The sequence below is a fragment of the Rhinolophus sinicus genome, linkage group LG04 (assembly GCF_036562045.2).
Source record: "Rhinolophus sinicus isolate RSC01 linkage group LG04, ASM3656204v1, whole genome shotgun sequence".
Taxonomy (NCBI): Eukaryota; Metazoa; Chordata; class Mammalia; order Chiroptera; family Rhinolophidae; genus Rhinolophus; species Rhinolophus sinicus.
The window spans coordinates 86,238,745-86,527,102 of record NC_133754.1 but is presented as its reverse complement, the minus strand read 5'-3'; the positions used below and the strand labels follow the sequence as shown (position 1 = coordinate 86,527,102).

Genomic DNA, 288,358 nt, shown 5'->3' with positions numbered 1-288,358 from the left:
CGACTGTCAGTTGACGATCTTGAACAACACAGGTCATCTGAACTGTGAAGGTCAATTAAAAAAACAACACCAAAAAGCATATAAGTGGACCTGCAAAGTTCAAACCCAAGTTGTTCAAGGGTCTACTATAGTTGGAATTTCCAGTAGCTTGAGAAACTGTGTTTTGCTGTCGGCATAAAAGTACAAGTCTTTAATTACAAAGATTCATGATTCAAAGCTCATGTTTTAGCTTAACATCATGCCCAGAATTATTTAGTTTTTAATTTAATGGATCCTAATCAAACTCAAAATAGTAAAGAGTAAATTAGTGTCTTGAAAATAGTTTCTATTTTATCATACAAATCCCGATCATATGGGACTCTCTTCTTTCTCTGAGAAATATCAGAATGCATTTCATTTTATATGGCTCAGAAAATTGATATATGGAGTGTCACAAACTTATAAAATCCCTAATAACATAAAAGGAGTTGGCAATATGAGGCTGAACTTTAATCTTGAAAAATGGCTTACAATCCTTTTAAAAATTTTATTAGAAGATATATTTATTTCTTAAGTTTATCTATGTAAATAAAGCGCAGAAAGATCACTGTCTTTGGATTTGGAAGGTTCTAGCTCTAGCATGGGCTCTAGCATGAGGTAGCTGTGAAACATTGGGTTGGATACTTTGTTTCTCTGAGCGTTTTTCCCCCGCATTTATTTATAAGAATAATAATATTTGCCTGACCTTAAGGAGCAGTTGAAAGAAACAAATGAGGTACCATATAAGGAAGATGCTTTGGGAACTGCCAAGTGCGATGCAATGTGGTGGCTGTGATAGCTTTGCGTATCATATACATCTGCACTTCAGGCCTAAGTGCAAACAAACCTCCACCACCCCATCTAGGAAGTGAGAATGGAGCAATATATGAAAGAAGGGCCCAGTTCTTCAAAAAAAGTTCTTTTATCTGATGTCTAGTTTAGATTGGTTCAGGCACACCCTATTTTTATACTGTGACGGACAGCATCATCATGGCTACATCATGTTCACTTCCTCTGTTTCCACTCTTGTTTCCATGGAGTGATATTAGGAATTCTCAAATGCTTCCTCATGATTCTGACACTCTTTAAAATGCTAGTGCACTTTCTTGATATTTTCATTGTGATGGTTGCAAATACAATGTAATTTATGCTAATTTTTGAAGCATGTAAAGTATTTCTTCACTTCTGATTTTATTTTTTATTTGTGATTATTTTCAATAAGCATATCAATTATTCCAGTCAAATTGTCATCATTCAGAAGATTCATTCAGATTAACTATCCTACTAACCTCATTATGGAAACATTGATGTAGCACATAAGGCACAGATAACTACTGGATACTGAGAATGCTAAGTCAATAGAATCTTCAGGCAATTCACATTCAAGTCAGGAAAATGGAGACCCATACAACAAACTCTAATAAAAACTAACAGTAGTGATATAAACAGAGTAGAGTGCTCTAGCTTGGACTGCACACCAATGTACTTTTTCTTTTTTTTTAATTGATGGCCAAAGGTAGGGTGAAAAGACCTGCCATTTAAACATATCAAGTAATTCTTATTTATCTAGAGCAGAGTTCACAAATCAGTGGCTGTAGGCTACATTTGGCTTGCATATGTGTTTGTTTTGGCTCACAGGATATTTAAAAAGTTTGAGCCAACATGAAAACATTAGGAGATTTCATACTGAAGTCTAAATTTTCCATTTTCTCTTGAAAATTTTTAATATTTTGCCAACATTAGTCCTGCTTTTGTACTTCGTGACAGTGACCTAGAGATGAGTAGAACCTGCTTGTCTTAAATAAGTCAAGTACTCTCAAGTTCACCACTACCCTGTTTCCCTGAAAATAAGACCTAGCTGGACAATCAACTCTAATGCGTCTTTTGGAGCAAAAATTAATATAAGACCTGGTAGGGCTGGCCCGGTGGCTCAGGCGGTTGGAGCTCCATGCTCCTAACTCCGAAGGCTGCCGGTTCGATTCCCACATGGGCCAGTGGGCTCTCAACCACAAGGTTGCCAGTTCAACTCCTTGAGTCCCGCAAGGGATGGTGGGCTCCACTCCCTGCAACTAAGATTAAACATGGCACCTTGACCTGAGCTGCCACTGATCTCCCGGATGGCTCGGTTGGAGCGCATCCTCTCAACCACAAGGTTGCTGTTCGACTCCCGCAAGGAATGGTGGGCTGTGCCCCCTGCAACTAGCAATGGCAACTGGACCTGGAGCTGAGCTGCGCCCTCCACAACTAAGACTGAAAGGACAACAACTTGGAAAAAATCCTGGAAAACTACACACTGTTTCCCAATAAAGTCCTGTTCCCCTTCCCCAATAAAATCTATTAAAAAAAAAAAAAAAAATATATATATATATATATATATATATATATATATATATATATATGTATGTATATATATATGACCTGGTATTATATTATATTATATATAAATTATATTATATTATATTATATTATATTATATTATATTATATTATATTATATATTATGTTATGTTATATTATATTATAGACCCAGTCTTATATTATAGTAAAATAAGACCAGGTCTTATATTAATTTTTGCTCCAAAAGACGCATTAAGCTGATTGTCCAGCTAGGTCTTATTTTTAGGGAAACACAGTGCTGTGCTACTTCACACATCCCTCTGCTTGACTTTTCTGAAACATCCGGTCTGGCTCCCACCACAGGGCCTTTGAATCTCTAGTCTGGAACCTTCTTCCCCCATATACCTATTGGATCAGTCCCTCAATTCATTCAGACCTCTGGTTAAAGGCCTGAATTATAGAGATTTTCCCTGATCTCCCTCCCTAAAATGACACACTCATCTCATCACAATCCCCTATCCTAGTTTACTGTTCTTTGAGGCACTTACGGCCACATGACATTTTATGTATTTTTAAGTGTTTACTTATTTATTAAATGTGCCACTTCGATGGAACATATGCTTCCTGAGAGCAGGGCCTTTGTCTGTTTTGTTTACCATGGTTTTCCTACCACCTACTACAGTGCCTAGCACAGAACAACAGTCAATAAATATGTACTGAATGAATGTTGTTCTTATAGTTTTGCTCAGTTTCTGAGCACTCTAAGGGTGGGGTTCAGAATAAATAAGCCTCTGGTATGCTCTGACTCCTAAACCCAAAACCGAACTGTAAAATAATTTGGATCATTCAAACTTTATCTGAAACATTGTATACATAACATGTATATATTGTACATTACACCTAAAATATATATGAAAATTTAAAAATCTGTATTGCATATGACAATGGCATGAGAAGCGGTTCTTAGGGTCTGATTACCCAAGTAGTGAATAAAGCACCCTATTTGACCCTAAGTACTATAAATTCAAGAGGCTGTGGCATGCGCTTGATTTGGGACATACAATTCAACTTGGATCAAGCTGAAATTCTGAGCATCTTGTGGTTACTCCATAACACCTGACAGTATAACTCTCCTACCAGTTTATTATGCCGTTTTATTTCAGGACATATTGAAACCGCAAAGTTATGGAAGTGTGGGGGTGGGGAAGGAGAGGTAGAAAATAACATATCTCCTGACTTTTTGTTTCTAAATTCTCATACTTCCTGCACAGATCTGCATTGGAAGTAAAAATTTGTCAGGAGTATTGGGGAAAAGAACTGAAGAAACGTTTGACAGGATAGATGAGAAGGAAATGGGGGAGGGAATATTTTCAGTCCAGATAAGTTTTATTACCATGTAAAAATAAGCTCCCAGAATCCCCTTGTGCTCAGCAAATGACACAAACATGGAAAGATTTGTGTAATTCAATGAGTCTCATACTGTCAGGAGAAAACATTGAAGGGAGAGAGTGTCACTAGAAAACCCTGACAGTGAACTTGGCTTTTCACCAACCTGACCTACGCGGCGTGTGTGTGTGTGTGTGTGTGTGTGTGTGTGTGTGTGTGTGTGTGTAACCTCCAAACAATTAAGAGGTATTTCATTTTGTTCCTTGGCAGATCTGTCTCATTCCCATTTATTAACACCTACTCATCTTTCTTCTTTTCTTACAACTCAAAGAAAAAGCATAAACTCACTGTCTATGATTTCTTCCCCATCTATGACCTAATGGCTCCCCAAACTGTGCTTTTTTCTCTGTTTTATAATTAACTGTAAAGCATTCTCATTGATTCACAAAATGTTTATTGAGTGCCTACTAATTCTAGGCACTGAAGATACACAGTGGAACAACAGATAAAGTTTTTGAACACTTTCTATGATCTGAGTAAACTCCATGGAGAATATTTACAGATATTGGTTGAAAAATCCATCACAGAAATATGTTGAGAAAAAGTAAACAAATGATGTTCCTTTCCTGCAAAAGAGAGACACTTAATCCTGGTGTTCTGTGGAAAATTTTACTGTAAGATGTGTAGGGAGGTATGTATGCCAACGGTTCTCTATCAAAATAACTACAAATTCTAACACCCGAGAAGAATGTCTCAGAAGAGGCCAGAACCAGATGTTTCATGACATATGAATAAACAGCACACAGAAACATGCTTATGTATTCTATTAGCCTTTCTTATTCAGGCTGCGATGTCTAACCCAGAGATAGAGAAAAGGTTATACCAACAATGTATAGAACATTCTCAGCTTCTCTTGATGCCTAAATAGAAATATAAACACTATTTTGGACAGCAGCTGAGTAGGTGGCCCCCTGGATATGTAGGGTGTATTTTTTTTTTTTAGGATTGTTTTAATCATCATATTATTGAGATGACATCATGTATTGTTTTTAGCTGAATTCTATGGCAGAATGTGGGTAGGAAGAAGCCACATTACTGTAGGAATGTTAATGTTGTTCAATATTTCCCATATTCTTTGAACCTAAGATTGGAGCAGCAGTTCCAGTAGCAAGGATACTTGTTTTTCTGGAAGAGATTTCTTTGTTACACCATTGGCTCCGTAAGTGGGCTCTGTTGGTGTATTTCATGAGAGCTGTGAATGTTGAAGTTATAGAATGTGCTGCTACCCATTTGGTGGGTCAGAAAAGTTCCTGGGAGTGCAAAGGTTTTGTAGCCCTTGCTTCCTGCTCAATTAAGGCTCTGGATAACTGGGAAGGTTGGGGAAAAGAGAGTTCTTATTAACTCCATTAATAAAACTCTCAGGCAAGATGGAGAGGTAGGTAAACACTGTGTTCACCACCTCCCATGACCACATTAAAATTACAACTAAATTATAGAAAAGTCAAACTCCAGAATCATCTGAAGACTAGCTGAACAGAAGTCCTATAACTAAGAATATTCTTTTTATAGAAACTGGCAGGAGGGGCAGAGATACAAAACAGGCTGGCCCTTTACCTGTATGTGGTGGCTGAGAATCAGGAGAGATATTTCAGTGCAGAGGTCTACTCTGAGAAATGAGGGGTCCTAACCCCACACTGGGTTCTGTAGTCCAGGGTTCCAATGCCAGGAAAAGGATTCACAACATCTGGCTGTTAAAATCAGCAAGGATTCCACCCATCCAGGTGAGACAGAAGGCTACTGGAAACCCAGATGTCCTCTTAAAAGGCCTGCACAGAGACTTACTTGCTCACAGGCACTCACCCTGGGCAGAGGGTTGACAACTTGAGTGGTGCCAGAAACCCCTCTTGTAGAGGGGTGATAACTTGAGAGATGCCAGAAACATACAGGGAAAGACTGAGTTGTGTGGCTATAGGACAAGGGCTAGAGGGGCAGCCTACATTATCCCTGTGTTAAACGCTACTACTGTGTAGCCTAGTGGTGGATGCTATCTTTCTTGTGTTGAGCCCTCCCTCTACATGGCCAAATCTGAAACTATATAGGCCTGATGAACTCAGCTCACCCCACCCTAGAGACTCCCCGGGACCCTGCCTTGCCCAACTCCCAGCCCATGCACCACAGGAGGCTCTCTTAGCAGCAAACAGCCACCTGAGGAATTTCACTCCAAAGCAGCAGAATATACATTCTTTTCAAATGTACATGGAACATTTTCCAAGATAGACCACATGTTAGGCCACAAAACAAGTCTCAGATAATTTGAGAAGATTGAAATCATATCAAATATTTTCTCTGACCACAATGGTATGAAACTAGAAATCAATTACAAGAAAAAACTGCAAACATACAAATGCATGGAGGCTAAATAAAATGCTATTAAATAATGAATAGGTCTACAGTGAGACCAAGGAAGAAATCAAAAGATACCTTGAGACAAGGAAAAATGAAAACACAAAGACCTGAAATCTATGGGACACCACAGTTCTAAGAGGGAAATTCATAGCAATACAGGCCTGCCTCAAGAAACAAGAAATATCTCAAGTAAACAATCTAATCTTACACTTACAGGAAGTAGATAAAGAACAGCAAACAAAGCCTAAAGTGAGTGGAAAGAAAAAATAAAGATTAGAGCAGAAATAAGTGAAATAGAGTATGATAAAACAATGTAAAAGATTAGTGAAACCAAGAGCTGGTTCTTTGAAAAGATAAACAAAATTGATAAACATTTAACCAGGCTCATCAGGAAAAAAAACTGATAGGACCCATATAAATAAATCATAAATGAAAGAGAAGTAACAGCCAACACCACAGAAATACAAAGGATTATACAAAAAAATACCATGAGCAATTATACACCAACAAATGAGATGATGGGGAAGAAATGGATAAATTCTTAGAAACACACAATCTTCCAAGACTGAATCAAAAAGAAACAGAACATCTGAACCAACCAATTACTACTAATGAAATTGAATCAGTAATCAAAAAACTCCCAGCAAACAAAAGTTCTGGACTGGATGGCTTTACAGGTGAGTTTTACCAAACATCCAAAGAAGAATTAACACCTAGTCTTCTCAAACTATTCCAAAAAAAATCAAAGAGAATGCAAGGCTCCCAAGCTTGTTCTACAAGGCCATTACTACCCTGATTCCAAAACCAAAGAATTTACAAAAAAAGGAAAACTATAGGCTGCTATTCCTAATGAAAATAGATGCAAAAATCCTCAAAAAATATTAGCAAACCAAATTCAGCAATACATTATAAAGCTCATACACCATAATCAAGTGAAATTTATTCCTTGGATGCAAGTTTGGTTCACTTCCACAAATCAATTAACATGACACAACACATAAACACAATGAAAGATAAAAATTATATAATCATATCAGTAGACGCAAAAAGATGATCATTTAACAAAACCAGCATTGATTTATGATAAAAACTGCCAGCCAAGTGAGAATAGAGGGAATATATCTCAATATAATAAAGGCCATATATGACAAAATCACAGCTAACGTCACACTCAATGGGAAAAGCTAAAAGATCAGGAACAAGACAAGGATGTCCACTTTCACCACTTTTATTTAACATAGTATTGGGAAGTCCTAGCCACAGCAATCAGACAGAAAATTATATAAAAGGCATCCAAATTGGAAAGGAAGAAGTAAAGCTGTCATTATTTGCAGATGACATGATACTATATATAGAGAACCCCAAAGTTTACACCAAAGAAACCATTAGAAGTGATAAATGAATTCAGTAAAGTAGCAGGATACAAAATTAATATTCAAAAATTGGTTGCATTTTTATATACCTTAGCAAACCATCAGAAAGAGAAATTAAGAAAACAATAGCATTTACGATTGCATTAAAAAATCAAATAACTGGGAATAAATTTAACCAAGGAGGTAAATTGCCTGTACACAGAAAATTATAAGACATGAAGAAAAAGACTGAAGAAGGTACAAATGAATGGAAACATATACCGTACTCATGGATAGGAAGAATTAACATTGTTGAAATGTCCACACTACCCAAAGCAGTCTATAGATTCAATCCACTCCCTATTGAAATACTAATGGCATTTTTCACAGAATGAGAACAAATAATCCTAAAATTTATATGGAACCATAAAAGAACCTGAATAGCCACAGCAATTCTGAGAAAGAAGAAAAAAGCTGGAGGTATTACGATATCTGATGTCAAGTTATACTGCAAGGCCATGTAATCAAAACAGCATGGTGCTGGCATTAAAACAGACACAGAGATCAATGGAACAGAAAAGAGAGCCCAGAAATAAACCCACACTTACGTGGTCATTTAATCTATGACAAAGGTGGCAAGAATATACAATGGGGTATATTCTATTCAATAAGTGGTATTGGGAAAACTGGACAGATACATGCAAAAAAAAAAAAAATGAAACTGGGCCACCTTCTTAATCTTTACATAAGAATAAACTCAATATGGATTAAAGACTTAAATGTAAGACCCCAAACCATAGAACTTTTCGAAGAAACTATCTGACATTGCTACTAGTAATATTTTGGGGATATATTTCTTCAGGCAAGAGAAACAACAACAACAAAATAAACAAATAATCAAACTAAAATTTTTTTCTGCAGCAAAGGAAACCATCAACAAAACAAAAAGATGACCTACTGAATGGGCGAATATATTCACCTGATAAGGGGTTAATATCCAAAATTTATAAAGAACTCATACACCTCAACACCAGAAAACCAAATAATCTAATAAAAAATGGGCAGACGACCTGAATAGACATTTCTCCAAAGAGAACATGCAGGTGGGCAATAGACATGAAAAGATGCTCAACATCACTAATTATTAGACAAATGCAAATCAAGACCAAAATGAGATATCACCTCACAACTGTAAGAATGGCTATCATTGATAAATCAAAAAACAAAAAGTGTTGGTGAGGATGTGGAGAAAAGGGAACCCTCATGCGCTATTGGTGGGAATGCAAATTGATGCAGCCACTATGGAAACCAGTCTGGAGGTTTCTCAAAAAATTAAAAATAGAACTACTTTATGACCCAGCAATTCCGCTTCTGGGTATTTTTCTGAAGAAATTCAAAACACTAATTTGAAAAGATATATGCACCCCTTTTCACTGCAGTGTTATTTACAATAGCTAAGATATAGAAGCAACATAAGTGTCTATCAATAGACGATTGGGTAAAGAAGATGTAGTACATATATACAATAGAATATTACTGAGTTGTAAAAGAAAAGTGAAATCTTATCATTTGCAACAACATGGATGGACCTAGAGGGTATTATGCTAAGTGAAATAAGCCACAGAGTGAAATAAGACAGAGAGAGACAAATACCATATGATCTCACTTATATGTTGTATCTAAAGAACAAAATAAAACAACAAAACAGAAACAGAGTCATAGATACAGAGAACAAACTGATCGTTACCAAATGGGATGGGGCTTGGGGCCTGGATGAAAAAGGTGAAAGGATTAAGAAGTACAAATTTGTAGTTATAAAATAGTCACAGGGATGTAAAGTACAGCATAGGGAATATAGTCAATAATATTGTACTAACTGTGTATAGTGCCGTATGGGTACTAGATTTATTGGGGGGATCACATCATAAATTACATAAATGTCTAACCACTAAGCTATACACTGAAATTTATATAAAAAATTTTGAATGCCAACTATAATTGAAATTTTTTAAAAATTAATTAAAAAAACGAAATAATTTAAAAAAGGAAAAGTAAAAAAAAAAAAAAAAAAAATCCTCTTACTTGTTTCCATACTTGGAGTTGAAAATATTTCCAAGAAGTCTGGTCCCCTTATTAGTAAATAATGTTAGAAACTAGAATGGAGTCTTTTCTCAAGGTTGAGAATATTGTACCATTTGACTTTGTAAATTCCCCTCACTTCTATGTACAGATCCTAACTGTGGTCTGAATGTATAGCATAGGACATTCCATTGCTGTTGGATTTTGGACCAAATCTCTAATAAATTCTTGTGTATTGCCTTTTTGAGACATAATAATTAAGACTTGGGTAGCTGTATGCCTGTACTGCAGCCCCTCAGCCACAAGCATTTTAAGAAGATTCTCAGGGATGTTATTTGAAAAAGTTACATAATTAGTAAGAGACAAAGGAATTATTCAAACCCAAAGCCTTGAAAATTAACAACTGAAAACAATTTCATGTTATTAATGAGTAAACTGAGACTCATAGAAGTGAGGTGAGTCATCCAAGGCCACAGAATAGATTAAAACCAGAGACAGGCCAGGCCTCTATTTCCCAGGCTAGTCTTTCCACCACACCATACCTCTGGCTATATATACAGCCTACTACGGTCTCAAGAGCAGCCTTGGGACAAAGGAAATCCTCCACCACCTCAGCTATAGTATGAATAGAACCCGGTCACTCCTTGGGGAAGCCTTTTCTGCTCAGAGCTATCATTTATTTGACCGCTTACTATGGCCAGACTCTGTACCAGGTTCTTTACTTCTGTGATCTTCACAATAACCTTACAAACTAGTGTTATCATTATGTTCACTTTACAGATGGGTAAACTGAGTACCAGTTTGCACAGGTAGAAAGAGGCTGAGCTTGGAGTCAAGCCTTGGTCAGTGGGGCTTGAACCGATCTTCTGTCCACAACACACAGTGAGTGTCCTTCACTATTGCTCCTGGTAGGGGAGGATGGAATGGTGCCCTGTGCAAACACCTCCTCCCCCACAGCCTCAGAGATCACTGCCATGTTTGGCCAGGTGCCTGGCACCTGTGAGCTTGGAGCCAACTGCAGTGAGACTTTGCCAGCATCAGAGGCTGGGCTGGGTGGGCATGTCACTCCCGACTGTGTGAATGAATGTTTGATTTGCCTTAGCTCACCATTGGGTGGAGTCCACTTTGGGCAGAACACTTAGTGGCTGAATAAACACTCAGAGCATCTTGGAAAGGCTGCATGGGCTGGTGGTTTGACACTGATTTTGGCTGTTTGGAGAGGTGCCACTGAAAGCCAGCTTCGACCACTGGTGCGCTATTGAGAGAGCTTGCCTTCGTAGCGTCTCGCTGTCCTAGTTTCATTGGAGGTCAACTGAGGACAAACAAATCCTGCTATTTCTGCTGAGTTTCTCTTCTCCAGGCTGAGGACACAGGCAGGAGACACCTCTGAAATGCTGGACAAAATAAACTAAATGCAGCCAAAATGGAAGAGGCTTACTTTAGAACCTCACACCTGGGAGGGTAATAAAGACACACGATGCTGGGCACAGATGTAGGAAACTCTCTTTTCTACTCTTGGAGGCCTTTGGAACTGGTCCATTAGCAGAGCTGTTTCCTATTATCACCTCAAGAACTGGGATAGCGGCTTTGGGGAGCTTATACTGTGGGTCCCTTCCCTGGCTCTGATGTGGATCTCAGACGGCCATGATTGATATGACCGTGAACCTGAGAAAGGTGCAGAAGAGAGAGAGGAAGTTAGTATGTGATTGTGAATGCTGCTGCATTGATGCTGGAGACACGAGGACAAGAAGAGTGTTCCCAATGGGTCCAAACAGCCATTGCATGGAGGAAACTGTGTGAATTACTCAAACTTAAAGTTACAGTGTGAGCATCATAGTATTTGTTCATTAGTCTGTATAAAGATCTAACCTGTGCACATATGAAAACTCACAGGAGATCCCAAAACTAACCTAGAAAAATGTCTCTGATATGGTAAGTATTCTTTGAGTACATAAAATCAGTTTTCTTTGTCTGATTGATGAGGCATTTGCAGATTCAAGATGGTTGGTGAAATAATAAAATGCCATGTGTCTTCAAAGAAGTAATGAGCAAGACACAAAGAGGGTGAGACAATCTTGATGGACATATGGAAATCCATTTCTGCTAAAAATACCCCAAAGGAGAGCCATTGCTAGAGCATGAGACCTGCATCGCTGACTTTTAAAATAGTCTCTTTTTCTAGCCCCTGTTGATCTCTACCCAAATAAAATAACGTGCTTGAGTAAATTATTTCTCACACTGTCTCACAGAGAACACTGCAATTACTGTGGAGCTGAAAAATTACTGACAGACATGAGGGACGTGTTACTCTGAGTAGCCTGGAAAGGTGTCTAAACAGTTCAGTGACTTTGTGTGATTAATGAGCAGTGGGAGTCAACGGGGAGGCAGGACCTCTGAGTTCAATTTCTTTTCCTTAATGCTAATGAGCAAGGAATGGGGCCTAGATTTAGGAAGTTAAATCTAGTTAGGGTCTGGATAATTTATAATCATGATAATGTAGCCCTAAATAAGAGTTGTACCCCCTTCTTAAGCTATCTGCCAACTTAGACCTTTTTTTTAAATTGTGTGAATATTTGATGGGGATAAGGGAAAATAGCATTAAAATAAATGCTGAAAATATTTAAAATAAATATAAAACCCAGATATTTAAAGGGATAACAACTACCTCCTTCTCATCTTTCTGGGGTTCAGCTTAAATAACCATTCTCTCTGCCAGGAAGCCTTCCTTAACCTGTTTAAAATGTTAGTCCCTGCTATTATAATTTCATAGCTCCCTGGACTTTTCTTTGCAATATTAATCACAATGCTAATTCTATAGTCACTCGTGTAATTATTTGTTTAATATCTCTCTTGAGACTGAATACAGAGACCATGTCTGTTGTCTTCACCTATGTATTTCCTGCTCCTATCACTATGTCTAATACATAGTAGGAATTTAATAATACATATAGTATGAAGGAATGAATGTTCCTTCACAATTGTTACTAGATTTTGTTGTCGTAACCTCATTCTTGACACACTAAGATTGTTTGAAGTGTTCAAACAATATGTTGGCCTGATCAATTCAATGTCTTTTCAAGGCTAGAAATTTCTCTAGATGAGCTGCTGAAACTAAGGATATATATTTTTTTTTTCCAAAATGAATTCTGGTTTCCAGACAATAATGCCTATTTACAGCTGTTTTATAGCATGCATGTCAGTTATTTGGGTTAACATTTTTGGAGGGGAATTACCAGCTCAAAATGAGATTCCTCTTCTCTCACTTGTCAACAAGTGTCTGTATTTCCTCTTAATCAAGATTTATGAAAATACTATGGGAGAGGATTATAAGAGTGAGGGAAAACAAGGAATGATGTTATTCGAGTCTGTCTTATGGGCCATCACTGAAGAGTCTTTCCTGTTCATGTTTAGGCCATTTCCCTGGCCCTGATTTCTTATAAGCAAGGACGTTGGTTCTAATGTGGGTTCCAGATCTATACAGTAAGACGTTTCCTTGGAATCTCTCAGACTACATTTTTCTGTTGATTTGAGGGGAACATTTCCAGAATAAATGTCAAAGAGTCATAAGTCAACAAAGAAGAAAATCGTAAAATTGATAAAAAAGAAAAATATGATCTCCCTCCCTGCTGTCTTTCAGGATACTGAAAACAAGGTTTTGAAGGCAAGTTGTTAAAAGCAGGTGAGGGTGCAAACCTTGACCTCCCCTATCTGGTCTGAGCCTAAGTCTGTGTTTTCTCAAAAAGCATTTCTGACTCCACGGAACCAATAGGGGCGAGAGGAAAATGCTTCGGGCTGCACAAAGTGCCTGTTGGAAGCATCTGCCTTGCGTAGCCTCACACTGTGCCACAGTGGAGGGCAACATTCATCCCATGTAGACTCTAGTGAAGTGTTTTTCCACACTTGCGATGACAGCAGAATGTTACTGTGAAAACAAGTGGATATTTTTCACTTTTGTTTATATCTGATCGACTTTGAAATACCAGTTTTTCAGACAGGAGGCTGTTCATTCTGCAGCGGTGGAAGTGGGCAGATACTCGTCGATCCCTTCCACAAGCAAAGGGATGCTTCGTTGTTAGTGTGATGAAGTGAGGAAGGATGCAGTGGACTGATACAGGCACTAATCCCGGGTCCTAATTCTGGCTTTGACACTAGTTCGTCTTAGGTTTCCTCTTCCCTGAGTTTTTGTGTACAATTTTTTTTAAGCTTTAATTTACTTACCTGGGAAAACGGGTGAATTGAACAGATCATCTAATTTGATCTGTAGAAGCCTTGCGTTACATGAGTTCGTGACAGTTAGGTGAGTAGGTGATCAGGTTCTTACAAAATGTGGCTAAAAATACGAGATCACCCATCCCAAGGTCTGGGAATTTTAGCTGTGTCATCAGAGCCTTCATACATTTTGTCTCACTCTTTCTCTTACTGTACTTTGACAAGAAATACAAAGAGGAAAAATTTATTTGGAGCAATTTGCTTATATTTGCCTTTACAGTCTGTATGACTATGTCCTAAATAGTACTACTTTATACTACTTAGACAATTGAAACACTTTTAAGAAATTTTGATAATTCTAGACACTTCACCATTTGAACACATTTCCCAATATCCAACCTGTTGTTTTTTTCTTAGCCTGTCTTTTCTGTTAGACTTGTAAAAATTTACTCCTTTGCACACAACAGTTTCCGTATCAAATCTACTACTGCTATTATGAAAACAACAAATAGTTTTAGAATGTTTTACAGTTCATTTCATCCTTAGGATACCTCTCAGTTGGGGTGTCCAGAAAACTATGTTTTCTTTTTAAAGTTTGAATACAATAGGCAATCATAAATATCATATTGATGACGTGGAGGAGGGGCAGATCTCTAGCAACCAGTTCCTCTCACTTTGAAAATATTTACTTTGTTATTTGCAACAATTTGCGTTCACTTGTAAACCAAAACTCAAATTTGGTTGAGCCTTAAGACTGTGTTTCTAAAGACTCAGACTTGATTTTACTTGGTAAACTTACAATTTAAATGAAGAGAATGAAAGCTGTTAAGCTTGCAGAGGTGGTGTGTACCGATCCTTCTATACGGCAAGCAGAGAGGGCTGCTTCGCAGAGAGCAGAGAGAGGGCCATTCTTGCTCCCAAACCAGCAAGCACTTGTGTCTTTCTCTTCCAATGGCTTTCAAGCCTATCAGTCCCCGATGACCAGTAGCCCTACCAATAAATGTCCTCTCTTGTAGTTTCCACTTGAAATAGTGACTCTCTCAGGTCAGTCTGAAGCTGACTAGGGTGAGGGAATGACATTTCTTGTGTGAGTAAGATGACTTTTACTATTCTGCCCACAGACTCTTCTTATCCTCCCTATTGGTGCCAGTGTGTAGACGGCAGGGGTGCAGTCAACATTGAAAGAGCTCACCTTGCAGGAATGCAAAGATTCGGTCTAAAGAATGCAGGAGAAGACATGGTTGGAAGATGTGCTGTTCTCTGTTTATTCTACAAAATTCTGAACAGTACATATTACGTGACCAGAACACAAATTATTGTCACATGTGCTTACACACTCTGGAGAGGACTTGTATTTGTGGTCATAATCCATGAACCAGGTGCAGTCACAACCTTGGAGAGACTCACTGGAACCAAGGAGACTCATTGGAAGCCAGTATGGTTATGACATAATCAGCATCAAATACATGCAGGAACACGATCTATAATATTTCAATAAACACAGTCTCTGAAGAGCCATGGTCATGTGAGTAATAACAATGTGGCTACTTTTTGTCTCATGGTGAAAGACATGAAATTAGTCATCAAGGGTATAATTGACAATACAGAACCTGAAGAGATAGTTCCGGGACTTGAAAAGGTGGTGCCTGGATACCATATGTGTTGACTGGACGATGAAGTACATAAACGCTTCTCTTTCCACGACTCCAAATCTTTATTGATAAATCACTGTAGCTCACATGGACCTATGATTCTTTATTTTTTTTAAAAAATTGAAGTTAGATTCCTATAACATGAAATTAAGCAATTTAAAGTGCACAATTCAGTGGTAGCCGTCAGAGAGGAGAAGCTGGGCTTCTGCTACTTTCACAGTGTGTGTAACCATCATGCCTATCTAATTCCAAAATATTTTTATCTCCCCAAAAGCAAACCCTGTATCCGCTAAGCAGTCTCTCCCTGTTTCTCTCTTTCCCCACCTTCTGGAAACCATTAATCTGCTTTCTAACTCTTGATTTCCCTATTCTTCAGTATTTCATATAAATGGAATCATACCCTGTATAGTCTTTTGTGTCTGGCTCCTTTCATTTGGCATGTTTTTGAGGTTTATCTATGTCGTAGTTTGTATCAGCACTTTACTGATTTTATAGCTAAATAATATTTGATTGTATAGCTAGAGCACATTTTGTTAATTCATTAATCATTTGATGGATATTTGGTTGTTTCCACTTTTTGGCTATTGTGAATAGAGCTGCTATGAACATTGGTACAAGTTTTATTTGAATACTTGTTTTCAAACAAGTATTCTTTTGAGTATATACCTAGGAGTGGAATTGCTGGTTCATATGGTATCTCTCAGTTGAGTCATTTGAAGAAAGTTTTCCAAAGTATCTGCACCATTTTATATTGACACCAGCAGTGTAAAAGCATTCTGGTTTCCTGACATCTTCACCAACACTTGTTATTTTCCATAGCCATCTTAATGGGTGTGAAATGTTTTTATCAAATTATTTATTTAGACATGGGTGCAGTAAATAACATTTGCCCAAGGTTCCATATACCTTAGGAACAGTTCAAAACACCTTGGAGAACCAGTTAAGGAACAGACTTCACCTCCCTTATGCCTTGAAATTCTTAGCTTGAGAGTAATTCCTGTTAGATAACATAGATAGAGGTATTACACAGATGTAATCATATTTCAAAAGCATGTTTTTGACACTTGGTTGCTTGTTGGAAATGCAGACTATCAGGCCCCCACCCCAGACATCTTGAATCAGAATTTGCATTTGAACAAGATCCCCAGGTGATTCTAATGCACATTTAAGGTTGAGATGTATTCAGAGCTTTGTCCATTACTGAGGAGGGAGAGATTAAGTCCACGCCAGAAAACCATTCACAGGTGCAATGGATAGAGTTCAAGTTCAGTGAGTTACAGGTATAATGTCTTATTAGAAAGAATTCAGAGATGGTGATTCTCAAAACAGTGATTTGAAAATGGGCGGGAGCAAGACTTTGCTGTGAGGGCAGAAGGACACAGGAGGGGCCGACATTGCTAGAACAGGACAGAGGGGAGAAGCGAGGCTTATGGTGAGAAGAATTCATTCGTGGATGGCCTGGAAGGCTTAAACTAGAGTTTTAATATGCAGAAGGCAACTAGGGGCTCTCGTAGGACATTAGAAGAGGGATAGGTGATTTTCATTGCTGCTGCAGGAATGAATGCTGAAAACAGGGAAGTTGTTACAGCATAAGTTATGACCTGGGTAGGGCTTTGCCAATACTGTTGAAGAGGCAGTAGATAGGAATAAATAAGGTTCTCTGGAGGTTTAGGTATGCAGTTATGACTCATAAGTAGTTCTCTACCTAACTTAGAGTTTCTGTTAATTCAAAACATGATTGAGGAAATGTTGTTCTGAGTGCATAGTTGCTTTAGGACACTTGCTACATCTATAGAAAATATCTGTATACTGATGGTTAATTATTCTGCAGTCTTTAAATTCAATAATTCATGTCCACACCTTCCTTTGTTCAGATTTTTGTTTAGTCAACAAATATTGATTAAGCATGCACTTAAGATGTTACACAAGAGATTCAAGAACCAGAAGTGTTTGGACTAGTTCAGTGGTTCTCAACAGGGATAGTACTCTCTATAGTGGGTATTAAAAATTGGGGCGGTATTTTTAGTTATTTTGACAACTGGGGTGAACTAGTAGCTCGTGGTGGAGCCCAGAGAAGTTATATGACCTGCTATTCCCAGGACAGTCCTACACAATGAAGAATGATCTCATACCCACACAGCTTCCTAATGGCTTGGACATTCGTGTGGGTGGAAACCCTGTTTATAATTATCCAAGCTCAGAATGTAACTAAAATATATATAATTATCTAAACTTAGAACTTAACTCAACTGTATGTACACACATGCACACACAGACACACACGTAAATACTTCTTCATAGTTTTAACAAATATAAGACTTTCTAAGAATGGTCTTACTGTGCATATTGAGGGAAGATAGTGCTTTGTTTTATTCAGCACTTTACCAAGAATTGTTTACTATTTGGAAAGTGGCATCTCCAACGGCAATTCTGAACCTGGTGGTTGACTTTTCATCAGTCTAATTTTGTAACTGCTATATCTGCAATAATTTTACACATAGGTATGTTGAAGGAAAATTTTTGAAAGTGCTTGTAATTATGACTCTCATTCAGCTTTAAAATAAGTCTGTGTTATTCTTAGTTTTATTTGTCAACTTTACTGGGCTAAGGGATGGCCAGATAGCTGGTAAAACATTATTTCTGGGTGTATCTGTGAGGGTGTTTCTGGAAGAGATTGGTGTTGGAATTGGTGAACTGAGTAAAGAACATTGCCTTCACCAATGTGGGTGAGCATCATTCAGTTCCCTGAGGGCCTCAATGGAACAAAAAGTTAGATGACGGACAGATTCTCTATGTGCTTGAGCTGAAACATCCTGCTTCTCCTGCCCTTGGACACTGGCACTCCCAGTTCTGAGGCTTTTGGACACAAACTAGGCCTTACACTATTCTTCCGATTCTCAGGCCTTTGGACTTGAACTGAATTATACCACTAGATTTCTTGGTTTCGCAGCTTGCAGGCAATAGGTTGTGGTACTTCTCATCCTCCATAACTGTATGAGCCAATTCTGATAACAAATCTCCTCTCATATACCTGTATATATCCTCTGGTTCTGTTTCTCTGGAGAGCCTGTCTAATACAGCCTGTGTCAAAGATTCTTATTTAACTCATCGGTTAATAGAATGCTGAGCTAAAGTTACAAATAGATATAAACTGATCAATATCTATAGGGAAACAATCAATTGTATTCTACTTGACACATTTTGCCTTTCTATAGACAAGAATCATTTGCGGTCCTGCCATTTTTTTTTTTTTTTTATAATGTACAGTTTTTAGTTCAAAGGCAATGAATAAAGGTAGAGATAACTCAGAAAAGTATGCCAGACAGAGCACTAGTAATCTACACTTTTTTTTTGTTTTGCTCATTTCAAGGCCTTAATTTTTTTTCTGATACAGTGATCTGACTTTATGTCTTCTAGAGAAGTCATGTTTGAACATTCACATAGTAAACTGCCTTTTTAATTTAGATGCCCCGTTTCTCCGAAAATAAAGCAGGGTCTTATACTGTATTTCCCTGAAAATAAGACCGGGTTTTATATTAATTTTTGCTCCAAAAGATGCATTAGGACGTGTTTTCAGGGGATGTCTTATTTTTTCATGTACAACAATCTACATTTATTCAAATACATTCACGTCGTCTTCTGCTGGAACATTGCCATAACGTATTAAATGTGTCCGTCTGGGCTGATGATCTTAATTGGGGCTTATTTTGGGGGTAGGTCTTATTTCCAGGGAAACACGGTATTATTTTCCTGTTAGTTTTCACTTTATATTATAATTAGAGAAATATATTAATAATTTTAAAATTATGAATGGAGGTAAATTTATTTCCTATAGGGTTCATTTTAGAATGTTAAATGAGATGTTAGGAAATATTTGACCACTGGGCTGAATAATCTAAGGCCCATTCTAACCTTGAAATCCTGAGCTTCTCCTTAGTCTAGAGTGGAGATTAAGAACTTGGGCTCTTAGAAGCAAAGGCCATTGGTTTGAATCTAGGCTGTTCCACTTCCTTGTGTTAGGACCTCAGGGAGTTTTCTTATAACTTTTCCATGCCTCATTTCCTCATCTGCAAAATGGAATAATATCACACACCACATACCGTGGTTTTGAGGATTATGTGAGTTGATCAACCTGTAGCTCTTAGAAGCATGCCTGGAACACAGTGAGGACTCAAGAGAATGGCTCATTTGCTTCTCCACCTTTTGGACAAGCTCTGTCTGGGTGGTGAATATGATGGTACCTACCAGCAACCACAGGCTCCCTGCCTATGAGCTCAGCAAGCCCACACATCTGATGCAACCAGCCAGGAAGGGCTCTAATTGCCTCCACATGGTCCAGCCTCATCTACCAACACCAGGCAGTACTTTAATTGGCCAGGCCTAGCTCCATGGCGACCCACGTGGCTGGGGGTTGGGAGGCTCAGTAGCTCCTGACCCACACGGAGTAGGTTCCCCACAGAAAATGTGGGTTCTGTTTAGAAGAGGGACAAGGGATGCTGATTTGTCCTTTCCTTCTTGCATGATCCTGAGGGGTTAAAGAGCACCCAGTTCTCCATGGAAAGTGGAGAACTTTTGACTGCTACCCTGCCCCTGCCACTCCTGACCTGCTACCAGTCTATTTTCAGTGAGAAGCTGGAGCGATGCTCCTAAAACAGAGGTCAGATTGTGACTCCTCTGCTGAAAATACTCCATAGGTTTCCCATCTGCTATGTTCTGAATGTATTCCCCCCAAATTCGTATGTTGAAATCCTAATCCCCAAGGTATTAGGAGGTGGGGTCTTTGGGAGATGATTAAGTCATGGGGTGGAGCCGTTATAAATGGGATTAGTACCCTTATAAAAGAGGCTCTAGAGAGCTCCCTTACCCTTTCTGCTACGTGAGGTTACAATGAGAAGACTGCAACCCGGATGGGGGCCCTCCCTTGACCATACAGCATCCTGGTCTTGGACTTCCAGCTGGCAGAACTGTGAGAAATAAATTTCTGATGTTTATATGCTACCCAATCTCTGGCATTTTGTTATAGTAACCCAAATGGATGACGATACCACTGAGCTCAAAATCCAAAGGAAATTGACCATGGTTCGTTATCAGACCCTATGTGCATGCTCCCAGCCCCATCCCATTCTGACCCTATCTCCTCCCATCATTCTTCTCATTCCTTTCCCTCCTGCCTTACTAGCTTCTTGGCTGTATCTTGAAAAGCCAAGCACTGCTATTTCAGGAACGTTGCACCTATTGCCCTTCTGACTGGAACTCTTTCTGATGTGTTCCCATATCTCGTTTGCCTCACTTTTCAGGTCTCTTGTTGAAAACCATCTTAGCAAAAGGTCTTTCCTGATCACCTGATATAAAACAGCAACACTGCACCCTCCATCATGCTGACTCCTTAGCATTCTTTATTCTCCGTCGTGGAACTATTCATCACGTGACACTTTATATACTTATTTGTTATTTGTCTCCTCCAACCAGAATGTAAACTCCATGAGAGCAGTGACTTTGCTTTTTCACTGTTGTATCCTCAGTACCTAGAAGTTCTGGAATGTACTAGATGCATGTTATAGCTTAAATGTTGCCCCCCCCAACCCCCCAATAGATGTTGAAGTCCTAACCCCCTAGGGCCTGTTAATGTGGCCTAATCTGGAGGTATGGACTTTTCAAATTATCACGTTCAGATGAGATCATTAGGCTGGGCTCTAATCCAACACGGCTGTGTCTGTGTAAAAAGAGGAAGATGATGTGAAACGACACTGGTAGAAGACAGCTATCTGCAAGCCAAGGAAGGCCCGAGGCTGTCGGAAGCCAGGAGAGAGGCCTGGAACACATCCTTTCCTAACACCTTCAGAGAGGACACGGCCTTGCTGACATCTTGATTTCAGACTTCTGGCCTCTAGAACTGTGAGAGAATACATTTCTGTTGTTCTTAGCCACCCAGGCTGTGGGACTTTGTCACAGCAGTCCTAGCAAACTAATGGAGTGCACAATAAATGTCTGTTCAGCAGTGAATGAATGAAGGAATGAATGGCAGCATCAGAAGGGCCTGGTAGCCCAGCATGATTATTCGTGGAAGTTCTGCCAGAAGTATCCTCCTCTACCGCTTTTTACTTCCTAAAAGTGAGTGGCTAACCCTATAGGAAGCAGAAATTTTTCTTTCAGGTTAGTGGACAAATTCTTCTTAGAGGGGAAACTTTTATTTTTGTTTAGATCAGTCAATTGTGAAAAAACAACAAGAGTGTGGTCACGAAGGTACTGGGGTAAAAATCAATGAAATAACAGTAACTAACACTTACAGAAAGTTTACTATGTGCCACATATTATTCTAGTACTTTACACATATTCACTCATTTGCTCCTCACAGCTGACTTCTGCAACAAGTACTATTCTTATCCCCAATCTCCAGATGAGAAGCGGAGGCACGGAGAGAGTAAGTGACTTGCCCAAGGTTAGACAGCGATTAAGCAATAGAGCTGAAATTTCAACCTAAGCACTCTGGCCCTGCAGCTTAAAACACTCTTTTTCTTTTTTTTTTAAATTGGGGAATATTGGGGAACAGTGTGTTTGTCCAGGACCCATCAGCTCCATGCCAAACCATTGTTTTCACTTTAGTTGTGGAGGGCGCAGCTCACTGGCCCATGTGGGAATTGAACCAGCGACACTGGTGTTATGAACACTGTGCTCCAACCATTGAGCTATCCGGCCGCCCAAAACACTCACAACATACATACTAAGATTAGAGTCTTTTAAAATCTCCTTGGTTAGACCAAGAGGGAGGAGATCATGAGCTTGAGAATTGGTAAAGAAAATGAGAGCAGGTGGAAGGAGAGGGACTCAATCTGGGAAGGGGTGATGATCGTTGTGGCAGTGAGAATGGCCACAGGAATTTTAGGCACAGGATGTCCAATTTTAAGTTATTTTCTATGCTGCTTTGCATTGCAATTGCTCACCTGACTTCATAAACCCAGACCTTCAATAAAAGCCTGCTGCTTTGGGGATAAATGGAACAGGGGAGGATACCCAGTGTTGAGTCATGTAATGCAGAAAAGGGCCAGCCCATTCCAGAGGCAAAAAACAGGCAAGAACGAGGGAATTCAGGAGAAGGAATTAGCCTCAGAAGTTGCACAAAGAAACCAAGCTCCCCGACCCCGACCCCGTGCAACTCCAGAGATACCACGATCTGTGCAGGGTTTCTCTTAAGTCATTTGCTTATTAAAGAACAGGGTGTATCTAACCTATGGGAACATGTAGGGACCCTAGGAAGATCCAAGCATATGTACCTACTTAGAAGGGACAGACCAAAACTTCTCTTCTGACAGAGGGCACACATTTGCCTGATAAACTGAGTTTTGGGAGGAAATACAGAAGACAAGCAGAGGACAGGGACTTGGAAAAGAAGTAGTAAGGAACGCAGGTGAAGGAGGGTGGGCATGCCAGCTGAGACTTTTTTATGTTCCTGAGAACACATCTGGTGTTAGGTTGTAGCTTTTCTGTTGTTAATATTTTGTGATTAAAAAACCCAATTAGTATTTATATTAGGTGCTTTCTAAATGTAGGACAATAAGCTAGGTTCTTTATGAGTAAACATCAACAGAGCCTGATGCGGTTTTGTTTCCACACGGTGTGACCAGTTCTTAGTTGTAGGACTTGGTGCTACTTTTAGCCACAGCACTTCCTTTCCACCAGCAGCCCTCTCCAGCTTGTATCAGCTGCGTCAGCAGATATCCCTAAGGCTGTATTGCCCCCCTGGGAGTCTGAGTAGGGATTTTCTTCTTTAAATCCCCCTTTTATATAAGTGCTGGCAACAAGATTATAACAAGGAACATATTTCAAAATCATTTGCTCCCACTCTATCTATTTCTGCAATCTTTATATTTCAGTAAATAAAACCCAGGGCCCAAGTCCTGTTTTCCCCAGGACTATTTCTGCTCTCACACAATAGTGTGTTTATGAAATACTAAATCAGGGGTTGTTGGGGCATCCTCAGAGCACAGAGCAGCATGAGTTGAAACAAACATTTACTTTACAGGGCCTTTTATCTCTGTCCTTCCACAGATAAACCAAATGAAAAGTCCAGAATGCTGCATTTTTCTTCATGCAGACCTCAGGTTTTCTGACATCTGGAAAAAGTGGTTTGCTATTTGGACCTTCCAGTAAAATTCTCTCTCAATTGGATTCACATAAGACTATACTGCTCACTTATAGTTTGGACGAGAGCGACACCTCTCCTTTTCCTTGGCAATACTGGAAGCTATTTGGATAAAAATGAAAGCCCTTGAAAAAACATTAGGGAAATTGCCATATTCCTGCTATGAAGGTGTGAGAGACCCTTGCTCAGTCTCCTTACCAGAGCTGAAAAAGCCTCTTAGCTCTGCTGGATCATGTCAGCCTGAACTGGGGTCTGAACTCTGGATTTTAAGAGTTGGCGTCTTATAGGTCAGTCCCAGCGTACTGAGTAGTGGAGACACAGGAAAGGCAGGTCTGCAGAGCAGGATAAGGTGGGATAAACAAACAAACAAACAAAAACAAACAAACAAAAAACAAAACAACAAAAAAACAGCCTTTTTTTGGCTTTTAAAGGCCTGGGAGATGCAGAACAATTTTCAACCCCAGTCATTTTCCCAAGCCGTTGATCAGCGCCTTCGTTCCCTTAGCTTAGAAAGAGTTTTCCACACAAGAGGATTTTGTGGATCAGAGGGGGGCATGGCAAGGGAATGGAGAGAAGAATAGGAGGAAACATGATAGAAAAATCATCAAGATGACAAATGAACACAATTTGTGAAGGCAACCCATCCCTCACCTGCTCTACACTCCCTGAGATAGGTTTTCCAACTCCTTGTACAAAGCCGGTTTCAAATGAGACAAATTAGCAGGCTGCCATCACTTTCTCTGAGAAACTGTCAACAGATTAATAGATCTTCCCAATATAGTAATTCCCTTCAAATTGAGCCTATATTTTCCATCACATCATTGAATTTATGTTTCCCTTGGAGTAGCCTAAGCCTTTGTTTATGCCCTTTGAATGCTTGTTTCATATCCACCGTGATCGTATTTCCTTTTAACAATGTGACTGCTTGGCCAGGTTAAATAGATTTAAACTTTTGGAATAAACCCTTCCAACCCATAATTATTTTCGTGCTGCTCTTCACATTTCCTCCTTGTATCATTGTCTTTTTGTGCTTTGGGTCTCTCTACCCTGTACAGGGACAATGTCAGCGGGGCTGCTCTTGAACCCTGGTACCCAGAGCAGGGTTTGGTATTCAGGGAATCCGCAGCCCCTTTCCGGCTTTCACTCTTGCTTGATGAAAGTTTGTCAGCTTTTAAGCCTAAACTTTCACTGGTGACAAAAGTCATTTTTGCCTCTTCCCTCCATCCTTGGCTACTGAGTTCTTTTTCATGATCTGTTAACCTCTACACCCAAATCTGGAGTTATCGCATTTGCCTGGTACACTGTCCACACCCTGGCTTACAACCCTTTCGGATGTGGGGACAAGAATAGAGGCACAGAGAATAGAGAGAGGACAGGTCTTGTGTGATTCTCCCAAAAAGGGTGTGAAGAAATACAAGTTGCCTTGTATGATATGGACAGAATGTATTGAAGGTAGAGTGAGAGGTTGAATTTCTTGGAACAAAAGTGTTAACTGAATACAGTTTGCATCATAACACACAGTCTCAGGGGGCCGCGCATGAGATCAGCCCTCTGTATCATGTTTGGTCAGCGCCTCATTTGCTCTCATCAACAGACTTCTCTTGGGCTACGCTGTTCTTGATTTCTTTCTTTTCACCAAACCTCAGGCATTTTGTACGATTTTCCTCCCATATGTGCTTAAATATTTGTAAATTCATCTGTGCCTTCTGGTTTTATAGAAAGGTCTTGAGAAAACCTGAAAACCATTAGGACTTCGAAAGGCTGCTTGATTAAGGTGCCACCCCTCCCCCTTCATTTAAAAAGAAAAGCTCTTCAAAGTCCTAGAGCTATGAAGAACATATTTTTAGTCTCCTTGTGGTTACTTTAATGTCTGACCTTTCTTTGACATCCAGTTTGGGAAAGACAGGGGATATCTCTAGAGATAAAAAATTTGATCCACCATTTTCAGCCCATGCCAAGTCCCAAATAGCTGACCCTGATTCATCTTGTAAGAGTGCAGTGCTTGCCTTCTTTCACTCACATCCCTTGAGCAAAGCATCACTCAGACCTTTTGGTGCCCCCTTCCCATTCTCTCCCATCTTCCCCCGGTGTGTGGAAGCAAAAGTTGCCCCACATGTCAAGGAACTCAGCAGTCCTGTTAGGTATCACCTTTTCCTGCTCTTTGTTGGTGGTTTGCCCTCTATCTACTCCTCAGTGCCGATGACCTGGGCATGAGGCTGGCCTGGGCCCTGCTCTTGAGAGGGCTCCGCTGGGCTCCCCTCTGCCTATTCCTGCCCCCAGGGTACAGGTTCCACATGACCTTTCAGAGCTTTCACCCCCTCTTCGAGACTGCCCCTAGAGACTTGTGCCCCGGAACCCTAGATGGCTGCTCAAACAGCCCAAGCGCCCTTCCAGGGCCTGCAGACAGCCTGATGTCTGGCACTGAGGAGTGGTTGATGGGGGGGGGGGGAGCTGGAAGGGGGAAAGTGAGGGCACAGCTTGGATGTTGGCTTTCTGTGATGCTAGACAGAACCAGGGGAGGGAAGGGCAAAGCTTCATAGGCTGGGAGCTGGGGGACAGGGTCCCACTTTCCCTAAGCTGATCCTGTGTTCTGGAGCGGAACTCTGAGGAGTCTGTGACTTCTGCACATGTCGTAGGCCTTCTGGGTGTGTTTTTCAAGATAGAATTGTAGACACATTTAACAGTCTATTAGCTTGCTGTATAACTTTTAGATATCTAGACCTATACTAGGCGGGCCTCCGTTTGTATTCTTTGTCCTAGGCCTGCTAGAAAGCAAGTTAAGAGCAGGCCTGCTGGGAACTGCAGCTTAGAACAGCCTGATTTTGTTGCTCAGTGTGAAAACTCTCAGAGAGGGGTACTTTCTGCTGAATGAAAGGGGAGGTTGGAGGCTGAATACCACAGCACAGCCTTCCAGAGGTCCCTAAAGCTTTTCCATCCAAGTGTTTGCCCTTTCGAGGGAATGTGGCTTTTTCCCCAGAGGAAAGAAGCTGTGACAGTTCCAGAATCTGCCAGCCTTGGGAGCAGCATTAGCACATACCCTGCTAGTGGCACATTAGTGACCTTACAAAGCTGGCTGGGCAGGGGGCCTGCTCTATTTTATTACAATCATCACTCAAACAGAACCCAACCCGTCACCTTACACCAGCACAGGTCTGCAGGGAACAAGTCTTCCTTTCTCTATTTTGGCACAAACATTAGTGCCGTTTAATTCTCAAAACACTGTTTATCTGAAGTTGAAGTCACTTGCATCATTTGAGGAAAGGGTTAAATATCACTGTGTTCTTTTCCCTAAGTGAATAAAAAAGAAACATCTTCAAAACGGTGATTTCTTTTTCTTAAAGCCCCAAATAATATTATTAAACATTTTCATGCTGATGAAATAAACTTTTCAAAGTAATATGGAAAAAGTGATTTCATTTAAACACCTTTAGCCAAAAAAACATATGCTGCTGGTTAAGCAGTGCCGGAATGGAGGATTTCGCAGGGCTTGCCTGCACATCTTGAGGGCTGTGGTTCGGCCACTGGCCCCACCATTGACTCGGGACTCGGCTGGGAAGGAACTCAGTAGGCAGGCAGGCCCATGTGTCCTAGTGGGTCCCCAGGAGCAGGCAGGTTTGCACAGCTGGGCAGGGAAATGAGTGAGTGTAGGCCCGTGAACGCCTCTGCAGAAGCAGCTCTGCAGGCTCTCAAGGCTTCAGGTGTCCAGAGCACTGACCGATTTACGACTAACACATGCATTTCTGTATTCAGGCTACTCACAGCTTCAGGACCATAAATACTTGCCACAGAAGAGGACCTTTCTCTCTTTCTGTAGTTGCTTCATTTTACGGTGTCAGGAAATCTCATCATAGAAAGAGGTGCTTGCCCACAGCCTTAGCAGTAGCTACACCCCTTTGTAAATACACATGAGAAAGCAGAACTACAAACTCCTTCCAGCAACCCTGGTCAGGCCCATGTGAGAAACACTTCTGCATTCATTTCATGAATATTTATTGTGAGCCTACTATGTGCCTATCAGTCAGGGCAAGAGGCATGACACAGCAAGGATCAGAAGGGACAAATGGAATGCTGGCTTCTTGCCCTGGTTTTATAGCATATTGACGCAACAAATAACTGTCTTGGTGAAAGTTACTTATCATCTCGTGCTTCTGTCTTCACCAACACTGTCATGCGACGTAAGAATGCTCAGTGCCTGCCACACACCCAGGTTGTAAACAATGACCACAGGCTCAACAGGGTCTGACATGATTTATTTTAACAAAAACATAGAGCTCTTACTGAGCACTATTCTAACCCCTTGAGGAGTAGTCATTTAATCTTCATAACCCCGCGGGGCAGGTACTGTTATTCGCCCCATCTTACACATGGAGAAGCTCAGAAGTGGTAGAGATGGGATTGAAACCCAGGCAGGGTGACCAGTCATCCTGATTTGGCCAGTACTGATGGGTTTCCCAGGAGGTGGAACTTCCAGTGCTACAACTGGGACAGTCCCAGGACAAATGGAGATTATTGTTGGTCACCCTAGAAGTCCAGCTTCAAAGTCCGTGTCAGTTGTTAGAACTCATTACTTCTTCCTTAATTCTGGAGTCATTGGCTAAAGGTCAACTTAATTCAAAGACTCCCATCTGTTTCCTGTTCCTGGTGGGTGGGAACGTAAGACTGATAGATATGTGGTCTGTTGGGATTCTGGGAAGGGAGAGACACTGTATGTTTTGGAGCCAGCACTGAATTCGTCAGTATTTCCCACATTAATGGGTCCAGACCCCTACTGTGTACTTGATCCTGAGAAAAGTGTGTGCTCTGACCTACGTTGCTTCTCTTGATCCTGGAACAAATGGAATAATGACTAGAAATTCAAGTTCAATTGGAATTTGTTAGTTTTGCTGAATTTCAAACTGTAGTGAAATGAATTTCAAATATATAGTACTTGAGACCAGAAGATGAGTCTTTCCAGAGCTAGAGGTAGGTTTTGCTGCCACAACAAATTACTATAGACTGGGTGGCTTTAACAACAAACCTTTATTTCTCATAGTTCTGGAGGCTGAGAAGTATAAGATCAAGGTGCCAGCAGACACGGTGACTGGTGAGACCCTCTTCAAAGAGAGAAAGCAAGCTCTCTGATGTCTCTTACAAAAGTATTATTCTTATCATGAAGAGTCCATCCTCCTGACCTCATCTAAACTTAATATCCCCCCAAAGACCCCATCTCACTGGGAATTAGAATTTCAAAATATAATTTTTGAGGGAACATAAACAGTCAGTCCATAGCACCTTTATGCCCTTTTCTCCCCAGCCAGTGCTATGAGCAATCTGAAGGAGAGGGCAGTGTCTTTTCTGACCAGACTGCTTGTCCATTGTGGGCAGACATGTCCACACTGGACCCCTTGGGCTTCAGTAATTTGTGATGGGGGGTTCCCCTCCTCCACCCTCACCCAGGGCACAGACTCCTTGTTCTGCAGGCTTCCTGATGCAGTATCATGAAGAATGCCTGGAGGAGTCAGAGCAGAGCAGAATCTCAAATGTCCCAAGAATTGTGTTCAAAAAAAGAATCATCTGGTCATAACTTCCACACATGTTCTCAATAGATAACCACTTCTCATTTTCCAGTGTTCTTTTGTGCCATAGAACTCAGGCTCACGCAGCTTCACCACTTTCTCTTGTGTGGTTCTATCTGGACTTGGTTTTCTCATCTCCAAAATGGGGATATTAATGCCTACTTTGAGTGACCAGCTGTAATCTGGGCAATGCACCTAGTATAGTGCCTCACCCATGGTTGGTACTTAATACATCATGTCATGAGGAACATCCTTTCAAGGATTAAGCCTGAACATCCATCGGCAATCCATACACACCTTTTGTTTAGTAATTAGAATAAAAGGGTTTTCTTTTTATCTACTCTGACTAGGTAATACATTTACATAGGACAAATATGCAAGCATATACAGTGAAAAGTCTCCCTCCCACTATAGTTCCTAGAAGCTTCCTGGTTCCTCTCTCCAGAAATAAATGTAGTCTTTTCAGGGCCATCTTTGGGTTACATAAGCAAAGACATACATTCTTTTACTCTTTTTCGGCCCTTTTGTATACAAATTGCTATTTCTTTTTTTAACTTAGTATATCTTGGAGAGTGTTAGTGCAGAAACTGTGTTTTAATTTACTTACAGCTCTGTGGTATTCCGTCATGGATGAACATGGCTACAACCTCCTATCTATAATTCCTAACTTTAAAAAAGCTCTGAAACCAATAGTTTTCTTAAGTTTATGGAAAACTCATTTGGTGGTAAAAGATGGACTGACATGAGTTGTGTTTCTACCACTTACTATGAATATTCATAGTTCTTCCACAGAAATATTAATAGATTTGAATGCTGAATATTGCCTCAGAACCCTCTGGGGTATTACATAATATATGTACTGTATTAGCTTTCTAATTTTCAAGAAACACTGATATGCAAACCTTATCAACCCCTAGGGTTTCAGATAAAGAATTGTGGAGTTGTACCATAATTTGTTTAACTAGTCCCCTGTTGACCACCATTTGAATTTTTTAAATACTTTTTTGCTATTACAGTGCTGCAGTAAATAGCTTTGTACATATGTCATTTCACTTGTGTAAAGTACTGTACACAGGATAAATACCTAGAATTGTGATTATTGGGTCAAAGGGTAAATTAATTTGCAATTTTAATAGATTTGGTTAAATTGTCCTCCACAAAGGTTATATATTTTTGACCCCCATTAGCCTATTTCCCCATCTTCCCTCAATGTGGAATTATTCTTTTTTATTTTTTGAATGATAGTAAGCGTCTTTTTACATTAAATGTACAGACACATATATAGTTCCTTTTGTGTGAACTGTCCATCTATTTTGCTCATTTTTTAAATGGGATTTTGGGAGTTTTTCTGACTGATTTGTTGGAACTCTTTACATATAAAGGAAATGAACCCTTCCTGATATTATATGCAATTGTTTAGATTGTTTCTTTGTCTTTTGATTTTACTTGTAGTGGTTTTTGCTGTTGGGTTTATTTGCATATATATTCATTTACTTATTATCTCTCTCTGCAAACAACTTCCCTTTAGGCTATGTGTTTTTATTCTGTATTTTGGCTAATCTATTCCAAATTTTTTAATAAGAAGATTAAAGAGAAAAGGATGTAGAGTGAACAGTCTCCATATAGGTCAGATCTTAAGAGAATCAGGAAATTGATAGGAAACACTGAGTATTTTCAATTCAACACTTAAACCAAAGGTTTTGTTTTACATTTTTGTATTTATTATAACAATAGCAACTTTCATCAATGCATAACAAAATAGAATATATTTTATTTTTTCAAACAAATATTTGTTTGTCTCAGTCACACTATGCGAACATCCCATAACCATGTCTGTCATCTAGCCCCTGCTTTCCTTTCTCAAAGCACATTTTGCTTGTGTGTGTGCATGTATGTGTGTTTTGTTTTCAGAAACCAACTGTCCTCAGTTGCTTTTTGCGAAAGTCCTTTAAGAGCAAGCTTGATTGGTTATCCATGTAAATTGTGTGTGTGTATATATATATACATATATATGTGTATATATATATATATATCTACATATATATGTATATATATATGTATGTATGTATATATATATATATATATATATATATATATATATATATATAAAATCAGGTATTGAAGACTATCAGATTTCCAAAGAGATAGGTATTTGAAGTAAATACTTCAAAAAAAGTGAGAGACTCCTATTGAATTCACTGAATTAAATTACTCAAATCAAAACATAAAAATGTAAGTGTGGTTAACCATCTGACATTTTAGCAATATTGTTACACATTCTGTAGTAAGAACATAAAACTGAAATTTAAGAGGAAATAGATCCTGAAATTAGCCTACACTGGTGCCTAGGGCTCTATTTGTTGTCTACTCATCATATTGTTCCACTCACGAACACTTTGGGCTGCTGTAGCCGTCTTCTCTTTCACTTTAAGCCTGTTGTTAATTTTCAAGTAAGGGGGCCCGAGGAGCTGGGCCTGAGACGGGGCCCAGCAGCGGTTCTCCGTTTATTCACAGTGCAGGTGTGGGGAGGGTGGCGAGCAGGCAAGGCCCCTGAGGCTCCCCCCAATCAATCACCCCACCTGGGCCACTGGGCATCCCCTTGGGGCTGACGCACACAAAGTACAGCCTTTCTCTGTGACATCCCAAACAGGCAGAGGGGCCAGAGTTCATGTAGAGCAGGGCTTTTTATTACTTGTCTGTTTAAAAAATTTAGTCCAGAAGTTAAATTGGGGATAGGGTCCCAAGTGTAAAAATCTAAATAGGCCTTTTCCTCTCTACTCTCCCCTCTCCCTACAGCTGTTCTGACAGCACCTTCGATTTCCTGCCTTGAGCCTCCCCACTCCACTTGAGGAGGTCACTGTTGTTTTTTCCCTCCTGTGAAACTCCTGCTTAGCTTCCAGCCTTTGGAAGAGCTTAATATTTTCAACAGTGAAAACCTGTCTGTGTAAGCTTCAAAAATAAAACTTTCTTTAGAAAGAAAAAAACGGTGAGACTAGAGCCTATTCAGAAGCTGACAGCCTCTACCTACATAGATGTTAGAGGAGAAATAGGTGAGGAACTATGCAATATACTTTGGGGAACCAATTAATCTCTGAAAAAGTATTAATTATACTCTTCCATAGAGCAAAACGCTATATGAAGAATGGAGCAGGGAGAGAAAAACGTAGAGATGCAGTTCCTACACTTCAGCTTACAAACTAGTTGAAAAGATAAAATGATGGCACAGGAAAAACAGCAAACAATGAAATCAGGTAGCTCATGGTTTAAATCTTAGCACTGCCAGTTAATCGCTGTGTGACATTGGCAAATTGCTTAACTTCTCTGAGCTTCTATTTCCTCAACAGTAAAATGGGGAAAATGATAGCATCTATCTCCCAGAGTTGCCCTGAAGATTCAACAGGATAAGGTATTTAAAGTGCATATCACTGGACTTGGCTTTTAGCAAGCTTCAGTGAATGGGAATGTTCCTTGGTACAAACCAAGTATATGCCAAAAGAGTAGAGTAGACAGTAAGACTTCCAGGTGTTGAAAAAAGGACAAGGCCCCAAGGATGAGGCTATTAGAAAGAAATCTTCCTGTGCAAAGAAAGACTTAGCCTGGGCCTTGAAATAAGTGAAGAAGTTATATATGTGGAGAGATGTGGAATGAGTATTTCAGCTTGGGTGGGGGAGGGGAGGAGGCAAGTGGGTAGGGTTAGGGCTCCCTGTGGGCTTTCCATTCTATGTGACCACGAAGAGCTCCACTATAGTTATTTTATATATTCAGGGGCTGACGTCTTACAAATAAGACTTTGAAGTAACAAATTGAAAACCAGGGACTCAATGAAAGGCAATTGTTGGTGAGATAAAAGCAGTGTCTGAAAAAATAATTTATATTCTCTAATATTTGTTTGAGGAGTCATTAGGTAAACACTTACTGAGCACCTGCTGTGTGCTGGGTAAGGGGAAGACAGAAAGATAACTGATATACCAATGGTTGGTGCCCCCAGTTTCTGCTCAGAAGGTAAGGAGAGCAGGATAGGCAGACAGTCCACATGACTTAAGTCATAGCACCATGAGCAAAGGGCATTGGGACTGTCCATTGTGCTGGCGTACAATGAACAGGCTTCATTGTTAGAAGTGACAGGTGAGCTATGTGGCTGAGCCATGCATGCCTCTTCTTTATGTTCCAGGATAGCGAGGGGGCCTTCGTCCCTCCAAAGATATACTTGGGGATGGTCCCCTCTGTAGAAGGACAAAGCAGGCAATATGCAGGAAGAAGACGGGAAATGCTGAACCCAGGTACTGGGACCTTCAGAGTGAGCAGGGGAGCCATAGCTATGCCCTTGGCAGACCCTTGCTGGGAACCTACACCTGCAAAGGTGAAAGTGCATTTGGACCCTGACTGAGCCTGGGTTAGAGAGACTGGGCAAGGCCTTTCAGGAAGACTTGAGTAAGTGGCTGTTTTCTAGAATTCCTCTAACAGCTTTTTCTGCTTCTGCCTTCCCCTTTATGCTTTCACAACCATTTCTTAAGTAAGTACTTAATTGTGTGGCCATAGAAATATTTGATTGCAGGATCAGAGGGTCTACTAATCAGGCGAGGGGACTCAACAATGTAAATGGAATTAGGCCCACTTAGTTCCTTTTATGGACCCCTAACTTTTCATTTTCATATAGCTCCAGAAGGGCACGTCTAGTCTATCTTTGGAGCCCAGAGTGCCTTGTGGAGAATGGATGCATAATAAACATTTGTGCCATGGAATGAAGTGAAGCCAAATGAGGCATAGCTTCATAATTAAATTTACAGATGAAACCTGATAGAGATAGGATCTGGGAACACCAGTGACAATTGAGAAACTGCCCCAAAGGGATGGAGGGGAAAGGGACTAGCTGTATGGGCAGGAAATAACAACTTGAGGTTTGACCTTAAACAATGGAAGGGTAATTCACCTAGGGTGACATAATTGAAAACACAGATATTCAGCCTCGAAAAGGCACATTGAAATCTAAAAATGTTGATAAGAGCTTGGGGAGACTAAGTAGTAAATTAGATTGCAGATTACATCAGGACAAGGTTGCAAAAACTGAACTCCAGTGAGGGGTCTGCCAGGCTTGTAGCTCTGCTTGGCTCCACTGCGGGCTAGTGCAGGCAATGGAAAGGCCAGATATCATAAGATAACAACAAGAGGGTCCTGAGATCAATGCCACCCTTCACAAACACAGTGGAAGGCAGACAAAAGCTAATATCTGGGAGGGTGTTGGTTGGAGAGGAGGGTATGAGTGTGATAGAGATTACGTCTCTCTTAACTTTAATTAAGTGGAGAACAACACTTTGTCCCATTTGATAGATGCATTGGGATGAGGTGGGTTAGGGTGGCTTCAGAGAGGAGGTTGGGGAGCTTATATAGTTGAAGAGGAAATTGGTCAGGAAAGGCTCTCCTTTTGTTTAGCACAGAATGTGACACCTGGTTGTGCCTGATCAGAGTTACGGAATGAATTCGAGTTAATTGCAACCAACCCTGCCTCCTCTGGGGTAAATAATACTGAGGTTTCTCCACTGGGGGTATGGGCCCGCTAGAGATCCTGGGGTTCCCCAGGTGGTCCTAAGCTGGCATATTGTATATTTTTTAATGGTTTCATAGTCTCTGTCTTTTGCTTTTGGCATGAGTTAACTTTTGAGAGTTTTATATCATTTCATTACGTCTCATAAAAATAGCTTCATTCTTTTTTTTTTTTTTCCCCCCTTTTTCTAGTAAGCAGGACTGTGGAGATTAAATAAGGTTTCTGGGCCCATTTAAATCACCCACAGGTCAAAACAGTCTCAGAACCAACACTAGAAATTGCCAATGAACCAGTGTAGAGGCTAATTTAGTATTTAATCCTCTCAGTTATGCAGGCACAAAAAGATTGTTTGATTTCTCTCCCCTCCTTTTGCTATTCCTGTTGGTTGTTCAGTCCAGTGGATTCTACCTCTTAAATACCCCTGCAGCGCCTTCTCTCCGCCTCACCCCCACATCACTGGCCTGCTGCTTCCGAGCAAGTGCACCTTCATCCCTGCTCTTCCCATCTCCAATTCCCACCATTCTGAATCTGGCCCACTCCCCTTCTCAAAAATCTTTAATGACTTTTTGTTGCCTTTTATAGGTATTCTCAAATCCTGGTATGCTGTTCAGGGCCCCCATTGCTTGCCCCACGTACCTTCACAGCTTCCTCGTCACCTACCTTCAGTACCTGAGTTGACGTCTCCCTCCCTGAGTCCTAGACTTTCCCCATGGATGTCTTTTCTCCATCCCTCCTTCTCCCAAGCAGGTCATCTCCTTCCTGCCCCTTCCCTCCTTCTCCCACCTCCTCAGGGCTAAAAACCTATGAATCTTTCAAGGAACAGCTTAAAAGCGCAAGCGTTACCTAGTTCCTTCAGCTCGAGATTCTCCCTCTGTCTTCTGAACTCCCATGACACTGGCACCTCATGTGACCATCTCATTGGGGACAGATGGGTCAGAGTCACCGTGTTGGTATGTTAAGAGCAAATGCTTTAGAGTTCAAAACCTGGCTCTGTCACTTACTAGCTGTGTCACTTCTCTGAACCTCAGTTTCCCTGTTTCTGAAATGCATGTGACATGCTTCGTGAGGAACGTGAGGATCACTTATAATGCTTTTGAACTGCATGGTGCAGGATGAGGGATCGATACGTGATAGCTATTATTATTACATAGTCAATAACCAACTAAACATAAACTATTTATGCATAATATACATATACATATATATATATATATATATATATGCTCACGTCTTATCTGAAGCCTTATTCTGGGAGTTCCTTTGAGGCAGAGCTCTTGGCTGTCTCATCAATGTACCTTCTGCAGCAGGTCACCTCCCATCAACTATATTCTCAAAAGGTGTTTCTTGACATCGGTGACCAAATACACACAAAAACAATCAATGGCATCATGTGGAATGCCCTCTTGAGGCAATCATCTTGTCATTTAACTCAGCCTGACCTTTGTAGTTAAAGTGGCTGCAAATTTCAGGCACTTACAGGTGTGCCGGTAGAAGCAAGGCACGCTGATGGGCAGGTTGTAACCTTAGGGGTTTGCCTGGTTGAGTTATGCAGTGAACCAATTCACTTCCAGGCCTTACTTCCTCCCTTTATTTGACTAATCCGAATCCACCCAGCAGCCAACTTGTGTAACAGAGTCCTAGACATGCAGGCAGGTTTCCTTCTTTGGGTCCCCCGAGAGCTTTACTACCACAGCCATTATTAACTTGACTGGAAACAATTTAGCATCTGGCTCCCAAGACATAGAAATGTGTAGAATAGGGAAAGGGGTGAAAGTACATCCAATCCTGTCGTTCAAACAATATTCTGGCTCTGAAAGGAAAGAACCTAAACACTTTTTTTTTTGTTTGTTTCCGCGAAAATGTGAATGTAGTCATTTTTCTTGAAAGAGTCCAAAGTTTCTAGTCTTTTGATAACAGAGACTGGGTCTAAAGGTGAGAGGTCGTTACAGAGCACAAGGTCTGTCTGGAAGACTTTTGAGAAAGGCTTTCTTTCTGCAGTGCTTTAATCCCCACCTCCTTCCCTTCTCATGTGCTCTCATGCCCTCTGGTACCACCCTCAGGACTTACTTTTCTCACCCAGGCCATGAATGCCCTGAGGTGACTGCTTTGGGTCCATCCTCGAGGTCTGGGACCTATATGACCCGGTCCACTTCTCCTCTCTCCTCTTTCACCCTATCTGCTACCAAACTAGTCCCAGATACCCACCAGTTACCTGATTCATGAAACCTATGTGCTTTTAAATGAGGTCTGCTGCTGAGACAGTTTTTTAATTCCAAAGAGTGCTTCCAATGGTGGAAAGATTTGGACCCCATCTGATGTATCTATGTTCAGTGCTAGCCCTGGGGACTAGAAAATGATATCCGTCATTTTCTTTCAAGTAAACTTTCCCTAACCGGCCAGGAAAAAGTTAACACAAAAGCTAAACTGAGCAATCATACCTGAAAATTCATATGGGGCATTTTCATAAAAGTGACCCTACATTTAAATACTGTCCTGGATAAATGATCTGCTTTCAGGGAAAATTATTTCCTACTGGTTTGTAGGCACAAAACCTTGGGGGAAAAAAGAATTAATGCCCAAACTTATTTCCTTCATTCATGAAACAAAGATAGTCAAAACCATCAGAAGAAGGACATACTGAAGTAGGGGAAACTAAACAACCAAAAAACATTGACAATATGGAAGTGAATCCTTCAAGAGAAAAACTCCTGTTTCAAAGAAATCCCAAACTATGCTCCTCTCTACCTACTGTTCTTAGATGAAAAGTGAAATTGGTATTCCAGAAAGATGCAATATATGGCATCTGAAATGGCAGGAGTTAGTTTCCTTGGTATAAATAGCTCACTTATTTGGGTTTACTCATTCTTTACTCAGTGAGAGCAAAATTCCACTAGTTTTGGTTTCTTATGTCACCTGGGTCCATATCTACACTAGGCCACAAACCCTTGTTCTTGGAATCTTTAGGCAAGACCTTGCTGCTTACGGTTAAAGTACTTATGGCAGAATCCAGGGAGGGGAGATGTCCCGCCAAGTTCATATTCTAATTTTATAGAGTCATGTTGAGGACCTTGCAGATCAGTATTGTTTACCTTCTATTTTACTGATGAAGGCTGACATCTGAGGGGGTAATGATGTTTTCAAGGTCTTATTTGTATACCCTCTGAATATATTCATAAAATTGCTGCAATATGTTTAACTATTGGTCTAGGGAAATCAAAAACATTGTGTTAATGAATGTCCCTAAATCTATGCATAGTAATATGTTAAGTGAAAAACAAAAAGCTGGATATAAAAGTCTATTCCAACTAAATTAAATGTATGACATAATATATATATATATATATATATATATATATATATATATATATATATATATAGAGAGAGAGAGAGAGAGAGAGAGAGAGAGAGAAATAATGACTGAATGGAAATATACCAAGAGATTAACAGTGGTATTCTCTGGGACTCTGGGAGGTAGGATTATGGGAAATTATTTTTCTTTATTCTCTTCTCTGTTTTCCAACTTTTCTACAGTAAATGTGTGATACATTTTTAATCAGAAAAAATAACACTAACAACTTGGAAAATGTATTTTATAAAGGAATAAAATTATACATGAATATTATCAACCTAAAATGGTGAGAGCAACCAAAGGAGGCTATTAAATCAGTAAAAGTCAAGATCTCCCAGAGGAATAGACACACACTGTTTTAAGATATGCGTCTAAAGGTGTCCAAGCCTATTAGGAGAGGGTTTCAACTAGGAGGATGAACCACTTGCATAAACATCAAAGACAGAGACTTCAAGCCCCAAACTATGAAAGTCCAGGAGACCAGAGCCCCCGAGGATGAGGATGATATTGTAAGATGCCTCCATGTGAAAATAAAGGTGCTAAGAGCTGCATGTCTTCCTTCTGCCTCCTCGAGTGCAGGGATGGCCCCAATAATACAACAATAGGTGCTCACATCTGATGGAGTGTGCATAATAAGATGCAACTGGATAAAATCCTTATTCTGTGCTAGTTGTAATTTGCATTAGCTCTCCATCTTCCATCTCTAAGCAATTCTACTTGCTTTCTTGCCCAAAGTCACACAGTTGGGAGATAATAGAGTTGGGACTGGAAAGATACCTCCCAACTGTCAGTGCCCTTCCTTTCCATTCCTGCATGCCCCCTCTGCTTTAAGTCATTCAATTTACTATGTGCAGGTTTTGTGAGGAAAAATTATGCCTGTAGGATGTTACATTTTCTTACATGTTGATTATAAAAATTTGTAATATTACAAAAAAATATTTTTCAATATGTCTATGTCATATGTATATCTCAAATTTAGATTTTAATTATATGCAGTTGTGTATCTATTTTTTATAAAATATAATGAGTGTTTCTCTCTTTCGACAAATATTCTTCTAAGGCATGAATTTTATTGCTGTGCAGTATTTTATTGCATAACTACAACATAATGTATTTAATCATTTATTTAGTCCAATCCCATTGGGTTATCTCCCTTTTTTCACTATTATAAATGAAACCACAATAACTATCTCTGTATGTATTTGTTTTCTCTGGTTCAAAATAATAATTTGGGGTTACCTCAAACCATGGATTTCACTAGGCATATAGATATGAACAGATTTTCCAGTGTATTTGCCAAATTCTATTTTCTTTTATATATGAGGTCTGACAATTAAGTTCGTGGAGTTTGTGGCAACGATGTTGCTAACATTTTTCATACTAAAGGGATTATTCATTATGAATTTGTACCAACTGGACAACAGTTAACCAAGTTCATTATTTGGAAGTGCTGAAAATGCTGCGTGAAAAAATTAGACGACCTGAATTTTAGCCAACAATTCCTGGCTCTTGCATCACAACAATGCACCAGTTCACACGACACTGTTGAGAGATTTTTTAGTCAGTAAACAAATAGCTATATTGGAACACCCTCCCTACTCACCTGATCTGGCCCCCAATGACTTGTTTCTTTACCTGAAGATAAAGAAAATATCGAAAGGGAGACATTTTGATGACATTCAGGACATCAAGGGTAATACGACGACAACTCTGATGGCCATTCCAGACAAAGAGTTCCAAAATTGCTTTGAAGGGTGGACGAGGCACTGGCATCGGTGTATGGCTTCCCAGGGGGAGTACTTCAAAAGTGACCGTGATGATATTCAGCAATAAGGTATGTAGCACTTTTTCTAGGATGAGTTCGCGAACTTAATTGTCAGACCTCATTTTCCTAAACGACCACTGCTGCCAGGATTCTCCACCATTATTTTCTCTGGATATCTCAGTAAGTTAAGATCAGAGGCCAACTGTGGTGGTGTTGGGGGTGCTGCAGCAAATGGAAGAGGAAGGATGGATGTGAGAGCTAACATTAGTATTTCAAATGGCAGCAGCAGCTACATCAAGTTCTCCCTATAAATGAGATTCTTATTTTACCCTATCAGAGTGGAGCCACCCATAACTAATGCAAGGCATTATGATTACTAGTGGTGGGATATGTAAAATGCCTACTTATTTCTCTTACCATCTTATCATTCTCTACCATTTTGCAACTGGTTCTAAATGGTGTCTCCAGATTGCTAGCGTTTTGCGTTTCGTGGATGAAATGGAAATGAAAATGATATCAACAGTGATGGAATGGAATGAACTTTACATCCAGCTGAAAAATCACCCTGAGCTACTGAAATATAACAGCATACATCATAGTCAAGTTGTCAAAGGGGAATATTTCACAGCTATGACCTCATAGCCATAAAACATAAGCCGTGTAATGCGTAAGGAAACCCAAGACAACTTTTCCAGATTTTTTTACTAATAAGATTACCATATGGAAAATAACTTTAACTAGTTATACTAATCTAATTAAAAGAATACTTGGGAATTGTATAGACTTTTCCAGTTTCAGAGGCTTAAATTTCATATTTATTACTTAAGGCAGCACGTTATATTCGCTGTTATCTTCACATCACATGCTCAGCCCAGAGCATCCAGGTAAGGGACCAAGGTTTTTATACCTTTGATGCTGAGGTTTCAGCCTGCCTCATCCCGCATTACTTACTGGACCACAGCAGCAGGTGGGTTCTGGTGAGTTAACTCTCAGCTGACAGCAGAGCTTTGCCAGCAGCTGTCAAAGTCCGTCTGGGGCAGGCTTTAACGAAAGTTATCCTTTTGACCTTTCCCCACACAGAACTCACATCCAACTCAAATAATTCATCAAGGACTTTTGATGGCAGCTCTGTGAATTTCTGAGGTTACTTTAGAAATCCCATTGTTCCCTTTATTTAAGTGTCTTTGTTTTTCTCTAGAGTAAATTTGACAACATTTTTTTCTTTTTTGCCCCTTGGTTATCTTATTTATTATTAAGAAGGCTTATGGCAAAATCAACAGTGCTGGAATCATTTGATAACTTATGTAAACATTCCTTCTGCTCATTTTCGGCATTCCCATTACTCCTGGAGGGCTACCCTCCTTCTTCCTATTTGGAAAAGTACAAGCTGATTTAGGAGACCACTAGGGAGGAGGGACGAGAATGAACATTATCTAGAAATTGTTGTGGAAGAAATGTCGAAGCTTCAGTTCAATTTCCAGTGTTTAATGAGCAGGTTGTTTGTACCTAAGGTGTTGCTGGTGATATTTGCGGGGCACGTACTGTTCTTTAGGGTAGAGCATGCCCATTCTAAGTCTTGTGAAAAGTCTGGCACCCACGCTAGAATTTCTACCAATGTCCGAGGGTTACACATCTTACGATCACACAGACTCCCACTTCCAGTCTGCACGGCATCTTGTTCTCTGTTCTGTCTTAGGGCTGTTGCTTAGTCTCTGCCATTGTCACTGGCTCCAACATAGACTGTTTCTTTTTCCATGATTTTCTCCAAAAACAAAAGCTCACAAGAGGACTTATTTATATAAAACTTTTCTGAAGGTTTGGGGCACTGGAGGTGCTGTCTATGGCAACAATGACTGGCATTCCTGGTGTTAAAACTTCCCTGGCTTTTTTATCTCTCGTCTCAAGTTTTCTCTTTATCTCTCTCTGTCTCTCTCTCTACCACTGCCCACCAACACTTCCCATTTTCTTATTCAGGGCCATTGGCTTCCCTCCAATTCTTCTCCAAACAGTGCTGGGCCAGATGGATCTCTCGGGCCATCAAGGATTTCACTGAAGCTTTGACATTTCTTGTACGTTAATTTCTATGTAATGTCCTTCCTTGTCCCCATGCTCTCTCTGGAGGAAGGTGTGAGTGTTGATTACCAGGCAGAGCCTCTCTTCTCAATCAGGAGGCACATTTCAGGAGAGTCAACACTGAAAACCTATTAAGAATTCACTGCATGAATTTTGCTTCGCTTTTTAGAATTGTTGTCTGAGTCTCCCACAATTGTTCTTCTGTTAGTCCAGTCCCTCATAGGTAATAATTCCTTAAATACTGAGCCAAAATCCCTTTCCAGACTAGTATACATGAGTATCCTCAGTACATACATTGGAGCTGGAGCTGCGCACACTGGTGCAGAGTAAATCACTGCTCTGTTCCCGAGCAGGGATCTCATCAGTTCAGCAACAAAATGATTGATGGAGTCAGACAGGAAAACGTGCATTTTTGCTGTCCAGCAAAATAATATATATTTAAAAAATCACTTTTCAGTGGACATAGGGGAGGTGAACAATTCAATCTGGTTAACATATGAAAGCAGCAAACTTATACATGTAATCATGAAGTTACTGCTTTTGAAAATGATCTATTGATCGGCTGTTACCACCACATTGAAAAGGAATGAAGACAAGCTCTGTGAGCTGTAGCTAGAGTTTGGAAAGAGTGGAAAGGAAGAGGAAACACAGGTGACTGGAGACATCTCCCCAGCAGTGCTGTTTAACGTCCCTGTAATTGCTGCTAATATCCACTAAATACTTCCTATGGGTTCCATATGCAATGTCTTATTTAATCTCAAATTATTCCATAAGGGAGGCTCTATATTTGCCTACCATGGAGAGGTTAAAGTAACTGGTGCTTGAGGTCACCCAGCCTGTAAGGGTAGAGTCTGACGTCAGAGCTTATACCCCTGACCTTCACATCATATTGTTTCCCTGGAAAGTCCAGGAGGGAAATTTCTTGCCCCACATAAATGTGTGTAGGCATCCCAATGGCTGTAACCATTAAGATACTTTTTGCGGACCCCGGGGCATCATCTTGACTTACAGAGGACATATGCAGAAGTGCTGTGAAAAGGGTGATCATTCGATAACTATTATTGCTGTTAGTACTCCTACCACTATGCGTGCCATTTTAGTGCTAAGACAAGCTACTTTATACCTTGATACTCTCTGTATTCCTAGTAGGTAGTCAAGGAAGGTATTACTCAATCCCATTTAGAGATGATGAAATTGAATATACCAGAGGCTTTTGCATTATAACAATAAAGGAATTTTGGAGTAAGATTACCATATGGATTACCATACAGACCTTTATTCATATACTGGGTTCACCATTAACTGTCTGTGGGCAAGTCACATATCCTCCTTTGGGCTCATTTTTTTTTTTCATATGTGAAGGAGGAATATTAATACCTCCTTATCAGTCTATTGTGAGTAATAGAGAAAATGAATGTAAAGCACCTGTTCCAGTGTCAGGCACACAGTGGGCTTTTTCTTTGTGCCCAAAGGGTGCAGTGTTTTCTCCCTCTTGGGTCTGAGGGAAGACAGGGTCCCTAATTTCCTGTCAGTTCATTGAACATAACTCCAAAACTTAGTCATTGTAACTATGTAGAATGGCATGCTAGAGGGAGAGGGTGGCACCTCTGAGCAATCACTAAGCATCAGTTTCTAAGAAAACCCACATCAAGTGGGAAGCCAGAAGTCAACATGTACCCTGGATCCTGGGATGCCAGGAAGAGCAGCACCCTGCCTTCATAGAGCACATTGTCTTTCGCAAAGTGCTTTCAAACTAGTGTCTCACCTCATGGTCAGAAGAAGCTTATGCAACATGCCAGACATATGACAGTATGCCTACCTGACAAAAACAAAGCAGGAACAAGCACAAATGCGATGATATTTACAAATGCTGGGTTCTTTGGTAAATACTTCTAAGCAATGCAGTAGGTTAAAAGCCAGCACCACTGTCAGAAAATATCTCAGAGTGAGAAACTAGACTTCTAGGTTAAGATGCTGAGTTCAGCAGATAAGTCACCAAACCTTCACTTTGTGCTTCATGGATGATTTAAATAAATACAAACATAAACATGCGGGGAGTACATATTGACTATTCCTGTGAATTCAGCATTTAGTACATGTTTTTGAATTTCTGAAGTTGATTCAAAAATATTTATTGAGCATCCCCTTTGTGCAAGAAACTGCCAGGTGCTTGGGGCATCAGCCCTTCAATAAGCTCCCCTTCTCCTGGGGTCCAGGCTGTGCTGCTGTTAACATCAATGGGGGAGTGACCACAGCTGCCTCATTCAAGAGCTGACCCATGAACTGAATCTTGAGGAAATGGAGAGGGGTCGGGGAGGGGTGTGTGCAAAGCCCTGGCTCTGCCCCTTCCAGTCCCACCTATGCCTGACCAGTGTGCAAATACATACACCTGAGACTTGCCACCATCCATCCCCATGCAACCCAAGCCAGAGAAGGAAACGTTCGATCTCTGTCCTTGTGCACCAAAGCCGAGGGCACTCTTCATTTCTCCGCCTGCAATGCTCTACCTTACCTCTAGCCAGTTTTTGAATGTCTTTGACCTCTCGCTCCACCTTAAAAGCCAAGTGAAAGGTGAGCCCTAAAGTGAATTCTTCCTGAACTGATCCTCCAATGAAGCTTTTGTTGCTTCCTCTTCCTATGCAGTGGTGGTGTGTCTAGACCTCAATGATAGCACCCAGCACCCCAACATGTGCCTCCTCCTTGAGGACAGAATTTTATTCAAACCTATTTCCCCAGAACCTGAGATAGCACCAGGCACAGAGCAAGTACCCAACAGCTGCTCATGGAAAGAAAATGGATGCAGATAATGGAGGTTTCCTGCCTGCTCCAAACAGACCCCAGCAGCCTTGGGATATTGACTGGGAGAGGATTTTCATTGGCTTCAGAGCCTGTTACCACATTTGGGCCTTGAACAAATTTGAAAACTAGGGTAACTTATTAAAGTGTTTCCCATGGTCCTTTTTATTCCCCCTCTTTGGCTTTATGGAAGAAAGTAAGGTTCAGAATCATGTTTTGGCTTGCCCAAAGTCACTTCGCCCAAGGCTTTGTGCTACGTGTTTGGGATACTCTTTAATTTTTAGGGGGTTGGAGCTGAGGCAGATTTGGGACCTGGGTCTCCCAACGGGCAAGGGGTTCCCTCCCTGATTTGGCATTCCTTCTAATAGCTAGCTGCAAATGTAAAATACACACCAGATTATGAAGATTTAGTGTATAAAATTAGTGTAAAATGGCTCATTAATATTTTGATATTATTTATATGTCAAAATGATGATATTTTGAACCCATTGGATAAAATGTTATTAAAATTCAGCTTGAAGTAGTTCTGCTTTTTTAATGTGAATATTAGAAAATTTAAAATGGCATATGTGATTCACATTACATTTGATTGGAACAATGCTGCTTTATAATAATCAACATAAGTAGTCTTACTCTTTTTTATAGAAGCAACAAAAGCATTCTTCAAAATGTGATTGTACCTAATTTTAGAGGAAGAGAAAGGGTATAAGTTAGAAGATAACCATTAATGATTAATAATAAATAATAGCAACAATAGCCAATGTTTGCGAGGGATTCTTGGTGCCATGTATTTTACCAAACACTCTGCGTGTATGCACATGCTTCGAATTCATGACAACCTATGGAGTGAGTATATAGTTATCCTCACTATACAGTCAAGAAAACTGAGGCAGAGGCAGAAATGATAAGTTTTGGTTTATGGTGCAGCAGCTGGGATTCAAACCCATGCCATTTGGTGCCAGAGTCCAAGTCATTAACTGATGTGCTCTGACTAGGACTCACCCTGGAGAATCATATGCATCACCAGGCTCTGAAAACATGGCCAGTGATAGAGACACTTCAAAGGAGCATTTGTCTTGTGTGACATCATTCCGGCTAGCCCATGAAGACTCTTGGGCTCCAAGTTGAGAAAAATCAATTTTCACGGTGAATATAGCATTGATGCCAGGGCCAACCAGGATGGCCTCCCACAGGTCAGAACATGTGGCCATTTCCTCACATGTCTCAGGGAACCACACGGTCACCACCCATCTTTCAGGAAGAGGAGAGAAGAAAAAAATGGAGAAGAGGGAGGAATATTCTTCTAACCAGCTTGTTAGAAAAACTTAGGTAACACATGTGAAGGCCCTGAGCACAGTGCTTGGAAGAAATCAAGTGCTTAATAAATAGCTGTTCTTTTTCTTTCTGTTTTCCTCACTCAAAGTTTAAGGCCCTCTATTAACTTTATTAAACATTACATGACTCCAATGCATTCATTCTTAAAGGTGAAGAGACCATTCAGGCATATACTAAGAATTCAGTCTAATCCCCCCCACCCCCCAAGTCAAGTAATGAGACTTTCACTCTAACGTTCTAAGAATTTCCATGTCAATTCTTGTTGCTGTGAGAAGTGCTATCATCTTCACAGTTTACCACATTAAAAAATATTTTTCTGTTTTTTCCCTTCTGATTCTCATCCTTTATTATTTTTCTGGAGTAATTTGAAGCAAATCCCACACATGTATACATTTCACTTATAAATAGTTTATTGTGTATCGCATGTATAACAGATAAGGGCTTTAAAAATAAGCACAGTACCATTATCTGACCTAGGAAATTAATAAAAATTTACTAATATCCATTTTCTAGTTTCCCCAATTGTCTCAAAAATGTCTTCTTAGAGTTGATTTGCTTGGATTACATTTTTACTTTTAAATTCCATTTCTCTAGTTCTCTTCTTTCCTACCCTATTCTACAAAATATTTAAAGGATCTTTCAAAGAGATATGGGAGAGTGAAACAAATTAATTTCAAAGTAAGTGATAAAACATGGCAAAAGGTAAATACAATAGAAAAGACAGATGGAGCCAAGAATGGAGGAGGACACAAATCGCCAGCTATGAAGTTGCATGTGCCTTTTCCCCAGAAGACATACCTTTCCTCCTGTGCTTTCTATCAGGTGTTACAAAGAGCACACATGTGCACTTGTGGAACTCAGAGTTGATAGCACAATAAAATTGCTCCAGAGATGCACAACCTAACAGATATTTTCGTGTAGATCCCAACAGGGAGCTTTGGGGAATCTGGAAAACAATGTTCTCCATGTTCTCTTGAAATACAAGACTAATAAATTTCATAAGGAATTAAAAAAAAAATCACATCCTAAGTGTTCTCATGCTACTTCTCTTAATCAATTCCCTTACAGCATGAACATTTCTTGAGGTTCAATCATAACCATGCCCAGAACCATGTAATAGCTGCCTGGCTGATATTTCCTAGAGCAGCGCCCCACCTCTCCCAGCCTAGCCCTCCTGAAAAGCCCTGGCAGGCTTCAAGTCTATTGCTGTCTTGCTCAAGGCTCTCTAGTAGTTCTCTTTGATGCACTACAAATTCAAGTTTCTCTACTGCTCTGATGCCTCTCAATTCTGCCGGTGTCTCAGACGCTGAGTGGGAGAGAATTTGAAGAAGAGAGGTTTGCTCAAGAATTTCAAAAGCTTCAGAGAGGCAGAGGAACATGAGAGCTTAGAGAGCCCCATGGATTTAGTGAGTAGAAGATCATGGAGTCATCATCAGGAGTGCATTTTCTGAAAAATGGCTGGGGATGAAATTAGACTTAAATTTAGGACCATACTGTTTAACACTTAAATGCCTTTTGCTTGTTTTATGTGGGCTTTAACTTTGTGATTCCAATGCCTGGGTTCTAGTTGTGGACATGCCACTTACTACTTTGGACAAGTTACCTAACCTAGCTGTGTCTCGGTTTCCTCATCTGTAAAATGAGGATAATGTGATAGTACCTCCCTAAGAGGTACTGCTGGGGAGACTGAGTGAGCCACACAGGAAGCAATATGTAAGAAGTAGCTGTCATCCCTCCAGGTTGAGAGCCATATCTCTTAGCACCTTGCACAGCAATTCTTAATGTTTATTGCAGCTTGCATCCCTTTGATTTTCCAAAAAATTTCTCCCATCTCTTATCAATAAACCTCTGAAAAGAACACTTTTAAAGAATAAAGCAAGAGAAACAATTGCTAAGTTTAGTTCTTTCAATTTAAAAATGATAGTAAATAGTTACCAGGAATTGGGGGAGAGGGAAGGAGGAGTTACTGCTTACCGAGTACAGAGTTTCACAGCTGGGTGATGGAAAAGTTCTGGAGATGGACAATGGTAATGGCTGAACAACAATGTGAATGTACTTAATGCCACGGAAATGTACACCCAAAAAAGTTAAAATGATGACTGTTATGTATATTTTACGTATTTTATAATATACATCTCATAAAACAGAATATAAAATTGTAGGAAATATACAGGCTAAGAGAATTGCACTTTAATAGAAATTCTAAAAAAATGCACGAACAATTACACACTTGAAAACTTTAGAAGGTTTACTGGATTATTGACTCTACTAAGGCACCATTTGTTCAGTGATAATCAACAATAAGGAGCCTTTTTAAGTTCATGAAGCAGTCACATGTTCTGTTTTGAGATACCATAAAAAGTGAGATAAAAACCCCAGCTCACACCAGCAGATGGGCCCTCTGGTACTGTTGTCCGATGTGGAAACGGCACTGGTTGGAACACACTGGAGATTCTCAAACTTTATTGTCTGAAACTCCATTTGCAGTCAGCTATGACCCACGTTTCCATGAGATCATCTGTCATCAGATCACATTATTTATGAAATTCAATTTTAGAAGAAATGGATCCAGTATCATTCCTTGGCCACATCAAGGCCCTCATTAGGATGGCAGAGTCAAGGCATCTGGCCCCACTCTTCCTTTGAAACATGCTGAAAATGACTAAAATAGTTTTTGAAAATTACGAAAGAAAATATATATGAAACTTGAACACAGCCCAACTCCTGATCAATGCATTCAGGTTGAGCTTGGTTTAGAGAGGAAGCTGACAGCAAAGGCATGACTCTCAGAGCTCAGGTAGCACAGAGCCGGCCTGAAGTGAGCGAGCTTTCTAAGGACAGAATTCATTGGCCTTGGTGAACAGCGAGGTCTGGGTAAGAAGGCAAACTTGGGGGCATCCCTGAGCCTTGTGAGTGGACACAGAACTTAATGAGGGAAGGAAGAGACATGCCATCTTTGCCAAAGGCAGCACGGAAGAGTGGGCAACGGCCTTGTGGCTGAAGGGAGGTAAATGCTGAATGCCTCCCTATTGACCATCACAGCTGAGCAAGCCTACTTCCTGTTGAGCGGGGGACATCTAAGCCAATGGTTGATCCATCTCACTTCTCTGTTCTCTCTGCTATATCATCTTTTAGAAAATAGCTCACTTATAAAGGACAGTCCAAATAAATCAGTGAGTAATCTCATAGCAAGATGAGTGATTATGGAAAAGGAGTTTGTGCAGAACATAATGCAAATACACTGCAAGAAAAATAAATGAGAAGAACAGGAAAACACACTGACTAATGTTCCAGAAAATTGCATCATAATGTAGATAAAAACTGTAGAAAAACGTCTTTCCATTAAAAACATTTTTTAAATGGCTTCCTTTTTAAAGAAGGGCTATACAGATGATGTATCACAGAATTGTGCGCTTGAAACCTATGTAACTTTACTAATCATTGTCACCCCAATAAATTTTAATTAAAAGAGAGAGAGAGAGAGAGAGAGAGAGAGAGAGAGAGAGAGAGAGAGAGAGAGAACCGGCAAGGATTTAGAAAAAAGTAAAAGAAATAATGAATAGTTACACAAGTGAAAATTAGCATCAGAAGTAGAAAAAGAGACACTGTGCAATTATAGGGCAGAGATAAAGAGAATAGAGGTGGAGAAAATAAAGGAAAATTAATAGAAAAGAACCAAGTATTATAAATGATTACCCCAAAAAATGATAAATATGGAAGGCAGGAAAGGAATTTCAACTTTCTCATGAATGGTGTCTCTAATAAAAGAAACAGAACAAGTATTCAGGTAGAATAAATATTTCCTCAAATAAGAGAGACATAAATCCATAGTTTGAAATGGGCCCAGTTATTCTGGGGAAGAAGAGAAATTAGCAAAATCAACACAGAGACATAGTTTAATAAAGTTACTGGACTTCAAATATCAAGAATCTAGGCTTTAAAAAAAATCAAACAGTAGTGAAAGGAAGAGACTTTTTCTTAGCAATATTAATGTCTATAAGATGGTGAAAAACTGTTGCCAAGTCCTCACAAAATGTGAAACCCCCCCAAAAATTTTTTTTATCTAGTCAAATTGTTGTTTGATATTTCCAAGCATGCAAGAACTCCAGGAAAATAGAAGCTCTGCATCCCTTTTTTTTCTTTCTTTTTTTCCCCAGATTTAAGTGTTTGTTTTTTATTTAAAGTAGATCTCATCAGAGGTATATTATTCTGTTCTGTAGTTCAATCCCTTGCATGAAGGTTATTTTGTGGGAGTGTTGAGCAAAAATATTTGACTGAAACTACAGAAAACAGTAGTCACGCCACATAAATTTAGGATGGGCGATTTCTTAATTGAAAGTTACCCATATTTGAGGCCCCCTCACGGTATTTGACAGCCAAGCACACTGCTACCTGGCCATTTCTGCTTTTTTGCTCTAACTCTTTGAGAATAAGGTAGTGTCTCAATTGTTAAAAATTGTGAAAGAACTGAAGTTGTCTTTCATTGTAAGTGGGTATGAATCTTTGTTTTTTAAATACTCTCCTCAGAAAGTCTGAGGTGTCTGACTACTTTCTTAAAAAAAAAAATTCCTTGAAGATGCCAATCAAGAGGTGAAGGCTGTAGCCATAGTGGTGAGGAAGGTGAGCATTAAATTTATCAAATAAATGAACAAGTGAGTGAACGAATAAGACTAAGCACCTACAGGAATCCTGATTACAGAAGACAATGTAATGTGGAAACAATAATGATAGTAAAATAAGCCAAAAATGGGAGGTTGAGAGAAGGAAAGGAGCACTCTAAGCATGAGAACCTCACTTTTTGTAGCACGATTTCCAAACTTACCATTTAAAATGATAAACCTAGTAATAGAGGCGGCAGTACATTTTTTAAAAGTATAAAGGTAATAACCAGAAGCATTAATGATAATCTAATAAGCCAGAATTGACCTGTGTAAGATAAGCAAGATGGAAAAAGTATAAACATAGTTATTTTCTCATCTTTTATCATGGTGAGTCATCATATGCTATACAAGAATTTTTAAATGTGATAATTAGTACATAAAATTATAAAGGTAACCACGACAAGATCCTAGGACAGACTATAAACCTTCAAAAAAATCAGAATGAAAACACACACACATTAAAGAAACCAAAAACCATATAGGAAAATAAGTGTGTGTGTACCTTTAATTTGTGTATTATAACATTACAAAAAAAAAAAATCAAGAAAGGATAATCACACTGTGACCAAACATTTTTCTCATATCAGGAAATGTAAATTAGTTCAAAGAACAAGAATCAAAGCTTGGATCAAAAAGCACAATCCCAATATATGCTATAGTTAGACATAGACAACTAAAGGCATACCAGGCAAATGCAGCAACTAGAAACAATCAACGAATACAGTAAAGTTGCTGGATACAAAATCAACGTACAAAAGTCCATTGCATTCCTATATACTAACAATGAAATCTCAGAAAAAGAAATATAAAAAAAATTCCTTTTGCAATTGCAGCAAAAAGAATAAAATACCTAGGAATAAACTTAACCAAGGATGTGAAAGACCTATATGCTGAGAACTATAAGATATTTTGGAAAGAAATTGAAGAAGACACAAAGAAATGGAAAGATATTCCATGCTCATGGATTGGAAGAATCAACATAGTTAAAATAGCCATATTACCCAAAGCAATATACAGATTTAATGCAATCCCCATCAAAATCCCAATAACATTTTTTAAAGAAATAGAACAAAAAATCATCAGATTTGTTTGGAACCACAAAAGACCCCTAATAGCCAAAGCAATCTTAAGAGAAAAGAACAATGCTGGAGCTGTCACTGTCCCTGACTTTAGCTTGTACTACAGGGCTAAACAATCAAAACAGCATGGTATTGGCAGAAAAACAGACACATAGACCAATGGAATAGAATTGAGAACCCAGAAGTAAAACCACATAAATATGGACAGATACTTTTTGACAAAGAAGCTAAAAACATACAACGGAGGAAAGACAGCCTCTTCAATAAATGTTGCTGGGAGAATTGGATAGTCACGTGCAAAAGAATGAAACTGGACTGCTATCTGTCACCATGTACCAAAATTAATTCAAAATGGATCAAAGACTTAAGCATAAGACCTGACACAATAAACTGCATAGAAGAAAACATAGGTACCAAACTTATGGACCTTGGGTTCAAAGAGCATTTTATGAATTTGACTCCAAAGGCACTGGAAGTAAAAGCTAAAATAAACGAATGGGACTATATGAAAGTTAAAAGCTTCTGCACAGCAAAAGAAACCACTGACAAAATAAAGAGGCAGCCGACTGAGTGGGACAAGATTTTTGCAAACAGTGCCTCCGATAAGGGGCTAATATCCAAAATATACAAGGAACTCATGCAACTCAACAACAAAAAACCAAACAACCCGATTGAAAAATGGGCAGAGGACCTGAAGAGACATTTCTCCAAAGAGGACATACAAATGGCAAATAGACATGAAAAAATGCTCAACTTCACTAATCATCAGAGAAATGCAAATAAAAACAACAATGAGATATCACCTCACCCCAGTCAGAATGGCTATCATCAACAAGACAAATAGTAACAAGTGTTGGAGAGGCTGTGGAGAAAAAGGAACCCTCATGCACTGTTGGTGGGAATGCAGACTGGTGCAGCCGTTATGGAAGGCAGTGTGGAGGTTCCTCAAAAAATGACGAATGGAGTTACCATATGACCCAGCAATCCCTCTCCTGGGTATCTACCCCAAAAATCTGAAAACATGTATCCATAAAAACATGTGTGCTCCAATGTTCATTGCAGCTTTATTTACAGTGGCCAAGACATGGAAACAACCAAAATGTCCTTCGATAGATGAATGGATAAAGAAGTTGTGGTATATATACATAATGGAATACTATTCGGTGGTAAGAAAAAATGAAATAGGATCATTTGTGACAACATGGATGGATCTTGAGATTATAATGCTAAGCGAAATAAGTCAGACAGAAAAAGCAGAGAACCATATGATTTCACTGATATGTGGTATATAAACCAAAAACAATAAAAGAACAAGACAAACAAATGAGAAACAGAAACTCATAGACACAGACAATAGTTTAGTGGTTACCAGAGGGTAAGGGGGGTGGGGGTGGGAGATGAGGGTAAGGGGGATCAAATATATGGTGATGGAAGGAGAACTGACTCTGGGTGGTGAACACACAATGGGATTTATAGATGATGTAATGCAGAATTGTACACCTGAAATCTATGTAATTTTACTAACATTTGTCACCCCAATAAATCTAAAAAAATAAAATAAAAAAATAATGAGTTTTCTAAAAAAAAAAAAAAAAAAGCACAATCCCAATATATGCTATAGTTAGACATAGACAACTAAAGGCATACCAGGCAAATGCAGCAAAAAGAAGCAGAGTTCCTGATATTAATATTCGTTCAGTGTGAACTAAGGACAAAAATATTAAAGATAAAGAAGAACATGTCATAATAAAATGGGATATAATTCATAATGAAGCTCTAATTTTCATGAATCTTTATATATCAAAGTATTACAATTCATAATGCAAAAGCTACTGGAAATACAAAGATAATTAAGTAGGAATTTGCTGGTAGGAGAGTCTTTCATTCACTTGTCTCAACCCATGATTGTAAGAAAAAAAATTAAGGTTAAACCGGGTCTAAAGAATATACTTAATAAAGAATATAATTAATAAATAAAGAATATAATTAACACACACACATTTTTCTAATGATATCACCTAAATGGAAAATACTTCTTTTAAATATGCAACATTTTAAAAAACTGCAACAAAGGAATCCTCAGTAAATCCTTAAGCTGAAAAGGTGCCAAACAGGACACATTCTCTGCTTAATAATAAAAAGCTCTGTAAACTAATGGTGAAAGTATACAGGAAAAACCTCTACAATCCATAAATTAAAAAACCAAACAGAAAGAGAAGAATCTTCCATTGATAAAGCATGGATGAAAAGCATCACTCATCTTTTGCCAGTGAGTTGTTGTATTACTTGCTGGCCTCACTACTTCATTTAGTAAGCTTTTTTCCCCCACAAAAAAAAAGGGAAGAGTGAAATTAATTTCTTCAACATACTCTTTCTAATCTGGAAATTTCCTAATAAATATGTACATCTGCTCTAAGGTGTTCATTCTAACTCCTTATATAAATGTGTTAAACGTATTCAGAATTTAATTGCACTTGCCACGTATTATGAGAATAGACTATTTAAAATTATTTATTTGAATTTCTGCCTTGGTTTCAAATAAACAGGCTTATTTTATTATGTATGAAAACACTACAAGTAGCCAATTAGAGCAATCTGACTTAAGAAGCAGACAGGGTGAGGCTGTCATCACCCAGGGGCAGTGCCACTGTGCAACTTCAGAATCTGAGGGCAGAACTCATGGGTGCACCTGCCCACATTCTTGTCTATACCTGGCCTGCCTTGGCTGTGTGCTGATGAAATCCCTGCTCTCCACCCCCATGTCCTGCAGCTCGAAGGGCATTCTTTTTACCTCTAGGATGCATTCTGTTTGCCCAGTCCTGAGATCTGGAAGCCTTAAGAGCTTAGAAATAGGAGCTTAGAAATGGCATAGCCCACTCCCCATTTCCTGCTGGATATCCAGCATCTGGCCCACACTACACCCTTCTGGATGACAAGCTCTCATGAGTCTGTGCCTTCCTGACTCGCTCATGGCCTTGCCTACTCACTTCCTCCTGGAAAAGGCTCTTGTACACTGTCGGCAGAGCTAAAGGCTGGCTGTAACCCACAGACATTGTTCAGGTTATCTACTCCAGGGAACTTCATTTAATATTTAATAATTATCCTCTTCTGCAGCCTGGTTTGTGCATACACTACTCAGTTTTGATATTAATTACCTTTCCTCTTTGTTTATATGTAAACAATTGGTAAGAAAAACAATATTTGACTGAGAAAGAGACAAGTAGCACATGGCCTTTGAAAACTTACCTTATTTCTGTATAGCATGTGTGCTCTCCTTCCTTTGTCAAAACCTGGAGTAGAGAAGGTGTTGGAGCACATCCTTTGATACAATTTACTGTGTTCACCACAATATTCAAACCAGCCTTCAACACTATGGGGGAAGTTCTTTGTACCCAAAGCATCCTGATGCAATATTATGTGTGATAATGATAAGAGGGCCTACTTTCTTTCCAACGGCAACGGATCTTGAATTTTTCCCAGCATATCAAGGGCACCATCAGTGCAAATTGATTCACATATGTCAAGCATTAACTTATGCTTTCAAAAAGCAGGCACTGACAGGACTGAACTCATCAATTCCTTTGTAGTTGTTTGCAATGGTTCACAGAACAAGATTTCTTTGATCTGTTTCTCTTTTATGTATATCACAAATAGGGGGCCTACTATGGCCATCAACCTCCAATGACTCATGGAATACCCAGTTGGAGAGGACTAATGTGGCTATCTTCTATGACTTGCTTTTCAATGAATTCTAGAAGGGATCATGTGATTTCCTCAGGGACTTACTGGGGGTTATTTTATGCATCTGCTTCCAATACTATTTTTCTGGGAATCCCTTACAATGAGCAAGATTTCACTAATTTTTCAGATATTATAAGAGATTTCTTTCCCTTGTTGCACAAATATACAATAGGACAGGAAACTTACAATAAACAAAGTCTTCTCAGGTGTCAAACCCAAACATTTCAGTCTCAGATCCAGCTGCATAACCTTGTTTTGTTGAAAGTTTGGACAGCTTTGATGGTTTGAATCTGAAAAATGTAAATTGCACAAACACATTGCATTGTACGGTGAACCTCTATAAAATATATCCCTGAGCCCATTTGTGTTTCTTTAACAGGACTCACTCCTAAATATATGGCTATTTCCCTGAGATGATGTATTTTGCTGAGTGCATAAACAAACCCTGAAACTACCCATATTACCTGTGCAACTGTTGTGATAGCAGTTAACCTTTAACAAGCAGTTTCTGTGTTCCAGGACCTATTCTAAGTGCTGTTCAAGCATTATTGCATATAATCCTCACAACAACCCAGCAGTGGGTAGGATTATTATTATCATCATTTAGTAGAAGCAGAAATTGATGCTTAAGTGTGGTTAGAAGAATCGGCTCCTCAAATCCCATTTCCCACTAACAAGAACCAGGTGTTCTTGGACAAGTTGCTAATTCCAGGTCTGGAGCAAGAAATGTACCTGACAGGCCCAGAATGCCTTGTCTTACCAGATAGCAATGGAGCTAGCAAAGGCTAGTACAGTAAGGTAAGGGTGGCGAACTCATCCTAATTTTCCCAGCACTTTGCCCATTTAAAAACTGAAAGTCCTGTGTCACAGGAACCCCTAATCTCAAGCAAAATGGGATTATGTCAAATAATAATAATAAGATCATGTCAAAAGGAAACAGGAGTCTACTTCAATAGGCTTCCATGGAACAAACAAGGATGATTTGAGCATAAACAAAGGTAATAATTACAGTGTATCAAAATGCATCAAATACATGTAAATCCATGAGTTCATAATGATCCTGAAAACATAAGGAAAGCACAACTAATTGGTCTCCTTTGGAGAGAGCCAACTCATTAGTTTGAAAATCAAGCATTTATCGGGACTTTCTTAAATAAACAGTCCTCTTGAGTATCCAGAGTGAGATGAGAAGAAGTCTCTTTCTATAGAAGTATTACAGCTGATACATAAAGAAGGAAGATAAAAATTAAAATATTATCATTTTACAACTCATTAATTTAGGCATTGAACATAAACAGCTGCTAATTTCACCAAAAGAGAGACAATCAAATATTATATACACCTGTTGGAAGAACTAACACCACCTATGAAGAATTCTCCTAGACCTAATTACAGGAAATCCTGAGGACACAGGACCATATTAAATCATACCCAGGAATGCAATCAGCAAAATACAGACTGTGGGAAATTCTGCAGGACAAATGACCAGTTTTCTTCAGCTAATAATTGCATTTAAAAAAAGATGAAAGCAGGATACAAAGAGACTTAAGAGAGACTAAGAGATATATTAACCAATCACAATGGGGAGACATTATTTGGAAAATGATTCAAGTCAATGAACCATAAAAAATTAGATATTTTGAGATAAATATAAGTATAGAAACTGATTGTATAGTTGATGGGTTAACTTCCACACTACCTCATGTTCTCATATATATTTGCAGTAAATCTTTATCTCTTTGGTACTCTGACATACATCTTTTTTGAGTCTACAAAGAAACTGCTGACTACTACAATGCCTACTACCTTTGCAGTTCAGGCTGCTATAACAAGACCACCACAGACTGGGTGGCTTAAACAATAGAAATTTACCACTCACATTTCTGGAGACTGGGATCCAGAGATCAGGGTGCCAGCATGGCTGGTCAGATTCTGGGGAGAGTGCTCTTCCTGCTTTGCACACTGCCTCTTTAAGCTCTCTTTGTCTCTTTTATAAGAGCACTAATCCCATCACCAGGGCTCCGCCCTCATGACCTAATTCCCTCTCAGAAGCCCACCTCCTAATATCATCCCATTGGGGGTTAGGGTTTCAACATATAGTTATCGGAGGGCACAAACATGCAGTCTATAACACCTACCTTGTAGGATTTGGGAGACTTAATGAAATAAAATTCATAAGCCTCCTACCACCATGTCTGGGGCATACTAAGTAGCAGCCTAATACATTTGAAATTTTTTATTCATTGAATATTATTGATTGACTCATTCATCTATCTCTACTGTGGATTTTTGGTTGAACCAGTGACACTAGAGTATTTTCACTATATTCAGGAATTGTCAAGAGGCTTAAGAATCATTATTTAGTAATTAAACATTTATTACGGAGTCACTGTTTATTTGCTATAGTACTAGGAAACTCAGTGGCAAAAGGTTTTGTATTGATACTTCTTAAAGTTATGAACTTTCTTAGGATAAAGAAGATAAAGAAAGCCTCTTCTTCTCTCAAGATCACGTAATCCTCTGAAAGAAGAATTATTATTGCTTCTTGAATTGGGGGAGAGGGGGGCAGTGTGAAGAAGGTACGTGATTTGTTAAAAATTATCACAGAGCTGGTGACCATCTGGATCTCTTGACCTATAATGCTCACTCTAGAAGGTGGGACAGTTTCTGGTAACAAGCTGTATTAGTGATCTATTGCTGCATAGCAAATCACCCCTACACTTAGCAGTTTAAAACAACAATTATTAATGCATAGTCTCAGAGTCAGGACTCTGTTAGCAGTTTAGCTGAGTACTTCTGGCTCAGTCTTCTCAAGAGGTTGCAGTCAAGATGTTGGTCAGGGCTGAAGGCTCAACTGAAGCCAAATGATCTGCCTTCAAGCCTATTCAGTTCCTCATGAGCTATTGGACTTAGGGTCTCAGTTCCACTCTAGATCTTGGCCAGGGGCCTCCCTCATTTCTTTAATGCACATGCCTCTCCATAGGGCAGAGCCCAACACAGAAAATGCCTTTCCCCAAAATGAGTGATCCGAAAGACAGCAAGAGACAGTGACCTAAGACAGACCTGTGGTCATTTATAACCACTCTTGGAATTGCCAACCCATCACTTCTGTCATTCTTTTTGTTAGAAGCAAGTCACAAAATCCAGCCCTACTCAAAGGAAAATACACAAGGGCATGAATACCAGGAAGTAGGGGTCATTGGGGATCATCTTGGAGAATGCCTACCACACAAGGAAACATCTGACACTATCCCAGATGAAGAAATGGTTGGGTCTGAAATGTCCATTCCATGGCCAAGTTGATTGGGAGATTTTTCTGGCTACATGGAGAGGTCTAGTGTGAGGACGTCAGGTTTCAAAGAGAGAACTTACAAGGGATCTAAAAGTAGGTCTAATACCACATTGGTATATTCAATTTAACACAGGTAATGAGAGTGGAAGGCTGGAAAAGGGGGGCTCCATTCCCATGTTCATGGATTCCCAGGCCTGCTTAAACTCACTGACCATTCAGCAAATGTAATTAAGTTTTTATGGATTTTGTTGAGAAAACAGTCCATCCCAAGCGACATCCTTAGAGACTATCCACGTTTCTACATTTACAGGCTTCTCACAGGAGGCAGCTATCACAGAAAGTATTAGAAGAACCTGCATCTTATCATGGTCAACCGCCTCTATGGTCACTGAGAGTTTCTTAGTAAATATATGATAATGATTTTGTCTTTTAAACCTGTGGTCTTTTTGAAATATTTCTACAGTACTACCTACATTTATTTTAAGATTATTAACAGAAGACACTTATATAGGAACAATTCTTTTGCTTCCTGAGGTCTTTGAATCCATGACCAAGACCAACAATGCACAGAAAAGAAATACATATAACTGATACTATGTGGGGTCAATAAGCATCAGGTCTCTACTTCCAGTAAGGGCCATGGAAAGGAGTGGATGAAGTTGTTCAGTTGGGAAGGAACAACAGAGGCCATAGGGGAATAGGCATTCCCACTTATTGCAGTTAGGAGGGTAGATTTTACAATCTCTGTGGAGGTCAATTTGGTAATATACATCAAAATTACATGATGCTTATACCCTTTGATCCAGAAATTCCACTGGAAGAAATTTATCTTAAGAATACACTTGCACACGTGGGAAATGATCTATGTACAATATTATTCATTGCAACATTGTTTGCAGTAGCAAAATACTGGGAATAATTTAAATGCTCATTAATGGAAGAGTGGTACAAAAATAATGGCTATCCTCATAATGTAAAATTATGTAGCTGCAAAAAATATGAGACTGTCCACACAAAATCATGCACATGGATAGTTGTAACAGCTTTATTTATAAGTGTCAAAACTTTGATGCAACCAAATGATGTCTTCAGTAGGTGAATGGATAAACTGTGGTACATCCATACGACAGAATATTATTCAGCACTAAAAAGAAATGAGCAATCAGAGGAACCTTAAATGCATATTGCTATGTGAAAGAAGTCAATCTGAGAAGGCTACATACTATATGATTCCAACTGTATGACATTATGGGAAAGACAAAACTATAGAAACAATAAAAAGACCAGTCGTTGCCAGGGGTTGGGGTAAGGGATGGATGAAAAGGCAGAGTACAGAGGATTTTCAGGGCCATGAAACTACTATTTATGATGTTATAATGGTAGATGCATGTCATTATACATTTGTCCAAACCTACAGAACATACAACACCAAGAGCGAACCCTAATTTAAATTATGGACTTTGGATAATAATGATGTGTCAATGTATGTTTGTGGATTATAAAAAATGTACCACTCTGGTGTAGGATGTGGATAGTGGGGGAGGCCGCATATAGATGGGCGCAGGGGTATATGGGAAATCGTAGTTTCAGCTGAATTTGCTGTAAATCTAAAACTGTTCTTAAAAAATTAAGTTTATTTTAAAAAGTATGAGGAAATTCTTTGTGTAGTAACATGAAACATCTTCAGGAAATTGTTAGACAAAAGCAGGGTGTTTCCTGTGAGACCATTCAGTGGAAAGAGAGCTTTGGGAAGCGGTGTGCCCACCTTCCTAATGTAGCTCAGTGGTATGAGGAGGTATTTATGTAATTTGCCACTGGGACTTATTTGTCTTTCCTAATATGCTAAAATGTTTGGGGGGAAAGTCTGTACTCAGAATATACCTTGTCTTATTGTTGTTGTTGTTGTTTTATTTTATCATGGTAAGAACACTTAACATGGGATCTACCCTCTTAACACATTTTTAGGTGTACAATACATTATTGTTGACTGTAAGTATAATGTCTTAGAGCAGCTCATTAGAGCTTATTCCTCTTGCTTAAATGAAACATTTTGCCCTTTGATTAGTAACTCGTCTCCGTGGCCTTCTTCTAGTAACCACCATTCCATTCTTTGATTCCATGAATTTGACTATTATAAATACCTCATATAAGTGGAATCATGCCATATTTATCATTCTGTGACTGGCTTATTTCATGTAGCATAACGTCCTCAAGGTTTATCCATATTGTTACATATTGCAGGATTCCGTTCTTTTTAAGGCTGTATAATAGTCCATTGCATGTATATACCACATTTTCTTTGCCCTTTCATCTGTTGATGAACATTTCTGCTGTTTCCACTTCTTGGCTTTCATGAATACTACTGCAGTGAACATAGACGTGCTACCCTTTCAGGTCAAGCTTTCAGTACTTTTGAATAAATACCCATAAGTGGAATTGTTGGATCACATGGTAGTTCCAGTTTTAAATTTTTGAGGACTCTTCATACTGTTTTCCACAGCAGCCACACCATTTTACATTACCACCAACAATGTGCAAAGGTTTTAATTTCTCCATAACCTCACCAATGCTTGTTGTAAAATACACCTTATCTTATTTTGGAAGTGTTGTTTGGCTCCTGAGAATATCAGCAGCATCCTCTGATAAGAAGCGCAGATGCACAAATTCCAAAGGGCATCTGTGGGCTGCTTAGCATCAGGTTGCAGATTCATAGCACATCCAATTAGCCAGTTGTCTGGACTCAAAAGCAAACAGTTCATTAATCATAGCATAGCCCCCTCTTACCCTGTCTCCCTACTGCCTGCCTGTAAGGAAAGCTACATATTTATTTATTGAACAAAACAAAACCCCTGGTTCCAACTAGCGGGAGAAAAGGTCAAATTGCCAAGCCATGATGTAAGCAAAGGGCTAATGGTAAATAACTTTGAGGTCACATCTATGGTATAGAACTACTTGGAAGAACAGTAGAGTCTTAAGCAGTTAGAATGCCTTTTAATGACATTGAAATGGAAAGAATGTGAGCATGTTGGCAATGTTAACTGTATGTGGACTGCTTTTGGCCATCACCTCAGAGGGTCTAAACAGGCCTGAAATTGGTGGGAATGCAGAGTTGGTGCCCTTCAAAAGAAAAGAAAGAAAAGAGGGGGAGGTAGAAGAATGGATCTGTTGTTTCTGGAAGATACCGGCAAAATTTGTCAAACTCTGATTCTTTGGTTTAGGAGAAAAATTATAAGAAACAGGAGTGACCTAACCCAGAAGGCAAAGAGCATATTCCCACTGGCTCTGATGCCCCTAAAATTTCTTTCCAGATGCCTGGCTTCATGGAAGGGGAAAGAAGTGCCAAAGAGGAAAATGGGAGGGAAAAGAAGGTAGTGAACCAACAATAGAAAACAGTGGGAGGAAAGTCCTTTATATTTCCTCTGAAGAAATCATGGTATTTTCAGTTCTAACAAAAATTTCATCAGGAAAAAAAAATGTTCTGAAATAATGTATACAACTTTTAATAGTATGTAATTCCATATCAGCTTCTACTCTTACCATAGTAGTGATGAAGATTCATTCCATATTGACTAAGTGGTCCTGCATCAGGTGCTGAGGTATAAAGATGAAATCAAGGCACCCAGAGGACTTGGTGACAGATCTCTGTAAAATATGGTTTCTCTGAGCATGGCCCAGCTGGCCAGAGGTGGGTCTGCCAGGGCTCCATCTGTTTAAGGCCAGGCCCAGACATATGGGATACAGTGACTGCATATGTTGGGACCAAGCAAGGGCCAGGGCTGCCAGGGATCTGGCCTTGAACCAGTCTGGTATTTGAGCTTTTTCCCTGGAAGAAAAATGAGAAAATACTGGTCATGTTCATGTTGAGTATTTTTCAATAAGCAAGTTTTATTTTTTTTTCATGTTATGAAATGCTTGTTCCCAAGAATTCTCTTTCACTCATGAGGTGTGTGGTATGTGCTACGGTATTAACTTGAGGCCCTCAGACCAATAGGCCAGCATCTTGATTTTCAGGGGCCCTAGGCACTTAGACTTTTGTAGGCTTCTTTCTCCCCTCAAAAATATTAAAAATTATATTTTAAAATATTTTAAATTATATTTTATAACTGCATTAATATAGATATAAATATATTTATATTATATACAAAACTTTTTCTTCAACCTAAAGGTTGATTTTTTTCCCCTCTTGATTAAAAAAAAATTTTAAATATTTTTGTAGGCCCCTGAAATATTATAGCCCTGGCACTGGGCCTGCTATGCCTCATGGATAATTCAGTCTCAGATACCAGCCTAAGCCTTGAAGTCACTTTAATGCCTCCAGTGGAGATGGCAGTAGATGGCATAGTTCTGAATTCACTAAAGATTCATTTACCAACCAACTGACATGTAGAGATACCAAATTCTTTCTTGTTTCTTTTTATTTACACACATTCAGCTCAGTGTTACTTCTTATTTCTTGTAGCCATTCAGGGCATTTCAACTGTCTTTTTAACTCCACGGGTTTCTCCATATCCGGCAATGGCAATCAAAGAGATGAAAAGCAAGAAGGGTAAGATGAGCAGTACAACAGAATAATTCAAGCAACTGAGCAATTCTGAAATACAAGGAGGGAGGAATGCTTACACTTCTCTCATGAATTACCTGAGAATCAGATGAAAACGATCAGTGATTATTCAGTTCATAGAATCAAAGAATCAACAGAGAATAAAATTGACAAAGGCTAAAACTGCACCATATGAGTTTTGTTATTGCCAAATATGGATAGGAAAAGTAGAATGTTGGCAAATTTTAGATCTGTGAAATTTGACACAGGAAAATTGGGTTTTATAAAAATAAAAGATATAGAATAAAATTCACATTGGCAAAACTCAATGAAATATGATACATTAAAAGTAATCAATGAACAAAATCTTGAAAGGCTGAAAAGGCAAAATGGAAAATAATTCTGATTCAAGTAACTTTTCTAACACAAATGCAAACTGCAAAAATATAACTACATTGTATACAAAATTTATCATATATTAAAGTATGGATAATAGTTTTCACTTTGGAAAATTAATCAATGTGAGTAAAATTCTAATTAAAATGTTGATGGGCATGAACATGTACTTAGTACATCCATATAATTAAAATGATGGAATTAACCAAAATCCAGAGTTAAAATGGTATAAAAAGATACAGGGATTCTAAAGTCTTAGTGTAATTTTAAGTTATTAAAACAATGTATTTAAAAAGTCTGTATTCCTGCAATAAAGTTTTTTAATTTCAATTTAGTTATACATGTACATATACTATTACTATAACTGCATAGGAATGTTCTAGAAGAATAGTCCCATACAGATACCAGTAGTTACCTCTGGAGAGGGATGTGGGACCACTTGAGACAAAGTTACAAGGGCCAATTTTTTACTTTTATTCTGTATGAGGTTGCATTCACCCCACCAGCCATACTGAACCAAAAAGAGGCAGATTCTGTCTTTTTAAAAATAGCGTGTTGTTTTGCTGGTCACGCTTGTCCACCACAGCAGTAGCACTTCTGGTATCTTCATCGCTTCCCTTCAACACTTTACATGCTTCCTCTCACCCATTTTCTGAAGTTGCAGCAAGTTCCCCTTGAACACTTTCCTTTCTCTCCTGCTCACGGGAGCATCCATCTTGACTTATGGTCAGAAAATACATATATCTCTGTGGAGTAGGGAGGGCAAGTATTATTATCCCAATTTACAGATGGCAAGTGGAGGAAGAGTTTAAAATACTTCCCCCAAGGTCCATTTATGGCCCACATTCCCAGCTCAGAGTTCTCTCTATTGTAAGGTTACTCTTTTGAGCCTTTAACCTAGTAGGTGTAATATAATAAATGTGTTACTTAAAAGGAAACAGATCCCAGTCCACTTCTTAGATCAAACACCTGCAATGGGTCCCCGTCCCCTAATTAAAATAGCCCAACTATAGGTATGCTGGAAGAACAGGGACTTAGAACCGGAAGAATTTGGGGAAAAATTACTTATATTGCAAAAATAATTATTTTCTAAAGAATTCCTTTACATCTGTAACTTTCTGTTGGAGCTATGTGATTATTTTTGCAGTTCACTAATTATAAAAGTGTACAACTTAGAGATGAGGAGAGAGTAACAAGACCAAATGAAAGCTCCTTTCTCATTTCTGAAGACGATAAGTAGGTTGTAAAAAAACAGCCTCTTAGTAAAATAAAACTCTAATTCTCTAAAACTTAAGACTGCAAAGAAGTCCTGCAGTTTTGCAGTCTGAGGAAGAAGGAGACCCAGCACCCCACTCTGCCTCCTGCTGTGCTCTTTCTAGATTTTCCTTGCCACATGCATGTAACCTCTTTAAGTGCATTGGTCTGGCCTTAGCATGTGTGTGTGTGTGATGGGGCGCAGGTGAGTCTGTGTCTAAATTCACATTTTAGCAGTGAAGCCGCCAGCTGCTTCTGTCTAGGAAAAGTCAAAAAGTTACATTGAGTTACATCTCTTGTTCTTTATAGAGTTCCTGGGTGAGACCCTCTTTGTGAAGCAAATATAAAGTGAAGAGAGACACTCTTTGCCCTAAGAAAAAGGTTATAAAACCTTTACCATCACTTCTCCCATTAGTAGGCAAAGCTCTGGGAAGGAGTGAAGCAGTTTGCAGAAAGAGTTCTGAAGTCTTAGGATTTGATAAAAGATTCTAGAACCAAAGCCATTCTCTAAGATTGAAATTTGGAAACCTGTTTTGGTAGAGCAGATTTGTCACATCGGAGATTTTAGTACATGCAGGAGAGAAAGAGAGTCTCATGGGTTTAGAATAATAAACTCCCTGCCAACAGGAATGTTTTATATCCCAGTTAATATGACCTGAAACAATTTCATTAGTTTCCTTTATGTAGCACACCTGTAATAGGCTTTAAGTCTCTCAGGATTTGATTAGTTCCTAAGGAAAAACCAATGGAGAAATAAACACAGTATATAAGATAGGGTCCATCCAAATTCCCATAATTACCTTCTGATCCATTCACACCAGGTGCTCTCAGGGTTGGACCCTTCATCATCCTTTAAAAGTCCTATTGACTTGAGACACCTATATCCTAATACGCATTGCTACAATTTTGCAGCACCTCACCTGTGATTCCACTTCCTGGTTCTTGGAGTGTTTGTGAGTAGAGAGCATCCAGTTAACTCCTACTATTCAGGAGCTACCTCAAAAACATCTGGAAGCTTCTAAAATCAGGGCAAATAAATCCTAGTTCCCCTTTGTCCTCTCCCTAGTGCTCTCTTTCTGAGTTCAGTGTTTCATCGGAGAAACTCTTCTCCAGGTGTTTTTTTGTTTTGTTTTGTTTTGTTTTTTGTTCAGAATCTTCAGCATAGAATAGTTCAGTATCTAACAATAGTAAAGTACAATAATCATAACATTCATATAGCAGTACTTTCACCCCAACAGAAATTATGTTTGCCCTGAAAAGATTCCTAGAATGTAGTAATTTCAATCTATTCTCTTTACAAGAACAAATGTTACAGAGATACCCTGTTTCCCCCAAAATAAGACCTAGCTGGACAATCAGCTCTAATGTGTCTTTTGGAGCAAAAATTAATATAAGACCTGGTCTTACATTATATTACATATTATATTATATATTATGTTATATTATATTACATTACATTAAAGACCCAGTCTTATATTATAGTAAAATAAGACTGGTCTTATATTAATTTTAGCTCCAAAAGACACATTAGAGCTAATTGTCTGGTTAGGTCTTATTTTCTGGGAAACACTGTATAGAAATAAGAGAACATGAGATGAGGAATCCATACTCTTTTACATCATCAGGACAAGGCAGAAGAGAAAACAGAAGGAAATGAACAGAAAATTATAGGCCATTTAGTGTCTAAAGGAAAATTCCATGAGCCATCTGGCTTATTGATTGCTGTATCTCTAGCTCTTCTCTCACGCTAGAAACTCAAATAACTTTGAGTTATGAGTGAATGGCAAACTTTGTTTAAGTAAATTACCTAAATATGTACCTAATTGTGGAGACAGCAAGGCATGTAAATGGCCTTGGCCTTGGAGCTCTCTCTGGGTTGCCTGGCAACAGGTAGCAGAGATTGAGAGCTCTACCTTTTCTCGAAGGAGTGGCTACAACTTCGCATAGGGGCAGGAATATCTCTTGCCCCATTGGGTGAGGAGGGGAGGGGAAGTTTCCAAACTCAACTTCCCACAGATTTAGGATCCTTGAGGCCTCCAGGTGCTGGGCCTCTGACATTTTCCATCGATCACCTCAACAGCTAGAGCCTAAATTTAGACAAGTTGGTAGCAGAGCCCAAAATATTTATTCCACCGTAGCAAAGCTGCTTTTTCATTGAGGGCCATGATCCAGAGAGAGACTCCACTCCCGTAAAAATGGAAAACAACAGGAAGTTGGATCTCCCTTTGGATCTGTTCCTGAGTGTGTCTGTCTCTGCTCTGGCCAAAGCACGCCTCTCTGGGGACACCGAGACAAGAGAGGACATACCACCTGCAGAGCCATCTTTGAGTTTCATCCTGCTCACAGCTGGTCACCCAACCCCAAGGCACATCATAGTCATTTTTAGAACGAGAAGCGATTCTCATTTCACAAATTTGAGAAATGAAGTCCAAATAAATTGAATGCCTGGTCATAAGTCATGTAGTGAGTAATGACAGGGTTAGGAGCACAGCTCAGGCCTCCCGGGGGCAGAGACCTGCCTTGTCAAATCAGTTATGTGGCCACAGAGGTTGATGAAGGATGACTGGTGCATATTTGGTGCCCATGGGGCAGAAGGGCCTGGACATATGCTTTAGAACTACAGTATCCCTTCCATGAATCATGGGAAGAACAATGTTCTCCCAAGATTTCTGCAAATTTCTTATGGACATATAGTCAAAAAAATCTTTGGCACCTATTTCTGCTGAATATTTGAACTTAGAGAACTCAGTGTACAAATTTCCAATGGTCTCATAAGTTGGTTTGCTTGAATCAGGGTTGAAATATTGTGATATTTCATAATATTTTGATTTGTAAATGCTTCTTAAATATTTTTTAACATATCAGCTCCACGTCCATCTCTTGTTATGTGTCCCTTTCAATTTATCTCTCAAATAAACCAGGTCCTGTAAGGTTGCCAACGTTTTGGATTTTGCTGATTGTGTCCTTGTAGCATCGATGAACATATTTCTCTATTAATTCCTTAGAAGATTTTAAATAGTGATATTAAAACTATGTCATTACTTTTTCATTTATTAACCAGAGTAGTTTTTATAAAGAAAAACCTCTCTTCATCAACTATTTCATTACTCAGAGCTATATTTCTTATTGGACAGGCAGAATAGATACTTGATTCTCTTCCTTATCATTTATCAGAAATAATAAATCTTTGAAAGTAACTAATATTTTTTTGAAAAAAATATATGAAATCATAAATTTAAATATGTTTTTTAACTGATTGTAGGCTTTATTCTTTTGTGTGCATATATTTTTACATCTTTGGCCAGTGGGAGCCTATTTGAGTTAACTTTTGAGTCATTTGGCTTATCTTATATATTTCAGACCTGGAATCATCATTTCTCAAGAGAATCTTGGTTTCTTTTACTGAAAAATGGTGTCTGGAGACCATAATTTGAGAACTAGGGGCTTCATTGTTACTAGGTTGTTCGATGTTTCTTGGGCTTTTTATTTCCAACATGAAATGTATCAATTGTGCATACTGATACTTTCAAATCAAATTTAGTTCTGGAGCATCTGCGTGTCTCTGATTTTACATCTGGATCTCTTTTTTCCATGCTAAGAATACAGGTTCTGCATGAGAGTGGGACTGACAAAATTAGAATATCACATGACAATTTGCTCTATCCTATCATATACCCACAACAGCTTTAGAACAACAATACCGAAACTAGTACCAGTGCCGTAATTACTGAAAACAATTTAAGACTGTTTTTGCAGTCCTTTCTGGCTGTAGGGTATATCCTAAATGCTGAATTTTAAAGTCACTTAGAATAGTTCTTTTCTTTGCGGTCTACCCACCAACTGGATACACATTTAGATTTAGGCTCATTGGTTTCACTTCATTTTCTATTTTAGGGATTACTTTACAAATTTATTATTTTGCTTTATATAATTACCAGTGATTTAAGGGTAAAGTCTTTACATCTAGAAATAGTAAGTTACTCCCTTGCTATCCAAATGACTGAGTATACCCAGAAGAATTGCATATTAGAAAGTTCTTCCCATTCTGAGAACACATGGTAATCATTGATGAGTGCAAAGCTCCAGTTGATTATTTCTCTTTGTGGACACAGTTGCCCTGATTGGTCGCAAATTGTTTTACATGAGAGAGGTTTGTTTTCTATCACCAGACATGCCAGATGCCAGATTCCTTTAAGGAAGAGGAATGGGGGGTTGATATTGTACAGTCAAAAGACAAACCACTAATGGGGAAGAATGTGGATGAGTGTGTGGTTAGAGCCCAGTGTCTGTGTTAGATAGCATTCAGGACTCATGCTTTAATCTAAAAAAGGAAGGGAGGTAAATATTGTATCAGCTCCATAATCATATCTGTATTATATACAGATAAAAATTACTTTTTAAATAACTTCCTATCACATATTTGGCACTTCAGGAAGCTGCATCATGTTTTCATGTGTGGTTTTCAATCCTTTATCACACAGTGTTGGAGATCCTTTGATTAGGAGACAGATGAAGTGGGCTATCACGATGGCTTCATCACAAAGTGGGCTAAAATATTTCTGAAATATATTGAAAATACAGTGGCAGTAATCTTGAATTTGCACATATTGCTTTTGCTTAAAAAACTTTCTAATTAATTATATTTTTATAAAGATAAGAGGGCCTTTATAATAGATATAATTAAAGTTAACATTTACAGAGTACATGCTAAGTGCCAGGCATTGCTCTACATGCTTTACGTGTATTAACTTATTTAACTGCCACAGCAAACCTATGAGCTAGTTACTATTGTTTTTCTTTTTTTTTCTTTTTAATTTTATTAATTTTCAATGATGAAGAAATCAAAATATGAAAAGAATCGATAGATAACATGCCTGACTGAGCAAGTCAGCCAGGATAGGGTAAGTGATGCTTTGGTAACCAACAACCTCCAAAGTTTGGTGGATCAACCCCATAAAGTTTATCTTTTGCTCATGCTCCATGCTCCACAGGAGTCAGCAGGGCAGCTCTACCCATTGTAGGGCCAGTCACAGTGTAGGCTCATTGCAGCTGCTGAGTACTCTAGGCTGGAATCTCCATCTCAGTTGTGCTTCCACAGTTGCTAGGGCAGGAAGAGTGGGACAACACGGAAAATTGCACGTTTCTAAAAGCCCCTGCCCAGAAGGGATACACAACTCTTCTGCTCACATTATATTGGCCAAAGCAGGTCAGATGGCCTAACTACAAATAAAAGGGAGAAGTGCAGTTCTACCATTGTCTCAGGTAGCCCAAAATACGGAATAGCACTAATGACGACCACAGCCAGTAAGGGGAGAATTAGGGATAGCCATCCAGGTAGAGTCTTACACCATGTGATCTTATCACTGCTCATATTTTTGAAATAGTGCTCCTTTTCCCTCATCGTTTAAAAGTTTAAATTGTTTGCAAGCTTTATAATGCACATAATACGTTCATATAGCAGTACATGTGTGTCATTTATTAACAAATAAGTATACCTATACTGGGGCTGCATGTCTATCAGAAATACTTCTAAGAGGGATGTACAAGTTGTGAGGTTTGGAAAATTGCTGCTCCGGGCAGGCAATGGAAAGTCGTCAAGGTTTTTAACTAAAAGAAAATTATGATTAAATTTGTGTTCTTAAAAATATAATTTTGTAAAGGTGGATTGCCCACATCACAAATTTACACTGTAGAACTCTATTGATACAATTGTGCCATATCTGGGTATCCTTTCCTTTAAATATTTAATCTTTGCATTTAAAAAATGAAGTTTCACTATAAAAAGAACAGTTTCAGGATGATTGATTCTAGGCCAATTACCTAACTTTCGAATGAGAAACATGAAGCTCAAAGTAGTTCACTAAATTGTGCAAGGTCACGTGGTTTGTCAGTTACAGAATCCAGCCTTAACCCAGACTTCTGCCCTCACTATCCTACCACCTCCTATTTCTGCAAGATAACAGAAACTAATATCAAAATTGAAAAGTTGTTTTTGAATGATTACTTGGAATTCTTTGTCAAAAATGTGGAAAGATATTTCAAAAGGTCCAAAGGCCCAGGGTGTGTGTGTGTGTGTGTGTGTGTGTGTGTGCGCGCGCACATGTCTTGACTGGGTAACGTCGGTAGGAGTATCTGGAGGGGGAACCGTGGAGTGGCACGAGAGGTGGTAGCACCATCTTGCATTCTATAAAACAAACACCTGGGATCTAAGACTCCCCTTTCTCCAAGGAGCTCAATTTCCTTTGTAAGCTGAGCTTTCCCAGGTAAGAAGGGGGAGACTCTGAGCTGATGATTGTAGACAGAGCTATTCAAATCCTTGAATTCTACTCTGAAAAGTAAGGTTAGGATGTTTTCTCATGAAAAGATAACACTGGTGGGTAGAAAGTTACAGATGTTAGGGCCACTACAATTATGGAAACATGGATCCCAGGAAGTGGTTCTGGGCAGCTGTCTCGACCCTGCAGACCAAGAAGGAAGTGAGGAGAAGCAGAGGCGAGGAGCATTGGCTGGAGTGTGTGTAGTTTGAGCTTCATGTAGATCCCAAAAGGAGGTGACAGAGATGTCAGTGGAGATGAGTTCCAAAAACCCAAGAACAGCTACCTACAGTTTCCCACCACAGATCTTACTGGGTTTAATGTATTTAGTTATTTGTCTCTGAACTAATGCTTATATCTTCTAGGAGGGCAGAGACCATACCTGTTTTTTTCCCTGTTGTATCTCAATGCTTAATATACATTAAGTGAGCAATGTAACACACACACACACACACACACACACACACACACACACCCCAAGTGAAATATAACTTAGTGGAAGTTTGCCTTCTTTGTATTTCCCCTCAAACATCTTCATGAAGAGGGTTGTACGGAGCTGTATGGTGAGACTTGAGCCAGGCTTGTGAATTGACAGTTTTACCCCTTAGGACAAAACCCTCTTATCTGTTTGAGCTGCCAAGACACAGCTGTTTTCCAGTCTAGGTTTTGACCTTTGTTCAGCTCTGCAAGCGTGGCCTGGAGTGACAACCAGGACACTGCTGAGTCCAAGTGTAATGGAGGGAATGGAGAGAAGGGAGGCAGGAGAGGAGCTGTGTCTTTCCCTAGTGTGAGTTTCCTCCATGCACCTCATTTGCTTTCCTTTTCTCTGCTTTCAGTTGCCCTCTCTTCGGGACAATCTGTTTCTGTTTCTTTGATCTCTGATCTCTCCCTATGTCCATCTTTAATCTCTTTTTACTCCTGGACCTCTTTCCTTTCCAAAGAGAACTTAAGAACCAATCACACCTTTCAAGTCCTGGTCAGTTCTCTAGACCACTCTCTGAAATGCTCCTTTCATATCTCTCAACTACTAAGATCTACAACATCCTGACACCACTCCTCATTTTCCCATTTTCCTGAAAAACAAAACAAAGCAAAAAATTGTCTCGTCTCCTTCCCGTACTTCTCCCAACTCCCCTGCCTCCATACTCTGCCTTCCTTCCTGCCGCCAGTGGAGGGGCGGATCCTGCTCCCATCTCAAAACAACCTCCCTGTGCACTGGACCCATCACCCCTGTGCTGGGCAAGGCCTTCACTTGGCAATTATCCTGTTTTCCTTTGCATCATAATTTCTCCCTTTGTACTGAATTATTCCTATTGATATCTAATCCTGTTGTAACATCTTCCATCTTAAAAACAGAAAACAAAACTCTCTTAGACATTACATACCCCAACTGACAGCTGCCCCATTTCTATGCTCTTCTTAGCAGCCACAGTCTTCAAGAGTTGTTCCTACTCACTGTCTTCATCTCACATTCTGCCATCCCCATTAGTGCCTTTAAGTGTGTTATGCGTTGAATTGTGTGTGTCTGTGTGTGTGTGTGAACCAAAAAAATGCATACACATTTTAAGAAAGGAAAATACTGTATTAAAATTGTAATACTCAATATATACACCAATAACAGAAGATACAAGTCATGTGTATACATTTTTGGTATATGTATATATATCTGGAAATGTGGTTGTTGCAGATGTAAATAGTTAAGATTAGGTTATACTAGAGCAGAGTGGGTCTTTAATCCAATATGACCAGTGTCCTTATAAGAAGAGGAGAGAGAGACATACATGAAAGGAGAATACATGTGACAATGGAGGCAGAGATTGGAGTGATATGTCTACAAGCCAGAAGACCAAGGATGGCTAATCACTACCAGAAACTAGAAAGAAGCAAGGAAGAATTCTTTCCTAGATTCTTGAGAGGGTCCATGACTCTGCTGATACCTTAATTTTGGACTTCCAGCGTCCAGAACTATGAGAGAATGAATTTTATTGTCTTAAGTCATCGTAGTTTGTGGTACTTTGTTATGGCTGTCCTAGGGAACTAATACACTGTGCATGTCAAGGTTACCAAATCAAACCATGGCTTCTAATTCCTTATCTTACTGGACCGCCTACCAACCATTGACACTCTTTGTTCTCTAGTCTCCTGGTTTCTTACTCCCTCAGTCGCCCTTCTTTCTCAGTCTGCATTGCTGGATCTTTCTCCATTTCTCAGCCTCCAGAAGTTGGTGAGTCCCAAGAATCAGTCCTCACACTTCTCTTCCCTCCTCTCATTCTATCTTCCAGTTTTGTGGATTTACATATTATCTAATGCCAATGACTTCACAATTTATATCTTTACCGTGCTTCCCTGAATATAAGACTGGGTCTTATATTAATTTTTGCTCCAAAAGATGTTCAGGGGATGTCATCTGAAAAATCATGCTAGGGCTTATTTTCCGGTTAAGTCTTATTTTTGGGGAAACACAGTAGGCAAGGCCTCTCTACTGAGCTCAGGGCTCACATATTTCTGCCTACTTAGTGTCTCTTCTTGAATGTCTGAGAGACACATGCAAACTGAACCTGTCCAAACCTGAACACTTGATTCCTTGCCCCTCAAACCCGCTCCTCCATTAAGTAGTAAATTTTACCCTATTGCTCTAGCCAAAAACTTACAATACATTCTTGTTCCTCTTTTATTTTTTCACATCCCAAATCCAATACACCAGCATGTGCTTTCCTTTCTACTTGTAAAATATATCCTGTGAGTCATAATAGTGTTCCACAGTTAGACAATTACTTTATTCAGCAAATATTTATTGAACACCTACTATGTGCCAGACACTGTTCTGGGCACTGGAGTAAATAACACAGCCAAAGAGTACTGTCCTCGTGGAATGTACACTCTAGTGGAGAGCATCAGATTGTACACCAAATAAATAAGTAAATAAACATCAATGGTGATGTAAGGGGAAAAATAAACCAAGATAAAGGGAAGGGGATGATTAGAGACAGGAGACAGAAAAAAAGGACATACCCTGAATCTGAATATTTCTTACCTCCTTCATTATCACGACTTTAAGCCATCATAGATTAAAGCATAAGCCTTCTCACCAGGCTGCCAGTTTTCATTTTTATTCCTCTATAATTTGTCCTTCATATTATAACAAGAACAATCTTTTAAAAATATAACTGAAATCAAGTTACTATCTTGCCAAAGCCCTCCAGTGGCTTCCCACAGCGTTCAGAATAGTCTAAATTCCTTCCAATAGTCTATAGGCCCTTCATCATCTCCTATGGCCAAGTACCTTGATCAGCCTACATTAGCCACCTCAGCCTTCTCGTTGTTCCTCACACGCCGTCCGGTTCTGCCCAGGCCTTTGTGCTTGCTGTTCCATCTGCCTTTAACACTGTTCCCCAAACCTTCACTTGACTTTTTTTCTCTTTTTCACTCATGCCTCTACTCTAAATCAGCTCTTCAGAGAATTCTTCCTGGCCACTTTATTTAAAATAAAACCTATCCACTACTATTCCTATAGCCTGACTTTGTGCCCTCATTAAATCTACTCCTACTTGTCATTACATTGGTTGCTTATTATCAGTATCACAAACTAGAATGGGCACACCTTGAAGGCAGGAATTTTGTGTTGTTCATCACAGAATACCACCTGACCAATAGTCAGTGTTGAATAATAGCTGTGAAAGAATTGAAAGAATCTTGACCTCAGTTGTATAATTTTTATGTATCTTTTTTTTTCCCCTCAGAAAACCTGAAGAGAGATTTGACATCCCTGACAAAGATAAGGCAGTGTTTCTCCTTATCATCTATATTTGTCTTAATTGTCAGACCTGGTTTTCTGAGGTTTTTCCAAGTCACCATTATCTGTAGAGAATCATGAGTAGCCTAGACAATTTTTCTTTTCGGTTACCATGGGGATTACATTTAATATTCTAAACTTATAACACTCCAATTTGCATTAATACTAACTTAACTTCATGTTAAAAACTATTTATAGAAAACCCTACTTGTCATTACATTATGTTGTCATTACATTACAAAATTCCTGCCTTCAAGGTGTGCCCATTCTAGTTTGTGATACTGATAATAAGCAAACATGTTTTTAACATGTTCAATAATTGTTTTTAACATAGTAGTAGTTTAATAGTTTTTAACATGCAAAAACTATGCTCCTTAACGGCTTTGTCCCCACTCTTTTTAGTTGTTGATGTCACAAAATTACGTATTCATACATTGTGTGCCCCAAAACATAATCTAATGATTCTTTCAAATGCATTAGTCTTAAATGTCGAGAACAGCATGTAGGGTTACCAACAGAAGTTACAATAATACTAGCTTTTAGACTAATACATTTTTTAAATATGTTAGAAAATACATGTTAAATCAGGTAGAAAACAAAAAGAGTTTGATACAATGTTACCATAATACTAGTTTTTATATTGACTGTGTATTTACCTTTATTGAGATCTTTATTTCTTCATATGGTTTTGAGTTAGTCTAGCATATGTTTCACCATGCAGGACTCTCTTGAGCATTTTTTGCAAGGCAGGTCTAGTGGTAAAAAACTCCCTCAGCTTTTCTTTGTCTGGGAATATCTTAATTTCTTCCTCACATGAAGGACAGTTTTGCTGGACATAGGATACTTCCTTTAAAGCTTTCTTCTTTTTTTCTTAAGTTTATTGGGGTGACAACTGTTAGTAAAATCACATAGATTTCAGGTGTACAATTCTGTATTACATCATCTATAAATCCCATTGTGTGTTCACCACCCAGAGTCAGTTCTCCTTCCATCACCACATATTTGATCCCCTTTACCCTCATCTTCCACCCCCCTCCCCCCTTACCCTCTGGTAACCACTAAACTATTGTCTGTATCTATGAGTTTTTGTTTCTCATTTGTTTGTCTTGTTCTTTTGTTGTTTTTGGTTTATATACCACACATCAGTGAAATCATATGGTTCTCTGCTTTTTCTGTCTGACTTATTTCGCTCAGCATTATACTCTCAAGATCCATCCATGTTGTCACAAATGGTCCTATTTCATCTTTTCTTACCACTGAATAGTATTCCATTGTGTATGTATACCACAACTTCTTTATCCATTCATCTATCGAAGGACATTTTGGTTGTTTCCATGTCTTGGCCACCGTAAATAAAGCTGCAATGAACATTGGAGCACACGTGTCTTTATGTATAAATGTTCTCAGATTTTTTGAGTAGATACCCAGGAGAGGGATTGCTGGGTCATATGGTAATTCTATTTGTAATTTTTTGAAGAACCTCCACACTGCCTTCCATAGCGGCTGCACCAGTCTGCATTCCCACCAACAGTGTATGAGGGTTCCTTTTTCTCCACAGCCTCTCCAACACTTGTCACTATTTGTATTGTTGATGGTAGCCATTCTGACTGGGGTGAGGAGATATCTGATTGTGGTTTTTATTTGCATATCTCTGATGATTAGTGATGTTGAGCATTTTTTCATATGTGTATTTGCCATTTGTATGTCCTCTTTGGAGAAATGTCTCTTCAGGTCATCTGCCCATTTTTCAATTGGGTTGTTTGTTTTTCAGTTGTTCAGTTGCATGAGTTCTTTGTATACTTTGGATATTAGCCCTTTATCGGAGGTACTGTTTGCAAAAATCTTCTCCCATTCAGTTGGTTGCCTCTTTATTTTGTCGATGGTTTCTTTTGTTGTGCAGAAGCTTTTAAGTTTCATATAGTCCCATTCATTTATTTTAGCTTTTACTTCCATTGCCTTTGGAGTCAAATTCATAAAATGCTCTTTGAACCCAAGGTCCATAAGTTTGGTACCTATGTTTTCTTCTATGCTGTTTATTGTGTCAGGTCTTATGCTTAAGTCTTTGATCCATTTTCAATTAATTTTGGTACATGGTGACAGATAGCAGTCCAGTTTCATTCTTTTGCATGTGGCTATCCAATTCTGCCAGCACCATTTATAGAAGAGGCTGTCTTTTCTCCATTGTATGTTTTTTGCTTCTTTGTCAAAAATTTCTGTCCATATTTATGTGGTTTTATTTCTGGGTTCTCAATTCTATTCCATTGGTCTATATGTCTGTTTTTCCACCAATACCATGCTGTTTTGGATTACTGTAGCCCTGTAGTACAAGCTAAAGTCAGGGAGTGTGATACCTCCAGCATTGTTCTTTTTTCCTAAGATTGCTTTGGCTATTTGGAGTCTTTTGTGGTTCCAAACAAATCTGATGCATTTTATTCTACTTCTTTAAAAAATGCCATTGGGATTTTGATGGGGATTGCATTAAATCTGTATATTGCTTTGGGTAATATGGCCATTTTAACTATGTTGATTCTTGCAATCAATGAGCACGGAATGTTTTTCCATTTCTTTGTGTCTCCTTCAATTTCTTTTAAAAACGTCTTGTAGTTTTCAGCATATAGGTCCTTCACATCCTTGGTTAAGTTTATTCCTAGGTATTTTATTCTTTTTGTTGCAATTGCAAAAGGAATTGTTTTTGTATTTCTTTTTCTGAGATTTCATTGTTAGTGTATAGGAATGCAATGGACTTTTGTACCTTGATTTTGTAGCCAGCAACTTTACTGTATTCGTTGTTTGTTTCTAATAGCTTTTTGGTGGAGTCTTAAGGGTTTTCTATATATAGCATCATGTTATCTGCAAAGAGTGCCAATTTAACTTCTTCATTCCCAATTTGGATGCCTTTTATTTCTTTCTCTTGCCTGATTGCTCTGGCAAGGACTTCCAACACTATGTTGAAAAACAGAGGTGATAGGGGACAGCCCTGTGGTGTTCCTGAACATAGAGCAAAGGGCTTCAGTTTTTCACCACTAATTATGAGATTAGCTGAGGGTTTGTCATATATGGCCTTTATTATGTTATTGTCCTTCTATACCTATTTTATTAAGTGTTTTAATCATAAATCGGTGTTATATCTTGTCAAATGCTTTTTCTGCATCAATTGATATAATTATATGATTTTTGTCCTTTATTTTGTTTATGTGATCTATCACATTGATGGATTTGTGGATGTTGAACCATCCTTGTGCCCCGGGGATGAACCCCACTTGGTCGTGATGAATAATCTTTTTAATGCATTCTTGCATTTGATTTTGCACTTGCTAGAATTTTATTTAAGATTTTTGCATCTGTATTCATCAGAGATATTGGTCTGTAGTTTTCTTTTTCTGTGTTGTCCTTACCAGGTTTTGGTATCAGGGTAATGTTGGCCTCATAAAATGAGTTGGGGAGTACTGTCTCTTCTTCAATTTTTTGGAAGAGTTTGAGCAGAATTGGTATTAGATCCTCTTTGAAGGTTTTGTAGAATTCAGTAGTGAAGCCATCTGGTCCCGGACTTTTGCTTTTGGGAAGGTTTCGGATGACTGATTCAATTTCGTTACTGGTGATCAGTCTGTTCAGATTTTCTAGTTCTTCATGATTCAGCCTAGGAAGGCTATATGTTTCTAAGAACTTGTCCATTTTTTCTAGGTTATTGAATTTGGTGGCATATAATCCTTCATAGTATTTTTGGATGATCCTTTGTGTTTCTGTGGCATATGTGATAACTTCCCCTTTTTCATTTTGGATTTTGTTAATTAGTGTCTTCTCTCTTTTTATCTTAGTGAGTCTAGCCAAGGGTTTGTCAATTTTGTTAATGTTTTCAAAGAACCAGCTCTTTGTCACATTAATTTTTTTTATTGTCTTTTTGTTCTCTATTTCATTTAGTTATGCTCTGATTTTTGTTATTTCCTTTCCTCTGCTGACCTGGGGTTTCATTTGTTCTTCTTTCTCTAGTTCTTTAAGGTGTAACGTGAGGCTATTTATTTGAGATTTTTCTTATTTCTTGAGATAGGCCTGTATTGATATAAATCTCCCTCTTAAAACTGCTTCCGCTGCATCCCAAAAATTTTGGTAGGATGTATTTTCATTGTCATTTGTTTCTATGTATCTTTTCATCTCTCCTCTAATTTCTTCTTTGACCCAGTCATTCTTTAAAACTATGTTGTTTAATCTCCATGTATTTGTGTTTTTTCCTGCTTTCTTCTTGCAGTTGATATCCAATTTCAAAGCCTTGTGATCAGAGAATACACTTGGTATGATTTCAATCTTCTTAAATTTGCTGAGGTTGATTTTATGTCCCAATATATGGTCTATCCTTGAGAATGTTCCATGTACACTAGAAAAGAATGTATAGTCTGATGTTTTAGGATGAAGTGCTCTATATATGTCAATTATGTCCATTTCATCTAATGTGTCATTTAGGGCTGCTATTTCATTATTTATTTTCTGTTTGGATGATCTATCCATAGCTGTCAATGATGTATTTAAGTCCCCTAGTATAATTGTGTTTTGGTCAATTTCTCCCTTTAGTTCTGTTAGTAGTTGCTTGGTATATTTTGGTGCTCCCTGATTGGGGGCATAAATATTGATGACTGTTATGTCTTCTTGTTGTATAGTCCCCTTTACCATTATGAAATGTCCATCTTTGTCTCTTATTACCTTTTTCACCCTGAAGTCTGTTTCATCTGATATCAGTATGGTGACACCTGATTTTCTCTGGGTACCATTTGCTTGGAGTGTCAATTTCCACCCTTTCACTTTGAGTCTATGCTTGTCCTTGTAGCTGAGATGTGTCTCTTGGAGACAGCATATGTTTGGGTTTAGTTTTTTGATCCAGTCTGCTACTCTGTGCCTTTTTATTGGTGAGTTCATTTCATTTACATTTAGGGTGATTATTGATATGTGAGGATTTCCTATCATTCTATCTTTAGTTTTCTGGTAAGGCTGTGTCTCCATTGTTTCTTTGCCTTTTTGTTGTTGTCTATTATTTCTGTGTGGTGGTATTTTATGATGTTTCCCTCTGTTTCTTCTTTTATTATAGTATATATTTCAGTTCTGGATTTGTTTTGAGTGGTTACCCTTAAGTTTATGTAAAAGAAAGTTTGATATTTAAAGTATTCCATTTTCTTCAGCGCGCTTACTTTCTCCATCCCCATATTCCAGTTCAGGCGTTTAATCTCCCCCTTTTTATGTTTTGGTTGCCACAAATTGTCCCCGTTGATGGTGGTCGAATAGCCTCCCTTAGTATTTCTTGTAGTGCAGGTCGTGTATTAGAAAATTCCCTCAGCTTCTGTATGTCTGGAAAGGTCTTTATTCCTCCTTCATATCTAAAGGATATCTTTGCTGGATATACTATTCTTGGCTCATAATTTCTCTCTTTCAATAGTTTCAATATTTGATTCCACTCCCTCCTGGCTTGTAGAGTTTCTCCTGAAAAATCTGATTATATTCAAATGGGCTTTCCTTTGTAGGTTACCGTCTTGTTTTGCCTGTCTGCGTTGAGTAGTCTTTCTTTGTCGTTGATTTTAGACAGCTTCAATACAATGTGCCTTGGAGAAGGCCTGTTGGGATTGATGTAATTAGGTGTTCTATTTGCTTTTTGGATTCAAGAATTGAATTCTGTTCTCAAGTTTGGGAAGTTCTCATCGACAATTTGTTTGAATATATTCTCTGTTCCCTTCCCTCTTTCTTCTTCTTCTGTTATGCCCATTAGTTTTATATTACTCTTTCTGATGGAGTCAGAAAGTTGTTGTAGAGTTCTTTCATTTCTTTTAAGTCTCAAGTCTCTTTCTTCTTCCATCTGTGTCATTTCCAGGTTTCCATCTTCGATGTCACTGATTCTTTCCTCCATCTGGTCAACTCTACTACCTAAGCTGGCTATTTCATTCTTAATTTCTTCTATTGAGTTCTTAATCTCCAGAAATTCTATTTGGTTCTTTTTTTAAAATTTCAATCTCTTTCGTAAAATGCTCATGTTGTTCTTTGATTGTGTTTCTGAGTTCATTAAACTGCCTTTCTGTGTTTTCTTGCATCTCGTTGAGTTTTTCAGAACTGCAATCTTGAATTCTCTGTCATTTAAGTCACATATTTCCATATCTGTAAGTTCCTTTTCTGGAGACTTTTCACTTTCTTTCTGAGTTGTCTTGTTGCCTTGGTTATTCATGGCAATTACTGATTTATTATTTCTCTTCCTAGACATCTATAGGAATGGCTTCTGCAACAGGTTGATAGGAAGAGGTCTTTCTTTTGTTTTCCAGTACTTGTTGGTAGAATGTTTTATTTTCTCTCTGACTGCAGCCTTTTTTTCTCTCTCATACGATAGTGCTATGTTTTCTCTGCATTATTCCAGCTTCTCACACAATGGGGGGATTCTCTGGGAGACGGGCTTCTCCTCTGTTAATAGTTCACCTGGGTCACAGGGCGCAGTGTCTGTGTGGGTATGCGGAGAGCTTTTGAATTTCCAAAGTTCTTCCTGCACCAGATTCAGAACCCGTATGTTTCAGCAGTTCTGTTTACTCCCACAGGGATCCACCCAGATAGTTGGGGACAGGGGTGGGATGAGTTGTGAGAGGTGGCCCAGAGCAATGGCGGCAACCACCACCACAGCCGGTCCTGCTTCCACAGCTCCCTCCCTTTTGCTGGAACTAGTTGGGCTGAGAATCTGTGTCTGCGGTCCACAGTTCTCAGAACAGCAGATGTTCTGGTCTTTTGATCTGACACTGCTACTGTTCCACTTCTAGCACCGGGCAGGTGGAGGTGGACGAGTTCTGGGAGGGTAGGGAGGGGGCGGCTTGTCTCAGTGCCTAAGGCTTCTGTTCTCTATGGCAGTGAGGGCTTAGACCACCGTTTTCAGACTTCTTCCCTCAGTGTTTTCTCTGAGGTCTCTGCCATGAGCGTTGAGTTCAGACGTGTTATGTGCTGTCCCCTCAGCCCTGTGGGCTATAAACGGAGCCCTAGCAGTCCGAGTTCTTCCCTCCCCCAGCTGCGGTAGTTCCGGGATGCATCGAGCTCGGAGCACTGAGCTAGGTCTGCGTCCTGTGCCCACGCAGCTCCCTGTCCGCACTTCTCCCTTCCCTCCTGCCCCGATCGCGCGATTCACCCACCTTTAGGTGAATTCAGTAGTGGGACTCTTCCTCTTGCCTGTCTGCTATGCAGGGAGTCCTTTGTGCAGTTATAGTTGTTCCATTTGTTGTAAATTCCAGGGGAGATTTACAGAGGCTCACCTCACGCTGCCATTTTTCTCAATTCTCTCTTTACAGCTTTTTTTCTTTGAGCACTTTCAATGTATCAGCCTACAGCCTTCTGGATTCCAAAGTTTGTCATGAGAAATCTGCTGATTGCCTTATTGAGGATTACTTTTATGTGATGAGTTGCTTCACTCTTGCTGCTTTCAAGATTCTGTCTTTGTCTTTTAAAAGTTTGCTTATAATGTGTCTCAATGTGGATCTCTGAATTCATCTTACTTGGCATTTGTTAAGATTCTTAGATGTTTATATTCATGTATTTCATCAAATTTGGAAGTTTTCAGCCATTGATTTTACAAATATTCTCTCTGCCCCTTTCTCTATTCTTCTGGGACTCCCACAATTCATATGTTGGTCTACATGATAGTGTCCCATATGTCCCTTAGGCTCTGTTCACTTTTCTTCATTCTTTTTTCTTTCTGTTCATCAGACTCAACAGTTTCCATTTTCCTACCTTAATACTCTCCATTTTTTCCTTCTGCCTGCTTAAATGTTCCTTCGAATCCCTCTAGTAAAATTTTTATTTTACTTATTGTACTTTTCAGCTCCAGAATTTCTTTTTGGTTTCTTTTAAGTTTTATATCTCTTTATTGATATTTCCATTTGGTTCACACATTGTTTTCTTTACTTTCTCCACATCTTCCTTTCATCCTTTCAACATTTTTAAGATGATTATTTTAATGTCCTTGTCTAGTGCAACTGCCATCAGATCTTTTTCAAGCACAGTTGCTGTTGATTTATTATTTATTTTCCTTTGAATGGGTCATACTTTCCTGTTTCTTGGTATGTCTTATGATTTTTTTTGTTGAAAACTTGACATTTGAATCTAATTATATGTTACTCTGGAAATTAGATTGTCTCCTTTCCACATGGTTTTTTTGTTGTTGTTTTTGTCTATTGTTTTTTAATTGTTGAAGGCTCTCTCTGTGCCAAGAATCAGCCTGATGCATAAATGTAAGGTTTTCTTAGGCCTTTTCTGTGCCTGTGCCTTTCCCTGGATATGTGTGGGTACTTTAGAATTCTCCCCATATATGCAGTTATTTTTTAATATCTTAGTCTTTAATGTCTTGCTCCCAAAAGGGGAAAAAAGAAAAATAAAATAGGGGAGAAAAGGTTCTAGTTTAAATCTCCTGGAAGTCACTTTAGCCCTATAGGGAGGGGCTTCCAACATTGGAGAAAGGTGCAGCAACAATGGCTGCTCACCTTTTTTTGTCTGTACCTCTGTGCTCAGAAACAGCAATCAGCACAGGTCCCTGATTCTTGGAAGATGGAGTTCTTTTTGCCCTCGGTGGCTCTTGCAAGATTCTCTAGAAACATGTACACAGTTGCATGCTGTGAGACTGGGGGCAGGGATGGGGAGCTGCTACTGTAGTATGAGCTGTAATTGACCAAAATTAACCATGATGTACTGTCCACACCTTCCCCTAGAAGTTCCAAACCTTCAATAGACTCCAGAGTTCCAAAACAGTTACGTCAGACAGGTTCTGCCAGTGTAATTATTGTCTAGATGGGGAGCTAGATTCCTGGTGCTGCCTACTGTGCCATCTTCCCTAAATCCTCTTCCATTGGCGCGTTTTTGAACAGCACACCTCTATGTCTACGGATCACTCTGGACACCACATTGGGAACTGATCCAGGGAGGCGAGGGCGGGTACAGGGAAACCTAATAAGAGGCTACATCAGTAGTCTAAGTGAGAGAGAATTGTGCTTGACTACCACAGGGTTGTCATGGTGATAAGTATTGGAATCTGGATATATTTTTAAAGCTAGAGCTGCTAGAATTTACTGCTGAATGAGAAACAAATAAACATTTATGGGGGGAAAAAGTGAATATAGAAAATGTCTATTTTGGAATGAACATGGTCACTGAATTTTCCCAAGATGCCAAAAGTAACATTAGCTTTTGACCTTTATCCCTTACTTTCCACGTCTTCCTTATTATGAGAATTCTTACAACCGTTTTGGTCCATGACCCTCGGTATTGCAGACTCAGGCCTTTCTCTCTGAGCTGCATTATCATAACTTGGTCTTACCATGTTTTCTCACAGATGAAGCTTCTTACTACTTTTTTCAATGGGCCTGGAAACTTCTATTTTGACTCCAAAGATGAAAGCCATTTGCTACTTCTCAACTGAGGACTTCTCAGGAATGATGGCTGATTTTTTGCAGTAATGTCTTTATTTGGACATATACCAACCACCTAGAAGACAGTCTATCAGTAGCTCCCCTGCACTGCTCTACTAGCATCAGAACTTCAAAAATTTTAGCAAGTGTTCTAAACTGTATTATTCTGAAATTAGTATGTCTTTCTAAAAAGGATTTGGCCTACACTCTTAAAGACTGTAATATGTGACAGTAAAATGCATCACTCATCTACTTTTCCAGTTTTCAGTACTCTTCTATCTGGGGGAGTTTACTCTTGAAGACCAGAAAATATCTTTGAGATCCTTTGAATCAATGAAAAGCATTGGTGGGGGAATCCCTTTCATGTGACAGACATTTTAGGAGCTGTAGTTGTAATTAATCTTGTCTTCAGACTCCTAAGAGTAAAGCTCAGTCTACAATGTGAATCATGGAATCCTTTCGTTGGTAAGCCCCATTTCAGGGGTGTTAAATGTCTCCCTTGGCACTTTGTTCTATTTAGCTAACTTTTCAGCCTGTTTTAACACGTGGAACCTCCTGAAACATGAGCCAGAGAGCCCACGAATCTAGCTCCATTTTATTCTGGTCTGTCACTTTGGTGTTAGCATTTTCCTCTGGTTTCCAGTTTGAGTTATGAAACCATTTCAGTTCAGTTTTAATAACCTCCCTGGCATGGCAAGCTCTACAAGAGCTGCCAAACTTAATACGTTGACTCCCTGTGAAGAGGGCAGCAGGTCTGGCTGGGGGACGGGAGGTGGATTTTCTATAAATGCATCCGTTTTCCATTACAGCCTGTTCTGATTTGGTAGCAGACTGCCAGGTGCAGCTGGTTTCCTCTTCTACACACAATCACTTTTGACTTTGGTTTCTGAGTTTCCTTGTCTCCTGACTCACCCGTGATCCTCTGACTAAATAAACCACCTCATGATCGATCTCTCTGCCTGAGGAGAAGGTCCCAGGGCTCAGCAGCTATGAGAGGGCTTAGCTTCACCCTGCAGGACAAAACTCTGGTCAGTGACTTCAGCGTGTGTTTGTGGAGGCTTCCGTGACCACCATAGGGAAACAGCCACTCTAGTGCAGAGAGACAGCCATCTTTGTGGAATGAAAGCAGGATTCTGTTCTGCAGATGGATTTCCACTTGAGCTGCAGGCATGCTGCTGAAGGTGTCAAAGTTCTCTGAATGTATGTACACCAGTGAGAACTTTACCCCCAGCCACTCGTGTGCCACAAAACAAAGGCCAGGACAGAAGTCCAACCCAGGTCCCTAGTGTTCATTTTCATCCTTCCCTTACAATCTGTGTTTATTGAAGACGTGAACACATTCATCTCATTGGATAGAGGATATGAACATTTTCTATTTTTGTTCAATAGGCCATAGATTTCATGGGCTGGTTTACAATATAGAGATGCCCTGTTTTAAGCCAATGAAATGCGTAAGATTCGAAATTTATAAACAAATAGAAAAGTGAAGGCAGTATACAATTACTTGCTTTACAAACAAGAATGGCAATAAGAAACTTTAAATAGCTTTACTCTATTAGGGCAATAATATACCATAATTTGTTTATTTAAATAAGGTGAACTATTCCTATAACAAGAGTAGTTAGTAGAAAAATAGGTCAGGGACAGAGCCAAAAGTCTGCCCAAAACAGGTGTATAAATCCCCATTTGGGAATGTAGCCACCTATAATTTCCTTTGGAACTTCAGCTTAATCTTATTAAATTTCCACTAACATTCTCTAGGGGAATTAAATGGTGGGGGATGGGGTGTAAAATTTCCTTAGGTTTTAGCTGCTTCTCATCACACATATGTTTGTGGCCTCTGGAAGTCCAGGCCTCAGAGCAGAAACCTCACAGACTGCAGACTCACTGTGTGGAGAGAGGGCAGCCATCTGGATACCTCATCACCTGGCAGGTCTCAATCTTTTTATTTATTTTTTGGCCACCATGTATGGTGATTGATGCCCTCTGGGTGACTTATTCCCATGGGCATAGAGTGCATCGTTACCATAGTTAAAATAAACCACAAGTGAGGTGCACTTCTGCAGGTGCTGGCTGAAACCCCACTACTTTCTCTCCTGCTCACGAAAGTGCCTTAGAATGCAAATGCACGAAAAAGAGATGTTATTATAGGGATCACTTGGAATGCCCTCTTATTGTTTGTAAGTATATTATCTAAAAACTCGGCACTCTCTAACTCTTCTAAGTAACAGTTTGCTTGTTAGAAACCTTTCCCCTGAGATCTGCTGGTGCAACCTGCCATTGTGGGGCTAGGGATGGAGGCCATGGTGGGGCTGGTTCCCTAACCTCTGACCGTCCCCTGACCAATTAGGCAGAGGCAGCCTTCCCTCCGGACATGTCAGGTCCTGGCAGACTTCCTACAGGATGCGGCTACAGAAGGGAGTCTGGGAGGAAGGCTTGCAGGACCTGTAACACTCTCCTCATGCTTTTGAGCCAGATCCTTTGGCTTCAGGCTGCCCCCGTGCAGGTAGATGTCCATCACGTGACCCTACCATCTGTTTTCTTTTCCTATTGGTGACGGTTTTCAAACATACAGCTTTCCATATTCCGGAAACATCACAGAAACTTCTAATTAGCAACCGCTGGTCATGCGAAGTTGCAGCTTGTTCTACGTGTCTCAAAATAACTAGGCTTTTGCAAGTTTTTAAAACCCAAAGTTTGATTTAGAAACATATCCTTAATTTATGGGTACCAAGTTAAATGAGCAGAAATTATTTTCTAATATTGAAAATTATTTTTAAATTTACCAAAAATATTCAATGAACTATTTTTTCCTTATGGGAAAAATAAAATATTATAGCAACAAAAATGGGTCTTAAAAAATGAAATGTCTGCTGTTATTCCAACTTTTCTTCCCTTCCCCTCCTCCTGGAGCCACCTTGAAAGGGGGGTTTCTTGAAAGGGGGGAACTATACTGGGACTTTGGTGGGGTGTGGGGATGGCTGCTTTAATTCATCAAGGCTATGTGTTTGTTAGAACAAAGCAAAAAGGAGAATTACCTCCTTATTCCGGGAGTATCCTCAAGCAAGAAGAATAGATGGGGAGGACAAGGGTTTCCAAATCTGGCTTTGCAGAGTCCTCTATTGGGCGTAGGGTGCAAAATGGAGGGGGAGAACGGAGGTATTGTGGACTGAGTGTTTGTGACCCCCAAAATTCATATATTGAAGTTTTAATCCTCAATGTGGTGGTATTTGGAGGTGGGGCCTTTGGGAAGTGTTTAGGATTAGATGAGGTCATGAGGTTGGGGCCCCATGATGGGATTAGTGCCCTTATAAGAAGGGGAAAAGATCAGAGCCCTCTGACTCCACCAGACACAGCAAAAAGGTAGTCTTGTGCAAATCAGGAAGAAGGCTCTCAGCAGACAATAATTCTGCTGGGACCCTCATCTCAGACTTACCAGCTTCCAGAATGGCGAGGAAGAAACCACCCAGTCTATGGTGATTAGCAGACTGAGCTAACCGAGACAGGAGGGGAAAAGGCTCAGTCCGGCAAAGTCAGGTTCTGTCCTCCAACTAGAGAAGCTCCATTTTCAGGAAAAGAGGAATTCTCTCCTTTTATTCAAACAATGTGTGTGTATGTGCATAGACACTGTCCAGGCTTACGACTTGATATTAATGCTCTATTGTCATTTGATGCCAAGTACAATTTAAAATTTGAAGGAAAATGATTATATTCTAAGAAATTGCCAACATTTTCTGTCTCTTAGTATTACTGTTACTGCAGACAAGGGAGCAGAGGAAAAAACACTAAATTTAAAAAATTACAAGTAATGAAAAATCTCTCTCTCTCTCTCGCTCTCTCAATCCCTCTGTCTCTAATATGGACAACTGCACTTGCTATTGTGAAATTAAATGATATATACCTCCAGGAACTCTTCCAGAAAGAGCTACTCAGTAAAGGGAAATTCATCGTTAGTGCATTCAGAAATTACAGCTCCGGTGCATTTTTCTTAGATGACCAGATGCAAAGGATCATCCATAGTCATGAAATTCAAGAACAGAGAAGTCAATGAATGTATTTAGAAATGTGTATTCCTCTCTTGCCAAAAAAATCTCCCTCTACACGAATGGCAGCTGTGCCCTTGATTTGAGTAACTATTTCTCCTAATCAAACAAAGCTCAAGCTAACAGACCAATTTATCTTATACATGGGTCATCCTGTAATAGAATGGAAAGAGGTGTTTTGGAAAGCTTGATTGTTGGCGAAGCCCGTTAGTGTCTTTCGAGTAGATAAATAGTATAACCTGTGATCATAAATACAGATTACAATGGCTTGCAGTATTATCATTTTGAAGAAAGGGAATTAGACTCTTCTCTATGCTCCACACTGTTTGAAGGAAAGCCTATTATGGTCTGAGTTCCTCAGAATTCATATAGTCTATTAACTGAGGATCTCTGACTTTTATAATACCTTAAAAAATGTACCTTGTAATACAAAATCAGTGCCCAATAGCCTATTATTTCTGTCATTTTTGAGAGACATAACACTAAGAGGCTCAGAGATAAGGTGGTGGTAGATGCTTGGGCTTCAGAATTTGACTCACCCTGATGCAAATCCAAACTCTTCACAGTCATCTGGGTAAGTCATAAAGCTGCTCTGAGTCTTGTTTTCCTCATTTGTAAAATGAGAACAAAACTACCCATCTCACAAGGTCAAATGAAATATGGAAATCATCCAGCATAAAAATGCCTTGTCCACAGCAGGCATTCACATATATTGGATTTCTTGTTTCCTCCTTTTCTTACAGGCAATTCAAGAGAGGACGTGTTAACTTATCAGGGGTTAAGGAAAGGAATCCTGAGGGATTCAGATAGGTTTCCCTTTTGATATTTTTCTACATGGTCCAGAATGCAAGGCCAGTATCTGGAGAAGTGCTCGGGCATCTTCAGGTAGAATATTGATGACAGGGGCTGCATCGGAGCTATTTGGAACAAATGGGAGCTATTCAGTAACAGTAATCTGTGCTTCTCACCTTCAGGTCCTGCTCAAGTGTGTATGGTGCCTGGGTGTTAACCCACTTGGCAACGGCACTGCCCATCAGCAGTGATGAGATCTTTTGTTGAAGAAGCTTTTAGAAGGCCTTTGAGTTCCATTTCTTTCGGAGACGAAGTAGGGAAAAATTAGTTTTCTTGGAAATTCTTCCACTAGCAAGTATTTTGAAAATTGATGGAAGCATTGGAATTGGCTTAGAATTATCAAGAAGCTCCACTCTGTTTTAAATATTAGGCTTTCTGATAAGATTTCATTGAAAAAGATTTCCATGGCCCCAAAGAATCTGTAAACCACTGGCCTGGTGCAAGAGAGCTGTAGTCTGAGAAAGAGGAACCTGGTATTAGAAGGAGTTCTGTCACTCGTTTTCTGTGGGATGCTCCAGTGCTGTGTGTCACTTTCTTCAGAGTTTGAACAGGGAAAAGAGAATGTATTTGGGGCCTGATAGATTTTTAAGCCTAAAGCAGTATATACATTATCTGAATACCCCCAAGTCCAGAGTGTCCTCAAGAGAAGGTTTGCTGTTTAAATTATCTCAATATCATAATTGCTTTGATGGCCCATCTCAAAACACAGCTGAAATTAATTAGTTCAGTGTAGAAGAAACAACATCTTTTTGTTCACTTATTTATTTATTTTTTTTAACATTAGGCATTTTAAAATTTCCTTGTTCTTTCAGTTAAAGAAAGGACACTTTTTGTATAAATTTGTTTTCCCATCAATTCCAAAAACATATTTTCATGGACCAAATCCCAAGAATAACTAGAAAATAATTTCTCCTATTTCCAACTAATCAGTGTTTCCTGTGAGTTCATCCATCCAATTCAATTGAGGGTGAAACTGCCTCTGTTCATTTGGAGTCTGAGGGACACTGGGTCTATTTGCACCTGCTTTTCTAAAAAACACAATATGCAAACAGACAAGACAGGCATTGAGAACCTGTACTGTGCAAACATGTATCTAAATATTCTCACCACAAGAAATATTTGTCAGGGCAGTGCTTTGTAATTAATCAGCATGCTTGTGAGAATTCATAAGAGCATTGTGTAATAAACATAAATATTTGATTACTTAATAAACATAAATATATGAAATGTAAGTAACAGACATTGGTTTAAAAGCTGATATTAATTGCCAGTGGAAACTTAATCATGAGCTATTACCTTACAATAACATCTGGCAGTCCTGATTAAAATTCCAATAATCCGAAGAATTGTAACCTATTACACCTAATTTAGAAAAAAGTAAATAGTAATAGTAACCACTTCAATTGTAAGCTTTTGTCTTGCTCACAACGCACAGCCCTTACCAAATGCTATCATACCATGAGATACCGTTTCTATTTTTGAAAAATGGTAGATGAATACAGTTTACAACAGGTTTCTATGGAAGCCAGTTTTGAAGCTGAAACAAGTGTGGGAAGTTACAATTTGTGACATTTATATTTTTATTGAAATTAGGATGTGTTTCAGGAAAACCTTTTAAACAGTTGGGCTGAAGAATTTAGTCATGGGGGACCCTAAAGTGGGTTCCAGTCTTTGTTGGGAAGAGGAGATAGGAGGAAGGAAAATCACTTCCCTCTGTCTTTCACTCGTCCACTTCCTGCCTCAGCCCATAAAGGGGCTCTCACACACTCTGCCTACTTGAGGGCCTCCTTAATGTTCTCCATTGCCAAACGAGTCACTAATCTGATTGGTCAGAGTTTGAAATTTATCAAAGCACAGTTGAAGGGGCAAGATCTGCCAACGGGTCTTTCTCCTGCTGTGCCCCCTGTTCCCACGTGGGTCGTTAGCTTCCAAGTCTGCCCAGAAAAGGCAGACACACTTCTCTCCCTCTTTCTAGGGACACCTCACCCAACGGAATCTAAAATTTAGATTCAAAGTGAGAAGGCTCACATTTGCTTTGGTCACATTTTTCTATCCAGTTTACCTGAAGGCTTGCCTTTTCTAGTTTTTAGCTTCTTACCTAGATTGAGAAGTTGATATTTTATGTTTCATTTGTCTAGTTATTCTTTTGCTCTGTCAGAACTTGAGGGGGAAAGAGAGGTAATAGTTAGGAAGTATTTGGGGAAGAAGGGACATAGAGACTTAAAGGATGTTTTCTTTAGTTCTCAGAAGAAAGAAAATATATGGAAAACAAGGCCAAAGCATGCCAATGAGGGACATCCTGGAAGGGTATTTTTAATTCCCATGTCCCATCACTCCTGCCCTAGTCACACACTGCTATCTGTGTGAAGCTTTCTGGAGGTGACAATTGACACTATCAGAGGTGTCTCTAGTGCCTGAATCATTACATGCTCAGAGACAAAAGCGACCAGGGAATCAATGACTGGGAACAACAAATTGAATGCAATGTTTTGTTTTCCAAAAGAACATTTCCCCCCTTATTTTCTGTGTAAATGGACGTTCGTATTTGGAAATAGGCAAAAGCATGAAAAGGAAAACAAGTATCTGCACTCTGCCAACCGGGAATAGTGACTTGTCTTTCTGTTTCCGAGCTCCCTTCAGCCACCTCCAAGCTGTTGGCTGCCCCACCTGGTTCTGCTTAGACTCAGCTGCTGGTTGGAGTACAGGTGTTAAAGACCTCATTAGCACAGTTTTGCTACTCACTTGGAGAATTAAATACTCTCCAGTGACTCTTAAGTTCTCCCAGCACAATCTCTTTCTCCAGCTGGCGAGTTCAGAGTTTTAGAAATTTGTGTGTTGCTGTTGCCTTCCTCGTGAGCTGTTCTGATTTGTCTTTCAAAAAGGACATGTACAACCAGCCTGTGTTAGGCCCAGCTGTTCCTGATTTCCTTGCTTCTGGTAACTTCCGCATAGCATATTACATGTTTCATTTTATTTGTGGGGCAAGGAGGTACTATCATTCTTATTTCTTTCCCACAACTGAACGTAGAAACAAAACTAACAAGAAACAATGGGTTAAACCCATTCCTTCACAACTCCATCCCTAATTGTCCAAGGAAATTAGGTCTCCACATGATAGAGAATTGTTCAAGTTCTTATATCGTATTGCTGGCTGAAATATTAGCGGAAACTACCTTTCTAATTGTTAAATAGTGAGACAGAAAAGCCAGAATCCTAGGCCTGGTATTGGGCCCAATGTCCAACACGCATGTGTCCACAGGTGTGGTGACCATGTTTTCTCTCATAAAATCAGGATGTGGTCTCAATAACACAGTTCAGGTAGGAAAAAATGAAGTGATTTTTTTCCCCCACAAATGTACAGTTGATTCTTGAATAACGTGGAGGTTAGGGGCAACAAGCCCCTGCACAGTTGAAAATGTATGTATAACTTTTGACTCCCCCAAAACTTAACTACTAATATCCTACTGTTGACCAGAAGCCTACGGATAACATAAAAAGCCAATTAACATATTTTGAATGTTATAGGTGATATGTACTGTATTCTTACAGTAAACATAAAAGAGAACATAAGACATTATTAAGACAATTATAAGGGAAAATACATTGATAGTACTGTACATATTTATTGAAAAATATCTGCATATAAGGGAACCCCCGCATGTTAGTCAATGTGCTATTCAAGGGTTAACTGTATTTTCTCCCAACATATTAAGCAATCCTCATTAAGTTATATATTTTCTTTCTGACCATTCCTTTTTTGTTTTATTGCCCCCTCCTCTTTGTCCTCCTAAGTATCAACAACTTCAGGGCTCTAGTCTTGATTTTTTGTCTTTCTCTTTTTCAGGGATGTCCTGGTTCAGCTTGGCTTCAGCTACCCCTGCTCTGCTAAGGATTCCTAGTCCTTTCCTGAACTTTCCTGAAAACCAGTTTAGCAAAGCTATTAAGAGCATTCATTTTCAAGTCCCAGATCTACACCTCATTGCTGTGTGCCTTTGGGGAAGCTTTTTAGTTTCTGGTCCTCCATTTCCTCATCCATAGAGTTGTGAGCAATGCATGCGCTACTACTGAAGGCATCTACATATTAGTGACGCTGTGCTAGTTGTAAATTATCTCAGGAGTGTTTGTTTGTTTGTTTGTTTGAAAATGTTTTTATTTTGTTTTGATTGAAACCAATTTAGGTTTCATTTATCTTTTGAAAAAGTAATATATGCATATGTGAAATTTTTTAGTGTATAATATAACAGGGTGTGCATGAAAAGTAAGTCTCAGCCCCTCTTCCATAAGCAACTTTTTCTAGCTGTCAAGAATATTCTCTTGTATGGATATGCAACACTTTATTTATTCATTATTTAATTTGTGGATTTCATGTTAATTCCAATTTCATTATTAAAATCAATGGTGGACATATTTGAATTTGAGGATAGATTCCTAGAATTGATATTGATGGGTCAAAGGATATATGCATATTTTGTACTTAGCTCAATGTAAAGTGAGCTATAAAATACATACAATAAAATTAACACTTTTAAGTGTATAGCTCTATAGGTTTTGATAAATACGTAATTGTATAACACCACCAAAATCAAGATATAGAATGCTTCTATTACCTCAAAAACTTCCCTTGTGTTTAGTAATGTGTTGGAGCTAGCCAATTGTTAAACTCTAAGGAATTTTCCAAGCCAGATGTTAAAAATGACCATTATTTAAAATTAAAATACATAAACTTACAATTCAATATATTATACTTTTAAAGGTGAAAAATACTAAAACCTCATTACTTTTTTAATTAAATTTATTGGGGTGATATTGATTAATAAAATTATATAGGTTTCAAGTGTACAATTCTGTAATACATCCATCTGTATATTGAACTGTGGGTTTACCACCCGAAGTTGAATATCCTTCCTTCACCATATATTTGACCCCTTTTACCCTCTTCTACCTTCCTCTATCCCCCCTTACCCTCTGGTAACCACTACACTGTTGTCTGTGTCTGTGAGTTTTTGCTTGTTTGTCTTGTTCATTTGTTGCTTTCAGTTTTATATTCCACATATGAGTGAAGTCATATGGTTCTCAACGTTTTTTGTTTGACTTATTTCACTTAGCATGATAATCTCAAGATCCATCCATATTGATGCAAATGGCAACATTTCATCTTTTCTCATGGCTGAGTAATATTTCATTGTGTATGTACCACATCTTCTTTATCCAATCATCTATTGAAGAACACTTTAGTTGTTTCCATGTCTTGGCCACCATGAATAATGCTGCAATGAACATAGGGGTATGTATATCTTTACAGATAAATTTTTTCATATTTTGGGGGTAGATACCCAGAAGAGGGATTGCTGGGTCATATGGTAATTCTATTCTTAATATTTGAGGAAACTTCATACTGTTTTCCATAGTGGTTGTACCAATTTACATTCCCACCAGCAGTGTACGAGGGTTCCTTTCTCTCCACCACCTTTCCAACACTTGTTATTACTTGTGTTGTTGATAATAACCATTCTAACAGGTGTGAGGTGGTACCACATTGTGGTTTTGATTTGCATTTCCCTAATATCTAGAGAAATTGAGCATCTTTTCATATATCTCTTGGCCATTTGTGTGTCTTCTTGGGAGAAGTGTCTGTTCAGGTCCTCAGCCCATTTTTAGATTGGATTGTTTGGCTTTTTGTTGTTGAGTTGTATGAGTTCTTTATATATTTTGGACATTAGCCCCTATCAGAGGTGTTGTTTGCAAACATCTTCTCCTATTTGGTTGGTTGCTTCTTTGTTTTGTTGATGGTTTCTTTTTCTGTCCTTCCTAATTATTTTACATTGTACTCTTATCTATAGTTATGACACCACTTGTATCTACTGTGTCTGTATGGTGGGCATACCATGTAATACTGCACTGGTTTACAGTTCTTCCCAATTCTATGTTCAGTGTCTTCACATTGGTAGTGTAAAATTGGACATGGTGGAAATATTTACACTAGGGTAATTGGTAAATGCTGCAAATCAGAGAGTTTTTACTTATAGAGCTTGTTGTTAAACATTTACCAGCATACTATTTTTCATACTCCTTTATAATCAACCCTTTCCCCCTGCCCCAGCCCCTGGCAATGACTGATACGTTTTCTGCTCTTATAGTATTGCCTTTTCCTGAATTACATAAATCATACAGAATGTAGCCTTTTATACTTGGCTTCTTGCACTTAACATAATGCATTAGAAATTATTCCATGTTGTTGTGAATATCAGTAGTTGTTCCTTTGTATTGTTAAAGAATATTCTATTGAAAGGATGGATATCCTGCAGTTTATTTATCCGTTCACCTAGTGATTGATGTTTGATTTGCTTCAGTTTTTGGCAATTATGGATAAAGCCATTACAAATATTAACATACAGGTTTTTATGTGAATATAAGTTTTTATTGGTTTTGGGTGAATACCAAGGAGTTAGATTGTTGGGTCATATGATAAGTATATATTTAACTTTATAAAAAACATCAAACTGGTTTTCAGTGGCTGTATCATTTTGCATTCTGACAAGTGATGTATAAGAGTTCTGGTTGCTCTGCATCCTTGCTAATACTTGATTTGGTTAGTTTTAAAATTTTAGACATTTGAATAGCTGTGTAGTGACATCCCTTTGTTGCAGCAGGAGCATTGGTCTGACATACCTATTTTAAGCTTCTTAGAAGTAGAATCCTTTACCTTAAGTTTTGAAGAATATTTTCACAAAATACATAATTTATAAGTTGGATGTGATTTTCTTGGAGTACTTTGAAGATACTACTCCATTGGCTTTGCTTTAATTTTTCTGTTGAGAGTCAACAATCAATCTTAGAAATATTCCTCTAAGTGTAGTATGTCTTTTCTTTCTGTTTCTGTTTAAGATACTATTTTAGTCTTTGGTTTTTTCAGAAGTTTTTCTATTATGTGCTTTTGTGTGATTTTGTGTATTTATATTGTTTAGGGTTTGTTAAACTTTTTGTATCAATGGTTTGATGTCTATCATCATTCTTTTAAAAAATTTCGCAGCAATTGTCTCTTCAAATTTTACTTTTTCCCAGACTTTTTCTTCTCTACCACTGGGAATCCAATTACCTGAATTTTAGACCTGTTAATCTTTTGTATTAGGTTCTTTTCTATATTGTATCTATTTCTGTCTTTCTATACCTCCATTTAGATTTTTTCTTCTATTTTTCCCTAACTGTGTATTGACTCAGCTATTAAACCTATCCATTGATTTTTTAAATTAGTGATTGTTATTTCATTCTACTTTTTCCATTTACTTATTTATTATAAATTCCATTCTTTCTGAAATTCTTCCACTTGTTATTTAATCCCTCAAATATATTAATCATAGTTATTAAAAGTCTATGTGTGATAATTCTGGGCATGAACTTTATAATAACTTTCATTTTTTTGTTTATATTGTCTGATTTTTTTTCTTGGTCAAGATTTGTACTTCTATTCTTGTTAGTTTTGATTGAGTGTTGAACATTGTATTTGGAACATTGTAGATATAATTTGTCTCTGGATATTTTGTAATCTTATTTTTCACCAAAGAGAATTTACTTTTACTTCTGAAAGGCAGCTAAACTAGAATAAGCTCACCTTAATCCAATCAGGAAATGAGATAATCAAATCTAGGCTTCAACTGATTTAATCGGTATAAAATTGAAAGATCTTCAGATCTGTAATAAAAATCCAAATTTGAGGAAGGTCAATTTTTTGTTGTTGTTGTTAGCCTGAATGCTTATTTTTGTTATTTTCCTTTTTTTTTTAAATTAAAGTTTATTGGGGTGACAATTGTTAGTAAAGTTACATAGATTTCAGGTGTACAATTCTGTATTACATCATCTATAAATCCCATTGTGTGTTCACCACCCAGAGTCAGTTCTCCTTCCATCACCATATATTTGATCCCCCTTACCCTCATCTACCACCACCCTCTCCCCTTACCCTCTGGTAACCACTAAACTATTGTCTGTGTCTATGAGTTTTTGTTTCTCATTTGTTTGTCTTGTTCTTTTGTTGTTTTTGGTTTATATACCACATATCAGTGAAATCATACGATGCTCTGCTTTTTCTGTCTGACTTATTTCGCTTAGCATTATATTCTCAAGATCCATCCATGTTATCACAAATGGTCCTATTTCATCTTTTCTTACCGCCAAATAGTATTCCATTGTGTATATATACCACAACTTCTTTATCCATTCATCTGTCGAAGGACATTTTGGTTGTTTCCATGTCTTGGCCACCGTAAACAAAGCTGCAATGAACATTGGAGCACACGTGTCTTTATGTATAAATGTTTTCAGATTTTTGGTGTAGATACCCAGGAGAGGGATTGATGAGTCATATGGTAATTCTATTCGTAATTTTTTTGAGGAACCTCCACACTGCCTTCCATAGTGGCTGCACCAGTCTGCATTTCCACCAACAGTGTATGAAGGTTTCTTTTTCTCCACAGCCTCTCCAACACTTGTTACTATTTGTCTTGTTGATGATAGCCATTCTGACTGGGGTGAGGTGATATCTCATTGTGGTTTTTATTTGCATTTCTCTGATGATTAGTGATGTTGAGCATTTTTCCATATGTCTATTTGCCATTTGTATGTCCTCTTTGGAGAAATGTCTCTGAGGAAGGTCAAACTTTAAAACAGCAGCCAGTAGAGAGTGGTTGGGAAAGGAGCAGGTGAGTGAACAGGCAAGTTGGCACTGTGAGGACATGTAATCAACCACTGTCAATCAATGTAAGTTTCTTGGTTTCTCATGGAAAACATCTCTCTCTCTCTCTCTCTCTCTCTATCTATCTATATGGTATGTATATACTTTTAAAAAATCTAAGCTTCCGTTCTTATGAGGCCTAGTTTATTTGTGAAATATACTTACTCTTAGTGTGTAGTTTCTGGGGTCCAAAATAAGTCCAGGAATATATATATCTATATCTCTATATATCTATATCTATATATATCTATATCTATATCATCATCTATATCATCAGGTCCAATGTACTTTGGTGGGCTCTGCACTCTAATTTTCACCTCCTTGTATCCCTAGTCCTTCGAAACTACTGAAAACTCTTCCATTTCTCAATCTCTCAGGCACTGTTTGTGAAATTGGCAGTCAATCCTCTTGAGGGAAAAAGTTGCCCCAAATGTCATTTCATGACTCTTGGCTTTCCCCCTCTTCTGGATTTTGAGTCTCCAAATTCTCATTCTCTTGGTAGTTCTCAGATGCTCAAACAGATTTTTTAAAAATGCATTTTGTGTCTTTTTAATTTAATTTTCTCAGTAGGAGGGTGGGCCCCAAACATTCTTGATCATTGCTATTGGATGTAGTACTCCAACAGTAGTTCTAAAAAACTTCCCAAGTGATTCTAATGGGCAGCTGAAGCAATAAACAACAGACATAGAGCATAAAGGGCATGCAAGACTCTTCATGAATTGATTCCTTCAAACCAAACCATGTAGTCTAATGTTTTACCACAGCCCTTTCTTGACCTGCTGGCCCCCAAGCCCATGTGCCTTCCAGAGCTATGGAACTTCTTACTGTATCTGACGTGCCAGGCCACAGTGCTTTCTATTTTCCACCCTTTGTACTTACCACACTTCTCTGCCTGGCCTACTCCTGCTCATCCTTTATACCTCTTTTTAAGTGTTACCTCTTCATTTACCTCACTGAACTATTATGTGTCTTTTCTATCAGTTTGTGAGGATGTTAGCTGCTTTAAAGGTGAGACTCCGTCCTCTGGGATGTTCTGTCTAAGTCCTACTTATGTTCCTTCAAACTGCTTCCCATTCTTCCTCTTCTGACCTCCTGACACAACCCTACAGACACTCATTAAGGCTGTGAGCTCCTTGAAGGAAGGAACTGAGACAAGTGCTTAAATAATGGTTATTGAGTTGAATTAAATGAAACATTTTTATGATTTAAAAAAATAATAAAATGTCATAAAAGTAAGACTGTCTCTGAAAGTCTTATTTAATGACAGTCTTGGTAAAACTCAATCCATATCTACCTAAACTAGTACAGAGAAAAATATTTGAAATGGTGCTCAATTCTTACTCTGTTGATTAATTATTTATTCTGTGCTCACCTCCCTGGAGATATAATATTAGCTAACTTTACTTAGTGCTTGATGTGTGCCAGGCATTATGCTGTCTTTCCCATGTGTTTTCCCATTTAATCTTCACAATAATCCTATGTAATAGATGCTGTTATTATTATGGCTAAAAGATGTTAAGTCATTTTACCGAGATCATATATCTAGGGAGTTGCTAAGCCAGGACATTAATCAAGGAATATCTGACCCTAAAACCCATGTTTGTATAACGCCATACTAAACACTGGTAGGAAAAGCATGGTCAGCTATACCTGGGCTCAGACTTCAGTTTCATCAATAATTAACAGTGTATCATAGGACAAACTGCTTAACCTTTTAGATCCTCTGTTTCTTCATCTACAATAAATGAATGCAATACCGCCCTGAAAAGTTCTGAGGAAAAGGTCTGGCATGATGTCAGGTGTGTTATAGGTGCTTGAAAAATAGGATCACACACATAATTTTGTTAATGTCTTTCTCTTATTGTTGCCTTTTCCACACCATTTGTTATTTGCTATATCTAATTAGTTATGCATTCTTTTTCTATACTCTAGGCAGTGCTAACATGGTTTTAACTAACTGCATATGAATTACCAGTAGTGACATATTTATTATCAATTGCACAATTGCTTTATTTAGTTCTAGTAAAACATTACTTCAAGTGCAAAATATGTCTAGTTAAGAACAAATTATCCATGCTAATAAACAAATTTGACACAAGCCATTATTTACTGAGCTTAAACCTGGTATTTGTTGAAAAGCCCCAAGTCATTTCATTTTTGCTGAAGACTCATATTTAAGTAATTATATAATGTACTCATTTATTACTGTCAAGATATACTTCTGTCTTTTTAACAAAGGAAATAGTCTAGCATTTAGTTCATGTTCTACAGAATTATTTTTTATTGGGGGGGGAAAAGCCAGAGAGATTTCTAAGAAACCAGAATGAAAGGAAAAAGTAATGGATTAGCACTGTTCAATATACTATTCATAAAGTGGTCATATTTCAGTACTCTTGCTTTTAGTCTGGCTACCTAGCTTTATCTTATCACTTGGATTTTTAGAAAAGACCACACTGATATTTGTTCCCTTAGTTATTTTAAATATTGAGGTCTTTTTAACACCCACTTTCTTCACATCTAATTGGTTCAACTGCACAGGTCATCCATCTGTGCCATGGAAGTGGGTGAAGACACCTGCAGGGAATTTGTAAGACTTATTATTTTATAATAGTAGCCAGAGAGAGGGCTATAGCAAGAGCCTGGTTTTCTAAAATTTTCTGATAAGAATCACCTTGGGCATGTGTTAAACACGTAGCTCTCCAGGTCTTGCTCCTAGAGATTCTGATTCAACGGGCCTGAACATCTACAGATGATAACAAGAAGCCCAGGTAACGTTTCAGACTTATCCTCCGGTACATTTGGAAAACACTGTTATAACGATTATATGAGCTTTAAAAATATTACCTTTTTGTTTGAGAAAATGGAAGCAATTTATTCTCTTTTGTTCAAATATATACATGAGATTCTGTAGGCTCCACCTTCAAATACGTGCATCTCCAAAATTCAGCTTCTCTACAAAGCATGTTACACTAAGTTTGTCTAGGCTATTAGAGAAAATAGATGGATTTATACAAATGGCTCAGGAGACAGGAAGGGAAGCAGTAGCTCACCTTGATATGATACTTGATATAGTCCTCCCAGAAAATGACCCTCACAAGCCATTTTCTGGGAGGATTCAGCCCTGGAATGGCTGCATTAGGTCTGTGCAAAACCCCACTTACGGCGCCCAAAAGAGTTGCTGTTTCTAAAGCAAAGTAGCGTTCTGTTTTTTCTATGGATGTTATGATAACTCTTGCTACCCTGGCTCCAACTGGTTGAACCAGGGATCTGGGGGGAAACCAAGAGCAACCATACATGTACTAGACACACAAGAAGCCAGTTGACTTTGCAAAGGCTAGACAAGAGATTCTGCTCAATAATAACACTTCCTATTGGGTGGAGGTATTGCAATCTAACGAAACTCCCTTTTGGAAAGTAATAAATGCTTTTAGGTACAAAGAGAAGGCAAGTTTAGACTGCATATCCAATGACCCTGGCCAATTATCATTGTGTCTTATAACACCGAGATCCTGAGTGACTATAACTACTGAGATGTGTCATTTATTACACTACGATTCCATGAAATCTTAAAAAGAGGCTTTCCCCCCAGAGTAATCTGTCCCGTCCCTTTCATGCAAGCCTAAATAGCCAAGTAATATGAGCATGCATTCTCTGAAACTGGGCACTGATCCCATGTCAATCAACACCACTGAAAGAGCTATCGGTCCTGGGAAGATCAGCACATAGCAGAAATTAGCTACTTGCGTTTAGTCCAGGAACCTGACTATATTGAGGAAGGTAATATTCATTTTATATTATGACCAATACAGCATAGCATCATCTAACCAGAATGAATGCCACTATCAAACACCAACTTTATTCAAGGTTCATAGTTGAGACGACAGAATCTACTCTATTGTAAGCAGGAAGGGATTTATTTAGAGGTGCTAAAAGTTCACATAATCATTGTGAGGGCTAAAGAAATAGACTCTGGTTTAACTTTTCAGGATACATCTCAAAATGATGCTGCAGAACTAGAAAGTCAAGGGAGCTGCTACCTCTGACATGATCAAAAGCTGAAGGGTCTGGAAACTGCTGCTGTGACTCCTGGATCCAGAAATGTACCACCCTCAGCATGAGCCACATAAGCAAAATAGATGCTTTGTGATCTACCTCTCTCCCACATGTAGAAAATATTGCAGTATGACACTCCAAAATTCCTTTTAGGTCCGAAGCATGGTCCTGAAGCATGGTTCCCCAGATGCAGCTCACCACTGGCAATTTCCCCTGGCCATAGGAAGAGGCCTAGCCCAATGTATGTTCCACACATTGACTGGTTGCTGCAGGAGTGAAAGATCCAGCCTCTTTGTCTCAATTAGGGACAACTCTCAAGAGCCATCCTAGCTACAAAGCATCTCACAGAATCAGCTGATGCTTCTGTAGCTGTTGTTCAGTTCTTAGTTCAGCTTCTTTTTCTTCCTATCAGAAGCAAATGGGTGCAGTTACTGTAATGTGCAACAAGGTCAGATTTACAGCCAGGGCCTGATTCACAGAGAGCTTTGGAGATGATTAATAGAGTGTAGTCTTCCTAGAGGGAAGAGAGTTGGGCAGCAACACGGGTATTGTTCAATCTATACAATCAAAAGAAATCAAGGATGGACAGTTAGGAGAGTGAAGGTGGCAGCCCCAAGAAGTAGACATGACCCCTTGCTCAGTTCCTAGACTTGAGCCCATTCTCAGATCTGGAATCCATTGACTGACTGAACAAGAAGCTAGGTCAACAGGAAGAAGGATCCCACAGTACCATGGAAAGTGTATAAGGTAATGATCCCCCTGCCCTCCTCAGAGGGACCTACAGTTACTTACTTGGGTAACTATAGATTAGGAAAAGGAAAATACTCAGACATTTTGAAGACTAGTGGACGTGGACTCCAAGTTGACTTTGACAGCTGGGAACCTGAAGAGATATGACCCCTCTGTTAGCTGTGGAAGTGAGGTAATAAATGGAGTTCTGGCCCAGGTCTGACTCACAGTGGGTCACTGGTCATTTCAATAGTCCCTGCATGGATATTTTGAACGGATATACTTAATAGATGGCAAATCTTCCACACTGGTATCTTGGTCTGTGAGGTTAGAGCTATCATAGCAGGGAATAGTAAATGGAAGCCTCTAAAACCACCTCCCTCTTCCTGCCAAGATCATATATATAATAAATTTTATGAATCATATCCTGGGGACAGTGACAGAGATAAATGCCAGCACAAATACTTTGGAGGCTTTGGTAAGTTAATGAGCTCCAGAGGATAAGAGATACCCTATGAAATTCAGAGGCTCCTGCATCAGGACAGTGTTTAGGGCCTGGGGCATGCCAGGACATCTATTCCAAAGTAAAGGACGAGTATTGCATCTCACACTTCCCACCACTAAGAAAAAAGATCAAATATATGGTGATGGAAGGATAATTGACTCTGGGTGGTGAACACACAATGTGATATATAGATGATATAGTACAAAATGATACACTTGAAACCTATGTAATTTTACTAACAATTGTCACCCCAATAAGTTTTAATTAAAAAAATATTAAAAAAAAGAAGAAGAAGAAAGCACAGTGTCTGATAGACCTCTTTGGTTTGGTGTGCAGCAAATTCCACACTTGGGAATATTTCTCCAATCCACTTATCAGGGAACAAGGAAGCCAAGGTAGGTAGGGGTGGGATGGGGAGGGGAGAGCAGTAAGTGTGTACAGTAGGACCCAGCTTCTGTACAAGCAGTCTCATCACTTAAGCAATACTAGGGTACTAGGACAGAGATATCTGTAGTGGAAATAGATGCCCTGTGGAGTTAAACAGATGCCCAGTGGGGAAGTCATAACATAGACACCTAGCCAGGCAATTGGTACCTGCAGCAGAAAAACACATTCCATTTGAAAAACAGGCCCTAGTGTGACACTGGTCTCCTACTCCAAGATATCAAGTGGCCATCTGGTCAGAGTTGGCCATCTGTTCAGAGTTAACCATCTGTCAGATTCATCAAGTCATGTGGTTTGTGGTCTGCAACCATCTATTGTAACATGGAAGTGGTGCATCTGGGATTGGCACAAATTAGCTGCACAAGCAGGTGACCCCAACCCCTGTGTCATCCACAACTCAGTCACTGATGTGTCTCTCTTCCAGCACACACATGTGGCCACATGATGAGTCTTTATTGCCAGCTGATAGAAGAGAAAAATGTTAAACTTCATTCTAGGACACAATACACTTGACACCAACCAACATTATATGAGTGCTGTAACCCCAACAGGTAGAATGCATATATAGGAACTAAGGGGTAGAAGTAGGAGTGACCATAATTACCACCCTCCCAGTGACCCACTGGGGTGAGGGGGACCCTGCGCCTTTAGGCTCTATGGCTCATCAGGCCCAAAGACCAGCATTCAAGGCAAAGAGTCACCATACAAGTAGGAATAATTGTCCTTGATCACCAAAGGAGGTCGGGAACTACTGCAAAAAAGATGCAGAAAACTGATTGTGTCATTCTGATGATTGACTGGGGTTGGCATCTTTAAGCTTGATCCTGTGCAATTTTGATGCTAAATGGACAAGTGTGGCTTTTCAGCCACAGCCTGAGAAGACCATGCTGACCAAGGATTCAGCATGAGTGAGGACTTGGTCACCCCACCAGTGAGCCACCTACAGCAGCAGAGGTAACAACTAAGAGTGAAGGGAATCTAGAATGGGCTGTAAAGATGAGAGACAGTGATTATCAGTTGTAACCTTAAGACCAGCTGTAGCATTGAGGACTGTAGTTCATTTGACCAATCTCTTTTATAAATTTTCACGGGAAATGAAGACAACCAGAATCCCTGAGAAGCTGTTTGTAGATGGGGTAAATATAGTATCAGCAAGTGGGTCTGAGCAGCATTATGGGTGCTCAGTAGAGGCTCTGGGCTCTGTGGCAGGCCAACCACACTTCTCCTTAAGACCCACACTTTTCCTCAGAATCTGTTTCCGGAGAACCCAATCTAGGATACTATGTAATTTAATTTCAAATCCAAGTTTCATGTGGTGCATCTGATTACTGCTATCTACATTACATGTGAAATGCTAACCATAAGGGGTCTGGAAATATACTAATTAGCATCGCAAACTCTGAATTACTGGAAAGCATGCCTGAATGAGATTAGACTGTGTCCCAAGGAAGTTGATCCACAGTACCCATCAAGCCAGGGCATAAAGATATGTATAAGAAGCCCATCTGGTATGCTGATCTGTCTTCTAAATTAGGAAATGGTGGCTCATAATTATTATTGAGCCACCATTGTAATGGAGCAGGGAGAATGCCTGCTTCTACTTCAATGTCTTTGTTCTCCTCATTGTTAGCACAGAATAGTTTCTCCTTTGAAGTTGGCCAATCACAGCCAACAGGCCAAGCAAGTTGTCTAAATATGTGCCTAGGATGATTGTCTATCACAAGCACTTGAGGGCTTTGGCAGGACACTGATATTCATCAATGATTTCCTTTGTGCCAGGCATGGTATGTGGTGATTTTCTAACAAATTCTCATAGCAACTCCATTACTACTTAGGAAACTGGAAACAGAGACTTGGGAATTAAATCATTGTTTTGTTTGTGTTTGTATCATGGTGGCAGTTTGTGGGATTTGAACTTGCCTCTGACTCCTAAGCCTATTCTCTTTCCACAATACTGTGATATCTATGACAAACAGAGAGTGCACATAGTTTCCTTTTCAACTACAGGCAGGTTGAGCTGCTTACTCTGGGCTGATGAAACAAAGGGTCCTGGTTTTGTATTTCCTTACAAGATGCTTCTGTGGTGTGTGGTCTCACTGCTGTGGACTGCATCCCAGGCAACGTCCATCCCATGTGCCCCTGGACATGAGGGGAATCAGCCCAGAGAGACCTGGAGGCTGGACACACCATCCCCATGAAGCCAGCTTGGAGGTCAGGGCCTGCTGAAAGCTGAACAGAAGGAGTGTTTTTTTGTGTCTTAAAAGCAGTGCATGGCCATTTCAGTGTTCCATGGAGAGATGAGCCCAAAGCCAACACATACATCTGCAGCATCTTCGGCAAGTTCATCGTATCAAAGGACCAGAGCTCCAAACCTCTGTTGGCAAATAAGAAGGCAGTTTGAACCTTGTCAATTATTTACCTGAATATATGGAAAGAACTTCTCCTATCTCTGCTTCACTGGTCTGAGAATTGCATGTATAGGACAGAGACCAACATTTGCTGAGTACCTACTGTGCCCTGGGCATTAAGAAAAGCAACTCTAAAATTCTCTTCAGTCACATAGGGAGTTGGGCATTGTTATCCAGCATTTATAGGCAAGGACATTGGGATTTGGGGAAATTTAGTAAATCACCCAACATCCCCACACTGAAGAATACTAGGCTGAAATTCAAGTCCAGTCTGTCTGGCCTAAAGTCCATACTTTGTGTAACACACTCTTCAGGTGGAAAAGCAAGATAAGGTGAATATGGCAGAGCTAGTTTCCATCCATGGCCTTAGTGCTTTCCCAGAATTCCTTTGCTGAAATGCATTTGCTTGTCTATCTTAGGAATCAAGATTGTGGTTTTGCAGCATCTCTCTGGAAGGGATGTGTTTACAAATGGTGCAGAGCTTTCTCAGCCAAGAGCTCTTAAATATTACGTGAATATATTCTCCTGAGGAATTCACCAAGCAAGCATGCTGGGTCATCTTGCCTTGGACTACACGGACACCTGCACACACAAAACTCACTCTCTGCCCTCCGTGTTCTCACACACAGATGCACACTTTCTCCCATTCTCTCACACGTGCTCGCTCTCACTGCACACCTGTTACCGCCGCTCAACAAAGGCAGTTTTGTGCTGTGAAAGCACCAACTCAGAAGGAAAACATAAACCATATGGAGGGAATGGCCGAGGGAAGTTCTTAAGCAAATAAATAACACAACTTGTCTCATGAATTTTCCCTTGGGGTGAAGATGAAGTAAAGGGAACCAGTGCCCACCTGCCGCGGTCTTCTTGCCAATTGCAGTTTGCTTCCAAATTTAATGGAGAAAAGTAGCCCTTTCCTAGGACTGTCGAGTCCATGACAGAGGGAAGCAGAGCCTGGAAATGTCAGTTGCTAGAGGAACGGAATATGATGCAGCAGATTCCAACTATTGAGGGAAATCACAATGTTCCTTTGCTGAATTAACTTCAAGAGCCAGATAATTAAGAGAAGATGTAAATTTGGTACCGAGTCATATAATCTTCCATTTGCACTCCTAGTTAAACTGTACGTATCTGTAAGCGTACAAGTTTACAGATCATTAAATTATTTTTTAAAAATCATCCCACTGAGTAGAAAACACTATGACGGATCCTGCAGGAAGCTTTCTAGTTGTTCTTCATAAAAATGTCCTGAAAAATCTGAGTGTTTGATGTGAGACACTTCAAAACTGAAAAGTTACAGGGTTTTACTTTCATTTTCGTTTGGTCTACCTTTCTCATAGAGAAGAGAGAAAATCTTAGCAAAACAAGGAAAAGCAGATAAAGTGGCCCATGGAGAAGTGAGAACCATGGAGTGGCTGGAAATGAGTTTTTAGTGATCATTTTCACAGAAAGGATGCCGGGGAAGGCTCTTGGGATTAACAGCTAGCAAGGGAAGAACAGCTCTGACCATGTCCAGTGTATGTGCCACTACATTACCCTGCCCAGAGGGAGAATGTTAGAGGATAAAAGGGAAGTCTGGAAATTTCCCCACAAGAGCAATCTATCCACAAGACAACACTGAAAATAATTATTACATTGACACCATCTTCAAAATGATCCCTGTTTCCTGGGACCCATGTAGTTGTCGCTATTTGGAATAAATTTGAAGAAATATTAATTTACTCCCTTCAGTGCCCCAGAGTGGATTGGATGGTGCAGGGTTTTGCATTGCATGGCTCCTAACACGATTCCAAGGAGTGTCTTGGGCACCAACAGGGCTGGGAGCCAACATTTAGTATTTCTGTCTCAAATTTCTCTTGCAGGGTCCATGAACATCTCATTTTCTAATTCCATTTCTCATAAAACAGGCCAACATCTGCCTTTTGTTATTTCTAACCCTCATTGTTTTTGAAACACTCACAGTACATTTTGAATAAAACTGCCTTTACAACAACTGCCTGGCAGGGCCTGGGCATAGTCATCCCCTTGGCAGAAGGCTCACACCCTCCCACTCCCCTTGTCACCCATATACCCATGGGTTTATAAGCACCCAAGGGGCAGGATGCTTCGTGAGGCTACCTGTGGGGTTTGCCCAAAATGTGGGACTTCAAGATCTCTGGGAATTATGAAAAAGAAATAGTCAACCAAGCAATTTGTAGTGAGGGGATTTTACATGATTAGATGGAGACAAAGGCGAGAGCCTCTTCCAGACCTTTCTTTTTCACACACGGCCAAATTTGTTATTCTTTCTCTATGCCTTCCATTTTTCATAAGGGACTGTAAGAAGAAACAAAAGAAAAGCTATTAAGATATATTTTGGGGTAGGGCATAAATGGAAAAGTAAAACTAAAGTCTTTCAAATGTGATCTGGAACAAATTCTCCCACATCTCACTGCTGCAAGGAGGCCAGACGGCAATGCTTCAAAGGAGAGAAGGGAGGATTTGTTCTGGTCAGGTCACATGGAAATGGAAGAGGGAATTAGGAGATAGGGAGGAGGGTTCAAGTCATAATTCTTCACCAAGAGTTGACGAATCTTTCTAAGACATAACACAGTGGCCCCACTTTGAAGGAGTTCGTTTAGTTCACTTTTTTAATCAGTTTTTTATTCACTCAAATCAACTCACATGCCTTTGAAACAAGGGAGTCACCCTTGCTCTCTGGAGTCACAGGGAAACTAGAGCTTTGGGGTACAGCTGACATAAGCAAAGTTGCTGCCACACACACACACACACACACACACACACAGTGGCATAAAATTCCTTCTTAAAAGTCTTATTGCTACTTCACAAATCCAACCTAACTCAGGGCGCACTAGGATCAAGAGTAGTGCCTACGATAGAGAAGGAGAAATCAAATCTGGAGTCCAAATATTAGAATAAAATTCTACCTCTGTTGGTTTCTAGCTCGATGGCCTTCTTTGAGTGGCCTGAGCTCTTGGAGTCTCAGTTTCCTCAACCAAACATTAGAGAGAATTTGTGGGATTTATTTGGGAATCAAATAATGTTAGATGAAAGCACGGTGACGAGGCTTGAGAACTATCAAAGATAGAAAAGATGATTCAAATGAGAGAGGTCATCAACAATGCTCAGCCAGTTGCTGACCATTCCTCTGGGGTCAGTTCTCTCCCAGGAAAAAACAGGGAGTCCTTGCACTGATTTTAAAATTTTTATGAAACATGACCTCATTGTGAAATCTTGAACAAACAGAAGCTTTTCCACTCTTTTAATTGAAAACATTGTTTAAAATGTTCACTTGGCCCATTTTCTTGCCTTATTAAGTAGCCCATAAAGGACAGGACAGAGTCTTGATTTCAGCACTTTCTGAAGCCCCAGCATCGCCAACTGGCACTAGAGACGTAAACGTGGAGAGGAGATTTCACTGGGAAGGAAGCAGAGAAGACACAGGGGCCCAGGGAGGTCGGGCACATCCCCCAGTTCACTAGTCTGTCCATCATGGAGCCTACACCAGCTAGGACTGTGCTGAGCGCTGACCTTCTACGCTCCCCACCTGCTTCTCTCGCAGTCCTCTCACACTCAGTTGTTGATGATAACTCATTCTGCCGTATGTCATATGCTCAGATCCAAGCCTCTGGAGTCCTTGACTCCCCTTTCACACCCTCCACATTCACTCCATCACTAAATCCTACGGGCTTTGCTCTAATGTTATCTGAGAATCCCATTTCACTGCTGCCACTCTGATCCAAGCCGCCATCATTTCTCAGAAATTATTTCAGAAGCCTTCTTCTTTTTGCCCCCATCTCAACATGACAGGTAGAGGAAGCCTTTTAAAGTGTAAGTCAGATCATGTCTCTCCTCTGTTCAAACTCTCCAGTGGCTCCCAACTTTACCTAGAATAAGAGCCACAATCCTGATGACTTTGTGTCTGATCTACAAGGTCACACATATAATGGCTTCTCATTTACGCTCTGTCTCATCTCAGTACTCTTCTTTTACTGTTTTCTGGCTTCGTCATTGTTCCTTAAACATACTAGATACTCTCTTGCCTCAGGACCTTTGCACTTGTTCTCTTTCTTGGAATTCTCTTCCCCTGGACACCTACAAGGCTGGCGCCCTCATCTCCTTTTGGTCTGTATTCAGATGTCACTTTCTTAGTGAAATCTTCCCTGGCCACCCTGTCTAAAATGATAACTTCTCCACCACCACCAATCTATAAACTTTCTATCACGTTTTTTTTTTTTTTTTTGCTTTTTCTATTAGTTTTTATGATTAATATATCACACACTTGACTGGTTTTATTTTCCTCCTCTACTAAAATATAAGCTCTGTGAGGGAAGGGAGGTTACATTGTGTCTACAGCACAAAGTAAGTACTCAATAAATAATTGTTGACTAGATGAATGAAGTGACCTCTAAAAACCCTTGACCACAGTAGTTTAAACAGAGAATAGAAATCTTACATGATTCGAAGTTCCAATTAGGCATATCCGGGCTCTATAGCAATGCCATCAGAGACCAAGTTTCATCCCATTTTTCCATTTAACCATGCTGAACCCAAAGGTCTTTATCTGCAAGCTTTTTGCCTCATAGTTGCAATATGGTTGCTGTGCCACCAGACAACACATTATCTTTCCAAAGCAGAAAGAAAATGTAGTGGAAGAGTAGAATATAGCCGTATTCAAAAAGCAAAAACTTTCCCCCAAACCCTAACCTTATATAGCATTAACCAGAACTTTATTAAATGTCCATGCCTAGCTGCAACATCAAACAAAAATGGGTTTTATCACTGAAGAAGAAAGGGGAATGAATTCAAGGCAGGCAGCTCACAGCATCTGCCATAGAGCGTAAGCCTCTGTTATCCTTCAATACCACCTCATGCTTCTCTGCTTGAACAAGATGGGAAGGGGCTTAAGAGACCTCAAGGCACACAGAAAGATGTGGAGAAAGCTTTGAATCAGACTGTTGCTAGAGAGAAAAAACTTCAGTCCTAACCTGGGAGAGGAGCTATGGAGTGGAACACTTAAAATTCCTCAGCAGCCATGTCTCCAGCTTGGGGATGAAGCTGATCAGAGAGGGTAACAGAAATGTGCAGAAAGAGAAAGATGCATGCAATCAAGTAGCTAGAAGCCTGCAAGTCTTTGCTTCTAGGTGTGATGGGGGCCTCACTACAAGGTTTTGTAACAGTGATGATGGGGGTACTTTTATTCCATGCCTTGACCTAAGCAAGAGATGCATGAATTTCAACGTGGCTTACTATCCCATCTAAACCAGCAGTTCTCAGCAAGGATGAGTCAGCTGGGGAGGTTGGCAACCTACACCGTTTGTGTGTGCCTCTCCACGTGCCCCCACGACAAGTACACAGAGAGGGAACATGGAGCCTCCAGTGCAAACTCTCTCCCTTTCCCCCTCTGCAGTGAATGTTTTTAAATATCCGTTCAGGTGATTCTGATACTCAGCCCTCCTTGAACAGCAGCTCTGTTCTAAACCCAAGGCAGGAAACTGGGTGCAGAGGAGCAAGGTAATCTGTGTGAATAGCCAAATGGGGTCACTGCCCCTGAAGTGGTGCAGATTCCCCATGTACTGAGCTATGCAGAAAGCAGGTGCTTCTCTGTCTGAACTTCCTCATATCTTCACATTCAAATATGGCCGACACTGTGAGGTGGCAGGTGGGGAGGAAAGCCAGGAGAGGGAGGTCTGCCTTGTTCAGTTTTTCAGAAAGCCAGCTAGTGTTGAACTGAGTAACAGTGTCTGATCGCCTCAGCACTCTAGAAAGAAAGGCCGCAGCCCTTCTGCAGAGAGATTTAGGCTGTGTGTCTGCTATAATTATGACAAGATGCACAAAGAATCTCAGGGACCTTCCACAGTGTCTGACAATGCTGAGGAGAGAGGATGGAACCCCAGCTTCTCCACCACCTCAGAGGACACTGCCTGGGCTGCCCTGGGAGACCTCCCTGTCTTTGCAACCATGAACTGGTTACGGCCAAGAGAACCCTGTGTGAGTGTTGATTTGGAGGGAGGCAGAAGGTTGGGCAACTATATGCTGTGATTAAAAAACACTATAACATCTAAAAACTTTGAGAAGTCTCCCCAAACCTTTCATAAAAGGATGGTAGAATGATCTGGAAGTTTGACTTGAGAGAAAAGGTTTGAGGCATCTGACAGGGATTTCAAATATTTGAGTAAGAAATTAGGCATGTTCTTCAAAGTATCAGCAGGAAGAGCAAGGGAGCAAGGCAAAAATTACATGAGTTTTCCTGGTTTTCTTTTAGTCAGCAAAAGCTGTACCACAGTGGGAGAGACTTCTACTGAAGGAAGTGAGCTGCCTGTCTCTGGATGTATTCACGCGAAGATGGAGTCGTGATCTGCAGGCATGTTGTTGAGTGGACTTCTCATTGGTGGAGGCATAGACTAGATAGCCTCTTCCAGCTTTAAGAGCCCTTAAACCTGTGATGCCCCCTTCGCCCGTGTGACTCAGTGACTCAATGTCCACAACTAAGAATGACAGGTCTCCTCTCTCTCTCTCTCTCTCTCTCTCTCTCTCTCTCTCTCTCTCTCTCTCTCTCTCTCTCTCTCTCATATTACTTTTGAGAAAGCAAATGCTAACCATTCTCACTGGACTTTTAATGCTTCAAAAGTTTTCTCTTCTGACAGTGGCATGACTCAGGGGAGCTTGGCTGGGCTTCAGCTCCCTCCTAACTCAGTCACCTCCTACAGATTAGTGAGCAGTCCCAGTAGAGCCTGTGTGATTACTCTGCAGGCCAACTTCAAGACAAATTCTCTAGCTCTTAAACAATATATTCCCAAGGTCTCTGATGTGATACTGACTGAGCAGGTCAGGGAAAGGGTTATAAAAATGTTTCCAGGTGATTCTGACGTTTCGTCAGATTTAGGAACACTTTCCTAAGCTTTGTCTCAACCAAATCTCCAAGAATCACTGAGAAGGATTATTTTGACCTTAATCTATCCAGTTTGTAGATTTTTATGGGATGCTCTGACTCTGATCCATGTGTCGCTTATCCCTCCAAAAGCTGCCTCTGTCTTCTACCTCAGTGAGCTGCAGACCCACTGGTCACTGGCATCTCACCATTGTCGTGATCTTTGATGGCCAGCACTCTTCCATCCCAACCACACTCTTCCCTCAACTTCCCCAACCAGGCTGTATCTTTTTAGATTACTTGTGTCAATAGGTGTTATGACCTCCATAAGGATGAATAAAGTTTTTGAACTATTTATACATAACGTTCACCTGGGATTTTGAACCTGATGTACATGTTTCACTTTGTGGTCCTGGTTTGTTTGTATATCCTCCCCCCAGGCCCTACCATCCTCTAGTTTCTCAAGGGCCAGGACTATATCTTTATCTTGAGATTTCCTGCATCTAGTACAAAACCAGGCACAAAGTATATGCTCAATACTTGGGGAATGAAGAAGGGAGGGCAGGTGGGAAAGAAGGGTATGCTTGTCCCAAGGGTTATGTTCAGTTTCAATAAAGATTGCTTGAGTTTGTGGAAAAATGCAAATGACAGACACAGATGGAAGTGGACTGTGTGTGTGTGTGTGTGTGTGTGAAATGCACAGGGAAAGGGGACTGAATGTTGCTAATCTTTTATGCCTTATCAAAGTCATAAAGCTTTGTGCTGATAGCACAACTCACCACTCTTGCCTGCCCTCAGCCTCTCCCAGCATAAGTTTTCGTATTTTTATACTGCTCCTCATAAAGATAGCCAGCTATCCTGACTGCAGAGTTTTCTAAAGTCATTCACTGACACTTTTTTTTTTTAGCAAATACCATGAGTACCTTGAGACAAATACATTATGGAGACAACTGTCATCACAACCACATGTGGTATTATTTACTCACGTCAGTTTGAATGATTAATGTGGAAAAGTGGCGGGGCAACTAATAAGATTGAGGGCCATGTAGGACAATTTCTATGTGATTTTAAACAATGCCCACACTGTCCATGGCAAGTCGCAAACACATGAATAGCTGGCACTGCTGCCTCTTCTCTCTGCTGACTCCTTTTCTCAGCTGGGTCCTCCCCTTACACTCCCCATACCCAGGGGCTCCAAATTTTTCATCTGCAGCCAAGGAAGAGAAAGCGGGGACCCTTTCAATTTCAGCAGCCTGGGGGCTGTCAGTGGTGGCAGCCATCTGGCTGACGTCATTGGTGACTCCTCAGACAGCCAGAGGACAGATGAGACTCATGGGGCCTTGCGAGAGAGTCCAGGATTCTTGGCAGTCTTTGCCCCCTTGAGCAAGTGGTTACGTAGACAATGTTAAAAAACAAATGATGCCTCATTCTTCAGAGAAACGTCAATGAAATGGAAGAATGTGGAAGAGAACAAGGTGATAGACATAAGTCAGGTCTGTTAGGTCTATAAATATCTAGAATCCCGCTTACCAAGTTTGATGTTCATCTCCAGGGAATAACAAATTTCTGTGTTCTTTTCTTTGTGGAAAGCCTGAGACTACATGATAAAACAGTTTATCAGCATCCATCTTTACTACTAGTCCTATGAGCATTACTCCATATCTCCATTTTACTGAGAGTTTGCTAGCAAGGCACTAAATGCCTTGAATGTATTGCTTTGTTTAAATCTCAAAGTGGACAAGGAAAATAAGGCTCAGGGAGTTGAAATAAACTGTTCAAGGTCATGCAGTGGTAAGCGACCAGTTGGAACTGAAATCCAGGACTGTATGACTCCATAACCTGAGTTCGTCACACATCCGCCTTGTGCGTCATCTGCTTTCATTGCATTCCTTTGGTTTTGTGGTATGTGGGGGAAGATGGGGTTTAGTGTTATGAGAGGAAAGTAGAGGAAGTGGCAGAGTCCAGCCCTCCTCAGAATGCCTACAACAGGGTCACGTGCAGGCCCCGGGTGGGATGCAGGGGTGGTGGCCCTGGGTAGGCGTATAGGCAAGCTGGCTACCAAACAAAGGAGGTAATGGAAAGAAACAGTGGCCTTCTCCTTCTGGATTACAAATCATGGCACCAATCTCAGCAACTTTGGTTCAGGAGTACTATTTTCCATGATGTCACCTCAGCTTTAAGGCAAACGTTGTCTAGCACATGAGACACGAGGTAGATTCAGCAGAAACTGAAAACTGGGACTGCCTCTTACAAACATCACTAGTGGCTCTGACCCTTGTTGAGAAGTTTTCTAACACTTTAAAAGGAAAGCCTGAGGCACACAGTTCATACATTTGCCTGTGGCTCTGCTCCTCTTGGGGTCCTTGGTCCTGCTACGTGTTCGGATGGCTAGCTATCAAAGCTTCTCATCAGTCCTACAGGAAAATCCTTGTCAATTAAGCTTGGTGGCATGATGCAAGGCTATCCGAGAGTGTTGACACCACCGGCCCTTGTGTGTGTGGGTTCTGATATTGATGTCAGACAAGACCTGAAATCAGATTCAGTAGCTTACTTATTTTCCTGTGAAATGAAAAAAAGCTATATTTTTCATGCCAACAGACAGTAAGAAGCAAGCAAACAAAAAAAGTATCATTCTGAGAAATTTTTAAAAATGTTATAGCCAGACATAAAAACAGACACATAGATCAATGGAACAGAATAGAGAGCCCAGAAATACATCCATGCTTATATGGTCATTTAATCCACAACAATGGAGGCAAGAATTTACACTGGGGTAAAGACAGTCTATTCAATAAATGGTGCTGGGAAGTCTGGACAGACATACACACAAAAATGAAGCGGGACCACCTCCTTACACCATATACAAGAATAAATTCAAAATGAATTAAAGACTTAAATGTGACATCTGAAAACAAACTCCTAGAAGAAAATATAGGAAGCAAATTTGCAGACATTACCCTTAGCAATATTTTTACTGATATATCCCCTCAGGCAAGAGAAGTAAGAGAAAAAATAAGCATATGGGATTACATCAAACTAAGAAGTTTATTCACAGCAAAGGAAACCATTAACAAAACAAAAAGGCATCCTACTGAATGGGAGAAGATATTTGTCAGTGATACATCTGATAAGGGGTTAATATTGAAAATTTATAAAAAACTCATTCAACTAAACACCAAAAAAACAAACAATCCAGTTAAAAAATGGGCAGAGGACATGAAGAGACACTTTTCTAAAGAGGACAACAGGCCAACAGGCATATGAAAAAATGTTCAACCTCACTAATCATTAGAGAAATGCAAATAAAAACCACAATGAGATACCACCTCACTCAGGTCAGAATGGCTATCACCAATAAATCAACAAACAAGAAATGCTGGCAAGGATGTGGAGAAAAGGGAACCGTTGTGCACTGTTGCTGGGATTGCAGATTGTCTCCACTATGGAAATCAGGTACCTCAAGAAACTGGAAATGGAACTACCTTATGACCCAGCAATGCCACTCTTAGGTATCTATCCAGAGAAATCCAAAACTCTAATTTCAAAAAAAATATGCACCCCTATGTTTATTGCAGCACTATTCACAGTAGCCAAGACGTGGAAATAACCAAAATGCCCATCAGTAGATGACTGGATTAGGAAACTGTGGTACATTTATACAATGGAGTATTACGCAGCCATAAAGAAGAATGAAATTTTACTATTTGCAACAATATGGATGGACCTGGAGAACATTATGCTAAGTGAAATAAGTCAGACGGAGAAAGACAAATACCATATGATCTCACTCATATGTGGAATCTAAAGACTAGAATAAATGAACAAACTAATCAGAAACAGTCTCAGAGATACAGAGAAAAACTGAGGGTTGCTAGATGGAAAGGGGGTGGGGATGGAGAGAGAAGGTGAGGAGATTAGAAAGCAAAAAATTTGTAACCACAAGATTGCCAAGGGGATATGAAAATTTGGGAAATATAATCAATAATGTTGTAAAGATTTTGTAGGGTGTCAGATGGGCACTTGTCTTGTTAGGGAGACCACTTTAGGGATGGTGTAAATGCCTGACCACTGCGCTGTACACCTGAGGCTGAAGCTAAATAAAAATGAATGTCAGCTATAATTTAGTGCATATATATATATATGGTCACAGGATGTGGAGTACAGCATGGGAATAGAGTCAATGGAACTGTAACAGCTACATACCATGTCAGAGGGGTAGTAGATTGGGGAGAGAGGTTATCACTCTGTGAGGGTTGTAAATGTCTAACTAGTGCATTGTTTTGTACACCTGAAACTAATAAAAAAAAATGTTCTGGCCAGAGATACAAAAGAAAACCAAAATCGAATGACAATATTAAATCTGAACATTTGATCTCTTTATTACTTGGGACACTAATTCCTATTATTAATTTATTTTATTATGGAGTTTTTCTTTTTTTTAATTCCTGTTTCCTTCCTGTTTTGACCCAGCTTTTGACCCAGCATTAGTCATGTTTGACCTAGAACAACCTCACACCATCATTGCATCAATGTTTTCCCATCTCCATCCTGATTTGGGGGTGGGGATAAATATACCTTACAAAAAGGAAAATTACTTTGTAACTATTCTTTTTCCCTGAAATGTCTGGCTAGAGCTACCTGACTTGACTGACATTTTTTTTTTTTTTTTTTTATGTCATCTGACTGGAAGACAGGCCCCAAGATAGGGTCTAGGTGGTAAGTTATAGAAGCATAAACTTCCACTGGAACCTCCAAAGTAACAGTCATAACATCAGCTGAGCCAGCTTTCCAGACTCTTCACTCGAGGTCAAATTTTTGACAAAATTTTAATTAAAAATGTGACCACATCTATCTATTAACGTCTATCATGCACTTTGATTGCCAGTAGAGTTCCTTTCAAACTAACTATATCACAGCATCTTGTACCCATGGTTTGAATGCAGTGTTTCTCGAAAGATGTTTCTGGGATAGAATCACCCAGAGTGTTGATCAAAATGCAGATTCCCGGTCCCCACACTGAACCAACTCAATTAGACCGTTTGGGGGAGGGGGTGCGCAGGGATGTGCATTTTTAAAGTAAGCCCTGTAGGTGATTCCTACTGAAATTGAAACCACTGGGTTATTGCTTGTTTTTAAAAACCATTTCATTTTATTAATTATGTTAAGCTTACACACAGTTTATGTACAATAATTCAAAATCCACCGTATAATCCTTGGTCAAATACAGATTACAAGCACTGAAGCATTCTTGTTCTTTATATTTAATGTTCTGACAGTTGTGCTTTCTACAGTTTTCAAGACTGAGCCTAATTATTTAGTAAACATAAGTGTACAGTGACATTCTGGTTACTTGAGCAACATTTTATAGTTCAACATGGTCAACATTAGAGATTACAGAACATACAGAATTCCTGAGAATTGGCATTCATCTATTCATTCACTCATTCATTCATTCATTCATTCATTCATTCAACCTTTATTCAATATGTCTAATATTCAGACTTGGACTGAGAAGACAAGTGTGGATTCTATAGAAGACTCATTTCCTTTATCTTTGGAATGGAAATGGGTCTAGGGTACTGGTTCTCTAGGTTCTCACACCTACATGTATACCCGCATCATGGGGAACTTGATAAGAATGCATAGTTTCTTTCTACACACACACACTCGCGCGCGCGTGCGCACACACACACACACACACACACACACACACACACACACACACATACTATGCCTTAACAGGTCTGGGATGAGTATTGAGCACCTAAATATTTGAAATGGTGATTGTGATACCCAGCCTGCACTGAAGAACATCTTTATCAGAGAAATTCTGTGAACCAGAACACCAAATAGACAGATTTTTATTGAGAAAGACTTATCAATAATTGTGGCAAAAACTTATGGCTGTGGCTTCATCCTGAGCAAAACCTTTTATAGATTTCATGAAGATTATATTAGTCTTAGACAAAACCAAGTGAAGATGGTGTGTGAGTCATTTCAGGAGGGGTCACCATGAACCACAGCCCCTCAAAGCATTGGTTAAAGCATGTTTGAAAGATAATTAAGATATCTATGTAGCTGGGTGCCAGAGATACTGATTATCATGTTTTGGTTGGTATAAAAGTACTACCATCCTCATGATTTAACTGAATATCCATCATGCCTCTGGTACAACAAGTATTATCAAAATGCAAATAATCATAACAGATATAGTCGTAGTAAATTGTAATCCAACTTCTAAATAGGATTATTGGTTCAATGACGTATAAAGGTTTCAAGTTTTTTCCTTCTGGAAACTTTGGAAAACATAAGGGAAAAAAATCATGGTATTACCATCCAGAAATGACCAGAATTAGTATTTGCATAGTTAACCATTTTTCTCATTGATGTTATACAATTGATGTTATGATCACTCTTTGTTTCATTAAAAATTATGCTTGGAAATTACTTTCAAATATTTGAGGGAAGAGGGAGAGAGAGAGAGAGAGAGAGAGAGAGAGAGACTAGTTGAAGAATATGCTGATGTTGATTATATACAATTCTTTCAACTTAGTAGGTTTAAAATTTTTCAAACTAAAAAGTTGGGAGAAATTGCCATTGTAAGAAGTATGGAGGCAAAATGATAATTATGCTAAACATCAGGTGCTTCAGGTAAGGAACTAAAGATATTTTTAAAATACTTAGTTAGCTACCAAATCAAAAAGTTATAATCTATTAGAATTTAGTGGGGAAAAATAACTGCAGCAATTATGATTCTACATTTGTATCAGTGTAATAGCCCTGGAGAATCTTCTGATTTCTGTCTACCATCCTACTGACATTTACAATGGATTAAAAGCGAGTCGTGGCTTCAAATGCATATCATTAAATAATGGTGCTTAGGACTGAGGTCAAAATAGGAAAGGCCAAAGTACTTTTAAATAAATGGGTCAACTGGCTGCAAACTTGGGAGTCATTGGTGTGCATGGGTGAACACATTCTACAGAAACATTTTTTTTCCTCAATGGCCACACTTTAAGTTCTTTCTGGAAGAAGATAAAATGTAGTTAGATAGCACGTATTTTAATTTATCATCCCACTATTGTTGTGCAAGTTGATCAGGTTCAATTTCTAGCTCGATAATGAAAACCATGTTGATTTTTTGTCCTGATTTCAGTATTCTTTATGACAGATATCTACAAATGAATACTCTGTGTGATAACATCTCTGAAAGTTGGCTTAGTTCTGCTTTGCTCACTCTCAATGCTAAAGACAGTGTCAGTCTATGTCACTGAGAAAACATTCATGGGTGTTTAGGCCGGGTTCTGACCCCAAACCATGGGATTTTAGTTATGGTAGGGGTAAGCTGCTATAACAAAGAGACCCCACAATACTATGGTTTAAATCAGGTGGAAATTTATTTCTCTCTAATTTTACTGCTCACATATGAATGGTTCAAGGCTTGGTGGAGAGGCTCTGACATTCTCAACACATGGATTCCACTTCTGGGCTCAAACTGACTATCCCATTCTCATTGTTTTACAGACAAAGAGAAGGAGGAAATAATCTGATAGAATGTAAGGTACACCAATTGCTTCAAAAGTAAAATCCCAAAGTGGCCATGTCATTCCAGATCACATCCCATTGGTTGGAACCTAGTCACTGGTTTCACCTAAGTGTAAGAAAAGATAGAAAATGAAGTAGTTATCGGGACTGCCAACTGTTCAGCTCAAACTGGGAGAAGAGATTTGGGGGCACAGTTAGCAATCTGCCATAGCTTGCAACCAACGTCTTGGAAAACAGAAGGGGAGCAATCCAGAGAACATTGCGTAATTGCTCCTTTCTGCTACGATCCCTGTTTCGTTCAACTTTCAGCCTTTGAAATATAAGCATTAGAAACATTAGAGTCTTATAGGGAAACTTTGCTAATCTGACAAGGAATCAAGGTTCATTAAACTCCTAAATGTGGAATTTTATAGAGTATGGCCAGACTGGAACTGGCTAAGTGCAGATGTTATTGACTATAGGTTCCTTCAGACCTCATAGCATGTTTTTCCTCTCTCTCTCTCTCTCTCTCTCTCTCTCTCTCTCTCTCTCTTTCTCTCCCTCCCTCTCTGTCTCACTCCCCCCCAACCCCAATCTCATTCTCTACATTACCTTTCCGGTTTTTGGAACTCTCCATTTTGCTATTAATATGTAAACAAGGAAAAAATTCAGGGTGTCCGTGGAAAAAAACAAATTTTAAAGAGAATTTCTAATGAGATGCCTGATGAACAATGGTCTATTCGCACAGCTGAAAGCTCTACTCACAAATCTCTTTCTCTTTCAGATTTGTGAGAAACAAGGGGTTATATTCTCTGCATGGGATTTTGCTTCTGGGCTAGGGTTGACTGCAAGTTTATTGGAATCAGCCCTACGTTTTGTTTTGTTTTTACCATAAGGGACTTCTGCAAAGAGCCCCAGTGCTCATCATGTGCCATGAGGAAAATGGAGAATTTTCAGAACAGCTCTTTCCCTTCATTCAAAATTAGGTTCAAGCTGAGAACCACTGGTGATTTTTCAAGTGTTGTTTTGGATTAAATAAGCAGACATATTTGAATTCATTATCATCGTAAGGTGACTCTTAGCACTGAGACTGCGTTAGTGCCTGATCGAAGGAGCGCTGAGCCAGGAATCACAAAACCTGTCCTAACCTTGGCCTTGCCGCAAACTCTTTGTAGGACTATGGGCAAATTGTCAGGCTTTCTGTGCCTTGGTCCCATAATTACATAAATTCAGATAAGGTTCTAGAAGAAAAATGATTTTATGGATACTCTGGTCTGACTTCTGTATAACTCAGGAAGACTGAGGTGCAGTCAGCCCTTACTGATCTTCCTCCCTTTCATGAACCATGTGGAATAGACCACTCCCTTTCTGGAGACTGCTGGACCCCACATCCTAGCATCCTATACTATAAATCCTACAATATTGGGTGGCTTGTATTTTATTTATGAGTCTGTTTTCCATGGGCTTCTTATAAACACAGCCCATTTCTTATCTATCTATCAGTGCCTTATCTATCTGCATGCATAGTACTATGGTTGACCCATAGTAGGTGATTATATTGGGTAAATGAAAGAAGTAAAGTGCACCCAAAGTCAGATGATGGGTCAGGGGTTCCTTGGTGGCTGGTTAGGGCTGGGTAAAGTCTCATTACTCCCAGACCAGTCTTTTTCATATTTGACTCCTCCCTACCCTCAAGGGTAAGGGTCAAATATGATATCAAATGTCAGTGCTTGAGCACTAGAGATTCTGGTGCAGGAGATGTGTGATTTCCTCTGCTCAGGCTTGTTCTGCTATTTCAGTCTCTTGGTGCTTAGTAACAATTTATTCTCATAACATACTTCTTTCTTCCTTTTTCCTCAAGAACTTCTGCTTGGGGTGGTCAGTTTGAGGTGCCTCAAGGCAAGCCAGGGAGGAAAATATTGCACTAGGGCCCAGAGTACTTTGTAGGAGCTTTTTTATTTCTCTATTTACTTAAATTTTTATTTTGAAATAATTTTGCAAAGTTAGTACAGAGAATTACTGTGTGCTCTTCATTCAACTTCCCCTAAATTTAATATCTTATATAATCATGGGACAATTATGAAAAGAAAGTAACAGTAGTTCAATACTATTAACCAAATTACAGACTTTATTTGGATTTTACCAGTTTTTCCACTAATACCCTTATTTTGTTCCAGGATCCAATTCAGGATCTCACCTTGCAGCTAGTTGTCATGTCTTCTAGGCTCCTTGGGGGGAACTAAGCATATTGACACGAATAATACTGATCACTTACTTTGTACAATGTACTTCAATTTGGATTTGTCTGATGTCTTCTAATGATTAGATTGAGGTTATGCATTTTGCAAGAATATTCCACAAGTGATACACCCTTCTCAGTGCATTATGACTGGGAATATATGATGTTGCTATGTCTTACTACTTGTGATTTTAACTTTGATGATTTGGTTCGGTTGATGTCTGCCATGTTACTCATAGGAGCTTTTGATGTCAAAATCTGAAGCCCACAATATCCACTAAGATGAGGGCTAACTTTCTTTCTTTCTTTCTTTCTTTCTTTCTTTCTTTCTTTCTTTCTTTCTTTCTTTCTTTCTTTCTTTTAATTAAAGTTAATTGAGGTGACAATTGTTAGTAAAGTTACATAGGTTTCAGGTGTACATTTCTATAATGCATCATCTATATATCACATTGTGTGTTCATCACCCAGAGTCAGTTCTCCTTCCATCACCCTATATTTGATCCCCTTTACCCTCATCTCCCACCATCTGCTTTCCAAGATGAGGCTTGCAGGAGGAGCTGCCCTAAGGAGCAGAAGGCCTCACACCCTCGGAATTAGGTGTAAGAGACCAAGAGGCCTATGTCTGGGGCTGAAAATGCTCAGCCTGCTTAAGAAGGGGGTCCATGCTCTAGTATTCAATATAACCACTCAGGCAGGAAAGGCAGGGGCCAGAGACTTGGGGGGGTGGATCCTGAAAGGGGCTGCTTTGAATATGTGGAGGGGAATACGAACCAAAGCCATAGCAACAGGCCTAGGAGGAAGGAAGGCTGCTGTGGGGTCACAGGGGAAAAGGCTTTCTGACATTGTCTGGCCACATGGGGTGGTTGAAAATAAAAATAGGTGGAATTTGAAGACTGCTTGTATGCATCTGGAGCCAGATCCATGCAGAGAATCCATATGTGCTGTGTTGGAGGGCTACAAACAAATGACGCAGGGCATTTTAGTCTGTGAGTATGGGAAACAGGGTCAGAGACCCAAGGAGGAAGACTGATAAACCACAACCATGCTCTCAGCATTCTAGAGAAGAGTTTTTCAGCCTAGTGTCCCACCCAGTATGTTTGATAGAACAGAGAATGATGCAACACAAAGCACAAGAGTCTGATATAACACTCAGGGCATAGTACGAGGGACTCAAAATACTGTTTCATAAATACTGTTTCACAAAGGTTGAAAACTAGGTCTTAAAGGATTCTTGGACTCACCCTATTTCCGCATGATTGTTGATAGTCCATAGTCCAGAGAAGGCTATTTGAGGATCTTGTATTCTTCTCAGGTACTTTATTCGCTTTAGTTTTGTTGTTGTTGTTGTTTTGTTTTGTTTCAGTTTGTATTATGGATAATGTCAACTATCTATGTAAAAATAAACATAATAATCTAATGAACCCCAATGTACCCATCAACCACATCCAATAATTATCAATTCATGGCCAATCTTCTATCCATACCCTTACCTATTTTCTTACTTTATATTATTTGGAAACAAAATAGAGATACATAATTTCATCTAAATATTGCATGTTGTATTTCTAAAACATAAGGACTCCTTGTAAAAAACATAACTATTCCATTATGATGCCCTCAAAAATTAGAATTCTGTAATGTTATCAAATATCCAGTAAATGTTCCGATTTCCAACCCCTTTCATTTAACTGTATCTTCCTCATGGTTGCCCTTAGATGTACTCTATCCCCCATCCTGCGAGAAAACCAAGGCAGACTTATCATGCAAGGAAAGAAGCTCTGATGCCCTGGCCCTTTTGTTTCTACTCTATAGTAATGTAACAAACATGTGGTGTGCCAGGAACAGAGAGAGCAACCCCCAAATTGGAGGCAAGCACACTGGCAACATAAAGAGAAAGTAACTGACAAATCTCTAATTCTGGAAGATGCCCAGAGAGGCTGGGCCTGGAGCCAGGAGCTTAACAAGTTTCCATTGTTATTGGCAGCCTACAAATTTAGAAGCAGACAGGGGACCTTCTTATCATGGGGAATTTTGTTAGCTGAGGCTGTATGCATTTAAAAAGCACAATCAACCTGTAGTGAGCTAAGGGATTAAACATGATTTTTCTCAACTTGAATGACCCTTCTCCCTAAATTAAGCTGCCTATTTAGCGCCCTTAATAAATACATAGATAATTTAAACCATGTGGCAGCAAATTGAAAACATGGGCTTTTTGAACTATGTATTTTCTTTCTCATGTTGGAACATTTCCCTTGAGAAAAATCTCAGGTCTCATGATTATGGAAAAGAAAGATCTGTATATCTTGCTGATTAAGTGTTTCATGATACACACATACACATTGATCAGTTTTTTCTTCTTTCTTGGCTAAAGTGAAGCATATGCTTCTGAGAAAAGTGTTCCATCGACACTTCTCTGGCGGCTGCCTGCTCTATTTGTCAACAAAACAAAATGTGAAAGGATTCTATTTCTATAAAAGTAATTCCATTTCAAAGCAGCTTGTTATTATATACCATGGGGTATCACATTGAATCAAGATGCTATTTTCTGCCTGATTGTGAAAAGTAATGATCTGTATTCACAAGTCAGTAAAATATTCAAATATATACCTTTGTTGCTTGATTGAGGGAAATAATACTCCCTGTTAAAATACCTGGAGTTTGGACTCAACAATTTGACATGCTAGTTTTCAGATATCTGTATTCATCTACTGATATTCATCTACACAAACACACATACACACACACATACATTTATTTTAATATTAGGAATCTTGATTGGAATTTAAAAAGTTCATAATGTAACAAAGATTTTTAAAAACAATTTCTGTATGATTTTTCCCTTTCCTTAATGAGTCACATCAAAGAGTGTCTCAACTTTTAGAAGCTTTGTTACAATTTGCTTTGCCCACTTTCATCTGTGTCCAAAAAAGGTCCATAAGCAGTTTTCTGTGCTCACAGGCCCTGAGACTCATCTGGTCTCCTCCTCTCTGTGGTCAGATTGCTTCTGAGACAGTTTTAACCACAAATTCTCTAGAGACAAAGTCTGCAGCTTCGCTTCTAATTCCCAGCTGGTGACCCTCACCATTATCAAGCAAACATGCTTAGACAAAATTAGATAATAGGACAAATCTTAAAATTCCAATTTTGATCTTCATTGACTTTCTCTTAATACAAATGTGGCAGCGAGGCTATCCTATCAGGAGACCATTCTTGGCTTCTGCAAAGACACCAAAATTATTATATTTTAAGAGATTCAGCCCCCAAAAGGGAGAGAAATATTTACAAATGCAAATTTTGTCTGATTAAAACTTTTTCTATTTTCTTGGAAGATGGATATCAAAAAACAAATCTTCAAGGCCAGACATTATCAGAACAAGAAAGCCTAATTGTCTGGTAAAGCATGTGAAGATACAAGAACGTTGGCCTTTTGAGCCCATTAGGCAGTAACATGACTTGGAGCTACTCCCCACCCCCCACCTTTGAATTAATTCTCTGAGCATCCACTGCCTGTTTGTCTGATGTTGACATCAATGGTATCATTTGAAGGAGCCAGTCTTTCAGACAGAAACATGAAAGCTTCTTAGGAAGCCTTTATACTGCGTTAGTTTGTAAATCTAAATATTGCATGCAGCTCTTGGTTCAACAATGCTCCTCTTTTTCTAATAATTTACTGAAACTAATTGGATACAGGACGCAGCTAGCTGGTGGGCAAGTTAAGATGTTTCAGTTAGCTTCTAAGGCAATACATGGCAGAAGACAGCAAAACTCCCTGGCTGTTTTCTTAACGATGTGATTAGTATGTCCCTGCAAGGAATTATTTAACTGGAAAGGGGCTAAGAGAGTGACCTTCACAAGTTGCTTAGAGTTTATACTTACAAATAATCTGAAAAGTATTCACTTTAGAGATCATTTGAACAGCTAAAAACTAAAATGCAGGAGGGTTATATATAGCTACTATACATTCACATGTCTTTACTTCCTCACCAGAATCACAGAAAAGATAGATTTATTAGAAGCAAAATGACTGTGATGACTTTTACATTGGATCTCGTGTTATTTGCATAAACACAAGTACAGATGGGTTTTCTCTTTTTTCTCATATTGAACTCCTGGTGATAATAAAACATATATAATGCAATGCTATAACAAGTGGCATATGATAGTTTGGGCATAACCACATCCTAGCAGAGGATGGTACAATAAGCTCAACGAGTGGGATATATCTTGATTAGCTATCTAAAGTTATGCTGTCCAATATGGTAGCCACTAACCACCTGGGCCTATTTAAATTAAAATTAAAATTGAAACTCAGTTCTTTAGTTGCACTAGCCACATTTAAAGTGCTTAATAGCTACCATATTAGACATTTCCATCACTGCGGAAAGTTCTTTTAGAAACTTCTGCTCCAAAGAATCCTAAATTCACTGGGTAATTATCCCCAGACATCTACACTTGATCTCTGTATTTTCTCACCCAGGAAATAAGGAGGTGGGATGACATAATCTCTAGGAGCCCCCACTTCTGAAATTTCATCCCCAGCCCTTTCCCGATTACCTGAGGGCCACATATGTGTGACAACTCTCAGAAAGGCCATCTGGTGAGAAAGACAGAAGTGTTGTGGAAAAGCATCTTGAAATCTCCAGAATTCGAATTTAGTCCCAGCACTGTCAGGGCAAGCTACCTAACTCGGGAAAAGTCACTCAACTACCCTGAGTCTCTTTACTCATTCATCAAGTGAATGCACTGAGCTGAATGATCTCCAAGGCCTGCTTTGCTCTCAACTTCTTAAATGTCACTGACTTTAAAAAATATCCCTTGCTAATGGGGTTGAATCAACCAGCTTTTGGTACTGTGTAGTCTATGCTGTTTTCTTTGAAAACATTCTGAATTCTCACAACACCCATTCAAGGAAGGGGAAACTTATAACCATTTTCCTTTCTATGAAAGGTTTGAGGCAATGGAGTCCTCCCTGCACCCAGCATTTGGAAGCTATGTGAAAAATTGCCAGTCAAGCAGCTGTTTTCAATATAAAGATTCTTGGCATCTGTGTGCAAGGTATCAGAATGATCAAAGTTTTCACTTTTCTTCCAAAGATCTGGGTGTCTTGTAGACTTACCATGTGAAAAATACTTAGTTTGATATTTGAGTATTATCTTTAGCGAGTTCACTATAGCCTTTACCTTTTAATATTATAAGCAATATAGAAAAAAAAATTATGATTTGATTTGAAGATTTGGGTATAAATGAATCCACCAGGTGGTCTTTCTTCAATTGACATTAAATAATTAATTGTGAAATAGTCCTATTTGGGAATTTATCTAGAACATTAGAAGACCAGGGCTAAAATTAAGGAGAAGTCTCTATATATTTATTAAATGACATTTAATTACCAGTTCTACATGGCAGGCACTATTCTAAAAGGTGGGCTGTCAGCAATAAACAAGAGAAACAAAATCTCTCTTCTAAAGAAGCTTCCATTGTAGAGGGAAGTCTCTGGTAGTTTCCAAAGCATATTCCATGGATCTAGAGTTTTCAAGATGTTAATAGAGATCACATAGGCCAACAAAGATTGTGTTCAAGTAAGGTCAGGAGACTGTGTACCAAACAAAATTAATTGTTTTTATTTATTTGTTTATTGTTGTGGAACATCCAGGGTTTTTTCTTTGCCATGTTCACTGTGAATTTCCAAAGTTGGAACATAGTAGGCAGTATAAAATAAAATCTTTTGATCACTGAACACTTTTTCCCTCACAGAATACTTCAAGAAAATGATTAAAGCTCTGTTGAAAAGGAACAGCTTGGTAGAAAACATTTATAGTTGGATGGAGAGCTAAATCATCAAGACTGAAACCCAGATAAGGCCTACTGTGACTTTTAATTCACTAGTCTCCCCGGGGTGGGGTTTAGGACTGGACACCATTTCAGATATATGAAACAGCTGGGCAGGCCACTGGAAGCATCCTCAATAATGAAGACGACTGAGAAGGAGCATAGGGGATCATGGAGAATTTGCTTACTTAAATCAAAAGTATAGTAATACCATGTCGACAGTACAGGTGCCCAAAGCTCTTGGGCTGTAGACTCAGAAGGCTGAGTTGGAATCCGAACTCTACTTCTCATTTGCTGACCCTCCTCTAATGAGTTGCTTACTTCTCTGAGACAGTTGCCCTGCCTGTAAAAAAAGAGGAGATAGTAGCCCCTTCACAGGCTTAGTATGAGCCCTGAATGAGATCTTGTGAGTGAGCGTGCTTTTTAACCTTGGCTTTGATACAGAGCAGGGCACACTGGCATGAGTCACATGGTCATGCCTCACATCCAAATGGGTATTTTGGCAATGTGGAGAGCTGGGATCCACACTGTCTTAATTACATCAAAGTGACAGAACATGGCCCTTCCCCTATTTATAAAGGATTCTTGCTCCAGCCAAAACACTCAGCATTAAAGACTCAACAATAGATATAAATCACATTCAAATTTATATAATTCGAGTACAAAAAGTCTGCTTACATTTCCAGTATGCTGTCAACATGGTGTTGCTTATATGTTTTTGTTTTTTTTAAAAAAAGGGAACATGCTTATTTTTGCATTAATTATGCTAGCAAGCTGATTTTCTCAAATAGACAAGTGTTATATAGAAAAGACTAGAGCAATACTTTTCACCAAAATTGTCATTGGATTTTCTTGGAAAACCTGGACTTTTCTTGGATTATTCTGTGGAAATTAGCATCTTCCAACTGCCATTGCAATTCTTGGTCAGCAGCCTATTCTCCTAGCAGAGAGGTTGAAAAGGAACTATTGAGTAAAATTCTCTTATCAGGCCTAAGTAATCAGGGCTGACATGCAGGGTCCTCTAGTAAAGAAATAGTTCTCTCCCATCAACATCTTTGAGAAATAAAAGAATAAAAGCATTCGCTCTCCAAAAAAAGCATTAGTGACAGTTAGAAGGCTGAAGGGGAGGGATTTGCTGACTTGACAACCCATGATTACTTTTTACAGCTTATGAAACTGTCTTTTTAAGAGACATGCTCTATGGCCTTAAGTTTATTGCACTCACGGTTTTAGAAATGTCATCTTTTGGAAAGATGAGAACCCTCAATAAGAAAAGATGAGATTAATAACATAGCTTTGCTCAGTGCTAAGCCACTTAGCTTTTGTTGCTAAAGAGAGAAGAGAGTGGAGAACACATCTTTAGAGGCCCACGGGTTGAGAGGCTGTGCCAATCCTCAGCTCAGATAAACCCCCAACCTCACTTTGTTCCATAATAACATAGTCTGGTCTGTTTTATAAACTGATAGTTAACGGCTTGGATTGAATCATGGCTTTTTACTCCTTAATAGATGGTGACCTGGAGCACATCACTTATTAACCTCAGTGAGTCTTGATTTTCCTCTTGTGTAGAAAGAAAGGAATAACTGGCTTCTCTTTGAGTATTGAAATAATCAGCAGCTAAAGAGACCTTATTGGGATCTAAGTCATATAATGTCACTCTTCTATCCCAAATTCTCCAATGGCTGCCCTTGTCACTCACTCTAAGTAAAAGCTAAAATCTTGAGAGTGGCCTACAAGACAGATTCCGCAGATCTGCTGCCCCATCCTCCTCCATGACCTCTACCTCTATTAAGTTTTCCTCTAACCTTGCTGGCCTCTTCGTTATTGCTTAAACAAGCCAGGATTATGCCTGCCGCAAGGCCTTGGCACATGCTGTTCCTTCTGTCTGGATTGCCCTTGTCCAGCTGTTGGCCTGGCTTGGATCCTTAACTCTTAGAGTCTTTACTTAACTATCACCTTCTCACCTATTGATCCTATTCAAAATTACAAACAATCTTCCTTCCCTGCCCCAACCCCTTTCCTTTTTAACTACTTTATTATTTCCCCCATGGCACTTATCACCATTTAACATACATATTTTACTCATTTATTATATTTGTTATCTGCCTTCATCCTCCTAAAACTTATGATGTTGATAGGGACTTTTTTCTGGTCACTGCTGTGTCCCAAGCCTTGGGAACAGTGGCTAGCACATACTGGATACTCAAATATGTGTTAGATGAATGGATATTAAATTATAACACAATTAAATCACCTAGCATTGTCTTTGTTTTGTTTTTGTTTTGTTTTTAAAAAGAAGGAAGAGGGAGAGGGAGAGACACTGACTTGAATGTATAGCATGTTCAAAATTTTATTCTACTGATTTGTAGCAAATGTCAAAAAAAATCAGCCTACTCATCACTTGCTAGTCTCAAAAGGAACATATGTTAAAAATAAATTTCACAAAAGGAATTTTTTTTACAGAAAAATACCATCTAATAGATGTTGAAGGGATGATAGGATTCAAGAACCACCATTTTATAGTCTCTAGTGAAATAGTTGATTCTGGCATGGATCATCAATGGATATTAAAACTATGAGACGAGAGATGAATAGAGAAGTGGATAGCTGAGTGAGACTAAACTGTCAACCCACAGATTTCTTGCTAGTCATATAACTAGGACTATTTTTAAAAACCCAATTATCCTACTGCCTTCATTTATCATGTCAAAGTCCTCAAGAGACAAGAGGAATGGAAGGAGGAGGTGGTGCTCTTGCATGAACACCCTCCAGAGCCCCAAACCCCAGTCCCCAAAGCTTCTTCAGGACAGAGCCCATCACACAGGTCATGCAGCCCAGATTATTCTCCTGCTGGTGTATAGGAGCCTGCAGTCTTACGTACCAACAGAGCTATAAGTGAGTTATATTAGCTAATGGAAACAGCATTATACAGAGCTTTATTTCCCCCCTGACTCTCTTTTTACTTCCAGTTTTCCTTTAACTTCTAGATTATTCAACTCAAATTTTATTTGTCTTTTTTTAAAAAGCAACTAATTTCATTGATTTCTTCTAGTCCCCACTCTTCCTTGTCACTTTCATAATATGGCAGATCAATAGTCTGGGTTCCAGAAGCCACCAATAAGGAGAGAGCTTCACCAGCACTATTTGTCCATCCATCCTCTCTATAAACTGTCAGGGGGAGAGCCTGGAGCATCAATTAATATCACTGTCAGTTGTAAAACCATTCAGGGCCTAGGTGTCTGCAAAGAGGAAGAAGACAGAATGCAGTTGTAAAATGACTTAGAGGAAACTGGGACTTCATTGCCTGTAATGGAATCATCCAGCCCTAGGCATCTCAATGATTAAACACTCTTCAAGGAGCACTCTCTAAGCCAGTCTTTCTTTTTTCTCTGTTCCTTAGTTCTGTTTATTCCTTTTGAAAGGAAAAGCAAAAACCCATTTCCTTCCTAAGTGGAGAGTTTATTATGGGTAATAGGATGTCAGCAAGTCTTGAGAGTAGCTGGGCCCTAGACTGCATGGGGACTTGCTTGTAAGCAATACCATTTTAAAAATCATTATGAAACTTCATGGAAAAGCAATATAACATCCAAGAGCACAGCAGAGATGCAGCCCTGGGCCCCAGGACAGGGGGGCCTCACTAACTACATTCCTTTTTCAGGCCAGCCTTGGGAATCACCCTCTTGGGATGGCAGCCTGACTTTTGATTGGGAAGTTTACATAGAAATTAAAATAAAGAAGAACAACACAGTTGCTTTATGAATTTGAATGTGTTGGTGTTAGACAAAATGGACCAAGTGTGGTTTTGGTATTTCTGATTATGTCACAGCCAGAGGGCAATTTTGTGGTGGTCCCGATGGTTGCTCTCTGACTCATTTTCTTCTTTTGCTCTTTGAGAATGGGGCTTCCACTGTTTATCTCCATGGACTCCATACTTTAAAAGTTGATTTTTAAGCATGCACCATATCTTAATTAATAGTCCAGAAGGCCTTAAGGTTTTCATTGAGCTTTACCAAATAGCCCTGTCTAATATTGCTTGTGGCTGGATGGATTGGGAAGTCCGGTTGGCAAAGTCCCGGAGGCTGCCTGAGCATAGTTAGAGGTGAGGTGGAAGACTCTACCAGATGTTTCCTCTAAGGTTCTAGTATCAGAATCAAGGCCCAGAATTAGGAGGCGAGGTATCCAATCTTAGTACAGCAGTCTAAGGATTGGCCCAGAATGGGCAGCCACGAGGCCAAAGCATCAGATGTAGTCAGAGTAGAAAGTCAAGCTGAGACCTGGAGAAATTCCCTGGACCATGGTTTGTCTTCCAGAGGCTTTTAATGTGGGGCCTGTTGCCTCAGGCCTGAATGAATGAATGAATAATGAAAAGAGCTAAGGAAAAGGGATATCTCTAGGCACCCAGTATCAACTTTGGAGGCCTGCCCAGCACAGGGGGATATGCAAATGAACAATGGCCAACCCATACAGGCCCATAGAGCTCGGACCCACTAGCTCTGCAGCAGTTGGTACAGAATGGTCAGGACCTGGTCAATGACTGTCAGCTTTCCTATTATTTATCTTTCTTTTAATCAGGACCAATCAGACAAAGTTAAATATAGTACCCCAACCAATCACATAAGATGCACGGCTTCTATTTAGTGTGCCTCCCGATTAGATTCCCCAACAACATCCAATCAGAGCACAGAAGCCTTCTCTTTTTTCACTCTGAGGCTTTCCCATTCCTCTGCCTGTCTATGAGTCCCTGCCAAATGCAAGTGATGAGGGCCAACAACCCTGCTATAACAACCTGAACAAATAGCCTGTGTGTTCCCCTTTGGGTAGTCTATTTCCACAGACCTGTAATAGACATATGAAGCCTCATTATTTAAACAAACGTCCCAGAACCTACACATCTAAATAGTACAGCCCTCTTCAAGTATTCTCTTTGGAGAATTAAGATATATTTCAAGGAAACCATCATTACTCAAAAAGGTTTTGGCACTCCATTTTTTAGCGTTGAATTTGGAGCCAAGATAGGGTCATAGGGTTATGTAGTGGGATCACTTTCTCTCCATCTCATCATGCTTTCACAGTTTCATTCTCCTCTCTCTCTCTCTCTCTCTCTCTCTCTCTCTCTCACACACACACACACACACACACACACACACACACACACCAGTACATCTCATTTCTGGCCTAGAATATGCCCTCTGCCAGCATTAATATTAATCTTATTCCCCAGCCCTGTCTCCAAAATGATTTTTAATTATTTCCCTAATCAGCCCACACCTCCACAAGAGTTTGTTATTTACCCAAAATGATATTCCAAAAAGTGACTCAATGTTTTGCCATCTATTTGAGAGATTTGTCAGACTCTTTCTGTCTTTGCATTTTGCAATTCAGGAGGACAAGGGAAAACGTTTCATGCATTTTGCTTTGTACCAAATACTCCATAATTCCATTCTCCCCCTTTTCCTTCCTCAGATGAGAAGCATCACCAGTGAAGACCAGAGTGGGGAGGGTAGACCCTATCTCGCTGGCAAAACAGTTGGTGTGTTCTCATTCCCACAACACATACATGGAATAGGCTTTTTCATGTTTGCTCTCATCTTGCCCTGGAAACAGTACATCAGCATCTGCAGCAGAGACCAGTTTTGGAGAATTGTAAAATATGTGAGGAAATGTAGATTGCAAGCAATCATTTTGGCTTTCATGCTCATTGTGAATTCTTATGATAAAATGGTACTTGTCCTTACAGATCACTGTTTTTGTTCACAAGGTTCAAATGTCAGAATTCTGCCAAGTGGCTCTTTCAGTCTGAGTGAGCTTAAAATGATTCTAGCTCTCATAAAGAAACTGGACAAAGCAGCCCTGGGTCAGCAGTGTTCATTTCCTTGAAGTCTGGAATGTACTGACACAAACGTTAGGGACGTGCGGGAGTGTTTACGATGTACTCAGGCTGTAGAGCTGAGAGCCCACTGAAGGACAATTGCTGGAAACAGTCTATAAACAATTCATAATAAGCATATTCAAAATGGGCACTTTGCTTTGAAATGATAAAATCATTGAGTTGTTTGGAATGCCCATATTAATCCATTGAAATTCTTCAGACATTCTCCTTGTGTTGAATGCTGTTTGGTTGGAGATAACTAGGACATTTGAGCAGTTTCATACTCATTTTTCACCCTATACCAGCTCTTGGGGATGGATCCATGGGGAGGAAGTCTCCCCAATCCTTCCTTCTCTTCTCATTCTTGTAGCTCAAGAGATTTCCTGTCCTTGTCGGTCCTTCTAAAACATTAATTACTACTCAGAGACATGTACATTGACGCTCCCTTCCTGTCTGCACAAATGATCTTGGGGGGCTGACAGGAAAACCAAGGGGACTTTGAGTCTGGTGGTTGTCTCTGCACATTAACTCCTCACCGGGACACCAAAGTAATTAGGAAAGGCTGATCCTTCACCACTGTCCCCTGACTCAGGAATGGCAGCCATTTTTCAGGAACCCAGGCAGTTCTGGGGAAGAGGTGATCCCCTCAGTCTTTGGCCCTTTGGCCCTTCCCTGCCCCTAACCTGGGATTAGACACCTCTCCTCTCTTCTCCTATAGCACTATGTGCTAATCTCCATCATAACACATCACTTTAACTGTTTGAGGATGTGTTGGTTACCCATAGGGACTGTACATTCCTGAGGTCAAGGACTATATCTTAGTGTTCTTGTATTAGCTGCTGAACCAAATAAGCAATAGTGAGAGGTGACCAAAACAAAATTTGGTCCTGAGCATGTCAGGGAATCAGGGAATAAAATATATAAGAATGTGTGTATATATATATATGAATATATATAAATATATTCATATATATGTAAATATATATGAATATATATACACATATATATGCATATGTATGTATACACACACACACACAGAGGGTGCCAAAAAAATGTATACATATTGTAAGAAAGGAAAAAACTATTAAAATTGTAATACTCAATATATGCCAATAACAAAAGATGAATACAAGTCACGGTTGACTTCTGCAATTATAAGAGGTGCTCAAAGTGGTTACCATCAGCATAATTTTAATAGTTTTTTCCTTTCTTAAAATGTGTATACATTTTTTGGCACCCTCTGTGTGCGTGTGTGTGTGTGTGTGTGTGTGTACATATGAAGGGTATCAGTCCTCCAGGAATTATTGGTAGAGGTACGTAATAAGCCTGTATAAAATAAATCACAGTAAAATTATACATAAGACTACATAATCATTTTCAACTGACTTCTTATGAGACCCAAAGCACTTAAGCACTTAATAGGTGTAAAATCACTTTGAAAACTTAACACTTTTAAGCCATAGATAATATGATATTGATACAGCAATGACTTTTAAAAACCTCATCCTATTTCTTCCAGAGATAGGAGATGTCAGGCACCAGAAAGCATGGGAACTTTAGTAGTAGAACTTTCTATTGCTTCAGAAAGTCTAATATTTTGAAAAAAATATAATGACTAACTATATCAAGGCCGTTTTGTCTGTTTGTGGGTTTGATCTTGTCCAATTCAACTTTTAACTCACTTGATTTCTCTGTATGTCGTTTGGATTAAACCTCTAAGTTTCCTTGCAGCTTTGACATACTATGATTTGTTTATTTTTATTTTGTTTACTTCTCTTGAAAGATAGGTATGGAAGTAGCAGATAGACAGATAGATAGATAGATAGATAGATAGATAGATAGATAGATAGATAGATAGATAGATAGAGATACATAACTAATATCATGGCAGGTCACTCACAGAGACTTCAGCAAGCATTTCCTAGAAATGAAGGCATTCTAAAACATAATGACATTTTTTTTATCTCAGCTAAGAAACATTAACTTGCATCATATAATACACAGACCCTACTTAAATTTCCCAAGTTTTCCAAAATTGATTTTCTTTTTTTGTTCTCTGATCCAGCATCCAATCAATATTCACACCTTCTATTTGGTTGTTTTTTATTATTTTGATCTCTTTTACTATGGTGCAGTTCTCAGTTTTCCTGCCTTTGCTTTTGTTTTTTTCATGACCTTCATCTTTCTGAAGAGTTGAGGGAAATTATCTTCCAGAATGTCCCACTCTCTTGTTTGCTATTCTTGTTTCTTCATTATTAGATTCAGGTTAAACTATTTAGTAAGAATACCATATAGTAATATTACATGAGTTAACAAGTGACATTGTCTTTACATGAAATAATCTTCATTTATTTTTTTAAGTATTTTAATCATAAACGTAGCATAATACTATAGAAGAAGAATTGTAAAATAGAAAAGAGTGGACTCACACTGTTTTAACTCACACAATAAAATCTTGATGTATTTCCAACCTTTTCCCTATTATTATCATCTTTAGAACAGTTTTAATTATACCACAGATCTAACTTTATATTCTGGTTGTTTTTGACATCACATCACATCAAAAGCATTTTCACTAGAAATAATGGCCACGATACTAACATTATTAACTATCAGGATGGAGTATTTATCCAGTTGTAGACAGCATCAAACGCTGCCTATATACTATTTATTTTAAAGTTTGTAACAACTCTTTGAAGTAGGTTCTTTTATTATCCCCATTTCAGAGTTGAGAAAAGTGAGACTCCATCCCACAGTTGGTGAGAAGGAGAGAAGAGATTTGAACCCAAATCTATGTGACTCCATTGCACCATCTGTCTTCTATCATTTTTATTGAATATGGTTTGATTTATTCCTTTTGAGTAAACACACTAGTAGACCTTATCAACTTAGGCCTGCCCTGCTTTTCAGAATGTTTCACAAGCCTTGACTTTCTTAACCAGCCCCTTTAAATTATGAGAATAGCCCCAGACTGGCCTCAGAGACCAGTGTTTTCTATTTTTTCCCTAAGAACTTATTCTAAACCAAATTTGCTTTTCCCAAAGTCTATTTTTATTCATCAAAGAGGTAATGTAATTTATAGATAAATGACAAAGTAATCCAGGAAATTGGGTAGGGATGAGTGAACAAAATAAGGCAAATGAGACAACTGCCAGGGCCCAATCTCAAGTACTTCAAGCCACCTAAAGCTTTCTTAAAAATGGGAAGGCCATGGCAAAGACCTGTGCTGAGCCTGGGAGGACCCTCTTACAGGGGCCTTGCCTTTGACAGCAGCGTGGCTGCAGGGCATGTGTCTTCTCCTTGGCTCCACTAGAAGACTCAAATTTAAGCAATGCAGAATCATCCTATTATTAAAGGACTGATCTATACATAGCCCACTCACTAAAAATGTGCCCTATGTCAAAGCCTTGAGAAACACAAATTCTAATACTTCTAAATGCACTTTAATGTGTGTTAAATGCCCACATTTATCTCATAGCCCGTGGTGCCAGCCTGGGAAGAGGCAGCAGTAGCAGCAACCTTTGCCAGCCCACCCTTTGGGAGGGCTCCGAGCACAGCAGGAAGAAGCTGAATGCATTTCAACTGCAGCCAAGTTAGTGGTTTAAACTTCATAAACATGTCTTAAATGTTACGATTCTTATCTTTATGCCATGGCATTCCTACCTCAAAGAATAGCTATTAAAATAAAAACACACATTTCAGCAAATAGTTCTAAGAACTTTGATCAAAAAAAATGTTGATTAATCATTTTGGGTTGCTTGTCTTTCTTTTGAACTTTCCCTCTAGATCCATCCCCATAACACAGTCAGGATGCTCAATCACGTACCAAAAGGGTTAAGACAATATAACCTCCTGGGATTAAAAATAAAAATGAAGTGAAATAGAGCTCTCCATAGTTTTACAGTTTTAGTTAATTCTAAGATTAGAAGTGGTGATCAGGACTTAGCTGGCTTTCTCTTATGATAACTTCTTTCTTTTTTTTTTTTTTTTTGGAATGGTCTAACATTTTTCTTTTTTAATTAAAGGTTATTGGGGTCACAATTGTTAGTAAAGTGACATAGATTTCAGGTGTACAATTCTGTAATACATTATCAATATCTCATATTGTGTGTTCACCACCCAGAATCAGTTCTCTTTCCATCACCATATATTAGACCCTGTTTACCCTCTTCTACAGACCCTCTCCCCCTTATCCTCTGGAAACCCCTAAACTATTGTCTGCGTCTGTGAGTTTATGTTTCTTCATCTGTTCGTCTTGTTCTTTTGTTGTTTTCAGTTTTATATACCACATATCAGTGAAATCATATGGTTCTCTGCTTTTTCCGCCTGATTTATTTTCCTTAGCATTATAATCTCAAGATCCATTCATGTTGTGGCAAATGGTATTATTTCATCTTTTCTTACTGCCGAGTAGTATTCCATGGTGTATATATACCACATCTTCTTTATCCATTCATCTATCAAAGGACATTTTGGTTGTTTCCATGTCTTGGCCACCGTAAATAAAGCTGCAATGAACATTGGAGCACACGTGTCTTTATGGATAAATGTTTTCAGATTTTTTGGGTAGATACCCAGGAGAGGAATTGCTGGGTCATATGGTAATTCTATTCTTAATTTTTGAGGAACCTCCACACTGCCTTCCATAGCGGCTGCACTAATCTGCATTCCTACCAACAGTGTATGAGGGTTCCTTTTTCTCCACAGCCTCTCCAACACTTGTTACTATTCATCTTGTTGATGATAGCCATTCTGACTGGGATGAGGTGATATCTCACTGTGGTTTTTATTTGCGTTTCTCTGATGATTAGTGATGCTGAGCATTTTTTCATGTGTCTATTGGCCATTTATATGTCCACTTGGAGAAATGTCTCTTCAGGTCCTCTGCCCATTTTTCAATTGGGTTGTTTGTTTTTTTCTTGTTGAAGTGTATGAGTTCCTTGTATATTTTGGATATTAGCCCCTTATTGAAGGCACTGTTTGCAAAAATCTTCTCCCATTCAGTTGGTTGCCTCTTAATTTTGTCGAAGGTTTCTTTTACTGTGCAGAAACTATTAAGTTTGATATAGTCCCACTCATTTATTTTAGATTTTACTTTCCTTGTTTTGGAGTCAAATTCATAAAATGCTCTTTGAACCGAAGGTCCATAAGTTTAGTACCTATGTTTTCTTCTATGCAGTCTATTGTTTCAGGTCTTATGCTTAGGTCTTTGATCCATTTTGAATTAATTTTGGTACATGGTGACAGATAGCAGTCCAGTTTCATTCTTTTGCACGTCACTTTCCAATTCTCCCAGCACCATTTATTGAAGAGGCTGCCTTTTCTCCATTGTATGTTTTTTGTTTTTTTTTTGCTTCTTTGTCAAAAATTATCTGTCCATATTTATGTGGGTTTATTTCTGGGTTCTCAATTCTATTCCATTGGTCTACGTGTCTGTTTTTCTGCCAATACCATGCTGTTTTCATTGTTGTAGCCCTGCAGTACAAGCTAAAGTCAGGAAGTGTGATACCTCCATTATTGTTCTTTTTTCTTAAGACTGCTTTGGCTATTCGGGGTCTTTTGTGGTTCCAAACAAATCTGATGATTTTTTGTTCTATTTCTTTAAAAAATGCCATTGGGATTTTTGATGGGGATTGCATTAAATCTGTATATTGCTTTGGGTAATATGGCCATTTTAACTATGTTGATTCTTCCAATCCATGAGCACAGAATGTCTTTCCATTTTCTTTGTGTCTTCTTCAATTTCTTTTAAAAATGTCTTATAGTTTTCAGCATGTAGGTCTTTCACATCCTTGGTTAAGTTTATTCCTAGGTATTTTATTCTTTTTGTTGCAATTGCAAAAGGAATTGCTTTTTTATTACTTTTTCTGATATTTCATTGTTAGTATATAGAAATGCAATGGACTTTTGTACGTTGATTTTTTAGCCCGCAGCTTTACTATATTCATTTATTGTTTTTAATAGCTTTTTGGTGGAGTCTTAGGGTTTTCTATATGTAGCATCATGTCATCTGCAAAGAGGGACAATTTAACTTCTCCATTCCAAATTTGGATGCCTTTTATTTCTTTCTCTTGCCTGATTGTTCTGGCGAGGACTTCCAACACTATGTTGAAAAGCAGAGGTGATAGGGGACAGCCCTGTCGTGTTCCTGAACGTAGGGCAAAGGGCTTCAGTTTTTCACCATTAATTATGATATTAGCTGAGGGTTTATCATATATGGCTTTATTATGTTAAGGCATTTTCCTTCTATAACTATTTTATTAAGTGTTTTAATCATAAATGATGTTGTATCTTGTCAAACACTTTTTCTGCCTCAATTGATATAATCATATGATTTTTGTCCTTTATTTTGTTTATGTGATGCATCACATTGATCGATTTGCATATGTTGAACCATCCTTGTGCCCCTGGGATGAACCCCACTTGGTTGTGCTGAATAATCTTTTTAATGCATTGTTGCATTTGATTTTGCATTTGCTAGAATTTTGTTTAGGATTTTTGCATCAGTATTCATCAGAGATATTGGTCTGTAATTTTCTTTTTGTGTGTTGTCCTTACCAGGTTTTGGTGTCAGGGTAATGTTGGCCTCATAAAATGAGTTAGAGAGTATTATCTCCTCTTCAATTTTTTGGAAGAGTTTGGGTAGTACAGGTATTAGATCTTCTTTGAAGGTTTGATAGAATTCACTAGTGAAGCCATCTGGTCCTGGACTTGTGCTTTTGGAAAGGTTTCACATGACTAATTCAATTTTCTTACTGGTAATTGGTCTATTTAGATTTTCCAATTCTTCGTGATTCAGCCTAGGAAGGCTATATGTTTCTAAGAACTTGTTCTTTTTTTTTCTAGGTTATTGAATTTGGTGGCATATAATCCTTCATAGTATTCTTGAATGATCCTTTGTATTTCTGTGGCATCCATGATAACTTCCCCTCTTTCATTTCTGATTTTGTTTATTAGTGTCTTTTCTCTTTTTATGTTAGTGAGCCTAGCCAAGGGTTTGTCAATTTTATTAATCTTTTCAAAGAATCAGCTCTTTTTCACATTAATTTTTTCTATTGTCTTTTTGTTCTCTGTTTTATTTAGTTCTGCTTTGATTTTTATTATTTCCTTTTTTCTGCTGACCTTGGGTTTCATTTGTTCTTCTTTTTCTAGTTCTTTAAGGTGTAACATGAGGTTATTCATCTGGGATTTTTCCTGTTTTTTTTCAGATAGGCCTGTAATGATACAAATTTCCCTCTTAAAACTGCTTTCGCTGCATCCCAAAAATTTTGATAGGATGTATTTTCATTCTCATTTGTTTCTATGTATCTTTTGATTTCTCCTCTATTTCTTCTTTGACCCGGTCGTTCTTTAAAAGTATGTTGTTTAATCTCCACATATTTATGGTTTTTCCTGCTTTCTTTTTGCAGCTGCTATCCAATTTCAAAGCCTTGTTATCAGAGAATATGCTTGGTATGATTTCAATCTTCTTAAATTTGCTGAGGCTAGTTTTATGTCTCAATATATGGTCTATCCTTGAGAATGTTCCATGTACAGTAGAAAAGAATGTATAGTCTGATGTTCTAGGATGAAATGCTCTATATATGTCAATTATGTCCATTTCATCTAATGTGTCATTTAGGGCTGCTATTTCGTTATTTATTTTCTGTTTGGATGATCTATCCGTAGCTGTCAATGATGTATTTAGGTCCCCTAGTATAGTTGTGTTTTGGTCAATTTCTCCCTTTAGTTCTGTTAGTAGTTGCTTGGTATATTTTGGTACTCCCTGATTGGGGGCATAAATATTGATGACTGTTATATCTTCTTGCGTATAGTCCCCTTATCATTGTGAAATGTCTATCTTTGTCTCTTGTTCCTTTTTTATACTGAAGTCTGTTTCATCTGATATCAGTATGGCTACACCTGATTTTCTCTGCATACCATTTGCTTGGAGTGTCAATTTCCACCCTTTCACTTTGAGTCTATGCTTGTCCTTGTAGCTGAGATGTGTCTCTTGGAGACAGCATATGGTTGGGTTTAGTTTTTTAATCCAATCTTCTACTCTGTGCCTTTTTATTGGTGAGTTCAGTCCATGTACATTTAGGGTGATTATTGATTTGTAAGGATTTCCTATCGTTCTATTTTTGGTTTTATGGTAAGACTATGTCTCCATTGTTTCTTTTCCTTTTGTTGTTGTCTACTATTTCTGTGTGGTGGTATTCTATGATTTTTCCCTCTGTTTCTTCTTTTATTACATTATATATTTCAGTTCTGGATTTTTTTTTTGAGTGGTTACCATTAAACTTATGTAAAATTGGGCTTGGACTGGAGGAGCAGCCACCATTGATTCCGTCTTGAGTGCTCCTCCCACACAGCCAGCAGGCACAGGTGGACACCATTGTTCTGGTATTCAGCCCTTCCCCTCCCCACACCTGCAAGTGAAGGCACAGGTGGACAACAAAACAGAATCTGCATTAACTTGGTGAACACTGAACACCTTACCCTGAGGAATCCCTGATATTCCTCCCTACCCAGCTCAAGCACAAATCGAGCCTCTTTCAGTGGCTGCTCTGCATAGTTAGTTGGCTTCAGCTCATGCTTCAGACTTTCCTAGAAGTTCTCAAAGTTCTGTAGGCCCCAGGCAAATGGCAGCTGGCCTCATCATGCCTGGTGCCTCTTGCTAAGCAACCCCAGGCCTAGCACAGCCTGCCTTGGTTTGTAGCGTGGCCACTCCCAGGCAACCCCTGGACCTGCACTGGAGCCCCTCCCAAGAGGCTCCAGAAACAAAACACCCAGTAGTGGTCTTCATACCACAGTAGAGTACCACCTGATTAGTTCCATAAATGGCACACCCAAAGGGTGATCATGGCAGGCACCAGAGCTCTTCTGAGCTAAATCTTGCCACATGTGACCAGCCCCCACACAGTAGCTCATCCCTGTGGTCCCAGCCAGTCCTCACAAACATAAATCCTGAGGGTCAACCCCACCCATTGACATGCCAACAGCAATCAAGGCTGAAACACAATAGGAGGGCACACACAACCTACACAAAGGACACTCCTAAAGCACGCAGCTCACGTTACCAGGGAGACTGCATCACTCAGCCCTAAAGGACACCTATTACATAAGATCCCCCGACAAGACTGGGAGACATAGCAGCCCTACCTAACACATAGAAACAAACACAAAGGAACAAACTCCAAAATGGGGAGACAAAAAAAAAAAAAACATGTCCCAAAATGAAAGAACAGAAGAAAACTCCAGAAAAACAATGAACTGAAACTAGGCAAGCAATCTACCAGATACAGAGTTATAAACACTGGTCATAAGAATGCTTAGTGACTTAGAGGAAAAATAAATGAACTGAGTGAGAACTTCAACAACAAGATAGTAAGCATAAAAATGAGCATAGAAACCATAAAAAACAACCAGACAGAAATGAAGAATACAACAACTGAAATTTTAAAAATATGCAAAAATGAGTCAACTGCACATTAGATGACAGAGATGATGGAATAACTAATGTGAAAGACAAGGTAGTGGAAAACACCCATTCAAAACAAAAAGAAAAAATAGTTTTTTAAAAAATGAGGATAATTGAAGGGACCTCTAGAAAAATATCAAGCATACCAATATTCGCATCATAAGGGTACCAGAAGAAGAGATAAAGCAAGAGATTGAAAACCTATTGAAGAAATCATGATGAAAACTTCCTAAGCCTCATGAAGGAATTAGAAATAAAAGTCCGGGAAACACAGAGCATTTCAAACAAGATGAACCCAAAGAGGCCCACACCAAGACCCATCATGCCAAGGTTAAAGACAAAGAGAGAATCTTAAAAGCAGCAAGAAAAAGGCATTTATTTACCTACAAGGGAACTCCAATAAGACTATAAGTTGATTTCTAAACAGAAACTTTGTAGACCAGAAGGGATTGGCACAAAATATTCAAAGTGATGAAAAGCAAAGATCTACAACAAAGACTACTCTACCCAGCAAAGCTATCATTTAAAATTGAAGGAGAGAGAGAGCCTGTCAAGAAGGCAGAGTAGTAAACACTGCTTACCTTCTGTCATGACTACATCAAAATTACAACTAAACTACAGAACAACCATCATTGAGTATCACCTGAAGTCTAGCTGAACCAAAGCCCTACAACTAAGGACATACAGAAGAAGCCACCTCAAGACTGGTGGGGGGTCAGATATAAAGAATGAGCTGGTCCCACACTTGCACGTGATCATTAAAAATCAGGAGGGATGTCTCCGCTGTGGTGGTCCCTGCCCACTGGAGGAGCGAGGGGTCCCAGCCCTGCACCAGGCTTCCCAGCCCTAAGTTTCAGGACTGAGAGAAGTCCCCATAACTTCTGGTTGTGAAAACCAGTGGAGATTGGGGCTGAGTGAGACGGAGGGCAGCTGCAGTCTCAGGTACTCCTCTTAAAGGGCCTGCACACAGATTAACTCACTGATGGACTCACTCACTATGAGCTGCACCATTGGGACAGCAGCTAGAAAGTTGTCAGGGAAATACAAGGAAGAACTGAAGTGTCTGGCGTTAGGACAAGGGTTGAAGGGGCAGCTTTCTCCCAGACGGAGGAGCTGGCAGAAGCCATTGTTTCTTTGTTGAGCCCTCTCCCCTCCCAGCATGTAGATGCAGGTAGCCACCATAGCTGACTCTCCAGCAACGTGGCTAACATTGTTCGTTCACCCCACCCTGGTAATTCTGAGACCATGCCCGGCCCAACTTGTGGGTCCACCCTAGATGCTTCCAGTGGTTTCTCCATACAAATAGCTTGTGTTAGCTCATGCTGCAGACTTTCCTAAAATCTCTCAAAAATTAACAAAACCCAAACAGCAACCTCTGTCTTTAGCATGTCTCATACCTATGGTTGAGCAGCTGTATGGCCAGCACTAGTGACAGCTGGTGTTAGTTCATGACTGGGCAGCTCAAGACACCTCTAAGCACAGTGCAAATGGCAGCCATGTGTGGATTGCTTTGTGGCTCATGCAGGTGGTCCTGGGCAGGGCACAGGCTGTGGCTGAACTTGGACCACAGCAGATCCCATTTCAGGAGGCCCTGGGGCTGGCATGCCCAATGGCCAGCTTCACACCAAGCCAGAGCATCACCTGACTACTTCAAGAATGACACATTCAAATGGCAGACTGGGCAGACACCAGAAACCTGCTAAAGGATTCCCGCTCCGTAGAATCAGTCCCTGCACCACAACTCCTCCACTGTAGTCAGGGCCAGTCCTCACAACCAATCAACCCCAGGATCAATCCCTCCCACTGATGTGCAAACAGCAACCAAGGCTCAACTACAATAGGAGGGCACACAAACCACAAGAGTGGCACACCTAGAGTACCTTGCTCAGGTGACCAGGAAAACTGTGCCACTGAGGCCCACAGCACACCTATCACTCTACTAAGACCAGGAGACATAGCAGCCCTACTTAATACTTAGTAACAAACAAAGGGAGGCAGCCAAAATGGGAAGACAAAGACACATGTCCCAAATAAAAGAACAGAACAAAGCCCCAGAAAAAGAACTAAACAAAATGGAGACAAGCAAACTACCAGATGCAGGGTTCAAAATACTTGTTATAAGGATGCTCAATAATCTCAGGGACAACTTCAGCAAAGAGATAGGGAACATAAAAATGAAGATAGAAAGCATAAAGAAGAACCAGTCAGAAATAAAGAATATAACTGAAACGAAGCATACATTAGAGGAAATCAACAATAGATTAGAGGAAGCAAAAAACTGAATCAGCGATATAGAAGCTAAGGTCGCAGAAGACACCCAAACAGAACAGCAAAAAGAAAACAGAATCCAAAAAAAAAATGGGATAGTTTAAGGGGCCTCTGGGACAACAACAAGTGTAACAACATTTGCATCACAGGGGTACCAGAAGGAGAAGAGAGAAAGCAAGAAATTGAAAACTTATTTGAAGGAATAATAATGGATAACTTCCCTAACCTAGTAAAGGAAATGGATATTCAAGCCCAGGAAGTGGAGAGTACCAAACAAGATGAAGCGTAGAGGCCTACATCCAGGCACATCATAATTAACAGTTACAGACAACGAAAGAATCTTAAAAACAGCAACAGAAAAGCAGCTAGTTACCTGAAAGGGGCTCCCATGAGACTACTAGCTGATTTCTCAATAGAAATTTTGCAGGTCAGAAGGGAAATATTCAATGTTAAAGGCACTTCTTTAGGAGAAGAAAGAGAAAAAACATAAATATAAATAATAACACGGCAATGACTAGGTACTTATCTATAATCACTTTAAGTGTAAATGGATTAAATGCTTCAATCAAAAGACAGAGAGTAGCTGAATGGATAAGAAAACAAGACAGCAATGCTGTCTGTAAGAGACCTACTTCAGATGGAAAAACACGCACAGACTGAAAGTAAAAGGATGGAAAAAGATGTTTCACGTGACTGTAAATAAACAAAAAGCAAAAAAGCTGGGGAAGCAATACTTATATCAGACAAAATAGAATTTAAAAAAAGGATATAGGCCGGCCCGGTGGGCTCAGGTGGTTAGAGCTCCATGCTCCCAACTCTGAAGGCTGCCGGTTCGATTGCCACATGGGCCAGTGGGCTCTCAACCACAAGGTTGCCAATTAAATTCCTCGAGTCCCACAAGGGATGGTGGGCTCCGCCCCCTGCAACTAAGATTGAACATGGCACCTTGAGCTGAGCTGCATCCCTGATGGCTCAGTTGGTTGGAGCGTGTCCTCTCAACCACAAGGTTGCCAGTTTGATTCCCACAAGAGATGGTGGTCTGTGCCCCGTGCAACTAGCAACGGCAACTGGACCTGGAACTGAGCTGCACCCTCCACAACTAAGATTGAAAGGACAACAACTTGACTTGGAAAAAAAGAAAAAGTCCTGGAAGTACACACGCTTCCCCAATAAAGTTCTGTTCCCTTTCCCCAATAAAATCTTTAAAAAAAAAAGTATATAATAAGATACAAAAGGGACATTACATAATGATAAAAGAATCAATCCAACAAGAGGATATAACCTTTGTAAACATTTATACACCAACATAGGAGCATCTAAATACATAAAGCAAATATGGATTGATATAAAGGGGGAGATCGACAGTAATACAGTGATAGTCGGGGACTTAATGCCCCATTGACATCAATGGATAGATCAGTCAGAAAGAAAATCAATAAGGAAACCTCAGTCCTAAATGAGACATTAGACCAGGTGGATTTAATTGACATTTTTACAGCATTTCACCCCAAAACAGCAGAATATACATTATTTTCAAGCACATATGGAACATTTTCAGTAACAAACCACATTGTGCCACCAAAAAAATCTCAATAAATTAAAAAAGATTGAAATCATATCATGTATCTTCCCTGACAACAATGGTATGAAACTAGAAATCAACTGCAAGAAGAAAACTAAAAAGCACACAAACACATGGAAGCAAAATAACATGCTATTAAAGGAAGAAATGCTATCAAGGAAGAAATGAAAAGATACCTTGAAACAAATGAAAATGAAAATACAAAAACCCCAAATTATGGGGCACAGGCAAAGCAGTTCTAAGGCCATTCATACCAATACAGGTTTATCGCAAGAAACAAGAAAATTCTCAAGTAAACAACCTAAGCTTACACTTAAAGGAACTAGAAAAAGTACAACAAACAAAGTTAAAGTGAATAGAAGGAAGAAAACAATAAAGATTAGAGTGGAACTAAATGAAATAGAATTTTTTAAAAATAGAGAAGATCAATGAAACCAAGAGTTCGTTCTTTGAAAAAATATATACCTCAACTTCTTTATCCATTCATCTATCAAAGGACACTTTGGTTGTTTCCATGTCTTGGCCACTGTAAATAAAGCTGCAATGAACATTGGAGCACACTTGTCTTTATGGATAAATGTTTTCAGATTTTTTGGGTAGATACCCAGGAGAGGGATTGCTGGGTCATATGGTAATTCTATTCGTAATTTTTTGAGGAACCTCCACACTGCCTTCCATAGCGGCTGCACCAAGGGAGAAAACTTGTTTATTTGATGCCAGCATTGCCCTGATTCCGAAACCAGACAAAGAGATTACAAAAAAATGAAATTATAGGCCAATGAACATAGATGCAAAAATCCACAACAAAATATTAGCAAACTGAATTTGGAAATACATTAAAAAGATCATACATCATGATCAAGTGAAACTTATTCCTGGGATTCAAGGTTGGTTCAATATCCACAAATCAATTAAGGTGATGCAGCACATAAACAAAATGAAGGCTAAAAATCATATGATCATATCAATAACTGCAGAAAAAGCATTCGACAAAATGCAGCATTCATTTATGGTAAAAACTGTCAGCAAAGTGAGAATAGAGGGAACATATCTCAATATAATAAAGACCATATATGACAAACCCACCAATGACTTCATTCTCAATAGGGAAATGCTAAAAGAGAGAGAGAGCCCTAAAGTTTCCACCATAAACTATTAGAACTGATAAATGAATTCAGTAAAGTAGCAGGATACAAATTAATCGGCAGAAATCTGTCTTATTTTTATACACCAATAATGAACTGTCAGAAAGAGAAATTAAGAAAGCAATGCCATTTACAATTGCATCAAAAAATAAAGTAAAATGCCTAGGAAAAATTTAACCAAGGAGGCAGAAGATCTGTACTCGGAAAATATAAGACATTGAATAAAGAAATTGAAGAATATACAAATAAATGGAAGAAAATACTGTGCTCATGGATCGGAAGAATTAACACTGTTAAAATATCTATACTACTCAAAGCAATCAATAGATTCAATGCAATCTCTATCAAAATACCAATGGCATTTTTCACAGAACTAGAACAAATAATTCTAAATTTATATGTAACCACAAAAGATCCCAAATAGCTACAACAATCTTGAGAAAGAAGAACAGAATCAGAGGTATCATGCTACCTGATATCAAACTATACTACAAGACTATGGTAATCAAAATAGCATGGCACTGCCATATAAACAGACATATAGATCAATGGAACAGAATAAAGAGCTCAGAAATAAACCCATGCTAATATAATCGTTTACTCTACAACAAAGGAGTCTAGAACATACAGTGGGGTAAAGACAGTCTATTCAATAAATGATGCTGGGAAAACTGGACAGATATATGTTAAAAAATAAAACTGGACCACCCTCTTACACCATATACAAGAAAAAACTAGAATGGATTAAAGACTTAAATATAAGACCCAAAACCATAAAAATCCTACAAGAAAACATAGGCAAGAAACTCTCTGACATTGCTCATAGTAATATTTTTTCTGGTATGTCTCCTTGGGCAAGGGAAACAAAAGAAAAATAGAAACAAATGGGACTACATCAAACAAAAATAGTTTTTGCACAGCAAAGGAAACCGTCAACAAAATGAAAATTCAACCTACTGAATGGGAGAAGCTATTTGACAATGATACGTCTGATGCGTCATTATCCAAAATTTATAAAGAACTCATACAATTAACACCAAAAAAATCCAATTAAAAAATGGGCAGAGGACCTGAATAGACATTTGCAAAAGTACATACAGATGTCCAATAGTCATATGAAAAGATGCTCAATGGTACTAATCATCAGGGAAATGAAAATTGAAAAAACAATCAGATATCACCTCACACATGTCAGAATGGCTATCATCAATAAATCAAGAAACAACAAATGTTGGTGAGGGTATGGAAAAAAGGGAATGCTTTTGCACTGTTGGTGGAATTACAAATTGATGCAGCCAGTATGGAAAACAGTATGGAGTTTCCTCAAAAAATGAAAAATGGAACTACCATATTATCCAGCAATTCCACTTCTGGATGTTTATTTGAAGCAATCCAAAACACTAATTCAAAAATATATATGCACCCCTATGTTCATTGCAGCATTTTATACAATAGCCAAGATATGGAAGCAACCTAAGTGCCCATCAACAGATGAATGGCTAAAGAAGAAGTGGTGCATATATGCCACTTCTAATAATGATATATTACTCAGTAATAAAAAAGAATAAAATTTTATCATTCGCAACAACATGTGTGGACCTGAAGAGTATTAGGCTAAAGTGAAATAAGTCAGAGAAAGACAAATACCATATAATTTCACTTATGTGTGGAATCTAAAGGACAAAATAAATGAACAATCAAAATACAAAGAGATTCATAGATACAGACAACAAACTGATGGTTGCCAGATAGGAGGTGGGTTATGGGGTTGAGTAAAACAAAAGTGAAAGGATTAAGAAGTACAAATTAGTAGTTACAAAATAGTCACAGGGATGTAAAGTACAGCACAGGGAATACAGTCAATACGATTATAATAACTATATATGGTGTTAAGTGGATACTAGACTTATCAGGGACCATTTCATAAATTACATAAATGTCTAACCAGTATGCTGTACACCAAAAATTAATTGTATTGCCAGTCAACTGTAGCTGAAAAATTTTAAAAGAGCTAATCACGTGCTCGAGCCCAGTTTCAAAGGGCAAAGCAGGTTACCCTAACCACAGTAGAAGGGCACTTGAGTGTTACATGACAAAAACATAGTTAGAAGGAGGAGTAAAGATTTAGTCCCATAGTTTCAATATACCAAAGCAGGTGATTCTATGCCCTTTAGGGTTAAAGTCAGTAAGAATTATCTGCCAATAGCTAGTATTCAATGCGGATTCAATCATGAGGCTAAATTGTACAGAAAAATCAGTCGAATGGTGGTTGGTCTCAAAATCTAATGTAGAAGAAAGAAGTAATTTGATATCAAAAGATGGCCCAAAAGACTCAATATAGTTAAGATGTTAATCCTTCCCCAATTGATCTGTAAGATTCATGTAGCCCCAGTTAAAATCCCAGCAAACTGTTTTCATAAAAATCACAGAGATAATTCTAAAATTTATATGGGAAAGCAAAGGAAATTGTAGTGAAAATAATTTTGAAAAAGAACAAAGTTGTTTTCAAGACTTACTATAAAGCTACAGCAATCACGAGTACATGTATCAATGATAGAATAACATACAAACCAATGGCATAAAACAATCCAAAGTAGATGCAAATACATGACAACTTTATTCATAATCTCCAAAAAATGAATGATCCACAGAAATTCAATAGAGAAAGGATTATTTTTAAACAGATTGTGCTGAATCTGGGACATTCATATGTAAAATCATGGGCCTTGAGCCATATATTGCATCATATCCAAAAATAATTTAAAATGAAATACGGTTTCCCACATGGAAAACCTAATAATATAAAACGTCTAGCATAATATATAGGAAATATATTTTTGCAACCATGAATAAGGCAAACATTTTTTAGCTGGGACATAAACGTGATGAATTATGAAAGAAAAAAATGATAAACAGGACTTCATCAAAATTAAAAATTCTGCTCTTTGAAAGGCACTGTTAAGTAAAGGGAAATGAGTAGGCAACCCCCAGACTGGGGGGAAATATTTTCAAAACACATTATAAAAGTCTGGTGTCCAAAATATATAAAGAAATCTGACAAATAACAATAAGAATAAACAACCCAGTAAAAATGATAAAATATTTGGACGCTTTACCAAAGAAGATAGATGGATGGCAAATGAACAAATGAAAAGATAGTCAGCATTGTTAGTCATTCGGGAAATGCAAATTAAAACTACAATAAAATACTAATACATATCTATTTGATAACTAAACTTTAAAAACTGTCATGATCAAGAACTGATGAGAATATAGAGCAATTGGAACCCTCATACACTGGTTGTAATAATGCAAAATAGTACAGCCACTTAGGAAAACAATTTGACAGTTCCTTATAAAGTTAAATGTCACTTATATGACTGAGCATTTGGGTATTTACCCAAGAAAAATGGAAACATGTCCACACATAAAGTTGTATGTGAATGTTTATAGCAGCTTTATTCATCATCTCCAAAAACTAGAACCAACTCAAATAACCACCACCTGGTGAATGGATAAACAAACACTGGTACATTCATTGATACAATGGAATATGACTCAGAAATAAAAAGGAACAAACGAATGATAAAGTTAACAACGTGGATGAACTCAAATGCATTATGCTAAGTGAGAAAAGTCCGACTTAAAAAGCTACCTGCTCTATCCCTCCACTTAAAAAACATGCTGGAAACTGAAAAAATATGGGGATGGGGAATGGTTGTTAGGAGCTGAGGGTAGGATGAGAGGCCTCACAATAAATGTACATAAGAGAAATTTGGGGGTGATGGAAATGTTTTATATCTTGAATTGGGTGATGCTTGCACAACAGTATGTGGTTTGTTGTGTATGTTTTGTTGTTGTTGTTGTTGTTGTTTGCAGAATTCATAGAACTGTATACCAAAAGAAGATTAAATTTTACAACATGTAAATTATACCTCAAAAAAACCTGACTTTAAAAAGCAGAGCCATTACATCATACGTCAGTAGGTGTGTCAGAAGAGACATCTTGTCCCACAAGCTTTAAAAATTTTTGCACTCCTTGACCCAGTTTCCAGTTCTAGAAACTTATTCTTAGGAAAGAATCTTAAATGATTTTCCTAAAAGGGACTTATTGGCCACAAAGTTCAAAATTCTTAAAAAATAAAAATAACCCATTAAATGCCCACCAATGCTGCTGGCAGTAGAAAGACTGAGGGTAGAAACATTAAATAAGCTTTGGTGCATCCATGTGATAGAACAGAATATATAATGATATGGAAATGTGATTGCCAGATAGTAAGCAAAAAAATCAGATAAAAAGAATATTTATAGTATGATGCCTGTGGGGAAAGAGCCAGGAATGCAGTTTCCAGGCTCTCAGCCTCAAGTGGAAAGGTGCTGGCTTAGGTAGTAAATGGCCATCAACTGTGTTTGGATGGCTATCAGCTGTGGCTAGTTGTCCATCAGCTGTAACCGGTGAGCCATTGGCCACAATATAACTGCTGTGGCTACGCTAGCAGAAAAATGAGGGCTAGCAAGAAGATGGTGGCTGAATTAGCAAGCGCGGATTGCAGTTAGCACGGCAGATTGCAGTTAGCAAGTGGGGCTGGTTGGTTGGCAGAGAAGTGGACGGGAGGTGGCAGATCATGTGGCTCCTGCTTCCTGCTTCCAGCCCAGCCGCCAGCGAGAATATAGTGGTATGACTCCCCTATCTATGGCTCTGTGGGTGTTCCTTTTTGGCCTCACCATGTCCTGCGTTCTTATGTGGGGAGCAGGAGCAGGAACCCTGCATGACACCCTGCAAGACAATCCCTCTTTTGAACTGTGAGAGAGATACAAAGATACAAAGATTGGAAGGATCAATATGCCAAAATACTAATGATAATTATCTCTTGATAGTGAGATTGTGCATAATTTTTTCCTATATTGTCTAAATCTTCTATGATGAATATGTATTTATTTGATACTAAGAAACAAAATAAACTCTCGTTACTTTTTAAAGTCATCCATCGATTCTTAAGCCAGATGTCAGTTCCATTATACTTGGTCCTCATGGATGTCTTAACTTCTGTGTCAGCCTTCATGAAGTCCAGTCACAAAGCTGACCTCTGAAGGCCAGCTGAGCTGCTAAGAGGAAGGAGGCTTTTGACTCCTTTAAGAATCGTTGAGCCCTGCCATATATCTGCTTCTGTCCATGAAGAATGTGAAGTCTTACAGAAAAAAACCAGGTGCAAAGAGATGAATTCATGAACCAAAAAGAGTTCTCTTGTGGTAGGCAGCTAATAAACTATCTTTTTAAAATCTGATACTGAGTTGTTATGTTTGGGAGCATTAAACAAGGATGAAGGAGACTTAAGCAAGTCGTGTGTGACCATAGACAACATTCTCACCTCTCTGAGTTTTATCTGAAAGATGGAAGAGTTGAACCAGGAAGTCTCTCAAAGTCCACCATCTTTTCATTTTCTGGGACGTTTAGGGAAAAGTGGCTGAACCCAGACCAGGATGAATTTTACTATTCCTTATAAGAGGAGACATTTTCATTTGCATGAGTTGATGGGCATCAAAGTCTCTGTGTTGACTGAAGCAGGAGGGAGACTATTTTTGGTTTCTCTCTCTCTCTCTCTCTCTCTCTCTCTCTCTCTCTCTCTCTCTCTCTCTTTTTTCTTTTTCTGTGATGGGAAGAAAAAAAACACTGAAGAATGGAAAGAGCAATTATCTATTTCCCACTGGGAGCCCATATATATTCACTTAATGATTCTGTTGAGAGAAAGATTAAGGCCACAAAATAATTGATAAGACCATCACGAAAACATTAATGTTCAGGCCAGGCTGCTATCTCCAAAGGGCCCAAAGCCATTGGTCCTCAATGAGCCAGAGGAGTGCTGGGGTAGAGTCTCTCAGCCCAACACTGCATTTTGTCACATGGATTCCACAGTAGCGCTATGTGTGCACCAAAGACAGAGGATTTCAAAGTCTCTCCTGAGGCAAATTCAGTCATTTTGTGACCTTAACCTTTCTTTGCATCCAAGTCTGCACAAGCCATGGACTTGAGCAAGGGGCTGCTAGAAAGAAAGAGGGAGCTCTTGGCAGAAGGTGTGTGGTATAGTTGAGGTTGGGCTTGTGAAAACATGTAAGGCACTCACTCTTTGATGACCTATAGAAACAGGGAAAATTTTGCAATATCCATAAGTTGTAAGTGCTGATGATACTTCTGGTGCAGCTCTCAACATCAATAAGTGTCACTAACAAGTGCTCGCTTACTGAGCTTCCAGTAGTGTATCTAACCTCCTCCTCTGGTTTCCATTAGAAAGGATATTTGTTTGAAGCAGTTTTTCTGAGTTGGTTGGCCATAGGTTGAGCATTCCACACTCTTACCTGTTGTCGGATTCTCTGGGTGCATAGAAAAATTGATTACTAAGGGGATGATTATAAGATGCTTGACGCCAGATTGGATGGGTTGCTTGTATTCACAGTCTATATCTCAGAATATAGCCACAGGAAGCCAATGGAAATTTACAGGGCTGCCTTTTGGGAACTTTTGATCAAATAAGTCACATACTAAAGAAAGGAGAGTAATTAACCTTTAGAAATTATTAAAACAAACTCTTCTCATTGAATAAAAGCCATCCAGTATGATCGCTAATCATCATATAAGAACAACCTGGAAGAAACCATGAGCCCTCCCAGCTTTCCACTAGACACCCACCTTTTCAGGGTGTCTAGTCTATCTGACTCTCATACCCACCTTAAACACCAAGAATTTATCCTTCATTGAAACTTTATGACAGATAATTGGTGATAGTACTAGGTGTGGGGTAAAGGGTGGTAACCTTGCTTCCTAAACATTCAGTCCCATTGGAAGGTGAAACAGATGTGATTCTACCCATCATGAATGGTTCCTCACTCTAAAGGAAGGTCAAGTTTTGTTTTCTGAGGATACCTTAGAGGTTTGGGAAATCACAGAACCAAAGACTGTCCAGGGAAGAAAGAAAATGAGAAAGTGATTGGTCAAACCACCTTCTTTCATAAATTAATAAATAAGTCCTCAAGAGCTGGCTTTTCTCCAGCCTGTAAAACCACTCAGTAGAAAGTGGTGCCACTAATTAAGTCCCCTGATGCCTAGTTGTATACTCTATATATCACCCATAGCTACCTCCAGACCAAACCAAGTCTTTTGCATAAGAATTTGCCTAAGAAGCACACAGATAACACACACACACACATACACACACACATAAAACACACACAGAGAAAAATACAATACATCCCAGTATTAAACAATCCAAATCAATCCTTCTTCCATTGGTGTTGTTGGTAGAAGTAAATAGTACAAAAGAAGGATGTCTTAATAGCACCGGATTGACTATTGGGATGCTAATCAATCTAAAGCTCTCTGTGCTCAGTTTCCTCATTTGTACAATAGGGATAATAATGATACCTATATCATGAGATTGTTATGAGTAATTAATTGGTTATTAAATGTAAAATACTTAGAATAAATCCTGGCACATAGTAAGCAATCAATAGGCTCTTTACCTTAAATGGATTGCCTTCTATTCTGTGTAAGATTAGTGCTGTAATTTTTCAAAATTTGCTGTCTCAAAAATCCATTAAGCCATGTTATCTCAGGGATTTTCCTTTAATCAATGAAATTCAGCTTCCTGCTGTCCTTTCCAAGGGTGTCAAGGACCCACTTCAGGTTGTCGCAGGAAAATCAGATCAGATCATTCCTACAGCTGTGCTGGCTGAGTGACTGATGGCTTGGAGCCTTCAGAGAAGCCAGTCCTTACCATTTCCTTGGGTGTGTATCTGGCCCCGTGGCTTCAATCACGTTGTTATCCTGGCCTCAGTGATAAGCGTTTATGTTTGTGACCTCCAAGTGAGCTAAAAACTACAGCAACCAGAGCTCAGGTTGAAAAAGAGAGAAAATTTTTATCTGTTTATGGTTTCTTTCTTTCAATGCCTTAGGACTGGTGTGTGGTAAATTCTGGAAGGTGCTGGAAGCTGGACTAGTGAGGGCTCAGGGCGTATGAATAAAGCGCTGACAGCATCTGCTACAGTTCATCCTGGCTCCTTAAATCCACTCATATCCCATTTAAGTTCAAACTGTCTGATCACTGAATCTTAAGGGGATGGTTGCTGACAATTATAAAAAGGAAGAGAATTACAACAGAAGGGTTAGTGGCCTAAACTATAGTCCCTACACAGAAGTGGGGACTTCACTGATATTAATAACCCCAGACTTTTATGTCTGAGGGGTCTGACACCCCCAAGTTAATTCTCTTCAAGGACCCAAACAGATGAGCTGAATCTCATTCCAGACAACCATCACATGGTTTCTGCAATTGCCCATTCAATTATTACCAAGTATGGAAACACCTAGAGACATCCCAGTAAAGCCCCCTAACATCCAAGCATGCTCCCTCACACCTCCATAATATAGCAACAAGCCTATCTGTTCAGGATAATAAGGTTACTTCTTTCTTTGCCTGCTGCTCTACCAGCATGAGGAATCCAAAATGACCAGATGGCAGCCATCATTTTAGGGCTAATGTAATGCCCCCCCAAAGTACTGTATCTCCTGACAGAAGATCTCTTCATCCTCAACTGGACCAGACCTCTAGTCCAGCAGATCCTAACATTATGAGATAGAAAGCAAAATCCCTCAAGTAGGTCACTGGAAATGATACTATCGGCAGCCACTGCTACTTCTGCCCCTTGGTTCCCAAGCCCATGAATTCTTCCTGTTGAAGGCATTGTACCTTCGATAGCTATTGATTCAGACTCTGTGCTACATTTTGAACAACAGTACTCAAATCCTGCAGTGTCATCCTCAGGTTGGCACCTTAGTTGCAACTTTAAAAAGCCATTCCAATTTCTCTCAGACTAGAACGCTGGGGGTGATGTGGTGTATATATATAATACGACCAATTGATACCATAGCCTTGTGCTAATGGTTACACCTCCTTCCCTGGAAAGTGAGTCCATTAGTCCACGAGTGTTGTGTGGGATCCTCAAAAAATAAATCAGATACTCTGTGAGTGCTCAAATATCTTTCAAATGCTAGTGATGTTATATTATATAAGCCAGTCCACCTATATCCTACCTATGTCCATCATTAATGCTACAGTGCACCAATGTTATCACTTTCCAAATGTATCATTAATGCCACAGTATGCCGAAGGTTATCACCACACCCGTAACCACCAGTGATGGGATTTGTTTATTGCCATTTGATGTGGTTCCAGAATCCATCTTAAGGACCTGTTTCCTCAGATCACTATTCATACCAATTGTCTTAGCTTGCATTCCCCCAGAAGAAGATGCCAAGCTGACTTTTTGAGTACAAGTCATTTATTGTGGAGTTGACCCCAGGAAATATTGGCAAGGAAGCGAAGGACTCAGACAGGGACAACAAGGCTGTCAATAAAGGGTACATTGTCAAACAAGTTACGACACCTTGAATAACTGGAGCTAAACCCACTGAAGGACCTCCGATACACCACACGGGGACACTCCTGAGAGTTATTCTTTCTGAACGGTGAGTGAGCTGGGGTGCTGATCCATCAACTCCCATCTGCCAAAGGTAAAGAGGTGGTTTTGACTCCCCAGCACTTCCAGCTTGCATGGGTGTATAGGGAGAGAAAAAAATTGGGTGTCAGAGAAAACCCTCTGGCAAGAATCATAAGTGCAGGCAATTGGAAGTTGATCGGAATGCAGACATATGGGAGAGGCTGTGGAGCCATGGGAGCCATCTGCTACAATGAGTAGCAATTAATACTTCACATTTATGGAATGATTAATATAAACCAGGAACTACTTTATGCATTTATGTACCTTATCTCATGTGTTTTCCACACACTCCTATAAGTTAGAAGCTACCTATTCCCATCCTCATTTTCTACAATGAGACTCAGAGATGTTAAATAACTTTCCCAAAGTTATTCAGCTACTTATTAGAGATGGTGGGATTCAAAATCAGGCACTCTTCCCCTTTCCAGAACATGGGGCATTATGATGCAATTGACAGTAAAACACCAGCAGAACCTGAGGACATAAATTTGCATTAATAGAAAAAAAGTGCACATGACGGAAGCAACTAAAAGCAAAAACCTATATAGCATGCTCTTGACTATAGGTACTGGTTTCCCACAAGCCTGGATCCTCCTGAGGATTCACAGCTGTAAATAAGAACAACTACCAGGAATTAGGCCTTCAGTGGGCACGAGAAGCTATCCTTCACATCCTCTCAGGCTTTTTTTAAAACCTCCTCCCTCCACACCTCACCTTTACCCTAACTGATCAAAAGTCTCCAGCCACATGTTTACCCCAGCACATTACTGAGGATTGATTATGAGATTGGATGGATCCAATGTCAATATCTCATAGGTAGCATCACTCAGCGGGTTTGTGTTTCAGACATTCCTGAAATTCATTTTGCAAAGGGGAAAAGAGGGAACTGAGGACAAATCTCCTGAAGCAAAGAAGCCTTAGGAGGACACAATAGGAAGTGCAAATACAAATGTCTCAAAGGCCAGTCAAGTATCATAAAATGAAGAAAGCAGGCCCAGTGCAAGACAATAGGGTGGAGTGAGGACTGTGGTGAAGCCCATTCCCTGCCTAAAAGAGCACCTGCTACTCAACTCAGCCAATTATTACCATTTGGGAATGTGGTAGGCCCATTGCTTCCAGAGCGTACAAAGTTTCAAGAGAATTGAAAAACATCCATTTTTTTAATAGGTGATTTTCCAATTTTTAAATGTCAGTAGCTCATTTTTAATTATTTAAAATTACTATAGGGCTAATTTGTGACCCTTGCCTTAATGTTTGTAAGACTAATTGCCACAGGAAGTGGGATTCTGCCTGGGTGTGACTATGAGTGATAGAAGTGGGACCAATAAGTGGAAATTACAGAGAAACAGAAATCCTTGATCCAAAAACCAGAAATCCTTTTCTAACAATATTAATCAAAGATAGAATAATCTGCTCTAAAGGGGTGAGTTGCTCATTCCAAGTGTCAATTGGATGACTTCTCTGCCAGAAGAGTGTAAAGGAGATCCAGGCAAAGGATGGAGGAGATGTTATCAATCCTGAGCTTCTTTGAATCAAAACCACTGTTTCTTCATTAAGTTTGCAATTTAAGCTGGATAAAACATTCAGAGTGAGACTTTGGTTTTTACTGTGTCACACATACAGCACATGTATGTCTCTTCTCATCTATTAACGTAGAATGTTATCGGGATGTCTTTTCCAGAGAAAATGTTTCTAAGGATGTTTATTACTACTCTATACATCCTATCTCATGGGCTTGCCTTGCCCTGAGTTGGCCTATGTTTTCTCAAACCCACCCAGCAAGGCTCAGCTTGGCTTAGCTTTCTCTGATGGTATTATTTTGTGTGTGTGTGTGTGGAAATAAATGCACACAGACTCTGATGATTTACACATAATTCAGAAGTTACCATGAGGAGAAAACACTTTTCTATACATGTATGAAAACTGCTATAAATCTGGGATCTGGAAATGAATAGTTTCTCTTCCTCTGAATACATATATTTGCCACTATTGATATTTTCTGTACTCTTAGACACATTGATTGTATCAATACAATACTGAAACACATGAATATTTAAGCAAAAACAATGTGGCTAGTTAAATCAAATACACCAATTAATTCAGTGACAAAAATAAGCCAAACACTTAGCTTTGGCCTCACATGAAGGCATTCAAGACACCAACGTCTGTTTTATTTTTGACAGCAGCGTCTGGTCCTCATATATTCATCTAACACTTTCAGCAGATCTGGACTTCAGTATGAAACTTGCCCACATCTTCAGATCTACAAAGGACAGATTTTAACCATTATTCGGAAAATGAAGAAGAATTTTAAAAAAGAAATACTGCTTTACATTAAACTGCTTATTTTAGCCATGAAGATAAACCCTAGCCTTTCGCAGATGCTGAAATATTCCAGTTTGGAACATCTTTATTGGTTGGTTCTTGGCCTGGAGCCCCATCACGCTAAACAGTTGATTTGAATGTTCTGTCTTTCAAATTGCTTGCAAAGCCTAATCTGGGAGTGGAACTAATGTTACTATTAAGGACCTTTTATGTGCAGGGCTTGTGCAAGACATTTAACATGTAGTATCTCATTTAATTCTTACAACAACCCAGTGGGTTGAGCATTATTACTTACATGAGAAAGTAGGATGAGGGGGTATAAGAATCAGACTGGTGCCTGGGGCTCAGGTCAGCTAACTCCATGGTTCAGACATTTTCTTCGGCCTCACAGAAAAACATTGCGGGCGGGGGGTAGAGGAAGAGAAGAGAAACCCGTTATAAATTTAGATAATCCAAAGTTAAACTTCAGGAAATTATTTATGAAACTATCACCTTGAATCGTAATTCCAGCTGCACATTAAATTAAACAGTAGGGAGACCTGAGTATAGACATCTGTTGGTTAGCCTCAGGGTAAACCTGTGGGATAGAAAGTCACTAAATCCTTGTATCACAGACTGCCGTAGCTACTGACTTTGATTTTAGCTGGTAGATTGATCATTAGCAAAGGACTTCTGGGCCATGTGCCCCCACCAGCTTTGGGTAAACTTTGGGATATTTTTTCTGACTTATACAACCTGTGTATGCCTTCCCTGGTAACCCCCATAAGTGCTCACAGTATGCCCATCCTAAGGTCAATATCCTAATTCTGTACTTATTTTCTCCTTGATATTTAAGTATTATATTGAATCAGCATTTCCCCCAAGAGAAGTTTTAGTACTTTCAAGTAAAAAGTTCTTAGTGAGAACTGCATTCAGTTCACCTTTCTCTGTTCCTTTCTTTTCTCTGGTTTAGTGTGTTGAAAAATCCTTTCACATCAGCATTTATGCAGCATATAATTTTTTTTAACTCTCATCCAACAGGCACATTTGGATTTATTATTTCACTTGAACAGTTGGTGTTTACTGGCAGCAACAAGAACAAAATTTATAGCAGCAAATGGAAGCTGAACTTGCATGCTGGCTTCGCACTGAGGAACTTTGTGTTGGCCATTTCCTAATTGTGAAAACAATATGTCCAAGATTTTGCAGTCATCAGCATTCTAATGTAATGATTTCCATCTGGTCAAAGGAAGAAATTCAGAACCTCTATCTCCTTGAATTTAACACCACTCCAATGCAAAGGTAACTGGCTTAGGAGAATGTTGGAAGACAGGAGAAATTCAGGCTAAATACATTCTGAAAAGTGTCTGTAACATCCACTTATCCAGAGCATAATTTTCCTGAAGAGCGACAGGGGTAAGGAGAGAGTCTTCTTAATGGAAGCAGCTCCAACTGCAGCAAGACGACAGGATTACTTTGAGGTGAGAGAGGATAAAAAAGGCAGGAAAATTTGCAGGGCATTCCAATTGGAGGTGACAAGGAGTCAGAGATCCATAGAGACAAAGCAATTGGAGAATAATACCGAGGCAATCGAGGTCAACAAAGAGGTAATAAGAAGTGGTTTAACAACCTCTCTTGTCCTTTCTGGCGTGAAGAATTTGGCACTCGCTGTTGGAATACGAAACTCATGATGGCCCTCACACTCTTCCAGTGACCTTCTTTTCTCATTCGTGTGGGGTCAAAGTCAAAAGAAATATAGCATATTTCAAATGCTTGGTTTGCATTTTTCCATATTCAATGACTCAACAAATATTTGTTAGGTACTACATTGTATGTCAGGAGTGTCATTAGGTACTGGGGATATGGGTCATAAGCATTTCTTAGCCACCTATTATAGGTAATTAAATGAGAAATATAAAATATGCATGGAATGCTCCCGATGTTGAGATGTTTCCGCCCAAACAACCCACAAAGAAGACTTTTTCTCTCTATTAGTATTTTTCTTTATATTTGTCTATTTGTTCCGGGAATGACTATGGAAAGGAAGCAGAATTCTAGAAATTACCCCATAGTTGCCCTTCACTTTATGGAATAGGTGAGCTCATGTCAGGAAGATGATTCTATCCATGATCTCACAATTCCTAAACAGCAACAGCGTTGCAGACACATCAGACTCCAGAGTGGAAGCCATGACCCTGCCTATGGTAGGCATCCAGTGAATAGGTATCGATCGGCCAAACGGAGGAAGCCGGGCTAGATTAGTAGAGGCTGTGCAATCATGGCTCCAAAATGATCTTTAAGGGCAGCAACATGGGATGGAAACTGTGAGGAAGGTGCCTCCCTACTCAGGTATACACCAGTCTGCACCTGTGAAGGTTACCAGACTCTCCACTGCATGTGGCCATTGTTAGTGGGCAGCAGGGCTCTGCCATTCCTGCCATCAGCCACATACAGACCATGAGTTCTGTCACAGAGCTGCCACTCCATTCTGTGCTTCTGTCACCCCCATTCTCTTTTAGAAATGCAAGTTTTAAAATCCTAAAGCCCAGAGAGAAAAGGGTCGACTATTCTACACACTCCAGCTACAAAGTCCTGGTTCATTCCATTCTTGCAGGGACTCTTGTAGAAAGCTACAAGTACCATGCTGACTTGTGAGCCATTTCTCATCCAGAACCACCAAACACTAACTCCCTCTCCTCATGCTGCTGTCTCAACCGTGAAGCCCACAGACCTAACGTCTAGGGCTGTTTCATCCACGTGAACTCATGTCTTGCAACTTTAATTTTTTCTGACTTGTCTCTCTTCTCACCCTGGTGGTGAATTCTATTTTTGGGATCTCAACTCCCTTTTCTTTCACCCTTCTTTATCAGGTAATCCCAATCTATTGCACATGCTTTAAGAATGTTAAACCTGAAAGTGAGGGCAACTCTGCTGATATGTATATGTCACAGGATATTAAAATGAGACTTTCCTGTTGTCTCCATGTTCTATATATACCATAACAGGTTTTAAATTTTTGAAGCAATCTTAGATTGCTTACTATGCTATTAATAGCCCACTGTTTAATAGTTCATGCTTAATGGACTATTTCTGGAAAGATATATCAGAAACTGGTAACAATACTTGCCTTTAGGTAGAGATTTGAGCCACATGATGGGGAGGAGACAGACTCGTTCTCTATTCCTTGTGTATATTTTGAATTAATACCATATGTCTGCATTATGCATTGAAGCAAATAAAATTTAATAATAATTTGAGAAATTGATGAAAAAGATATGTTTATTCTTAATTAACTGAATATAACCCGATCTAAAAAGGACTTTTCAGGAACTTCAATGCTTCTGGATTAAATGAGGTGATGTAGTTGATGTAATGGGCAGGGAACTTGGCACAAAGTAGTTGCTCAGAAAGGGATAGTGCGCTTTCCCTTGAGGCCATCATCCTGACTATCAGCTCCCCGTGAATTATCTGTATACAAGGATATAGCTAATGGGATGCTGGATATTGAAAGTTTATTGGATTTTACTGGGATGTTGGACACAGATGGCAAGTGGGAATGCCAGAAAGTTGATGAATCATCTGGTAAACTAGGAAAAGGTAAGTGGAACCAGAAACAGGCCAGAGAGGGCAAGGAAACAAACAGGTCTGGAGAAAGACAACTGCACTCATTATGTCATATAACCTGCTTTGCAGTTGCTGATGTTTCCAGAATATTACGTGCATTTTACAAATTGGAGTTATTCTGATCTTCCTGGAATTAAATGCTCATTAAATAGAAAATAGCATGAAATCTCATTAGCTAGATTATGAAACTTTTTTGTTCAAATTTATGATTTCTCTGCATTTTATGGTGGGGAGCAGCGGGTCTATAAATCAGAATGCTTTATGGGAAGCTGTAACACCTAGCCCTAATGCCAAGACTGAGAATCTGATAGCATTGCTATTAAAAATGAAGACCCCTGAAAAACTACAATTCCTGCTAGCAGGAATGCCCAAAGCAGCCTGTAATGTGTCTCTTTTTGTTTTAATGTAGTTGTATCAATTCTGCTACTCTGTTAAAAAGCAAGTGCCCAGAATGACACTTAGAAAGCAGGAAACAATGAAAACAAAACAAAACTGGGAAGAACTCCCCCTGCAGAAATCACCACAAGGGTTAAGGCGTCACTGGCATTATTGAGATAGCTATGGGACAATTTTGAATCTTGCTGCTCAAAGTGTGGTTCCAAAACAGCATCATCAGCGTGAGGTGGGAGCTTTTTCCCAAGGCAGAACCTCAGGCGCTCCCCAAGACCTACAGAATCAAAATCTCTGGTTTCGCACCATCCTCAGGTCATTTCTATGAACATTAAAATTTGAGAAACACTGATTTCAATGTATCAATGTGCTTTCAGTAAAAAGATACTCCTTTCTGAGAGTGTCTTTTTCAGAAAGAAAAAGATAAATACTCCTTTCTGAGAGTATTTTTTTCAGAAATGGTCAATTTTAGATTGTTCTTTGAGAATAAATAATTACTAAGTAAATTCAACCAAAAATATAACATGGAGGCGCATTTCCCAAGGAAAGGCTTTGGAACAGTGGGATCGTTTGGGGGCCATGGGAACTGAAAGAAGGAAACACATGGGGAAGGAATAAGCTCAAAGATGGAGGCTGTACGAGTTGGTAACTGATTGAATGTAGAGTCCAGTGAAGACTGAAGTTGCCCCATTCTGGTGACCAGGAGAATGAGGAGGCTATTAGTGGAAGAAGGGAATCTACTAATTAGTGAGGTGCCAATGGAATGAGGCCCCCATTTACAATCTAGGATATTTAAAACCTCAGACATTTTCTTTGTGGGATTTTCTGTTCTGTGAATCAGTGATTCTGTTTGACACCAAGGGTTTCTTTTACTGTGTTTCCCCCATGGGCCCTTGATTTAAAAGACTTCATTTTTTATTCTTCATTTGTTAAGTAAGAATATGTTTCCCATTTTTATTCATAAAAGTTCCATTGACCAGTGTGAGAGATGATGTGTGTTACCACTAGGGTTGCTATAAGTCCAGATAAAAGCAAAGAAACTTGATAATTTAATGGGTCTATGAAGTTTCCCACATATGATTCTGATTAGAAAATAACGCAAGGACTTACCCTAAGTGTGAACATGAAGAAGAATCCACTGCTAACCTGAGTAAAAGTTCCAAGGGTTGTAGAGGAAGAAGAACTGAGCGCAACAAGGGCAGCAAAATTAAGAAGTTTTACTATTTCTGCCATGAGCACATCCCATTTAAGAAATCAGTAAAAGAAAACAAGAGTGAACATATACACCTGGGAATGCCCAGACCAGACCACTTGGAAACAAACTGCAGAAACAGTAGATATCAGCATCCAGCTGGTGACTCTTTGATTCTTGGTAATAATAAATATTTTTTTTTTAAATTTTATTTTATTAAATTTATTGGGGTAACAATTGTTAGTAAAATTACATAGATTTCAGGTGTACAATTCTGTATTACATCATCTATAAATCCCATTGTGTGTTCATCACCCAGAGTCAGTTCTCTTTCCATCACCATATATTTGATCAATAAATACATTTTAAAAATCTGAAATATCACTTCCAATGTGGAAGATGCTGTCATTTTATTTGCAGGAGACCAAGTTACAATCCATTACAATGAATCATTTCTCTTGGAAAGTCCCTATATAATCACTAGACTATTAGGATACCAGCCAGCTTTACGTCACATTTTTGGTAATTTAAATGATTTGTTACAACAACTAACATTTCTGATAGTGGAAATTTACTTACATGGAACCAAAGTCTTAACCTCTTGAGTCATTTTCAGTTGGCAGAGGTGAAAAATCTTCTCCAACATTTAACTACGGAGATTTTTAGGCAGGTTTTCAATTACCAAAAATTAAAAACTCTTTCTTAATGAGATAACTTTTATAGGTATGTAAACTAGATAAAAGAGAGTTCTGTGTTGGCAAATTAGGAGAATAATATAGCAACTGTTATGTATGGATGATTATTTGAGTTCAAGCTTAAACAGACAGAGAAAAGTCTTTTTACATCTCTTGTGTGTGCCGATCTAAGCGCAGTCATCTCAGATTTGAGTCATGCTTATGGGTTTCCATGTGTTACAACGATTGGGTGAATATGCTACTGTGGTTCAATGTTAATAGAAATTAATAAGCGGTTTAGTTAGCAAGTTAGAACTGTTTCATATTAGACACACGACTTTACAGCAGACAGTTTTACAAGGAGAATGGAATGAATTGAATATAGTCACTTGAATTAAAATATCTTTTAAATTCTCTGTGTTCCCCCAGACCTGATGACAAACCTAGAGAAGCATGCTAGAACAAGCAGACCAGAAAATTAAATTCTTCTTGTTCTCACTTTGTGCAGTAGGCACGATTCACAGTGTTAGCCTCAAGTATCTTTCTGTGTGTTTTCTGTTTTCTTTTCTTCCTTTCCTTTTTTATAAGTCAGCCAAACTTGGTAAGGTCATTAAAAATGGGACTTTTGCAAACCTAATGACTAAATCAGGGAAAAATTGGGCTGGAAAGATTCTTTGAGTGAGTCAGGTCTAGTGCTTTGTTTGTCTCCTGCTGCCTGAGGTCTCAGGACTTGTGGGAATCAAATGTGATGATGTGTGTGAGAACACAACTAAAATGCAGCAGGCAAGCTCGTGTAAAGATACACATTGTTATTTTTATGAGTATGGCACTAGACCATCCTAGAGAATTAGAAAGTTTAGTTGTTTGTTTTTTTTCAATCTCATAATAAATTATTTACTCATTTAGCTTAACAAATTCTAAAATAAATTATATTTTCATATCCACCCTAAATTCATCCTCTAAACATAACAGACTATTCCTTCATTCACATCTTAAGAGAGAATGGTAAGAGTTGGTCATAGCCTTCTCCATGCAGTGAAATTTAATTTGACACAGGAATTTTTTAAGATGAATAATAGTAACTCCCTAAAAAAGAAAACAACTAGAAAAAATAGGCAAACAATTGCATCAGCCAGGATGGGAAAGCCCTTTCTAAGTAACATAATGCCAAAGGCAGGAATCCTGAAAGCAAAGCATCATAGATTTGCTGTGTATAAATTTTACAGACCTCAGTTTTACTTGCACTCATTTGCAATATAATGTTAAGGCTACATAGGATTCCACTGTATCAATGAATGTATCAAATTTTCTTAAATAATCCTCTATTGGGTATTAGTATGTTTCTAATTATCAGTACAATAAATAAAGTTTCTATAAACATTTTATATAAATATTATGGTATACATCTGTTTTTATAGATTAAATTCCTGGAAGTGGGAATATTAGATCAAAGAATTTACTTATTTCTGATAATTCTTATTTAATTCATATTAAATAAGTGAAACCTGGCAGAAAAATTTTTTTTATTTATAATTGGATTTTAACATTACTTCCCAATATACATTAATATCTCCAATTTAAAAACACCACCAACAACAAACACTCTTGACCTCTCTGTATCTGTTAGCTACCATCATATAACACACCATCCCTTCAATAGCTTTAGACAACAATCAAAGATTGGACAGATAGGTAGGTTGATAGATAGATAGATAGATAGATATAGATAGATAGATAGATAGATAGATAGATAGATAGATAGATAGACAGACAGACAGACAGACAGACAGACAGATAGATGATAGATAGACAGATAGATGATAGATAGATAGATGATAGATGATAGATAGATAGATAGATAGATAGATAGATAGATAGATAGAAATAGAGATAGTCAACTTAGACTGCCTTAATAAAATGCTATAGACTCAGTGGCTCAAACAGAAATTTAGTTTTTCACAGATCTGGAGTCTGGAAGTCCAGTATTAGGGTGCCATCAAGGTCGGGTTCTGGTTAAGATCATCTTCCTAGCTTGTAGATAACTATCTGCTTGCTATGTCCTCACATGGAAGACAGAGAAAGAGAGTAAGCTCTCTTGTGTCTCTTCTTATAAGAGCAATTAATGCCATCTTGGGGGCCCCAACCTCATGACCTCATCTAAACCTAATAACCTCCCAAAGGTCCCATCTCCGAGTACCATCACATTGGGCATTAGGACTTCAACATATGAATTTTGTGAGGGCACAATTAAGTCTATACATGTATATGAAATTCTCCAAAGTCATGTAACAAAATGTTGCATGGTTATTTTCTGGGTGGCAGAATTATAGGAAATTTTAGAATTTTTTTCTTTATGTTTCTCTGTGTCTTCCAATTTTTATTCACTAAGCATATATTAGACTTGTGTTTACAAAATATATGATTTTCAAAAAAAGAATTGTTTTAAATTACGAAGTACAGATGGCCAATTGATAGGTATAATTACAAAAGTTGGGGTAGCACATAGCCTATCAATAATTGAAGAAATACTTTGACTCTTACATTTTTTTAAACAAACTAATATAAAATTAATAAAATTCTACTGTATGTGATGATGGTCACTATCATTCTCCATCTACTCTTTTTAAAAATAATTATCAAAACTTTAATCTCTTTTCCACCAGTGTCCTATTTATGAATTTATGTCATAAAATTATTTTTGCTCTTTTCTGTGCATGCCATACTTTTTTTTCCTGGGACTCCAAGGTGAAGTTAGAATGGGATCATTTCAATAATCTCAGTTATTATCAAGAAATATTACAGGTCCTCTTCCTGTTCTCCCACTGGTGAAATCTGGTAAAAAAAAAAAAAGGAACAGCAACAAAAGTTTAAAGGATGACTCTAATAGGGCAAACGCACATTGAAGGGAAACTTGGTATAGTGTAAGGGAAGACAGAATTGATTGCCTTGGAAATAATATTGGAGGTTATATCAGTCAGGATATGTTAAGTTTTGCTGCACTAACAAATAGCCTCCAAATCCTAAGTAGCTTACTCCTCACTAACTTCACTAACTTGTGCTATATGACATCATTATATGAGTCAGGTTATGCTCATCATAATCACTTAGGAACCTAAACTGCAGGAGCAACCATCATCTAAAATATTGCTGGTTGCCATGCCAAAAGGAAATAGAGAGAAACTCTTGAGGGTTCCAGAAATTAAATGTTCTGGTATAGAAGTGACAAACATCATTTCTACTTATAAACTATTGACTAGAACTATTTATATGACCACACTTCCCACCTCAACAACAAGAAGGCAGAAGGTCATCCCACCACAGGCCTTAAAAGAAGACCTGGAAATATTTTCCAAACAGCACTAATATGTAAGCTCAAGTCTGTTTAACACAATTCCCAACTCTGCTATTTGCAGTGTTCTTGAGTATCTGCCTTGTGCCAGCAGTGGACTACCTTGCCTCGAATGCCCACAAGAATGGAGTATATATGAAGGGAAACCCACTGAACCTGGAAGGAAGGAATCTGGGTCCTAGCCTTGGCTAGCCAGCCCCATGGCCTTGGGCAAGTCACACATCACCTCACTAGGCTGTGATTTCCCCATTTACAAAATGAGAACATCCCTCAAATTTCTTCCTGCTCTGACCTGCTTTGATTCCTAGGGATGTGCACTCGTGTGGTACTTTACCAGATTCTGGGTAGGGTAAGAGGCTGTGTACTACTTTCGAGCCAAGGTTTGGTTTTTCTGTCCTTTAGCTAAGATAGGCATTGGAGGCAGGGAGCTGCTGCATGGAGACTGGACCTCATCCCCCTCCCAAGCACAGCACCTCCTCCACCTGCAAGGCTTTTAGGTACAAAGGAATTAGCCATTCATGAGATTCAGAGTGAAAAGAGAGCCCTTAGCATATTTAATGTTTTTTGTAAATTTAAAAACAACAAAGAGAAGGAAGGGAATCTGGCAGTGGTGGCTGAAAGAATGAGAAGTGAAAGGAGAAGAAGGGTCTCATTCTTAGTCTACTCAGAGCCACTGGTTCAGCTGCTAGAACAGAGCTTGGACATACTCCCTAACTGCGTGGATCTCAGGGAATGACGATGGCCCCAGGTAAGCCCATAACTAAGCCTGGAGATTCGTGTCTTGAGGCACACTAAAATTCTTGCCTAATACATGGACATCCAAATTAATCATTTTCTTATCAGTAAGGGGAGAAGATGTGGGAGGTGAAATTATCTATATCCTTGATTTTATAGGCGATTCAAACACTGAACTACGTTTTGCACTGCAAAATTTTCAGCATCATATATATCCTATACTTCTTCTATGGATATCCAACAATGCAGACACAATTCTCAGTTGTCTATGGAGTGGAGACCCTCCTCCTCTGATCTCTGGAGTCAAGGGCTGTTGTTCTCTGTGGGCAGGGGATTGTAACTACTTCCGTGCTGAAGACAGTAACCTTTGAGTTCTGTGTTTTAGGTTGGTTTTTTGTTCTGTTGTTGTTATTGTTGTTGTTGTTTCCCACAATATGTTAATATGTATTAAACGTTATCTAAAGGAGAAATGGAAGTTTTGTGTGCATGTTTGTGTATGTGTGAGCACCAAGGTTCGTGAATGTATGAAGATGGAGAGATTAAGACAATTTTGTGATATTCACAAACATGAGGTCTAGGTATTTTTTTCTTCTTTGTTAAATAAGTATATGCGTATGTGTATGTATATGTGTAAGAGTGTTGAAGAATGAACACAATCTTCAACTAAATATTATACTAAGTCAAATTGAAGGTAATACAGGATGAGGCCTGATTTTACATCTGCATGGAGTCAAAGCATTTCTTTTTTTCTACTGAGTTGTTCATCTGGGAGATGAAGTAATTACACCCAGTTGTTCTTGGGTTCCATGCCGGTGAAGAGCTGCTTAGCTGTTCTTTCCAGACTCCCCAGGCCTGGGCGCCTGGTATCCCCTGGGCTCCTGTGTCTGTTGGTCTCAATTGCCTGAGCTAGTCCTCTTTCACTTACCCGAAGAGATTAGAAGTTATATCCCCTCGCTTTTCTCCAGTTCCACCCTCAAAACACGCAGAGCTATGTTCTACCATGGGATCCAGTTAGTGACCTCTCAGTGTCAAAGCCAGGCAAGCTGGCCATGCCACTGGCTCGATGACGTCCCCGTGTTCCACTTTGTTCTGGGACCAGGGAACTTCTCACTGTTTTCAGGCTTCTGGGCTCTGTCTCGCTGCAATGTGCTCCCCAACAAGCGCCTTAAACTTTAATGTGCATGTTAAGCACCTGGGAATCTTGATAAAATGAAGATTCTCCCTCTATAGGTCTGTTGTGGGGTCTGAGTTCCTGTATTTCTACAAGCTTCCAGGTGAGACGGATGCAGTCTGGCTTAGAACCACATCTTCAGAGTAAGCCTTGGAAGTACACCTGAGGCTACAGCTGTTGGTACTTGGCAGGGTTGTCCCATCAGCCTCTAAGCCATTGGCACACCTCTCAGAACATGAAAAGAAGCTTTTCGTCGAGTTGGAAAGGAATCACATTAGGCTGGGCTTTGGGAGAAAAAAATAACAAAATGTAGCTTTTCCCACTAGAGATAAGAAACTAGTTATTTAAAAGAGACATGAGAATTATAATAGACTAAAACTGAGATTTCCTAATTATAGTCTAGGAAATATTGGTCCGTCCTGTGAGATGTTAACAGTTGTGTGCAAAAGAGGGCTGTGCTCAAATGAGTTCTAGAATCTCAACACCGAGTGAAACAAAGTTTAATAATTTTCCTTATCTCAGAATTATTCAGAGGCTTTTATGAGTTAATGTGCATCTCCAAAAAGGACATAAAACATGCAACAGTCCCCAAAAGGATTTTCCAAAGAAATATGCTCCCTGCGTTTTATTCCAGGGAGGCTAATAGGACTGAAGTTCCGTCCAAAGCTGTTTTGGAAGGGTCATACAGGAACACACCCAGAGTCAACTTCATCGACCCCCTCACTGCTTCCTTCTCCTGCCTCAGAGAGCAGAGTTGGCCACCCCAAAGTATGCTTTTGGAATACTGACTATTTTAAGCTGGTTATTTTTAAGAAGCAAAAAACGAAGGAAAAACTTTTGATCTTCCCCTTGACTAAGAATTTCAACAGAGGACCTGCTCCAGGAGGGGAGATATCATCATAAATTGCTGTAATTTAATATGGACTAGTGTGTGATAGACACAGAGGAAGCTAGCAGGGCGCATTTGATCAAAGTCCTCTCTCTGCCCCATTGTTAAAGAGGGTCCAGCAAACCAAGCATTTACTTTTCCATCTCTATGTGAATTGCCATCCTCCCCTATGAAGTCACAAACTACATTCCCCCTGTCCCCTGATTCTTAGCTCCAAATGGCATATAAGCCTCAACTGCCCAGTCTGTCCTCAGGTGTCATTCTTATGTACAAATGTACATATGTAATAAATTTGGTCATTTTCTCCTGTTAATCTGTCTCATATTAATTTGATTATTAGATCAACCAGAAGAGCTTATAAGGAATTCAAAAAATGTTTTCCCCTTCCTTGCAATGGAAAAGTGTTTGTTTTCTCAGATTCATTTGCTGATAACTTAGTCATTTTAGGATGCTCATGGGTCCATAAACATCTGCCTATGGTTATTTAATTTTTTAACAAATGTCACACATTTCTCTCAAGTGCTAAGGTCTGAATATAAGAGTCATGACATCTGATCATCTCCACTTTATATCAAGAAATAAAGGTTTCCTTCCACACTGTTTCCCCTCCTTATTATATGTAGAAGTGTTGAGTGTGAAAGAAGAAGAAAAGTAAGCTGAAGAATATTTAAACTGATGAGAAAAACAAAACAAAACGTATTTCTCTCACTTCATATCAACTATAATTAGACAAGCCTAGAAGGCTTGATTTAGTTAAACATGTTTGAGTATGCTTCTGAATTTCTCTTTGAGATTCAAGAGTTTGTCTGGGCAGACAGCAGGAAAATATACGACAAGAAAACCTGGAGAGAAATGCCTCCTCCGTATTTTGCCGAGAGGTCTGCATCCTGGTAAGCAAAAGTCAAGATATTGTCTGGAGAGTCTCTTCATTTTTTAGAGTGAGGCATGCTACTGAAATTTCTGTGATTTTGTTGCAAGCAGGCAGGGAAAGGTGTTTCACCTGGTCACAGCCACAAGCCAATATGCAGAAGGGCATCCAATTCACTCAGCGGCTGCATCCTCAACCAAAATGCTGTTGGTAATCTCTGGGGAGAACTAGGTAAAAGAGATGGAGCAAATTAAGTGGTACGTGTGTGCGTCCTCCTGATGTGGTAGGTAGCTGGGATTGGAGAAGGGGGAATTTATGAATTGTATAAAGCAATAAATATTGTACGGAAAAATAGTAAAAGTAGAAAATCATCCCTCCATTGTGATAGCGTATTTCCCCCATGGGACTGTGTTGGACATATCAGAGCTGGCAGGGTAGGGCCTATATTTTTGAGGTTGCTATGACAACTACAAAAAGTGAGCTTTCCTCTAAAAACCTCACTGGCCCAAGAACAAACCCACGCAAGTCCACAATTCAATGGCTTATATGTGCTTTCTTATTCTAAAATATTGTAATGATAATTGCTCAGAATTATAAATAGAAGGGAGGCAATTTGAGCTTGTCTTTTCTTCCTATTTAGCACTTTCCTCACATAATGCCCTTTCCCTATTTACACACTTGAACACAAGGCACTCCCAATCACAAAGCCAATGTACATTTTTCAAAATGCAAAATTAGGAAAACAATTTTTTGCCAACTTAAACATATAAATATTTAAGCATCTCAATGAAATAGTTAAAAATCCACTTATAATATTTAATTTGTTAGTTTACATACATTTAGATCAATTGCATAAAACTGAAAATAAAATAAAACACACCCATATTGATTTAGAAATACTGCTTTATTCTACTCTAAATTTTCAAAAAGCCTCTGATTCAAATGTGTCATGTGCATCTTGCCTGTCAGTGATTTTGTCATCACTGGAAATCCTTTCTGATTTTTTAACAATTTTCGAAAATACATGATCTTCTCTGCCACGCAAGTTTTGACAACATCCATATAAGTTTTGATAGCATCCAGATGTGATGCTATCATAGGAAATTTTATCCCAGATCACAAATACCAATTTTCACAGTATTAGGACAGGTTTTCTTTTTGTAATTCATTATGCATGGTTTCGTGATCTCTGTGATGTGAGGACTTACTCTAATGCCTTTTTAAAAAGCTTGTTTACAATGACATACAAGAATTGAAAGGATGAGGTAGAACCACCCCCCAAAAAGGTGATTACACTCTGTTAAATTTCTTTCACTCCTTTTTATTAATGTAAACTTAATTATATTAGATGAGCTTACAAAATAGTTTTAGTAACTACAATAACAATCGTTAACACTTCCTGAGCCCTATCATCTGCCAGGCACTGTTTAAATACACGTTATGCATAGAAACTTATGTAAAGGTCTCAGAGGGTAGCAGATGAGCAGATACAGCTGTGGACCAGGCAAAAGCATCACTCACTCTATGGTGTGCTGAGGGTACTGAATGGTTTCCACTTGTGTGTGCGTTACTTGCTGCTGAATCACCTCGTTACCAAACACACAGGCAGACACGGAACATGGCCATTCTCTCCTTTCCCCAGAGGGAAGTACAAAGACAATATCTTAACAGCATGTCATTGTTTTTGGTTAGTGGTTCTCAACCCTGTCTGCACATTAGAATTATCTGACAAGTTTTTAAAAAACACTGACGATGCCCAGGCCTCACCCCAGAACAAATAAAGCAGAATCTCTGGTGTAGATTCAGAGTATCCAAAGTTTCTAAAGCCCTACAGGTGATTCTAATTTATTGCCAGACTGAGAACCAAAGTTTTAGATTATTAGACATAAACTAAATCCTTCTCTCTCTACCTAGATAAACCAAACGTCCTGATAGCTCTACCTCGGCAATTAGTAGGTACTCACTATACTCTTTCAGTATTCTGCAGATTTTCAAAGTTCTGCTTTATCTGAATGCCTGGTTGGCACATTGTTTTTCCTTTCTATGCTTCCATCCTTTCTTTGACCCATCCTTTAAAAACAACCACCTCACCTGTACACTTAGAATGTAACCAAGTTCTCCTGGACTAATAGCACCACCCAGAGACTAGTTCAGGGAATTTATCTCCCCACCAGCTCCCTCCCACTCACTAGAAGGGGTACCCCTAATTCTTTAACTCTGTCCCCTGCCTGCCTACCTTCACACACACACTTCTTATCTTTTATCTCCCAGTCTTCAGTTGATAACATTAGAGACACTCTCTTTCTGATGTAATACCTTTCCTTCCACATTATTCTTCTAATAAAGCTCATGTTACAAAATAATAATAATAATTACTTCATTTTAGGCCATATTACACATCATATGTTGTAGTTGGCACTTTATATACATTCATTTATGCCTCACAACAAACCTAGGAAAGACTCATCTTGCACAAAAACACACCAATACTTGAAGAGAAAAAGCAACCTGCCCAAGATCACCATGCAAACAGCAAACCCAAGGAAGCAGGATTAACTATACTATCAGATGAAGTAGACTTTAAGACAAAGAGAGTTACCAAAGTAAAGAGGGACATTTCATAATGATAAAATATCCAAGTCATCAGTAAGAGATTTTTCATCATAAATGTATATGTGTTTAATATCAGAGCTTCAAAATACATGGAAAATATTATATATTGACAGAATTAAAAGGAAAAATAGACAACCCCACAACATAATTGGAAAGTTTAACACCCCTTTCTCAGACATTGATAGACCAATTAGACAAAATAGTTCAGCAAAGACATAAAAGATATGAGTAACATTATCAACTACCTTGACCTAATTAATATTTATAGAGCACATCATTTAAAACAGACTAGATTCGGTATTCCTTTCAAGAGTACACATTCACCAAGAGGTACCATCAGCTTGGCCATAAAACAAGTCTCAATAAGTTAAACAGTGTTAAAATTAGGCAGAGTATGTTCTGTGATTACTGTGGAATTACATTTAAAAGCAATAACAATAAAATATCTTTTTTAAAAACTCCAAATAACTGGAAATTAAATAAGACACTTCTAAGTAATATATGAATTAGAAAAGAAGTTAAAAGAAAAATTATAAAATAACTCAAACTGAATGAAAATAAAGATATATTGAAATTCGTGATACATCTAAAGTAGTTATTAGAGGAAATTTTATAGTTTTAAATGTTTATACTACCAAAGAAGAGTGTTCTAAAATTAGTGACCTAAGATTCTACTTCCAGAAGACAGAGAAGGAGAGCAGAATAAACCCAAAGTAAGTGGAAGAGAGGAAATAACAAAGATAAAAACAGAAATCAGTATAGTAAAAAGCAGACAGTAGAGAAATTTAACAAGCCAAAAAAATGGAAAAAACCAACAAAATTGATAAACACCTAGTTAGACTGAGGAGAAGAGAGAAAAAAGAGAAATAGATAATAGAAATTATTAATATCAAGAATGAGGGAGGGATTATCACTACAGATCCTATAGATATTAAATGGATAACAATTTATTAATTGAATAATGCCAAAATTTTCACAACTTAGATGAGGTGGGAAAATGCCTTGAATATTACAACTTACCAAATCTGAAAAAAGATGAAATTGAATTCTGAATAGCCCAATATCCAGTTTAAAATTTGAAGTTGTAATTAAAAATATTCCCACAAAGAAAACTTCAGGGCCAGATAGTTTCACTGGAAAATTCTATTGAACATTTAAGGAGTAGAGGTGTGGGGAACTCTAATCTTATACAAAAACCTCAGAAAATAGAAGCGAAGTCATTTCCCAACTCATTTTATTAGATCAATGAAACCTTAATATAAAAACCTGTCGAAGACATTAAAAAAACAACTGCTAGACCATTATTCATTCACATAAAGCAAAAATATTTTAAAAATTGTTAGCAAATTAAAATCCTCAAAATTAAAAAAAATATATTTTTAATGAATACATTGCGACCACATGAGGTTTATCCTAGGAATTCAAAGTTGCTTTAACCTTCAAATTTTAATCAATGTAATTCACTATATTAACAGAATAAAAAAGAAAACACATATGATTAATTCAATAGATGCACAAAAACATTTTACAATATTCAACCCTCATTCATGGTAAAAATTCTCATCAAACTAGGAGTAGATGAAGATTTCCTCAATCTGATAAAGATTATCTCAAAACAACAACAACAAGAAAAAACAAAAAACAAAAAAAACCCTATAATTTAATACCATACTTAACAGAGAAACAGTGTTCCCCCACCCCCTCCTATCATTAGACTAAGGAAAGAATACCCACTCTCACAACCTCTATTTGACATTGTATTAGAGGTGCTAATCAGTGAAATAAGACTAGAAAAAGAAAACTAAGCCATGAAAGTTGGAAAAGCAGCAGTAAAACTGGGTCCATTGGCAGATGACATGGTTTTTACAGAAAGTCCTAAGGAATCTAAAAATGACTACTAGAATTAATAAATCAACAAGTTTTCAGGCTGAAAGGAATAATGTACCAAAATCAATTGTATTTTTAAAAACTAGCACCAAATCTCTGGAAAATAAAATAAAAACAATTCCATTTGCATTAACATCAAAAAATATTTGGGAATAAATTTGGCAAAACAGCTATAAGAAAATATACTAAAACTATAAATATTTCTAAGAGAAATTAAAGAATAATAAATAAATTTAAAAATATACCATGTCGAAGCACTGGGAAACTCAATGTTAAATTGTTAATTATCCCCAAATTAATTCATAGATTCAATAAAATCTCAGTCATAATTGTTATAATATTGTAGAAAATAACAAACTTATTCTAAAATTTATGTGGAAACAAGGTACCTGGAGTGTCCAAAACAATCTTTTAAAAGAACAAAATTAGAAGACTTATTTACACTACTTGACTTCAAGATTACCAAAAGTTGTTATGGGACTGGCACAAAAATTGACAAATAGATAATGAAACAAACTTGAGAGTTTATATGGCCATTTATTTTTCAATAAATATGCCAAAGCAATCAGTGGAGAAATGGAAGTCTTTCACAAATGGTGCTGAAAAACTGGTTATCTATAAGAATGGAGGAGAGCAAAAGAACTTATATCTCTACTTCATATTATGCACAAAAATTAATTTGAGGTAATCACAGACTGAATAAAGCAAAAACACAAAACTTTTTGAAACACATAGGAGAATATCTTAATGACTTGAGGCTCGACAAAGATTTCTCAGATAGACAAAGTAATAGATAGCCATTAAAGAAAAATTGATCAATTAGACTTCATCAAAACTAAAAGTTATGTCCCATTGAAGACACCATTTAAAAATGAATAGGCCAGCCACAGACAGGCAGAAAATATTTTCAATTGAGTGATATCAGCTGCATGGTGGAGTGAGAAGACATCCAATTCTCTCCCTTTGAAGTTACAACAAGTTGGACAACTGTAATTCAACAAAGGATTTCCTGCTCAACACATAAACACACCTGAAGGATCCACACATTGAGACATTTGAAGGTGAGCATATTGGAGTGATCAGAGGAAATAGGACAGGGGAAAGGACAGAGATGGGAGCTGCAGAAACAATCCAGTGCTTACCACAGTCCCAGCAGATATGATAACAGTAAAGTATTGGGGTGCAACCCCCACTGGGCAAACCAGAGGGGCAGAGGCAGTAATCAGGCCTGAGTGGCTGGCACATACCTCTCCCATCCACAGAAGCAGAGCCTGATAGAGGCAACTGAGACACCCCAGACAAAGTGGATAAGTGGCAGCTTCTGGCTGTAGGAAGGCAGCGTGGTAACACATAGGCAAGAGACCCATAGCCCGCCACATCCCACCAGGGGCTGAGGCCCTGAGATCCAGGCGATTGAGTCATAAAGAGGAGGTCCATCTCCTCAGATAATATAGGGTGTTTTCTGCGGCCTAGGTGACACCATCTTACAGAGATCCTGGAATTCCTAGTAGTGCATGTAAAAGAAAACAAAAAATTGCACTTCAGCACCACCTACTGGAAAACCTCCTAAACAGTTGAGAGTCAAACACTTAAAAAAAAAAAAAAATACATATATATATATATATATATATATATATATATATATATATATATATGCTCTCACAAATGTCCAGGCAGAGGAAATAATCCATCTAGTACAATGAATAACCAAGGTAACAAGGGAGTTCAGAAAGAAAATTTAAAATGTTCAGAAAATAAACTTAAAAGTGTGCAAGACTGTGTTTTAAATGACAGGGAATTCAAGGTTGCAGTTCTGAAAAAAACTCAGTGAGATACAAGAAAACTCAGAGAAGCAGATCAACATGCTCAAAAATAAAATCAATGAACAAGAACAGTACTTTATCAAAGAGACTGAGTCTACAAAAAAGAACCAAATAGAAATCCTGGAGCTGAAGAACTCAATAAATAAGAAGAAAAATGAACTAGTGAGCTTAGGAAACAGAGCAGACCAGATGGAGGAAAGAATCCATGAAATTGAAGATAGAAACCTAGAAATGATTCAGGTGAAAGAAGACAGAATTGAGAGAGAGAGAGAGAGAGAGAGAGAGAGAGAGAGAGAGAGAGAGAGAGAGAAAAGGAAATAAAGAAAGAACTCTCAAGAACCATCAGACTCCCTTAGAAACACCAATCTAAGAATAATGGGTGTATCACAAGGAGAAGAGAGGGAGAAAGGAACAGTTTATTCAAATAATCAACGAGAACTTCCCAAACTTGTTGAAAGAACCGGAAACTCAAATCCAAGAAGCTAAAAGAACACCAAATTATCTCAATCCAAAAAGGCCTTTTCCAAGGAACATTATACTGAAGCTGTCAAAAATTAGTAACAGGGACAACCGGATGGCTCAGTTGGTTAGAGAGCGAGCTTTTAACAACAGGGTTGCCAGTTCGATTTCCACATGGGTCAGTGAGCTGCGCCCTCCACAACTAGATTGAAGACAATGAGCTGCCGCTGAGCTTCTGGTGGGGCACCCGGGTGGCTCAGTTGATTAGAGCATGAGCTCTTAACATCAAGGTTGCTGGTTCAATTCCCACATGGCATGGTGGGTTGTGCCCCCTGCAACTGAGACTGAAAACAGCTAGATTGAAGGACAACAATTTGACTTGGAGCGGATGGGTCCTGGAAAACACACTGGTTCCCCAATATTCCCCAATTTAAAAAAAATTTTTTTAATTAGTAACAAAGATATAATTCTCAAGGCAGCCAGGGAAAAGAAGAGGTAACCTATAAAGGAAACCCCATTAGAGTATCATTGGCTTTTTCAGTAGAAACTCTACAAGCTAAGAGGGAATGGAATCAAATATTCAAAACATTGAAAAAGAGAAATCACCAGCCAAGAATTATATATCCAGCAAAGGTATCCTTTAGATATGAAGGAGAAATAAATCCTTTTCCAAACAGAAGCTGAGGGAATTTACCACCACGAGACCTGCAGTACACGAAACTGAGAGGTGCTTTTCTTCCTGAAACAAAAAAAAGAAAGTATGCAAAACTGTGAGTGCGATGACTAACAAATAGACAGAAGCAAGGAATTGCAGTTCTTGCTCAGAATAGGTTGTTAAACACTTAAATATAACAAAGATTAAAGGAGGTAAAAGCATTTTTAAAAAGACAATAGATACTATAATTTTAAAATAAATGCACAGCGTAAAAAGGAATAATTTGTGGCAACAAAAACATGAAAGGGGAAGGGAAAAAGGACTGAACTTGCACAAGTGAATGGAAATAAGATGCAATCAAAAGAAAAAGGATTATTGTATGTATGAAACTTTTTCTTGCACAAACATAAAGGTAACTGCACAGCAAAAATCTAGAACTGAGACATACAACATTTAAAAAAAGGAAATGGAGGGGAAAAAAACCAGAGTGTCAAAAAAGGTGTATCTGACAAAGTATTAATATACAAGAAATATATATCTCTCCTACAAAACACTAATAAAAGAGACAAACAACCCAATACAAATGGGGGGAAAATTTGCACATTCACTACATAAAAGAAGATACATGAAGGATTATTAAGCACATGAAAAAGTGCTCAACATCATTAGTCATTAGGGAAATTCAAATTAAAAACACTATACCCCTACAAACTCATTAGAATGACTAACATTTAAAAAAAACTGAAATAGCAAATGTCGGCAAGAATATGGAACAGCTGGCAGTCTCATATATTGTTGATGAGAGGGTGAAATAGTAGAAAAAGGCACAAGCATTTTGTAAAAAAGGTCTTGCAGTTTTTGATAAACCAAAACATATACCTACACAACAAGCAATAATTCTATTAGGTTGGTGCAAAAGTAATTGCGGTTTTGCAATTATTTTTAACCTTTTAAACTGCAATTACTTTTGCACCAACCTAATACTTGTAACACACTTCCCCAAGCAAAATGGAAATACAAACCCACAAAACACCATGTACATGAAAGTTAATTGCAACTTTATTCATAACAGCCATAATCCAGGAAACAACTTAGGTGTTCATCAGTAGGAGAATGAATAAACAAACTGGTATATTCATACAAAGGGATAATACTGAGCAACTAAGAAAGAAAAACTATGGATAAATGCAACAATGTGATTGAATCTGATACACATTATGTTGAGAGAAAGAAATCTTGTGCAAGAGTACATCTTGTATGATTCCCTTTGTGTAAAGTTCTGGAATAGGCAAAAGTAACTTGTTGGGAACAAAATCAGAACACGGGTTTCCTCTGGAGAGATGGGCAGGAGGATTGCCTGGGAACGGGTGGGAGAGTACTTGGGATAATGGTCATTTTATGTATCTTAGTGGTGGTTTGGGTTACACAGGTATATGCATTTGTCAAAACTCATCAAATGATGCCCTTAGGATCTATGCATTTCATGCCATGCAAATTTTATCTCAAAAGAAAAGAAAGAGCCTTAAATAAATACAAAACTATAAATAAGTACCGTGTTTCCCTGAAAACAAGACCTAGCTGGACAATTAGCTCTAATGCGTCTTTTGGAGCAAAAATCAATATAAGACAGGGTCTTGCATTATATCACATCATATCATATCATATCATATCATATCATATCATATCATATCATATCATATCATATCATATCATATCATATCATATCATATCATATTATAAAGACCCAGTCTTATATTATAGTAAAATAAGACCGGGTCTTATATTAATTTTTGCTCCAAAAGACGCATTAGAGTTGATTGTCCGGCTAGGTCTTATTTTCGGGAAAACACAGTGGTAACTATAGTTAATGATATGCATACTGAAATATTTAGGGAACATTGTACTCATGAATACATCTTGCTTTGTAATGTATCCAAAAATTGATTGCTAGATAAAACAAAGGATTGATAGATGGATAGATATAGATGAAGCAATATAACATGTTAATTTTAGAATCTAGATGGTGACTTTTCACTGTAAAATCATTTCAAATTTTCCATATGTCTGACATTTTTTATAATAAAATGTTGGGGAGAAAACCTCAATGGTAACCACTACAATTGTTTAGAACCTAGGCCCACAAAAGATTCTTTTAGGGAGGAGTATTTTATCACTAACATTGTTTAGAATTGCCAGCACATGGTGATAATAAAAAGCAGATTGACTTTCAGTCAGGTTTATTATTGTTTTTAAATTCTCAACAGCAATGCACACCCTTCTTGCCTGCACCCAGGGTGGGCCTCCTACTACACTGCCCTGGGTACATGGTTAGTGTCATAGAGTTGGAAAAGCATAGTGACAGGAATCAAAGCCAGATCTGCCTGATTCCAAAGCTCCATCCATGCCAATAAACTCTTCCCACATTATCCTGCTAGCTATGCTGCAAATTATACAAAGATGGAAAATACATAATTCTTGCCTACAAGGAGACCATAATATGGTGGAGAAAAAGCCATACTTATGTGTTTCTAATACAAGTGAGTATTTTCAAATAACATGAGTATTTTCAAATAGCAAATAGATTTTCAAATAACATGCTAGGTGAAAATGAAAATGCTTCTTAGAAGAAGTGGTGTCTGAGGTGTACTTTGCTCCCTACTTAAAGCCATTTGGTGGCTTCCTGTAATTTATAAGCTTGAATACAAAACCTTAACATGGCCTACAAGATCCTATCTGATCTGTCCCCTTTTTTACTTTTCTATCCTCATCTTGGGCATTTCCCAGTAGAGACCCACAAAAGATAACACACACACACACACACACACACACACACACACACTACTTGGACCACACTAGCTTGCTTTCTTTCTTCTTTCTTTCTATTCTTATTAAAATCTTTTAATGGAATGTTTTGAAACCAGTCATAATTCACTGCAAAGATAAATCAGAAAAAGAAAACAAACTTTTGAATGGCATGTTTTAATGACCTGGATAAAACTGATTATCAGCTAAGTAATAATTAGCACATGCAACAAATTGAGAAATTAAATCCTCTGCTATATACTCTTAAGTTTTTTGTCAGACATGAGAAAGTTTTAAATGTTTATGTCAATCACATTCATCTCTCCATATATTCAATTTTATTTAAGACAAGAAAACCATTCTTTCTCTCCAGCTTTTCATGTTTATCAGTGCACAGTAAAATGAAGCAATCTCAGTAGGAGTGGTTTATTACAATGTTATTTTAGAGAGGTTTATTCCTCAAAATGTACTAAAAAAATGTCCAAATCATGAGCATGATCAAACTCAATGGCTTTGTCTACATCCAACTTTGTTTCTCCATGTCCTTCCTGTGATTCATCAAGATAGGCCAAGGGCCTCATTTGTGTCACTTGCAAAATTTCTCATGATGTATCATCTTCTTGAAAATTTAGACTTTTAATAGCTTGTTTCATCTTTTCCCCCAACACTTGTGTTCTCTTCCTAGCAGCTTTTATTTTCATATTCCTTTTTATTTTCAATGTAGAAAATGTCCTTAATTTGTTCCTCACTAACATTAGGTGTGTTTGTCAGAAGATTCAGGAAAACTCAACCTTCTTCTTCAACTACCGTTCATTATAAAAAGGCCACCATTTTGTTCCACTTAAGCAGCTTCCATCAGAAGTTCAATTGCCTTTTTGTACCCAATTATATTTACTACTTGAGCTATCAGATCTTTCTTTGGTTCCTGCAACCTGAAAGAAATTTCATCATCCACTTTCTCCTGAGAATCATCCTCTGTGATCTCATAATGGCCTTTATAGTTCATTTCTAGTCTGTCTTCGACAGGTCATTTCCCTTTGAGATGACTTTGCCCATTTTCCTCTTCCTTTGAGCCAATTTTCTTGCCACCACACATATATGCATCTAATGCTTTGCCTAATTCTTTTGTGAGTTCCTGAGATTCCCTCTTAAGTTTCTTAGCAAGCAAGTAATGGTAGGTCTCGGATTGTCTGCTTTTGTCATAGAGCCTTCCATTTCCAAGATACCAAGTTCAGTTGCCACTGCATATTGATTCTGCTTCTGCAGCACAGTATCCTATATGTTGTTAACCTTCTTCCCTCCAGCAAGAGGCAAATTCTGGTTGCTCTGGTCAAACTGAAAAGGCTCTGGGTTGGGGGTGGGGTAAAATATTTCTGTCACTTGCGTTTCCAAAGCAAGTTGTCATCATCCAAATGGGAAAAACTCTTTTCACTTGAATCCAATCCTTTGGCAGTCTGGTAAATGTGATGCACACGCTGCTGTAGTACCCTGTTAGGGCCTCCCTGCTCTGTCCCCACCTAGTGCTTTCGGCACCCGCGGTGGCCTGTTGCTAGGTGCGACCCTCAGGTTGGAATCCCAGTCTGAAAGCTGCCAATCTTCCCTGTCCCCAGCCTCCTGCGCCATCTTCCCACGATGCGTTGTTGAGAGTCAGGATAGTACTTCCAGAAGGGCAGCGGGAAGGTCCTGGATGGCTGCTGCATCTCAGGCGCCCAGCTAGGGGGCTGCTCTGACCCCAGCGTCCTGTGGGGGCCTCGCTGGGACGCTTGGGCAAGACTGATCCCTGTGCATCATCACAGCAAACTACCCTCCTGAACTTCTCCTGGAAAAAGAATACCCTACTTCCCCGCCAGTTTGACTTTCTTCCAAACTTGGATTTCATGCAAACCGAAATTTGTGCACGGAGAGCGGCCATCGGCGATTCCTCCTTTGGCCTCACCCCCTCACCTGGTGCCCTGGCAGGCAGGACCAGTGGCTTCCATACTTGCTCGTGAGCAATCCACTTTACATGTAGTTTCTTGAGGAGTCAGTACCTGAGGTCACTGCCCTACTCAGACCTTCCAAACCTCCACACAGGAAACAAGTCCTCAGCATGGCAAATAGGGTGGCACACCCACATCTATGCCAGTCTCCAGCTCTCCCCACACTGGCCTGCTTTCTGTTCTCTTTGTCATGATCCTTCCTGCCTTGTGGCTTTATCTGGGCAGTACCTTCCTCCTGGAATGCTCTTCACTTATTTGCTCCCTGTCTCCCACCTCTCACGTCACATAGTCCAATCCTATTCATTCTTCAGGGCTCAGGTAAAAAGGCTGCTTTCTCAATAAATACCATGTGACCTCCCCTTCTCCTTTGAGACACAAGACACAGTTGTAATTACGCTATTGGTGTGATCTAAAACCATAATTGACTTGTTTCAATAAACATTTGTTGAGTGAATAGAATTGAATGATTCAGTAGATAAATCCATGGTAATGAATAAAGAGCAGGACTTGAACATCCAGTTATAGGATAAAGATGCAGGGAAATTCCGACCTGAGAGAGGCAAAATCTTGAGCCAAATTCCAGAGGGAGGAGGTATGAGATCAGAAACAAAGACATGGGTGTTGGGTACTTTCTGAGATTGAATTTTTTTTAATGGAATTTTAAAACTCCACCCTCAAGAGGCTCTTGTGCTTGTCCTGCTGGGACCAGATATGAATTACATTTTGTAAGAAACAGGTAGTTAAAAGGAATTTGGGAGAGTCTGAAAAAATTCTCACCATTTCTGTCTCTAATTAAAGTTTCTGGGCATTATTCCTTTTCTACTGTATCTCAAAACTCCAAAGAGACCAAAACCAAGATGTGGTCAGATCCCTGGGAATTCCCACTTTTTCATTAGTAGTCCAATCCTGCCTAGTCTCTTTTAGCCAAATGCTTAGCTAGGTACAGAGTGACACAAGACGCTCATTTCAGGGCATATGAAGCCTCCTGAAGAAATGATTCTAGATGCTCAGCATTTCTTATTAAGCCAGTAATGGTTAATTGTACAGTGTATAGAGAGATGAATTCTTCCTTTTTATGGAGACCACAATGATTTGCGCTCCATTTCTCAAGTCCTGACTGGAACATGGAGGTGCACTCAGCAATTTAAATATTCCTAAAAGAGCTTGAAAATGTTTGAAAAGTTTTATTCCACAAAGGTCCTCACGCATTTTTCCCCCCACACTATTTAGGCTTCCATTTATTGATCCCTTGGTACATTCCATTCTAAGGATGCACAAATAGGAAAAAGATGGAAACTAAAACAGTGTGTACAACAATCCCCAAACCATAATAATGTAACAGTGAGCCCTTTTCTCAACATCTGGAGTCCTGTGGGCAACTTTCCTAATAAAAGAAATCAAGAAGTCATTTTAAATCCATGTCCACACAAAGATTTACAAACCATAAACTTATTTCTCTCAATCTTTTCTGAGGTTTCTCTGTGACTAAATCTGTATTTCAATTTTCTGGTGTATATAAAATTAGGATTTTAGACAAATGGAGTTTTGCCTACTCCCATGACAGACAGAACAGACACTGCTAATCACTCACAGAATTCTTTGCAACACAGCTCCTATACTAGGCAGTCACTACCAATCAATTGGAGATTGCACAGGTGTTGAAATCTATTTGCTGTCTTGGAACTAGGAGATGCCTTAGGCTTCTTATAGCTAATCTCTGAAAGCTGTGAGTCTAAAGCATGCTTATAGGAAGCAATAGTCCCAAGTACATAGCACATCAATTTAGAAACTTTCTACTTAAGAACTTTCATGGATACAAATAAACCAGAGCAAAAAATGCAACAATTCTATTAAGAACCCTATAGTATTACATTGATCTTTTAAGTAAATGGACACCCCCAACCTTTTCTGGACCCTACTGGCTTGTAAATAGGGAACCTTCTATACACGATATTTTGCCTTTCCATTTTCCTCCCCATATCTTCAATTCTTCCTGAAGTCATAGAAACATTTAGAATAGCCATATCCACTTTGGGTCCCTCACCTCTGCATTCTGGGCAGCAGTGTACCTAGCACCATCTGCTCTCTCACCAAAATCTCTCTAAGGGAAGATCTAATGAAGTCAGCCAAATGGAAGTATAGATGACGGCTAAGGTCCAAATGATCTTACCTCTTAATATATTTGCACTTTATTAGGGACAATATTCCAAGCCAAAGGAATGCGTTTCCAGTTGTAGATTTATTTTTTGTTTCCCAATTATAAGGGTTAGAAAGTTATTTGGGAGAAGTAGCAAAGGGAAAGGTCTTATCGGTCCCCCTAAATTATTCACTGAAAGGAGACCTAATTCTCTTCCTCAGTTGCCAGCTTTACTTCCATCCACATTTGTTTTCAAAAATACCTGGAGCATCTTCTCCGAAGATATGTCTTATGAACCACTGAAATTAGAAATCCATGGGTGTTTGGTAAATATGCAGATGATTCAGCTCTACCTCTAAACTAAAAATCAGAATCTTTAAGGGTGGGTCCCAGAAATGTGCAGGGCATCAAATTCCCCTTCCCCACAGGGGAATTTTTATGCACAAATAAATCTGAAGACAACTATTTCAAAGCAAAGGCTCAGAAAATCTGACTACATCAACATTTACACTTTTCCTGTTTTACTGCTATTTCTCAGCAAGATTATAAACTGCCTGAAAGCAAAGACTACATCCCATACTTTTAAGAACTCCCCAGAGTGTCTCTTAACTCATATTTTAAATTATTTTACATTTTGAGCAGTGCTTTCTCAATTAATATCACAAAAGAAATAGCATTATCTCATTAGAGACTATGAAATGGGCATTAATCAGATATTTAAATTATGTATGAATTAAGCAAGCATCCCAAAACACAGTAACTCATTGTTCCTTGTCCACTTTATGAACTTTTCTTCTAATGTTTGCATGGGAGAGCCAAATGCACAGTACATGCAAATAGTCAAACATAGCTTGCTCTTTGGTGCATTACTGTGATTTTATTATAGATTGGAGCCAAAATTATTCTCTCCAAAATTGGAAATCATGATCTCACATATAGATGTTTATTTTCCACACAATTTCATGAGTACATCTACTCAGTTAAGTGAATTTAAGCAATATTTACTTTGCCCTACGATGTGTAAAGAAATGCACTTAATATTCTTAAATTTTATTTATTTTTTCAGAATCTCCATTTTCTCCATTGGTAAAATGGGTAAAATAATGCTTGTTCCTTTGTAGGATTGGCAGGGAAATTAAGGTACAAGGGATTTTTAAGGTTTTAGAGCATGAATAGTAGTATACAGATATATTTGTGTTTTTAGATTATCTGGAAAAAAAGAAATGCAATCAATGAACTGATAAAAGAGCAAGATTAAAAATGCTTTGCCTTTTGTGTGTGTGTAAAATAATTTGGTGGAACGTTTATTGTTCTCCTATGTGTGAATGATCCTCTTTGAAATTGAAGACTTTGGCCCTTGCTTTCTTTTTTTTTTCCTTTTTTAAAGTTTAAAAAACCCTAAAATGACTTAAATAATCACCCTAGGTCCTTTAAAGATCAGCCAACACCTCCACTTGCCCAAGAAGTACGTATTTCTTGGAGAGGGGAGCACCATTTTAAAGCTAACACAGGAAGCCACACTCAGGACTCAAAGTCTAGGCTTTGTATTTGGTATGGTTTACAGCCCTGTTTTCCTTATGTGGGTTATGTAGGCCTGAAGAGTAACCCCCAATTCCAAGGTACCAGGGTAAAGCAGCTGCACACACTGATGAGGAGATCAATTGAGTCATTGGTCTGTATAAACTAGGGGCCAGGACAGTTTCTACAAAGGGTCAGATAGGAAATGTATTGGGCTTTGCAAGTCATACAATCTTTGTTGCAACTAGTCAACTCTACCATTGTGTGAAAGCAGCTGCAGTCAGGAGGAAAGAGAATGAATCAACATGTATCCCAATCAAATGTTATTTACAAAAAAAAAAACAAGCAACACACAGGCTAAAGTTTGCCAACCATCAGTATAGACTATGAATCTCTTTTCATGGGGTGAGACAGAACTTCAGCACCGGTGAGACCTGTGTTTGGAGGTTCATGGTAGTCCAGGATGCACTCCTCCATATTAGAATCATTCTGTAAAAGGTGGCAAAAACGTTTTACTTAAAGGGCTACAGAGTAACCGGTTCAGTCGTTTTTCACACAGCTCAGTTGTTTTTTAAGGTGTCAAATTATTTCTTCCCTTTAAATATTATTATGGCTGAACCATTAATGGAATTCAGAGGGGGGATAGAGAGAGAGAAGAGAAGAGAAAGAAGAGAAGAGAAGAGAAGAGAAGAGAAGAGAAGAGAAGAGAAGGAGAAAAAGACAAAAGAAAACTCGATTATTCAAGAATGTAAACAGATTCTAGTGGATAGGTCCTGTGAGGTCAGAGCAAGTTTGCTGACAGGGCAGCCAAGACAGAAAGGAAGTGCTAAAGAGTGGCCCAGTGAGTGTCTTTTAAAAAATGGTCAATGCCATGTGAAAGACTGAGTATGTGAGGATAATGGTTAAGAGCACAGCCTCTGGAAACAAACTGACCTAAGTGTGAAATCCTGGTTCTGTTATTTACTACCTCGCTGATCTTGAGCATACTGTTTAACCTCCAAACCTCAGTTTTCTCATCTATAAAATGGAAATAAGGATACCTTCACTTGTAGGATGTCTAAAAGGAATTAGAGATATGTTGAACCTTTAATACAACATAAGTGGCCAGTAAATGGAAACCACTATAATAATGAAGTTTTGAGCAGGAAATTCATATTGAAAACAACTATTTGTCTTGTTGATGATAGCCATTCTAACAGGTGTGAGGTGATAGCTCATTGTGGTTTTGATTTGCATTTCCTTAGTAGCTAGTGAAGTTTAGCATTTTTTTTCCATATATTTGTTGCTGTTTGTATGTCTTCTTGGGAGAAGTTTCTGGTCATGTCCTCTGTCCATTTTCAAAGGGGAGAAGGGATGGTAGAAGACGGTAAAGGGGGTCAAATATATGGTGATGAACTCTGGGTGGTGAGCACACAATGTGATATATAGATGATGTATTACAGAAACATACACTTGAAACCTATGTAATTTCACTAACCAGTGTCACCCCAATAAATTTAATTTTAAAAAAGAAAGCAACTAAAAATTAAAGTACAATTAAAATCCTAGGTGAGTGTAGAACAAAGCAGTAAACTCAAGCATTGTAATTTCCCTTGTGGAATTCTGTTTTCTAGGCCCATTCCCTTTTTATTTAGCAATTGTTCCTCAACACTTATTATATTCCTGGCACTGTGCTAGTTTCTGGCGTTACAAAAATGAACAAAGACTCCTCACTTCTGACAATAAAAAGTTGAAAGGGCTTTAGTGGCTGTCTTCATCATTAAGCCATTGTTTTTAAGCCACAAACCCACCCTTCTATACTCTGCTTAGTGATACTGGGTGTGACACCCTGAAAACCTCTGTCAGTTGCTCCTTACTAGGTCGGGGAGTGCTGTGCTAGAGGGAGCTGGAGGACTGGAGGAAGGAGAGGGCTTTGTGTTACATCAGTGTTGCCATCACAAGGTTCCCTCACCCTGGCAGCAGTGATTCACCAGCAGTATTTCCACACTCTTAGACTCAGCTTCATCACTACTTCTCCAAGATACCAGCAGGGGGCTGAGCCAACCTCACAAACCCCTCCTCTGCCTATGAGCTAAATTTTAATAACCACAACCTCTTCCTTTTATTTCCCTAGGCTTATGAATGGTAGCTACTTCCTACAGTTACTGTATCTGTGTTGTTTCCTCTTTTGCCTTTTCAGTTCTCCAACACCTGCTTAATTGTTCTTTATATTAAATTCACTCTGTTACAATCATTGGTGTGATTTCTATCTCCTGACTGGACCCTGATTATGGATGGTGATTCAAGTCTAGCTCACAAAGGTCTATTAACAATTTTATAAATTGTGTATCACATCTAGGGAATAAGCTCAGTAAACACACTTCCATGGGTGAATAGCCTTAGATACGGAAGGAAACTTTTAAAAATACAACATTGTAATAATGATATGATGATGATGATGATGATAATAACAGCTTAAAAACAAATACAGAGTAAAAAGGCAATCCATAGAATGGGAGAAAATATCTGCAAATCATAGGTGATAAGGGATTACAATCCAGAGTACTGGAATTAGCTCCTACAACTCAACAATAAATAAACCAATTCCAAAATCGGCAAAGGATTTGAATAGACATTTCCCCAAAGAAGATATACAAATGGCCAATAAATACATAAAAAGATGCTCAACATCACTAATCATTAGGAAAATGTAAATCAAAATCACAATCAGGTACCACTTCACATTTGTTAGGCTGGCTATTATCCAAAAGTAGAAAATAACAAGTGTTGACAAGGGTGTGGAGAAGTTGGAACATTTGTGCAGTGTTAGTGGGAATGCAAAATGCTGCAGCTGCTGTGGAAAACAGTATAGAGGTTCTTCAGGAAGGTAAAAATAGAATTACCATATGATCCAGAAATTCCACTTCTAGGTATATACTTGAAAGAATTGAAAGCAGAGACTCAAACATATATCATAGAAGCATTATTAACTATAGCCAAATGGTGGAAACAACCCGAGTGTCCATTGATGGATGAATGGATACACAAAATGTGGTAAATACATACAACGGAATATCATTCATACTCAAAAAGGAAGGAAATTCTGACCTATACTATAACATAGATGAATCTTAAGGACATATGCTAAGTGAAATGAGCCAGTTACTAAAGGACAAATACTGTATGATTTGTCTTATACGAAGTATCTAGAGTAGTCAAATTCATAGGGACAGAAAGTAGTTGTGGTTGTCAGAGACTGGGTGTTTATCAACATCTGGTTGGTGCTCTCTGAAGAGCAGTGGATTTCCTGGTTCTCTCAGTGTAATTCATAGGAAGTGGAATATACACAGGGTGCCAAAAACACGTATACACATTTTAAGACAGGGAAAAAAAACTGTATTAAAATTGTAATACTCACTACATACCGATAACAAAAGATGAATACAAGTCATGTGTATATATTTTTTTGGCACCCCCAGTATGTAATTGAGGAGAATTAGAAAAAGAGAAAGGAAACCAAAACTTGAATTGTAGTTACAGCAAGGCAAATTTGGTAGAGAAAAGAAAGCTGAAGCAATTTACCAAATATTTTGAAAACCACGATGAAACAAACTCTAGTATATATGCAGGATCTGTAATGTTTAATGACAATCTTCCATACCCAAGTCACAGAGGACTATGATCCATCAAGTTATTACTGATCTGTGGGTTTCAGTTTCCTTATTTATACAACGTAGATAATAACAGTAAATACCTCTTACTGTTCATAAGAGAATCAAGTTCTGGAATAGTACCTGGCACACACTGCTATACGGGTATCCGTTAAAACCAACAAATAAATATTTGTTTATTTAATAGCAATTAACTTTATTTTACAACCTAATTCCATATTCCTTAACTCATTTGATTCTTAAATAATCTTACAATAAAAGAAAATTAGCTCCCCAAAAGCTAAAAATAAGAGTTACACAGTTCAGTTGAAGCAGTGTGGCTTTGTGTTAGCCTCTCTGAGTTTGACTTTATTTTCCATCCAAACCAGCTATAATATCACCTTATTCCCACATCAGGGGTGTCAGTGGATAAATTTAGTTTCCTGATACACTAAGCAAGCTTTCAAAATTCAGTAATTTCATTTAAGTAGCTAGCTAAATCAATAAAATAGAGACAAAATTATTAACCTTTTGGTATGTCATTTCCTCTCTAGACCATAGTCACTCTTCAGTATTACACACATAGCTATACATACCTGTTTAATTAGTGTTATTTTACTTTTTCTGGAAAACTTCTATTTGGGCCTACCAAATTTTCTACTGGATTTATCCCTTTACAGTCAACCTCTCTGCTCCCACCCTGATTTCCAGGGCTTTCTAAGTGAAGATTGGCTGGAAGAAGAAAAAAGGCTGCCTTTTTAGGTAGTCTGCCTATAGATAGAAAAAGAATGAATTTTGACCTCAAAAAGATCTATATTCAAACTCAAGGTTTGCCATTCAGCTGCGGGACTTTGGAAGAATTACCTAGCCTCTCCTGTTATGAAATTTTATATATATATATATATATATATATATATATATATATATATATATATATATACATACATACACACTAGTGGAATATAAACTTAGAATTGCCTCCAGACATGAATTTCCATGTAACATAGCCAAAAGAAAATGATAATAAAAACCAGAATGCATTATAGGTAGCATTTTGCTTATTTCAACGTGGATGACAATCATTATTGCTAAGAAAAGTAATCGTAGGTAATTAAACCATTGCTTTCTGAGATTAATTCTCAAACTACTATAGCTATGCTCTCTCTTTGCAGGTTGGAGGGGGTTGATTTTGCCTACACATCTCGTATAAAAATGTGAGGCATTCCATTTATACTCTCAAACCAATAAACACTTAAAAATAACTACATAAAGCTGTATGTTTGTACCTAGGCGTATAACATGAATGTATCAGCATTGAGAGTGGGTTTTTGAAGCACAGAATTTGGAGGATAAGAGGGACACTATAGAGAAGCTGTCTCTCACCCACCTCATTTTATAGATGAAGAAAACCCAAAATGTCGTAAGTCTAGGTCAAACATTTAGTTTGAGCCAGATGGTCACAAAACTTAGGTTGTCATTGCTTCCCCCTCATCACCCATCTGTCATCCCCCCACCCCGCCCCCACTGTCCTTCTAAGTTGCTGGAACAGATCAGCCTGTGAGCCTGTGCTGTAATGAGCCTGGGAGTGATGATTTTCCGTTCACACTCCCAGGCCTATTGCAGCTGGAAAGATGGCAGTTGTAAACTTTGACTTATGCGGTTGAATGAGACATTGTTTGATGGAAGTGTGTGGGCGGGGAGGCTAACAAACCCCAATTGCCAACTCTCCAAGCAAAGATGCTCTCTTCATCCCCCAATGTAGTTTTGGACATAATGAGCATGGCTTCCAATTTTCCTTGCAAATCAGCACATTGGTGACCATGGCAACTGGCATGCTCAAAAGAGGCCTTGTCAAGGGGCTTTGCAAGGCGTACAGACATTTGTATTAGATGGGCACAGTCACGCTGGCCAGTGCTGAACAAACACCCAACTAGACCATGCTCCTCACAATGAAGCACACAAACATTTGTGTTTCATTAAACAGAAATTAATAAGACTCCAATAGGAAGAAGCAAATGGGGCTGTTTTTTTGTGTGTGTATACAGCTGTGTTATGAAGTAATAGAGTGCTCATATGAATGATGATTGCACATGTGTGATCAATTTATTTCTTTTACTTCTTACATGGTCTCCTTTAACGTTTTCTTTTTCTTTTTCCTTTTTTTTTTAGATTTTTCAGAAATCAATCACAGGTTTCACAGCTGGTTGGGACAGGGGTCTTGACTGCTGTCTTCATACAACAGGGTCCCAATAGCACTTCTATATTTTAAAGCCACCTTCGGTCATTAGTAAATTATACTTTCAGAAACCATAAATGTCCTCTTCCTTGATGGCAAAGGACATGAGTCCATTGGTTTGACTCTATTAGAGGAAAATAAATTTTGAAAATTCCATGTCTAGAAATAATGAGACTTTACATTAAAAAAAAAAAAAAGTATCAATATGGCTTTTAGTGCAGCTGAAGACAGAAAGCTTCAGAAGAGATGCATGTCCTCTCACGATAGTCCTTCTTTGGGTCTCCACCCCCATTGCACAGAAGGAAGCTGGTACAAGAGGCTTGTAAGTGTTTTTAAAGAGAAAAACAGGGGGAAGAGAAAGAAGAAGAGGAGAAGAAAGAGAGAGAGAAGAAAGAAGAATGGAAAACAGAAGAAACACTGAGATACTCCTCAATGTGCTGACTGTATATGCTTCATGGAGCTGTGCTTGCACAGCTTGCACAGCACCGAGACATAAACAAGCTGTGCTTTAGTCATAAGAACCTTGAATTCAATTAATCTTTACTGGCCACAACTCTTCTTGACTTCATCTCCTATAATCTGTCATTCTAGGTTTATTGATAGACATCCCAAATGATCACAGCTCCCTTTCATTTCAACTATATGGCACTTTGAAATGTCCCCACTTCTCAAACCTCTCTAGAACTTTACCTTCTAGATTCAAGAGCTCACGCCTTTAGGGCCAGGTCTGTTTCTTCTGGCCTGTGATTTTCCATTCTTGTTACTGCAAGCAACTTCTGTTTCCCTCTAAATTTCTGTCTTTCAGGCTGAACTTGATCATAGGCTGGGTGGGTGGGAGGTAGAACATGGAAATACTTCTCTTCCTAGATGTGATTATAAAATAGGAGTTTTTATGCCTTTTGCAAGCATATATCTCCAGCTCTGCAAATAAGCAATGCAATGTCAGCAAAAGCACAGAACTTCCCTGTGCACCTTCCAGGACTGACCAGCTGTTGCGGAGGGGCACCCAGAAAAAACGGAAGTACGCTGGCCCAGACGGTGATTCACACCTACAAATACTCACTCTACCATGTCTTGAAAATGACTCTAGACCTTGGCGCCCAAATACAATAAGTTGCTGAAATAATTGAATTATAACTGAATTGGTCCCTGAATGTTTTCCCTCATTACCAAAATGTATTTTTAACCACAATGTGGGGTGAGTAACAAATTCAAGGGGATACATAGACAAGTTTTTCAATTGTGTGATTTGTAAGCTTACTGGTAACAGTGCTAAAGAAAAGTTCAAGACTGTGATACACATTGATCAAAGTGAGAAAATAATTTAGTTAAATATTATGTCTTTTGTCTTTATTTTACTCTTGTACTAATTAACTATGACTGCATAACAAATTGCCCAACACAGCAGTTTAAAAACAACAAACAGTTATTATGTCACAGTTTCTATGACTCAGGACTCTGGGTGCCACTGGCTGAGAGCCTCTGGCTCAAAGGCTTTCATGAGGCTACAGCCAACTGTCCGTGGGGCTGTGGTCTCATCTGCAGACCAAAGGTGATGGTCCATTTCCAAGTCCACTCACCTGGTTATTTCAGGCCTCAATTCTTCATGGTCAGTTGGACTAAGGGCCTCTGTTTCCTACTGGCTATTAGCTGAAGGCCTTCCTCAGTTCACTGCTTCACAAACCTCTTTGCAAGACTGATTAACCATGGTAGCTAGATTCCTCCAGAGTGAGTGATGAGAGAGAGAGAGAGAGAGAGAGAGAGAGAGAGAGAGAGAATACTAAAGACAGAAGCCACAGTCTTTTTATAATGTAATCTCAGAAGTAACACTCCATTACTTCTCTTCTATTCTTTGGAAGTGAGTCACTAAGTCCAGCCTACACTCAAGAGGAGAAGATTACACAGGTGGCAGGGATAATTGGAAACCAACTTAAAGGCTGCCTACCACAGCCCTTATTTCTGAATATTATACTGTGTAGTCCATGATGGAAAATGTCTTGTACTAGGGCACTGAGACTCATGCAATAATAGCTACCACAAGCAAATTTGGGTTCCTTTGGAAATTTATTGTATCAGAGAAACTTGCAAATATGTGCTTTTAAATGAGGGTCAGTTTATTCCCCATCCCTTTCTTTCTCCTTCCTCGCTCCCCCCATATACATACCTTCCATTTAAAACCTAATCTTTTAACTGGGTTTAGCATTATTAGGAAGTAAACAAACAATCAAAAGACCCGACTAACTTTATCCTAACTAGCTGTATGGCTTTGGTAAAATCATTTAACTGTTGAGTCTCAGTCCCTTCATCTGCTGCAGGAATGGTTTGAACCCAATGAGCTCACAAATCTCTCAAAGCTTTAGAAGTATATGAAATTATGGTTCCATGTGTGCAGACTTGGGATAGAATAAAATGTGTGACAGAAATAAGGACTTCAGAGGCCTACAGTGGAGGTTAAGTGGATGAGGTTTGAGGATTTTATAAAGCACTTTTTACACTGTAAAGTGCCATATGCGTGTAAGGATTTATGAGTATTTAGTCTTTACCGTGAAGGGGTCAAAGTAGGACAGGCAGGAATGAAAAGTCTTACCACTGAGCCAGTCAGTTGAGCTCAGGTGTCAATCCCTTAGATCCATTCCCTCACAATGGAGAAACATCAGCATCAGTAAGGGAGTCAGAGGGTTACTGTGTTTCCCTGAAAATAAGACCTAACCAGAAAATAAGCCCTAGCATAATTTTTCAGGATGGCATCCCCTGAACAAAAGCCCTGATGTGTCTTTTGGAGCAAAAATTAATATAAGACACGGTCTTATTTTCGGGGAAACACAGTAAAAGTGCCTTGCCTCTGTCCTCCACACTGAAGACTCTTCCTTTAGTGCAAAATATCAAATTCACAGTGTGCTGGGAGCGTGGTAATTCTCTGACTTATCTATCTTGCCTCTGATCTCCATTCACGTTTCTCAGGCTGCCCTCTCCACAGCAAAAGCTTCTCTCCTCTTACCTCTCCTGCAGATTCTCTCTTCCTTCTACCATTTCTTTACTCTGCCTTCTGTTCATTGAAGCCCTTCACCCGGAGATCTTATTATCCATTGGGCAGTGACTTCAGTATGGCTCATTGGTCAGTGTCAGCCCCACCTGATCGCATAGCAAATTGCTAAATATGAAAGCTTCTAAATATCCTTGAGTATAGATTTTACGCACACAAAAGACCTTTCAAGGTTTGGGCTGGCTTATAAAAAACAATACCAGACTTGGTAAAGTCATATTTGTAAAAACGTAATTCATCCTTAAGCTTTTGAGTGATTCATATAAATCGTATTATCTTACTTATGTCTGGCAATTTTTAGAAATCACAGTTAAGGATCCCTTGAATAATATTTGATCTCATTTTATAAGCCAAATTAATTAAACGCCTTTGAATATTTTGAATTTACTTATGAATGTATGTATTTTTAAGTACTACTTGACTGGTCTAATAATGAAATTTCCCATGCATTTAAGTATGTTCTATAAATCTAATCAAGCAAAATGTTAAATGTGATTAATCGTTAAGTTCAACAAAATGTTCCAATATTGCTTACAAATTTAGTAAATATGTTAGTCAATATAGGTTTGGCTATGGTGTGGTAACAAATGAAATGTGAAACTGTGATAGCTTGACACTATGGAAAAAAGTCAATCAGAACACCATTAGCAGTAGGCTTTATTCAAAAATTCCAGGCATAAGAAGTTTCCAAACAGGATTTTTAATTTGGAAAAGGAGGGCAGAATATTTTATAGGCTTTAGCAAGAGAGGATCTCCTGAAGTTCAGCCGGTTTCAGGAATGGTTGAATCAAGGAGAGTTTTCAGAAGAAAAAGGAATTGTTTCCTGGATTAGCAGCCATGGTTTGAGCAATCCAGATTTTATCAAGAGGGGTGGAGAGGAACAGTTAAGGCTAAGGTGATGTGCAAGAAGGGGATGGAGAGACACAACTATTGGAGACAAACATATGTGAGAATCATAGTGGAAAATTCTGTCTTTCACAGTATCTCACAACACAACACAGGTTTACTTCTCCTTCAGGTGGGTCCTGTGTAATTCAGAAAGCCATCCTTCAGCTAGTACCTACACCAGCCAGGTACATGCTTCCAAGGTCACCTTCACAAGGAAAGGAAGTCCAAGGGAAATAAGCCTACTTGACTGCTTCTACCTGGAAGTAAATACCAAATAGGCAGAGGTTTCTTAATGTGAAAATATGAATGATGCAATTTTGACTCTCTAAAATATTTCTGTGCTTAATTGTGTGTCTTCCCAGAATTATGCAATACCAGGGATTTGGGGGGTTACTTTCTGAGACTATCATAATTGGAGATTTTAGCCAGGAATCTGACTATATGAACTCAGACCTATAACTAGAGCATTTTAATTTAAAAACAGGCTTGCCACCCTCAGAATCTACACGGCCCATATCCGTGTAGGGGTCACAGAATAGGGCAGAACACAGTCAGGACCTATCCTGGCTGCTACATCACTTATTAGGACTTTGCATTTCTTTGACTTAAGAATACAAATGTCTTTTTCATTTCATTAAAATACCTTTGAACTTGAAAACCTGCATTTTTTTCACAAACATTTGTGAGTATTAAAATATTAAATGGAAGAGATAGAAGGTGTATGCATCTTGAAGGTGGAGGATTAAAGAGGGAAGATGGTACCAAGGTGGTTTAAAAATGGCACCTCCCTCTCCCCCCAAAAAAACAAACAACAACAAAAACACATTCTCACACTGTACAGTGCAAAATCCCCTGTCCCTTAATCTGCTAAAAAAAAAAGCAAACAAAAAAGGGAAATGAGGGTAAAGGGGATCCAATATATGGTGATGGAAGGAGAACTGACTCTGGGTTGTGAACACACAATGGGATTTATAGATGATGTATTACAGAATTGTATACCTGAAATCTATGTAACTTTACTAACAATTGTCACCCCAATAAATTAAAAAAAAAAAAAAAGCATCAGTTGTCTTCCCATCATTACAAGAAGTCCCCCTACCCTCGGAAAGATCCACATCCAGGAAGGGATATTGAGGGTAGCAACAGAATCAGAGATGGAAAGACAAAGTCCCTCCGACAGTGTTTCTCACACTGGTGGGGGAAGAGAGGCCTGCAAACCAACAGGTCTACATGTAATGAGAGCATGAGGATGGAAACCCTACATCTGCCTGGGCCAGTAGGAAAAGAGACAAAGCTAGAGACTAAAGAGGTATTTTCCTGGCAATGAATTGGGCTAGAGCGGGAGAGAATGAGACGGTTGTAGGCAGAAAGACAGTGACGTGTAAAGATACAGAGGAGTGTGAGAACAAGCTACAATTCAGCACTGCTGGGACAGGGTCCTGAAAGGATGCGTGGGGACAAGTGGTAAAGGAGACCATATCTGGTGATAAAGAGTCTGGATTTAGACCTAATGGTAATTGGGTGGCACTAAAAGATGTTAAACCGAGAAATAACATGATTAAATTTTCATTTAAGGAATATTAGTATAGCATGAACTACTGGATAGAAGGAGTTGGCTGAATTCAGGGAGACAAATCAGAAGGCAATTGTGATTATTCATGTGGGAGGCAGCGAGGGCCTGCATCAGAAATTATGCACATGCAGATGGAAGAAGAAAATGAATAGTGCTTTTAGGAGATAAACATTGAAAGAAAAGCGATTCTTTGGGTAAAGCAAGAATTTTCAGAGTCAGGAGTTAGGGAATAATACGAGTGCTCTAAACAGCAAAATGGAAATAAAGCTATCAGAAAATGCAGCAATTCCCAACAAACCGAATTCATCCTCTGTAATGAAACATTCAGCTTCCCTCCTGCCCCATTCCTTTTGACCTGCTTTTCACCAATTATAGCTCCCTGATGTGCCCTACAGGCTCCCTAGTGACCTGGCCCATGGCCCAACTTCCTTCCAGAATCAGCTCAGACACTGACTTGCTCTCTGACAGAGAGCCAAGTCTATCAGCACTCCAGATCCCAGGTTCCACATCTATAAACTGCAAACAAAAGAAATACTACTTCCCAGGGTTGCCGTGAGAACTCAATGAGATGATGTCTGTGAAAGCAAATGTCTGTAAAGCACCAGACAAATGTGAGGTGGTGTTGTTATTGATGACAGCAAAATAAGAAAGGATATTTGGGAGGAATGTAGGAGAAGAGGGAGAACAGTGGATAGAGCAATTTTTGGAGCTGGTCACTAGGGGTAGTGCTATGGCAAAACCACTAAGTACAGGCCACGCTCAAGTCCAGCAGTGAGATTAAAGCACTGCAGACAGATTAGAATGTGCTGGAAAGCGCCCGAGCTTTGGACTTAGCCAGGTTTGGGTTTGATTCCTAGCTTCACCACTGTCTAGCTCTGTGGTCTTTAGCAAGTTACCTAATCTCTCTGAGCCCCATAGCTTTATCTGCTGTATAAAGATGATATCTCCTCCCTTACAATGTTTCTGAGTTACCACTTAGAAACTGGGTAGTATATAGAAGGGTTCAACAATGTTGGTTTCCTTCTTCCACTCCTACTTTCTTCCCTCCTGAAAAGTAATACAGTTCCAGCAGAAGCTCAGCTTTTACCAGAGCTGCTTTCAGAAAGGAAAATATTCTGGCCTGAATTTTCATCCACTCCCTCCTACTGCCAGTAGTGGTTAACTATCAACCAGTGAAATCTCCAGATGGCCCAAGGGCCTATGTTATTCAGAAACATGTGAACTGCTGATGAAAGCACAGTGAGTCAAAACAATGATGGACTCAACTAAGTCAAGCGACTTTAAGTGTTACTTAAAATACATATATGCAAACCCATAATCTCAGTGACTTCTGACACAGTTGTTATCCTCAAGCATTTGTTCATTGTTCAATAGAGTATCTGGCAAATTTAGCTTATGAAGGGGACTTTGGTCAAATCTCTTGAGTCCTCAGGACATTAGAAGTCTGTCAAATGTGGCTGGAAATATAATATTCTTTATAAAGTCAGTGCACTCACTAATTAAGCATACTGAAAGATTAGATATAGTACTAACTGGATCAGGCTGCATCTTAGAATATACTTGTGTTTTGTGCTGTAGAGGAGCTTTTCCACTCGAAACTAAGAATCACTTAAGATGGGGGATTAGTAGGAAATGGGAAATAGCTTTTATTCCTTTTATTTAAATAGCACTGCATCTCACATTAATGTTTGTTTCTACATAGAGAACTTGGGATGCAGAAAGAGAAACCTGAAGAGTACAGAGAGGGGAAAGAAAAAAAAAAAAGAGAGAGATATGAAAGACAAAAGAAAGGCCTGGAGGAATTCATTTTCTTCAAACTCCAGTTCCCAACTTTGCCCTCTGCTGGCAATAATTGCGCACTGGTGGAGAGGAGAACAGACAAAAGAGGAGAAGAAGAAAAGGGAAGAAAGAGATAGAGAATGGGAGAAATCTGGAAGGAATAAAAAAGACATTAGGAAGAATACATGTCTACTGATGCTAGACTCAAAAGTTAAGCTTAGTAAGTTTAACAAACAAATTGAACCTGTAGTGTGTGCCTGGCATTGTGCTAGGAGCTAGGAACATAGAGCCAAAGGGGATATGGTCACTGTTGTTGAGGCACTCAGAAGAAAGACATCAAGGTGCAGGAGAAATCAAGGTTAAGAAAATTTGGCATGGCTTTGATTAGGCTCAAAAGGGGTCAAGTGTCTTTTCTCTAAGTACTTTTGGTAACGAATTCCCTTTCATCGAATGTGGTTTCTATTGATGTTAGCTTTTAGACTTTTTCAATAGATTTCTTAGATTTACTGTTTACTGGGGGGACTGGGGGTTTTGTGACTTTGTATCTCAGCAAGTTTCGTTCCTCTATCCAAACAGATGTCGTTTGGCTGCAGCATCACAGCATAATGCATGACTATTGGATTTGGCATAAAGTTGGCCAATTAACCTATGCTAATGGGTAATGTAAAAGGAACAAGACTCCATTACCATTGGATGCTGTTCTGAGAAGGACAGTGTGAGCCGAATTGCTCATCGCTGGTCCTGTTCATCATCATATTCCTTACAGCCACCTGGCTGCACTCCCTCACCCCCCTGCCCTTCTCCCTGTCCCCTCAGTTGACCTGGGGCCCTGCAGGTTGGTGCCAGGCTCTTAATGGGCTTCAAACATGAAACTCTCAAATCAGCCTGATACAGCATCTCCAAGAGTGTCTGCCTCGGGTCTGGAATAATGAGAATAAGGGCTCTCTTTCCTCCGCCTCCACCCACATTACTTACCAAACTTTGGGAATCACTCTATTTCCCTCTTCAGCTCCCTTCTCCTTTTTTTCTCTTGTTTTTCCCCTTGCTCAGCACCTTCTCTTTATGCTGGTGGCAGTCTAAGGGGTTCCCACACTCTGTAAGTCTTGGGGAGTGGCTCTCTAACTGTTCATAAGAAATCCCTGGAAATCTAGTTAAAAACTGAGGCAGGCAGGCCCCACCACTTGTGATTCTAATTAATGAGTTTGGAGTATGGCCTGAAAATCAACGTGTTTAACATCCCTCCCCAGGTGATTCTGACCCAGGTGGTGGATAGACAAATGCTGGAAACACCCCGAGAACCACTGGCATGCTCAGTTCAGGAGTGTGGGGACAGAGCCAGGAGTGCAGTTTCCAGGTTCTCGGCCTCACATGGAAAGGTGCTGGCTCAGGTAGTAAATGGCCATCAACTGTGATTGGATGGCCGTCAGCTGTAACCAGTAAGCCATTGGCCACTAATATAACTGCCATGGCTACGCTAGCAGAAAGTGGGTGCTAGCAAGAAGATGGTGGCTGAGCTAGCAAAAGCGGATTGCAGTTAGCAAGTGGGGTAGGTTGGCAGGCAGAGAAGCAGATGGCAGGTTGCAGATCATGTGGATCCTGTTTCCTGTGTCTCCAACCCAGCTGCCAGCAAGACTATAGTGGTGACTCCCCTATGTATGGCTCTGTGGGTGTTCCTTTTTGACCTCACCATATCCTGCATTCTTATGTGGGGAGCGGGAGCTGAGACCCTGCATGACACCCTGCATGACAAGGAGCCAGCTGGATGGAGACTTGACACCAGTGTCCTGGTTTTCCTCTGGCCTGTCTGACCCCTCTGCCTTGGCTCCTCTTCCTGTTCCCACCATCTTGTTGGTGATCCCCAGGGTTCTATTCTCAGCCCATTTCTCTTATTCTGCACACTTTTCCTGATTGCTCTCCTCCAGTCCTATGACCAGAAGCACCTACACTTCATGAAAATCAGGAATGTTCATTTCTAATTCAGATCTCTCATCAAAGCTCCAAACAGATGTTTCCACCTGGATGCCCCACAAGTACCTCAGCTTAACATGCTTAAAACTTAATTCATGAATTTTGATTCTGGGTAAAAAAATGGCTAAGCACACTCCATCCACCCTGAATGCGGCTCTAAAATCTGGACAAGATATTTGAGGACTCTGAAAAGTAGCAGGTAGACTGGGAAAGAAGACCAGAATTCAAAGTTCCACTGAACTGGTGGTGAAGTTCCCATTTTTCCTCCTGGGTCCCCCAGCCTGGACACAAGACAGCCTGAGACCTAAACGTGGGCAGCACCAAGAGACACCCTGGCTTGAAAAGTGGGAAACAGAGCTCCTGAAAGAAAATTTCCCATTGTTTTTCTTCTCACTGTTTCCTGGCACCCAGCCCCAAACAACTCCTCCAGAGTGGTGCCTGTGAGAAATGTGACAGCAGGTCCCACAGGGGCAAACACTTTCTACCATTCTATCACTTGTTTATATTTTCCTAATGGTGTGTTTTGAAGGACAATGTTAATTTTTGACAGTCCTATATTTCTTTTATATTTACTCATATATATATCACTTTTAGTGTTCCTTATGTCTTCCCATAGCTGTGATTTTCTATCTGGTATTAACTTTCTTCAGAACATCTTTGAGAATTTCTTATAGTGTAGGTCTGCTGGCAACAAGTACTTTCAGCTTTTGTTTATCTAAAAATATTTTAATTTCACTTATATTTTAAAACTGTATTTTTGCTTTGTATAGAATTTTGAATTGGTAGTGTTTCTCCTTCATTAATCTAAAGACATCGTTCCATGTCTTCTAGGCCGATTTTTTTTCTTGTGAGACATAGTCATCATTTGTGTAATTATTTTGCCTTATATTCTGTGTCTTCCTTCTTTGGATTCTTTTAAGATTTGCCCTTACTCTTTGGTTTTCATCAGTTTGACTATGGTGTGTTTCGGCTTTTCATTGCATTTGTCCTGCTTGGGGCTTCCTGAGCTTCGTTGATGTCTGGGTTGCTGTTTTGAACCAAATTTAGAATAGTTTCAACCAGTAGAAAGCTGCCATTTTTTTCCCTGCCCCATTATCTCTCTCCTCTTCTTGCACATGTGTTAGACTTCTTGAGACAGTCCCACAGCTCAATGATTCTCTGTTCATTTAAAAAAAATCTCTTTCACTCTGTCTTTCAGCTTAGATGAATTCTATTGACCTGTATTCGTGGTCACTACTCCTTTTTTCTGTTGTGTTTAATGTACTGTCAATCCTAGGAAATGGATTTTTTTTTTTTCCAGATATTGTGTTTTTCAGTTCATGGATTTAAATTTTTTTTGTTTTTTGTTTTTTCAGTTTATATATTACTCCTGACAATTGCCCATCTCTTCACCCATTATATTAATGCTTTCCTGTAAATTCATTATGATACTTATCATAATTATGTTAAAATCTTTGTCTGTTAATTTCAACATATTGTTGGTCTATGAGTCTCTTTCTATGACTGGCTTTTATCTTGACTATGTGTCACATTTTCCCATACCTTGACACAGACTAGTAAATTTTTATTTTATAGCAAATGTTGCCGATGACACTTTGTAGAAACTCTGGATACATTTTCCTCTGAAAACTGATGAGTTTTGTTTAAGAAGGCAATTAAGTTACTAGCAGATGACCTTGATTTATGAAGGCTTGGTCTTAGGATTTGTTAGGGTGGCTCTGTTTCAGTTTTACCACTAGCCTAGAGTGAATCCCCTAGTCCAAAGTCCGAAGGCATAGCTTCTGGGTTTTAATTTAAAAAGCTTAAGGTATTTTTTCAAATCTGTTTAACTTGGCAGGACTTAAATTACAGAGTGCAGTAGTCCCCCCTTATTTATGTGGGATACATTCCAAGACCCCCAGTGGATACCTGAAACAGTGGTGAAACAGTGGATAGTACTGAACCCTGTGTGTGTGTGTGTGTGTGTGTGTACACATATGTGTGTGTATACACATATATATGTGTTTGTGTTTGTGTGTGTATAATGTTTTCATATATATATATATATATATATATATATATATCTTTTCACTTAAAAGAAGCACTTTACAGCTCCTCTTTGGCTTATCTGAATTGCCAGCATCACTGCTCTTGCGCTTTGGAGACATTATTCAGTGAAATAAGGGTTACTTGCACACAAGCACTGTGATACTGCAACAGTCAATCTGATAACTGAGATGGCTAAGTGACTAACGAGTGGGGAGCATATACAGCATTAGAGATGCTGGACAAAGAGATGATTCACGTCCAAGGCCGGACGGAGCAGGACTTTGTGCTACTCAGAACAACATGCAATTTAAACCTTATGAATTGTTTACTTCTGGAATTTTCCATTTAACATTTTTGTATGGTGGTTGACCAGGAGTAATTGAAACCACAGAAAGTGAAACCATGGATAAGGGGAAAGTACTGTATGTCTGTAACAGGCAACTATTAAAATCTCTGCTCAGCTTTTTCAGCTTTTCACTGTTGTTTCTCCCTGGGAATCTTGGAGTTTCACCCAGCGCACATGTAGTCTAGAGATCAGTCAATGACTTGAATGGAGTTTCTACACAGATTTCAGAGCTGCACTCTCTGCAGTTTCCCATTTCTCCATGCCTCTCCACCTCAATTTTAGGCCTCTCTGGCAGTCCCAAACTTGATCTTCTGATTCAGGCCAATAAGTAATGCCACTTTCTGCTTCAGCTCTGTCTGCCACACTCTGATGGACCTGGAAGTACCCTTAGGGGAAAAACCATATAAATGTGGATTTCACTCAGTAAGGATCAAATCCTCACCAGTTTCTGCCAGCTTTTGTTCATTTCCCAGTTGTTTGTTCATTTTCCTACAGAGTTTATAGTTATTATCGGCAGGAGGGTGTCCAAACATTCCACTCTTCCATTGCTCTGTTTTTTATAATTTTCATGTCTTTTTCTTCTGCGTTATGGTCTGGATAATTTCTTCACATATAGCTTTCCATGCATTAAATTTCTCTCTGGCTTTGTTTCAGTGACCATTTAATCTGTCAATTGAGTTTTTAATTTCAATAACTGTGTTTTTTATTTATGAAAAATTTATCTTTGTCACATCAGCTTTTTGTTTCCCAAGGGCCTTGTTCGTTTTTTAAATTCCTTTTTAAGTTCCTCATGATTTTGACCATACTTATTTTATAACTTGTATCTGGGAGCTGTATAATCTTTATATCCTGGAGGATCAAATCAAGTTACTTATTTGGTTAATTGACTTCTATTCATAGTGGATTGTTTTATTATGTGTTTGAGTTTTTGACTCAAGATTTTGCATTTGTTTTCCACTGAGTTCTATCTGTGGAAATGACCTGTGATCCTGGTAAAGGGTATAGCCCTGCAAAGTGGATTTTTCATTGAATTGCCTGATACCCCAATGCTATAACTGGTCTGGGTACACTTTTTAACTAATTTCTTAGTTTCAGGATTCCTGTACCTTAGCGAACTTTTTTCCAACAAGAGTCTAAATTGAAATAGACAATTTTCTTTGACATATCTTTACACTGATACATAGATTTATTTATAGTTCTCCCTTTTAATGAGGAATTATCTATTTAAGAATACTGACTCCATAGGAGGTTTTGAGCCTATGGTGGATCCAAGATCTCAATTCCTATTCATAAATAAATGATCATTAAAACCCAAGCCTCTTCACATCCATTTAAAAAAATCAAAACAGAACAGAAAACGATAAGTGTTGACATGGATGTGGAGCAATTGGAAGACTTGTGTACTGCTGGTGGGAATGTAAAATTGTGCAGCCATTGTAGAAAACGGTATGGCACTTCCTCAAAAAATTAAAAATAGAATAACCATTCAATCAAGCAATTCCAATTCTGGGTATATACCCAAAAGAATTGAAAGTAAGGAGTTGCAGTTTTGCTCATACTCCTCATTCATTCATAGCAGCTATATTCACAATAGCCAAAAGGTGGGAACATTCCAAATATCCATTGATCGATGAATGGGTGGATAAACAAAATGTAATATATATGAAATATTATTCAGCCTTAAAAAGGAAATGAAATCCTGATACACGCTAAAACATGGATTAACCTTGAAGACATGCTAAGTGAAATAAGCCAATCATGAAAGGACAAATATTGTATGATCCCAATTACATGAATGATCCAGAGTATCCAAACTCATAGAGATAGAAAGTACTTGTACAATGGTGATTGTCAGGGGCTGTGGAGAGGGAGGAATCGGGAGTTGTTTAATATGTATAGAGTTTCAGTTTGGATTGACGAAAAAGTTCTACATATGGATAATTATGATAGTTGCACAACAATATGAATGTACTTACTACTGAATTATACACTTAAAAATGGTTAAGATGGTAAATTTTATGATATATATATATATATATATATATATATATATATATATATATATTTTTTTTTTTTTTTTTTTTTTTTTTAAACACCAAGTCTCTTAGATTTTAAGACTGGAATCTACCCCTAAATCCAGGGAAGGCATATTGTCAGCTCATATGCTCACAACTCTAGGATTTATTTTACTCTTTAAAGAGCTTAACTATACATTTAAACACTATTTTTAACATTTTATCTACAGTTGCTATATGTTTTGTTAAAGAAGGTTTTCTGTTATTTCTATGTTTGTTCATAAGTAGCCTGCTCAAGATTTTAAACAGAGGTTTCAAATTGGTAGTTTATAGGTTTTATTTGTTTGTTTTTTAAACTTAACATTTTCCATAAAAATACAGATTTCCAGCTTCTCTAGAAAATTTTGAATCTTGACCAGTATTGGGCCACATTCTCATCTGACAATGGTAAGCTGTAGCTAAGTAGTGTTTTCCCCTTTGAGATGGGATAAATGCTCTGGAGCTTGCCACAGTCACCACAGCACCTGACAGATATACAACTGAACTGTTTTGCTTTCCTGGCTACTGAAAGTATTAAAGATTGCAACCTTGGGGCCAACAGGATTCTATCAGATTGTTATTGTGTCAATCAAGCAAATAATTTCTTGAGCCCTCCCCTCACCCAGTCTGCAGGTGCAGGCCAGCCCTGAATCTGAGTCTTCATCAAACTCACCCCACCCTGGTGATTCCTTGAGAAACTGTCCCACCCAACTTATGCAGAGGTCAGAACCACTTTCAGCGGCTGGTAACCATAGCAGCCAGCCTCAGACAATACTGTGGAGTTCCCTAAAATCTCTGAAAGCTCCACAAACCCCAAACAAGAAGCGGCTGGCCTTGGCATGCTCTGTATCTCTTGCTAACTGACCTCCAGCCAGGTACTAGTGGCAACCAGCTTTGGTTTTCAGCATAGCCTCTCCCAGGAGCCTCCAAGCCCAATGAAGTCACCTACTAACTACAGATCACTTTGTATTTCCTACCAGGTGGACCCGGGTCAGGCACAAGTGGCAGCTGATATAAGCCTCCACTGGAGTCACTCCCAAGAGGCCCCAGAACAAACACACCTCATGGCCACCTACAGACTAAACCAGAGCACCACCTACTTAGCTCCAGAAATGACAAACCCAAAGGGCAGATATGACAGGCACCATAGCCCCACTATAGTGAATCCCACTCCATGGGGTCAGCCCCTACACAATAGCTTGTCTGCTCTGGTCATAGCCAGATCTCAAAGCCAATTAGCTTGAAGGTCAATCCCAACCACTGATGTTCCAACAGCAATCAAGGCTCAACTACAACAGGAAAGCACACACAACCCACACAAGAGACACCCCTGGAGCACCTGGCTCTAGTGACCAGAGAGGCTGAGCCATTGAGCCTCACAGGACACCTACTACATAAGGCCACTCTGTTAAGACTGAGAGATGTAGCAGATATACCTAATATGTAGAAACAAACACAGGGAGGCAGCCAAAATGAGAAGACAAAGAAACATATCCCATATGAAAGAACAGGACAAAAATCCAGAAAAAGAATAAAAAGAAATGGAGGAAGGATCTACCAGATACAGAGTTTAAAACATTGGCTATAAGGATGAGCAGTGAACTTGGGAAAAGCATAGATAAACTCAGTGAGAACTTACACAAAGAGATAGAACCAACTGGAAAACAACCAGTCAGAAATGAAGAATACAATAACTGAAATGAATATATTAGATAGAATCAACAGCAAATTAGATGAAGCAGAGGATCAAATCAGTGACTTAAAAGAAAAAGCAGCATAAAACACCCAATCAGAATTGGAAAAAGAAAAAAGAATTTTAAAAAGTGAGAATAGTTTGATGGATCACTAGGACAACATCAAGTGTACCAGCATTTGCATCACAGGGGTACCAGAAGGAGAGGAGAGAGAGCAAGGGATTGGAAACCTATTTGAAGAACTGGTAACAGAAAACTTCCCTAACCTGGTGAAGGAAATAGACATATAAATCCAGGAGTTGCAGAGAGTCCCAAACAAGATGAATTCAAAGAGGCCCACACCAAGACACATCATAATTAAAATGCCAAAGTTTAAAGACAATGAAAGAATCTTAAAAGCGGCAAAAGAAGAGCAATTAGTTACCTACAAAGGAGTTCCCATAAGAATGTCAGCTGATCTCAAAAGAAACTTTGCAGGCCAGAAAGGATTGGCATGAAATATTCAAAGTGATGAAAAGCTAGGACCTACAACCAACCCACGTGGGTTGAAAGTCAGCATGTTCCTCAGTTTCTCAGAGGGCCCAATAGGATTGAGTGCCATTTGCCCACAGCAGTAAACCACTCACTAACAAACATTTCATTGTTTTCTCTCCCTTCCCTGTCTCACTCTCCCCACTTCTTCCCTTATGTCCCCTTGTTCACCTCCCAAATAACTCGCTGAACTCAAAAATGACACTGAACAAAATCTAAATTTCTTCACCTATAATTCAAAGCATCCCATAACTTGATTCTAACCTACCTTTCCAGGCTATGTCATCAATTCCTTACACATATTTCACTCTCTGACCTAACCAGTCCCCAAGACATCTCACTCCTAGTTGTAATAGTTCTGTACTTTCATTCATTAGTAATGGAGTGATATCACTGTGATTCCCTTAGACCAACAGAGCTTCTCTTCTTAGTGTGGGGAAGGATCCACTCCTCCCTACTGGAGGCCTCCCAAAGGAGGGCAAATACATCATGGTCCTGTAAGCAAAATAAAATGGAGGGTATCACCGATGGATTGACAGCCAATAGTGTCTGCCAGAAACCAGTAGAAGAAAGGCAAAGAGAAAGAAAATAAGTGGTCCCCAAATTCAACACAAGATGCTGGAGATATACCCATGGACTGAGGTGAGTAATCTCACATTTACACCAGAAACAGACACCTTGTAAGTACACACAAACCCAGGCCCATTCCCAGCAGCTGCCTCCCTCATACTGCCATAGGCCCCTCCCAATGCTGGCCCAAACCACGCCCAAGTGTGAACACGTGTGGAGGCTTTGCAGGCCCCCCACTGTGACTGTTCCTGCCAGAATAAGGACCACAAAGATACCACTCCCTGTTTTTCAGAAGTTGCCACCCCCTGCTATAAAGTCTCCTTACAAACCCATAAGCTCTAGCTTCAGTTCAAAGACCCACACTCGTGTTTTGCCCAGCACATGGGTTTCTGTTCAACTTGGATGGAGAGAATTTCCAAACGTGCTCTGGAGCTGCTGTGGGCTCTGAGATGTTAATCAAACACCCACTTAAAGTGCTTTGGAAGCATCTCTGTTTTTTGGCTTATTGATGTGCTCATGTTGAGTGAAAATATATTTCTGGTCCAATCATGAGTTCATTTCAAGACATATTAAAGAAGGATTTTTCCTAGCTGCTTACTTTGGAATATTGGTCCCTAGAGACCAGATGCTTTTCACAGCTCCTTAGAGGCCCATAAGGCATGATGGAAAAATGCAGCTGGGCATCTCACATGGAAATCAAACATACTGGAATTCCATTTGCATATCAGCCTTAATTTAGGCTGGTTATTGATTCTCCTGGAGTGCTCACTTCACACCTTCACTGTCTCTCTTAGCTTGTTCTCTCAAAGGAAGAGGAGGAATGGGAATTTTCAAGCACATTTTCTTCAATGAAGACATATGCACCTGCTAAGTAAAGGACATTTCCTTCCATGGAGCATGTCACACTCAAGAGAAGTGTTCAGTGACATTTTCCTATAGGCACAAATGGCAGCTAAGTCCTGAGACACTCACAGATAGATTAGCTCACTATCACATTTGAGATCCTGGACCCCACCCCTCCTCTGCCACTTCTCCCTAGTGGTGACATCAGATAAGCCAGTTAAATTGTCTGGGCCTCCTTTCTCTGGTCTGCAATAGGGGATCAACTGAGCTATTCAACCTCCTTTCCTGGATCTTTGCCGCATAATCCCTTCCCTGGATTGATGCACACAGTTAAGGGTTCTATAAAAGTAAGTGATTTATATTCCTACCTGTCCTGCAGCTCTGAGTGATCTGTCTCTCCCTATAAACCGGCAGTCTTCAGATGTGCAAATTAGCACTTCCCAAGTGGAGGACACTTTAGGACTCCTTGTTCTTTTCCAGATCTAACACAATTGTGCTCGTACTTTTGTTATAAGAGGAGGAAGAACAACCCCTCAGCTTACATCATGTACTATGGAAGTGCCATGGTGCTCATGTCACTAGCACACCATTTGGTCCATGACAGCCAGAATTTGCCAAGGGGTAATCTAGCAGTTTCCTCCTCACTGACTCAAGCTGAAGAGTAACTCACTCTCAGATGTGGTATCAAATCATTTAGAGAAAACCCAAATTCAACGGGCACCTTGGGTTGGAACAATTGAGACACAGAGATAAATGCACCAGTAATCAGTAATGAAGCCAGACACTCTCTAGCATTTTAGCTATTTAACATCTTGAGGAATTTAAGCTTAAGTCAGAAGATGTGAGAGTTAATAATAATACAGCTAGTATAGTGTTATCATTTCCTTAAAATTTATTAATCTTGGTGGGGGATGTTTTCTCCTAGAGTTTTGCTGTATTAGACACCAAATATGACAACAGCTGTTGGAGTCAACATAAACCACTGGAAATTGAAAATTGGAATCTGGACGTTGGCGTACTGATTAGTTATTACAGCTCAATCTAAAGCTATAGAAAGAGAACTCAATCTAAAGCTCTCTGTGCTACAGGTGAAATCTCCTGACTTTGGGAGTTTAAGTTGTCATCCATGCAACGGAGATAAACATCTCAAAGTGTAGTGGGAAGAACCTGTTTTTTTAAAGTACGGAACATTTATCACCAACAATTGCTGAACGTTCTCAGGAACAGCTGTTATTACAGGGGTGGCCACAGCTATTCCAGTCCCTTTATCGTATGCTTTTATCTCCTAAAGGCACAGGCACCATTAAAACAATAGAACATACTGACAGCTGAAATGCAAGGAAACCACCGATTATAATTGCTGGGAAAGATTCTACATAAAGGACCAACATTAAGATGAGAATTAGGTGTGAAAATGAAAGGAAGGTACCAGGTGATTTTGAAGCAGAACATCGATGATGGAGATTTGGCAGAAGGGAAACTTCACATGACATCATTTTGCATGCCCAGCTTTACAAATATGAATTTCATGGGCTCAAGCTTCTGGAATAAACCTGGCTCTTGGAATTTACACAGCACTTAACCCCATCATAAAGAAGCTTGATTTTTTTTTTTTTTTTTTACCTCTTCTGGCTTCTCCCTTTTCTGGTAGCAAGTACACTTGGTTTGCCATATGCATAATAACCATAAAACTCCAACAGAAAGGACAGGGAAAATTATACAAATGCCTAGAAGTCTTCTTGACTTTTTTTTTTTTTTTTTTTCTGTTCCTTTTTAAGAGTCTGAACACATGGACAAGAGCTTATTTCTAAGCTTGTACTGTACAACATGAATGCTATTTACCATGAAGTAGAATAATCCAGAACCTGCAACTCAGTAAACATTTGTTAAATGAAATAAATACCCCTTGGATTCAGAAGGAGAAATTCAGAATAGTCAAGAATGGAGAAAAGTGTTCGATGCCTGGTAAGTGAATAGGAGACTTTTCTGGAATTAGACTGCTTGAGTTTGCATCTCAGCTCTATCACTTGTATCTCTTTGGCCTTGGGCAAGTCTCATAATGTCTCTGTGTCTCAGTTTATTCATCTATAAAATGGGGATAATAATTTTCAAAACGTAATTTTCAAAAAATGTAAAATCATTTATTTTTAACTCATTAATAATGAAATAACTATTGAAATATTATGATTGGTTCAAAGAGTATCTGAAAAGCTAGGATATTTATAGTTTGATAAAGAAATGTTAGGATAAGACTGTTGGGTTAGATATAACCTAGGTAATTTCCAACATACCGTAAATCATTTGGGTTATGTGTTTCACCCATGAGAAATTATTTGTAAATCTGTTGAATCAAAGTCTTCAAATTAACAGGTGACTTCCCTAAGTCTGGGAACTTTGATCAAGATTTTAAGCAATGAGACAAACCAAGAACATTTCTCGGAAAATTCTTGGACAGTCTTTACCCTCTTACACTGAAAGAACGTGTTGTCCACCAGTTTGCCTTATTCTAAGTTTTGGATAATTTTTCTGGCAACACCCTACTTTGTTAGGTTATCATGAGGATTGAATGATTTAATATATGTGAAGTCCTTAAAACAGTGCCTGGCATTTTCTTAGTAAAAGTTATTCTGACTATGAATCTGCTCAGCTAAGTCAAGTCCACTTAATAATGTCCTGGAAGAAATTTAGAGCAAAAATCAGAAATGTTAGTATCAATAGTGTTGCCTTTACTTCTCCACTCAGGAGAGACTTCTCACTGGTAAATCTGAGGAGAAATGAATAACATTACCTGTTGTAATCACCAACATTAAAATTAGCACTTGAGGTTGGGAGGAAAATGGAGCATCAGCAGGTCTGGAGGGCAGGCAGGAGGAGGCAAACAGATCTCTCAAAGTGCCAAGCCCCTCACCCACCACATCCGATCGGCCATCAAATCCCTTGAGAAGTCTTAACCCACATGCTCCTCACCATCCGCTGTGATGGAGATTTGGCAGAAGGGAACCTTCATATAACATCATTTTGCATGTCCAGCTTTACAAATATGAATACACCCAGGATGGTGAAGAATGTTTTTCATTAGGCTCCCTGACTCCCGTTGATTTTCCAATCTCCCCTTCATCCTCCACATGCCACCAGAACCTACTGCCCGTAACATGGATCCAATCATGTCATTCCCCCGTCCTCCAACATTCAGCAATGACTTATTCCCCACCATATGTTCTCAATGGACCATTTCCACCCCCGACTCCTTCAACTTGCTCTGTGGCCTCACCCCCCATTCACGTTGGACTGCCTGCCACCCCTTACCCGGCTCAAGGACTTCACTCTGTTTATATCCACTGTCCCTTTGTGGTGCCCTCATAAAGTGTGCACACCCTTCACAAACTTACTAAAAAGCAACCTCTGCTGTGAAAATTTCCCTAAGCCCGGAAGACAAGCATTCCCATACTCTCTATTCCCACAGCTCTGTTCACACCACTGTTCACACCACTAGCAGGAGTACCCCATCATGTCGTGTTACCTGCCCTTAGAGGAACTGATAGAGGGCTCTGCCTCTAAACTATGTTTCACTTCACCTTGTATTTCCCACCTCTGACCCAGTGCACTGATGGTCACCAGAGGTAAATATTCACTTATTGAGTGGTCTAGCCTTGCTCCAACACTTTTCCTGGGACAGAGCCTGGCTGGATACTGAGCAAACTTGTTTCCTCATCTCTCGGGGCCCATGAGTAGATCACATTCCTCAGCTTCCCCTTGGAATGTGGGTGGAAACGTGTGCACTGATGCCAGGCTGGCCTGTGACATCCTCCCACATATACCCCACTCACAGTCCCCGTGTGTGTGTGTGTGGGGGGGTGAGTGTGTGTGTGTGTGTGTGTGTGTGTGTGAGAGAGAGAGAGAGAGAGAGAGAGAGAGAGAGAGAGAGAGAGAGAACATTGAAAAATAAGACCAAACCAGTGAAAGTAAAAGGATGATTGAGGTAAGAAAAGCAATTCCTACCATTTTATAGGAAGAATCTCATTGTCAAGTACACTCTTTGAATATTATTGATGGCTCCACCATCAATTTGCTTTCCACCTGTTCAGATCCAATACATCACTTGAACACAGAACTACCACACTCTTCTCTGTTTCCTGGAGTGAAAAGTAAAGCAGGGGGCCAAGAAGTGAAAATCTTATAAAGGAAGAAATGTGTCCTGAGAGGAAAATAAAGTCAAGAGTCCTAGCCTGGGATTTTCAGATGTGGAAATGATACATGGGAAAGTACCTTATATCAGAAGGATGATAAGAAATGTTGGATTCATACTTCTAATAATAGTAAAGACTTACCCCATAGTGCAAGAGATGTGATAAAGGGTGGAAAGGCTCTCTGTTGGCAGGGTCCTCACTGAGAGCTGAAGCCCAGGGAAGAACATGAGGAAGCACATGTCCTATGTGCTGGGGGACACCCTCCATGTAACAACACTCCTTGGGATGGTGGCGGCAGCCACTCCACCAACTGCACCTTCTTTGTCATCCAGGAACAGAGAGGGGGAGCCAGGGTTATATCAGAAAAAGAGTGGCTACTAAGAAGTCTGCAGCAGAGTGAGGTTTATTTTCCCTTCGTATGTGTGTAAATAAATGGTTTTAATTTGGGCAACATACATCTGGAGTGTCATTGTACTGCCAAACAGACAGAACCTCGTCGCAATATGACAACAGCATCCAGAAGGTTGTCTGTTTTTCATGAAATGTTGCCCAGCGGGTGCTTGGTGTTTCAGAGCTCAGCATGTTCGGTGGAAGTCCATCCTGTGGGCACATTAACACATTAATTCTCAGAAAAACTAACCCAGGCAGGACGTGTGCAATGTTGGGGTCAGAGTATGGGACCAGAGTTTCCAGAGTTCTTGTCTCGGTCCTGGAGCTGCCCTTACTGTTCAGCAACCCATTTAATCTCTCTGTGCCTCAGTACCACCCCCTGGAAAACGACATTCAGTGCAATGCAAGCACCCAGTATTCATGTACCTCTTCTTTAAGAAAATTGAACTTGACATAATAAATAAATTGTGCAAAAAGCTTCATCCTGGGATTCTTAAAAGCACATGTTATGTGTAAAAAGATGTTGATTCATTTTTTTAAATATACGTTTTATTCACATTGTCAAAAACACAGTTGTTTCCTACAGAAAAGTACTTTTCTGAGTTATATGACCTGGTAGTGTTTAATCAATACCTGTCAACTAGATTGCAAGACCCTTAAAAAATACAAAAGAAATGTTAACTGGGTATCAAAATAATGTTAAAATCATTAGTATGAAATCATAGAATGTTAGCCCTAAAAAAATAAATATCGGAAATCATTTTGTTCTAACTCTTCATAGTACAGCTGAGAAAACTAACACCCAGTGAGGTAAATAACTGGCCATTTCTAATATTTCAAAATATGTTGCCTGTATAAAATTCTTCATAATGTTAGTTAAAGTGGTGATCAGGTAAATGGAAACATTTCAGAATGAACCAGGAAGTATTTCCACACATCTTTATTTCTCAGAGTTATCTATTTATGAGACTATTTGTGTGTCCATTACCATTAATATCTCTTTCTTTTGTTGAAAAGAAAAAAATAGACAAGATCTGAAGAAGAGAAGAGTAGGAGTTGTGTGGGAGAGAAGTTTGTTTTTCTTTTCTCAGGTCCTTTTTTATTCTTTTCATGACACAATGTGAACTTTGAGATTCCCTCTTAAGCCCACAAGGATCTCATGTGAACCAAAGTAACACTTCCCTTTAAGGAGAACCCTGCTGCTTTTTCTTATTATTTTTGCCATGAAGGTATTTGCCATGAAATCTGACGTCACATTTGTTCACAGACGGCTCTGAGAAATTCCCGGTCACTCAAACACTAGTAGAGAGGAAGCGGGTTTGGGGAAAATTATGAATGGCAGGGAGTGTGGATGGCCAGGCTGTGGTGGTTAGGCTGGGGTGGGTGACATGGGGAAGGCAGACTTGCTAACTGGGGTGGGGAGGAGAGTTCTCTGCCACCCACTGTTCAACCAATGAGGTGGATACTACCGTGTTTCCCGAAAATAAGACCTAGCCGGACCATCAGCTCTCATGCGTCTTTTGGAGCAAAAATTGATGTAAGAGCAGGTCTTATATTAATTTTTGCTCCAAAAGGCACATTAGAGTTGATGATCCAGCTAGGTCTTATATTCCGGGAAACAGGGTATCATCAACCCCATTTTACAGAGGAGGCAATAGCAGCCAGAGAGGTAACCTGTAGAGATTACCTCTCTCTACAGCCTCAGATGGTCTCTAGGTTCCTCTGCATTCCAGAAGGGAGAACCAGGACTGAGCCTCTGTGATCTTTAGAAAAAAAGTGTCCCCTCCTCAAGTTAAAAAAAAAAATTGTTTACTATATTATTGGCCAACTTGAATAAGCGTGCTGAGGCTGTACCCAGGAAAAGCAGGAGAGGTGGTGAAGGAGGGGCCGTGGCTCCACCTTCTCCACCCAATCAGGGCCTCTGGGCAGTGGCTTGTACAGAGAAGAGGGGCGAGAGGGAAGGGGCATAAAGATACAAAGGAAGGGTCAAGGAGAGCTTTGGCTCCGGGGTCTCAACAGTAAAATTCGCCATGAATGTACCCAACCTGTGGTTCCAGGTATCGCACTCTTTATTAATCTACGTAAGAGTCCCATACAAGTTCAGAATTACGGTTGCATAGACGGGCCCCCTGGGCTGGGCGAGGCTCTCGTCTGAGCTGTTTGCAGGGACAGGCAGGGCTGTGCGCACACCCAGGAGCATCTACACTCTCTCCCACTCACACAGCCAGCACCCGCCCCGCGTTCCCCCCCTCACCCCAGCCCCCCACAGGAGGTGATCACGTGGGGTTCAGGGAGTGTAGGCAATGAGACTCGTGCCTCCAGAAGAAGCCACCCACCGCAGGGCTTTCTGGGGAGAGTGTGTGTGCCAGTGAGTGTGTGTGCACTTGCTCTCGGCCATTGCAGGAATATCCGAGAACCTCCCCTCACCTCCCTGAGGGGCCAGCTACAGGGGTGGATTCAAGTCTTGTGGAGCCTAAAACTTACACAACTGGAGGACTCTCTTTAAAGAAAAAGATTACATAATTGTGAATACCAAGTTGTGTGAAAATAAATATTTATTTAGAATGAGAAAAGAAACAACAATAAATGACAGTTTTAAAGAGGTGACAAATGCCAGAGCCATCACAAAATCTAGAAACAGTTTTTATTAGTTAACAGCCTGACACCTTTATATGTTTTCCACATTTTTTCTTGACTGTTCTTTGATCTCCTTTCCCTAGGACAATGATACTGTTATAGTATTTTCTACATAGAGAATGGAAAGACAATTTAGTTTCAGCCTTTCCTTTCTGGCCACAAACTTTCAGCTTCACAACTTCGTATTGGCAATATTTTCCTTTTTTTTTTTTTTTTTTGTAGAATTGTTATCAAATGTAGCGAAAACCTCTATCAACTTTTTCTCACATATGAGCTGCAGGATTTAAGGTCATTTCAAGTTTTCTTGTACAGTAGCTAATCCTAAATAGTCTTTAAATTGGTAACACTCATTATCCAACACATCATATATCTCATTATAGTGGGGAATGTGTTTCCTGTTTTCTTCACTGTTGTCAATATTTTATGTCAAATAGGCAAGAAATTGAAACCTTTTCAATGTGTTCAATAAATCATATGAATTAATTACTCCTCTTCATTCATTAAATTATCAAATAATTCAAAAATCTACCCATTACTTCTGTTCAAAATTCCATCGTGGAGGATATTTCTACATAGGAAGTGCATTAGCGCAAATAGCTATACAGAGAAGGGACCATTGTGTCATGTAAATATACCTCACTAAACCCAAACTAAATGAATCCCCAATGCAATGTCCCTTTAGCTACTTCCAAAAATGTCCTCAATCACTTCAACACCACTCAATAGAGGAAGAAGTGTGATGGAGGGGAAAACATTGGAATTAGCTGTCTTAACTAATTGCAATTTAAATTCTGTCTTTTGCAAATTTTACTAAAACATGTGACCACATGAACACATTGTCTCCTCCCAGGACCTTGGAAGTGCCCCTGGATTATATGTGAGGGCCCTGGATTGCAAGCTCCACTAGCTTCAGGGTGAAATATGCCCCTGGCTGACATGTAAGTAGTGTGTACGTGATGGAGCAGGCACCCTTGGGCAATGCATCACCTATAAAAATACAGACAATCCAGAGGTGGGATAAGGTGGAGGACACCTTCTTGAGACAAACTTAACATTCGTCCCTGGGCCCTGGAAGTTGTAGAGCTTGTTTGCACAGAAGTTCAGAATTTAATGTCAACACTAATCTTCTTTTAAAATTCCAACCATGGCCTGTGACTCTCTGGAGGGAAGATATCTCACCAGTCTTAGTGGTTTCATTAAAGAGAGAGAGGAATTTTAGTTATAAACCTTGCCCCAGAGCTTCTCCACTTGGGGTACTGAGTTTTACATGGGGGAATAGGTGTAGGCACACCCAGTGCTTGCCTGGCACTGCCCATGTTGGCACCATGAATAAGATGGCACCTCCTTTAGAGATGTCACCAGGGTGTGAGGTCCTGTGAGACTGCTGAGCTCCACTGGCAATAGTTTCTCCTTACTTCCTGAGGGATGGATAATTCGGGAGAGTCTGCTTAATAATCATACTACTCAGAACCTTGGTTACAGGATTGGATCCTATTCATGTAACACACTTGGGGACATGTCAAAGACTAGAAGGGAATATAGAAAAATAGAACATCTGTGTTGGAAATGTAGAAATACGGGAATTTTCAAATTTCCTTTTTCTGTTAATATAATCTTGTTACAATAGATAAAAATTGAGAAATGATAAGTAAAAGGCATAAGATGGAGAGAGATAGAAGAAAGGACCATAACTTAGACAATCACAGAGAGACAGGTGGTAAACAGCCAAATTGTCAGATAAGGAAAATTTGTCCTTGGTGCCCATCTGCCTTCTTTGCCTGGGCTCATTCCTTCCTTTTACTGTCCCACCCAGCTTCTTTACCCAGTTCTAAGAAGAGAATTTAACTACAGTTTGCGAATGGCGCTTGCACAACCATTTTTTTTGTCGTTCCATTGTTTATAAGGTGTCCAATAACGAAATATATTCTTTGTATCTCACCTCAAACATCACCTGTCTAGAAGGACCTTCCTTTAACAACCAGTTTAAGCCAGCCCCTTTCTCCCTACTCGCTGTCTTCATATTGCGTAGTTTTTTAACTATTCATAAGTATTTGAAGTAATCTTATTTATTTGTTTACTTACCGATTGTTTATACACTTCTACTCACCTGTCCTACTCACTGCTATGTCACAGCTCCTCAGGACTCCCAACACAGCAGAGAAGACCAGTAAATCAGTGTTGAATGAATGAGTCACACTCCCAAGGCCCTTGTCGTAAGAGTTTAAGTGTTTTTCAAAGTTGCATAGAAAGAACCCTGTTCAACATGAAGTGACTAATGATAATGATGGAATTATGAGCATTGTGACATTTGAGTCTTAAATCGGCCTGGGAGGTGATGGAACAGGAATTATGTTCTCCAACTTACAAACGAGGAAGCGGAAGGTTGACCTACCCAAATTCACACAGTTGAACTGGAGGCAAACTGGGTCTAGACCCTGGGCTTCTGACCACTGTTCTTATGTTCTAGCTACCATGTTAGGCTGTGCGACTGCTAGTGGCCTGTGATGAAAATGTTTAGTTCTTTCTATGTAAGGATTATGGCGCTGAACTGCTGCTAGTAGGAATTATACTTTGAGTTGCAGGAATTGGTAAGAGTGGTGGATTTGTGATCAGAAGGATAAAGCAGGTGTTCTTTATGTGTTCTCATCCAACCTCACAACCTTTGGTGTGGGCTTTATTTAGTAGTTTCATTAAACTATGGCTCACATTTATTAATTTGGTACAGGTCACAAAAAAAGATTACAAACCCAGATTTACCCTGCACAAATGACACACACACAAACCCCTTTGAGATTAAAGGCCCATGTTTGTAGGCTAACTGGTTGGGTTGGGAATTAATTATATGGTTATCAAACAACATAATTTATTTGATTATGGCTAGGCTGGCCTATGATCTTCATCTAATTAAGAATTAAGTATTTTATTACGCCTGGGTCTGGCTTCAAAAACCATACAAAATGGTCCCAAGCTGTGAAGTCCTTGGCTTGCTTTGTGAATTACCAATATTAACCAAAAGCTGGAGGAGATATGCTAGCTTATATCACCTATAAGAAATCTGTATGTGCTTCCCTAGAGAAGGAGGATGAACTGAGAAAACCAGCTTCTGGTCAGTGTTTTATATATATTTTAAACCCAACAGACCCACTTGAGCTCCAGGGGCCCTGCTTGTGAAACTAGGGGTAACAGTGAGATGAAAGAGGCAAATTCACCTTGAACTCATGTCCACGCCACCACAGTCCCCCACTGCTGTCCAGTACCTTGCCTACTCTCTCTCTCTCAGTCAACAAATGCAGCTTGACAGGAAAGGGAGAGAGGCCCTTGACCCTTGTTATACTTGTTCCAGCTACCTGTTCTGTTCCTTGGTAGACAGTGGTGGAGATGGTGGTGAAGAGGTGGGCTGACGCTAGACTGAGAAGGACATTTATCTTGTTTCTGTCCAGTATTCCTCAAATAGAAGTTGAAATATTAACATTCTCCATTTTGAACCGTTCCATACTATATGTGTGTGTTACACATGTTTGAGTTTCTGTTGAATTCATTAATAAATAGCAAATGCTCTTTGCATATTCTTTTATCAGCAATCTAAAATGTTAACTCACATTGAAATTATTTTAAAGCAAGGTACAGAATTGAGATCAGGTATATAAACCAGAAATTGAAGATAATTAGTATAATTATTATGATTGATTTCTTTCTCTGCTCACTCATTTGTCTAATCTTGTAGTTGAAAAAAAAAAAAAAAAGTGTGGCTGCAAATAAGAGTTGGGCTACATCACTGTAGCCAGATCTAGATAGGGTATAATTTGTCCTGTGCATCAAAAGACAATTTTGGCCTAAAATTCTTAGGATCTGTGTATCTTCAGTAGTGGAAGTTACATACAATTGAGACTCGGTTTACTAATGCTCACCAACCTGTGTTCTCCTCTTCTTTCTCAGTATACTAGCAGACTACATGTTCCTTAGGAGTGGTCCTGTAACTGAGTCTGGTCAATGGAATGTGAATAGAAGTACAACTACCAGTACAACCACCAGAATGTGCCACTACCAGTCCTGTTCATGCAAACCTCCTATGTCCAGTCCTTGTTCTTCCACCGTCCTCTGGTGCGATGATGAGATCTATGAAGACCACGAGTAGAGCAGAGCCACCAGATGAAAGGAAAATGTGCCCCTGAGAGACCACATGGGCCCCAACTCCCCTTTCTGACCTGCATTAAATTGTGTTGTGAGCAGGAAATAAAATTTTTTGTGTTAAGCCACCGCAAATTTACGATTGGTTGTGAAAGAAGTTAGACCATCCTGACTAATACTTTGAACAAAATGTGCTACAAACAAGCAGGAGGAAAATGCTGCAATTGAAAACAGGGATCCATTATAGGTTTTGAAATAGACTTAGTTAGTACATGATCAGGTTTGAGAGGCTGTTACGACCTGAACATAGAGCATACGGGATGGAGTAGGATAGTCTGGGACAAACAGGCAGGCATGTGGGTCCAGAGAGTAGGTTTAGAACCTGGATTCAACCCAAAGGAAGCCGCTGACTTTAAAAAGGGTACAGGGATTCATCCCCTTGGAAACCAAGGCCCCATGGTGAGAATCCCAGCCTGGAGCCCAAAGCAGGAAGCTGGGGGAGTGGGACACGAGGGAGGAAACTCTGCCAAAGTCAATCTTGAGAGAAATCTAATCTTTTTCTGAAATATGTTAATATATTAAGGGTTCCAGACACGGGCCTTCACACTTTCAAGGCTTTAATCATAGAGCTACATTAAGAGTTTTGTCTTTGCAAGTTTTTACGTTTTCATAAAAGAGTCAGAAAGATTTTTGAAGTAGGAATGGGAGATGGAAAAAGATAGGTGCTTGTTTCTTCTTTGCAGTATTTAAAAAGCGTTTTTGTGTTTTGTTAGGTCTTGAGTTCACTCTCAGGTCAGGAAAATATAGGAAAAGATCTTTAGACATATAACCAAGGCAAATGGGCATAGAGGCAAATTCACTTTCCTTTGGAAAATGCCAAGGACACTGAACAGCCCATTGGTGTCACATATTTTCTCTCTTTTTTCCTTATTTGGTCATTTACTCAATGACTATTGAGCCCTGATTCTGTGCCCCCAAATCTGCGAGAATATGAGAGGGCACAAAAGAATTGTAAGAACGACTCACTGTCCCCTACCATTAGGGACATTCTTTAATTTATTTAGCAAATACTTATTAAGCCCTCAGTCACACTGTTTGTGCTTCAGGAAATAAAAATAACTAAGAAGTTCATGGTCTAATGGGTAGGTAGATGAAGAATTAAGCAATTGTACCAAAAAACAACAAAAAAAATTCACAGCCTCACTGCAAACTCAACTGTGTAAAGAGTAAAATATGTTATATTTTTGGTTACTCACCTTAATTTATAAATTAAGTCCCCTTGTGGCTAGTGGAATATAAACTAAAATCTAAGCAATTGGTGATTCCATATAATTTCAGGGCAGCATTGGGCAGGCAAGGGCGTCCAAGGCAATGCCAGGGCTCTCACAGAGCATTTGGCTCTTCAGCATCGCCTGATGATACTGGTTTCCACTGAGATGGCCACCATCCTATTTTGTTCTCAGTCCACAATGCCTCAATCAGGGATACATGCTGAGGCCTCTTTACGCTGTGTCTGGGGCATTCTTGAGCTCATGAAAAATATGTGGCTGCTCCCAAACGGCACCAAGGCATGAAAAAATCTTTGAGGTTGTCCAGGTCCCATCTCTACTTCCAAGTCACGACAGAACTTACAAGCAGCACAATTCTACTAGTCACTCCTTACGTTGATGTGCTGGGAAAGTCATGAACAGTGAAAGCACTCGTGCTACACAGCCAAGGCTTCTCTGGAGTCTTTCTGTGTGCTGGCATCTAGGTCCCCACTGGCTCTTGGATCCCACACACCCTATGTGGGCATCCTTCCCACCTCACCCCGCCGAAAGAAAAGACACTCCTCACTTCTTCAACTCTTCTCTTTCAGCCAAGCTAGTGAAGCTCTATCTTTCTCTTAGAAGTTGGAATCTTTGCTTTTAATCTTCCCTGCGTCTTTCTGGGCTTTGGTTGTGGAAACTCAAAAGCCAGAAGAGGCTCCCCTTTCTCTGCTTTTGATTAATACATCCTTTCCCTGAGTCAGTAAACCACAGTCAATGAGCTTTGGCTGGTTGGGGGCAGGGAAGCAGATGGGTGAAGATATAACAAGATTATTCAACTGCACACGTTGCACACATGCATATACTCCAGCTTCCAAATTACACAGAGATGACTATGACCTGGATTCACTAATTTCCCCTCCTCATGAAACGCACTGATAAAATCTACACCACAAATGTCTGTGTAAAACACCTTTGCCTCCTGCTGGTCTGGATTCTCGCCTTTGGCTTCACTGTTTTGTGTTATTTGCTGATGCTGTTCTCTATTACTCTTTGATCCATGTCCCGACCCAACCCGGCAGATTGGTCAAATTAGTTACTATCAATGATTTTAGTAACTACAGTGAATTCTGTCTCTCTGAAGTTGTAAAAAGTTCTGACACTATAGTTTAGATGCTAAATTTTAGGTTCTTTAACAACTACATGTCTGTAGCACCAGTGGTTTCCATTCCTAATTGATACTGCACGAATCTGGACAAATGTAGAAACTTAAAGAGATTTGAGACTCCCCTAAAACGGACTCTATAAAATGATGGCTAAAAATGTCTTCTCCTCACCGCACTATCACGGAGGGGAGTGATATTATAGGCCCCTCTGATTTGGGGACAGCAACTGAAAATTTTTCTGTTTAGAAACTCTCTAGAAAAGCCGTTTCCTCTTTCCTCCACTTATTAAAGTCGCTTCCTTTGCGATTGCTGCTTGTGTTGTGTTGTCTTCATTCTCCCAATGGCAACAACAGGGGGTTTTTGATGATCTTTCTCCTCCATCACTAAAGTTTTGTAATTTAATTATTTGATGTCCACACATATGTGCAGATACACTATCAAAATGTACATAATACTGAGAGGGATGGAGAAGAGAAGGATTAATTTTGCCTGGGAAGAAAGGATTGGCAAGGAGCATTGAAGGCTTTATGCAGGAGGTGACATGTGAATTAGATGTGAAGAGTAAATAGAACTTCCCCATTGAGGAAAGACATCTAGCTTGGGGGTGGCAGATTATAGATTGCACAAGGAAAGGAGTGTGACGAGTAGAAAGTAGCATGAGCGAAGGCATAGGAGCATGAAAATCTGTGGTATGAAAAGAACAGAGGCAGTTTCTGGTAACTGAAGTACATGATACTTGCATCACAAGAGAAATCTCTATGGCCAGGGCTCAGTCAGCCTGGTTGACTGAGTGTAAAACAGAAACTGAAAATCTCCAAAAAATAAACACAAAAATCTAAAAAAGAATACCAAACTCAAAAACCAAGAAAACACTCCTTCTCATTCCATTTCAAGAAAATGTCCTTTGCTAATTGGAGGTTTGAACGGGGATCACAGGCTCTAAGGACTAAAGAGCCCTCCGCTGTGTATCATTTTAAGTTACTAATTGCAACCTACACCCCCAGGCATTAGCAAACACACAGAGCTGCCATCCATCCCTCCTTAGCTGCCCTTTGATGAAGAACAAAACCATCTGAAAATGTAACTACTATCAACAAGGATGTGAAAACCATAGAAAGTGGGGCCTTCCTGCACTTCTGCCTATCCCCACCTTCGGCCAAATCACTTTAAGAATGAAGACCCAAATAGCAATGCTGAGTAAACCTCCAAGACCTTAAGTGTTTGATTCGGACAAATACTTCCCTTAGTTCTCTATGCCCTCAAATGTTCAAATTATGGGAAGAAACTTGTAGCCTTTAAGGAGGAGACAAGTAGAGAGAAGAGATCTATCATTTGGCCCTTGCAAGGCGTTCTCTGTCTCCTGATGTTACTGGGTTAGTTTGGGAGCATACGGCTCCAGGCTCCTCCCTCACACTTAAAACTTCCCCACTTGTGCAGTAGCTAGAGGTTAATAAGGTAGGTCCACCCAGAGAGTGAGTCCTAGCAAGCCATCAGTGGGGCTGGCTCTCTGGCATTAATGTCTGAGGAGGCTTTTTGAACTTCGTAGAAATAAGGACTGGGATCCTGAGAAAGGCATGGCTCACAAGAGATTCCCTTCACTCTTGGGAAGCAAATTCCAGTCTCTCCTTGCTTTTAAAAACTCACATAGATAAGGAGGAGAACAGCACGTTCCCTTTTGATCAAAAACCTCTCCGCAGGCAGGCAGGAATTTGGGGAAGTTGTCCGTTTAAAAGGCAGGTGCAGTTCTCATTAGCTGAAACTGCAAGCACGTACATCACCACCCCTCCATCCATTTTCTCGCTAAGCAGCGCGTCTTCCTGAGGTTGCTCCAAATGTTACCAGCTACTCCAAGCAATCGTTCTTCAGCGTCATGGAGCTGCCCTTTACACCTTTTTCATCTTTGGGTGTCCTTTCTCCATCTCTGTTTTATGCGCAAGGACCTATCAAACGTGGTAACTTCTGCATCCAGTTAAAACAAGACATCAGTGACTCAACACTGACCTCCACTGGTTGGAGTAGAAATACCTAATCCCTTTCTTTCCAAATCTTGCACCTTTTCACAGGTTGAGCAAGGGGCCTGCCCGCATTTTGCATCGAGATGTTAGCATTTCATTGTTGATTGAAATTTAAAATGATTATAAATTCACTTTCCAGGGAAGGGGGCCTGCCAGCACCTTGCACTGAGACGTTGATATTTCACTGTTGATTGAAATTTAAAATAATTATAAATCTACTTTCCAGGGACACATATGCAGATTCTGAAAAACTCTTGTCCCTCATTGAGCTATGGGACCACAGACCTTGGAGAACCTCAGGCCCCCATCAGCCCCATCCCCCCATCCCACCCCACCCCCAACCCTCATAGCCACAAACCAAAACAGGATGTGGCAACATTTTGCCTACAGCACGTTTGGACAATCAAGGTTGAATTCACAGGCATCTAAGAAATCTAGGTCAACCTATTCCCATGGTGGTATTAAATGACTACTCAGTTGCCAATTGATTTATTATCTTTTAAATGCCTCAAACTCAAATTGGCAATTATAACCCCATTTTCAAGTGGTGTAATAACCTCACCCACAGACTCAACCTGCTGCAAGATATCATGTTGCCAATGCCTTCTTTGTCTGCCAGGAGGTGGGCCAGGAAGGCCTGTTTGGGTCAGTGCCACCAAGGGTGGGCTGAGATTCTTCTCGTGGGTGTGGTCAAGATTTGGAACCAGCCAGGGTTTTCTGGAGAGATGGAAGGCAAAGTCGGCAAGGGGGCCTTTGCACCCTGGAAAAATGCCAGCCCATTACCTTTCCTGGAAATGTCAGAAAATATTTACTGCATACCCTTTAACTCCAGGGCAGCCCTTCAGGAATTTGGGCACAGGCTGGTTATAATGGAAGCCTCCTAAAGCCTCCCCACTCAGAGGCTTACAGTAGGGTTAAGGGAAAAATTGGTGGAAGAGATTCTGATTTGCAATAACTGCCATTTGATCTCATTGAACAGAAGAGGTCAGAAAGGTCTAAGGAAACATTTTAACAGGTGTCCCTGGCTGTTGAGAAAACAGGAGCCAAACACAAACTTTCAGCAAATCTGTTATTCAGGTCTCTGCCTGCATTTGGAACAGGATATTACCTTAAGACCCTTATGTTGAGGTTAATCTTAAGCAGAAATTTTAAAATATACATTTGCAACAGATACTTAACAAAAAGTAAGTGAAACAGTCTCAGTGGATATTCTTGTTGCTTCAATGCCCTTTAATATATTTAAATATTTTATATAAATTTTGAGTAAGTAATACATAACCGTGGTATTAAATTAAAAGGCATAAAATGGAACATAATAAAATGTAATCCTCCCTCTTACCCTGACCCAGGACCAATCAATTCCTCTCCCAGTAGACAACTTCTATTACTAATTAGTTATGGATCTTTCCAGACATATTCAATAGGTCTGTACATATATGTATATATGAAATATATACGTATGTAAATTTTTTTGCAGTTGGTACGAGACTATTTACACCTGTCTATATATCGCCTTTTTCCTCAAAAAACAATAGTTTGAATAGCCTCCCATACCATTACATAAAATATTTCCTTATTACTTTTTATTGCATAGTATTTCATTATATAGTGTTCCATAACTTATTTAACTGTTCTAGTAATAAACATTTAACCAGCTTCCAAATTTTTACATTTATAAACAATATCTCATAAATCATTGGTACATAAATAATGTCTCACATTTGCAAGTATATCTATAGGGGAAATTCCTGGAATTAGAATTCCTAGGTCAAAGGTATATGCATTGGTCATTTTGATAGATATTGCCAAATTTCCCTCCACCAAGCTTGTGCCAATTTATACAATTACCATCAATATATGAAATGGCTAACTTTCCACTTCCTCACAGACCAAGCATGTTATAAAATGCATTGATTTTTACAAATTTGAGAAGAAATAGTCTTTTCCTATAGTTTAAATTCGCTCATTTTTAGTGAATTAATAATGTTTTGCCTTTTTTATTAGGCTGTTAGATTTTTTTTTTCTTACTGATAATGAGAACTTTCTATATTAGAATATTTTATATTAAGGAAATTAACCCCTTAAAGTGCTGTCAAATATGATAGTCACTAGCCATGTGTGGCTCTCGAGCACTTGAAATGCTACTAGGACAAATTGCTATAATATATACAAATATAAAATACACATCAGATTTCTTAGTTCAAAAAAATGGAACTATCTCATTTACAAGATTTTATACTAATTACTTGTAGAAATAAAAATATTCTGGATATGTCAAACTAAATAAGATAAATTTATTAAAATTAATTTCACCCATTTCTTTTTACTTTTTAAATGTAATTACTATATTTTAGAATTACAAATGTGTCTAGCATTATATTTCTATTAAGCAGTGTTAGATGTATCATGAGTTGTAGATTTTTTGCCCAGTTATATTTTTTTATTTTCAGATTCATCTTTTTTTTTTTTCTTAATGGCTTCTGAGTTTTGTGATATACTTAGAAAAGTCTTCTCCACTACAATACTTTGCAATTTTCCCATGGAGTATCCTAGTATTTTTATTGTTTACATAGAAATCTTTGATTCATCAGGAAATTATTTTGATGTAAGTTGTGAAGTTAGAATTCAATGCTATTTTTTTTCTGGAAGGCAACCCAGTAGAATAACTGGACCAGAATAAACAACATTTATTGTTTAATTTCAACTTTTTTCCCACTGCTTTGGAATACCACCATTATCATATCCTAAATATTTTAACATCTGGCAGGACTAGTATCGCATATTTTTCTCAAATTTCCGGGTTATTTTTTATTCTTTATTTTTCCATATGAACTTTAGAATCATATATGGACACCAAATTCCATTGATATACTTCTAGGGACTGTATTAAGCATTTACATTAATTTGGAAAGAATTGAAAGCTGCATGATATTGAGTTTCCCTTGCCAAGAACATAGCTTATCTTTGAATTTGTACAAGTGTTCTTTGTGTCCATGTGTAGCGTTGTAAAGATTTCTTCATATAGATCTTTCACACCTGATAAATTTAGTTCTAAACATTTTCTAGTCATATTGCTATTCAAAATGAAGTCTCTTCTGCTATTAATACTATTTTATTTTAATATAGGAAGAATGATGATTTTACAGATTAATTCTGTAACTGAAGAGCTAAACAACTTCCATTATTATTTGTAATGCTTTTTCACTTGGATTATTTTTTATTGTAATTCAATATTAAATCACATAATCTACAACCAAGTACCATTTCTCTTCATTTTCTAAATTGTATACATTTCATTTCTTGAATAATTGAATTGGCCAGGATCTCTAGATCAATATTTAATAACAGTGGTGATAGTAGATATTTTTGTCTTGATCCTGACTTTAATAAAAATAGTTCTGAATTTGTGCATTAAACATGATGTTAGCTTTTAAATTGATATAAATATATTTAATTATGTTGAGGAAATATCTATTAGCATCTTATTGATAGGGTTATAAAAATAAATAAAAATGGATGTTGGGTTTTATCAAGTGCCTCTCAGCATCTAGCAACATGACTTTGAATCTATTAACATGATGAAAATAAATTAATAGATTTCCTAATATTAAACCATTCTTGCATTTCTGGAATAAATCACACTTGGTCATGGTGTGTTAGTTTTTTAATGTGCTGCTGGATTTTGTTTAATAATGTTTTATATTGATTGTTTTTGTGTAATAGTCCTAGAGTGATAGCTTATTATTTTGATTTTCTTATTCAGGAGCACCGATTATGTATACATTTAATTTATTTTGGATACGAGTTTGGAAAGTTAAGTTCACGAACTTGTCGCAATGATGTTGCTAACCTTTTTGATATCAGAGGGATTATTCATTATGAATTTGTACCAACTGTACAAACAGTTAACCAAGTTTACTATTTGGAAGTGCTGAAAAGGCTGTGTGAAAAAGTTAGATGACCTGAACTTTTTGTCAACAATTCATGGCTCTTGCATCACGACAATGCACCAGCTCACGGGCACTGTCTGTGAGGGAGTTTTTAGCCAGTAAACAAATAACTGTATTGGAACACCATCCCTACTCACCTGATCTGGCCCCCAGTGACTTCTTTCTTTACCGGAAGATAAAAGAAATATTGAAAGGAAGACATTTTGATGACATTCAGGACATCAAGGGTAATATAATGACAGCTCTGATGGCCATTCCAGAAAGAGTTCCAAAATTGCTTTGAAGGGTGGACTAGGCACTGGTGTCCGTGCATAGCTTCCCAAGGGACTTTTGGAAGTGACCATAGTGATATTCAGCAATGAGGTATGTAGCACTTATTCTAGGATGAGTTCGTGAACTTAATTGTCCAACCTTCTATATTCCATGTCTATCATATAATCCTTTTAAGCTTTTTTGTCCATGTGTTCTTTATACTCTCTTTTCTCCCATCCTGTCTTCCACATCCCTAGCTGTGCTTTCAGCAATGTCCAATCTTTGTGTAGTTTCCAAGATGCACTTTGACCTTTCTTTCTATGATTTTTTTTGTACCTTCTCTTAATTCTGCCAGCACATGTTTAGTCTACTTCTGTTGTTTTGTCATTGGTTTCTGTGAAATTGAATGTAGGTGATTTACTCACTCATTCTTATAATTTAGGAATACGTTTGTTCACAATTTTTATCCAGCTCATTAGACATTTTTCTGGTGAATATTTCTTGATGACCACTTTGTTTTCTTCTTTCTTTTCTCCTTTTTTTTCCCTCTTTTTTCACATCTTTTTATACAACCTTTTTGATTAATCACGTTGGAATAAGGCAAGTTTTCCCTAAATTAGCTATTTTTAAAAGGCTTCTGCAACACAGGGTTATGGCCATGCTTCTGCAGCAGGAGTGTTTTGTTTCTTTCTTTTTATGAAAAAGTGGGTTATTTCAGCCTCTAACTTTCTCCAGTCAATTGATATTAACACCTTTGGGCCTTTTATAAGCCAAAATCACTTTCCTCCTCACTGACAAATTAATTTTTCATTTCAAGAGTACTGGCATTTTAATTGGGGAATGTTGAAGTCAGAGTCATCTTGAAAACATAAGAATTTTTCTTTAATGGAACTTTGAAGGGCTAAAGTAAGAAGGAGAGGGAAAAATATGTTTCAATAGAGGGCCTTCTCACAATATACTTACAAGAACAGCTTGGGCCCTATTCTCCAGTTTGAGAGGGACGAGTGGGTGGCAAGTATTATCATAAAGAGAAAACACCATCTAGCCCAGACTGAGGAAGTCAAGGAAGCCTTCCCAAAGGAGATAATGCCTGACAGAAGGGACTTTCTGTCTATGAAAAAGAATCACCATGTGTATAGGCTAGTCATAGCCATGAGAAGGTAACTGCTGACCTCCACTGAAGATTTTCCACTGAATGGGAGGAATCTATATGACTAGAATTCAAACTGTGAGTCATTAAACTTTGTAGACTTCTTAGGAATACAACAGATACAGAAGACAGGATCACACAGCGAATAACGCTTTTATCAGAAACACAGAAAAGCGTTTTTCTCATCTTAGGCTGAATGCCTCAGCCAGTCAGCCAGTTCTCAATGTGCACCAAGGCAAGAAGACTTGCTGGGAATGGAGATTTTTGACTGCACATTGCTCATCTAAATCCAAAAGAAGTAGCTCATAAGCATCTAATCTTCTCTGATGGGACCACAGCACTACCAAACCATATCAAATTGTGCACCATGTCCACTTCTGTTCAATGAGTCTCTGGGACCACTGAAAGGAACTGGGCCATTTTTATGAGAACATCCATTTTATGTCTTTATTGACGCAAATATATATCAAAATACATTATGCATATTTTAAAATATATACATTTTTACGAGGTTGAGGGTGTGGTCCATGAAAGGAGAGAGTGTTTTGGTAGGAAATGTACTTGAATGTAATTACTGTGAGGTCAGAGTTCTGCATCTGTCTTGTACATGACTGTATCTGCAGTACCCAAAGCAATGTCTGGCACAGAGTAGGAACCCAATATACATGTGTAGAGTGAATGGATGAATGAATGGATGGGAAGGAGACTCTCTGACTAAAAGTTTTCTTCTGTTCTCTTATTATTGAGTAGCTAAGGGTGCCAAAAAAATGAGATAAGAACTCCAGGAAGGGTAGTCAACTTGGGGTGGGTCAGAGTGAAAAGCATGACAGATTTACAAATTGGCTTTAGGAGTCAAAAGTTAAGCTCTAGCTATTGGGAATAGAAAACGTATTCAAATAAGAAATTGCTGATATTCTCGCAAACTGAACTTTTCTATAAAATCATGACATTAAAATTATTTCTTCATGTCAAAAGGAAAAAAATTGAAAAATCAATAGGAATAACAAGGGGAATAAAAACACCACAAATAGAAACTACTATACTAGCGCCCTGGGATGCATTGGAAATTAGAAGGCCCTTAAGCAAAAATCTCTGTGCTGAGGACATTTAAAAAAATGGGATCAATTCCCAGTTTCCCAGGTAATTCTACATGTCAAGAAGCTTGTCTGCTTACTTGACTCTCCCCAAGCCTGTGAATGATAACAGCAACTTGATGGACAATCAGATAAAGTTTGGCAACTTTTCCTCACCAACCACCAGCCCCACAAGAGATATTAATCACTGTAGTTTTTACCTTGTACCTAATATTTTAAAAGTATAACCTAGAAATTCATTTCCATGTGTTTAGGTTGAAAAAACAAGGGAGGTTTCATTCAATCTATTTCAGAAAATATGGCCACTTCGGGACTGAACATTTCTTTCAGTCTTAGCCCAAAGCAATCATATTAGGAACATTGTATGCATTTGGGGTGACACAAATTGAGTTGTGGTCTAACCTATTGCATAATTTTCATTCTAAAATTACTCTGAGCTGGACATAATGACCCCATCAGTCAACCTATCATCTGGCTAGGTAAATGAAGTAAGAAATTATCTCCGCTGGTCTCAGAGGAGTGGGACTTCAACTGCCCATGGGGCTGGAACTTTCTGAGAGTTTGTTCTAGATCTCTGCTGCGTCAGCCCATATCTCTTTTACTTTCAGTCTCTAAGTAAATGCCATTAAGGCCCAGGGAGAAGCCACTTTGATGAAGCCTGTAAACCAAGATGGAAACACTTAACTAGGCCAATTTTTTTCTTTCTTGTTGGTGGATCTAATGCACAGTGAGTGTTCCTACTTGCATGATTTTACTTGAAAATTCCTCCCCAGCCATCAGGTGAAAGCTCTCCTTAAGTGCCTTTGAAGCAGTTACATTGGGATAGAGAGTCAATTTTCATTTATGAAATCAACAGTTGCACAAACAATGTTTGTTCACAGAAGAAAATGTATAGTATTTGTCAGGGAAAAGTAGACACTGGGAAATCTGTGACACAGTGTCACCCTTCGTGATATTTTAAGCCAGCCAGCACAAGAAACAGATCAACCATTGAAGCCGCCTTCTCATAATGCTTGGGGCAGCACTTTCCTGTTACCCATTTTCTGTTTCACATTTCAAGAGGACCTATGTTTCTATGGGTGTTGGGAAAAGAGAGACAAGTAGGGTGATGGATCCTTCACCATCCCCATTCTTTATACTTTCTGGAAGACAAGAAGTGAGAGAGAGAGAGAGAGAGAGAGAGAGAGAAACACCAAATTCTCTTAAGAATTTCAGTGGTTGTAGGCATTCGCTCTTGTTCTTGGATTGGACCCAGCCTTAGAGCAATGTTTTCCAGACTCTAAATTTCATGGTTTTAATTTTAAAATTGAATTTCTAGGTTTTACTTTTAAAATATTAGGTACAAGGTAAAAACTACAGTGATTAATATCTCTTGTGGGGCTGGTGGTTGGTGAGGAAAAGTTGCCGAGCTTTATCTGATTGTCCATCAAAGTTGTTTCATTTACAGGCTTGGGGACAATCAAGGAAGTAGGCAAGCTTCTTGACATGTGGAATTACCTGGGAAACTGGGAATTGATCCCATTTTTAAAAATTGGTTTTAATACCAATACAGAGATTCCATCTTTCAATTTTATAACAAAACAATATTTCTATCATCCACTATTGTCCTCACTTTCTATAAGAAATGAACATTTTAATACCAAAAGAAAAAGGTAAAAATAAAAATCTCAAAATAAAGGACAGAGCCTTCCACTGAATATATTTGGCGATACAAGCAAACGCACTCTATTTTCCCAGTCCTTCTCATTTCACTATTGAAGTTCTATAAAGAAGATTATGTCAACAACTGGCCTTCGTCCATGGACTGGCATTTGGAAATCACTACATTAGGGAAAAGTTCACAGAGAAGTCCTGGTGCCAAGGGCTGTAGAAAAGGAACTGTTTTTGTTGCATGCCGTCCATGCATAGCCCTTTCCTAGTCATACATCATTATCTATATCTCAGCAATCTATAAGTGTTTTAAAGGGACCTTGGCGGCGGGGACGGGGGGAAGATTCAACTATTGTGAATGTTTTGGTTTATTTAAAAGTTTGGCACATTTATATTAAACATCCCAAGAGTCTTAAATCTTTAACATCCAGTGGAATTTCAAAGAGCTTAGTGACGTTTTCTTTCTAATGACCTTGACCCTAGAAATTAATTTTTAAAAGTAGTGTTACTGTAAAAAGGATTTTGAACATTTTCATGACAACTTGTATCACTTGTGAAACACACAGACTTCCTGGCAGTTTCCTGCAGGAAGGTTTTGTGTGTGTGTGTGTGTGTGTGTGTGTGTGTGTGTGCACATGTATGTGGCTGCTGGAAGCACCTGCCAGGGAGAGCCCTGCTTTTGTTTCTAAGGGCCCCAGAAACTTGTTGCTCAGACTCAAATAGACAAACTCCACACTTTTGGTCTTTTATGAGGAGCATCTAAACAGGAAAAGGAAAGGCAGGTTGGAAGAGTGTAGGTAGAAACTGAATGCTAAGGACCCCAAGAATGCGATTAGAAAGGAAAGTAACCAGAGAGGGGTGAGGAGGAAGAATGTGCAGAAGCAGCTCTTAAACGTAGTCATCAGGCCTCCAGGGACTCAAGACTTTAGAGGGGAGCCTCGTGAGCTGTCTCCTTTACTGTTTTCTTCCCTCCTATCTGTTTAACAGAAATACAGTAATTGACTAGAACCTTGTGTCCCAGAAAGAATTATAATGATTGGCATTTCTGAGAGGGAAATCTGCTCACCTGAACAAAGTTCCTGGCAAGGACTTCTGGTTAGGCCCAGGGAACAAATGAACCCATACAATAGGGTTAGCATTAATGCTTTCTTCCCACCTATCACCAGGCCATCCACTCCTAGCCACATGGCCTAGGAATGCAGAGCTGGTTAGGGAAAGACTAGCTTCCCCAACAATCCGATGTGTTGTAGTTTTAAGGCCTGGCAGAGGGAAGGCAGGATCCGGAGTCAGGAGAATTGGATCAGTCCCTGTGATTTTGGAATAGTCACCCTAGTTCTCTAGCCTCATATTTAAAAATCTGTAAGATGAAGAAGGTTGGTATTTCTAAGTGTTTTTTGTTTTTATTCGTTTATTTACAGTATTTGTTTGTTTGTTTGTTTGTTTTTGTTTTACTTTTCAGCAGCAGAACCTTGTTCGCAATAGAAATGCTATTTGAAAATTGAAATAAATAAATAAATAAATAAATAAATAAATAAATACATAAATAAATACATAAATAAATACATAAGCTGACCCAATGATGTGGAGAAGGGTATGGAAGAATGGGTGCTGGAACCCAGACCTGAGGTACTCCTGCAGGCTTGGCCATTCCCACCTGAGGTAAGAAGCTCCTTGTAAAACCATGGGGGAGGATGATTTACGGCAGCTTCCAGGCCTTGCAGCTGCTGACTCTATGCTAAGGCTATAGAAAGTCTATTGGGGTGTGTACATGAGGTTAACGTTTTCAAAGATGAGTTTCAGTCTATACATAGAGATGTAGGGTAAACAGCAAGAAAGGCCGTGGCAAAATAAACAGTTAACTCCTAACTAAGCACAAGAAAAGCAATGATGATGGTCCTCAGATCTAGCACGGACTGATACCATCAGCCATGTCCATAGAAAGGCACATTTTAGTCTACTGACTAAGAACAAATGCTTTTCAGTTAATCACGCTGGGGATTCAGGGAGTAACTTGTTGATATATGTGAATAGTTATATATAGTTTTGTATGTATAAATCTAGTTTGTAGATAAGTAGATAGATATTTGAAGTAATGGAGAAATATCTTGACATAAACATAGCAAGAGCTACAGAATGAATGGGAAAAAAGTCTTAAAATTAAAACATGTTTAAAGTTTGATTTGACTTGTTGCCTGTGAAAAATGAAATGCTCTGAAAAGATAAGGGACTAAAATTCTATTTTTCTGAGTAATCTACAGATATCAGAACTCTTCAGTGTGGTGCTATAGCAGCTATGTCATGGGAAATACACACGTATATTGATGCAGCAGAGTTTTATCAAAAATGCTGTGAGCCTTGGGAAGAAGGTTAACTAGAAGTTTAAATACCCTACATTGAATAACTCAAAAGTCTCCATAATTTCTTTACAACTTTTTTATATCCAATATATAAACAGTTTAATATAAACTATGGCGGTCTTGGTTTAAATATTAAAGTGATGATTATATTGTAATCACTAGAATTATATGGTAAAATAAACAAGTGCTGTGTGTTAGGGCAGCCATTGTAGAAGACATATTATTTTAGATAAGTTCTATTTATTTTCCACAGCATATTTATTTTATACAAAGTATACCAAATTTACCTCTAATTAGATTGATATAGAATTTCTAGGAGATATTTCTTTCTATAAAGGCATTCTTATCTATTTTAAAATGAAATAGCAAATGCGTTGTTTTGACCTTTGAAATAAACAGCCATTTATAGTAAAGAGCCGGCACTTCTATATTTCATGTCCAGAATAACAAAAAAGAAAACACAAAACAATGGCATTTTGAGCAATATGTATTTTTTAAATTGGATTGAACTCAACATGGAAAAATTTTATATTAGCAAAGTATTACCATAAGCTACACCTGGTAGGAGATCAAATAAGCAATATTTTACAGTCTAGTTTAAACTCCAGAAAAATGCATTTGAAATGGAAAAGGCTGGCTCTGCATCTATCTGAGCGAGGTCATTGTCACTAGTATAATATTTTAAGGGGTCTCTTGTGAAGTAAAAATGTGGGAAATCACTTAAAAGAACAGAGCCTCACTTGGAAATATTTAACTCGTGATATTCATCTTGTGGGTTTGGGACAGGAATCCATGTGTGGAAATTCATTCTATCATACCAAAGTAAGAGACTGATTTCACTTTAAGGATTTTGATGATGATTTTTATGGTAGTCATTTTTGTTACATATTGCTTACTGACTTAGCAGAATTTCCAGATATGAACATTGAATAGGTTTTACAAAACTCTTTTGTTGAGGAAATTAATTTTGAAAACAAGAAAGTGAAACAGAAGTTGAATCCATGAGTCCTTAGCTCTCCTCTACAACCCAATCTAGTCTCAACCTAAAAGAAGCCAGGACCGATGTTAATGGAGCAGTAAGCAACCCAGACTATGCATCCATTCAATCCATCCATCCATCCATCCATCCATCCATCCATCCATCCACTCATATTTTGGGGAGAACTAATACAGGTCCTGTGACTAAATTGAGTTTTAATTTAGTCATATAAATGATGTTATTTATTTATTCATATAAATTAATATGTATTGATATGTTGTTTATTTATTCCTAAAATTATGTTATTTCTACAACAACTAATAATAATAAACACAATTATACCTAGAATATATAAAGAATTCAAAACTTTTCAAAGTCTTTTTGTACTTCTTGTCTCAGCTGATCCATGCTAGGTGATGGTGGGATCTAGAATGCAGAGATTATTATCTCCTTATCAGACAAGCAGATGGAAAACAAGATGCCAAGTGACATATCTGCGTCACACTATTAGTTAGCCCTTGAGTCAGAGATAGAACTCAGGTTTGCTGACCCCTGACACAGGCTACTTTCTACTTTGATTCCCTGGTTCTCTCTTCACTTCAGAGAGAAAAGAAAGCATACTGTCTCTCCCACACTCGCTTGTGAAGAAGGGAGAAAAGCCACCAACAAGCCATACGGGCCAAAACAAAGTGACATAGTAGGAAGATCACAAGCATTGGAACCAGGCAGGCAAAGTTTTGTATCTTGGTTTCAATATTACTTTCTTTATTTTGGGTGAGTTCCTTCATCTCTCTAAGCCTCACTTTCCTCATCTATAAAATGGGAATAATAATAATACTTTTGTATGTTTTTCAATGATAATTAAATGAGATGTTTATAATCTACACACAATTTCTGGAACAAGGCGAATAACAAGTGAATACATGGAGGATTTTTTTTATTTATAAAAGGGAAGATTGAATCTGCTTCAAATTAGCCAGAAAACATTGTTATGTAACAGAAGCACAGTTTGCAGGCCTTTATTGATTGTTCTATGAGAATCTCAGCCCTGTTGTCACTAGACTCCTTGGGTGACACACAGTAAGGCTGAGCAAATAACCGCAGTCTGCCAACCCAATCAAGGACCCATAGCATACAATGCCCATAACATGGCCCCAGAAACCCAAGATGAACCCCCAAAACCGTCTAGAAAAGGGGCAGCAAACTCTGGGGCAGCCCCGTAAATTACGTGAGAGAAGCAGGCTGAGGTATGACCATGAGAAGACGGAAAACACGTGTCCACTCTGAAGGAGGCAGCAGCTACTGAACACCAGGAGACTGCAAGCACCGTCTCAGAAGCAGGATATGGGGGAGAGGTAAGTGTGCAGGTCCTGTTTCCACCTTAACCTTTCAAGAGAAATTGGAAGTCCAGGTTATGTGAACTCTCTCAGTGTTTAAATGTGGATGACAAAATCACCCTCTTTGGGCCCCATAAAACATGTCCAAATCCTCGTTGGGCCCATAGACCTCCATTTTGCACCTCCAGGTGAGGCAAAGAACTAACTCACTGGGCTTCAAAATAAAACAAAATGGCTTTTCAGTTCACATACCTCTGCCCTTCTGTTCACCTATTCATATCCAACCACATGAACAAGTGTCTCTGGACATAGAACAGAATGTTTATATCCTTATTGTCCTAAGGTAGCAGAGTGAGGAAGGTAGATGATCAGAATCTAGAACTGTACAACAAAATTCCTTGTGCTACTAACACTCATTCGTTCATGGAGTCTCAGTTTATTTCTGAATTGGTAACTGGCCACCATCTCCTGATAGACCTCCAGGAAGACTCTCCTTCTAGCTCTAGCGCTGGAAGTGGCTACCTGCCCTTTAGAAACTTGTTTACCTACGTCTTAGGACTATGTGAGCTGCATTACTGGCTGTTTTTCTCTCTTTGTAATAATCACCAGGAAGCTGAAAGACAAATTTTCTAGCAACTATTTACAAGTATTTTGTATGTTCATTTTAATCCTGTCTTCATATTAATTTTTTTCTTTTTTCTTTTTTTTTTTTTGGACCTGATTCTGATCTTCTGACTTAAACTATTTTTATCTTGCTGTACTGTAGCTATTTTGGTGAGCACCCCCAAATCCCATTTTTGGAATGTAGTGTGGTAAAAGTAGATTTTAAAAATAAGTACATGGTAGAATATTGCTCAAAAATGTAAAGAAACTATTAATACATGCAATATCTTGGATGGATCTCAAGGGTATCATGCTTAGTGGGGAAAAAAAGCCAATCTTAAAAGGTTACATTCTGTATGAATTCATTTATATAAGATTCGTGCATAACAAAACTAGAGATGGAGACCAGATTAGTCATTGCCAGGTGACAGGGATATTAATGGGTGTGGTGTGGATTCAACTATAAAAGGGCAGCACTGGGAGTTACTTAGAGTGATAGAACAGTTCTGTATTTTGACTGTGGTGGTGGTTACAAAAATCTGTACATGAACTCAAACTGCATAGAACTATACATGCACACACACACACACGTACATGTAAAAACTGATGAAAACTGAATAAGATCTGTAATCTAGTTAGCATTATTGTACTAATGTCAGTTTCCTGGTTTTGCTGTTGTACTACAGCCATATAAGATGTCATCATTGGGAAAAGCTGGGTGAAGAGTTCACAAGACCCCAGGTACTATATTTTGCAATTTCCTATGAATCTGTAATCTTTGAATAACCTGAATCAGTAATTACTTCAAAATGAAAGGTTAAAAAATAAATAATGCATAGATAAAGAGTTTTCTGGATAAATATAAAAGTGCCTGACTTATTTTTTTGGCAAGCTCTACTCTTCCTTAGTGATACTGATTTGTTAAGGGCCACCCTCATTTTCCCATGGACTGACTCATTTTATTCATAATGAACAGTTTTTAAAGCCTGTAGCTAAAATACCTCTGGGAAATTATGATGTAATAATTAGTCAGGACTCAATTTTGGGAACATGTTAGGTATGTAATTGCTGCTTAGAACTTCATGTCATTCTTGAATTTCTTATCTTTGGTGGTAGCCATTGTTAACAGACAAATCTCTTCATTCAAAGATCTTTGCAACTCATATTACAGTCTACTGAAATGGGTGGAGAAAGTGAGAGGAGACACCTGGAAATCACATGTTTATCGATACAGGAACTCTCACACACACCACACACACACACACACACACACACACACACACACACACACACACACCAGAGTGTTCCAAGCTTGCGCTGTACTCCTGTGCTCCTAAGCTGCATTCAAAGCTAGAGTGACACAGGAAGGAAGGGGCGAGGGGCTTGTAAAACCGCCTCTCTTCTCTTTGCAGCGACTTAAGCCAACACTGTTTTCTGCAACTTATTTCTAGGATCACTGTGAATTTCTTTTTCCACCAGATACCCTTTACGCTCCACAGACATTTCCTAATGCTTTTTTAAGGGAAAAGAAAATGAAACCATGATTATTATCAAAGTCTTCAACAAGACAAGAGGAACGAATTAGTGCTAATTCTGTGTTGGAAAAGATTTCTGCCAACCTTGAAAGTATCTCTTGACTTAGGACAGTAATCATGGAGCAGATGTGAGCTTGTCTACAAGAAGAGAAATTTATTAACTATGGCTCTGCTTTAAATATCACTTCTATTGAGCATGGCAGTAAACAAGTCACATCAGACAAAGGTAAGCTCTCTGGTAACACACACCAGGGCTACAACAGCTAAGTGAAACCAGGACTGTGGTAATTTTTTGGCTGTAGAATGGAACACTGAGATCCCTAATGAGGATACCCTGATTATACAAATACTTATTTGAAGTTCTGCTAAATTAAATGTGTCTTGAAACTCATGGATCCACAGAATTTATAGTCCTCTAAGATAGATTTACTACCTAAGTATCTGGTACCAGAGCACGAAGAACAATGGAAAACAGGGCCAACTCTTGGAAGGAATTTTTAGATGTGAAATATTTAATTCTTGCACTCTTGTGTTCTGTATGATTTCCTACCTTCCAAAGGCTTTCATTTAAATCAAAGAAACTAACCCACTTTGGGGAGAAACTGTGTCAGAAAAAGTAAAAGAGCATTTAAATGGGGAGAGAGAACTGGTTCTGAAGAGGCAAAAGAAAATGCATAAAAATGTATTTTGAAAAGTATAAGGCATACAGTTAAAAGGCTGTAGGAGCAGGTGACCTAGGAGCTTTCAGGCTTCCAGAAAGAAGAGAAGGCAACGAGGAGTGCATCTAAGGACAAGAGAGAGGGTGCAGGTACTACCTTGTCACTGGTTTGTTTAGCTCTGCTTAGAAAGTTCCCCACATGGCCCCTGTTTTTATTCCATAAGCAAATGTATTTCTACCATTGAGAAATCATTGTCATGGAGCATCCAAACATAAGAGTCCAGGGGAATGGGAGGGTGAAATATCCAAGGAATTCCATCAAAGTAATATCAAATGACTCAACTTTTTCTCAGCATGATGAAGAGACATCCACAAAATGTCCTTACACAAGTATCACACATTTCTCCGGACACTATATGGTCTTAAATTAAAAACCATGGCCTGACCCCAAGATGACCAAATCCCCCCAAACATACTGGAACTATAAACATGTAGGAATTTTTACTAAGATTATTGTTGTTGATGATAATGATAATACGGCTGTGGAAGAAAACATCCCACGATAATAAAATTTAAAACATGCTTTTAAAAAAGGTATAGGTATTCAGTCTTTGAGATAAGGGAGAAGAGAAAAATAACCACTCTTCCGAGTGGCCTGCCCTGGCCCTATTTGTGTTACGATGGTCACCAGGATTATTAACTATTTATTGAATGACAGCTACATGATTGCTTTTAACCCAACATTTGACCAAAATGTGCTGATTAATTTAACCCTTCAAATTGTCCAACTTTTTTCTTTGAGTTTAGATATTTATCAAAGTTTGTAAGACTTGGGCAACTCCTAGAGGAATCAAATCCCTCGGTTAAAAATAAAAGCTTCAAGGACTAACTACATGACTTGTAAGTCTTCATTCATCAAGTACCTAAGGAGCTGCGGCTCTGTGCAGGGCAGTGCTGCCGTCCTGGGGACACAGCTGACGACAAGGCCAAGGTGCTTACAGTCTAATAAGGAAAACAGGTGTGTGTAGTTTCTCATGGCTGCTGTAACCAATTATCACAAACAGGTGGCTTAAACAACAGAAATGTATTCTCTCACAGTTCTGGAGACCAGAAGTCCCAAATCCAGGTATCAACAGGGCACCTTTCCTTCTGGAGGCTGGAGGGGGAAAGCTGTTTCTTGCCTCTTCCAGTTTCTGGTTGCTGTCAGCATTCCTTGTCTGTGGACACATTACTCCAACTTGTGCCTCTGTCACATTGCTGCCTCCTCTTCTGGCTCTGTTGTCTTCCTTTACCTCTTCCTTATAAGGACACTTGTGATGGCATTTAGGGTCCACCCAGATAATCCCAAATCATTTCATCTCAATAACCCTAATGCAATCATATCTGTAAACATCTAAGGTCATATTTATTTTTGCCACATATGGTAATATTCACACATTCCATTGATGAGAACATGGACATGACCCTTAGGGGTCACCATTCACCCCACTACAACAGTTAATAAACACATAAATAAATTAAGGTCATTACAAGATGGCCTTACAAAGAAAACAGCAAGGAGAAAGGGTAAGGAAGTGACAGGGAATGCTATTTTCAGTAATGGGTTTGGAGAAGGCCTCTTGAATAAGGTGACATTGGAGCAGAGACGTACTTGAAGTAGATGAGAGAAAAGCCTTTCAGGTAGAGGGGAGAGCAAGTGCAAAGGCCCTGAGACTAGCCATGTCTGAAGAGATGAGAGCAGCAAAAAAAACAGTGTTGTTAGAAGCATAATAGGAGGCAGGTCACAGATAGCATTTGGCTTTTATTCTAAGTAAAAAGGGAAACCATGCTGGGTTTAGAGTAGAGGAGTAATTAGTCTGACGTGTATTACTGTGGCTGATGTGTGAAGAATACATAATGAAGAGAGGGCAGTAGTGTGACCATTTGGGAAGGTCCTGCAATATTCCAGGCAGGAAAAAAATAGTGGCTAGGCCTAGGGTAGTAGCTATGGAAGTAATAACAAGTGATCCAATTTGAGGCACGTTTTGAAGGTTGAGCCAATAAGATCTGCTAAGTGGCTATAGATGAATATACTAGAGGAGTCAAGGATGACGTCAACATTTTTTGCTATATAACTGCAAGGATATTAGCCACAGCCAAATGAGACTTAGAAGATGGGGGAGAAGCAGGTTTGGGGATCAAGAACCTCATTTTGAAATTTAAAATGACTTTTAGACACTCAAGTGGAGATATTCTATAGTCAGTTGGCTACAGAAGTCTGGAGTTCATGGCAGAAGACATATATCTGGGCACCAGTGGTAAATAGCTGGTATTTAAAATCACCATGGTGTAAGTGTAGACAGGGAAGAGGACCAAGACTGAGCATAAAGCACCCCAAAATTAAGAAGTCATGGGGATGTGGAGAAACCAGGAAAAAGGTCTGTGAAATAAATTAGAGAAGAAGTAAAACCACGAACGTCTACTGACCTGGAAACCAAAATAAGAAAGTGAGACAAGAAAAGAGTAATCAATTGTGTCAAAAGCTGCTGCTGATATATATCAAGTAAGATGAGGATTGAGAATTTGCCATTAAATGTATCAGTGGGGCAGTCATTAGGGATCTTGACAAGGGCAATGTTGGTGGAGTTGTGGGTACAAAATCTGTTTGGAGTAAGTTCAAAAGGGAATTGTTAAAAAGGAATTGTAGGTAAATAATTTAGACAAGTACAATGAGTTTTATTCTTCAATGGAACAGAGACATAGACTACTAGTTGGAGGAATTGTTTTTTAAAGATTGGAGATACTATCACATAATATCATGCTGATGGAACTGCTCATATTGAGAGGCAAAAAATGATAATGCAGGTAAGAGAATGAGTGAAGTCCTCAGGTAAGTGAGAGGGAACAGGGTCCAATGCCTGAGTATTCAACCAGCCTCAGGTAGGAGCAGGAGCAGGGCAGGGCCTCCTTATAGCAAAAGGGAACTCAGATATATGAGTGTGTCTGCTAGTGTGAAGATGAGCATGCTCTTCTGATGGCTTTTATTTGCGATCAGAAGCCAGGTTGTCAGCTGAGAATGTGGAGGTGGGAGAAGAATCAAGTTGGAGGTATGGAATAGCCCCTCAGAGACTGAATTGTCAAGGACAGCATTGAATTGCCTAGTAAATTTTCTATGACTGTAATACCCCATATAATTACAACGCAAGCCACACATGGAACTCCAAAGTTTCTAGTAGCCACGTTAAAAGGTAAAAATAATCAGGTAAAGTTGATTTTAGTTATATGTTTTATTTATTTAACCCTACATATTCAAAATATTATCATTTCAACATGTAATCAGTATAAAAAAATTATTGAGGTATTTTACATTCTTTTTTTTTTTTAGTACTGAGTTTTTAAAAGCTAGTGTGCGTTTTCTCAATTCAGATTAGCCATACTCAAGTGCTCAGTAGCTATATGTGGCCAGTGGCTACCATACTGGACAAGGCGGGTCTAAAAAATGAAGTAGCACTAACGGATAGCACAAGGGCCCCTTGAGATTGGAAACCATGAATTGAAGTGAGGTTGGTACAGCTGTGTCTTATTCTTAAGCCACATTCAAAACTCATGTGCATTGAGTAGGCTATCTTTTTGTTTTGTTGAAAGTTTCCTTCACTGTGCTGTGCAGAAAATTTTAGTTTGATGAAGTCCCATTTGTTTCTTTTTGTTTTTGTTTCCCTTGCTTCAGGGGCCATATCCAAAAAGATATTACTCAGAGTGATGCCAAATAGTTTACTATGTATGTTTTCTTCTAGGAGTTTTATGGTTTTGGGTCTTACATTTAAGTCTTTAATCCATTTTGAGTTTATTTTTGAATATGGTGTAAGACAGTGGTCCAGTTTCATTTTTTTTTTTTTTTTGCATGTATCTGTGCAGTTTTCTCAACGTCACTTGTTGAAGAGAATGTAGGTGTCCACTGATGGATGAATTAATAAAGAAGATATGGTATATATATATACAATGGAATATTACAGAGCAATAAAAAATAATGAAATCTTGCCATTTGCAACAACATGGAGGGTATCATGCTAAGTGAAATAAATCAGACAGAGAAAACACAAATACTATATGGTTTCACTTATATGTGGAACCTAAAAAAATACAAAACAAACAAACAAAACAAAACAAAAACAGACCCATAGAAACAGAGACCAAAGGGATGATGGTACCAGAGGGAAGGGGTGGAGTGATAAGTAAAAAGGGGAAGGGGAATATAGTCAATAATATTGTGATAAGTTTGCACGGTGACAGATGAGTACTAGAATTAGCGGGGTGAACACATTATAAGATATAAACATGTTGAATCACTATATTGTACACTTGAAACTAATATAACTAATATAATATTGTATACCAACTATACTTAAATAAAAAGAGGAAATTTAAAAATTAAAAAATACATAAAGTCTTCTTCATCAGTAAAACAAAACAAACTCATGTGCAGACATGGAGTAAGCAGAGTTGGTCTTGACCAGGTTGACCAGGAATGGAGTTTTGCCTGTAGCATTCCACCAAAGGGAAAAAGGAAAAGGGAATTGGTGGCATGTACAACCAGATGTTATACAGACTGACCAGAGAAAGTAAGCCACAGAAGTAAGAGTTGGCAAGGGGAGTGTGAAAGATGATAGAGGCAATGAAAGTTCTAGTAGGATCAAAGTACTTTTAGAACTGTAGCTGCTATACAATACACAAAGATGCCTAGAATGATCCCTGCCCTCAGCAAGCTGATCTTGACAGCAGGTATACCAATAGCCATGGTATATGATAAATTCCTGTGCAGTAGCACAAAATGTGTTTTATGTGAGTTCAGAGAAAGAACAGCCCGTGTCCTACTAGGATGATCCAGGAGGTTATATGGATGGGTTGGTGGGCAAATCAGGTCTTAAAAGATGAATAAGGTTTTAACTGGTCTATGGGAAACACATTGCAAGTGGGGGGAAAGCACAAGCATGGATTAAAAATTGTTCAATATTTCTTGGGGTAAGAGTAAAACAAAAACCTTAATATTAATATTTATTGGGAGAGCTATTGATCACAAAGGGGAAGACAGCCTACAAATAATGATAGGTCTTTAGAGAAAAATCCTGGGATCACTTCGCTGGGAAAAGACTGTACTATAAAATACAGTGATACTCCTAGAATGCAAAGTTTTCTAAGAATAAGAAAACTGAAAGCCAAAGACTATTCCTTTGCTCTTCCTTTCTGGCCCACCAGGCCCTTATACACACACACACACACACATACACACACACACACACACACTCCTTTCATCTTTCATTTTGAATTCAGTCTCATATATTTAATTCTCCTCTATGGAAATGGTCAGTTACATCTAAAGAGAAGCAATATATTTACCTTCTTTCATCCACAGATTCTAGAAGAAAATATGTAGAAGCAACTAGCATTAGATTACATGGGATTAAAAAGGCTTTGATTGCTATTAACATTTTATTTTGCAGATATACTATCACCATACAGACCCAGTTTACAATTCCCTTAGAAAACAAGCTGCACATATACATCATACTCTTTTTTTTCCTGAATCTGATGTCGTTTATGCTAAAATTTTAAGGGAAAGGTAGCATTTCAATTGACTTTGGCTCTGAACACAGTCATCATTAAACAACAGGAAATTTAGTTTTTCCTGAGCATGTGCACATTATTGTTGCAAAAAACATTACCCTCTCTTTTCCTATGTCTAAATATTTAGGAAAACCTGCCAGTATATCTACTCCCTCCTTTTCTTTCACAAGAATTTCCTACTTCAACTGGAGTATTTAGGAACAGTAAGAAGAGCTAGATGTTTCCACATGACTTTAATAACACTGTACTTTGTATTTATATATCATATATCCTTGGTACTTCATAGTTCATTATCATTTTAAATTTACAAATCAATATATGAAAGCACAAGGCTTAGAAGCAGCTCTTCTCCTGCCCAACAATAAGTTATTAATGCCAGGACTAGAACTCATAATTACTGACACATGTAGTCCTACAACAGCTAGAAATCATTTTCATAACAAAAAATGAAGTACTCGGTAAGTAGAACATATCAATTATCAAATATCCCATTTATTCAAGATAATTTTAAGAACCCTGGAGTTTTAATCATATATATTACCATATTAAACCTCATAGGCCTCCATTAATGTGAATATAGATTCATGAATCATTCAATTAAAACTAACATTTAATATGAATTAATAAATATATATACACATATAGACTCCAATCAGTTCCACAGAGTAGAATATATTTCAATCAAAAAGTCAGCAAATATATCAACATATTTAAAAATGTGAAGTACTGTTTTAAAATTTTTTTCACCAACATGCTATAATTCTGAAAGGTACAGACGCCACTCACTGGTCAGACTGCCCTATATGTTATCAAGTACCTCCTTAGTGAGAATAGAAACACTCATTGTCTGCTGATTCAATTAGGAAGGTCAAGTCCCCAGTTCTCTTAGCAGTGCTAAGCTGTGGTTTTGATTGTCTTGAAAACTCATATGTCTGGGAGATTCTGTAAGATCTGTCTCAAGGAAGCACAGGCTACTACGTGAGCATCGGAAGGAAGGTTAGCAAGTGACTGAATCAGCTTCTTGACTATTGTCTTCAAACACTGGTGGGCAGCATTCAAATCTCTGTCAAACTGTTGTCCTTCAATTTGTAGAGCCAAATGACTGCAGATGTTTCTAAACTCAACGCTATCCTGAAATGAACAGCAAACACAAATAAGCAATTAGCCAGGTTATGGGGGGTATTTGTGGTGCTTTGTGTACCCAGCTTCTATTCCCAGCTCTTCTGATAACAGCACTCTGATTTTTCTCTCAGAGAAAAATTCTCCTCCATTCTCAGCCTATGTGGTTTGACCCAAGCTGAACTCACTTCACAAGGGACCAGGCCAATTAAAGCACATCACTCCTCAGCCACCTGGATTGGTCAGAAAAGGACAGGTGTTGCCCAATGCAGGCCAATAAGCCACAATTCCAGAATATTTGCTAGGCTGCGAAAGAGAAGCTCTCTTTAACTGGAGCTGTTGGAAAACATCTTGTCACCATAAGAGAGAATCCAAATGGGAATGAAGCCAACACAGAAAAAAAGAAGTAGACCCAAGAGATTAAAAGAGACTGATTCTAATAACATTTTCTAAGCATATCAACCTAGCTGTACTTAAACAATAAACCCCAAGATATTTTGGCTATCTGAGTCAATAAATATCCCTTTTTACTTAAGCCATTTGGAGCTGAGTTTCTGTTATTTGTTCCTAAAAGAGCTTAGACAAATACACAAATAGCCTCTGTGCCTATGATTCCATACTCACTGTCTTCAAGACTCCAATATAGGATTTGGTATTCAATGAACGTGGTCTCGATAAATTTCCAATGCAAATTTAAAAAGAATAGTTTCCAGGAAGTTTTAAAAAAATGAAGTAATTAAACTGATTTTTAATCCCTAAATATTTCACATTCTAAAATCCATTGCATGTAAAGGGTACACCGAAATTACTCCACATCATATGATTTATTTTTAAATACATGGACATGAATTCCCACAGACTTCTGGTTCTGGCAACATGGCACACTTCATTTCTCCAAAACCTACTGAATTCTAAATAAAATAGAACAAACATCCTTTCTGAGCTTGCAAGAAAGTAATGGAAATTCCCAAGGGCCAGTAATAAAGGAAAAGTAGATTACTTTAGCTGCCCGCCAATACCCATGAAGAAAGGAAAGTTACTCTCACTTGAGTGGGTTTTGGGATGGAGGGTAAAGTTGCCCCAAGAATGTGTAACTGTGGACCTGTACTACATAGTAGTTTACACTTGGATTTGCCTCTACACTATATACATGTTCTGGGAACACTCATGCTAAGAAATTAACTTAAAAATTGGAACTGGGCTGAAATATCCACAGACACATGGAAAAAGCAAACAAAAGCCTATTCCATGGAACATGTCCACAGCCCATGCTCCACAATAGTATTCTCATAATGCTCCGTTAAAGACAAACTCAGAATATGAAATTTAAAATATGATTCACCATGACACAGCAGATACAGGCAGGGCAGGATTAAACTCCAAGACTTTCAGATAGAAACTATAAAATATGCTTAAAATCATTACAGCTATAAAAGAAGGAATCAAAAATGTTTTAAGAAAAATCAGGCTTGAAAAAGAACCAAATACAACTATCATGACAAATTAAATACTCAATGGACAGTTTAAACACCCAAATAAATACATCTGAAGTGAGGATTAGTAAACTGAATGATAAATATGGAAAAATTGCCCAGAATACAAAACAAAAAGTTAAAGACATAGGAAATATAAATGAGAGGTTAAGCAACATTAATGACAGAATGACAAAGTCCAACAAATACATTTCTAGGAGAGACAAGACATGTCTCTCCGAGGGGTGAGACAACATTCTAAGAGAATAATGGATAAGAATTATCCAAAACTGATCCAAAACATGAATCTTTAGATTCAAGAAGCAAAACAAGCCTTGAGCAGAAAAAGTTAAATGAGATCTAAATCGAAACTCATTAAGGCAAAACTACTCTTAAAAGTAACCAGGGTTTCAGGGATGGTAAGACAGACAGTGAACTTCTAAGAAGCCACAACAATTGAAGACAGAAAAAAAATGGAATAATAGCCTCAAACAACTGTCAACCTAGAAGTTTTTTAATTCTAGGGGGGATGGTAGGAGAGGGTAAACGGGGTCAAACATGGTGACAAAACAGAACTGACTCTGGGTGGTGAACACATAATGCAATATATAGATGACATATTATAGACTTGTACATTTGAAACCTGCAGTTTTGTTGACTATTGCCAGCCCAACAAATTTTAATACAATTTTTTTTTTAAAAATCTAAGTAAACTATACGGGTAAAATAAATATACCTTCATTTAAAAGGGCAAAGATATACTTCAGAAAGAGGAAATTCAGCGCAGAAGAATGAGATGCAAGAAGCAACAGTGAACAAAGAAACTAAAAAATATGGTATACATCTAAATAACTGATTGTTCAAAATAAAAATTACAACAACTAAGTTGGGGTTTACAAAATCAAGATGGTTCTAAAATGCTGAATAGAAGTAACATGTAGGATGGGGAGATATTCTAAGGTGTTGCATTTACTCAAGAGAAATTTGGCAAAATTGATAAATTTCAGACGTGTTAAGTATGCATGTGAGAAATGTAAGGGTTATCATTAAAGTAGAGAAACAATACATAAAATTTCAAAATCAGCAGGGACAAAGGTATATTAAAACTTTATTGATCCTATCTATAAAAGGTAAAAAATGAAGAAATATGCAAACATAAATCAAGGTGAACAGAAAGCACCAATAACACTTTTTGAAATATAGTGGTTACCAGATTGGATTTTAAAAATCTATATGTTGTTTAAAAGCAACACATTTAAAACTAAAAATACTTAAATAGTGAAAGTAAATGGATACTAACATATATGCCAAGCAAAGATAAGTCAAAATAAAGCCAGAAAAATCATTACTGGGGATAAAATAAACTACAATTAATAAAAGGAGCTAGTCCCCCAAGAAGATATAACAATTTTGTACTTGTGTGTCCCTAATCTGATAACCTCAACTTACATTCAATACACAAAGATAAAAACATTTTAACCCAATTTTCTCAGAAACTGATAGATCAAACAACAAAACAATCAGCCTGAAGAGAAAAGATTAAAACACTAATTATAATCTTGGTCAATGGAGGTAAGCAAATACACATTATTCTCAGAGATATGGGATATTTATGAAAGCTAACTATATAATATGCACAAAGCAAATCTTAATAACTATCTCAAAGTCTATATCATACAAATCACAATGCAAATAAATGAGAAATCAACATAGGTAACCTTCCCGAAACATGTACTCGTATGACTGAAAAATCCACTTGTAAATAATTCGTGGGTCAGTGAAAAAATAATTGAAATTTTAAAATATTTTATACTGAACCATTATGGAAATACTATATCACAAATTTTTGGGATATAGTGACAGTGAGAAATAGACTTAAATGTTTATATATTTATTTAAATGTTTATATTGAAAAAGCATGAGTTAAGAATTTAACTCAATAATTTAGGAATTGAAAAATGGGTAATCCAAAGTAAAATGAAAGGAAGAACTATGAACCAAACTTTGATGAGGAACTAGAGTTTTCTACCTAATTCTGTATAGAAAAAAAAAAGCTATTATTCTCCTTAACAAAAACTCTGTCACTCGGGTAAGAAGAACTTAGGTTTCTAGCAAAGTGTTTATTAGAGAACTTCCAAGAAACAAAACAAACATCCATTTATTCAATTCAGCAAACAATGGCAGTAGGACCCCAGTAAGAGCTAGGTGCTGGGATAGAAAGATAAACATGCAGCAGTCCTTTAGTCAAGGACTCACAGGCTACCATGGTTCTTGGTTTCTTTGTCTCTTTAAAGTATTCTTGCTTCCCTGCCCTTGTGTGTTGCTCATTTTTGCACAGAAGGTATCACGGGGCTACTTAGATCATCTTGCCCATAGTTTATGGGGTAACCTATATTGCTGGAGCACGCTGCTTGGGAATGCGGAAGTTGGGAGTTGGGGATAACTGGACTACTTCCCATAGATCCACACCAAGGGAAATTATCCGCTTGCTTTATAGAAGTAATCCAACTCTAAGTACAAAGTGGAAGGATGAAAGACAACATGCGAAGGAAAATTCTAAATAGAAGAAACCACTGAAATGTGTGCTGACATGTGCCTAGTAGCCAGTTTGCAAAGGCATTCATCACCCAAAGAAGATTAAAATGCCTTTAAAAATATATTTGTGGGCCTAAAATCTGAAGTCAATTTCACGTTTACTGTAAAGAATCAAAGAAGGCATTGTTTGGGAAAATTATACATATAATAAAATTCCACTGCTGGGCTGTACTGGTCCCTGAAGCTGTGGGCAAACTTCAGATCTCTGGCAAGCTTTGCAAAGTCTCTTTATTTTACTATTTTAGTACAATATTTCCTTTGATCCTTTTTCAAATATATTAACAGTCAAAGAAAACAAATTAATAGGAATAGGTTTCCATGGGGCTCTTAAGCCAGGGAAGGGAAAATAAAACAGGTGGTTGCCTCTCTCCCTTTCTGGAAGGTCCGAAGGCCAACTATGAATCCAATCACCGAGTCCTCCTACCAAACTTCTACTGATTCTGCTGCGTAAGGTGGGGCCAAAAGTCACAGGGCTGAGGCAATAGCATAATAAATGGTTCATAATAAACGAGCTTTCGGTAGAAGTTCACATGATCAGTATTGGTGGTGATTTCACTTATGTGCTTTCCATTCAACGACAGAGCATATCCTCTCTATAGCTTTTATTTAGCAAGTCCCAGATGCTTCCAGAAATGATGTAATATCCTACACGGGGCTTTTGAGAGCTTTGCCAGAATTAGAACACTGGCTGAGCAACCTAAAAGCAGGTTTTGGAACTTCTAAAGTCTTATGTAATTTCAGACTTTGGATATGAAACATATTGATCGCTACCATGGTCCAAATTGATGGCCAGCATTTACATTTTAAAGTGAGATAGAGACTCAACTAATTTAGTGGGATAATGGCCTCAGACTTTTGAATTCAGTTAATGAATCAGTTACATTTATTTCAAACGTGTAACAAGTCTCCACTATCCTACTGACTACGCTAGATAAAAGACAATAAGATATGGTACCTGGTCGCTAACGAACTTACAGCAAGCAGAATGAGACACATAGAGCATATATAAAAATGTGCAGTGAAATGTGATGAGGGTTACGGCAAAAACGCAAAAACCCAATCCTATAGAAGAACAGACATTTCTAGACTCATAATCTAAGCACTGTACAATGTTCAGACAAAGCTCGTTCTGCTGTGTGAATCCTTTCTATACCAGGCCGGATGTGTGTTTGTCCAAAATTTTCATGGCCACACTGGAGAAATGCATGTGCTTAAAAGGCAACCAATGGTTCTAGTTTTTAGACCATTTCTTCCAATTGTTTAGCTGAAATCTGCCCTGTGATAAGCAGAATAATAGCCTCCCAAAATGTCCCCATTCTAATCCCCAGAACCAGTAAGTACATTATCCTACATGGCAAAAGGGACTTTATAAATGTTATGACAGTCCCCAGACAGCTACAAAGATCCCTGGGATGCACAGCTCATTCCTTCACGGGTATTGGCCTTGCCATCAGAGCCCTGGTTCTGCTCCCTTGATCGGCCTTCTGTGGACAAGACATTTTATCTATGGAATATTCAGTTTCCTCATCTGTAAAATGGAAACAATAATAGCTATCACCTGGAGAGGCTGTGAAGGTCAAATTAGCTCATGGATATGCAAACTCTGTATTTATAAAGCACTCCATCAGTCTAAGATCATAAGTGAAGTACTCTGCTAGATGGGAGGTCAGTAAAAAGGACAAGGGGGGAGGAAGGGAAGAAAAGAAAAATGTGTTTTATAGAAACTTGGAATCTAATTGGTGAGACGAAACTACTTAAACTTTTCAAATAGTGATGTCGCAGAGAATAAGATTAAGGCTGAAAAGGAGAGGCTGAGCTCACCTCATACCCATTAGGATGGCAGCTAGAAAAAAAATAGAAAATAAATGTTGGCAAGGATGTGGAAAAATTGGAACCCTTGGGCACTTGGTGGGAATGTAAAATCATGCAGCCACTATAGAAAGCAATATAGAGTTTCCTCAAAAACAGTAAAAATGAAGCTACCATATGATCCAACCATCCCACTTCTGTGTGTACATCAAAGAGAATTGAAAGCAGGATCTCTAAGATATTTTCAAACCCATGTTCACAGCAGCACTATTCACACCAGCCAAGAGATGGAAGTAGCTCAGTGCCCATTGACAAATGAATGGATGAACAAACTATAGTCTATACATAGAATGAAATACTACCCAGCCTTAAAAAGGAAGGACACCCTCACACATGCTACAACATGAATGAACCTGCAGGACATTATGCTAAATGATATAAACCAGACACAAAAAAGAGAAATACAATATGATTTCCACTTAGATGTGATACCTGCCGTAGTCAAATCCATAGAAACAGAAAGTAGAATGGTGGTTGCCAGGGGCTGGGGATGGGGGGAGTGGGGCGTTGTTGTTGAATACATACAGAGTTTCAGATTTGCAAGATGAAAACGTTAAGGGGATCAGTTTCACAACAACATGAATGTACTTGACATTAGTTGACACTAGTGAACTAATTGTACACTTAAAATGATAAATTTTGTTATGTATTTTTTTACCACAATAAAAATTTTAAAAAACAAAACAAAAACAAGAACACAGCTGAGGCCATCAGAGGGCGGCCGACCTTTGAACAAGGACATGGAGTTCTGGATGAGGCATCAGAGAAATGGTAGGTGGGGAGGACTGGATAGACCCTATAAGACAGACGGTGTTGGGGAAAGCAGTATTTGACTCAGAGGGAAAAGAGATGGCCGCTGCAACTAGAATGACACAAGCAAAGCCTGAAGTCAAGCAGGGGCTGGGACTGGGGGAGACCAGCCCGGAAAGAACGGAGTTCTGTGTTTTGAGTCAGGATATAAGCCGGTGTGGAAAGCTATCAGTGCCACAGTAAATTCACTGGAGGCTTCCAAGCATGGGAGTAACATGGCAAACCAATGTTTTAAGAACACGGGCCTGGCTTATGAGCCAGAGCACCTGGGGGCGCCAGGCTCTAAGCAAGGCTCCTTATGCACCTTGCCTGACCTGATGCTCACAAGAGTCCCCAAATGAGATGAAAAGAAACGTGGCTTAGAGAGATTAAGCGATGTACCTAAATCACACAACAAATGAGTGACAGAGCTGAAATGAACCTCCCTGTCAAAACTCAAATGTTCTTCAAAGATCGGCCGGGTGCCTTGATGACTCAGAGAGCTGAGCTCACCATCCAGTGCGGGAGACAGACTGGCAAACAGGAATGACAGAGCTGTAGAGGCCACTACCGGATGAGCAGGGACACCATGGGAGCAAGCAGGGGAAGCACCAAACTAACCTTGGGGATGAAACAAAAATGTCTACAAGTGAATTGTTGCATGTTTCTTTTTTGGCCATTTTTTTTTTTTTTTTTTTTTTTTAAGGTTAACTAAGTGTTACGAGTGTTACGAAGCTCAAATTGGCCTTGGTCAGGTTCAAACTGAAGACTGGCCTGTTGGCCCATCCTTCTTTCCTGCAGCATAATTGAGAGGGCTTGGCCATCTGGAAGATATTCAAGGCATGAAACCTTCTGTGCCCCACGTAAAACCAACCCCAGCTAATCAGAGACCTAGCCGGAGCTCTCCCTTCCTCTGCTCTGTTCTCTCCTACTTGGTGTAAGGGAGGTCTCTTAGAAAAACCACATTTGTACTTTTCTGCATTGTGTTTATTAGGAATGTGCACATCTGGAATCTTTGAGCAACTGAAAATGCACCTGCAAAATCCAAAAAGGAAAGAAAAGTTAAGCCCTTTTTAGCTGCACTGAAAATAAACACTCCCATCAAAACTGAAGGCTTAAAGGCAAAAAGAATCTGGCAGCAGAAGTCATTTTCAAAGCTTGTTCTCTGAAACCAATACCAATGGATAATAAATTCAAAATACAATATGACTTTATAGGCTCTAAAATACAGATAACTTTTAAACAATCCACAAGGAAGATTTTTGCTTTTTTCCTATCACATCACCTTCAAAATCACTTGTAGATCTACATAAACCATAGATCAGTTTGTATTCCTTAACCACTGGTTTTAAAATAAGTTGGTTCTTTTCAAAACAGTCACGTCTTGAGCTATATTCTCTTAAAATGGCTTCCACAAACTTGTTTCTTCTCACATTTTACCCTCTCACTCTCCCTGAATGCCCTCTACAGAGAGTATTAAAGAAAGCAAGAGCTTTTCCCCAGCTCACTGTGATGGGTCTGGCCTTAACGAGCTTCAGCCTGGCCAGCAGACCACTGTCCACTGAAGCTGCCCAGTGCTGGGCCCTACAAAGAAACAAATCCTGTCCCCAAACCCCTTACAATCCTCCACACTGGATATGTACAAAAACAGGGAATGTTGTTTCTCTGTTTAGAAAGATGTTGTGAACACCATATTATTAGGAACAGTATGCTACAAATTGCCTCGGTTTCACTGGCTTCATCAACATCTGGCTTTGAACTACAAATTCACAAGGCCCAGAGCAGTCACCAGTTGCCTGAAACCCAGATCAATCTCAAATAGATATGCAACTGTGCATTCATAAAACACCCAATGAAGAACCAAAATATCTGGCATTCACCATAAAAAGTCTATCGTCCACAGGAAATTAAACATTTTTACTTGTGCTGTACCCCGTGTAAACGTTCACAAGTAACTAAGGTTCCTTATGCATTTGCTTTGGGCACTTCACCATTTTCATTAGAAAAGTCCGTGAAAAGCACTTTGTGATGGATACAAGCACTTGATTCAGGTACGCTCACAAGGCAAACCTAAAACTTGTAAAATAAAGCACGGCAGCATTTCCACCAAGATGTCAAACATAAGTAGTTTTGTTTTTAGAGCCTTCTTGCAACATCTTTTGCAAAATTTTAATTTCAGAAAGCTTATATATCCTGATTCTCATATCATTCACGTTATAAGAAATTAAAAGCTATAATGAAGTTACTTCTAGAGCAGTCAATGGGCCTTTTTCTAACATATAAGCACAATTTTGTCTCAAGGTAACAGCAATGCCCTGGCTATGGCTACTAATGACCATGAGTATTTTTTTCATCAATAGTATCTGAGTAATTTTTGAAGGCACAATTCCCAAATTTGCAGAATCTGGCTTCACTAACTAATGTTTGTTTGTTTGTTTGTTTGACATCACTAACTAATGCTAATGGAAAAAAAAGCACTCGTCATCAATGTCTTCCTCTGAGTAACCCAATATTCACACCTGCAGTTTGCAAAGAGCATTACAATGACTATGCAACCAAAGCCAACAGTTTTATAACTGCTGCTCTTGCTCTGTAGAATGAAAAACCAGTGAGGACTAGCAAACGTGATGGAATAATTGGTACCAGAATTAGCTAATTGAAACGGTTGAGCTCACAGGCAAGTTTAATGTGCAATGGCAAGAAAGCTTCTGCCTCCAAAAGTTGGCATCAGCCATAGTTTCCATGAAACTTGCTTCAGAGCAGAACTCTTGGCAACTATAAATGTTTTCAATTCTCAAAAGAAGACAGACAAAACTCAATCAGTGACTTCATAATTGGCTGGTTAATGATCTCTAGGTGAATTGGTCCTTTTTGACAGTTTTTAAAATCCTAGCCTGGCTTTCTTCTGGCATCCAACACATTTTTATGCTCCCTTTGGGTGGCAAGTGCCTAAAGCATCCTTGTTAGTATTACCAGTTTGATAATTGTTTCCTACATTTACCTGGTGCTTTTTCTCACTATGTAAAGTGGCCATCATGTAAGAAGGCACACAAATCACACAGTGTTGTGGATTGAATTGTGTCCCCCCACAAAAAAAAAAAAAAAAAATACTCGTGTGTTGAAAACCTAACTTCCATGTGAGTGTATTTGGAGATAGGGCCTTTAGGGAGGTAATTAAGGTTAAATGAGGTCATAAGGGTGGGGCCCTGATCCATTAGGTGTGGTGTCCTGATAAGAAGAGGAAGAGACATCCGAGATCTCTCTCTCCAGATGCACACAGGGAAGGCCATGTGAGGACACAGTGAGAAAGTGACTATCTACAAGCCAGGAAGAGAGCCCTTACCAGAAACCAAATTTGTACAACCTTGATCTTAGACTTCCCAGCCTCCAGAACAGTGAGAAAATAAATGTCTGTGGTTTAAGCCACACAGTCTATGGTATTTTGTTATGGCAGCCTGAGCAGACTGAGACACCTAGTCTATAATGTCACTGTCACATCCCAAGTGGTGTGCAGGGCACAGCCTGCATGACTGAGTCCTGTCAACTATGCACTCCCACATTTCAATGTAATGTTCATAATGCCCCTATGAGCTAACAGTGTAATTTGGCAGAGAGAGTTACATAAAACCATGTTTCAATTATGGGCCATCACTTCCCAGCAGTGGGATTTTCAGCAAAGTCCTAAATTCCTCTGAGCCTCAGTCTCATCCTGTAATAAATGTTTGTCAAGCTGGTTAACTCCATCCTCTCCACTAAATTTAACAAGACTCAGTACTGTTAAGCACTTTTTATCCACCATGAAGAAACACATTTCATGTTGTTGTTTTTTTGTATGTGTTGGATTACCTCTAAATGTTCAAAGGAATATTAAGGAAAGAGTATAATACTATAAAAATACCCATTATTATTGTGGTGAGAGTTTCTCTGCCTTCACTCCTGAAATTTTCACTTCCTTAATCCTCAGTGGTTTCATTGATGAGTCACTTAACAGTGACAACTCTAAACCATTGGGCGTGGGCTACAACTGACCGCTAGATAGTAGAGGTTTACTAGAAGTCTTTGGAGCATCTTAACTCTGCTTTGTCAATAGTCTCAGAAAAGTAAATAAGAGTTCATGGGTCAGATCCATCAATATCAAGAATGGAATTCATGAGAGACGTCATCAAAATGGCAGCATGAGGTGAGCCTCTGTAAAGCTCCCCTGGAATTTACAACTAATCGAACAACAATAACTCCACAAAGGACTCCCTGCACAGCAGACAGGTAAGATGAAGAGGCCCACTACCGAAGTCACCTACAGGTGGGAGAATCGTGTGAGCGGGGGAGGAGGGAAGGGAAAAGTGCGGAGACAGAGCCGGGCGGGCACAGGAGGCAGACCCAGCTCAGTGCTCCGAGCTCGCTGCATCCTGGAACTACCGCAGCTGCGGGAGAGGGAAGAACTCGGACTACTAGGGCTCCGCTTATGGCCCACAGGGCTGAGGGGACAGCATATAACACGGCTGAACCCAACGCTCACAGCAGAGACCTTGGAGAAAAGACTGAGGGAAGAAGGCTGAAAACGGTGGTTTAAGCCCTCACTGCCGAGCAGAGAACGGAGCCTTAGGCACTGAGACTAGTCGCCCCCTCCCTACCAACCCAGAACTCGACCGGCCCCCACCTGCCTGGTGCTAGAAGAAGAACAGTAGCAGTGTCAGATCAAAAGAACAGAACATTTGCTGTTCTGAGAAATGTGGACCGCAGACACAGATTCGCAGCCCAACTAGTTCCAGCAAAGGGGAGGAATGTGGAAGCAGGACCGGCTGTGGTGGTGGTCACAGCCATTGCTCTGGGCCACCTCTAACAACTCACCCCGCCCCTGACCCCACCTATCTGGGCAGATCCCTGCAGGAGTAAACAGAACTGCTGAAATATACGGGCTCTGAGTCAGGAGCTGGAAGAGCTTTGGAACTTCAAAAGCTCTCCGCATACCCACACGGATCCTGCACCCTGTGACCCAGGTGAACTATTAACAGAGGAGAAGCTGATCTCCCAGGGAATCCCCCTATTGTGTGAGAAGCTGGAATAATGCAGACAAAACATAGCACTACCCTGTGAGAGAGAAAAAAATGGCTGCAGTCGGAGAGAAAATAAAACATTCTACCAACAAGTACTGGAAAACAAAGAAAGAGCTCTTCCTATTAACCTGTTGCAGAAGCCACTCCTGTAGATGTCTAGGAAGAGAAATAATAAATAAGTAATTGCCACGAATAACCAAGGCAACAAGACAGCTCAGAAAGAAAGTGGAAAGTCTCCAGAAAAGGAACTTAAAGATATGGAAATATGTGACTTAAATGACAGAGAATTCAAGACTGCAGTTCTGAAAAAACTCAACGAGATGCAAGAAAACACAGAAACGCAGTTTAATAAAACTCAGAAACACAATCAAGGAACAACATGAGCATTTTATGAAAGAGATTGAAATTTTAAAAAAGAACCAAATAGAATTTCTAGAGATTAAGAACTCAATAGAAGAAATTAAGAATGAAATAACCAGCTTAGATAGTAGAGTTGACCAGATGGAGGAAAAAATCAGTGACATCGAAGATAGAAACCTGAAAATTACACAGATGGAAGAAGAAAGAGACTTGAGACTTCAAAGAAATGAAAGAACTCTACAAGAACTTCCTGACTCCATCAGAAAGAGCAATATAAGAATAATGGGCATACCAGAAGGAGAAGAAAGAGAGAAGGGAACAGAGAATATATTCAAACAAATTGTCGATGAGAACTTCCCAAACTTGTGGACAGAACTGGATCCTCGAATCCAAGAAGCAAATAGAACACCTAATTACCTCAATCCCAACAGGCCTTCTCCAAGGCACATTGTATTGAAGCTGTCTAAAATCAACGACAAAGAAAGAATCCTCAAAGCAGCCAGGGAAAAGAAGACGGTAACTTACAAAGGAAAGCCCATTAGATTATCATCAGATTTTTCAGCAGAAACTCTACAAGCCAGGAGGGAGTGGAACCAAATATTCAAACTATTGAAAGAGAGAAATTATGAGCCAAGAATAATATATCCAGCAAAGATATCCTTTAGATATGAAGGAGGAATAAAGACCTTTCCAGACATACAGAAGCTGAGGGAATTTTCTAATACATGACCTGCACTACAAGAAATACTAAAGGAGGCTATTCGACCACCAACAGGGATAATTTGCGGCAACCAAAACATAAAATGGGGGGGGAGTAAAGGCCTGAACCGGAATATGTGGATGGAGAAAGTAAGCATGTTGAAGAAAATGGAATACTCTAAATATCAAACTTTCTTTTACATAAACTTAAGGGTAACCACTCAAAAAAAGTCCAGAACAGAAATATATACTGTAATAAAAGAAGAAACAGAGGGAAACATCATAGAATACCACCACACAGAAATAATAGACAACAACAAAAAGGCAAAGAAACAATGGAGACACAGCCTTACCAGAAAACTAAAGATAGAATGACAGGAAATCCTCACATATCAATAATCACCCTAAATGTAAATGGACTGAACTCACCAATAAAAAGGCACAGAGTAGCAGATTGGATCAAAAAACGAAACCCAACCATATGCTGTCTCCAAGAGACACATCTCAGCTACAAGGACAAGCATAGACTCAAAGTGAAAGGGTGGAAATTGACACTCCAAGCAAATGGTACCCAGAGAAAATCAGGTGTAGCCATAATGATATCAGATGAAACAGACTTCAAGGTGAAAAAGATAACAAGAGACAAAGATGGACATTTCATAATGGTGAAAGGGACTATACAACAAGAAGACATAACAGTCATCAATATTTATGCCCCCAATCAGGGAGCACCGAAATATACCAAGCAACTACTAACAGAACTAAAGGGAGAAATTGACCAAAACACAATTATACTAGGGGACTTAAATACATCATTGACAGCTATGGATAGATCATCCAAACAGAAAATAAATAACGAAATAGCAGCCCTAAATGACACATTAGATGAAATGGACATAATTGACATATATAGAGCACTTCATCCTAAAACATCAGACTATACATTCTTTTCTAGTGTACATGGAACATTCTCAAGGATAGACCATATATTGGGACATAAAATCAGCCTCAGCAAATTTAAGAAGATTGAAATCATACCAAGCATATTCTCTGATCACAAGGCTTTGAAATTGGATATCAACTGAAAGAAAAAAGCAGGAAAAAAAAATACATGGAGATTAAACAACATACTTTTAAGAACGACTGGGTCAACGAAGAAGTTAGAGGAGAGATCAAAAGATACATAGAAACAAATGAGAATGAAAATGCATCCTACCAAAATTTTGGGGATGTAGCAAAAGCAGTTTTAAGAGGGAAATTTATATCATTACAGGCCTATCTCAAGAAACAAGAATACTCCCAAATAAATAACCTCATGTTACACCTTAAAGAACTAGAAAAAGAAGAACAAGTGAAACCCAAGGTCAGCAGAAGAAAGGAAATAATAAAAATCAGACCAGAACTAAATGAAATAGAGAACAAAAAGACAATAGAAAAAATTAATGTGACAAAGAGCTGGTTCTTTGAAAAGATTAACAAAATTGACAAACCCTTGGCTAGACTCACTAAGATAAAAAGAGAAGACACTAATTAACAAAATCAGAAGTGAAAAAGGGGAAGTTATCATGGACACCACAGAAATACAAAGGTTCATCCAAGAATACTATGAAGAATACTATGCCACCAAATTCAATAACCTAGAAGAAATGGACAAGGTCTTAGAAATATATAGCCTTCCAAGGCTGAACCATGAAGAACTGGAAAATCTAAACAGACTGATTACCAGTGACAAAATTGAATCAGTCATCCAAAACCATCCAAAATAAAATAGGTACAGAAGGAAAATACCTTAACATAATAAAGGCCATATATGACAAACCCTCAGCTAATATCATAATTAATGGTGAAAAACTGAAGCCCTTTGCTCTACATTCAGGAACACGACAGGGCTGTCCCCTATCACCTCTGCTTTTCAACATAATGTTGGAAGTCCTTGCCAGAGCAATCAGGAAAGAGGAAGAAATAAAAGGCATCCAAATTGGGAATGAAGAAGTTAAATTATCACTCTTTGCAGATGACATGATGCTATATATAGAAAACCCTAAAGACTCCACCAAAAAGCTATTAGAAACAATCAACGAATACAATAAAGTTGCTGGCTACAAAATCAACGCACAAAAGTCCATTGCATTCCTATATACCAACAATGAAATCTCAGAAAAAGAAATACAAAAAACAATTCCTTTTGCAATTGCAGCAAAAAGAATAAAATACCTAGGAATAAACTTAACCAAGGATGAAAAGGACCTATATGATGAGAACTATAACACATTTTGAAAGAAATTGAAGAAGACACAAAGAAATGGAAAGACATTCCGTGCTCATGGATTGCAAGAATCAACATAGTTAAAATGACCATATTACCCAAAGCAATATACAGATTTAATGCAATCCCCATCAAAATCCCAATGGCATCTTTTAAAGAAATAGAACAAAAAATCATCAGATTTCTTTGGAACCACAAAAGACCCCGAATAGCCAAAGCAATCTTAAGAAAAAAGAACAATACTGGAGGTATCACACTCCCTGACTTTAGCTTGTACTACAGGGCTACAATAATGAAAACAGCATGGTTATTAGCAGAAAAACAGACACATAGACCAATGGAATAGAACAGAGAACCCAGAAATAAAACCACATAAATATGGACAGATAATTTTTGACAAAGAAGCTAAAAACATACAATGGAGAAAAGACAGCCTCTTCAATAAGTGGTGCTGGGAGAATTGGATAGCCACGTGCAAAAGAATGAAACTGGACTGCTATCTGTCACCATGAACCAAAATTAATTCAAAATGGATCAAAGACTTAAGCATAAGACCTGGCAATAAACTGCATAGAAGAGAACATAGGTATTAAACTTATGGACCTTGGGTTCAAAGAGCATTTTATGAATTTGACTCCAAAGGCAATGGAAGTAAAAGCTAAAATAAACGAATGGGACTATATGAAACTTAAAAGCTTCTGCACAGCAAAAGGAACCATTGACAAAGTAAAGAAGCAACCAACTGAATGGGAGAAGATTTTTGCAAACAGTGCCTCCGATAAGGGGCTAATATCTAAAATATACAAGGAACTCATGAAACTCAACAACAAAAAACACAACCCAATTGAAAAATGGGCAGAGGACCTGAAAAGACATTTCTCCAAAGAGGTCGTACAAATGGCAAATAGACATATGAAAAAATGTTCAACATCACTAATCATCAGAGAAATGCAAATCAAAACCACAATGAGATATCACCTCACCCCAGTCAGAATGGCTATCATCAACGAGACAAATAGTAACAAGTGTTGGAGAGGCTGTGGAGAAAAAGGAACCCTCATACACTGTTGGTGGGAATGCAGACTGGTGCAGCCGCTATGGAAGGCAGTGTGGAGGTTCCTCAAAAAATTACGAACAGAATTACCATATGACCCAGCCATCCCTCTCCTGGGTATCTACCCAAAAAATCTGAAAATATTTAGAGATAAAGACACGTGTGCTCCGATGTTCATTGCAGCTTTGTTTACAGTGGCCAAGACATGGAAACAACCAAAATGTCCTTCGATAGATGAATGGATAAAGAAGTTGTGGTATATATATGCAATGGAATACTATTCGGCAGTAAGAAAAGATGATATAGGAACATTGTGACAACATGAATGGATCTTGAGAGTATAATGCTAAGCGAAATAAGTCAGACAGAAAAAGCAGAGAACCATATGATTTCACTGATATGTGGTATATAAACCAAAAACAACAAAAGAACAAGACAAACAAACGAGAAACAAAAACTGTTAGACACAGACAATAGTTTAGTGGTTACCAGAGGGTAAGGGTGGTTGGGGGTGGGAGATGAGGGTAAAGGGGATCAAATATGTGGTGATGGAAGGAGTACTGACTCTGGGTGGTGAACACACAATGGGATTTATTGATGATATAATACAGAATTGTACACCTGAAATCTATGTAATTTCACTAACAATTGTCTCCCCGATAAATTAAAAAAAAAAGAAAGGAATTCATAATAATAGTTAATAAAAATTCATGAGGAAGATCGGGTCAAGATGACTGAGTAGGGAAATGCTGTGCTTACCTCCTCTCATGACCATATCAAAATTAAAACTAAACTACAGAATAAGCAACATCACTTGAAATCTAGCTGAACTGAAGTCCTACAACTAAGGACATACAGAAGAAGGCACCTGAGGCTGTTAGGAGTGGTGGATATATGGAACTGGCTAGACCCAAACCCACGGGTGACCATTAAAAATTGGGAGGGAGTGGAGGTCCCCTCAGAGGAGTGAGGGGTCCTGGCTCCACACTAGGCTCCCCAGCCCAGAGTTTCAATGCCAGGGAAAGAAGTCCCTATAACTTCTGATTATGGAAATCATCAGAGATTGTGGCTGAGTGAGACTAGGGCAGCTGCAGTCCCAGGTGCTCCACTGAAAGGGACCAGGCACAGACTTACTTGCTGACACACTCACTGTGAGCCCCAGTACTGGGGCAGCAGCTCAAAAGGTGCCTGGGACATATAGGGAGGAACTGAATTTTCTAGCTTTAGGGCATGGGCCGAAGGGGCACCTTTTTCCCTAACAGAGGAGCTGGCAGAAGTCATTGTTTCTATGTTGAGTCATACCTTTCTCAGCATGCAGATGCAGGCGACCGCCATATCTAAGTCTTCAGGCTTTTCCATATAAATAGCTTGTCTTGGCTCATGCTGCGGACTTTCCGAAAATCTCTCAAAGGCTCACAAAACCCAAACAAGTAGCATCTGGCTTCGGTGTATCTTGTATGTCTGGCTGAGCAGCCCTACGCCCAGAACTACTGAAACTCTGGGCTGGGGACCCTTGGTTCGTGGCTTGGCCTCTTGAGGCCCCTCCAAGCCCAGCTTGAACAATGGACATCTATGAGTTGCTTTGTGTCTCATGCCAGGTGGCCCTAGTCAGGACACAGGCTGTAGCTGAACTTGGCCTGAGGTGGGGTCCCTCCCAGGAGGCCCTAGGGCTGGCCTGCCACGTGGCCAACTTCAGACCAAGCTGAAAGATCATCTGGCCACCTATAGGGATAACACACCCACAGGACACACTGGGCAGGCACCAGAGCCCTGCTAATGCAAATCCTGCTCCGTAGGGTCAGCCCCTGTACAACAGCTCCTCCATTGTAGTCAGGGCCAGTCCTCACAACCAATCAGCCTGAGGGTCAATCCCTCCTACTGACATGCAAACAGCAACCAAGTCTCAACTACATTAGGATGGCACACACAACTCACACAAGGGACACACCTGGAGCACCTGGCTCAGGTGGCCAGGAAGACTGTGCCACTGAGCCCCACAGCACACCTACTACTCTACTAAGACCGGGAGACATAGCAGCCCTACCTCATAGAAACAAACACAGGGAGATAGCCAGAATGGGGAGACAAACAAACATGTCCCAAATAAAAGACCAGAACAAATCTCTTAAACAAAATAGAGAAAAGCAATCTACCAGATGCAGAGTTCAAAACACTGGTTATAAGGATGCTCAGTGATCTCAGGGAGAATTTCAACAAAGACATACGAAACATAAAAATGGAAATAGAAAAGTTAAAAAAGAACCAGTCAGAAATAAAGACTACAATAAATGAAATGAAGACTATATTAGAGGAAATCAACAGTAAATTAGAGGAAGCAGAGGAACGAATCAGATGTTTAAAAGATAATGTAGCAGAACACACCCAAACAGAACAGCAAAGAGAAAAAACATCCAAAAAAAGAGTATAGTTTAAGGGGCCTCTGGGACAACATCAAGCATACCAACATTCACCGTATAGGGGTAACAGAAGGAGAAAAGAGAGAGCAAGAAATTGAAAGCCTGTTTGAAGAAATAATGACTTCTCTAACCTGCAAAGGAAATACATTTACAAATAAACCTGCAAAGGAAATAAATAAATAGAGCACAGAAAGTACCAAACAAGATGAACCCAAAAAGGCTCACACCAAGACTCATCCTAATTAAAATGCCAAAGGTTAAAGAGAGATTCTTAAAAGCAGAAAGAGAAAAGAAATTGCATACCTACAAGAGAGCTTCCAGAAGACTATCAGCTGATTTCTCAACAGAAACTTTGCAGGCCAGAAGGGAGTGGCGGGAAATATACAAAGTGATGCAAAGCAAGGACCTACAACCAAGATTACTCTACCCAGAAAAGCTATCATTTAGAATTGAAGAACAGATACAGAGCTTCCCAGACAAGAAAAAGCTAAAAGAGTTCATCAACACCAAACCAGAATTACAAGGAATCTTAGAGGGACTTCTTTAAGGTGAAAAAAAAAAAAAATCAAAAATATGAATAATAAAATGGCAATAACTACATATCTAGGAACTATTACTTTAAATGTGAATGGATTAAATGCTCCAGTCAAAAGACATAAGAAGGCTGAATGGATAAGAAAACAATACCCTGACATATGCTGCCTACAAGAGACTCACTTCAGATCAAAAGACACACAGACTGAAAATAAAGGAATGGAAAAAGATATTTCATGCAAATGGAAACAAAAAAGGAAGAAAAAAAAACAACAAGAGACAAAGATGGACCCAGTAATCCCACTTCTGGGTATGTATCCAAAGAAATGCAAAATGCTATTTCAAGAGAATGTATGCATCCATATGTTCATTGAAGTATTGTATATAATGGCCAACATGTGGAGGCAGCCTGGGTGTCCATCAATGGATGAATGGATAAAGTGGAGGTGGTACATGCAAGCTCTGACAATTAAGTTGGCCAATTTATCCTAGAAAAAGTGCTACGTACCTCATTGCTGAATATCACTACAGTCACCTTCAAAGTACTCCCCTTGGGAAGCTATGCACCTTCCCCAGCGTCTAATGCACCCTTCAAAGCAATTTTGGAACTCTTTTTCTGGAACAGTCATCAGGGTTGTCATCATATTACCCTTGATGTCCTGAATGTCATCAAAATGTCTTCTCTTCAACATTTCCTTTATCTTCAGGTAAAGAAAGAAGTCACTGAGGGTCAGATCAGGTGAGTGGGGAGCATGTTCCAATACAGTTATTTGTTTGCTGGCCAAAAACTCCCTCACAGACAGTGCCTGTGAGCTGGTACATTGTCATGATGCAAGAGCCATGACTTGTTGGTGAAAAGTTCAGGTCATTTTGTCTAACTTTTTCACACAGCCTTTTCAGCACTTCCAAATAGTAAACTTGGTTAACTGTTTGTCCATTTGATACAAATTCATAATGAATAATCCCTCTGATATCAAAAATGGCTGGCAACATCATTTTGACTCTTGATTTGGACTAACAGAACTTTTTTGGTCATGAAGAATTGGCTGACTTCCATTGTGCCCTTTGAGGCTTTGTTTCAGGGTCATATTGGTACACCCATGTTTCACCACCAGTTATAACATGGCCCAAAACATCATCTTGCCTCTCCAAAAGGTCTTGGCAAACTTCTACACTCTTTTGCTTTTGTTCATTGGTGAACTCCTTCGGAACCATTTTTGCACATTCCTTCTTCATGCCAAGATTTTCAGTTAAGATTTTCCTAAGTGTTTCTCCATCAATGTTTACTTGCTCTTCTATGCTTCTCACAGTCAGCCGATGATTTTGACACACAATTCAATGAATTTTTGCAATGTTTTCATCAGTTCTGCTCATTACTGGCAGATCTGACCTTTCTTCATCAGTGACGTGTTCTCTCCCCTCAGAAAAATGGTTAATCCATTTGTACACTGCCATTTTCTTCATGGCATTATCCCCATAGACTGGGACTAAGATATCCCTTATTTCTTTGCCACTCCTGTCAAGTTTAACAAGAAATGTAATGTTTGTTTGTTGCTCTAATTCAAGCTCAAACAGTCTTGCAATGGCACACAAAAACACGCAACAACAATAATGAATGCCACTCAGTAAGACACTGCCACTCTTTGACATGATGAACACAGCTGTGAGACACTGTCAAGTTTATGAAACCTTACTGAGCTATTTGTACAGTGCTGCCATAGTAAGTGCACGATGGCAAGTTTGCAGACTTGTCAGACCTCATATATACAATGCAATATTGCTCAGCCTGGGAAGGGAATGGGTTCTTGCCATCAGTGGCCATAGATGATGAACCATGGATGAATCTGGAGGGTATTGCACTGAGGGAAGACAGCAAAAGACAGATGCAATGTGATTTCACTTATGCCAGTGAATAGCAGACTCCAGTAGTGGGATCTAAACAACAAAATACACAAACAAAACAGAAACAGACTCATAGGTACAGACAACATTTTGACGTTGCCAGATGGGAGGGGTTTGAGGATGGGTGAAAAAGAGGTAGGGATTAAGAAGTAAGAAGTGGTTGTTACAAAGTAGCCATGGGGATGTAGGGTATAGTATAAGGAATATAGTCGATAATATTGTAATTACTATGTATGGTGTCAGATGGATACTAGATTATTGGGGTGATAGAAAGGAAGGGGATTGAGGGGCGGGGTATAAAAAGGTGACGGCATTAAGATGTACAAATTGGTAGTTACAAAATAGTCATGAGGATGTAGGGTATAGCATAGAGAATATAGTTAATAATATAGTAGTAATTGTATAGTGCCAGGTAGGTACTAGACTAGTCAGGGGGATCACTTCTTAAATTATATAAATGTTGAATCACTATACTGTACACCTAAAATTCATATAAATTAATATTGACTGTCAACTATAATTGATAAATTTAAAAGGTGGGGGGGAAGGTGAAGGGAAATAAGAGGTTCAAATTTCCAGGTATAAAACAAATTATATTGGGATGTAATGTACAGCATAAGGACTATAGTCAATAATATTATGATAGCATGATTCAGTGTCAGATGGTTGCTGGACTTATCTTGGTGGTCACTTCTTTAGGCACATAAATGTTGAATAACTATTGTGTATACTTGAAACTAATATAATATTGTATGCTAGCTATATTTTAATAAAAATCTTTAAAAATGTATATAGGAGGAAAAACAAAATTTTAAAATATATGATTATAAATAGCAAAACAAAACAAAATAGTCATGTGGATATAAAGTATAGCATAAGGAATATAGTTAATAATACTGTACTAACTATGTACAATGTCAGATGGGTACTAGAGTTTTTGGTGTAATCACTTCGTAAGTTACATAAATGTCTAATTACTATGTTGAACACTTGAGACCAATATAATGCCGCATGTCAACTGTAGTTGAAAAATTAAAAATGATTAAGAAAAAGAATTCATGAGTCATTGGCCTGTTAATAGTAATAATTTTAAAAGTTCAACAGTATTGAGACTTACTATGAGAAACCACTAGCTAAGACTTTATATGCATTCTCTCAATAACACTATAAGGTTAGATATCATTATACCATTAGATACCCATTTTACAGTGAGGAGACTGAGGCACAGAAAGGCTATTTGCCCAAGATCCTACAGCAGGAAGTAGCAGAGTAAGTTTGAAATGCTCCGTGGAGCCAGATCACTGTGCTGTGCTGTCTCCACTTTAGGATCCCTAATGCCTGTCACCTGGGCTGCGGCTTTAGTTCAAATGAGTCCTCCTCCTTTCTGTGGCAAGTCACACTAGAGAAGAGACCTGAGGTTGGGGAAGTTTCCCTACACCTCCAAGTGATACACAGGTGTTATTTCTATTAGCACAAATCCTCCTGAAATCATTCTGGTATATAAAATCAACCTGCATGTTCTTAATTTAAAAATATAGAAAACATTCTTCCAAATTGTTTGAATTAACACTAGTATTAATGAAGCCAAGTCTGTATAACCAGCCCCCTAGAAAGACTGCTGCATCCTTATGTCCAAGGGCTTTGTAATCATTACTCTACAAACCAAAAGGAGATCATACCTTTTCTCCAAACAGCACACCAAGCAAAATTTGAGATGTTGGCCAGGAGGCAAGTGATCCAGAGAAACCCCTCTCTGCTTCCCTCTCTTCGGAAAGCACTTGGCTGTTCTCAGGTGCCCTAAAACTCATTACTCTCCTTCCAGTGAATAGCAGACTTCAGTAGTTTTAAAAAAAAAAAAAAAAGCTGCCGACCCCTGTCCTTAATGAGCACTCTGGACACTTCTAGAAAGTGGTAGAAACACACTGAGATGTCTGCATATTTGCTCATGCCAGGGAAGAAAAGAACTGTGACTCAAGGGACTGGGTAGGTGAAGGAAGCTTCAAGCGTGTTTATGGACTGAGGGAATCGGCAGAGTGGAGGCAATAGGCAGAGTGGAGGCAATAGAAAACATAAGAACAGAGAAGGCAATTAATAGAAAAAGGGATGGGGATAGATGAAAGATTTGTTCCAGTACTTAAGAGAAAAAATTTACGTGGAGGCTTGGGGAGTGTAAACCAAACAGTATTTCTTTATTAGAGACAAGAAAGAAAATGAGTGGAGGTGAGATGTTTTTAGATAGAAAGGAAGATATTTGTGTCACATGGCCTCAATTTTCTCAGAAAAGGAATGAGAGGGTTGAGGTTTGGATAAAGAAAGCTTGAGGAGAGTAAAAATCGTTTAGCACAAAAAGTCAAGTAGAAAAGTTTAAAAGGATCGCCAAGTAGAAGTGACAGCTGAATGAAGCTCAAAGGGCATAATCTATAGTCCAGAGTAGAGGAAACCATTGCTACCAAGCCGGATCAGACCCTCTGACAATCATCTTCTGACTTGATTCCCAAACCTCAACCTTGCCTCCTGTGATTTGTCTAGGCTCCAGACCTTTCTTCAGTCATTTCAACAGCTACCTTTGGCCTGCAAGACAATCTAAGTTCCTCTGCATGACACACAGGCCTTTCACCATGTGACCCTACTTACCTCTCCAGAATCCTTTTTTACCTTCTGCCGTAATGAACTACTTTTAGTTCCCCCACCCCCAATCCCAGGCCCTTTCATTCCTTCTGGGTCTTGGATCACACAGAACCCCTGAAATTTTATTTTCCCTTTAAACCCTAGAGAGCAAACATTCATTTTTTAGAAAGGTTACCTCCTCCAAAAAGCCTCCTGGTATCACTTGAGGTAAAACGAATCACTCAGTTTCTCCTTTTGCCAACCTATCTATGCCCTGTATATGCTCCTATTTCATCAATTCTAAGATTTAGTTTTTCACATTTCAAAAATCTCTGAAATGAGGTTTTATCTCATAGTTGAAGGAGTGTCATAATTTAAAATTGGCAGGATTTTTTATTTCTTAGTGGTACAAAGAAAGGTGCACCTTACACTTAGGAGCATTAGTGAAATGCAGGTTCATTTTTTAAAACTCTAAGGTAAGTGGAGCTGTACTTCACATCTGGAGACATTCTCGTTTCCCCTCTCCCCCCCACACACATTTGGCAATATTTGGCTGTATCAATTGGTGGTGTGTGTATGCTGCTGGCATCTAGTGGGTGGAGGTTAGGGGTGCTGCCACACATCCCATAATACAAAAGACAATTCCCCACAATAATTGTACAGTGCAAAAATGTCAACAGTGTGGAGATTGAGAAACCCTAGTGTGGAGTAACAATGTTTATTTGGGTGTATGATATGCCTTATTATGTTTGGTTTCTAAATCAGCCTTTTACAGTGTATAGTGCAATCTAATACAGAATTTTTTCCCCAAAACCTTGGCTTATAGAGCAAGAATAGCAATTCTTGAGGAGTGCTCTAAACTTTCTTCATCACCCCTCGCCCATTTCCTTCTGATAAAGTCTCAAGGGGAATAAATGAAGCCATGCTCCAGGTCAAAATTGGAAAGCCAGAAGGTCCCAAAGTGATTTATGACCTTAAACCAATTAGGTTAATTAATGGCAAGCCCAAGACTGGAACCTAGACCACCAGATTTCCACCATCCCTGGGAGGCAGCTGCTCTGTTTCCTGGCCAACTTGGTCAACACAGCTTGGTACCTTAAGAGGAAACTGTGCCCCACAAATATGAGCTGCGTGACTTAGCAGGAGGTTAGCCTTAGTATTCAGGCTTCAACACCTGCAACCCACCCCGCTCTCACCCCACTTTATGAGAATTTAGGTGGACTCCATAAGGTCCCTGAGCTCTGTGGGGAATTGTATTTATGCAAAAATAATTGTGATTCATAAATTTGAAAGAACTTTAAATGAATGTAGGTGATTTCGTCATTCAAAAGGCATCCCATAATATATAAGACATCCCATAGTATATAATTGTCGACTTAATATGTGTATTTAAGGCTCTGAAAGAAGGGTTATTAATTCGGAAGGGGGCATAGGGGGAGCTGTCCTCCATCTAGAATCTGCACCTGTGGAAAGGGCCCTCAGCTGGAGCAGGAAGCTGATTAATGTGAGAGAGGAAGGCGTTCCACAGGCCTTTGGCGAGGCCTCCGGGTGTCTGTGCTCCTCCCGCAGTCTGGGCCGCAGGTGCGCCCGGAGTTCCCAGCCCCAAGTGCGGAGTCCAGGGAGTGTCACCTCCCCCCTTCATTACGCAGGGGGCTGAATCTCGGTGGGCAGCTGCGCTTGGGATACTGCGGCCCCACCCCATCTCCATCCAGGCCCCCACAGCCCTGGCTTGCACGGGGATCCTGTGTCCTAGGGGGGAAACTGGAGCCAGACTCACCTTCAGGTGGATGGGGAAGGACCGCTCCTGCTGGAGGGGGCCCAGCAGCGTCTGCTCCACGCTGACCAGCTCCGAGGTCGAGTCCACCACGCGGGCCAGCGCACTACGCATCGCCATCCGGGCCAGGGTGCAGGGCCCGCGGCCCCGGGGGAAAGGCAGCAGCTCCGCGCCCCCCTCTGCGCCTCGCACCACCTCTACCTCGGGGGAGCTCGCCTGCGCCTCGGACCCCCCATTCCTGAACCCCCTGTCCCTGCCGCCCTCCTCGCGCCCAAGCCCGGGCCGGGCCCGCAGCGGGCCTGAGCGACGCACTGAGGCGGTAGACACATGATCCGGGTCTCGCGGGCTCCTGGGCGCGCCCGGACCGTCCCCCCAGCCCCACTCCTGCTGCAGCAGCTGCAGAGTCTGCAGAGCCACCATTTGGTGGCTGATGGAGGCAACTAGGGGAGCGGGGCTGGCCATCGCCTCCGCAGCCGGCTCTGGGCGCTCCGCTGGCAGGTGGAGGAACAAGTGAGGAAGGCGGGGGCGTTTGGGGTCGCCAGGGTCACACTTCCTAACCTGCGGCTCCTGATCCTCCTTGCCTTTCGACTTGTGGGGCCGGTCCCGCCCCTGGCCCGCAGTCTGTGACCCCCGCTGGCCCCTGCATTCGCTTAAAGTCTGAATCGCCTTGTTTTGACCCAAGGCTGCTTGAAGCGCTACTCGGCGTGCACTTGAAAATCGGCCAAATGCTGAGCTCTGGTTCTTCAACCCCTCCAAGGTTTTGCTAGGAAAAGGTGCCGCTTTGTGATGAATCCATTCGCAGTATTACCCCGCCCCCATCTCTTTGAAGGATTCTGCCAGTGACCATTCACGCCCTGGGGGATGAGAAGCGAGCATGTAAAAGACCCACCCCGGAGTGAAACTGTGAAGAACCAGAGAAAACCTCACAAAGGAAGACTGTACCTGATCCTCCTCCCTCCCTTTCTCAGCCCTAGGGGAATTTTCAGGAACTTCATGGAGTAGCCTTCAAGGCCTGGAGCTCCCCAAACAAAAGGTGACTTGTGTATCTCCGAGTTCTGCAGCTCTCTGCTTTGCCCCATGCCACAAGTGCTCGGAGAGCCTGACCGAGGAAGTAGCATCAGGGTACAGCCCATGAGGCCTGCTCCTGAAGTGACTGGGGAAGCATGGGCCCGGTACTGCCCAGATGAAGGACCTAAATGGTTTTGTGTGAAACTCCCAAAGGACTTCCGCAGCAGAGTTTGAAGCTAAATCCTTTTACCAGCCATGAACCCAGGGACAGCTGTACAAATAGTTGCCGGTTTTAATTAAACCTAACTTCACTACTTCCTTGACTTGGGAAAAGGGACTGACAAATTGTGCTTTGATAGATAGGAAACCATTGGTTTGTAATTCATTACACTTTTAAAAGGAAAGGACATTTGAGGGAATGGTAGAAAGGACACTGTCCCAGAACAGCATCGTTTCCATTTCCTTCCTGTGCAGGAAACCATTTAGATAACCTAACAACACTACTAAAGCAGGGGACAAGGGTGCAGGCCCATGACAGACAAGGGCACCCTAGCAGACCCGCAGGATGGGATTTCATTCTTTAGAAGGGAGAGTCCATCCTTCGTGCTGTGGGGTGAGATCTGGAGAGGCCCTTGCTTGCACGGGAAAGCTGGCCCAGTGACTTTTAGTCGAGAAAGGCTGTCAGGGGAAATATGGGCAGGAGTTTAGGGTCCTTCAAAGTTCTTTAACTCTGGGATAGTATGACTCCACATAATCCTCCCAACTCTCCAGTGACAGTTCCTTCTCTTTCTCAGTGTTTTCTTCGCCTATGAAAACAAATCTGAATGCCAAGGTAAAGAAAACCTTTCTTAAACAAAAACAAGTATGTTCACACTAATTATAAGTAAGTAAAAATGCATGTCTGTACATTGACAGAGAGGAAATTACTTTGGAGGGAAGTAAATAATTTAATGTTGATTAGATTCTTTTGCCATGAAGTTATTAAGTTCATTTAAAAAGTAGAGAAATTGTGTGTGTGTGTGTGTGTGTGTGTGTGTGTGTGTTTTATCCTCAAAGGTTGAAATACGTTAGGTTCAGCAAAGACTAACCAAGAATAGCAAAAACTAACCCCTAATTTTCACAGAGCATGTCAGATCTCCAGGGGTGCTCCTCTTTCCAGATATGCAGGAAATTCAGTTTCATGGGCGAACTCTTCTACTATCGAATGGCTGACTGCAAAACCTTCTTGACAGATGGAATTCCAGCCAACAGCAGAATTGAAAGCACTCATCACGGCCTGACCTGAGGCCCCAGAGTTCTAATTACCAGGCTGACTCTGAGAGCCATGAGACCAACTGAACTTAAGAGGTATGAGAGAAGGGGGCCAGAAAAATATGGGGCCTGTGGGATGGTACATGGAGCTTAAATAGCTGCCTGAGTTTTCCAGTATCCTTTAGATAGCACTGGGTTATCCAACAACTCAAGGCTTTCTCTGTCTTGGCCATGGACCACCCTTTCTTTTGCCATGACTTTTAAATAGCTGATTTTTCAAAGCTGGAGATAGGAGACCCTAACTGAGGAAAAGTATTCATAGGCTACCGAGATGAATCAATAGCGTAGCAGATCTACCTTTGATCTAAAACACCTCTCAAGTTATACATTCTGGGCTACCACTTACAATGCCCTACCTACTACACTGACAGTTTCAGGCCACTGTGTAATAAAAGGCTTATTCAAAAGAATGAAGCACTAGACACATGATACTTTTGCTTCACAGTATCAATTTCACTATTTCATGGAAACCATACCCTCATTTCCCAGGAGATATTTCTCCTCCTCCTCCAGGCTCAGTCCATGTAGTCAGATGGGATGAAACCTTCCCACTGCAGAAGTGGACTAGGGCATTGTGAATGGTCAGGAATGGACGCATGACCCAATTAGAGCCAATATGACAATATCATTTAGGATGATATCATTTAGGACAATATCATTTCAGCTGAATGTACTAAATAAGAGAAAACAATGGAGCTAGAAGAAAATGTAGGCTGAAAGATGAAACATTTAAAAAGGTAAACTCCCTTTTAACATAAAAACATAAAATAGTTTAATCAATAAGAGTAAGTTATTGTCTCAGATCACAAGTCCTAGGGTAGGATGGCTCCAGTGTTGATTAATCTGCTGGAGTGTCAGATCCCCAGGCGTGCCTATGGATGTGAAACTGAGAAGATATAAGTTCTGGAGCTTCTGCAGCCATCTTGTGAGTCTGAGGGAAAAGGCTGCCTATGAATGAGCCAACACTAAAGACAGAAAAGTCAAGAGATCTATAGAGAGAAACCAGTGACCTTATAATATCATCAGAGCCCCACATTTAGCTACAGAAGAAATGATAGACCCACCTCCTAGCTTTTCATTTATATAAGCCACTAAGATCTCTTTTTGCTTGAGCCACTTTGGGTTGAGTTTACTGCCTCTTGCAACAGAAAATCACAACTGAAGCAAACTGCTTGAGGTATGTAAGAGGCTAAAGTTTTAATGGAATGACCTGTGACCCAATAGCCCTCAGTCAAGACACTGCTAAAAGGTCCCTCCAACTGTTTCCAGCAATGCCTTTGTCATTCACCTAATCTTTCTACCATCTCAGCAATTGGTGGGAAATGTCTTTTGAGCAAGTCTGGTCATTGCTGACAATTGATGGGAACATTAGAAAAAAAGCCATGGAAACATTCATGACTCTGTGGGATGGAAAAGGGAAGAGGGTTGAAAACTCGGTGAAGTGAGAAGCAATTTTCTACTTGTTAATAGACCAAGTAGAGTGTTGTTAGATAAACAAGGATTCTGTTGCTTCTATTAACCTGAAGGTTCTTTTCTCACATAAACAAAAGATACAAACTCTTGTGTGAAATCATGAAGAAGCTGGGCCCAGTGAGAACAGAAAGGAGCTGGCAGAAGGTACAGCTCTATGGAACCTTCCTCAAAGGACTTGGCAGAGCCCAGATACATTTGAGCCCTCCTTATATACTTTGGCGCTTTTCTCCAAAAAGGATCCAAGAGAATTCCAGAAATGGAGCCGTTAACCTTCAACACACCCTCATGAAGTTCATAGGTGGGGGCAAAACAAAACATGTCCAAAGAGGCCAAAGAGTTATTATTGTTAAATGAAAATTATGATTGAGGAGAAACAGATGCTGAATAGATATACCAAGATATGAAAATGTTTTATAAAAGAGAAAACAATGGAACTAAGAAAAGATGGAGGCCCAACAAAGAAAGAGCAAAAAAGATCAAATTCCTCTTTTAAACATACAATTGTAACATCTGAATATGCCAAGTCATAAAAATGCACATGCAATTCTAACTTTGGCCTAAACATTTGATTTTGAGGGGAAAAAAAAGATGCAATCCTGCCACGAAACCTCTGAATTGCCAAAAATAATTGTTTACATAGGGCAATGTGTTTTCAGGACATCATATATGCACTGCCTGCCCAGACCCTATTAAGCTGGTGACACTAAGTGAAGCTTAGTAGAACTAAGTAGAAAAATAGGGAAGTCTAGTATAGGGAGGGAAAAGAGAAGTGAAAAATATTCAAAATGTTCAAGCCCACCTACCTGTGCCAATGTAATCTGATGTGCAACTCATCTCCTCAACACAAAATACCAGTTTACCTGGACATATAAATAATTTTACTGGATTGTGTCTCCCTAATAGGTTTATATCCAGGAGGAATTCTTGATGCTAGCAGAGAAAAAAATCAAAAGTCGATTTTAAAAGAGTAATTTTTCCTAATTCTTGTAGCTTTGGTAGATAATTTGTTTTTTAAGAGTGACAGAAAGGCCATGGATTGTCATGTTGCCTACATAATTTCAACAAGAAAATCTTGTTGGGTTCTCCCCTCCATTTGTGATTACAAAATGTAAACGATGAAGAATATCCTTTCCCTTTGAGGGAAATTCAAAAGCTGTTTGATTTCCTGAACCACTTCAATTACCTGTGTAGATATGGCTTGTAATATTGAAATGTGGGGAGGGGAGGAGAATCGTAATAGTAATAAAAATAGGAAAGGAATAAGTGTAGGAAGTGTTTTAATGCAACTGTATGCCAGGATCTTTAATCTTAGTGGAAAAAAAATAGGACCACGCTCATCACTTTCCATGATCATGATCACCCTGTATGTATTTCCAAGTTCTAGTAGGTACCCTTTCAGTGCGATAGAAATAAATGCTCAACTTGGATTGATATACTTAAAATTAAAACTAAAAAAAAAATGTCTTCTTAGTCCCTTTCCTTACATTTATCCTCATTTCTTTAGACTTTTTTTTTCCTCTAAGGAATTTTCTACTATTGTTCCCCAATGTCTCTTCTGTTACGTTTTATGATCGAAAAGATATTGGGGTTTCATCCACCCTCTCATTTATTCCTCTCTCCCTTGAATATTTCCAGAGCTCCCTTTCCTGTGGTAACTGTAATGAAAAAAGAGGGCAGGGAGGACAAACTGGGGGGGGGGGGGGGCACATGGTTCTTTTGTTTAGTTTTTGCTACAAGAACACTATTCCTATGCATCCACGAAGTCAAAACATCCGTACTGGGAGATTCAATAGGTATGTTGTCAGGCTCCAACTCCTCACCCCGGAGTGCAGCAAGGGAGAGCTAAACCAGTTTTGAGAACTGGATGAGTGCCTTCCCACGTTGGCTCTCTGTGCTAGGAAAATAAGAAAGGCCAACAGATCCGCTCGTTTTATTTGTTTGGTCATTTTCATCATTTTTATTTCAAAATATTATTGAGAATGGTCAGAAAAGTTGAAATAAGGTAAAAGCCATTTTAAAAATAAAGATTTGTGAAACATAATTGAAAGAACCTTCTTTTTCCCCTTGGAGGAAAAAGATGGAAAATATTTAAATACTTATGTTTACATAAAAATATGGCATTGCATATTTTAGCATAAAGAATGCCTATTTTTTAATTTTCATCATCTGTTTCTCTTACAGTCCGCTGTTAATTAGCAAGTGGGGTTTTATAGACACTAATCTGACAATAAAACTCAAATGGTCCATACAAGTGATCAAATTTCAAGTATTTGTTCAAGAAAATCATATGGAAATTTTATTTGGTCTGTACTTACCATTTGAAAAATTGAAACCACATTCACTAGGATCTTTAATTGCTCTATTCAAATATCCAAGCTTCTCAGAACTTTAAATAGTAGCTTTGATGGACCATTCCTAGATAATTGTCGATAATTTGTTAAGAAAGCATTGAAGGAATTCTTAACATCCTATTCATTTTAGCTGAGAGTATAATCTAATACTTACTAGGTGAGTGTTAATTTTAACACACAATTCTATTTAACAATGGCTTTTTAAAAAAAATTTTAAGTAACTATTATTCCAAAGTCAGGGTAAAATATAAAGTATGTATGATGGGTAAAAAGTATACCTTGAAATCCATCTTATTCATCATAATTTATATTATAGTTCTAATTAAACCTTTTTAGCTCCTTTAACTTTCCATGCTAATATTTTAAATTCCTAAATTTAGCATTCATAGGAAAAGCAATGCAGTATAGAAGCTAACAGATTAGGCTCTTGTGGATGATAGAAACATCTGCCTAGAGAATCCAAGATAATCAACTGAAAAACTACAAGAACAAATGAGAGTTTACTTCATATACATATATATATATATATATATATATATATATATATATATATATATATATTCAATATACAAAAACTGATTAGCTTTCTTATGTACCGCAATAACTGGTTAGAAATGTCAGGGGAAAATTGTCCAATTAGTAATAACATCAAACCTACAAAATAGCTGGAAATAAATTAACTATAAATATTTTCAAGACTTACAATAAAAACCATATGTAAAACAAAATTACTAAAAGCTATAAAAGAAGATGCAAATAAATGGAGAAAAATATTCCCTCTCTGATTGACCAGTCCAAATTTATAAAGCTCTCAATTTTCTCTAAATTAATCTAGAAACTCAATGAAATCCCAATTAAATGTCAATAAGATTCTTATGAAACTAAGAGAGCTCATTCTCAAGTTCATCTAGAAGAGAAAACATCAAAATAGCTAAGAAATTTTTGAAAAAACTACAATTAGGACAGGACGTTCTCTACCACATATCAAAATGTACTCTAAGCTATACCAATTTTAAAAGTGGGATTATGGTATTAAAATGGATAAACAGATCAATAGAGTCAAAAACAGGTACATATATATTTTATTTATTTATTATTTATTTATATATAACATATATACTAGAAGTTGCTCGTGTGGAAAGAGCCTTCCCCTGGAACAGGAAGGCGATTTATGTGAGAGGAAAGTGGCCCACAGGCCTTTGGCAAGGCCTTTCCTGTGTCTCTATTCCACAATCAGGCAGCCCCAGGTGGGCCACAAGTTCCCAGCCTCAAATACCAAGTGTATATATGATTTTATTTTTGTCAAACCAGTGAAGAAAAAATTGGTGATATGACAATTGGCTCTCCATTTGGATAAAAACAAAATCTGATCTGTTCCAACTTCATACGCAAACATAAATAACAGATGGACTGAAGTGCTAAATGTAAAATATCAGGATTTTAAAAACATTGGGAGAAAATACTGTTGTGTATATTTTTAATCATTGAAAGAATGCATTTATAAACAAGACACAGTATGTATACACCATAAAGAAAAAAGCTGGATACATTTATTACATGAAATATTAAAATTTTTAATTGTTAAAAGATGCCATAAGTAACATTTAAAAACAAGTGTACCCTGATAAAATATATTTGCAACATAAAAAACAGGCAAAGGATCAATATATAAGTATATAAAGAGCAACTATACATGTTTTAATGATAATAGATTTTGATTAAGTTAGGCAAAGGATATGAAGAAAATCAATGGTCCAATAAACATATAAAAAGATAGTCAGCCTCACTACTTACCAGGAAAATGCAAATGAAATCCACATTGAGATATGGCCTCCCTACTCCTCAACCCCTCATAGTGGCAGAAATAAAAGTTGATTAATATGTACTTGGCGAACAATGTAGGGAACTGGCAAGTTTCATACGCCATTGATTCATACTGAATCAGTCTTTTTCAGTATAATTTTTGTCCTACAGAAATAGTCATGTGCTCATATTTGTATGCACTATGTGTGTAATAAAAAAAAGAAAAACATGCTAATAACGGAATTGTCTGTCTGTAGGGGAATGGATAAATAAAATCATGGGATACCAAAAGAGTAAAAATTCCTGTTACAAAGAATGCTGATACCAAAAAAAAAAAAAAAAGCAAAAAAAAGAAAGGTAGAACTATAGCTAGTAACATGGAAATAGCAAGATGCAAAGCAATGCACTCATCAGACAAATATTAATACTGATTGAGTATCTTAACTAGTCAGGCAGTGTTCTAGATGCTGGGACACAGATATAAGTAAAACATCAAATTCCTCCCTTAAGAAGCTTACATTCTAATCTAAGTTTTATAATAAACAAATAAATATAATCCATAATGGTAAATCCTGTTAAGAAAAATAAAGCATGTTGTGCCATTTTTTACTCTGTTCAGGTATAGGAGAAAAATCCAATTTGCTAAGGTTCAAATAAATAAGGATTTATTTATTTTGTGAACAGAAACTCAGGTATGGGGGGAAGCTAGGAGTAGATTTTAAAGGAATGAAGCACCTTTGAGCTTTCTGCTCTACTATCCTCAGGATGTGGCTTTCTTTCTCTTGGTTACAAGGTGGCTACTGCTCCTCTGTGCAATAGGTCAGCATTCCAGGCATAAATTAAGTAAGAAAAACTATATAACGCACTGAGCACACAAAGCAGTCACTGAATTTTATATATTTTTTTCTCATGAGTTTCCAGCTACACTCCTTATACTGGCTTCTTTCCATCAAATATACTTGTTATTTTCACAGCTTAAAAATTCCATTTTACCTCAGTCCACTTCATTTCCATCCTTCACTTCTGCAGCAAACTTCTTGAAAGACCTGCCTATTCTCCCTATGTTTACTTCATCACTTGTAAGTCCATTTTCACCCTGTGGTGATTTGCCCTCCAGCCTTCCTGCACTCCAGCAATGGAGCCCCAAGGTCCTGTCAGCCTCCTTGTTCTCAATTCAGTGGCCACTTGCCAGTGCCTTAACCTTTCCATTCTTGAAAAGCTCACAAATCAATCAACGTGATACACCATATACACAAACTAAAAAATAAAAATCATATGATCATATCAATAGATGCAGAAAAAGCGTTTTACAAAATCCATAATTTATTTATGATGAAAACTCGCAGCAAACTGGGAATAGAGGGAATATATTGCAACATAATAAAGGCCATATATGACCCACAGTTCACATTATACTCACAGGGGAAAAGCTCAAAGCTTTTTCTTTAAGATCAGGAACAGACAACAGTGTCCACTTTCACCACTTTTATTCAACATCGTACTGGAAGTCCTAGCCATGGCAATCAGACAAAAAGAAATAAAAGGCATCCAAATTGGAAAGGAAAAAGTAAACCTCTCATTATTTGCAGATTACATGATCCTATATAGAGAGAACCTTAAATATTCCACCTGATAACATTAGAACTGATAAATGAATTCAGTAAAGTAGCCAAATACAAAATTAATGTTCAGAAATCAGTTGCATTTTTATACATCAATAATGAACTATCAGAAAGAGAAATTAAGAAAACAATCCCATTTACAATTGCATTAAAAAAAATACCTAGGAATAAATTTAACCGGGGAAGTAAAAGACCTGTTCTCAGAAAATTTTAAGACACTAAAGAGAGAAATTAAAGAAGATACAAATAAATTGAAGCATATACCATGCTCGTGGATAGGACAAATTAATATAGTTAAAATGTCCATGCTACCAAAAGCAATCTATAGAATCAATGCAATCCTTATCAAAATACCAATGACATTTTTCACAGAACTAGAACAAATAATCCTAAAATTTATATGAAACCATGAAAGACTCCAAGTAGCTACAGTAATCTTGAAAAAGAAGAATAAAGTTGGAGGTATCACACTACCTGATATCAAATTATAATACAAGGCCACAGTAATCAAAACAGCATGGCATAAAAACAGATACATACATCAATGCAACAGAATGGATTATTTGCCCAGAAATAAATCCGTGCATATATGGTCATTTAATCTATGACAAAGGAAACAAAAATATACATCGGGGTAAAGACAGTCTCTTCAATAAATGATACTCGAAAAACTGGACAGATACATGGAGAAAAATGAAACTAATCACTTTCTTATGCCATATACTTATGCCAAGAATAAACTCAAAATGGATTAAAGACTTAAATGTATGACCTGAAACCACAAAACTCCTAGAAGAAAAATAGGCAGTTAACTCTCAGAAATACCCTTAATAATATTTTTATTGATATATCTCCTCAGGAAAGAGAAACAAAAGAAAAAAATAAACAAATGGAACTACCTCAAACCGAAAAGGTTTTGCACAGCAAAGAAAACCATCAACAAAATTAAAAGATAACTACTGAATGGGAGAAGATATTCATCAATGATACATCCGATAAGAGGTTAATATGCAGAATCTATTTAAAAAAAAAAATTCGTACAACTCAACGCCAGAAAAAAACAATTCAATTAACAAATGGGCAGAGGACCTGGGTAGGCATTTCTCCAAAGAGGACATACAGATGGCCAATAGACATATGTTAAGATGCTCAACGTCACTAATCATCAGAGAAATGCAAATAAGAACTACATGAAATATCACCCCACAGCTATCAGATTTGCCATCGTCAGTAAATCAACAAACAACAAGTGTTGGCGAGAATGTGGAGAAAAGGGAACCCTCATGCACTGTTGGTAGGACTGCAAATTGGTGCAGCCACTATGGAAAACAGCATGGAGTTTCCTGAAAATTAAAAATAGAACTACCTTATGACCCAGCAATTCCACTCCCGGGTATTTACCCAAAGAAATCCAAAACACTAATTTGAAAAGATATATACACTCCTATGTTCACTGCAGCGGTATTTACAATAGCCAAGATATGGAAACAACTGACATGTCCACCAATAGATGATTGGATAAAGAAATTGTGGTACATATATACAATAAAATACTCCTCTGCCACAAAAAAAGAATAAAATCTTACCATTTGCAACAATATGGATAGAGCTAGAGGGTTTTATGCTAAGTAAAATAAATCAGACTGAGAAAGACAAGTACCATATGATCTCACTTCTATGTGGAATCTAAAGAACAAAATAAACAAAAAGAGCAGATACAGACCCATAGATACAGAAAACAAACAGATGGTTACTAGATGGGAGGGGTTTGAGGGGCAGAGTTAGAAAGGTAAAGGGATTAAAAAGTACACATTGGTAGTTACAAAAGAGTCATTGGGTATAAAATATAGTACGGGAAATATAGTCAATAATACTGTAAAAATTATGTATAATGTCAGATAGAATTATCGGGGGGGTCACTTCATAAATTATATAAATGTCTAACTGCTACACTGTACACCTGAAACTAATATAAAATAATATTGAATCTCTACTATAATTTAAAAAATAGTTACAGGGATATATAGTATAGGCAATATAGTCAATAATAGTCTAATAACTACCTATGTACAGTCTCACATGGGTAATAGTCTTACAGGGTTATTACTTTGTGAGGTCTATAAATGTCTAATTACTATGTTGTTTTGTACACCTGAAACTAATAATGAAAAAAAGAATGTCATTTAGAGAAGATGAGCTGAATACAAATAAACTTTCTTTGGTGTATTAAAAGCCACTGTTGCAGACTTACTCTAACACAGATTCCCTTGTGGGAATGTGTGTGTTTGGAGACATTTTAGGGCATTAGGTGATGATTTACAAATATTGTAGAAGCATCTACTATGCATTTCAGGTGCCAGTAAAAATAATAGCTGTGGAGACTTTTAACATCCCTAGTAACGTTGAAAGCACCACAGGGATATGGCACAGATTTCAATCTCAAGGATGTTAATATTGCATTTTGGTTCTGTAGGGATATGAGGTGCTTTCAGTTATGAAATTTCAGCTCCAGCCTAAAAATTTA

General features: G+C 38.9%; 1 protein-coding gene and 1 pseudogene across 5 annotated transcripts; both read right to left on the bottom strand.

Annotated features, from left to right (window-relative positions):
- Window positions 1–158,398: 158,398 nt before the first annotated feature.
- On the bottom strand, window positions 158,399–277,247 carry DLEU7 (deleted in lymphocytic leukemia 7). Of its 5 annotated transcripts, none has more exons than XR_012495569.1 (3): window positions 276,270–277,241; window positions 161,189–161,277; window positions 158,399–160,831 (listed from the first exon to the last, which is right to left on the bottom strand). XR_012495569.1 is itself a non-coding variant. In XM_074329919.1 (2 exons), exons 1-2 carry the CDS (start codon window positions 276,726–276,728, stop codon window positions 181,187–181,189), a joined length of 558 nt encoding a protein of 185 aa, XP_074186020.1. In that variant the 5' UTR covers window positions 276,729–277,247; the 3' UTR covers window positions 180,367–181,186. The 5 variants fall into 5 exon arrangements, 3 of the variants coding, with proteins under 3 accessions (XP_074186020.1, XP_074186021.1, XP_019607712.1); XR_012495568.1 differs by lacking the exons at window positions 158,399–160,831; window positions 161,189–161,277 and adding exons at window positions 250,755–250,886; window positions 270,492–271,499 and having other exon boundaries at window positions 276,270–277,244; XM_074329919.1 differs by lacking the exons at window positions 158,399–160,831; window positions 161,189–161,277 and adding an exon at window positions 180,367–181,285 and having other exon boundaries at window positions 276,270–277,247.
- LOC109458460 (phosphorylated adapter RNA export protein) lies at window positions 184,332–185,758 on the bottom strand (annotated as a pseudogene).
- Window positions 277,248–288,358: the final 11,111 nt, after the last annotated feature.

Coding starts and splice junctions, on each gene's coding strand:
- DLEU7 (XM_019752153.2), bottom strand. CDS start 276,728: ATGGCCAGCCCCGCTCCCCTAGTTGCCTCCATCAGCCACCAAATGGTG. Junction 250,887..276,269: donor CCTTCCCCATCCACCTGAAG/GTGAGTCTGGCT, acceptor TGTTCATTTCAG/GATAGCGTTGAGTTTAGAAA.